General features: G+C 44.0%; 4 protein-coding genes across 4 annotated transcripts in view; all 4 read left to right on the plus strand.

The window, feature by feature from the left end:
• The window catches only part of filip1b (filamin A interacting protein 1b), a 99,011-nt gene extending 90,683 nt beyond the window's left edge, over positions 1-8,328 (plus strand). Inside the window, exons 7-8 of the mRNA XM_084315200.1 lie at positions 4,875-4,936; positions 8,290-8,328. Of these exons, the coding sequence (XP_084171326.1) occupies positions 4,875-4,891 (17 nt within the window). The 3' untranslated portion in view covers positions 4,892-4,936; positions 8,290-8,328. The remainder of the gene's footprint in view (positions 1-4,874; positions 4,937-8,289) is intronic.
• Positions 8,329-11,929: 3,601 nt separating this feature from the next.
• Positions 11,930-18,264, plus strand: LOC311227985 (cell cycle control protein 50A-like). The gene is made up of 7 exons (XM_084313870.1): positions 11,930-12,403; positions 12,562-12,681; positions 12,777-12,884; positions 13,856-13,943; positions 14,048-14,194; positions 15,329-15,535; positions 16,992-18,264. The coding sequence occupies exons 1-7, from the start codon at positions 12,161-12,163 to the stop codon at positions 17,183-17,185; spliced, it is 1,107 nt and encodes a 368-aa protein (XP_084169996.1). The 5' UTR covers positions 11,930-12,160; the 3' UTR covers positions 17,186-18,264.
• Positions 18,265-22,526: 4,262 nt separating this feature from the next.
• Positions 22,527-29,212, plus strand: LOC311228085 (cytochrome c oxidase subunit 7A2, mitochondrial-like). Its single transcript, XM_084313996.1, has 4 exons — positions 22,527-22,621; positions 23,411-23,500; positions 23,943-24,027; positions 28,983-29,212. Exons 1-4 carry the CDS (start codon positions 22,604-22,606, stop codon positions 29,036-29,038), a joined length of 249 nt encoding a protein of 82 aa, XP_084170122.1. The 5' UTR covers positions 22,527-22,603; the 3' UTR covers positions 29,039-29,212.
• A 4,215-nt stretch (positions 29,213-33,427) lies between these two features.
• Positions 33,428-180,372, plus strand: col12a1b (collagen, type XII, alpha 1b). The gene is made up of 82 exons (XM_084315215.1): positions 33,428-33,570; positions 34,300-34,407; positions 37,508-37,624; positions 37,912-38,055; positions 38,510-38,569; positions 39,798-40,061; positions 40,480-40,644; positions 41,374-41,547; positions 41,863-42,153; positions 42,351-42,953; positions 44,681-44,959; positions 45,722-45,997; positions 48,301-48,576; positions 63,198-63,467; positions 66,217-66,483; positions 67,164-67,356; positions 68,041-68,165; positions 71,895-72,044; positions 72,247-72,366; positions 72,463-72,627; positions 72,750-72,896; positions 75,279-75,421; positions 77,025-77,154; positions 84,761-84,906; positions 85,939-86,065; positions 87,104-87,238; positions 88,754-88,885; positions 89,780-89,919; positions 90,327-90,459; positions 90,591-90,608; positions 91,146-91,285; positions 95,996-96,125; positions 97,411-97,550; positions 98,470-98,593; positions 99,937-100,076; positions 100,280-100,403; positions 100,491-100,630; positions 102,123-102,246; positions 102,498-102,637; positions 102,768-102,897; positions 103,094-103,233; positions 105,101-105,230; positions 113,257-113,396; positions 114,494-114,623; positions 116,136-116,275; positions 116,404-116,533; positions 116,856-116,995; positions 119,439-119,568; positions 119,649-119,788; positions 121,578-121,707; positions 123,388-123,530; positions 127,594-127,723; positions 128,740-128,882; positions 129,744-129,873; positions 130,423-130,542; positions 130,732-130,878; positions 130,990-131,106; positions 132,713-132,865; positions 133,090-133,164; positions 135,020-135,159; positions 135,327-135,450; positions 138,534-138,677; positions 139,978-140,142; positions 140,263-140,301; positions 140,655-140,793; positions 143,868-144,010; positions 146,864-146,973; positions 155,820-155,978; positions 157,369-157,446; positions 159,183-159,269; positions 159,930-159,983; positions 160,827-160,922; positions 161,829-161,882; positions 164,808-164,861; positions 164,953-165,006; positions 165,193-165,264; positions 165,380-165,415; positions 165,898-165,964; positions 166,556-166,741; positions 172,760-172,828; positions 178,046-178,216; positions 178,426-180,372. Exons 2-82 carry the CDS (start codon positions 34,335-34,337, stop codon positions 178,434-178,436), a joined length of 11,355 nt encoding a protein of 3,784 aa, XP_084171341.1. The 5' UTR covers positions 33,428-33,570; positions 34,300-34,334; the 3' UTR covers positions 178,437-180,372.
• Positions 180,373-288,358: the final 107,986 nt, after the last annotated feature.

Consider the following 288,358-nt stretch of genomic DNA (forward strand, 5'->3'; position numbering starts at 1 on the left):
CCGGGCAGCATGGTCTTGCCAGCTGCCCCCTACTGCGTCGGTCCGACACGTCCCCCCCATCCCGTGAGGGAGGCGTCGGTGAAGACCATGACATGTGACAGCCCAGTGGGCGAGGTCCCCCAGTACTGACATGGGAACCTTCAGCTGCTTCCACTTGCCTCTCACAGGGTCTATTTTCATACTGAAAAACCACCTCTGTATCCTCCTCATGAAGAGGAGGCCAAGAGGGACCACAGCTTGAGCAGATGCCATCATACCGAGCAGGCGCATCACGGACAGCGCCGTAACCGTCCTGCCAGGACGGAACCTCCCGAGCGCGCCGAGAATATCCTCTCGCCGCCGCTCTGAGAGGGTTGCCCTCATAGACCTTGAGCTTAGAATTAAGCCCAAGTACTGCACCTGTTGACTGGGAAGAGGGGTACTCTTCTTCCAGTTCACAGCAAAACCCAGGCTGGTGAGGAATTCCACCACCTGCCTGGTATGAGACCTGGCGATCTCCTCTGACCGGCTGAGGACCAGAATGTCGTCTAGGTCGAATAAAATTCGAATCCCCTGACGACGCAGAGGCCCCAGCGCGGTCTCCACGCACTTGGTGAAGGTGCGAGGAGCCAGAGAGTAGCCGAACGTACGCTCCCAACCGCGCGAGCAAGGTGTCTCGCGGAGTCGGGATATCGCACCCTGACTCTACCAACGAGGCAATCGCACCCAAGGGGGGACCCCGACAGAAAGGGCCGGTCTGATACGGGGGGAGCGCTCATCACCCCCAGTGAATGAGGTAGTTCCCCCACTGAGCATCTTCCCGTAGCTTGATGGGGATAGCCTGCTCTGTGGCTGGACATGCATGGTGTGTGGTCCCCATGCTGCCCGATAGGGTGAGTCCCTACACACCGTAGCCCTGTAGTGATATTACTACCACTCAAATTAACGTGCCTGACTGACCACCGCCGGAAGTCCGGCCGGGGTAGGCACTAACGTAATACCCGGCCTGGCGAGGGCGGGGCTGGGGGAACCCGCGCTGCGACCTCCTGGGCCTAGGGTTCCCACTCTGACAAAAAAATGTAGATACAGGGCACCCTGCTCTGTCGTCACATACAACACAAGGCTCACCAAACGCATACGCAGGACGTGTGGTGCAGGAGCCTCCTGACAGTACAACATTCTCATAGACAGACCCAGGCCTAGCCAGCAGCTGGGTGTCAGCCCCTGTCTTCATGAGAAGCGACATGTGGGGCTGCTTGCACTTCACTGGAAGAACACGGCCCGCAGCCAGAGGGGACACAACAGAGCCCTGAATCCTGTAGTGTAGCGGAGGGGAGTGAACGGAGAGCGTGCTAGACACAGCTAGATGGCAATGTTTTTTTTAGGGCGTGCCCATCTAATACAGCCGATCCCTCGGCCGCCGAGGCTGTCGGCACCGTGATAACCTGTTCTCTTTGTTTCCAGGTTATCCCAGGCGGGGGACACATGGCCGCTGGTCGATGGTGCTCTCATCCCTGGCTGCGCGGTGTGGGGTGGCGTGGGGCCCAGGTCAAAAGCCGCCCGCGCTTCTGTTGACAAACCAAAAAGTCCATCCACGGAGAGAGGGGCCCTCCAGGGGAGACTGCTCCAACCACAGATGTCTGTGAATAAGAGTCGACAGCATCCTAGCCCTCCCTGAGGTTATAGCTTGTGGCTGGGTCAAAAGCTGTTTTTTATTTTATCCTCTTTTTCTCCGCCTGCTTTTTCAATTTTTTATCCCCATCCCAATTTAGTCGTTATGCCAATTCCCCCCCTCCCCTACCTGGTTGTTGTGCGCATGTTCCTCCTACTGGTCGGTACAAGGGAACCCTGAAGTCCACCACATGCTTCCTCCGACACATGTGGAGACAGCCAGTGGCTCTCTTCTCACCTGGCAGCGAGGACTCTCATTGGTGAAGCGTAACGCGTGGGAGGTCACGCTGCCTTCACCATTTCCTGCCTTTCGCTGAGCAGGCGCCCAGACCTGACCTGTAGGCGTCCCTGTCCACAACGCCAGATTACCACCCTCGACTTCCCTCCCACTAACTCAGCCAAACGAGTTAGTATGACGGTCGGCCCAAGCCGCAGGGCAATGCTGACTCCGGGAGTCAAGGGGTCAAAAGCTGCATAACCTCAACGTCGGCTGGCCCTAAGACCCCCTCACCCGACACCATTTCCGACAGAAAAGCAGCCAATTGAGCAATGTTATTAGTGGCTGCTAAATTCTGTACTGCAGCGGTATAAGCCTCATAAGCCCACTCAGCTACCTGCCGGGCCGACTCGCCCCTTGGCGTCGGCTTCCAGGCGGAACATTGCTCTACCATGTCAGGGCAAAGGACAGATGCCACCTGCTTCTCTAAGCCTGGCACACCTGTCCTGAGCCCCGTCGTCAGACCATCCACCCGTGTAAAGGGCAAATAAGCCTCAGCCAAACCCCCAACATTAGACACGATTGACCTGCAGTAATGTAATGGTTAAGCGGGGGGGAAACTGGACACGAAAGCATAAGCATTAGGAGTAGCTGCGCACGCCATGATAATTGGAAAAACATTTAACAACGTGTCATGTTGACCACATTCATCCAAATACACAGCCCCCCACGCCATCACACCGCCCGGTCGTCTCACGGGACAACAAGCAGTAGTGAAAACGCTAGTACCAAAACCTGCCGGTGTCGGCCCTACCTGTGCACGCCGTGGCTCGACCGCCAAATGCCGCGCAAAGTCCATCGGTCCACTGCCAAGAATCGAGGACAGACCAGAATAGGGCTGCCGTTCCGTCTGGACGCGCCGAGGAGGGTCCGGGGGCTGGCGAACCTCCGGCGAAAGTCCAACATTGTTTAATTTCTCCCTTCGCTTCATAATAACGTTCCACTGGTTGAAATTGCATATGAACAGTCTCATGCTTGGAAAAAGACGAAGAAGTCAAGTCAAGTCAAGTCAGTTTTATTTATATAGCACATTTACAAATGACTAACAGCCAAACCAAAGTGCTTTACAACATGATAAAAACACATACAATGCAATAAAATTACAGAAAAAGGTAAAGTACAGCACATATAAGAAAGCAAGGGCAAAAGTGCAATATAAAAGGAGACAGGAAAATTGGATAAAAAGTCCAGGGTGACAGCGGACGTCATGTGTAATGCTAGGCTCTGGTCAAAGGCCAGGGAGAAGAGGTGTGTTTTGAGCAAGGATTTAAAAACCTCTAGGCTCTGGGCAGATCTTATGTGGGGGGAGGCTGTTCCAGAGCCGGGGGGCAGCAGCAGCAAAGGCTCTATCTCCCCTAGTTTTAAGCCTGGTAGGCACCTCCAGCAACAGCTGGTCAGCAGACCTTAGGGCTTTGGATGGGATGTGGTGATGCAGGAGCTCAGCTAAGTACAGTGGAGCCAGCCCGTGTAGTGCTTTAAAAGTCAGTAAAAGTTTAAAATCAATACGGAAACGGACGGGGAGCCAGTGGAGAGAAGCCAGAACTGGTGTGATGTGGTCATGTTTCCTGGTACCGGAAAGCAGACGGGCAGCCGCATTTTGTACCGGTTGCAGGCGACGGAGCAGCAACTGGTCAATGCCGACATACAACGCATTGCAGTAATCCAGTCGGGTCGAGATAAAGGCATGGATAGATCCTTCTGGGAGAGGTATGGTTTGGTCTTGGCCAGGAGTCTGAGGTGGAAAAAGCTGGTTTTAACCACAGAGCTAACCTGCTTATCAAATTTAAAATTTCTGTCAAAGATTACTCCAAGGTTTCTGACAGAGGAGCAGATATTTGAGCCCAGAGGGCCTAGGGCAGGGGTGTCAAACTCATTTTCACAGAGGGCCACATCAGCATTATGGTTGCCCTCAAAGGGCCAAAGACCGTATAAATGTTAATGTAATGTAAAATAAATGTCACAGTCAAGAGGGGCAGAACTAACAACTGTGAGCTGCAAAGAACACGTGGGACAGATGTAGCAGATGTTACAAAAACAAATGGCTGCACACAACCTTGCAGAGGCCATACATCCAACTAATGGAAGATAGTTTAATTAACTTTAATTAACAGATTGCAGAATGGGTACAGTACAGTACAGCTCTATACACACAATTGTTAGGGGGATGCAGACCAGAGAAAGACTTTCGATTGGTTTACATCAGGGTCCCCCATTTTCAATTCGTAATGAAATTGCTATTATGTGTCTGCATGAACACACAACTGTAACTGTATTCAAAAATAACAAAATAAGGGTTGTCTCAGTTCACAACTATATTGGTCAAGTTTTGGGTGGGACTTGTTTGCGTCCCTACAGCTTCTTATTCAATTGAGCGAGATGCTCGGTTATGTCACACAGCCAGTTTGAATCTGACAGTTCAGACAATATTTCTTCAACCCTTTGTTACCTATTCCGCCTGGATCTTTTTTGTATTTTGGGCTGTAAAATTGTCAAAGAATGTCTGAGGAGTAAGTGCTTTTGGCTTTTTTCCTTTGTTACTTCATCAATACCTCAGATGTTCAACATACATGTATGTGTAAGAATGTGTAATAACTAAGGCTGTCAAAGTTAAAGCTTTATTAACGCATTAACCCACAATTATTTTAACGCCGCTATTTTTTAACCCAAGATTAATGTTTAAAAAAAAAGATTTTTTTTTTTTTTTTTACCAGAGCTCTTGGGGGCCACATCAAATGACGTGGCGGGCCACATTTGGCCCGCGGGCCATGAGTTTGACACCTATGGCCTAGGGCATTGGCAGTAGGGTCAACCGAATCATTACTAAATAAAATTATCTCTGTTTTGCGCTCATTTAAGTTGAGAAAGTTTGCACTCATCCATAGTTTTATGTCAGCCAGGCAATCTAACAGTGGCTGTAATGTAATGATTGAGCCTTGGCTCCCCACAGGTAAGAGGGGCCGCTGAAGAGAAGAATTCTCCTAGCTGGACTGAGAAGCTCCGGCCAGTCAGGTAGGACTTAAACCAGCTTAGGGCGACGCCTGTGATGCCAACATATTTTTCCAGCCGCGACAGTAGGACAGTGTGGTATATAGTGTCGAAGGCGGCTGTGAGGTCTAAAAGCACAAGAATGCCGGGATTTCCAGAGTCGGCAGCTAAAATGAGATAATTTTGAACTCTCAGGAGGGCTGTTTCGGTGCTATGGCGTGGTTTAAAGCCAGACTGAAACTTTTCGTGGATTTTATGTACATCTAAAAACAGTTGTAACTGGAGGTAAACTGCTCGCTCCAGGACTTTTGACAGGAAAGGTAGTTGGGAAATGGGCCTGAAGTTTGATAGAATAGAGGGATCAAGGTTTTTCTTTTTTATCAGGGGTTGTACCACAGCATGTTTAAAAGCGGTTGGGACACAGCCAGAGCTGAGAGAGGAATTTACCAACAATAAAATAGTGGGCAAGACCGAATCAAGCACTTATTTTAGAAGGCGAGAGGGAAGGCTATCTGAGGGGCAGTTTGTGGGCCGCAAGTGCTTAATTATGTCAAGGGTGTAAACGTGACCACTTCCTGTGTTTTGTAGGAACACACAGGAGTAGGCGTGGTCACGTGCAACTGATGTGCATGTGTCAACTTTTTCATGTGCACAATATGTGCATGGAGATGATATCTCAATATGGCAGAGCGAGACGCGATGTCAGATATGAAATATAACTATTTACAACCAGTGTCAGAGTGAGCGCACTCAAGTTGTTCGGAAATTCTGAGAACTCAGAGTGCACACTGGACGCTCTGACCAAGAGTCAGTTTATCATGTTTTCGGATATGAATTTTCCTGTTTTCGGATTTCTTGGTTTTTAATTTTCCCGTTTTCTGATTTCTCAGATTTTATATTTTTTTCCTTTGGATTTAACCTATACAAAATTATGTTTTTAACTAACTTTAATAACAGTAACAGTGCCAGTGTAGTACAATGTTCAGTGCCAGTTAGGTTATGAGGTTTATTTTTTCCAATTCAGTTCAGTTCAATGCAGTTCAACTGCCAGTGCAGTGCAATAACTAAATAATAATTAAATAGTTAAATAATACAAAATAATAATTTGTTTAAAAGAAATCAGAAAAAAACTGTAAAATGTAATTTATTTCAAAGAGATGTCCTTTAAAGGTTCATGCTTCTCCCCATCTCTGGCTGACATCACCATTGTGATACATGATGGATAGGCCTTTGTGTTTTCCTCTGTGAGGGATTCTCTTTTGTTGGTCAGCAGCGTTTTGTACTTGCTGAAGCTTCTCTCTGTATAATTATTTTTTTAGTTTAAATATCAACATTATCTGGCCATCCTCAGTAAATAGTAAATACTATCAAACTTGCCAAAGACCAGAGTTGGGACGGGCACCCGCGCATGCACGCACGCACTATCCAGTTCATATATCAACTTATCAACTATCCAGTTAGTTTTTATAGTGTAATGTTTGGCTACTTGAAGGAGAGAGAGAGAGAGTGAGACTGAGACTTGTTACGCGCGACGCTAGTCAGTCTCGGAGTTGTCTCGGAATGGATTTGGTAGCTTTTTTCTGCGTCTCCGTAGACCACTGCACCACCGTTTTAAAGTCTTAGTGAAGATTGATATATACGAAGACCAATGTAATTTAGCTAGCTCGCCAACGTTACTGTGATTAAAGCAAACTTTAATAAAAAAAATAAAAAATCGTTAAAAAAAGATCAAATATTGTATTATAATTTTTTCTGGAAGGGCGGGGCGTCCCGTTGGCGGGACTGGACTCTGTTAAGTTTTCCCTGGTTAAAAAAAACACTTCTACTGTTAACACTTTGAGCACCAGCTATTATCCTCATCCTGTAGTCAATGGGCCAGTTTTCCATTGCCTATTTTCACGATGCGTCACGATGTTTGCAGAGCTACATTCTATATTATAGCTATGGAGACAATACTATGGCTCATTTGACAGTCACTATCTCTCGTCCAACATGTCAAAAATAGTTCATTTTTTCATGTATACGTTTACGTGTTATCCCGTGGTGAATATTGTATAGTTTCAGAGTGATCCGGGCTAATTCCTGAAAAGCTGAGTTATGGAGCGCTATGTGAATTTTGCTAAAGTCGTTTGCGTTGCTCGCCTGGACATGTTACTATTTCAAAATCAAAGGTATATAATAGGTATTATGTTTCATCATGAATGCATCAAGGGGGGGAGTCGTTTTTTGATGCTCTGATCGTCATCAACGGCATACGTTTTGGAGTATGTTACATACAGTATGATCGTTGCGATCGATGTGAAATCATTGTTGGATCAAAATAGGATTGATGTCATATAGTCCTTACCTTTACTAGGAGGTATCCCAAAATGAATATTCCAATTGTCTGATTGCGATTTCCAGTATTGATGTCCATCGGGTCCCTGACATGAAATGGCACACAATATGCATGAAGTGTGCTGAACGCGTTACAAGGTGCTCGGATGAAGCGTTTAACTTGCCTGAGTCCAAATTCTCCGCCCGGACCATATATAATATAACACACAGTGTGAAATAAGGTTTCAAAGGGTGGGCGATACTGCCACCTAGCAGGATTCGGCCAGCATTGCACTCTCGAGGTCTCAGAATGAGTTCCAATGATAACACAGAGGTCCGTGAGAGTGTATAGGATATTAAAATCGAAAAAAAGAAAAAACGATCTAAAAACGTAATATTACATGTTGGCGAATAAACACATAATTTTACGTGATTGGCCGTGAATGAGTTAAACATAGGCCTGCCAGTTAACGTTAGAGCAATTAACGTTAGATATTTTAATTTATATAGTTAATTTATTATGTGCGACCACCGCAGAGCACTAACATTAGCTAACTTAACGTTATAACTTAGCTAAGCAGTGTTAGTTTAAAGACGTGTTTCACCATGTTAGGCTAGGCAGCTGTACAGTATGCTAACGTTAGTCAATGTGAGATGAATAGAGATTGTCGACTGTGTCATAATTACGGCAAGAGCCTTCTTCACTGCTCCTCATCCTCCCTCCACATTCACCACACACCTTCTTCACTCCTCCTCATCCTCCCCCACATTCACTACGGAAGCCTCACATCCATATGGTCAGCACTCCTTCACCCCCTGTCAAGCTCCTCACTCAACTCGGCTGCACCTCATCTCCTAATTCACACGCTGCCAGGCACCTCACTCAACACAGCTGTATCTCATCCCCTGATCAGCAAGACACTACATCTACCGGCAGATTCTGACCAGACCTCGTCGTGGTGTTATTCTAAATTACCTAGGTACAACGACTCAGCCTGAAGACCTGCTAGACCTTCTCTTGTGATTATTCCCTGCTCTAATATTGCTTCTCTTGTGCCCAGGACCTCCGCTCCAGTGAACCTTCCTGTCTGGACACCTGGAGCTGCAAAAAGAGAGCCTGTTGTGAAGGGCCAGATTAAACCGAATATATATATTTATTTATATATATATATTTAATTATATTTGTATATTCTCTAATATTCCCTGATATCCCTTGTATATTCCTTGTACAATATGCATTGAATATCCATTCTAGCCTACTGAACATCCCATAATAGTCTCCATTCTACTATTGGTCGAGACCTTGGTGCCAGGCTGCCATACCCCCCAGACCCAGTTCAAACGTACCGCTCAACATGTACGAACAAGTCCTAGTTCCGCGTAGGAATCTGGCTACCGCACCACTAACGGTACTATTTGTTCATAGTGCGTATATATACTGCGCTACTAAAGTAGGACTTCCTTTTTAGTCCAGTTTCTTACCCTCCAATAGAGTGACAGACGTAAAGCCTCCCCGCGACGCCACGTGTGGGAGTAAGGCCAAGTTCGGCCTACCATCGGTATTGAGACATCGTGTATATTAATATTTGAATAGTCATATTTGGCACTATATCGTCGAGTTGGACGTAGTCTATTAAGCTAATAATAGTCTATTCATATGTAGTGCTTCGTGCGGTGAGAATACTATCGTAGTCAGTACCCCATCGTTTCGGGCAGAGAACTGGCTGCTTATCCAGGGTGGCCGACCCCATGTGAGGCTGCACCCGAGGAGCCCCAGAGCCGACGAGCGAGTGGACCTGCATACCGGATTATTCTACCGACGACAGCCCGCCTTCCCAGGCACGGATTATGCTTTGTATACAGTGATTATTCTATGGATAAAGACCAACACTGCCGTGTGTTGGAAACCCCCCCCCCCGGAGAGGACGACAGGTGAGGAGACGCTCTACACGACGAGGTCGCTTCACGTCTCTCCATCGTGGACCGAAGGAAGCCGGCCCACAGAGAGTCCAACTGCTTTCATCTGTGGATCGAGGATCGCTGAGGCACCGAGCCGCACAACCGTGGGTTCTCCCAGGATACCCTCGGCCAGACGGATACAGCCAGACTCTACCCCCCCCCCCCCTTCTCCAGTTGTCTTACAAGCGACCGGAATTCCCCCCTAGTGTATCCAGTTCTATAATCATTAAAGTATCATTGCTATTATTCCTTAACTATTCCAGGTCGTATATGTACCACCTGCGCCTTCAGAGATTGGACATTCTCTATTGATATACCGACGAATACTCTTGCCATAAAAGTGCATACTAATTCCCATTCATAAATGTGATTGATTTGATTAAGTGCTTGCTCTACACACCATCGCTGTGTAGAAATAAAGACCTATTTCTAATTCGTACATTTGTGTTGGATCCGTTTCATCTACGTGACAGTGTTCATCATAATATATTTATGCCGAGTACTGGGTGGCCGAATATTAAGTACAAAGGTAGTGGTAGTAAGTATCATATCTAGTAATACAGTCAGGGAATTGTACCCCTCAGTTACAGAGCCCCTGCTCTCTCTCGACACGGACCTGTGTCTTCTGCCCACAGCTGCACTGGAGTGCACCTGTCCTCATTCCCCCAAGAACATTCTAACCCTGTCTGTTGCACATTCCTTCATGTCAAACCTGTCTGCTTGGGGAACAATATTAAATACCCTAAAACGCTCCATTCTCTCTTCTCCTGTGTTCAGCTATTGGGCTCTGCCTAAACCCATTCTCACAGACTGTTAAACAAAACCTACTGTGCTGTTTTTATTTGGAACAAAGTCCTTTCTGTTGGCATTCTTAATCCACTTCTGGCGAATATCTTGGTCCTCTGCACGGCCAGGCTATGTAAACTGTATGGTCTCAGACAGGGGCAATCTTCATGAAGTAAAGGCTTGTGTATTTCGCATTCAGTCTTTTTCCAAACTTGAAGTTTGCCACTACTGTTTGAGCAGCTGAGGACTGCACAACTCACAGTCTGCCAACACGGCTCAGGGAATATCAAAGTTACATCTCATTTAAAACTAACTTAAAATCATGGTTGAGAGATGGTCAAGTGTGCGACCATTTTAACTGAGGGGTTGTATTTTAATGTATGTATTTTAGTGTATTGTAACCTATACTGATTCCTACTGTGTTTTAATTATTGTACTATGTTTTTTAACTGAGGGGTTGTATTTTAATGTATTTATTTGTATGTATTTTAGTGTATTGTAACCTATATTGATTCCTACTGTGTTTTAATTATTGTACTATGTTTTAATTATTGTTGTGCTCATGTCACCTGCCCCAGAGACTACAGTTGAAAATTAGCCAACTTGGCTAAACTGGCATATTTACAGTCAAATGTTCCTTAATATGCACTGTCTCTGTATTTTAAACCAATAAATACAAATACAAAATACACAGCTTCTTCCCGACTTCCTAGACATCATTGTCAACAGTAACGTTGAATAATGTTAAAAAGATAAAAGTAGAACATTTTACACTTCTTAGCACAGCTTGCATTCTTCTTCTTGTATATTTCCGGCGGACTACGCGTCTAGGCGTATTGCCGCCCTCCACAGTGAATAGAATTCCAGCCCTCCCTATATCCTGTTATACAGCCCTGCAGCGAGCAGGAACTGCACAACAGCACTAGCTCTCTCTCTTGATGGTTCTCACCCAGGCCTAGAAATTAAGACAAAGAGAAAATTAACTCCCTGAGAAGAAAGAACTCCAAAGAACAGACAGAGTCCCTTCTCGCCCCCCCAAAAGGGGCCCCCATCCTCCTGACAGAGGGCTGGATAGAGTAAAAGTGCCTCCCCTTGGTCTCCGTGTCCCACCTACACTGCCTCTCCCTCAAAACCCCCTCCCTAATTTCCCCCCTCAGCTCAGCCCCCCCTAACTGTACACACAGATCCGGGGCCGTCCTACTTAATGAGCCTTTGGCTATGCCATCCACAATTTCGTTCTCTTCAACTCCCAAATGCCCTGGGACCCAGCAGAACTTAACCTCACATCCAACCTTCTCTAGCCTGAACAACACCATCAAAATCTCATGGATCAGGTCAGGCAGAGGCTTTGACTTGCCCTCTCTCAAGGCCACCAAAGCTGCCGCTGAGTCCGAGCACAAAAGCATCCTCTCCGGCTTGAACAGCTTGAATTCAAACACGCGCGCCACATATTGTAGGGAAGCGCCACCGCAGTAATGGCGACTTAACTTCCGGTACTTCACCGGATTCGTGCAGGCCACTCAGCAGCGAAAATTAATAGGAGGTGATGTCTTGATTGATTGATTGAAAACTTTATTAACAGATTGCAGAATGGGTACAATACAGTACAGCTCAATACACACAATTGTTAAGGGGATGCAGACCAGAGAAAGACTTTCGTCTTGTTTACATCAGGGTCCCCCATTTTCAATTCATCATAACGTATATGACATACACAACATACATACAGACATACAGACAGTCTGCTACATCTATACATTTATGACATATCAGATTTGCAAATACAGTATGTATTGAGCTGTGCTGTAATGTACCCATTTTTCAATCTGTTAATAAAGTTTTCAATTCAATCAATCAATGTCTCTGGTCCAACTTTCTGTGTGGGCCATAGGCAGTGACGTCACCGCGCAAGGCGTTAACGTCAAGTTTGTAAACTGAGCAGCACAGAGCAGCTGAGCAGCTGTTGCCAGGCTAGCTAGCTTGTTTCTGGAGTATGGCTGGACTTTTATGAAATTTATGAAAAAACAAGTAATCGCAATGTTCATTCGTTACCTAATCTAAGCGCCTTCAAAGGCTCAGCTGACGTATCAGCGGGGCGTGAAATTGACAACAAACCAGTCACAGTAAGCTAAACGAAAAGAGCGAGCTGTCGTTATTCCTAACGTTAGGCAACATTAACAAGCAATCATGATGGCGTCTAGTTACAACGCTAAAGAGGAAGATGGACATATTACTGTCACTGGCGCTGGCGGCGGAACTATAAAGAATAAAAAGCCAGACAACACGGCATTTAAACAGCAACGTCTACCTGCATGGCAACCCATTCTCACAGCTGGCACAGTTCTGCCTGCTTTTTTTGTGATTGGACTCATCTTCATTCCCATTGGCATCGGCCTTTATGTAACGTCGAACAACATCAAGGAATTCGAGGTAAACAGCCATTTTAACGACACAATGATTAGCGTTTTATATATACTGTATTTTAATAAATCGTCACCCATTGCACTACAGTATTCATGTGTATCATTGCGTTCTAGAAATGACTGGTCAGCCAGTCAGCTTTGGAATCACTGATCTTCTTATTACAGATTGATTACACTGGGGTTGACATGTCGAGTCCCTGCTTCAACTGCTCCCAGAACTTCAGCTGGAACAGCACAAGGCCTTGTACCTGTACACTACCCTTCTATCTGGAGCAGTCTTTTGAAGTAATATACATTATTGTTACACATGCATAACAACCTTGTGACACGTCGTCAGTTATTTGAACTGGTGTTTGATACTAGCATCTCTCAATCAACAGAGCAATGTCTTTATGTATTATGGCCTCTCGAACTTCTACCAAAACCACCGCCGTTACGTCAAATCGAGAGATGACAGCCAACTGAATGGTGACAGCAGTTCCCTTGTGGTAGGTGTTACAGGAACCGCAGTTATCCAAAGTAGATAACAAACACTTAAGGGTAAGTTCATAATTTTGGACTCCTAGCTCCATTTCCTATTGACCGATGATGTTGTGAATGTCTATTAGTAGAGACTTTTCTCAGCCCAATCCACGCTGTTCTTCATACTGGTTACCTCTTGAATCTTAGCCACAAAACGAATATAGAGCAATGGGGCCACTCTTCAGTCTGTACAGGCCCTGACGAGTGATGAAACCTACACCACAGTGCACCAAAATATGTTTGTTATAGTATGTTTAAGTGCTTTATTACTGTGGCGCCATTAACTTTACACTAGTTTTGTATCTTAACTAAAGAGGAGTTTGGTATCCAGTATGAAGCACAGCATGGAGTGTGCTGAGGAAGGACTCTACTCTTTGATATCATCATTGATGAGTAGGGAATAGGACTAGGGGGGCTAGCAGTACGACTTTGCCCTTTAATTATCCCTGGGGGGAATTGCATTGTTGTCAATGACAAAAATGAAGACTGAGCAGTGAGCACAACCTTTTACATATCTGTCGATTCTATATCTGTACATCCCTTACCTACTCTTACAAATGCTGCTGGCCAGTATAACTACGACCACACGGTCTTTATACCTGTATCACTGTACTGTACATATTGGTATTACAACTCTGTACAATAATCTGATTAGCACTTCACCCAGTAGTAGCAATTTATATATTTTATACCCAGTTTAATCACCTGCACATTATATATTACTATTGCACTTTACGGTTACATTTGCACTCTGGTGGTTGGATGCCAAACTTCTTTTTGTTGTACTGTACTTGTGCTGTATAATGACAATACATGTTAATCTAATCTAAACAGTCTCTTTGAAAACACCATCTACTGATAAACAATCCACAATGTAGGTCTGTTTCCATTTTGTTTCACTGACTAATCTTGTCTTGTCACACTCGTTTATTCACAGGATCCCAGTAAGGAGTGTGAGCCATATGCACGTAATGAAAACAAGCCAATTGCACCGTGTGGGGCTATTGCCAACAGCATGTTCAATGGTGAGACTGTTTTCCCACACTCTGTAGACTAGAGAGAAGTGAGTCAACCGATTAAATAAACCATGTTTAATCAGCATAATCTCTTCCCCCTTGTCTCTTGGTAGACACGTTGGAGCTATTTTACATTGACCCTAATGGCACAAGGATCCCTGTTCCCTTGATGAAGAAGGGCATTGCTTGGTGGACAGACAAGCATGTGAAATTCAGGAACCCAGGGGGCAATAACCCCAACATCACAGCAGTTTTCCAAGGTAAGTTGACGGGAAACTCAGACCACAGACTCACTTCTGACCTCATTAGGGTTACTTTTAGAGGTGTACCATTATGAGTACTGAGCACTTTATTTAAGTGGATCGGTCGATCCAAGCACTTCTCAAGTTAGTCATTCATGCCAACTAGTATTGACTTACTACTGTGTAACAATTACAAGTGCAGCAGTTGTTTTTTGTTTTCTAAAAATGCAACTACCCTCGCCCCCACAGCATGGCACAGCTAGCCGTTTGCAATTTTTGTATTGTCTTCGTTAACCTCAAATAATCGTTAACCTCAAAGAATCGCCACACTGCAGGTATTTAGTTCCCTCCCTGCATTTCATTAGAGTGCATGTCATTAAAGTATCAGTATTGTGATATTGGGCCAATAACACGCCAAATACAATATCGGTTCGGTGTTGCAGAATCTCCCCAATACTAAAATCTGATACCATGAGCCACATATAACATATCAGAGATCAAAGCAAAGAGACTTGATCAGCTGGGTTTTAATACATTTTACACATAGAAAGCCATTGGGTCTCTCTGATGAAGCAAAATGGATTATGTAATTATGCAACGGTTCTCAAACTATGGGTCGCGACTCGCTGCCCAAAGTGGGGTCGTGAACAGGTGACAGTGGCACATTGGCAAGTAAAAAAATAAAAAACATATATAGTATATATTTTGTATGTTCTGGCAACATATTTTGACTAAATATGCCTCGTTTTATAAATGTGTATTGATAACATAGTGCTGTAATAAAATGTTCTAATAAATATGCATGATCAAGTTCAACAACGTGTGCTTTTATTTTGATATTGCTTAATTCCATGTTGAAATTACGCAATACATTAAGCGTGGGGTCCCCCAAAAAAAATCCTAAATAAAATGGGGTCGTGGTATAAAAAAGTTTGAGAACCCCTGATGTAATGGATAGGATCAGTACTTTGTATCAGCCAATGCCTAATGTTTAGTTCTCGGAAGTGCTATAGTTTCTGAAATAGTGGCATTGGTATATGGTATGGATATAGACACAGCTCTAGTTTGGTTACTGTCTTTCCATATTCCTATTCCATGCCAAATAAAGACTTCTCCAAAAGTCCAGTTATTATTATTACATTATTATTCCAGGCACGACTAAGCCGATCAACTGGCACAAGCCGGTGTATGAACTAGACGCAGACCTGGAGAATAATGGCTTCATCAATGAGGACTTCATTGTGTGGATGAGAACAGCCGCCTTACCCACCTTCCGCAAGCTCTACCGCATCATCCAGAAGAAGAACAACATGATTCCAACCCTCCCCAGAGGCAACTACACCCTGGAGGTCGTCTACAGTATCCTTCACACCAGTACTACTCGGAGAGCTCACAGAAACAGGCTTGGTTTGTTTATAATCTTTAACATGGGGCTGGGAGGTATACCGAATATGAAGGTATACCTTCATCGATCCAGGCAAAATATAGATTTTTACTGTAGCACTATCCACATTATATAGATATTGTATAAAGCATATAGACGGTGTATTTTTAAGTATACATTTCTTTTCTCTTTTTGAATTTTGAATGAAATGACACTATAATAATAATTCATTTTATTTATATAGCGCTTCTCACCCGAAGTCGCTGACAGTAGTTAGGAACATAGTAAAAACAAAGAAACAAAAACAAAATGAACATGAGACCATGGGGGGAACAGGGGAAAGCAGCATGAGATGGCACAAAAAGACAGAGCGACACTATGATAAAAGTTACAAGATGACAACATAAGAAAAATAGCCAATGTCACACCACATCATAAATTGTACTAAAAATAAATACAGTTATCATTATACCGATTTTATACCAGAAAAATATTGTGATATGATATTTTGGCCATATCACCTAGCCTTACTTTAACATTACACCTTTGTTCTTTAGCATGCAAGAACGACTACATGGACCTTTTTGAAGTGATGAAAATTGTCAATATTGCCTTCAGTATGGATGTGAATAACATAGTGGGCTATAACATGGGTGTAGGAAACTGCTCTCACAATCTGGCCCAAAAGTGTGAATGGCCTGTTTGAGTGGCTGGTTGTCATAGTGCATTGAATAAATTAAAGCCTGTTTCCGAGTCCCAGAAACGCAACGAATCAGCACACACCTTTCTCCACGTAGTGTTGCATTCCAGAAAATATGTTTGCGTAATTCTTGTTTTTCTAGAGAGACGGGTTTGCTGTGTTTAAGTGATCTTTAGTAAGTCTAACTTTGGGGTGGCTACGTGGTGCAGTGGGCAAGGCGCTCACCACAAATACTGGAGGCTGGGCTCAAACGGATCATCTCCCTGTTCGAGCCCAGCGCTCCACATTGCTTTCAGTTTAGCTGGTCGTCTGCACTAATACACATTGGCAGTATTAGGGGGAGGGAAACTGATGGGTGGGGATCGGGCGTTGTGGACAGCGACTCCTACAGGTCGGTTGGTGCGCCTGCGCAGTAGAATCAGGAAGCGACGGGGGCGGGGCCCCTCCAAAGCCCAGACCCCTGACGCTGAAAGATCGAGCCGCGCAGGTGGAAAGATGCGACTGCTGTTACCTCGAGTATCGGAGGGGACTTATGCTATGTATGACTTAGTCCACATTGCAGCCGGCTTGTGGGAGGCATGAAACAGCGTTCAAAGACAGGGGAGGGTTGAATTGGACAATACGAAAATTGGGATGGGAGAAAAATAAAATGTGAGAAAAAGTGGATAAAAAAAAAAAAAAAAAGTAAGTCTAACTTTCAGTTATTTTCATCCTTAATGAATTGAACCAAGACTACCCTGTCCGCAGTTTTGAGGGGAGGAAACGCATGATCCTGAGCACCATATCCTGGATGGGAGGCAAGAACCCCTTCCTGGGCATCGCTTACATCACCGTGGGTTCGGTCTGCTTCTTCCTGGGCGTGGTCCTTCTCATCATCCACCACAAATACGGCAACCGCAACAATAGCGCTGACATCCCAAACTAAGATGGCTGGCTGCATTCCAGGTCCCCTCCCGTTGCAGCTAGGTGGAGTACATTGGTCAATGGTTCTGTGACGTAATTGCTAAATCAGCTCAATGTCAAGACTCGTGCATCACATGATTGCTTGGCTTTAGTGTCAAACACTTATCCACGCATTGTGAGATCTGCAGCCATGCACGTTTATTAAAAAATTGCTGTTTTGGATCCAAAACAAGTCATCTGCATGATTCCTAGGCTTTAACTAAATGGGTCTGTAAGATCTGTTGTTAATTTGCATCCCTGCGATATGACAACTAGCTGTTATGAAGATAAATTGGAATTTGCCCATTATGTAGACAAGTTGTCAGACATGTAATGTGATCAGCAAGTTATAAGACAGGCTTGTTATTGTGCCTAGCTTTGTGTGTAATATTGGTCTGCTTTTATAATTAATTTAGGAGATATGGCCGAGTCATAGCACTGTAAAATGTGCCGGGCAAATTCCAAGTGCTTAGAGATGGGGAATTGTAATGATATGGTTTTGTTTTTTGTATTTATCTTCAAATTTCAAGATTAGGACAATTTTAAATAATGTTGTTTTGGAGGTTAGTTGAAACTATTATGCAATTTTAAGTAAAGTTTACATTTAATATAATACTAATTTATAATTATAGTTTACACATGTGAATATTGGATGATTAATGAACAGGAAAAACACTTTGAATTAATATCAACTGCAGTATTTATCCATAGACGTTTATCAATAGTGCAATCTTGTTAATTACAATATATTTTTTATTTTTACATCTTTACCTCATTTCATGGTTTATATTTATGGTCAAAGTGCAAGGAGGTATTTTGAAATGCTCAATTATACCTTTATCACGTCTGTAGCAGATCTCGGATCTCTGTTCACACTGTTATTTATTGCTTTGTGCTGCCCGATGTGAGCTACACCTAATATATTTCTGCCATTTTTAACTGAAAAACTCTGAATAGCCACTCACATTTCTAGATCTGACCAAAGCATTTCTTCTTACGTTTTCCATGTAGATTTCTTTTGATGTTGATGTACACGTGTTGATTGGAAATTAAAACTGTTTGCTCAAATATGGCGAGTTGTCTTTTGTTTTGCATGGAAAGTGCGTGACTACAGGAGAAGCATGCAGCCGCAGAGCGGCGCTCTCAGGTCCTCAGCCTCAGGCGTGAATACTTTCCCTAAGCGGGTTGTACTTCCGCGTTCGTTTTGTGCGATCTGATTGGCCACTGACGTTTCTGGTCATGTGACATGTGCACCAATCGTGTGACGCCTAGTTCTGCCACCGGTTAAGCTTAGGCACTCTTTCGAAGTTGGTTAAGGTTAGAGTTTGTCTTAGAGCAGGGCGATAGAACACCAGCCCTGATTCCAAACTCTAACCTTAACCAACTTCGAAAGAGTCTCCTAAGCTTAACCAGTGATAAACTAGGCGTTAGGAAGTTTGCAGGCTGTTAGACGCAGAACTAGGCGGCACACGATTGGCGCACATGTCACATGACCAGAAACGTCAGTGGCCAATCGGATCGCGCAAACCGAACGCGGAAGTACAACCCGCTTAGGGAAAGTATTCACGCCAGCAGGAAGGGTACAAATCTTTTCAGCCGAGTAACGAGTATGTACATCCTCTGGCCTCGCACGGATCTCACAGCTGTGCCCGCACAGTGCAATACTCCAATTCAGCCATTGGCAATTCAGCCATTGGGTGGGTGGCGCTGCTGAGCGGTCCTCAGAGCCGGTCCGCGTGTATGCTTTCCGCAACGCAGTTGTGTTTCCGCGTTCCCGTTTTGCGCTCTGATTGGCCGAGCATGCGCATGAGCCGCGGTAAGCCTCTCAGCCAGGCAGGAATACTAAACTCCGCTTAACGCAATTTATACAAATGGAAGTATTGATTTCGCCGTAACGAATCATTAAAAAAAGATACCGTTAACTGGAATATGTTGTTTCTTTACACATATGTTGGATTATGTAATTGGTTTGTCATGACAAACCAATAAAAAATCGTGAATTACATGCATCATTGTTTACAATGAACGGTGGGGCTAATCGAAAGGACTGGACACGGACAAGTTAAACTAACCTAAAGTTAGTTGTTCACCAACAATCTACAGACACAAACAAACACAGAACCGGACTGTTATATTAAATTAATTGATTGCTGTTTAACGCGTCCGTGTCCAGTCCTTTCGATTAGCCCCACCGTTCATTGTGTAAACAATGATGCATGTAGTTACTGTGTGTTGTTGTAGCCACCGGTTAATTTGCGATTTTTTTATTGGTTTGTCATGACAAACCAATTACATAATCCAACATATGTGTAAAGAAACAACATTCCAGTTAACGGTATATTTTTTTAATGATTCGTTACGGCGAAATCAATACTTCCATTTGTATAAATTGCGTTAAGCAGAGTTTAGTATTCCTGCCTGGCTGAGAGGCTTACCGTGGCTCATGCGCGTGCTCGGCCAATCAATGGGAACGCGGAAACACAACTGTGTTACGGAAAGCATACACGCAGCCGGTCCTGAGGACCTGAGTGCTCCGCTCTGCGGCTCTGCAGCTGGATACTATTTGACTAAGGGCTCCAAGCGGAAGCCACTGAACTGATCAGCGGTGCGTTCCTGATATCAACTGTGATTGCACGCACGCTAATGGCGCCACGCGCTCCCGCGCATGCGCATAAATGTCCCCTCGCTTGAGCACAGACTAAAGACAGTGCCTAATTGCCTCTACGAATGGAATGTAACACATATTAGGTGTGAATGTATCTGAGAACGTATTTAACACACCTGACGACCGGCGCTATTGATATGCAAAGTAGCCCAGGTGGGTACTTATAGCGAGTTGGCGAGTGCAGCGCATTCCTGTGTGCGTGCACGCACGCGCTTCTGTTCAAAATCTTAGTCTGCACGGAGTGCAATCTCGTCCCTGGAGGGGAGAGAACAGATGGTAGAGGTAAACGGTACTCTATCCCCCCCCCCTCACAGTGAGCTGTGGTGTTCCACAAGGAAGCATACTAGGACCGCTACTCTTCCTAATTTATGCAAATGACATGTCGTCAGCCTGTGACTGCAACTTGTTCCTGTTTGCGGACGACTCAGCCCTGCTGGTCTCTGACAAGAACAAATTGCAGGTTGAAAAAACCCTCAGCACGGAACTAGGCAAAATCTGCATATGGCTCGCTGATAACAAACTATCATTACACATGGGCAAAACAGAGTCCATTCTCTTCGGTTCAAATAACAAACTCAGCAAGACCGTCGGATTCTCAGTTACAGTGGGTGACAATATTGTCACAAGGAAAGACGAAATTACCTACCTGGGTTCCATCCTAGAGGCAAATCTTTCCTGTGACAAAATGGCATCCAATGTAATAAAAAAAAGTCAACCAACGAACTAGATTCTTGTACCGGATCTCCTCTCTGGTAAACAAGAATACCCTGAAGACTCTGGCAGGAGCACTCATTCAAGGGTACTATGACTATGCGTGCACCTCATGGTACCAAAGCACCTCAAAGGCGCTTAAAACAAAATTACAAACATCACAAAACAAACTGGTCAGACTACTACTTGACCTGAACCCCAGAACCCACCTCACCCCTGCCCACTTTGCCAACCTAGGATGGCTTAGAGTAGACGACAGAGTACAGCAACTTGCAATGGGCCTGGTCTACAAGATACACTATACGACCGGGGTGCCCATGTACATGTCAAAATACTTCCCAAAGGTCAGTGAATACCACAACCACTACACCAGAGGAAGCTCAACAAATCATGTTAAACCCAGATTCGGCTCAAACAAGGGACTAAATACGTTTCGCAATTATGCCACAACAATGTGGAACGCCCTACCCAAAGCTGTAAAGGAATGTGAATCCCTGCCCACATTCAAAACCGCTCTTAAAGAGCACCTACGGGAGGCTGCAATTCGAAACTGGCCACCGTAAATGCCCAAAACCCCCACCACCTCCTAATAGACAGTCTCCTCACCACCGCATGTATATATTCCCTCCCCACCATATGTATATTTCCCTCCCACCCACCCCCTCCTAATGTACAGTCCCCTCCCCATCATATGTATATACTCTGTCAGGATCTAGGGGTAACAGTACTGTATATTTGAATACCGTTATGTCACAAATGTATCAGTACTAAATACCTATATGTCCCTATGCCATAAATGTCATGTATGTTGTGTATGTCATAAATGTCTATATGAATTGAAAATGGGGGACCCTGATGGAAACAAGACAAACGTCTTTCTCAGGTCTGCATCCCCTTAACAATTGTATGTATTGAGCCGTACTGTATTGTACCCATTCTGCAATCTGTTAAATAAAGTTTTCATTCATTCATTCATTCAAACTGGCCCCTGTAAATGTCCTAACACAACCCCCTCCAATGTACAGTAAATTACCAAGTATGGTCTTGGTACAGTTTTGCTTGTACAGTTGTACAGTGTCCCCCACCCACCCCTCCTACCCAACCCCCCCCCCCCCCCCCCACCCAACCACCTCCAATGTACAGTCCCCCCCCCCCCCCCCCCACCTACCCAACCTCCTCCAATGTACAATTTCTACGTCAAATGTATATACTCTTTTTTCTGGACTATTTTCGTATCACAAACAGTACTGTATTTGCAAATCTGGTATGTCATAAATGTATAGATGTAGCAGTAGCCTACTGTCTATCTGTATGTCATATATGTTACGATGAATTGAAAATGTGGGACCCTGATGTAAACAAGACGAAAGTCTTTCTCTGGTCTGCATCCCCTTAACAATTGTATGTATTGAGCTGTACTGTACTGTACCCATTCTGCAATCTGTTAATAAAGTTTTAAATCAATCAATCAATCAATCCCATGAGCAACGCATGCCTGGAACTGATTGATTTCATATGAAGCGCATTCTCCTCCGCCCCAGCATGTGGCAGTATACTCTAGGTTAGTAGGCCTTAGACAAAACAGAAAAGTAGAGTGAGAAAACAGAAATGGAGTGAAAAGAAAGGACGCTATTTTCAATGGCTATATTATAACTTATTGGATATATTTAAACGTGGTTCGGTCCAAGTTACACATTCAAGATAACTGTCAAAAGGTGTTTATAATGTCAAGGAAATGATCATTGTGTTTTGATGCGTGGTCTGTATCCAATGTGAACATGAGTCTCGAAAAGTTGTGATTATACTAGTCTTATTATACAATTATACAACATGCCACTGTAGAAATCCATTAGCAAATGTAACAGGGAAGCATAGCTATTGTGATAAAGGAAAATCTTGGATTTGTAAATGAATGTCCATTCTGTCCATTTAGGTTCTATACGGTGTTGTCGTGACTCAAACTAGCGGAAGTGAGGTTTTCCGGTGTCCCAGTGTAGTCCGACTTGTGAGGACGGTTCAGCCAAGATGTATAGGCACATTCTAGTAAGATAAACTTGTTAAATTTGATTTATATTGTTATAAGATTGATTTAATCGGTTACTTGCTTTGACTGTTATAGTTAGCTATTGCTATAGAAAGGAAAATGCAGCTTGGACCCCGAACCGTTAGGGGTCATGTAAGGACGCTTGACAAAACCCTTCGCTAACGGCTTGGGGTGCTGCAGCTGCTAACGTTATATCCAGCTTTACGAGTGTTTAATAATAGCCAATCACTTGCATTGAGTTTAACTCAACAGTTAAGTCGAAGCTCGCGTTCTCCTCCGTACATACCTATCTGTCAAATCGGACACAATAAATGACCCAGTTGTACAGTAAATGACCAAGTATGGCTTTGTCAGTATCCCAATGTACAGTGTGTCTCCCCCTACCCAACCCCCCCCCCCCACCTCCAATGTACAGCCCCCCCACCCACCCGACCCCACCCCATCTACCCAACCTCCTCCAATGTACAGTTTCTACGTCAAATGTATATACACCCTTTTTCTGGACACTTTTTGGATCACAAACAGTACTGTATTTGCAAATCTGGTATGTCATAAATGTATAGATGTAGCAGTACTGTATCTGTATGTTGTGTATGTGTTATGATGAATTGAAAATGGGGGACCCTGATGTAAACAAGACGAAAGTCTTTCTCTGGTCTGCATCCCCTAACAATTGTATGTATTGAGCTGTACTGTACTGTACCCATTCTGCAATCTGTTAATAAACTTTTCAATCAATCAAATCAATCAAACCTCTTCTTGACTTTCCTCTTTTCTGCTATTGACAGGCACTCCGGCAGGTGTCGCGGAGGACCATCTCCAGTGCCGCACGCCGACAAGTCGAAAACAAAGTCCCGCAAAAGCAGAAGCATTTCCAGGTAACGACGACATGCATTTCAAATGTCGCACTTATATACGAGCCATTTAAAGGATGACGATCATTTGTTCACTGAACATATTTCTACTCCCTAGTTCTTCACATGAAGCCTGAACCCCATACTTTCGTTAGCTTCACAGATAAGTAGACTACAACAACAGCCCGCATCGTACTGGGTGTATTACTAATCATGCATGCCTAGCTATAATGCCAGTTTTGTGTTTGACTCAAGAGTGTCTAATTGAGCATGGATTATAAGAGTGAATAAGGGGAGTTTGATTCCTTCACCAACATTACTACTGAAATATAATGCTTCGTTTGCAGTTTATAAGGGACGCTGTAATGACTGAAAATGTAATGCTATGGCCTTAAGAGAATGATGTGTAACTGTTACTGTTAAAAGGCAAATTTTATTTATAAGAGTTATTGCTCTTTGTAAATAGGAGGACAATGGGATGCCAGTTCACCTAAAAGGAGGCACCAGTGATGCACTTCTGTACAGAACAACAATGGCACTCACTGTTTTGGGTAAGTACTAGCACCACTTTCGGTGTCTCCCAGAGTGACAGAAAAAGCTACAAGCTAATTCTTAATTTATTTACTGCATGGTGCAAAATCGGAGCAGATGGGAGCTGTTACATCATGTGAAAACAAAGAATGTCATGTCAAGAATTTGAATTGATAGAATGGCCATTTCCATTAAAAATCTACATGATTGAATGGTATTTTGGCTGGTGCACCTTAAAATAGCTACCATAGAATGTTGATGCCGTCAAGAAAATCAGTGTTGGTTTGAGGGATTTCCTAAAACCTTGGTGCATGTACTAACTACGTGCGTTACATCCAGTGGACGGGGTAAGTTGGGGTGTGAGGTCTAATGAGTTAAGACTTAAGGTAGGGGTGGGTTTATCCATGAGATACCAAGTGTTTAGGGTGTCCTGCTGTTGGTTTGAGACCCAGAAAGTTGATTTGCCATGACAACCTTTACCGAACTTTCCAGTGGCAATTGACCTATCTCAAACCCCACCCTCTTTTCTTGATCCTACAGTTGTGATTGGAGGATAAAGAAAATAGGGAGGATCTCGAGATCGGTTAATTGCATTGAACCTTGCAACTTTCTGAGTCTCATACACTGTCAAGTGTCAACACAACACATGACATTAGGCTAATCTCCATGACAACAAAAATTCTGAAGCCAAATTTATACCCTTGTGCCTGTGCATATGTCCGCTCTTTGCACATCCAAATCATTCAGTCACGCAGACAATCACCTTGTTTCCTTGTCGATTTTAAAATGAGCCTTCAAAGTCTATCTTGAATGAAAAAAGCCAGGTGCTGTGTTCTATTCAAGCATTAACATAATGAGAGTAATAGCTATATCATGGTTATTTGCACTGGTGTGCTGCGGTTATAGGAACAAGGCCTTGTTTGTACAGCCGATCACGTGTCTTTGGAACTAAATGTTGTATAATTCATTACAAATAACGTTGTTACAAGAATAATGAGGTTTTGTGCATATTGGCATATCTTTTTTAATCCAATTTTTTTCTTTTCTTTATCATGAAACATAAAACATGACAACACTACAGTAATAATAATAAGCAGGACATCACAGCACAATAACTAATAATAATAGAAATAACAAAACAAAAATAATAAATACCAAATACAGAACACAAAAATCTAATTATATTATCACAGACACCACAAAAGACATTTCCTCTCCCACTCCCACCCCAGGACCCCCAGGACCAACACCCCAATCCCGCTTTTTGCTGCTAGATCATGATCTAACAATCTTCTTTTTTTATAATTAAGTGACATTCCTCTTCAAATCTGAGGAGAGAAAAGAGTGGATAATTCGTTGTTCGGCATTGGGAGACGACACTACGCAAACACTATACGATTTGTCTCCCGATAGTAAAGGGAGGCCATTTTTCGATGTTTGTATGAGGACACTGGCCAAGCCCCCTCTTACAATTCTAGTGATACACCAGGAAGGGTGTCTCTTGAACTTAAAGTGTTTGTCTAATTTCAATCAGGGAATAATGACATTAATATAACCAAATTTAACCAAAGCATTCGATCTAGTCGATCACTATCTTCTCTTGGACTAACTGTATTCTATTGGTCTTTCCCGTAATGCTCTACTGTGGTTTAACTCCCATCTTCACAACAGAAAACATTGTGTTGCAATACAAGGTAACAACTCAAATCTAACAGTGCAGCAACGAGGTGTGCCGCAAGGCTCAACTTTAGGTCCACGTTTGTTTTCTATTTTCATCAATGACCTTCCTTTAATTTTTTTTCTGAATGTAGTGTTCAACTCTACGCAGACGACAGTTTTTTACACATCACAAACTAACTTGTCAAAAATAGTAAATTTTACAATCAAACTTCAATGGTCTTCAATTCTGGCTTGCAGCTAACAAATTAATCCTCAATAAAACAAACCTATGGCGCGGCTAAGTGGCGCAGTGGGCAAGGCGCTCACCACTAACGCAGGAGATGCTGGGTTCGAGCCCAGCTCTCGGCGTTGCTACCAGCTTGGCTGGTCGTTCATGTTAGGGGTGGGAAAGCTGGTGGGTGGGGATTGGACGTTGTGGACGGCGACTCCTACAGGTCGGTTGGTGCGCCTGTACAGCAGAATCAGGAAGCATCGGGGGCAGCGTGAGCCTCCCACGCGTTACTCCTCGCCACAGAAATCGCGCTATACAGGTGAAAAGATGCGACAGCTGCCTCCTCGTGTACCGGAGGGGACACGTGATGAAAGGCTTGGTCCTCACTGCAGCCGACCAGTGGGAGGCATAGTCTAGCAACGTTCGAGACAGAGGAGGGGAGAATTGGCGAGGCGAAATTGGGATGGGAGAAAAATGAGAAAAAGTAGATTTAAAAAAAAAAAAAAAAAAAAAAAACTATGCAATGCTCTTTGGTACTTCTCAGAATGTTAAATCTAAAACATAAAATATATCTTATAATATTACTTGTCATGACGGTACATCACTGCTTAGAGTTGGTGTATGGCTTGACCAACAACTATCATTTAAATGTCATAGATAACATCATGAGGAAAATTGACTTTAGTATGGGTGTTGTTTACCGCAACAGAAATAAGTTTTACATTTACGGTTAGAAAAAAGCAAATTTCACAACTACTATCCATAATGGACTATGCCGATATAGTTTACGACTGCAACGAAAACTACCCTTGTTCCTCTTAACACCATCTATAAACGTATATGTAGATTTGTTCTTGGCTGTTCATATAACACTCATCATTGTATCATGTACGAAAATCTCAACTTCCCTTCTCCCACAATAAGACAACATTGGTTAGTTTATTTTTTAAAATGCATTTATTTTAATTATCCTCAATACCTTAAACAGTATGGTACCTTTCACTTCTAATTATCAAACTTTTTTTCTGTTCCAAAAACCTTTAAATCAGCTGGTAAAAAATCTTTTATGTTTAAAGCTCCATCCGACTGGAATAGTCTACCTGTCCACATCCGTTCAATATCATCTTTTAAATTGTTTAAAACTATGCCGTCCTCTCACTGAGACGACCTGCTCATGCTTTTGACCTCAATATCATAACATATGAACCATTGCTGCTGCTGTTCATGTTCTTGTCGTTGTGTTGACATGTTAACCGTTAGCTTTTTATTTTATAATATATATATATACACACTGTAACTGAGGGGTACAATTCCCTGACTGTATTACTAGATATGATACTTACTACCACTACCTTTGTACTTCATATTCGGCCACCCAGTACTCGGCATAAATATATTATGATAAACACTCTCACGTAGATGAAACGGATCCAACACAAATGTACGAAGTCGAAGTATGCGTTTATTACTACACAGCAATGGTGTGTAGAGCAAGCACTTAATCACATTTATGAATTGAAATAGTATGCACTTTTATGGCAAAGAGTATTCGTCGGTATATCAATAGAGAATGTCCAATCTCTGATGGCGCAGGCGGTAAATATACGACCTGGAATAGTTAAGGAATAACAGCAATGATACTTTAATGATTATAAGACTGGATACACTAGGGGGGTTAATCCGGTCGCTTGTAAGACAACAGGAGTAGGAGGGGGGGGGGGGGGGTAGAGTCTGGCTGCCTCGTCCGGCCAAGGGTATCCTGGGTGAACCCACAGTTGTGCAGCTCGGTGCGCCAGCGATCCTTGGACCACAGATGAAAGCAGGTGGACTCTCTGTGAGCCGGCTCTCTCCGGTCCACGGGGGAGAGACGTGAAGCGACCTCGTCTTGCAGAGCGTCTCCTCACCTTGCGTCCTCTCCAGGGGGGGGGGGTTCCAACACACGGCAGTGTCGGGGGTCTTTATCCATGGAATAATGACTGTACACAAAGCATAATCCGTGCCTGGGAAGGCGGGCTGTCGTCGGTAGAATAATCCGGTATACAAGTCCACTCGCTCGTCGGCTCTGGGGCTCCTCGGATGCAGTCTCACATGGGGTCGACCATCCTGGATAAGCAGCCAGTTCTCTGCCCGAAACGATGGGGTACTGACTACGATAGTATTCTCACCGCACGAAGCACTATATATTAACAGACTATTATTAGCTTAATAGACTACGTCCAACTCGACGATATAGTGCCAAATATGACTATTCAAATATTAATATACACGATGTCTCAATACCGATGGTAGGCCGAACTTGGCCTTACTCCCACACGTGGCGTCGCGGGGAGGCTTTACGTCTGTCACTCTATTGGAGGGTAAGAAACTGGACTGAAAAGGAAGTCCTACTTTAGTAGCGCAGTATATATACGCACTATGAACAAATAGTCCCATTAGTGGTGCGGTAGCCAGATTCCTACGCGGAACTAGGACTTGTTCGTACATGTTGAGCGGTACGTTTGAACTGGGTCTGGGGGGTATGGCAGCCTGGCACCAAGGTCTCGACCAATAGTAGAATGGAGACTATTATGGGATGTTCAGTAGGCTAGAATGGATATTCAATGCATATTGTACAAGGAATATACAAGGGATATCAGGGAATATTAGAGAATATACAAATACAATTAAATATATATATATAAATAAATATATATATTCGGTTTAATCTGGCCCTTCACAACACACACCGTATATAAGATTGTCAAAATATAATAACTGAATTTTGCCTTTGCGGACCCCCTTGAAAACGAGATGGTCTCATCTCAAGGGGTTATTCCCAATAAAGACATTTCAATATATATATAAATGATGCCTCTTTGACTTGGTTGTCCAAGGGAATTGTTGTGATGGGGGGGGATCAGGAAAAGAGCAGGGCTTGAGACAAGTCAATTACCGCCTCCCAACGAACTAAGATGGTGCTTTGCTGGGCAAAATAGTATTTTAGAACATGTGGAAATGTATGGGTGACTTGACTGCCTGTGAAGGCGTTTTCTGTTAGCTTCACGTGAACAGAACACATTTCTAACATGTGACATTCTATTACAGGAACTGGATACGTTGTCTATGAGCTGATCAAGGCAGCTTTCCCTCAGAAGAAGTAATACATCTCTACAGCTCTACTGATCATTACCATAGCTCAGAAAATGACCCGTTTGTTGTAGTTGGGTCTTTCTTGTCCTGTAATAATGGATTTTGTTTCATGTACATGGGATCAATATTTATTTCTTGCACTCTGTTTACCTGAGCATCAATAAAAATGCCTCTGATTAACCAAATTATGTTCATGTCTTTTTTGTCACTCATTTTGACCTATATTATTCTCCAAAGCTGGATTCTGGAAAACACACTGACAGTTAAAACTAACCATCAGGTAATCTTCAGGTATATTGACACAGACAGTTAAAACTAACCATCAGGTATATTGACAGTTTTATTTGCCACATGGAAGCAATACAATCATAGTTTTTCATACTAAATCATAAATAACGTTCTACCATGGGCAAACGGAGCAGGAAGAAGAAGAATTATTATAGTTACCTGCCCCCTATTCCTAAACTAAACAAGTATTACTAGATGGTCGGTGTACAACCTAATTTACACAAAATAATAATTCATACCATATACAAAGAAACAAACAATCCACAGATGAAGAAAAATAATAAAAGAAAAGATCTCTTCACATTTGAATTTCATACGGACTAAATATTATTTTTTTATACTTATTTTTGAATGATAAACACTTAAGTCTCTTGAGCTCGCTATGGAGAGAATTCCACAACTTTACACCAATAACTGAAGGACACATCTGTTTAAGTGTGGTACGTGCAAAATTTCCTCCTAAACTCATGTTCTAAATTAAAAAGATTTTGTAACTTTTCTGGCAGTGTCTTATTTCTTGCCCTAAACATATTTAACACAGTTTGAAACTTAACCATGTCTTCAAGTTTAATTATTCTAGATTTAATAAATAATATGTTTGTGTTCTCGATACTTCACTTTATGTGCGATTCTTACAGCCCTCTTCTGTAGTATATATAATAGTTTTATATTAGTCCCATAAGTATTCCCCCATACTTCAACACTAACTAAGATAAGGTGAAATGAGTGAACAGTAGAGTGTTCTCATTGCCTCACTAACACATCCTTTACTTTATTCATAACAAATACTTTTTTGTAATGTGTGAGATTTCCATGTTAGTTTATCATCCATAATTACACCAAGAAAACGAAATTCAGTAACTCAATATCAACTCCATCTATGGACAATACTATATTTTCATCTAGTTTTCGATTGCCAAAAATCATAATTATTTTTTTTCTTTTTTTTTATTCAGTGATAGCTTATATTAAAGGATGATGGTGTTGTAATTTGTGATAAATGAACCAAAGGAAAAATAAAGCAATGCCCACATGTTTTAGGTTAAATAAAGTAATATATTGTGCCTTATATATACAGTGTATAACAAAAACACCTAAACTTATATACAATGAAAATGGTGGGGTGGGGGAGCTTGAACGATGCCAAAGGAATAAACTAAGTAAAACAAAAACACAACTAACGCAGTAAGGAATATCTTGTCTACCTATACACAAACACAAAAGGTCAAATAAAAACTACTCATCACTGCCTACACTACCTAACCAAACATATGTCCAAAACATACAATGAGTGGCATCACTCCGTAGTGTGTCTAGACAATAATACCACTACATGTAGCACCAAATGTGTTGGGCCCCTTACCTGCTCCAATTCCCAACACACACACTTTTACAGAGTTGGCTAACTAAGTCACATAACATTTAGCCAACAGCAACATAGACAAAAGGAAGGGCAAGGGAAGAAACAGGAAGTGCCACATGGTTTTTAAAACAGGAAGAGGGCTTCTGATTGGTCAACTGATGATTTGAGTGATGACTGGCTGGTTTCCAATTAGTGTCCTGATGAATGACAGGAACCTGGATCAGAGTAGCAGGTGGAGTGAGTGAGAGAGAAAGAGAGAGAGAAGGGGGGGAGACGCAAAAGTACAAACAACCTACAACAGCCACATGCTGGAATGTAACAATCACTCTTCCTGTTGCAGTGTTTGCTAATATCACTCTTCCTGTTACAGTGTTAGCTAATATCACTCTTCCTGTTACAGTGTTAGCTAATATCACTCTTCCTGTTACAGTGTTAGCTAATATCACTCTTCCTGTTACAGTGTTAGCTAATATCACTCTTCCTGTTACAGTGTTTGCTAATATCACTCTTCCTGTTACAGTGTTTGCTAATAATATCACTCTTCCTGTTGCAGTGTTAGCTAATATCACTCTTCCTGTTACAGTGTTTGCTAATATCACTCTTCCTGTTGCAGTGTTTGCTAATATCACTCGTTGCAGTGTTTGCTAATATCACTCTTCCTGTTGCAGTGTTTGCTAATATCACTCTTCCTGTTGCAGTGTTTGCTAATATCACTCGTTGCAGTGTTTGCTAATATCACTCGTTGCAGTGTTTGCTAATATCACTCTTCCTGTTGCAGTGTTTGCTAATATCACTCGTTGCAGTGTTTGCTAATATCACTCTTCCTGTTGCAGTGTTTGCTAATATCACTCTTCCTGTTGCAGTGTTAGCTAATATCACTCTTCCTGTTGCAGTGTTTGCTAATATCACTCTTCCTGTTGCAGTGTTAGCTAATATCACTCTTCCTGTTGCAGTGTTAGCTAATATCACTCTTCCTGTTGCAGTGTTTGCTAATATCACTCTTCCTGTTGCAGTGTTTGCTAATATCACTCTTCCTGTTGCAGTGTTTGCTAATATCACTCTTCCTGTTGCAGTGTTAGCTAATATCACTCTTCCTGTTGCATCTACAATGACATCATGAAAACAAATACTGCAGAATGCATGAGTCTGGAGCTCCCTGCCTTGACACCAAGTGACATACTGTTTTAAGTCCAGGGATGCATTGTGTCATGACTCAGTGATTCCTTGTAAGCGGAGCCATTGGCTCGATTAAATTGAGTGAAGTGGCAACACATCAGCATCCCAAAACCGTTTTGTGGAAATCACCATTCAAAAGTAAAAGATAGGCTATATGGTTCATTTCTAAATGTTCTTTTAAAGTCATACAATTGGCAACTTGGGTGGGTGACAAGCAGAGGATTTGCACTACAACTCGTACACCTACTGTAAATTGTACCTAAATTGCACCTCATCCTATTTCTGCCTTGCACTATATAGTATTGTATATTAGTACACTACACAGTATTGTATATTATATGGTAACTCAGTTACGTCTACTCTGCATCGAACATTGTACATATGTCTATATTGAACACTGTGACCTCATTTTTTTTACTTCTAATTTACATGCTATACTATGTTATTTTATTTCATACTTATCTTGTCTTGCACAGTCTCTGGAGCGTAACAGTAAGAAGCATTTTGTATAAAAGTATTCTGTACTTCTGTATGACAACTATTAAAGAAACTTGAAACTTGAACTTGACTGGCTACTGTACACTGGATCTTTTTAGTCAAACTCATTCATTTTACACTTTTCATAAAAAATTGTATGCCAGATTTGTTGTACTTCATAGAGGAGCACATTTGTAATTGAAGGGATGTGTGTCGGCCTACTAAAAGTAACAAATGTCATGGAAGTCTGACAATTGATCTACACTTAGAAGGGCATCACTACTTTCAGCATGCACGTTTAGTTTCAAGTCACTAGAGGGCGATGTATTCAAAGAAACTGGGTCTCAAAAATCGGCACTGTAATTGCATTGCTCGTACAATGCCATCGGAAAGTTCTACAATTGATTAATCTGGTTGATTAATCTGATCAGGTTTCATATGTTTTTCCATAGGCCTACTTGAGTTATCCATACATCTATGTAATCATAAACAGCAGATAATAGACAGGACTACTGCACACTAAACGTGTATGTTAAAAAATGACCTAAAGCTGGGTTTCTTGACACATTCTTCCTAAATGTGTTGACCCACGTTATTAGTTAGCTCATATAGACGGTATTGAAGACGTAAATGATACCAGTCAACAGTTCAAACCAAAATATTTCCTTTGTGAATATTTTTCGGTCCATTGACATAAGGGTCCAAAAATGAATATGATTTGTTCTTGAATATTGTGCTTCTGAACATTTCCATTAGTTCAGTGGGGGGGTGCGGGGGGGGGGGGGGGGGGGGTAATCATTAGGCTATTCCCAGCAGATGTGGTCCTAATAAATTGTATGCTCCCCGAAAGCAGATCTCTGCTGTCTTCTTGTGGCTGAAACACACAGAAGGTCATCATCGCAAAGGAATGTAGAAAACTATGTAAAAGTTTCCGAATGTGTATCCCCGCACTAGCAGCGGTTACACATCAATTCGCCTGCTGGATGTCGTAAGAGCTTACGATTCTAAAGGGAGCGTCGGGAGCAGCCCCCTATTAAGTAGCAGATTCTGAGAAGAATCTTCCCACTTGGAAAGAGGCTAGCCGACTTGTCTGGGAACTCCACTAGTGTGCTCAGATTTTCCCTTTGGGTGATCTAGCTCTCCTCTGAAAAACCATCATTACGCAGACGGGGTACCTACAAAAGGCTTTCCTTTTTAACACTTCAATCAACCAAACAAATATACAAAACAGATCTACAGGTCAGTTATGCATGTTTTTTTTTCTGTTATTAAATTAAGTTTTTGATTATATATTAATTGTACTTATAAAATGACATAGTATTAAAATAACTTAATTAAGTGTCTTTATACATAGGCTACTGTATAAACTTGGGCTAACTTATATGTTTTCATGCATTGTTGTTTGTTGCTATCAATCACCGTGCGTAATTGCGCACACGACTTATTATTAGAGGTCACCGGTGCAAATGTACCCGGCTTTATTTTCTTATCGAAAATAAATGATTATAATTTATAGGCCTAGTATTGACAATTTGTCCAGGATCACGCTTTGTTGTCCATTTGAAGCTTTCCAGTCAATGATTCTGATTGTGAGGTATGCGCTCACAGGTCTACTTTCATTCATTGGATAGATGTTTATTCTTTGGCTGATCGGGGCGCCCTGTTTGATACTGCAGGAGGCGCGCCTGTCCCATGGAAAGTTAAATAGGCGACTGACTATACGATCTAACCGGCAGCGTTCACCTCGATTGACATTTAATAGGTTTTTGTGCCGTCACAATTGAATTAAAGTGACTTTTAGACGTTCATTTTCACATTGTAGCCTATTAATGTCACATCAAAAGTATTATTCTATTTTAAGGTAGTCTGAACTTTAAACTTAATTAAATGGGAGCCGAGACCGTGGCCTCGTTGATGTGTGCTGCTGTGGTCCAAGACCAAGTCTTAATGGCTCGTTCCCATTCGTAGATCATTTCATGCCCTGGTGATTCCAGAGAGTTAAAATGAAGATAAGGCTGTCTCTGGCAGCAGCTGCCATCCTCGCAGCGCTGCTAATATCGTCCGTTCAAGGCCAAGGTAAAGTTCCCCATCCATCCACACTCCCTCTTCATTCCCTCCACTTTGGTCACGCCAAACACTTAAAGCAGACCATCTTTCCGGAGAATCGGGTTCTCAGTCATACATTTGGTAGCATAACATAATCGCAGTTTGCAACACCTTGGTACAAGAGTGAATACAAAAATAAATAATCGCAGAATGTGTGTGTATTTCAAGTTTACTATGGTTATCTCTTAGTATTCAATTTGATCAATTATCATTGGTTTTGGGTTGAGGGTAAACTATTTTACTCAAATGATTATTAGTTGATAATTATGGAGCAAATTTGCCTTTCCGGAAATCTGTGACCCATCAGAAATGGTGACCTGTGTTGAAAAAGTTTTTTATAAGCCTAAACCTTACATTACCTTATCCTTAACCTTAACCTCACCTCACGTCCCAGCCTAACCTAAAATATAGATGCATTTTTTTTTATTATCATTGAATGTATAAAAAAATATATCTATATTTTAGTTTAGGGTGAGGTCTCCACTGAGGTTATGTAATTAGGTTAATAAACAATGTCATAGATTTCCGGTGTAACAATGGTGAAGGTGCTTCAGCTTGAACCTCTTCCTTGGTTGGACATAGGTCTACATTACTATCTATAGGCAACACTTTGATAGATAGGCTACTGTAGTCAGCTGTGGTTTATTATGTCTTACACTAGGAGGGGCCCTATGCTCAAATTCTATGTAGTGAAAGAGCTCAGAGATCAGTGAAGCCAGACACACTGTATATTTCTCCAGTTTCAAAATTAAAAAAGAGACGAGTGGCCAAGTTTCCTCCCTACGTCCTTTTCCTGATGGAACGGAAAGACAAAATATGAGTTTCATATTATTTCCAGAGATTCTAGACGTTAGACAGAGGAAATCCGTTCCTCTGGGCCTCCTTGGATATTCTTTTGGAATAAAGGTTTTATTAAATGCTTTTTGCCATCACACAGGAACCCTCCTCTCTCTTTTTTTCTTCAGGAGAGAATATCTTACCCCTTTATGACCTCTTTAAAGAGACTGTGCAAGCCAAGACCTTGGTTGCTTTTTCAGAGGTCAAGGGTTCATAACGGGATGAGGGTATCATAGTACGTAGTGTTTGTAATGGTTTGACGTGTCAGGGCCAATTTGTAAGATAATTCTTTTTGACATCTTCGAGAGGGGAAAAAGGCTTATAACCGCAGTTCTGTTTTAAGGAACTTTTAGTTAAAAGCACAACCATTGCTGTCTAACTATCATTCTATCTGGATAAATTACATTGAAACGTGGGATATGAGTGGTTGTGTCTTGTGTGTGTGTTTTTTTAGATAGTGTGTGTGAATGTATATGTGTGTGTGTGTATATGCGTGTGCGTTCTCTTTGTGTGTGTTATTGTGTCTATGTGAGTGCACACATCCCTGTGTGTGTTCCTATGGAATACGGATTTGTATTTGACGAGGTTGTGGGTAGCGTGGTTAAGATAGGCCCATTTGGAAACAGAGAAGGAGTACACCGTGGCCCTTGAGTTGATTTCCCAGGTTGGTGGTTCTCCATTTTTGCCGTCCTGTACTGGTCAAGCTTTGCTCAGGTTGTTCGCTATGCACCTCTGCGTTCAGTTCGTCCTGAGTTATGGCTTCACAACAATATTTTACAATGGTATTCTTTATTCCCCAACTCAACCTGATTTACAGACTTCCTTGGATAGTTGGCAGTACAGTACCCATAGCATACCGTGGAGGCTAGATGTTCACATTATTGTAGCTAGCCTATTAGCTAGTTCTACTCATTTTATGGTAATCCATAAGACGTATCCTTTCAGTAATAATCACATAATACCATCACCATAGTGTATAGATTGATTGATTGATTGATTGATTGATTGATTGATTGATTGATTGATTGAAAATTGTATTAACAGATTGCAGAATGGGTACAATACAGTACAGCTTAATACACACAATTGTTAAGGGGATGCAGACCAGAGAAAGACTTTCGTCTTGTTTACATCAGGCTCTCCCATTTTCAATTCATCATATATCAGTGGTCATTACATCTGCAGGAAAGCAAGCTAGGCATTTAGAGAGGCTACTAGAACAGACAGTATGATCTTGTGTCCCTAGCCTAAAGAATATCATTCTAAAATATTTTCACATATGTGGTTTGTCTTGTACATGGAAATATTTGTCCAATGCCATAAGTTGTTGTTGTAAACAACTTTTCATGTACATATGCATGGTCCTTTAGTCAATGTGAACGAAAACATGTTGAATTTAATTTGTATGTACAGGTATATAGTTGTTTTGTCCCCCAATGTAGACCAGTGGTTCTTAAACTATGGCTTTGGGACTCAAAGTGAGTCATGGGCCAGTGAGTCATGGGCCAGTTTCCGGCAGATCCCGCCCCATGACAAGCTTGCTGTATGTTTTAATGAGTGGTGGTCCCAAGCTGAGGCCATTTTGTTTCAGGCTAATAGTTTAAGAACCCCTGGTGTAGACCTTAAAGAAAACACGTTGAGAAAAGATGTACACGTGTCTTCATAGACACTGTGTACTCTTTTAAGAGGTTTGCAATGGATGCCAGTTGTAGACTTTGGGTGAAAAGAAGCAATTATTCTACTCATGGGAAAATCATTCCACTTTTATCCATTGTATAATCAATGCCACGGGTTTTTTACGAAACGTGTCTGTTGTTTTAGTCAGTCAATTCAACGCCTACTTGTGAGCATGAGTTGGATTGAGATCATGAACAGCTTGCTGGATGTCAGCTGGCCCATGCCGTGTCTTGTGTACCCTTGTTCAATGTGTTGTCCCTTAGGCAGGTAGTGTTGTCAGCCTTTTACCCTGTGCTTGAGTTGTTGACTGTGGCCATATGGTTGGACAGCTCAAACGGATGTCATTTTTTTTCCAAAATGGCTACTCTCCATTTGTAGTCTGCTTGGTTGTATTTATTGTCTGTCCATGTTTAACCCAACAAGTCAATTTGCCTAACTTCATCCTTGAAGTGTTGACCGTTGGGGGACACACTTGTGCCATTGCCATATCTTTCATAAAATACACTTATTTTGGGGGAAATTCTGGAATTAACATTGTAACCATTTCTTTTCACAGTTGAACCGGCCTCAGATTTAAGATTTAAAATTTTGAATGAGAACACAGTGCAAATGACATGGAAACAGCCATTATCTAGAATAGAGGGCTTCAGAATACAAGTGACCTCAGACACAGGTGAGTATAGTCTACAAGGCTACAAGTTCTGTCATGTCTGAGATGCAACATTACACCTGTTTTGAACGCTAAGCAATAATTTGCATTGACATTAAACATTGCCAGTCAGATATGTGGATAGATGCTTGACCCTGTAGAATCTACTATGGTCAAATAAACACTTGGATTCATGTTAATGCCTATATATATACATCGATGCATTGTTTTAGCTATCATTCTGGATTTCTTTTTTGCAAATTCAGATTTCCTAATTGTTTCTTCATGACTGTCCTCGTTCTTTTTTGTAGAGGAACCGACAAAAGAATTTTCCCTCCCTCCCTCTGCAACTAAGACGTCTATCACAGACTTGACTCCAGATGTGGATTATGTAGTAACAATATCCTCATACGCTGGAGCGGAGGAGAGTCTGCCCATCTCAGGCCAGCTCACAAGTGAGTTGGACACCATATCCTTTATTTTCTAATAGTACTACAGGGTGCTCCTCTAGTCTTCTTTGTACGTCTCTCTACTTCAGTTATAGTGAAGATAATGTAATGATTTGTTAGTGTCCCAGCTGTGATTAGACCGCACTCTAAAGTAACCTGAATAGCTTGGTGGGGGAGGCGTGCTTGTTGGCAACACGTAGGGCCTGATTCTACATGCAGCCAAGTTAAACCCTTGAGAGCACAGAAGAATCTGACCGGACCGATTACATCAATCCCTTACTGTGCAATTTGGGAGCTTATTTTACATTCTCATTGTAACCACTGGATGATTTATCCTATAGCAGATTTTCATTAGCAGATAAGAAAACAAATTGTACAACTGTGTTTAGTCTGTAATGACCATGTGAAGTAGTGAGTGGCTCCTGTGACTTCATTGTTGTTATTGCTTTTTTGTTTGCAGTACAATCAAGTGGTACCCAAGGAGGACCTCCCAGGAAACCACAGGACACAGATGCAGTCAGTAAGTTTGTCTCCATGGTCGTCTATCAAGACTTTTTCCAGTAGTTTTTCTAGTAGTAGTTTATTATTATTTCTTTTTTATATTCATTGGGCTATTTCCATTGGTGTGAGAGCAACAGCGAAGGGAGTTTCCACATATACCATAGAGTACAATGCCCCATTTTATATCTAAATAAAAATTTGACCATATAAACCCAGAAAGTATTGGTCATTAATTTGGTTAGCTGCCTCTCATACAGTCAGCTTGCCAGTCATGCTATTCGGAAGGAGTTTGCACATGCTCAGTGTGGGGGTCTAAGGTGGAGAGTTACCAGCTGTTTGAAGGCCTGTGGTGTTGGAGCTGAATGTGGCCCAGCCCCGAAATGCTGAGCGAAGTGGAAACCATTACAGACCCTGATTTACAAGAGCGCTGTTGCCTGCCCCCAGATGATGCAGGCGGCTGCTTGTGCTGGTTTTTCTGCCTTTCCACGAGGCAGAGCTACACAGAAAACCTGTGAGGAAAATTGTTAGGTCCAAAGATGTCCATCTATACCCGTTGTAGCCATGACAGTGTGTCCACCACAGCGGGCTTTATTAATGATAAGCTATCATATTTCCACATCTTTCGCACGTCACGTTTCAGATGTTAAACCATTGTTTGTCTCAAAGAATAAGAGTAAAATACAGATTTACTTTGGTTAAACTAGACAAACTGTAGAGGCTTAATGAAGTACTTAGGGTTAAACATGGCAACTGTAAAAGAGTACTGCAATATCATCAACATTTTCACAGGGTCCCATCTGATCTTGTATTCGCTAATAAGAACTACAGTATATTAATTGATTCCCCATTTCACGTTTGTGTGTAATATACGGGAGCTGAGGGGGTCGTTTTCCCTCATGCATTATTGTTACGTGATTTGCGAATGGGAAAGAATTCTGGACCACAGTTTGCCTCAAGAGACTACTTTTACCACACACATTTATAAATATATCTGACGCCACAATCACCTCCGTTTTCTTTGGTCAACGGTATGGCTTTGGGGACTCTATGTGAGGCTATGGAAACTGGACAGGGTCTCTCTTGAAACGGATCGTGAGATCAAATCATTCAGCTCGTACAGTGTTTTCCAGTGCAGGCGAAAACGCTACATTCATCTTACTTCAGTTCGCTCTCTAACATGTCACATTTTTGCCTCGGCTCTCTCACACCATTCGACCACACCTTCTCCCCTTTCACTCTTTTCCCAGAGTGCTCCGTCAGTGCCATTGCTGATCTGGTGTTCTTGGTGGACGGCTCATGGAGTGTTGGAAGGGAAAACTTCAAGTACATCCGCAGTTTCATGTCTGCGATGGCGGGCGCTTTTGACATCGGGGAGGAGAAGACCCGAGTGGGTGTGGTCCAGTACAGCACAGACACACGCACAGAGTTCAACCTGAACCAGCATCTCGGGCGGGGAGACGTCCTCAGAGCCATCAAGACTCTGCCTTACAAGGGAGGCAACACCATGACAGGTACCAGCACCTCTGCATTCTTATTATATTTCCATGGTTATTAGTGATTAAATGAAAGATGTGACAGAGCTACACAGCCGTGTAACAACAATTGCGATGTGAAAAAGTGGCATTGAGTTGAAAAAGGTATCATATTAGTTAGAGCTATTATCTGATGACTAGCTACAACTTCCAATTAAAAAAAAAAGAATAATTAAAAGGAATGGTCATATCAAGGTAACAAGACATGTCCCCCTTATCCATTGAATCCCTCAGAAGAGTAATAATGAAATTGTCAAGCCTAAGGTGACATGTTTTAATTTCAACCTCATTACAACACAGTGGAACCATTGTACCTTATCCTCGAGTGATACCGTGAGACCATATCGATCCATTCCCAGGCACCTGCTGTAAAACAATGTCCTTCACTGTGCTATAGGGGACGCGTTGGACTACCTGCTGAAGAACACCTTCACGGAGGCTGCGGGTGCCAGGAAAGGCTACCCCAAAGTGGCCATGATCATCACAGATGGGAAATCCCAGGACCCCGTGCAGAGTTATGCCAAGAAGCTCAGGAACATGGGGGTGGAAATCTTCGTCTTAGGTATGTGGCCAAAGACCTCCTCCTTGAACGTTCAAGTTCACACGTGTTTCATGGGGAGTTTCTCCCGTCATACTTTCCTTAAGTTGCTTTTATCAATGAGTAATGACACAGTGCTGATAGTGTGTTGGGTTGTTTGGTGTTAAACAAGTAGATAAAAAAAGTCCCCCCCCCCATCTCGAGTAGCCCGGTCTGAAACTCAGCTACTAAGTTGTTACAAGAGTAATCATTGTAGTAATAATAATAGTATTATGGGATGCCTCAGCTCGCTAAGTCCAGGAAGGACGTAGGAGTTGTAAAATCGAGATGGTCTTCAATGATATCAAGGTTTATGCTGTCATACTTTCCAACCACAGTAGAATGAACAGTCGCTGAATAACGGTCAATAGTCAATCCAGCTGGACAACTTGAAATGTAGCAATGTGGAAAAGAAGTGTTTCAGTTCACGTCTTTATAGATCACTTGTTTCATCTAGTATTTCAAGCGGTGCGCACCTGGGAAAGAATGCACCCGTTAATTCTGACGCTCGCAATCATTTTCATATGTCACCGCTGACTTTACAAGCACCCTTTTGACTTTATTGGTGTTGCCTCTTAACTATGTATGAGTAAACCTCCTGAATTTGGCAGGGGCTCAAAATCACAATTGTTCTATGGAACATTTCCCTGTCTTTATGTGCGATCGTATACTGTACGCTTAACACTGCTTTTTTTTGTTCTTTGTCCAATTTAGGGATCAAAGAAGCAGATGAGGCTGAGATGAACTTAATGGCTTCCACTCCTCACAGCACCCATGTCTATAACGTGGCTGACTTTGGCCTGATCCAGACTGTTCAGAAAGAGCTCATTAACCAAGCGTGCGCCGGGGTTGATGATCAGCTCAACTCACTCGTCAGTGGGGAGGAAGGTGAGACGTACATGTGTTGAAGATGTCAGACAGTAGTCTTATTAGAATTTGTTTGTGGTTTAGTAATTGAAGAATAAATGGATGGACGGACGGATGGACGGATGGATGGGTAGATAGACAGATAGATAGATAGATAGATAGATAGATAGATAGATAGATAGATAGATAGATAGATAGATAGATAGATAGATAGATAGATAGATAGATAGATAGATAGATAGATAGATAGATAGATAGATAGATAGATAGATAGAAAGGACGATGGACAGACGGACGGTCGGATGATTAAACACAGCGTTTTTATCATTTTCATAGTTGTCGAGCCAGCCTCTAACCTCCAAGTTCTGGAGGTGGCGTCCAAGTCCATGAGAGTGACATGGGATGCTTCCTTCGGGGAAATCACTGGATACAAGGTGCAAATGATCCCTATGATGGCTGGCAGCAAGCGTCAGGAGGTGTACACGGGCCCCACTCAGACCTCCATGATGGTTCGAGACCTGTCCCCAGACACGGAGTACCAGATCAGCCTGTTTGCCCTCAAGGGCTTGACGCCCAGTGAGCCCGTCATGGCTATGGAGAAGACGGAGCCGGTCAGAGTGTCTCTGGGTAAGTCCACAGTCCGTCAATGTCAGATCTCATGTTAACCCATTTCACTACCACACTACAGAAGGTTGACCCTTTCACTACCACACTACAGACGGTTAACCTTCTGTAGTGTGGTAGTGAAAGGGTTAACATCCTCAATCAGGGACACTTTTGTGTGATTTTACCAATTAAATACATATGTTCCCATCCACCTGCAGAATGCTCTCTTGGAGTGGATGTGCAGGCTGATGTCGTCCTCCTGGTTGACGGCTCCTATAGTATCGGGCTGTCCAACTTCGCTAAAGTGAGATCTTTCCTGGAAGTGCTCGTTAACACCTTTGACGTCGGCCCAACCAAGGTCCAGCTCAGCTTGGTCCAGTACAGCAGGGACCCTCACACAGAGTTTTTCTTGAACACACACCATGACCTCAGCGCTGTGGTCAAGGCTGTGAGGACCTTCCCCTACAGAGGAGGCTCCACCAACACCGGTAGGGCCATGACTTACGTAAGGGAGAAGATCTTCCTGACCAACAGAGGGGCTCGTGGCAATGTGCCCCACATCACCATTCTCATCACCGACGGGAAGTCCTCTGATGCCTTCAAGGATCCAGCCGCCAAGCTGAGAAACTCAGACGTGGAGGTCTTTGCAGTAGGCGTGAAGGACGCCGTCCGATCTGAGCTGGAGGCCATGGCCTCTGTCCCTGTGGAGAGCCACGTGTACACGGTGGATGACTTTGACGCCTTCGAGAGGATCTCCAAGGAGCTCACCCAGGCTATCTGCCTGAGGATTGAGCAGGAACTCATCAACATCAAAAAGAGAGGTGAGTAGCTGCTCTAACCTGTAGCCCCAGAGAAATGTCAAAGGTACTCACAGTTGCACGGGGGTTTCGGACAGACAAACGCTACGGTTTGAAAGCTTGGTGTTGCTAATAAACATTTAAAATATTTTTTTGTAAACTGGTCAACACTGCTCAAAACGGCTTTAGCTGCCTGATGCGCATCAGGCACCCAAAGCCACAAATAAAGCTGTGTTGACCAGTGTTGACCAGTTTATAAACATTATTTAAAATGTTTATTAGCAACGCCGAGCTTTCAAACCCTAGCGTTTGTCTGTCCGAAACCCTCGTGCAACTGTGAGTACCTTTGACATTTCTCTGCAATACTTGTACGAGAAGCGTTTTGATAGAGAAAAGCGAGACAGACTTAATTGTAGGAATTTTACATGGTGGGATAAGGGACTGTGTATTAACTCGGTGCATCACAGGCTACTCTAACCTGCTAAGCAGATGACAGTGTTTAGTTATTAGTTACGCAACTCCAAATCAGGAGAGGAAACAGTATAAAAAACAATTCTGGGCAATTATTCAGGCAAGGGAAAGTTTCTATATACAAACATCATTTCTCTTGAGGGTTATTGTATTTCACAGCATCATGCCTCGAGGCATAGTGTAGAAATCTTCACGCTGAACTGTGCGTGTGCACTTTGTTTGACTCTATCGCATGAGTTGACGTTTGTTTATGCTGCTGGGTTTCATCTGAGGCTCTAACTGACCCTGCACCCTGTATTTCTCAAAGTATGTGAATGATTTTGGAATAAGCAGTAGCCAGTGCTAACAGTCCTTGAATTTATTTAGTTCCCTGTCATTAACAAATGTTGTGAAAAATTTTGGGATGGGATGCAATGTATAACTCCAATGTATAACTCTTGTATTCTCTCTCTGTCTACGTAAAAGGATTATGTGTAATGTTAAACTACATATTGATTGTTCCTCATTAGATTATAACTGTGAAATAAGTATTCTTTCATCATTTAATTGCACGTCATTTTAGGATCAACAAGAATCTTACAGTTGTAGCGGTTAACATAACATTTGTGGTATATTTGTCTACAATCAGATGTATACCGTAACTATACGGTATGTTTTTTTTTAATTAAATGTATTTTGCTTTCCTTGGCCTTCATGGCTTTATGGTACCAATGGCCGTACATATGCATGCAATTACGTACACGTCACAGTGACCTTTTCCAAATTTGTCTTCCTATGCTTTCATTTTCTTTCTCTTTGTCTCAATGTGTTTCACACATGCTAACCTCCTGCTCTCTCAGGAGCAGGGAGAGGACTTGCATTGTGGAAACATAATGCCAAATATTAGTCACTCTGTATTACATGGCCAAAAGGTATTCAGCTCTTCCAGTGTGTTGTGTAATTCACACACGGTTTAACTGCCTATGATACAAGCCTCATATAATAACCTACTACTGTAAACAATGAAAACTCCACAGGAGCACAAACGAAGAATACTCTCAGATGCTTCTGAAGGCACAACTTAACCCTTTCACTACCACACTACAGAAGGTTAACCTTTCACTACCTATTAACCGGCTGTAGTGTGGTAGTGAAAGGGTTAACCTTCTGTAGTGTGGTTGTGAAAAAGTTAACCCTTTGTCGTGTGGTTAACCTTCTGTATTGTCGCCGTGAAAGGGTTAACCCTTTGGTAGTGTGGTAGTGAAAAGGGTTAATGTTTGTTTACCTTTCACCTCGTCCAGGCTTGCTCCCACCGAAGTCCTTGTCCTTCTCCGAGGTGGAAGCCAGGAGCTTCAGAGCCACGTGGGACATTGACGCAGATGATGTTGAGTCCTACCTGGTCCAGTTCAGGCTGGCGGGTGACCCCAATGGGGAATTTGTATCCATGTCTGTGCCCGGCAACACCCGCACGACCATCCTCCCCCACCTCACGCCCGTCACCCGCTACGAGGTCCTCGTCCTTGCCCAGTACGACAGAGGCGACAGCTTCCCTGTGAGCGGACACGAGACCACGGTAGAGGGTCAGCCATCGCATTCTTTTTACAATAATAAACTTAATTTAGATAGTGCTTTCAGTGACACAAATGAAAGTAACAGTGCATAAGGAAAATATAAAATAAAATAAGGTAGAATATAATAATAATAATAATAATAATAATAATAATAATAATAATAATAATAATAATAATAATAATAATAATAATAATAATAATAATAATAATAATAATAATAATAATAGCAATAATAATATAAACAAAATGTTCCCCCCTCTATTTTTGTTTATATGACAGCTTTGTCTTAAAGTTAGAATCTGTAATGCTGCCAAACAGGGACCTCTAGGGCAAATGAGCCCCTCTTGGTTTAGCATTGTGTTGAAATGTCTTTGTTTTGGCCTGATGTGTGGGTTGTAGTTGACTGGGGATAGGGGGGGGGGGGGGGGTCCTATTGCTGGCCACACCTCAGGCTCTGCCAAGAGAGGTCTGGAGAAATCCACAGTATAATATAATATATTACTAAACGTCAACCTACACAACAGACCTGTTTGAAAACATTGCATATTCTACCTTTAACCCTTTTACTACCACACGACAGAGGGTTAACCCTTTACTATCACACTACAGACGGTTCCTTCTGTAGTGTGGTAGTGAAAGGGTTAACCCTTTGTCGTGTGGCAGTGAACGGGTTAACCGGCTGTATTGTCACAGTGAAAGGGTTAACCATTTGGTAGTGTGTGGCAGTGAAAGGGTTAAGTTGGGGCCTGACTCAAAACTAATCTGTTACAGAACAAGGACCCGTCCGCAACTTGAGGGTATCGGAGGAGACGACCGATACCTTCCGGGTGTCATGGATGCCGGCCCCAGGGGCTGTGGTGCGCTATGGACTGACCTATGTCCCGGTCAGGGGTGACAGCGCCAGGCTGGAGACCACCACGTTTGGCCCAGAGACCACCATCGTGTTGCGGGAGCTCTTCCCCCAAACCACCTACCGTGTGACTGTGACCCCTGAGTACCAGTCTGGACCTGGGGGAGAGATGCAGATCGATGGCACCACCAAAGAAGGTGACTATATGGCCCCCGCTGAACCCCTTTCTCTTTAGTTCAGTTTCTTTATTTATAATGTAATGTAAACACTAAAACCACAAAAAGAAAAGAAAGAAAAACATTGGGCCCTATTCAGCGAAAACTGACGACTTACAGAGTGTTCCGGTCTTTCTGTGGAGGAAAAGGAAATAAAGAGAGAGAAGAATTGTAATCAGAAATGGTTACGATCTAGTAGCTAAAAGGGAGAGAAAAAAGAGAAAAAACAAACATCTGATTCCCTTCCTCTTATAATCCCCTCGTTCTAATGCGTCATCGCGAACTTGGATGAAAGTCAGTGGAATATATCACGCGGCAGACAGAGTTTCAGGGCTTTAACACATACCAGTGGCTGCTCGGTCTCCGTGTGCCTGTGGGAGGTGATGGGGGGTGATCCACTGCGTCTTAAGATACTGCCGTTGACGGAATTAGAGCCAAAACAGGCGGAAATAAACAAGAGTTGCTCCTATTCGCCAAGGCAACCGCATTCTTCGCACTGATTATCTGTGTAGCGCGTCTCTCTTAGACGAAGCAGCTGTGTGTCTCTGGAGCAGTTAAAAGGGCATGACTTATCCCAGCCTGTACCTCTTGACACAAAGCACCCAGCTGCCTCTCAGATGAATGTTTTTTCTCCTCGCACCAATTTTGTTTACAGTATTGTTCCCATTACAATTGTTTACTGTGACAATCCTTTATGAGTTCATGCAAGGCATTTTGTCCTCTTGCCGCGGCCTTTCCAGTAAGTCTCGTGTCACGACTCACGACCAGGGCTGTAGCCAAGAATTTTGAAATACTGAGGTCATGAGCCGTAGCCCCCATAGGGCGGTTCGGGGGCATGCTCCCCTTAAGAAGATTTCAACGTTTTTTTGTATAAATCTATGCATTTGAATGCATTTTGAGAGCAACAATAATCACTTAGGAAATAATGTCAGTGACAACACCTAGATGAAAATTGGATTAGAATTCAACATTTAACACAAGATAAGGCCCATTTTTGTAATTATTCTTTTTCAGTTCTGTTTCTTATTGCATTGAAATCACTCTCACTGTCAAACTAATTGAGCCCGGGGAGCACGATGGCAGTTTCTTCCAGGTCTATCCCTAAATTACCTGACAAGTGTTACTCGCTACTCAAATTCATCCAGACAATACACTAGTGTATAAAATATAGTGAACAAAGGAGCTTTTGCTTAACATGAGTGACTCATGGACAGCACTGTGGGAAGTAATGGTCCTGAGGGTTAATCTTTGTATAGATTTGGCAGGCTGAAATAGTATTTAGGAAAGATTACGTAAATATGGTACTCTTTGGTGTTTTAGCCAGGGTTTAAAGTCTTCATAACAAGCCTAAACAAGCTGTTCGAGTTACTTCCCTTGATGATGTCACAATGGGGACACAAGCAGTGAATTAGCTTTGATGAATCGGTTAGCTGTGTTTTTTGGAGCCAGGAACACTGCTTATCTAATGTCTCATTTCTTTGGATTAGGATAAAAAAAATGATTTGTCTCTCGCCATCGACTACCGTACATATCCTACGGAAGGGGAGGGAGTTCGCCTCCGTTGACAACTTTGAGTATCTCATCGACAGCTTTCTGAAAACTTTTAAATCAATCTTTATTTTGTATTTGTAAATCAATAAATAGTTATTTATTTTGTTTGTATTCATTTACATGTTCGAAATAAAGATTTCAAAATTTCAAATAAAATTTACTTGTGACTGCGGGCTTTACAAATACATTTGATTTGATTTAAAAGTGTTTTAGTTTATTAATTTAATGTCCCCATGGGCTGGACAAGTCTTCTTTAAACAGGTCAAGAAGAAACATCACAATAAATCAAGAACACAAAAACCATGAAATCCAAAATAAATGTAAAATAAATAAATGCAACACTCCCAGACACACCCCATGCGAAGGTAAGGAAAAACTCACAAAAAACCTAGCAATAGGAAAAAAGCACCACAGGCAATGTGGAGGAGAGAAACCTTAGAAGGGCCGTTCAAGGGGGGATCCCCCTTCTTGGATGTCGGTGATAGTAGTTTTGCTATGGATGATCGATGGGTGGAGAATAAAACAGGCGAAATAGTTGGTATGTATGTACATATACGTGTAATAAAACACAAATATGTACATGCAATATAGACTGGGGTACATAAGAACATTTTTGAAAGATTTAAATAGAATAGAGCTAAGAACAACAACAAAAGAGAAAGCATAGGGAAATGAGCGCTAGTATGAAAATAGGATTCATAGTTTAGTACCATTCTCTCCTCTCTCTCTTTTAGCTCGAGGTGCTCCTCGTGACCTGCAGGTCTTTGACGAGACTGTGTCCACCATGCGTCTGACCTGGGCGGCGGCGCCGGGCAGGGTGCAGCAGTACCGCGTGGCGTTCCGGCCCGCGGCCGGCGGGGGTGAGAAGAAGGAGGTGTCTGTGAAGGGGGATAGCACGGCCCTTCTCCTGAAGAACCTGCAGCCTGGCACCGAGTATGAGCTGTCCGTCAGAGCCCGCTACGCCACCGGCCTGGGAGACCCCCTGGAGGGATCGGGAACCACACTAGAGGGTGAGTTGATCAATCTTTATTTCCTTGTGCATAAGTATTATTATTATTATAATTTCTTTTTTTTACCAGTATATCATTGTAAATGTATTTAGATAAATTGGTACAATTATCAATTTACCTACCGGTAATATACCTAGCTAAATAAAAGTTGCATCTTGGCTGTGTTAACTTCTACAGATCAAGATAAAAATTTGTTTTGTGTCGAAACACACAATATTGCGTTACAAAAAAGAAGAACATAGGACAACCATGTTACAGCAGAGACAGACATACAGACAAGACATCAGAGAGACAACCATGTTACAGCAGAGACAGACATACAGACAAGACATCAGAGAGACAACCATGTTACAGCAGAGACAGACATACAGACAAGACATCAGAGAGACAACCATGTTACAGCAGAGGCAGACATACAGACAAGACATCAGAGAGACAACCATGTTACAGCAGAGACAGACATACAGACAAGACATCAGAGAGACAACCATGTTACAGCAGAGACAGACATACAGACAAGACATCAGAGAGACAACCATGTTACAGCAGAGACAGACATACAGACAAGACATCAGAGAGACAACCACGTTACAGCAGAGACAGACATACAGACAAGACATCAGAGAAACAACCACGTTACAGCAGAGACAGACATACAGACGAGACATCAGAGAGACAACCATGTTACAGCAGAGACAGACATACAGACGAGACATCAGAGAGACAACCCCTTCCTTCCCTCCCAACTAACATCATTCATTTGATGTGGCACAGTTACTTTCCACTTCTGGACACTAGAAATTGGAAGGTTACAGGAAAGGTAGGAATAAGAGAGGGAATGACATGTGATATACTGTAGGTCGTCGCCCAGTTTCGAACCCACAACCTCCTAAGATCATAGTGTACGTCTGGACACCAACACACCAAAGTGAACCTTTCTCATATCATTATGACGCGCACAACTCTAACTTCTTCAATAGAGATTCAGAGCCTTTTATTGTCACAGCTTTTTTAAATGTACTGTACATGCATTCAGAAAAACGTGAGATGTTTGTTTTTCCCGGCTCCTCAACCGTAGTAGTTGGTAGACAACAATACACAATGATCTATACAATACAAGGTACAAAACAGCGGATACAATATAAAAAATAATTATTATTATTCAGTGTAAGTAGCAGCAGTGTGTGTGTGTAATATGTGTGCTTGTGTGGGGTGTAAGTCACATAGGGTGCTTTGTGTGTATGCTCATGTGATGCTCATGGATGATTTAGAGTCTTTCTGTCAGTAGTCTGTTTGCCCGGTGGAAGTAACTGTACAATACAATACAATAGTTTATTACTGGGTGTCCTTTAGGTACATTTATTCAGAACGGCAGAGACGATGTAAACGTTTGAGCTATAAGCCTCCCTCAGTGCTATACTGGATCACAGTGGAAGAGCCTCTTAAATAGAAGTCTGCAGGTTAATCACTATAAACAGCCCTTATAGACACACTTTCAAATATGTACAATGAATGGACCATAGATGAATACATATACAGTATATATACACATCTAAATCGACTGATATAGGGAAATGTATGAAAATACAACTACATAGAAAACATTTGAACATTGTATATAGAAAAATACATATATCAAAACTTTATATAGAAAAAACACATATATTTTCACGTTAAAGTGGTAACAAACACATAAAACTATGCAAGAAGGCAAACACCCAACCATAGGGTATCGTATCGAAACTACCTACACACCCACATGCATGTTCTACATGCATACAGTATACTCAGTAATCACATCCAGCTAGAAAAGGGGCCCCTTATTTGAAATGACTCTATGCACTCAGATAAGCATTTATGGGAAACACCCCGACATCAATTATTCATGTAAGCCTCTAGGGCATTCAGTTAGCAAGATATGTATCCAAAAAGCTTCTCTCTGTAGAAGTGCTCTATCTCTGTCACCACCTCTCTTCAAAGGCTGCACTGTTTCTATCCCCCGAACCCTCAAGGAGCACACGTCATGACTTCCACCGTGGCTCAGTGTAACGCTGAGGAAGGCTTATAGCTGAGGATGGCTTATAGCTGAAGCACGTACATGGTCTCTGCCTGTTCTAAATAAACGTACGTTCAGTACAGTTCCGTATGCGCTGGTTGTTTCATCTCATTATGATGACTCGGCCCAACCACTAGCTGATGTTGTAGGCTTCATTCTGAGTATTGTGACATAACTGTGGCCAATGACAAAAAAATTAAACGGACGGCACTTGAAATAAACGTGGCAAACCTTACGTTTTCTCAAATATTACCTTAATTTTGTTCAAGCGCACATTTTACGAGTTGTGCATTTCTAAATACCCAGGGACTCTTTAGACAGAGGGTAATCATAATACAGAATGACAGAGAGAGAGAGAAAGAGAGAGAGCCAGAGAGAGACACACAGAGAGAGAAAGAAAAATAGAAAGAGCTAGCGAGAGAGAGAGAGAGAGAGAGAGAGAAATATACATAGACAATGCTAGAGAGAGAGAGAAAGAAAGAAAGAAAGAAAGAAAGAAAGAAAGAAAGAAAGAAAGAAAGAAAGAAAGAAAGAAAGAAAGAAAGAAAGAAAGAAAGAAAGAAAGAAAGAAAGAAAGAAAGAAAGAAAGAAAGAAAGAAAGAGATAGAGCTTGGGGTGTTCAGAGAGAAGAGAGAAGCCATCTGGTTCTCCTATAGACAGACCCTCAGTCAACTCCAGCTCTCCAGAGGGTAGGAGATCAGGTTTAGCGGTTGTGTTTTGGCTTGAGGTCAAATTGTTTGCCCTGCGGCTCACCACAATAACACTGCTACCGTATCAATTCGACAACCGAGACGGAGTCGTCGTGTGACTTCCTTCCACCGATGTGAGTCAAGCGGTAGAGTCCGAGGCTTGCTTCCAACGGGGTGTTTGATCAGAACGGTGCCGTTAGACTCTCAATGGCGGACCCGCAACGCTCAAGTAACCCTATCGCACACAGAGGCCGCGAGGTAGAGAAACGAGAAACAGCGAGACGGGGGTATTATGGGCGGATGAGGAATGTGGCCGGGCTGAGTGGGTTGGAGGAGATGCAGCGGAGATGGGAATCAGTCGTGTTCTCTTTCCTCTGCCCCTCTCTTGCCTTGTGAGGGCTTGCCTGGAATTTAATAGCCTTGACCATCTCCTCGTGTGTTCTTCTGCTGCTCTCTCTCTCCAGGACTAAAAATGGTGCTCATGTAGAACATCCAAATTCCTAAGTGGGTCACAGTAGTGCCTTTTACACCGGGGAACATAAGCCCAGGAACGTAGGGCCCAGGAACTGTAAAACCTTGTGCCTATTTGGTTTCCACGGTGCCCCTATGGTCATACAGTGACATACGGTTGATACACGCTTCCTCACATTAGAGCTGACATTAAGCTGAATTATTCATTACAGCTCTCTGCCATTTGGCATAAAGCTGTCCAGATGTACAGTAAAGGAACCATACATTTCCTTCTTGAAATCTTCATCAAATTCTCTTCACTCCTACACCCGGTGAATAATATTCCAAAGGTTTGACACTGCCCAGCGTCATCGTTGGAACCGGGCAGCGTATTATTCGCTCTGGTGCTTGACGGACACCGGCGGCATGGTGGGAGCGAGGTCCCTGCTGAGCGTGTCTCGGCCTGTCAGGGTGGCTGACCACAGGCTCCTGCCGGTCCTCCTCGGGGGAGCGAGGGGGGAGCGAGGAGCCGCTGCTGTGGGCTGACGCAGCTCTGGTTTCACTCAGGCCGCCAAGCCAACACTCGCTCAACACATCGCACTAAATCCACCCAAATCTTGGACTCAGACGCTCAGGGGGGATAAGGGGAAAAAAAAAAGCTAGGTTTTGTTTTGAATTCCCAAGTGAAAACAGAGGGATAACTGTATTTGAAGAGCTGGATTATCGCCTAATCAACTGTAGCAACAGTAGTAGATCATATCCTAATAAACACTCAGGATATTCTCTCTCAACAGCGTAGAACAATATTTAAAGATCTTTAAGAACTCAGCAGTGATTTCTCTTGTCAGGCCCTATGCCATAGACACCTCTGCGGGGGGTCGTGGAGCTGCGGTCGGTGATGGTCTTTCTCTCATCTGGCCAGGAATGCATTCCATCACATGTTTTGTCTCCCAGTTCAGGAGGGTGTCGACAGACAACTCCCGCTTCTTCAACTGTCACATGATGTACTGTAGTTGCTACGCAATGTGATGATCATCAAAAAAACTAAGAAGAGGGGCGGCTGGGTGGCGCAGCGGACATTGCGCTCGTCACCAACGCAAGAGACACCGGGTTCGACTCCGGCTGTCGGCGTTACCTCCGGCTTGGGCCGGCCGTCATACTAATTCAATTGGCAGAATTAGCGGGTGGAAGTCGATGGGTGGTAATCTGGACGTTGTGGACAGCGACTCCTACAGGTCGGTTGGGGACGCCTGCACAGCAGAGACAGGAAATGGCGGGGGTAGTGTGAGCCTCCCACACGTTACACCTCGCCAATGAGAGTCCGCGCTGGCAGGTGAAAAGATGTGACAGGCTGCCTCCTCGTGTACCGGAGGGGACACGTGATGCAAGGCTTCTATCCTCCCTACAACCGGCCAGTGGGGGGCATATGCGAGCAACATTCAAAACAGGGGAGGGAAGAATTGGCACAATGGAATTGGGATGGGAGAAAAATTGAAAAAAATAGGAGAAAAAGTGTAAAAAAAAAAGCAAAAGAAAAAAACTAAGAAGAAGAAGCGATACGGTCGGCAGCACGAAGGTATCTCCTCTCCAGCTCTGAGTTACATCAGCTACGTGTAGGTTCTCTCCTAAGTTGGGGTGTACAGTCGACACTAGAGGTTTAGTAACTACTGGTTAGTTTGCAACTAGTTATTAAAATGGGTTGCACCACGATTACTTAGGGGCACAACCTAACTGGTTTGTTATATCGTCATGGTTACGGTCCGCATTCGCTTTCTGGCTAGCATGAGCCACTTGGTGTCGTAGCACATTGTAGTAAACTAGATTGATATTGAAATAATATATCAATAGATTAGGCCTTTACTGGATTACTGTGAAAAACATTATGCTGTGTCACAGAAAAACTACTCTTTTACTATTAGTGAGTATAATTATGACATTTTATGATTTACAGTACACCTACCCTAGGGCATATGTAACTTAATTACATAATTAGTTGTTACTGAGAGTTATGATAGCTACCTTATCTCTGTGGTGCAATTGCATTTATTAGAGTAATACGTAAATCAAAATGTAGTAGGAATTCATGTCATAACAAGGCTTGTTTGAACTTACACACAGCTGGTGCAACCGGCTGCAGACTCTGTTGTAGAGCCGCCCAGGGACTTCCAATGATATCAGGCCAATTTGATCTTATCATAAGACTATTTGCAGGATCTTTGTGGGAGATTATGTGCTTGACTTTTGACCCTTGCTTGATGCTTGGAACGAAAGATTAGAGATAGAGGAAAAATAACTACGCTATGGTCATTTTAGAGTCTTCTTATATAGCATCAATAGAAATAGAAAAATGGGGTGGAGGGGAAAAATGGATTCACAGAAGAATCACAATTATATCTTCTACCGATTCAAAATCGATTCCCAAATTCCCAAAATCGATTTATTATTATTGTTAGTGTTTTTTGAGACCTATTATACTGTCTACCACAGTCAAATGGGAAAAGTAACTCAAAACAGCAATCTAGAATCAAATCTATGCATGTATTGAATCAAGAATCAATTATGCATTGAGAATCGATTTTGAATGGAAATAGAGTCCTGCACCCCTAATAATTGGCTCTCCCATGTGTTGATGTTAGCGGGTAATCTACATTGGGTCTTGTTCCCATCACTGTGAAGGCTGGACCTATGTGTATAGAAACAAGCACAGATCCTGTATAAGCCCAGAGCACCTGTTCAATTCCATTGATTTCAGTTAACTTCAATTAAATTTGAAGTTACCATCATTGGTCCTCATTCTCGAACATGTTTCGTAAGTACCTTTGTAAATATCTTGGTAAAAAGACACGTGAAACGGTCTCCGCAAGTGGCCAAAATCATCGCAGCTGGGTTCCCATGAATGAAAAACGTCACTCATTCTTAAACTGGAAGCGCGTTCCCTTACACCTGCATTTGCATACAGACGAGGCGTGTGCAAAACAGCGAGAGGGTCAGCATTGCATCTGCACCATGCTGACCCATTCAACAGGTAGTGCGGAAGCGATTTGCGACTGATCTCAAAATTGTATTAGATTAAAATGTATTGTCATTATACAGCACAAGTACAATACACCATCCAACCAGAGTGCAAATGTAACAGTAAAGTGCAATAGTAACATACAATGCACAGGTGATGAAACTGGTAAAAGGCTTCATTTGGGATAAATAGTTGATGATTGCGCTCAAGTCGATTCTACAGACATCCTCTGAATTAAATAAATACGACAATATTTGTATCATTAACAATTACGTTTTGCATTTATAGTCATGACTCAATGAGGCATTGTGAGCCTTACACCTCATTGTGTCAGGACTATAAATGCTAAATGTAATTGTTAATGATACAAATATTGTCGTATTTATTATCATTATAATTGTGTAATTCCACGGATGTCTGTGGAATCGAAGTGACGGCAATCCCCAACGACTTGTCCCAAAGAAAGCTGTTATAAACTCGGGTGCATGCCAATACATGGAGACATAGTCGTATTTATTATCATTATAATTATTTAATTCCGCGGATGTCTGTGGAATTGAAGTGACGGCAATCCCCAAGGACTTGTCCTAAAGAAAGCTGTTGAAAACACGGGCGCACACAGGTCTGTCCGACTTTTAGAGTTTGTAAATCCTACATAAATCGACAACGAATTTACAATACGAAGCAGTTCGAGAATGCCGAATAAGTTCGTAAATCAAGTTACGAAGGAATTCCTTGGTAACTTTCACGTATGTCCGTTCGAGAATGCGGACCATTGTTTTGGCCAGTTAACATTAGCTAACGATATGCTAGCTCTAGCTAACATTAGCTAGCTACAAAAAAAGAGAAAAAAAAAGGTTTGTTCGGCAGCCAGCGAAACACTTGGATGCTTGCAAATTTCTTGGTGCTACAGTCGTCAGTGTGGCAGTTAGGTGAAAAGCCATCTCGCAGCCAAATACGCCCTCTAGAGGCCATCTCATGAAGCCTCAATATCCCCTGAGGATTTAACACCAGAGAATCCCAGAGTGTGTCCTCACTTCTCTCTCTTATTTGGTAGTTGTCAAAATGCATAAACGTTTTCAAGCTGCTTGTGACCCCAGCAGGGACATCGTTAAACCCCCTGGCAAGGTAAATCCTTGATCGGCTCTTAATTATGTAATTTGGAATCGAATGTGCCGATAGTAAACACCCCATGGCGGTCTACACACTACACAGCTTCAGCATGTGTCCGAATGCTGTGCTGTTCACACAACACAACTCGCTGTCTTGTCATCGAGGGATCTTGAAGCCGTTGTGGTTTCACAGTACATGACTGATGTGCCACCGGGGGGGGGGGGGGGGGGGGGGGTGACGACACATTACACGATCTTTCACCAGGAGCTTTCCCCCAATAAGTCTGTCTGGTCTCCACACTACGTTTTGTCATAAAAACACACGCAAGCAGTGACACAGGGTTTGGAGGTTCGTGGAGGTATTTGTTTTGGTCAGATGAACACCCTGGAGAAAGCACGAGCCACACCTGCTGCCTGGTCTCTGTGTCAGATATCACTCGCTCACTCTCTTTCATATTCCCATTGTGCATATTCAGAATATGAAACTAGCTAAATATGAGATTAGCCTGACATGGTTTGAAAGTTACTGTGTTAAACTAAGTAGTAGTTTGAGGTAGTCTACTCTACACCACCCAAATCGGTATTAATCACAGAGTTAATTTAAGTAAGTAGCTCAAAAGTGTAGCATAGCAAAGCTAATGCTAACTATTTCATTTAACACTTTGAGTGCCGGGACACGTCTTTTCACGTCTTTGCTGGCCATGCTAAAGTTGCCGGGGGACGCTGTACAGCGTCCTTATATCAATATTTCAAAAATCTGCGATCGGATTCATAATGTCCCTCCGCTGGCCTGAGATCCACCAGCAGGACCCACTGAGCTCTCTGGCGGTTCAGGAGCGCCATCTGGTGGCCGATCGGCGCAATCGCCAAAACAGGATGTTGAATAGAGGTTGTCATGACGACCGTAGTACTTCCGGGCGCTCGCTATGGTTCATGGGACTCTGGCTCGTCACGCTACACGGTGATCGATTGGCAATAACTCGATAAACAACATGATTTGGACGTATATACCATTATACAAGCTGGAGATGGACCGGGTAAAAATATATCCCATAATGATACAATTTCTACTCGACGATGATCGCCCAACGGCGCGCGGAGACTGGGGTGAGTTTCAGCGTGTAACGTTACCGTCTTAGATACTAACTGCTATTATCAACATTTGACCCACATTAGATGATTGGTATAACGCTGCCCACCGAATTATAAACGCCCCCCTCGCTCATCCGGTCAACATCAGATGACGTGTAGTAACTTCTAGAAGTACGTCTAGTTGGAATTTTTTATATCGCGCTGATTGCCATCAAACTGTATTTCATCATCAATATAATGCATTTGGGGCTATATATCACGTTCTGGAGAAAGCTGCAGAAAGAGATGAAAACATACTTATACATTAGACCATACTTTACTATGAATATGTGAATGAAAAAGTTTAACGTTGCTACACAATGAACAATACATATAGGACTTTGAATGGGCCCTAATAATGGCAATGTAGCAATAGAATTTAAAAAGTTATAGCCCTGCAAAGAAGGGGACTTTCTCCATAGACAAATAGCGCTGGCAATCTATGGTATATCATGAATTTAACCTTAGGCAACCAAAGTGTTAAGGAATATGTTAAAACACTTAGCTTCTCTAGTCCAGGAGATACAGTATACTTCAATAAAACACAGATATGGGTGATCTACCCTAGTCTGCTAGTTAGTCGATTAGTCATGATAAATAGCTGGGGTAGTTTATACTAAGCTCAAAAGTTACGCATACAGATGAAGCACTTCAGGTTCAGTTCCCTACTGCTGCGCTTCTGCCACCCTTCTACCACTTTAGAACTACCACTCAGGTCTGCCACGCTTCTACCACTTTAGAACTAGCACTCAGGTCTGCCACCCTTCTACCACTTTAGAACTAGCACTCAGGTCTGCCACCCTTCTACCACTTTAGAACTAGCACTCGGGTGTTAATTTTCGGGGGCTGGTGGCTGGGTCTATACGTGAACAAAGGGATGGTACTTAACTTAAGTGCTTCCCCAGGGAGGGGGTCGGGGGCTACTGCCCTCAGACCCCCAAGATAATTTTTATATGGGCAGTCTGACTTGGGGTACTTACCATATATTAGTGTTGCAATGCATGATAAGTAAACAGTGAAAAAAGCTAAGAAATCCGATGGGGCTGGGACATTTGGGACGAATAAAAATGTAAGATGAAAATCTCCCCAGCCTGTGGGAGGCAGTGGAGGTGTGAAATCTGGCCCGGTCCAGAACAATAGGAGTCACAAAATCAGTTTGGAGTGGAGTGGTGGAGGAGTGGTAGAGGCGCAGTAGAGGTTTGATTTTTCAGTGCTGTATCTGTAGATAAGCTAATGCTATAATAATTATAATTGTTAGACTAGAAGTCTTTATTTGTCATGCAGTTTTAACACACACACGCGAGATGGGCGACCCACAGGAACACACACACATGCACTGAGTCGCCGATGAAATGTCTCTCTGCACTTTTCCCATCCCGTTGTCCTTCCCCCCATGGGCAGCCGGGAGCAGATAGGGCGTCAACGTGAGCCGCGCCCCGGGGACCAATCCAAGTGCTCCTGTCCGTCTTCGTCAAGGACGCCACAGCGTTAGCGATCTGTTGTGCATGTTTTTCCATTGGGTTTATCTTATCGGGGGGGGGAAACCCTTGCGAGCACGGGGAGAACATGCAAACTCCACACAGAAAGGCCTGGGAGATACCCCACCTGAGTGCCTGGCATCATGGAAACCTGGTCCCCAAGCGGGAATCGAACCCTGGACCACGTTTCATCTAAGTTAATGAAAAATACTAAAATGATTAGCTTCTTAGTTCACGAGATACAGTATAGTTAAATAAAAACACAGATTTGGGTGGTCTAACCTAGTTTGCTAGTTAGTCGATTAAAGAAGCTTTCTAACCAAGTAGGGTCCAGAGTTGGTCATTTATTCCATGACAGCTAAACATTTTAGTGGTTGAATGGAAAATAAAATGGTACTTGAGCTGTCAATCAAGTGACATAACAACTTTGGGTCATTGAAAAGCGCTATACAAAATAAATGAATTATTATTATTACATCATACTATTTGTTAGGCCAGTTGTCAGAGGCTTTAAGGCTAACACGCCTTGGGCAACAGACTGACCCCTCATTTTCAGCACCTGCTCTTTTCAGTTACTGGATAAGGTTAAAACTAGAGGCTTGACTGTAAATGGTGTCCCTACAGAAACATTGTATCCGAAAAGGCAGCTGTTTGGGAATTGAATGCGGGGAAACGGGAGAGAACAAGGCAGATTTTGGACACTAATGTAGCGTTGCCTTAACTCACGCAGGAACCACAAGTCATATACGCGCCAATCATACCGATCAGCTGTGCAGAATGTGCACCAATCATAATCAACTAGGGTAAACCTCTGTCAACAAGGGTGGTCCATTTTAAACTGTTCTGCCTCCCACTATTCACTATTCCACGCCATGTTGCATTGCTACGCGATGGCGTTTGTTGAAACTCCCACTAGCACTCCCAGCCTCCATCAATCTATTTCATCTTAGATATGCTCTCTACATGCCATGCTGGCTTAATGTCTCCAGTGTCCATATCGCATCGTCTGAGGATGTGCTTGCTGAGGCTCTGCTCAGGATGTCCCCATGGGGGGGGGGGGATTGGGGGGTTATTTGCGCTCTCAGCCAAATCCATTGCAGGCTTGCATAGATCTGTACTGAGAGCATCTCGAGATAGAGAGCCTATACCGCCAAATACAACTGTATAACCATTTGTCACCATAAATTGGTATTATCATCATCTTTCTTTCTTTCTTTCTTTCTTTCTTTCTTTCTTTCTTTCTTTCTTTCTTTCTTTCTTTCTTTCTTTCTTTCTTTCTTTCTTTCTTTCTTTCTTTCTTTCTTTCTTTCTTTCTTTCTTTCTTTCTTTCTTTCTTTCTTTCTTTCTTTCTTTCTTTATTTCTTTATTTCGTTCTTTCTAAATGCATTTTCAATTGGGTGTTTCGGTCTCCCAGGGCTATAAAACATTTTCGGACACACAAGGGATGATGCCAGCTGTCAATTACAGTAAAATGATTTTTAGGATCCGGATGACATGCAGCTGAACTGTCTTGGCTGAACTGTAACATTGCTGGATGCAAATGCAGAGCAGATATTTTTTTCTCTGGATATAGTTTCATTCCGAGTGCTGTGCATTGTGATATCATAAAGATTTAAAGGCTTTGGGAATATCAAAAGACTGATTATCAAAGCCTTCTGCTGCTGAGAGAGTAAGTGGCGAGCAATCAATAGCAACTCGCCAATGGCATGTAAAGAACAATAGCACACGGAGAGATAGAGAGATGAGAGAGAGAGGGTGAGTAAGAGAGAGAAAGAGTGAGTGAGTGAATGATTGAGTGAGTGAGCAAGTGAGTGAGTGAGAGAGACGGAGAGAGAGGGAGAGATAGAGAGAGAGAGAGATGGAAATACTGGAAAAGGGTGTTAAATTTACTGTGGTTTTCGTTCAGTAGTGCCTCATGAGGGACTGTGGAAAAACAGGTCTGAGAGTGGGCTTCAGGCAGGGTTCCCAAGAGCCAGATTCCATGCGAGTGCTGCTGTCTACTGTGGCCTGTTATTTTCAAAAGCCTCCAGACTCACGTCCCAGCTTTTGAAAATTAGAGCTCCCTGAAACAGATAAAAAATGTCTGTCGTGGAGCTCCCAGCTAATGGCGTCTGCAGTGCTGTGGTGTAGACTGAGAGACCGCCTGCCTGCGTGGAACCCGTGCTGTGTGTGTGTCTATGTGGTGTAGACTGAGAGACCGCCTGCCTGTGTGGAACCCGTGCTGTGTGTGTGTCTATGTGGTGTAGACTGAGAGACCGCCTGCCTGCGTGGAACCCGTGCTGTGTGTGTGTCTATGTGGTGTAGACTGAGAGACCGCCTGCCTGCGTGGAACCCAGATATTAGAACTCATCCAGGGCTGAAATGGCCACTTCAGAGTGTTATTTTTGATAGATTATTTCTGGCGTGATGGTTGGAAAGACTGAAATCAGACACAGAGCCTACTTGTTGATCCGTATGAAACTCAAGTCATCGCGTCGAGGTAATCCTTCGCCCCCTCCGCAAATTTCAAAATAATCTAATTTCACCATGAATATGAGTAATGTTTTCACTTAATACAAAAGAGGGCACACGTTCAATAGATGTTGAATTAACAATTTGATTTTATCCCTTGATTGATTTGTTCATTTACTAGGCGAGAGCGGTACTTTTCTTTTTTCTTCCGCTACTTTTCACGGTCGAAAATCCTCTGACGTTGTTTCGTGACATCTGTTGTCAATTGGCAAAAGCCAAGAGATATTCCCCGTCCAATAGTTGCTCTCTTAATAATATTATTTAGTTTCATCCTGTGCTCTAAAACGTTTGTTATAGTTATATAAATCTTTCCTACCCCCCTCTGTACCCGTCGTCTCTTCCTCCCAGACTTATCACGCGCCAGAATTTGATATCAATCACTTCCATCATTCGCAAATATTTAATATTTAGCCCTCCCGCCGTCTCCCAGGCTCTCTACTGGAAACTCTCCCCCGTGTCTGCTCGTGGTAACGCAAGCCCCGGCGGTGGAAATCAAATTTGGCTTTGTTTGATTAAACAAATCCACACGGTTTGTCCGACAGACTGCCTAGTCGGCTTCATCAGTTAGAAAGGATGGAGCTGAGGTCACACGGGACGACCGCATTCTCTTAAGCCTTCAACTCCCTGTCAACATGCCCGTCTGATGGGTGTGCGGAGCAGATGTCCAGCTTTATTGGGAGTCTCCTATTCGTCCAGTCCAGAGGTGGAAAAAGAGTACAGAAATAATATATTATTCAAGCTTGAAGTACTGGTACTTCAATGAACTGTTACCTTGAGGTGAAGAGAAGAACATTTGTCTCGGAACATTCCTTGAGTAAAAGTAACAGAATAGCTTAAATTTACTCTGTGAGTAGTTATCTAATATAATGATTTTTGTAGCTTATTTTCAAATTAAAAGACAAAGAATTGTCCCTCTAAAATGCACTCAAATTCTGTATTTTGATGGGTCATTATCAACCCAAGGTTTGTGGATGGAGCTTGTATCATAGTAGAAACCCAAGCAGAAAGTCCTGTAAAAGAAAGACTTAATAGAACTGAAGGTATAGGTATAGGCTTTTGAAGTGCTCCAAAAAGTTCCACTCCTTAAACAGTGCTGTAAATAGTTACTTTCCACCTCTGTGTGAGTTCATTATGTCCAGAAAAGGACAGCTCTCACATGTTCCAGAAAGTGGCGTGTTTAAAAGTGCTACACATATCTCTGGATCGGAGGGCAACAGGGTTCACAGGGAAGCAATCCAGCAGATACTTGGCTCTTGTCAGTCAGCCGAGGTCTCTGACTCGCCCCTCTTGTACCTGGAGAGCTCCACACAGATGTGCGTATCTCTGGGGCTGCTCTCTCACTCCTAATAACTGTGTACGAGCCGTGCCGCTCTGCTGTCCTCTGAAGGAGATTTTAATAGTTTCCAATTTGAATGATCAAAGTCAGCCAACACACTTAAAGGAACATGCCAACATTTTGGGAAATTAGCTTACCGTCTTCTCCAGAGAGAGACAAGAAGATAGATACCAGTTTCCTCTCTGTGCGCTAACATGCAGCCAGATAGCTTTCTACTGAACGCACAGACAGGAAACTGGTATCTCTTCTTGTCTCTCTCTGGAGAAGACGATAAGCTAATTTCCCCAAATGTTGGCGTGTTCTTTTAATACTCAACAAATGGTCCGTTAGCTGCTACAAGGGTGTGGGAGGAGTCGTCCCCCCCCCCTAGATATTCAAGATTCAAGATTCAAGATATGTATTTGTCATATGCACAGTTAAACAGACAATTTACACCTAACAATGAAAATCTTATTTTGCTAGTCCCCCCTTCACACAGAATCACTAAATATAGATTTAAAAAGAATAAGAAAAAGTTTAATGCCAAAATAAAGAATCTTAAAAAATATAAATAAAGTAAAAAAATAAATAAGGTACGAGTGACAGAGTGACAGTATTGCACATTCACTTCACAGTGTAGTGGTAGAAGGATATAAAGTGCACTATGCATTGTTGCAAATATTGCAAATAATGGTAGCATCTCTGTAGTGTTCACAGTTCAATCAGTCAGTGACGTAATATCTATTGTATTATTACTAATATGTTATATCATATTATTATGGTATTATATCTTAACCCGCTCGACAATCCGCTTGTCTGTCACGAGCGCTCATCCTCAAATGCGTGTTCTCTCCTTGCACTCGTAGAGCTGGGCTCTCCCAAAGACTTGGTCACCAGCGACGTGACGGAGAGCAGCTTCGCCGTGGCCTGGACGGCGGCTCCAGGGAACGTGAAGCAGTACAGAGTCCGGTGGAAGTCCCTGTTCTCCGAGGAGTCTGGGGAGGAGACGGTCTCCGGCGGCGTGACCGACACGGTGCTGCGAGGCTTGACCCCAGAGACACGCTATCAGGTGTCTGTGGTCGCCGCCTACGGCCGCGGGGACGGAGATCCACTCATCGGAGAGGAGACCACAGACGGTACGTCTCTCACTTCAGTGATTTCTTTATTATTATTATTATTATTATTATTATTATTATTATTATTATTATTATTATTATTATTATTATTATTATTATTATTATTATTATTATTATTATTATTATTATTATTATTATTATTATTATTATTATTATTATTATTATTATTATTATTATTATTATTATTATTATTATTATTATTATTATTATAATTTATTTTTTATTAGATTAGATTATAAGTAACTGATAGGGCACACACAGACCCTCATCTGCACCTTTGATCACACTGCCTACTTGCTCAGATGCGTATATTCAGAGTTAATTATATTGTTTACACTGCCTATTTCTTTTCTTTTTCTACTGTACTATCATTTTATTGCCTGTATTTATGTCTTATACTATTACCTGTACCCCCCCCCCCCCCCCCATGCTGCTATGATGCCTGAATGTCCCCAAGAGGATCAATACAGGAATATCTTATCTTATCTTAGATTAAAATGTATTGTCATCATACAGTACACGTACAGTACAATGAAAATACGTTTTGGCATCCAACCAGAGTGCAAATGTAACAGTAAAGTGCAATAGTAATATACAATGTAGGAGTTCAAAACTTTTAATCCCTATCTGATCGGATCAGATTTGGATTCATTCATTTCAACTCATTATGAATTGAAAATGGAGGACCCTGATGTAAACGAAAGTCTTTCTCTGGTCTGCATCCCCTTAACAATTGTGTGTATTGAGCTGTACTGTACTGTACCCATTCTGCAATCTGTTAATAAAACATTTCAATCAATCAATCAATCAATCAATCAATCAATCAATCAATCAATCAATCAATCAATCAATAAATAGGGATTACAAGTTTTGAACTCCTGGGCCCTGGGGTAATTAAAATGGGTATAAAATATATAAATGAGTACTACTGAGTGTAGTGCTAATCAGATGTATGTACAGAGTTGTAATATTAACATGTACAGTGTGGTAGTAGTCATACTGGCCAGCAACGTAACTAGCACGAGTAGGTAAGGGATATGTACAGATATACAAATTATTTTCACATAACATTCTTTCTCTTTTATTTAGATATACTGTAGCATTAGCATATAGTGGAGAGTGACAGAAAGGGGAAAGAGGAGGAGATGTAAGGTCGTGAAAGGGTTTCAAACCCACAATGCCGTTGGGTCAAGGACGCTCCGCATACCTGTACTGTACCTCGATAGCGAGAGAAGATGCCTCAATACTTTGGGGTACTGACCTATCTCAAACCCCACCCTCTTTTCTTCATCCTCCAATCACAACGGTTGCTTCCCGAAAAGAGGGCCGGTTTGTGATCTACAGAGTGTGAGGCGATGACAGTTCTGATGCTTTATGGGTCCTGATATAACAGCATTGTGAGGCAAATGTTGTTGAAATGATGCATATGTGCTGCATAATGGCCTAATGTGTATTGCATGCTGAGTCTAAGTTTAGAACCAGACACACATGGGAAATCACATTGAGGAAAAACATTCTCAAAAACAAACAAGCAATTTTAAGTCACAGGGTTCAATGGACAGATGCAGATATGGAAAAGCATCAGGAGTCAGGCCTAGTCATAACAGAAAACAACCCCTAGGATCTCGGGAGGCCTCGGCTCTCTCATATCCATGCTTACCTCGTTACGTTCATTCAGCGGAACCAATGGATCTCCGGTAACGGGGTCACAGGTCCGGGCAGGTCAATCAACACATTGAGGACTTGGATGGCATGTTTTTTTTTCCGGCAATAAAAGCCCCCCCCCCCCCCCCCCCTACTCGAGTAGTCAGAGAACTTTCCGGGGATCATTAACCGTTTGGTTGGGAGGGTGTATTGCCCCTGCACTTTTCTTGCTTGCACTAATTGAACCCTTGCACTAAAGAACCATATAAGTCCGTTTTGGAATCTTTGGACAGCCCATGTATTTCGCAGTTGTGAAGTCAATCCAAATGGGAATATGATAAATCACAAGAAACTACTCAACATCATCCACTGTCTTTGATTATGAGTGAACACAACACTCTTTTTTTTTTTTTTTTATTATTATCTTTCTTCCCCTCCTTTTTCCCCGATTTTTCTCCCATCCCACCCTTCCTGGTTGTTGCGTACTTTCCCCTACTGTTGGTCCGGGAGACCGGAGACTGTCACATGCTTTCCTCCGACGCATGTGCAGCCTGGGGCAGGCCAACCTGGCCGCGCAGGTTCTCACCGGGGAGAGTGTAGCGTGTGGGAGGCCACACTATCTCTCCTTAGTTCCAACCCTTGCTGAGCAGGCGCCCCGACCGAACTGTAGGGGTCGCTGTCCACAACGCCCAGGACCCACCCTTCAGCTTTCCCACCCCCTGATACAGCCAATTGTATCAGTGTGAGAGGCCAGCCAAGCTGATAGCAACGCCGGGAGCTGGATTCGAACAGGCGAATCCAGTGTCTCCCGGTGTTGGTGACGAACGTAATCTCCGTGCGCCACCTGCCCCCCCGAACACAACACTCTTAACTTACCATCTTTAGATGATAATGTTCGAAAACATTGTTCCTCCGAAAACTTTAAATGGACTTCTACGGTTCTTGCGGTTGTCTGAGGTTCTTCTTAATTGAAGAATAAGTACGGCCATGTGAGAGGACAAAGCCGGGTGTCGGAGGTGCAGCCTATAACCATCTATTCTCACACTCTCAGGCTTCAGCGCAGAGTGGAATTAAAAGTTTAACTTCGTCTTCCCTCGGTCCTCAGCGTCCGCCGCCGCCAAGAGTTTGACCGTGTCGGACGAGACCGAGAGGTCCATGAAGGTGTCCTGGTCGGCGGCACCGGGGAAGGTGGTCAACTACCGGGTGAAGTACAGCCCTTCCGCCGGCGGGAAGGAGCTGGCCGTCAAGGTGCCCGGTGGCTCCACGACCACGGTGCTGAAGCGCCTGCAGCCCATGACCCAGTATGACATCACCGTGCACCCCGTCTACAAGCGAGGAGAAGGAAAAGCAAGGCAAGGAGTAGGAACGACACGTACGTTGGTCCATAATTCAACCCTATGAGAGACAGCAGGGCGCTTCTGCTACACTGTGGTTGGGCGAGGGGCGAGTGTCTTCGCTTCAGGACACGAAACGCACACAATTGAACCTATCGCAAAAAAACCCGCCCTCTTTTCTTGATCCTTCAGTCACAACTGTTGCTTCCCTCGGGACAAACCAAGAATACACACCATGCATGCATGCACACTCACACATTACGCACACACGTGCATACATATTGACATGCACATGCATGCACGCACGCACACGCTCACACTCACACACTCTAGTCTTACTAACATTACACATGGCATGACACTGGGCTTTTTAATCAATGACACTGGGTTCTAGGAATTGCATTATGGACTAATGAGAAACTGGCTGGAATGTGAGCTGCCTGACCTCAATGAAATCTTCAAAACATTGTGTTCTTCTCTCCATCCATGAGTTTGTTCTGCTCTGTTTCTTTTCATCTTCTTCTTCTTCTTCTTCTTCTTCTTCTTCTTCTTCTTCTTCTTCTTCTTCTTCTTCTTCTTCTTCTTCTTCTTCTTCTTCTTCTTCTTCTTCTTCTTCTTCTTCTTCTTCTTCTTCTTCTTCTTCTTCTTCTTCTTCTTCTTCTTCTTCTTCTTCTTCTTCTTCTTATTTTTTATTTTTTTATTGTTGTTATTATTTCAGTGTCACCCTACAAAGCTCCCAGGAACCTGCAGACCTCAGAACCCACCAAGACCAGTTTCAGAGTCACGTGGGACCATGCTCCCGGAGAGGTCAAGGGCTACAAGGTCACCTTCCACCCCAGCGGTGACGACATAGACCTGGGGGAACTGCTGGTCGGCCCCTATGACAACACTGTAGTTCTGGAGGAACTCAGGTAAGAGACATGTTTAAAAAAGAAAAAGTATAAATGTATTCATTAGTATTACACTGTATGATATTGGCTGACATGAGAAGGTCGAGGGCGTTTGCTGAAACCCTGTTAATTGAAGGTATCAGGCCCTGAAAAGCTCATGCCACTAACTTTACTCACCAAATGACAGCACTCACTCAAAACATGAATTCTGGCCCAAATAAGGCTTTCGGGCGGGTGAAACATCCTCAAGGAATACATCTGATGAAGCTGGTACCAGTGGTGTTGTGCATACTTACATTTACATTTAGTAATTTAGCTGACGCTTTTATCCAAAGCGCTTTTATCCAAAGTCCTGTACAACAGGTCAGCAGGAAGCTGCTAAGTAACATTGTCAAACAGTGTTGAATTTGGTTGCTACAGTCTTGAGTGCATAGTAGTAAAGACATATTAGCATAGTACACAGTAAATTTCGCAGAGTACATTTTACTCAAACTGAGTCCATTTGAACCCAAGTGAGTAAAATTGTACTCAGTTTGAGTAAAATTTACTCTGAGAAATTTACTGTGTAGGTAGTAATATAGGCAAGGAAGATTATTTAGTAGCAAAGTGCATGACAGTAAAAGACAGTATGAAGGTTAGTATTTTTCTTTTCTTTTACTTTACCATTTAAGAAGTTACAGCACGACCGTTTCCTCTCACTCACAGGGCGGGAACAAAGTACTCTGTGGCGGTGTTTGGGATGTTTGACGGAGGGGAGAGTATGCCACTGGCAGGGGAGGAGAAGACCACTCTCTCTGACGCACCTGAACCCCCATCTTTGGATCCCACGGGTAAAAGCTGATCGCGCCATCCCCAATAAAACCCTCAATAAGGGCCCCCACTCAGCCCATAGACATGTAGCCACTCAGACGGAGAAACGCCGACAGCCGTCGCAAATCCTAGAACACGCAGCAGGGAGTGATCTGACCATGAGAACAATGCACAAGCATTGATTGAAATTAAACACACATGCGCGCACACGCACACCAGTATGCAAGAACACTGGCGCACACAGCGATCGGGCCATGAGGAAAATACAGACACATACACACAAGCACGCACACACACACACACACACACACACACACACACACACACACACACACACACACACACACACACACACACACACACACACACACACACACACTGTACATACATACAGACACACAAGCATGTGAGCACTTACAGTACATACAACACGGATTAACACCAGCGTATCGAATTATTTGTTGTCACATTGAATTACAGTCACAGTCACATTGGAATCATACACCGCATTGATTATGATTAGCGCAAATTACTTTTAGCTGCTTGGCTTGACTTTGCTCCTCTCCCACATATCATATGCGGAGTGTGACCTGGTGTGAAATGAAATGACATGCTATTTAGCGACACCCATGCTAAGAAGTTTGATCCTTATTTTTATAATAATACAGGTGGAAACCTTTTCACTTTCATTTTCTTTAAAACCGCCTCATATGTTGCCTATTTGTCAGCGTGAGTCACTTCAGGACTCCATGACGCTCAACACACCAGCGCTAATTCTATCAACCAGAAACAAATATCGTCATTATTCCCTCATTAGTTGACTATTGGACTCCATTCTGTGACCCAAATATATGTATTTCTTTGCCACGCAAAAACGTTGACATTTCCCATTATTATGGCGCTAAAACGGCTAATGGAAAGAAGTGCTCTGCTAGCAATTAGAGAGTTTAAATTCTTTTTTTTTTTTTTTTTTTACAACCCATAGAGTTAGGAGCGTCGTGCTGCCGCTGGGCTGTACGCGGCTAGGAAAATGTTATGTTTCTCATAAGACCCCAAAGAGCTGCTGACCCTGGGCAGAAATTCCTGTTGTAATGGAGAGCAGACGCGGTGACATACTGCCCACTGAGCAGGAGACAGTGTTCCACACACAGAGGTTCCACTTAGATCATCACACTCCAGCTGCCATATAGCATAAGCCTTGGTCACTGGATGGCAGGCTTTGGTCCTGCGGCCCCATGGCGCCATTCCAGAAGGTTCTTATGGAAGTTTGGTTAATTGCCCTCCATCGTCCAACCGCATTGTAGTGGGAAAATAGGGACGTAAAATGAAGATGATGATGATGATCGTAAGAAAAGAAGCCTGCATACTAACGGCGTACATATTGTAGCAATACATGTACACGTGAGTGTTGCTTTAAGAGAGCTGTTAGGGGGGGGGGGTTGAGTTCTGGGGTCTCACACGATTTTTTTCTTCATTTTTTGGCGGAGTTCTGGAGTAACAGAAGAAAGAAGGAAAGCTAATTCCTACATTTAAGTTTTGTACCAAAGTATGACACTACGGATATTATTACCCTGGCCGCTCGCCGTTGTAATTGCGTATCATTATGGGGGAATAAACACCCACAACAAAGTAATAATGGATCTCCCTTTGGCTTCCTTGTAGCTCGGCTAAGCTAATCAAGGATTAGATAACGAGTGTGGTTATAATACCAGTCGGCTAGCGGATATTTGATACGAAATGTTATTTCACTCTGAAAGACACTCGTTGTACTCGTACAGTACTATTTTCTATGCTAGATCGATTGCCTTTCAGGGCTGTCTCTGTTTAACACATCTGTTTGTCAGGGAGACAGATGAGTGGACTGATACTGTAACTCAAACGGACTGCTGCCAATGTCAGATTCACTTTCACCAATGGTTCCTCTTACCTCATCAAGCATCTGTGTCTGTCATTTGTTAGAGAAAAAGAACACAGAAAAATAACTTAGTTAAATCAATGTTCTCCTTAACCTGTTTTCAATTGCAGCCACAATGACAGATTTCTATCCCTCAGTGTCCATCTCGTGAATCCGGCGTTTCTCTTTGCAAAGCCGGGGACGTGGCGACCATTTTCACCCCACAGGTGTGTGTGTGTGTGTGTGTGTGTGTGTGTGTGTGTGTGTGTGTGTGTGTGTGTGTGTGTGTGTGTGTGTGTGTGTGTGTGTGTGTGTGTGTGTGTGTGTGTGTGTGTGTGTGTGTGTGTGTGTGTGTGTGTGTGTGTGTGTGTGTGTGTGTGTGTGTGTGTGTGTGTGTGTGTGTGTGTGTGTGTGTGTGTGTGTGTGTGTGTGTGTGTGTGTGTGTGTGTGTGTGTGTGTGTGTGTGTGTGTGTGTGTGTGTGTGTGTGTGTGTGTGTGTGTGTGTGTGTGTGTGTGTGTGTGTGTGTGTGTGTGTGTGTGTGTGTGTGTGTGTGTGTGTGTGTGTGTGTGTGTGTGTGTGTGTGTGTGTGTGTGTGTGTGTGTGTGTGTGTGTGTGTGTGTGTGTGTGTGTGTGTGTGTGTGTGTGTGTGTGTGTGTGTGTGTGTGTGTGTGTGTGTGTGTGTGTGTGTGTGTGTGTGTGTGTGTGTGTGTGTGTGTGTGTGTGTGTGTGTGTGTGTGTGTGTGTGTGTGTGTGTGTGTGTGTGTGTGTGTGTGTGTGTGTGTGTGTGTGTGTGTGTGTGTGTGTGTGTGTGTGTGTGTGTGTGTGTGTGTGTGTGTGTGTGTGTGTGTGTGTGTGTGTGTGTGTGTGTGTGTGTGTGTGTGTGTGTGTGTGTGTGTGTGTGTGTGTGTGTGTGTGTGTGTGTGTGTGTGTGTGTGTGTGTGTGTGTGTGTGTGTGTGTGTGTGTGTGTGTGTGTGTGTGTGTGTGTGTGTGTGTGTGTGTGTGTGTGTGTGTGTGTGTGTGTGTGTGTGTGTGTGTGTGTGTGTGTGTGTGTGTGTGTGTGTGTGTGTGTGTGTGTGTGTGTGTGTGTGTGTGTGTGTGTGTGTGTGTGTGTGTGTGTGTGTGTGTGTGTGTGTGTGTGTGTGTGTGTGTGTGTGTGTGTGTGTGTGTGTGTGTGTGTGTGTGTGTGTGTGTGTGTGTGTGTGTGTGTGTGTGTGTGTGTGTGTGTGTGTGTGTGTGTGTGTGTGTGTGTGTGTGTGTGTGTGTGTGTGTGTGTGAGTAGCGAGTTCGAACATCCGGAGGAATGTGCAATAACCTTCTGACGAGGAGGCGTCATATATCACCTGTCAAACAGGGGTACAATCTCGATGACACCCTGAAGGCCATGGGCCTGTCAAGCCTCTGGATATACAAGGAGACTGCCGTAGAAGAAGAAAAAAAAACAAAGAGGAAAAAAAGAAGGTTCCGGAGGAAAAGTAGTTCATCCTGTCAAGAAAAAAAAAGATTACGTACAAAATGTGTTATGAGAGCAAAAAAGAATGTAAATTGTTTTTGTATGTCAGAGAGCAAAAAAGAATGTAAATTGTTTTTGTATGTCATGTTACATAAAGTATATATTTTGTTACACTTGATGATGAGTGTGATTCTTGCGTTGTAGTCTTGGTCATCTGTGTCCTCTCTTTGTGTGTGTGTGTGTGTGTGTGTGTGTGTTCACAATGCAGAATATTCCTCTTTTTACACCCACACCTTCCTACACACATCCTCTCACAGTTCACGGACCGTACCAAATGGACACATCTGAGGGGTGTCCAGGTTATTGTGTGTCTGTCCCTCATTGTTCTGTCCTGCCCCCACAGGTGCCAAGTGTAAGTCCAAAGCCATGGCCGACATTGTCCTGCTGGTCGACGGATCATGGAGTATCGGCCGCCTCAACTTCAAAACCATCCGTGCCTTCATCTCTCGCATGGTGGGCGTCTTCGATATCGGCGTGGATAGAGTCATGATTGGTAAACACTTCTTCTCAGATTCCTCCTCATATCTGCCGTTGCTTGGACTGTTCGCATTATTACAGTTTTATTGCCTCCCAACAATTATTACATTATGACATTAATGGATAGATAGATAGATAGATGGTAGGATAGATGTTGGTTGTTGTTGTCACTGTATTAGTGGCGTGGTTGTCATATAGGTGTTGTGTTTTCTCCCCAGGTTTGGCTCAGTACAGTGGTGACCCCAAAACTGAGTGGCACCTGAACGCCCATCCGACCAGGCAGGGCCTGCTGGACGCCGTCGCCAACCTGCCTTACAAAGGGGGCAATACTATGACAGGTGACACATCATCATTTAGCATGATCTTGTCATTACGTTTGAGAATAAACCGATGAGCAATGGCTTGAAGATTCAACTCATAATTGCTCTGTCTAGGTATGGCTCTCAACTACATCCTGCAGAACAACTTCAAACCCGAGGTGGGGTTGCGAGCCAAATCCCGCAAAATCGGTGTTCTCATCACTGACGGAAAGTCCCAGGACGAGATTGTTCAGAATTCCCAGAGCCTAAGAGACACGGGCATCGAGCTCTACGCCATCGGTGAGTGATCTTCCTGACGCACTGTATCTGCATACTTGGCACATTTCACTATAGCTTAATTTGGCAATTCACGTATGAGCTCCTTCTCTTGGACGTGAAGTGATGGTGTTGTCATCTTTCAGGTGTGAAGAATGCCGACGAGAACGAGCTGAGGTCCATCGCCACTGACCCAGATGACATTCACATGTACAACGTCAATGATTTCAACTTCCTGCTGGACATTGTGGACGACCTCAGTATCAACCTCTGTAACAGCGTGAAGGGTCCAGGTAAGCCAAGCGACATGGGCAGCTCAGCGGGTTTCCACCTGGGCTCTGAACCCACTCTGAGAGGGGGGTACAAAACCTTCGAGAATTTGAGGTGGAGGACATCTAACAAATTATAGTTATTATAATTTGTATAGATTATTATACTTTCTATCGTTATTATAATTTTTTTTTTTTTTTTTTTTTGGTCTTTTTCCCCCTCCATTTTCCTCCGATTTTCTCCCATCCCAATGTTAGTCGTATGCCAATTCCCAGTCCCTTCCTGGTCGCTGCGCTTTACCCCCCACAGTCAGATCATTTGGGAGAGTGGAGGCTACCACGTGCTTCCTCCGACACACGTCCAGCCAATCACCGCTTCTTTTCACCTGGCAGCGCGGATTCTCATTGAGAGGGCGTAGCGTGTGGGAGGACCACACTATCCCCCTCACGTCCAATCCGCGCTTAGCAGGCGCCCCGACCGAACTGTAGGAGTCGCTGTTTACAACGACCCGGACCCACCCCGCCAGCTTCTCCCACCCTCTGATACAGCCAATTGCATCAGTGCAGACGGCCAGCCAAGCTGGTGACAACCCCGGAGCTGTGAGCTGGATTCGAACAGGCGAACCAAGCTCACAGCTCCGGGGCTGGTGACGAACGCAATCTCCGCTCGACCACCTAACCGCCTCGTTATTATAATTTCTAAGAAAATAGCTAAGAGAAAAAGCTTGGTAACCTTTTTATAAAGTCTTTCATTTTGTAAATCCCCACAGCTCATTCCATACGCACTGATGAGTCAAGTGAATGCATTTCATTAAGGTTATTATTATTGATGAGTACCATAACTGTCATCGGTGATAAATGTGAGGGCAGAGTGATATTATACAGAATCTAAAGGCTTAAGAGTAGAAACAGCATCATGTCTTTAAATGACATCACCATAATCCAAACCAGACGGGAGCATTTCTTCAACAATCCCTTTCCTACCAAGCATAGGAAAGCTGTTTTGGTTTCTGTACAAGAAGCCCATTTTCTACTAACAACATTATCTACATGGGCATTAAAAGTAAATTCCTCATCAATCCAGATGCCATTCTGTAACTCTCTAAATATTAGATCCATTCACAGTGGTAATATTAAGACTACTATAATCAATATCTCTGGCTCGAGATAACAATATGAACTTTGTTTTATTTGCGTATAAGACCAGTTTAAGCCTAATAAGAATGTCAACGGAACTTTACAAATTTGCAATGACTAGTTATACAGAAGCAGCAGTACAAAATTGTGACATCTGCATAGAAATATATATTATAACCTGCAAAAGTTGAATTAGTATTCTTAAAATAGAGTGTGAATAGAACTGGGCCCAATATTGGTCCTTCCTGGGACACCTTTGGTAACTGCCAAAGATGCAAGCAATATAGCAAGATAATTTCTAAACCAATTACAAAAAACAATCAAATCTAACAGAATGTAATATCTGAAGAAACAGGGTGTGATAGATTAATGGTATCAAAGGCTTTTTGACAAATATATGAAAAGGGTAGCACAGCGTTTCTTAATCTCATCTACTCTGCTCCTCTAGTAGTGTTGTTGCAGATATGATACTATGTGTAGAATAAAACCAGATTGACGGGGGCTATGTACTGTACAGAATTTCTTGATAGAAATGCTTTGAGTTAAATGTTGTCCAATGATTACAGAATTTTCCCCAGACAAGATAACTTGGAAATTTGTCTGTAATTATTCAGATCACTTCTATCTCCATCTTTGTGCAAAGGAATAACCTTGGCGGATTTCCAAACATTATAGGATCAATGCCAGATAAAACATAAAAATATGCGTTAAATATGCGTTTGAAATCTAAATGGTCCAATCCATCCTCACCCATATACTGTAATCTGAAGACCTGGAACAAGCAGTTCTGTTATTCTCTCAACAGTTGTGCAAAACAGCTTAGCGTAGGAGTCAGACAAATAAAATAATATACCGGCTGTGGATGAGAGCTAATGCTAAAAGATTACTAAAACCAGCACTTCAATAAAAAAAAATCAATCATATTGCCAACATCATTTTTAAATTTCACCCTACAATCTTGATTGATTTAGGCCATTAAATAATGTAATAACATGATCCAAGTGTTTGATGGAAACTCTTACACTGGGAAGTCCTTCTGTCTGTAAATCAGTTTTAAGAGGAAACACAATAGTGATTTATTGCAGCGCGCAGAGGAAAATGTTTTTTGAAAGACGCCCTTTTGTCAAAAAACACGTAAATATACAGCAGACCCAATAGCCCCCCTGTCAGAGAAGCTACATGTAGGGTGACGGTCCACAGATTTGTGGTATGAGAGTTCAGTGTGTGAAATATTTTACATGCCCCCCCCCCCTGTTCCCTCTGACTCAGGAGGTGGCTTGGAGGAGCCCACCGACCTGGTGACCTCAGAGGTGACCCACCACTCGTTCCGTGCCACCTGGACGGCGCCCAGCGGCCCAGTGGAAAAGTACCGTGTTGAGTACCAGACTGCAGCGGGAGGTCTCCTTGAACAGGTCAGTCTCTCTCTCTCTCTCTCTCTCTCTCTCTCTCTCTCTCTCTCTCTCTCTCTCTCTCTCTCTCTCTCTCTCTCTCTCTCTCTCTCTCTCTCTCTCTCTCTCTCTCTCTCTCTCTCTCTCTCTCTCTCTCTCTCCTTGCATCTATCACTGTGCTAGTGCACTTGGAGGTCATCAGCTCTCTCACACCTGGTTTAGATATGATGACTTGGTTGTGTGATTCCTTCTCCCAGCTCCAGTTCTTTCTCAACCCCCCCCCCCCCCCCCAGTGCTGCTCAGATTGTCAGATGTGATCACACGGTTTTTGCAGTCATTTCAGTCTGTTTATCCAAGCTCCTTTTCTGGACCTGCCCAGTATACAGCGTCGCCCAGGCTATCGTGTGTCTACTCTCGATGAAAAGTCATCTGAAAATCGACCTAGTCTCTTTCAGCGACTCCTTCTCATGTGGATCCGGCCAGTGAGATGAAGCTTGTGTTTATTTTAAATCTATAACGCAGTCACTCTGGTGAAACCTGCATTTAGTTTACGCTTAAACATCTGTCAGTCGTGTCTGTAGAAACAGGGCGACTGGGACTTTTCCATCCTCTGTGCATTGGTTTTATTGGCCCTTGTCAGACAGGGGCTGCATGATTATAGTCGGCCCGAGACAGAATCTCAATCCCAGTGCAGGAACTCATACTTAGGGCCACGTAGTTTAATGTTATGTAACTCCTTGAATAGGCTAGAAATCCCTCCCTCCCTCTCGTTTGCTTTGGGGAACAAGAGATGTATCCACACAGACAAATAAATCAAATTTAAATTTAAATGCGCTGATAGGCGCTCCATCCTCTTGGGCAGCACTTTGTGAGGACAGTTGGTTTTGTTCTGGGTGTGTCCTAAATGTGTGCCATATTAACTAGAGCGGTTTATTTTCGACCTACGATTAGTTCCAGCATTATTCCATGATGAACTGGGAGCTCTCACTGAGATGAACCCACATATTGTATAGGGTCCAAAGGTCTCTGGATAATCTGAATTATAATCTCTGGAGTTTTGCTAATATACTCCTGTGTTGTTTAGATTCGATTAGATACAAATGTATTGTCATTATACAGCACAAGTACAGTACAATGAAAAGAAGTTTGGCATCCAACCAGAGTGCAAATGTAACAGTAAAGTGCAATAGTCATATACAATGTACAGGTGATTAAACTGGGTATAGAATATAAGAATTAGTACTACTGGGTATAGTGCTAATCAGATGTATGTACAGAGTTGTAGTATAATATGTACAGTGATACAGGTATAAAGACACAATAGTAGTAGTCATACTGGCCGCAGTGTAAGAGTAGGTAAGGGATATGTACTGATAGATACTGTATCTGTATAGTATCTACAGATATGTAAAAAGGATTATATGTAGATATGTACAGACTACAGACAGATGTAGATAGATTAGATTGGATTAGATTCAAAGTTATGGTCATCATTATACAGCACAAGTACAGTACAACGAAAATAAATTTGGCATTGTTGGATGTAATTGATGTTGAATGTAATTGATGTTCAATCCCTTCTGGATTATAACCATGTCCTCCTTTTTTATTTTAATTTTTTTTACAGGTACTTGTGGACGGATCCGAGACCACTGTAGTCCTGGTCAATCTGACTCCCCTGACGGAGTACATAGTCAATGTTTACTCCATGGCTGGCGAGGAGATCAGTGAACCTCTGAAAGGAACCGAAACCACTTGTAAGTCCGCAGCTGTTCGCTCCTCGCCCTCTGTTTGTCTCCCTCTTCCTCCCCAATCACACAGCGTAAACCTCTAAATCACTTCCTCGGTGTCTGCGTCCGATAGCCTTATTTGGAGGGAGGGAGACTGATTCTGTTTTCGTCCACGGTAAGTGAACCGTGAACGAGGTTCACGTCGGGACATGGGTCGCCCTATGGGGGCCAACACTTGATTAACCCTTTCACTACCACACTACAGAAGGTTAACCCTTTCACTACCACAACCGTCTGCAGTGTGGTCGTGAAAGGGTTAACCCGTTGTTGTGTGGCAGTGAAAGGGTTAACATTCTGTATTGTCGCAGTGAAAGGGTTAACCACTTGGTAGTGTGGTAGTGAAAGGGTTAAAGAGAGGGTTGTTTGAAGCTGATAGCATCACTGCTCTGCAGAATTTCACTGTTGCAGGGAAACAGGATTGGTTTTACACCATGTAACTTTTTAGATCAACACCTTTATTTGCTTTTCATGCCCATTATCCAGTTTATCCTGACGTCCAGCTCCAGGATTAACCCTGTCTCCCCCTCTTCTTGTGTCTCCCCCTCTTCTTGTGTCGCTCCCTCTTCTTGTGTCTCTCCCTCTTCTTGTGTCTCTCCCTCTCCTCATGTCTCCCCCTCTCCTCATGTCTCTCCCTCTCCTCATGTCTCCCCCTCTCCTCATGTCTCTCCCTCTCCTTATGTCTCTCCCTCTCCTCATGTCTCTCCCTCTCCTCATGTCTCCCCCTCTCCTCATGTCTCCCCCTCTCCTCATGTCTCTCCCTCTCCTCATGTCTCCCCCTCTCCTCCTGTCTCCCCCTCTCCTCATGTCTCTCCCTCTCCTCCTGTCTCCCCCTCTCCTCATGTCTCTCCCTCTCCTCATGTCTCTCCCTCTCCTCATGTCTCTCCCTCTCCTCATGTCTCTCCCTCTCCTCTTGTCTCCCCCTCTCCTCATGTCTCTCCCTCTCCTCATGTCTCCCCCTCTCCTCATGTCTCCCCCTCTCCTCATGTCTCTCCCTCTCCTCATGTCTCTCCCTCTCCTCATGTCTCTCCCTCTCCTCATGTCTCCCCCTCTCCTCATGTCTCTCCCTCTCCTCATGTCTCTCCCTCTCCTCATGTCTCTCCCTCTCCTCATGTCTCTCCCTCTCCTCATGTCTCTCCCTCTCCTCATGTCTCTCCCTCTCCTCATGTCTCCCCCTCTCCTCCTGTCTCCCCCTCTCCTCTTGTCTCCCCCTCTCCTCATGTCTCTCCCTCTCCTCTTGTCTCTCCCTCTCCTCATGTCTCCCCCTCTCCTCCTGTCTCTCCCTCTCTTCATGTCTCCCCCTCTCCTCTTGTCTCTCCCTCTCCTCATGTCTCCCCCTCTCCTCATGTCTCTCCCTCTCCTCATGTCTCCCCCTCTCCTCATGTCTCTCCCTCTCCTTATGTCTCTCCCTCTCCTCATGTCTCTCCCTCTCCTCATGTCTCCCCCTCTCCTCATGTCTCCCCCTCTCCTCATGTCTCCCCCTCTCCTCATGTCTCCCCCTCTCCTCCTGTCTCCCCCTCTCCTCATGTCTCCCCCTCTCCTCCTGTCTCTCCCTCTCCTCCTGTCTCCCCCTCTCCTCATGTCTCCCCCTCTCCTCTTGTCTCCCCTCTCCTCATGTCTCTCCCTCTCCTCTTGTCTCTCCCTCTCCTCTTGTCTCTCCCTCTCCTCTTGTCTCCCCCTCTCCTCTTGTCTCCCCCTCTCCTCCTGTCTCCCCCTCTCCTCATGTCTCCCCCTCTCCTCATGTCTCCCCCTCTCCTCATGTCTCCCCCTCTCCTCATGTCTCACCATGTCCCTTGTGTCCCAGATGTAATCTCACTGTTGTGGGAAACAGGATTGTTTACTCTGTATAGTTTTTATTTTTAGATAAATAACTTTATTTGCTTTTCATAGACCTCTCCTGCGAGCTATAGGAAATGAATGGACTATTAATAGATGGCTCCTAGCTTCATCTGTGGTTCATGCAGCTATCATCCTGTGAACAAAGCCTCCTGATATACACTTCTCTCTCTCCTATGAGGCGGCGGGATTTTGAATTTCAAAGCGGCAGTTAATATCGCTGGCCGAAAATAGCTCAGCATCGCAGATCAGGTCACCTGACATCAGCAGCGTCTGACAGCGTCAACCTTCTGTAGCGTGGTAGTGAAAGGGTTAACCTTCTGTAGCGTGGTTGTGAAAGGGTTAACCCTTTGTCATGTGGCGGTGAAAGGGTTAACTTTCTGTATTGTCGCAGTGAAAGGGTTAACAAAGCTTAAATTCCTTGGGTGGAACGTAATTTCCCCATTAACCCCACATGCAGCATCAAGGACAGAATGACTGGTAAACAGGAAAGGAAAACACAGTGTAACAGGGCCGGCTCTGTTACTTTTGGTGCCCTAGGCAAGATTTCAGACTTGTGCACCCCCCCCCCCCCCCCAATTGATTACATTTTATTTGACATTTAAAAAAGATACAAGATTCCAGAAAAACATCAAGGATGCTACACAAAAAAGTCAAGACTTATTTCCATTGTGGACAGACAAGCAATACAAAACATGACCACAAATAACAATTTGACAAACAACATAGACATGCACATTTTAAGTGCAGTAAAAAAGTAGCCACAGACAACAATGTATCAGACAACATTTTCATGCATTTTAAAATCTAGTTTTTAACATTGTCGAGGAGCCATGATTTGACTTTTTTCTTAGAATTGTGTTGGCTACTAATGCATTTGACAATACAATATAATGACAACCAATCTGGACATCTGGAGAGTCCTGCAAGAAATTGGCCTCAGCATTTATTTGTGAAAATGGCTCAGAAACCCCCCTTTATCGTCCATGTACATAGACACTCTCTTAATGACCCATATCTCTATAGTTTCAGAGTGTAAAGGTTCATGAGGTCATTTTGTACAGTGAGGCCAACTACAATTTTTTTTGTCACCACATTGAACGGTCTAATATGACTACATCATTACACATGAATCCAATTGTTTCTCATTGGACTCAGAAGAGTCTTGGCTTCATAACTCATGACCGTAAGTTCAGCACAAATCTGACATGGTTGTCAAGGTGAGACTTCTGTTTTGTGGTTCCAGTGAGCCCAATTTCATTCAGATATCATTTTGAGGTGAGAGGTCAATTAACTGTTGATAATGGCTGTACAGATTTTTTTGTACTGATCAAATGGAGCAATTGGAGCAAATTCCTCAAAGTCTATAGTTTCAGTTAATACCTCTATCTTTACTCACCCTTTAGCATTGAGCCTCTGAAATACAGTAATGTTGGTAGCATTGCCTGTGTTACAATGACAGGTTTAAAGGGTTAAAATTTGGAGCAGAATTGAAGAAGGTTTCAGACGATATCTACGATATCAGACAATACTCCGAAATATGATAATGTCAGCAGGTTGTTTTCTTTTCTTTCTCTAATTCTTTCAGACGGTTTTCTAGGCCTAAACTTTGTCGCAAAATGTCTCCCGTTTCCCAGTAAGCTAGTGGGAAGGTAGTGAGGTGAGGCTGGTACCACTAGATTCCTCAGCGTCTCTAGTTTCAGATGTCCGTATCTTCACCGTAGCTTTAAATCTGAGACTGCTGGCGTCTCCGAAAAAGACGATGATGTCAACATTTTTTTTCCCTCACAATAATTAATTTGTTTGGCTTGGCAGCTGACGCCCCCTAGTGGTGCCCTAGGGGACGGCCTATACAGCCTATTCTTAGAACCGGCCCTAGTCATTTGTCATTACCCCCAGCTGTTCTATTATTCATTACTCCCCTGTGTATTTATGTTCCATTGTCCCAGTCATTCAGTGCTTGTATGTCCGTCTGCAGTCTGTTCGTGTACTAGCCACTGCTTCTTAGCAGATCTGTTTGCCTGTCTGCTATCCTGTATCAAGCCTTCATCCTGTTCTTCATTAAACAAACTGAAGCAGTTGTGGGTGCTACCCCTCCCTGGGTTTGGGCCAGCACTGTACTCCCAGAGGTAGAGGCAAGCTTGAAACCACTCTGTCTTATTTATTAACATAAGTACACACACACAGAACTCAGATAGGCACTTTACTGGCTACCCAACTAAATCCACCGGTAAACTCAAAGAAATATGTCAACATCTAACATGAAGCCCAGATCAGACGTCTACTGTCTGCCAGTGAGCTTCTATGAGCTCAGGCCCAGTCTCCCTGTGGAAATAAAGGGGAGGTTGATTATCCAGACCAGCCACACCTGTGTCAATTAACCTCCCCTACTGCTGCTTCAGCAAGTACCTCCAGACTTCACCTCTACAGCCGACACCAGAGCCACCCCTTCCTCTCACATAGCGCCGTCAACAACCAATGGAAGGCTCATCGTTTTTGTCACTCACCTCAATGTTCTGTTAAGGAATCAAGTTCTACCTTTTGGACTCCCTGTTCAATGCTGTCACCCTGGGTCAGCCCTGGTGGGAGAAAAACAACCTTCATATCAGCTGGATCACCGGCCCGGTTATGGGTTGGAGTTTCATCAGCATTGTCTCAAGTAGTCAGGCATTGTCACACCCCCATCTGTCCTTTCTGCTCCTTCTTGCCAAGGAGGTGAGTTCACTGACCCGTCTACAGTCCCCTCTGTTTATCTGGATGAGGTGTTCAGTACGCAGCACGCCACATCACGGCCCCCCCCATGCTTATGATTGTGCTATTGGTACCTTCTCCCTGGTACCATGCTTTCTTGTGGTCAGTTTTACTCTCTCACTGCTCCAGAAAAAATGAAGCCATGGAGAAGGACATCAACAAGTCTCAGCTGGTCTTATCCGTCCATCATCATGCTCCCGTTGGTGCTGATTTACTCTGCATGGATTACCGTGGTCTCTCAATGACATCCCAATCAAGAACCGGTATCCCCTCCCCCTCATCTCCTCTGCTTTCGTTGCTTCTCCAGGGTGCCACCGTCTTCACCAAGCTCCACCTTCGCAACGCTTACCATCTAGTGCGCATCAGGGAAAGAGATGATTAGAAAACAGCTTTCCACACCCCCAGTGGTCACCTGGTCATGCCGTTTGGGAGTCACCTGCAGTGTTCCAGGCCCTTGTCAATGATGTACTCTGTGACATGTTCCACCGGGTTGTGTTTGTCTACTTCGACAACATTTTGATCTTTTCGAAGTCTCAGGAAGAACATGTTCAGCGCATGAAGCAAGTTCTCCGTCTGAGAATCAGCTATTTGTGAAGGCAGTGATGTGGAAGTTCCATGTGTCCCTACGTTTCCTGCCTGGGATTTGTAGTTTCTGATGGTCATGTACACATGGACCTTGCCATTGGTCAAAGCAAAGCAGTGGTGGACTGGCCTGTTTCTTTGTCTCTGAAGCAGCTACAGTGGTTCCTAGTATTCACCAATTTCTATTGCCGCTCATCCACAACTACAGGTCCCTTGCGAGCCCTTTGACTGCCCTCACCTGACATTCCTCCTCTTTCATCTGGACCCCTGAGGCAGAGAAGGCTTTCCTTGAGCTGAGGAGTCGTTTCACCTCTGCTCCCATCTTAGTGCACCCTGACCCATCTTTCCCCTTCATTGTGGAGGTCGACGCTTCTGATGTGGGGGTAGGGGCCATCTTGTCTCAACGCTCATCCAAGTACCGCTTCCAGGTATCCTGGAGGATTCCTGCCCCTCACTACTGCCCTGGGCGAAAAGATCGGGCTCTCCACCTGCCCTTCAGACGGTCACAAACTGTCCCCCAAGTTCATTAGTCCCTTCCCTATCAACAGGATCATCAACCGCTCTGCAGTTTGCCTCTGGCCTCCCAGCTCTCTCCATGTTCATTCCGCCTTCCATGTCTCTAAAGCTAGTCTCATCCAGTCCCTTGGTTCCTGCTCCCCGACCTCCACCGCCTCCCTGCACCATTGAGGGCTCTGACACCTACACAGTTAGGAGGCTGCTGGACGTTTGTCACCATGACAGGGGGCTCCAGTAACTGGTCGACTGGAAGGGCTATACAATCTGTAGGGATATCTTGCCTGGGATATCTTGGACCCGGCACTCATCATGGAGTTCCACCTACGTCATCCTGGTTGGCTTGGTGGGATGCCAGGAGCCATCTCTAGAGGGGGGGGGGGTTCCTAATGTCCCTCTCCCTAGTGTCTCCCCCTCGCTGTGTGTTTCCCCTGTAGACCCAGCAGATGTCCTCAGTGTGTCTCCCACATGCGTTCCTGTCTCCCAGTCCTTCACCAGCTGTTCATCATCTGTCACCACCCCCAGCTGTGACCTATTAGTCATTACTCCCCTGTGTATTTATGTTCCATTGTCGTTCAGTGCTCGTATGTCAGTCAGTACGCTGTAGTCTGTTCGCATCCTCGCCGCCGCTTGTTGGTGGTTCTGCTCGCCTGTCTGTTCTGGAGTAGTCAGTGAGCTCTCCCCATCTGCTCTCCTGAATCAAACCTGTGTCAAGCCTGCATCCTGTTCTTCATTTAACAAACCATTGTTGGTTTTGCACTGTAACCTGTCTCCTGTATCTGTTGTCTTGCACTCGGGTAAACAGCCTCCATCTCTACACCTGGTTGTTACACATAGATGGAAGTTGTTTACTTGTTGTTCTTTTCTCTGGGGCTGGTTGCACAGCTCTGTTTATAGAGCGGCTCTCTCTATATATAGTATTGGATTGGGCACAGAGAGAATTGTTAAAAAAGGAGAACCCATATGATGGTTGGTTATTGTCTGTGGTGTTGGCTTTCGTAAGGGCTGTACTATAATTAAGCATTATCCTCTCATTGTTGGCGTCATATCTTAAGTAAACTGATCATCATTAACACAGTGCACAGTTATGAGTCCTTTTATTGCTCATTTGTTCTTTAATGTTTGTTTTATTAGTTCTTAAATGGGTTAATGATGTTTTTATGGTGAATGTTGTAGATATTTCTCACTGCCATAAAGATCACTTATTGCTCTGTTGTGCTCCTCTCGGAGGCTGATAAGTGTTAGATCACTGTGGCTTTCTTTATTGTCATTATCCAAGCTAGCATCGAGTTAGGTGGAAATGCTCCATTGTGACCACCGCTTGTAATCCAGTGTCAATGTGGCTAAACCATAAAGAGGGCTGTTGTGATGTGGGCTCCCGGTCGCAGATATCCACTGTGTTGCATTGTAACAATCAGAGGATTTTGTCGACTAATCAATTGAATTTTAATTGACAAATCTGTATAATCGTGTTTTCCCACACTGCTGTTCCGCAGACGAAGGCAGTCATGCACAGGGACTTGTTAACATGGCGTGTCTCTCAAGAGCAAACCATACTTGTGAATATTATTGTGATTCCAGAGATGTGTTGGATAATTTCCCAGTAATGCCTGTAATTCAGTATTTAACCCTTTAAACCTAAGCCATGTAAAGAATGCTTTTGGCCCAAAACTGCATGGGATTGAGCATACATTGCAAGGGGGAACTGTAAAGGGGACACTCCTATGTATCCACTGAGCCCATTTTCATTCCGATATCTTGAGGCGAGAAGGTCCAAGGGACCCCTTTGAAAAAACGCCAAGAACGACTAAAAAGTCTCAGTTGACCGCAAAGTGAACACGGAGAGAGAGAGAGAGAGGGCAGCCGAGAGCTCTAACCGTGTCCCCTCCCTCAGTGCCTCTGGCTGCGGTGAAGAGCATGAGGGTGTACGACGAGACCATGACCACCATGAGAGTACAGTGGGAGAAGGCAGAAGGGGCCACCGGCTACATGCTGCTGTACAAAGCTATTAACTCCTCGGAGCCTGCCCTGGACCAAGAGGTGAGGAAGAGGACACGCACTCACACGTGCACACACACGTGCACACACAGACACTTGCACATACTGTACATGCAATCACGCACACGCAGAGGCACGCACAGACATGCCCACACACATGTACACACGTGAGCATGCATGCACGCGTACACACACACACGCACGCACACACACACACACACACACACACACGCACGCGCACACACGTGCACCTTCATTTGTACACTCAGCATTTCCACATCCCTTTTATAAGGCGAGGGTAGCCAAGGCTCCTGCTCGTGGTGCCTTACTCATTCCAGATGGCAATTCAATGATGGCTGCACAGAGCAGGAAGTGGACTTTTACAGTGGTGTTAAGGCAAGGCCTACAAAAAACAGACCCGCTGGACACACTGGGTAATGGGAAGGATTAGCTCATGCCCTGAAGTCATTGGTATGATATGAAGCGAGTTGAATCTGGACATATGCTATATATTTGAACACTGACTGTTTTTTTGTTTTTTTCCCCTCTCTCTTCTGTCACTGTGTCTGGATGCATAGGCAGTTCCAACTTGACACGAAAAACAAACACAAAATAGAACGGGCCACATTTGATTTCCTGTCAGATGCGGATATTAGCAAACGCTGCAACGGGAAATCTAATGTAGTCCAAGCTGTTTCCTAGCAACACATCAAACATTCCCCTGAAACGGTCTGTGTTGCACTGTGGCCCCTACAGTGACGTCAGTGTGGAGGCTCTGTGGTCGGAGCTGCTGTCAGTTACAGCACCAGGTGTTCAGGTGGAACGTCCTGACAAGTCCTGACTGTTTTTTTTCTTCTCTTTTGTTGTCCGGCCTCTCATTCCTATATCCCCCCCCCTCTCTTTCTCTCTCTCTCTCTCTCTATCTCACTTTTCCTCCATTCCCTTTACTCTTCTCTCTCTTTCTTTCTCTCTGTCTCTCTCTCTGTCTCTCTCTCTCTCTCTCTCTCTCTCTCTCTCTCTCACTCTCTCTCTCTCTCTCGCTCTCTCTCTCCCTGCCCGTGTTCTGCTGTGCAGGTCCGTGTCGGTGATGTGAATGCGGTGCAGCTGGAGCAGCTGACACATAACACAGCATACGCCCTCTCCCTCTACGCCTTGCATGGCGAAGCCGCCAGCGACGCGCTGCTGGACCAAGGAGTCACCTGTATGTGCATCTTATCACAGCGGTTCAAAATGGGTCTCATCCATCAAAGCTAGCTAAATAAACGCATAATGGGCTGTGCACTCGACTACTAAATCCTGGTAGACAAAGGAGTTTGTTGACTGATTGAATTGACTAAATCTGCTAAATTGTGTTTTCCAACACTGTTCTGCAGATAAATGCAGTCATGCGGAACTGATCCCTCTCTTGATCTAGTGCCCTTTTAAAGAGCGAGGCATACTTTAACACTTTGCTTATGAATTTGTTACTAGTGAAAAACATTTTGTGGTGCAAACGAGACACAGCTGAGTCCGGCGACATGGCGTGAATGTCTCTTTTATGTAATCATTTTTTGGCGCAACTTTTCAGCGATCTCTCATCGTTGCACGCTTGTGGAAACATTTTGATCAATGAGACCCAGTGTCCCATAAGCTCTCCATCCGTTTCTTTTTTTTTATCCACTTTTTCTCCCCATTTTCTATTTTTCTCCCATCCCAATTTCGTATATCCAATTCTTCCCTCCCCTGTCTTGAACGTTGCTAGACTATGCCTCCACAGGTCGGTTGTAGGTGAGGACAGAAGCCTTGCATCACGTGTCCCCTCCGGTACACGAGGAGGCAGCCTGTCGCATCTTTTCACCGCAGCAGCTCGAACTCTCAGTGGCGAGGAGTAACGCGTGGGAGGCTCACGCTGCCCCCGTCACTTCCTGCTTCCGTTGCACCGGCGTCACCAAACCGACCTGTAGGAGTCACTGTCCACAACGTCAAATCCCCACCCACCGGCTTCTCCACCCTCTAACACTTGCCAATTGTGTTAGTATGAACGACCGGCCAGCCGATAGCAACGCCGAGAGCTGGGCTCGAACCCAGCGTCTCCTGCGTTAGAGGCGAGCGCCTTGCCCACTGCGCCAATCAGCCGATTGCTCTCCATCCGTTTTTTACTCATGAACCCTTCATGTCCACCTCGTCCCCCTCGCCCCCCTCCCCTCGCCCACCCCCAACATCCACACAAAGTGTCTGACTCTGCCCTTCCCTTCACCAGTGCCCATGCCGCCAGCTGGAAAGCTGAGAATCAGAGATGTGACCCACAGCGCCATGAAGCTCAACTGGGACGCTGCCCCGGGAAACGTCCGCAAGTACATCATCACTTACAAACCAGACGAAGGAGAAGCAAAAGAGGGTAAAAAAGGAAGCTAACGCTTGTAGCATTTCCACTGTGCGTCGTGAAATAGAAGTTGTCATAAAATCGGACCAAAACCTTCCCCCGGGGGGGGACCTTATAAAGGCAAGGTTTTAAGTTGGCAACCTTTTTGATATCTTTGTTGTTGTGGAAAAGCGACATGTCAGGGACGTAGGAGAGAGTTACAGCAGCTCTCTAAGTGGAGTAGGATTTTTAACGTCTTGCCAGGGTTTATGGGGAGAAGCAGTCTCCTGGCGTGGTGTCCCTGGCTCCAGAATGTTAGCCACAGACTGACTAGATCATCCTGGTGTCTCTCTGTCCTCATAATTTCTCACTGGGAACGTCATCGAGAGCCAAACAATCCAAAAGATGAATTGACATTGCAAGGTGTCTCTGTTGGACACCTGCTAGGACACACTGGCCCGCAGCGCACATTAACCCAATGTGTCTCATGGATTACTTCTGATGACTTGCCGCCATGAAAGAAGAAACTCCCACTGTATGGATTTATGTTCAAAAGATCTGCCGAGCAGGAACCTCTTTTTCCTCTGCGCCGCCGCTGACGCTTCGGAGCTTTGCCTTAAATTAGAAGTGGAAAACTCCACTGAAAAGACGACGTAGCTCCTGGGCTTTTTCCTACCAGACGTTCTCTGGAACTGATGATTTATTCTACTCTATTCTTAGGTCCATTGCATTTGTCTCGATAATGATAATGGAGTGTAATTTCACAAACACTTTCAGGTGTAGCTACAGTCTCGCATGAGAGAGATACTTTTTAAAAAAATTCTAGAATTCCAAGAAAGGGTACTGAGATAACTTTCAAACTTAAAGGAACACGCCAACTTTTTGGGAAATTAGCTTATTTGCCATCTACCCTGGAGTTAGACAAGCAGATACATACCCTTTTCTTCTCTGTGCATGCATTAGGGAACAGCCGCAACGTTAGCCTAGCTTAGCGTAATTGTTCAAAAAACAACAGGCCTTTTGAGGTGATGAAATCACTGCACCCAGGCAGCAGTGGTTTGGCAAAAAAAAAATCTGAGTGTATTTGAAAATATAAAGAAAATATATATATTTCTCCACGTGGTAAATACACAGGTCACAACATGTTTACAGGAACGTTCTAGAGTTCTATTTGGAGTGTATTTCGTGACTGTTGGGAACTAGGCTACACTGGCACACCTACTTCCAGTGAATGACGCTAAGCTAGGCTAACGGTGCAGCTGTTCCCTAAGCCTAGTGCATGCACAGAGAAGAAAATGATATGTATCTGCTTGTCTAACTCCAGGGTAGATGGCAAATAAGCAAATTTCCCAAAAAGTTGGCGTGTTCCTTTAACCCTAAATTAGTAAGATTTCCTAAATCCTATTCCTCCTAAGCTTAATTTCAAAGAATACTTCATGTTCAAATGTTTATGTTCAAAACATATATTGCTATACCACGACATCTCTCTTAGTCATATTGACTTGCTGGTTGTTCCTAATCCTTTAATCAAATCAATTTCTCTCTGACAGGTTGAAGTGGACGGTGATGTCACAGACAAGGAGCTGTTCCTCCTCATCTCCCAGTCCGAGTATGACGTCGCTGTCACTCCCATCTATGATGCGGGACCTGGAAACCCCATGCTGGGACAAGCCATCACAGGTCCTCATCTACTTGGCTTATCACATTCCTCTGATTGACTACCCTACACCTACAAACACTACAGTACATTTGGATCACTGGGACCAATGCTTCTGGATCACCACATTACTTAATGTAACAGATCGGTTCGGACATGCCCCGAGTGGGAGTTGAACCCCGGTCTCCTGCGTCGCGGGCGGCATCACAGACCACTATACCAAGAGGTGAATTCACTTCTAAGTAATGGGTCTGGACGCCTCTGGGGAGTGAGTTTACCTGCAGTACCGCTGCCGTCCACAGTCACTTCACAACACTGTCCATCGTGACTGTAGGATAGACACACGGCACTCCGTTACATTAACATGAGTGACGTTGACTACATCTGTTACTGAATAGTAAATGTAGCGTAGTGGTTATGGGATCTGTTGGTTGCTTGGCATTAATCCTCACCTCACCCCCCCCTCCTGGACCAAACCAAACCAAACCAAACCAAACCAAACCAAACCAAACCAAACCAAACCAAACCAAACCAAGCCAAGCCAAACCAAACCAAACCACACACAGCCCAGAGGGTGGTGTTACACTTACTTTCATTGCACATGTCAGGGACCAATAAATATATGTGTCTGTGCGTGTGTGCGTGCGCAATCATTCACTACATCGGGTTCTGTTCATCATTAATTCCAGGTGACCTGTGGAAATGTTTTCACCGCTCACAAATATGCTCTCTCGCACGTGCACACACACACACACACACACACACACACACACACACACACACACACGCGCACGCGCGCTATACGCTGTGCTCCTCACATGGTACACAGCCGCTCAGACCAAATGCTCTTGCCTCATCTCTCAGGACTTCTCTCATAATCACATCTTCTCTCCTCTCCTCTCCGTCCACGTGAACAGATGTTGTTCCTGCGCCCAAGAACCTCAGCTTTTCAGACGTGACCCAGACCTCGTTCCGGGCCACCTGGGAACATGGAGCGCCAGATGTTGCCCTCTACCGGATAGGATGGAGCAAGAAGGGAGAGAACAATTTCAAATATGTAGGTTTATTGTAATGATGACCAGAGGACAGGTTGTTGTTGTTGTTGTTGTTGTTGTTGTTGTTGAGGGGTGGTCGTGACCTATTGTTGATTCAAATTAAGGAATACATCCGACTTGTTAACTATACAGCTTGTTGGGTTGAGCATGGCACTAACACTATCAAGATTAAGATTAGGAGTTTGAATCCCACTGGGGCTACCTAACTGTAAAAAATGTATGCAAACATGGCGCAGTCGAGGCAAATCTTTCTCTGTGGTTTCTTTCTCTATCGCCACGGCGTCAGGATGGGTGGTCTCTTTCTCTATCGCCACGGCGACAGGATGGGTGGTTTCTTTCTCTATCGCCACGGCGTCAGGATGGGTGGTGATGAACCACCTCTGTTCTCCTCCCCTCTCTCTCTCACCAGGAAATCCTGAGCAGTGAAGACACCAACCATGAGCTGGAGAATCTGGATCCCGACACTCCGTATGATGTCACCGTCACAGCCATCTACCCAGACGAGTCGGAGAGCGAGGATCTGATAGGCAGCCAGCGCACATGTAAGCCAGCGCCACATCTCCTCCTCTTCCCCTGCTCTCAACACAATATATTCATGTTTTACACTCACACGACCTCGCAGATGTTGAGCACATTGGAAATAACATTCTCTTTTCTTAACGTTTCTTTCTAGTGTTAAAGGCTCCTGACGGTATGTTATTTGGGGGGGAAAAAGAAGAAAAAAAAGGATCATTATAATGTTCATGGTTATGGTTATGACGGTAATATGAATGATAATGGAAGTGTTGATGGAAACACCATCATCCCACATCAACTGCATGTGCATTTCTATGGCTCCCGTTCAAATAGGTGTGGCGATGGACCCGCCTCATTGTCATCCATCTTGTCGTGGTACCATTCCTCATGTCCAGTTGTCATGTTGTCATTTCACGTTGTTAACGTCACCTCTCATCCCTCATCAATGTCCCCCCATCAGTCATTAAATGGAAGGTGTTTGCATGTGCCTATTTATTGTGTTTAATCCTTGTCGTCACTCATATACCGTGTTCCTCATCACCACCATTGCTTCACCCAGCTTCATGATCCCTGTGACTGTGGGAGCTCACCATCATCATCATCATCATCATCCTCATCCTCACAGCCTTGAAAAAACCCATAACCCAGTACATACAACCTAGAACGTGCTGTTATATTGAGTATAATTCTGAATTATGTCTGGTGTCCCTAGTACCCGCCGGGCCCCCGCAGAACTTGCAGGTGTACAATGCCACGACCACCACCCTGACCGTGAAGTGGGACCACGCCCCTGGCCCCGTCCAAAACTACAAGATCACCTTCCAGCTTGTGGCCGGAGGCAAGGCTCTTTCGGTAAGTGATACGCCTGACCGTACACAGAGTCCTTCTGTGGAATTACTGTATAATAGGAGTTATGTAATGGAGTTCTGGTTTAAACCTGCGAAAGGACACCTATCACACCTCCTTTAAAGGCGATCATACTGGGGACGTTTGTTGTTATCATTCGCACTGTTCACTCGCAAATCCACCCTAGAACAGAATGAACATGTCGTTCAAATTCATTCTGACAGTTCAATCAATATTTGTAAACATGACCGATGGCCATCTCCCTCCCACGGCTCGAGCAGAGCCAAGGCTTTAATCTGTGAAGCCTCTAGAACCTGGAGCGCCTCCACTGACGATGAACTGGCGACCGACTTTGACGGCTCACGCTCGCTTGAGATCGCATCCAAATGAGCTTTTATTTTGTCAACGCTGGTCAACCAGGAGACGTGGATATTGTCACCGAGTACACAACGTTGACGTCCCGTTCATCACTTTGCGGTTTGCCGTGTTTACATCAACGCCACCTTTTAATCAAAACAAGGCTAGGGTGGGAAAACCAGGAGAATCGCATTGACTCCCATGTTATGGCTGTTATGAATTTAATTCAAAAATAGCTCTTCTAGCATCCAAATGATAAAAACGACAAGTGGAAATCATTTATGTAACTGTTCCCACATGACTCAGGCAGTGGATCGTTTTCAGGCGGCGTTATTTACTTAGATCGTTATGAACGCATTTCAATGAGCAGACTACTAAATCACTTCCATACATTTCAAAACTTGAACACTTCAGCAACAATCAGAGTCAGACAATCATAGTCTGTAATTACATTTGTGTATTCTGCCTGTGGTTTTGACTATTCCAGTTCTTGAAGTGGTATTTTTCCCACGGCGTACAGGACTGCGCCATGGGCTTTGCATTGGCATATTGCGGTCACTCACTCGGTCGTGAACGATCTGTGGTCACTCACTCATGGACGACCTCGAGGGCCGTTTAGTGGGACGCATGTACGGGTCACGTACACGCTTCTAGCGACTTTCTCCTGTGCTGACTTTGCACTAGCTTAAAAACTCAGCCCGGTACGGCCTTCAAAAGAAAGTGATGGCGCATGGTCGGGATGACATATGGGCCGCTAGCATTAGCAAGTAAGTGTAATGTTAACTGAACAACTTTGACATTCCACAACTGGCTGCAACAAAGTTGCGCCGTGGCTCTGGTCTTTTCTCCCATCCTCCAAGTTTTTATGCCCATTCCTTCCTGGTCCCTCCTCCTCCGATACATGTGGAGTTGTCAGCCACTTCGTTTCACAAAATATTTGCGGTTAGAGGCTGGATATAGGACGTTAGCTCTCTACGCTCCACAGCTTCCAGTTGTTGTCTTCCTGCAACAACTCATGCCTTGCAGGATTTCAGAGCGAGATTTCATTTCTGTTTCAGTGGCAGTGTGGCTACATGAGTAGAGCTCCAGACTCATGATCGGAAGATCACCGGTTCGAGCCCCAGTCAAGGCCGTTGTCGGAATGTGGTGTTGTTGTCCAGCAGGGGGTACTCTGTCTGTCCTCTGGGCTAGTCTTGTCGTACAGAACTTTTAAGTCGCTTTGGATAAAAGCGTCAGCTAAATGACAAAATGTAAATGTAGTCAATAACAATGCCCCTGTTACGGTGATAGGGACATCGTATAGCTGTGTGTGCCGTCCTTTGGATGAGACGCTAAACCGAGGTCCTGACTGAATCTCGGTCGTTAAAGAACCCAGGACGCCTATCGCAAAGAGTAGGTAGTTCCCTGACATTCCTGGCCAAATTCCCAATCAGGTCTCTGACATCAAGGCCACCTAATCATCCCTTCCCCTTAATTGGCTGATATCAATCATGCTCCCTCCTGAGCCGTTCAGCCATTGTGTAGTGTGTAGTGTGCCTGGTGCCAGTGTATGGCAGCCATTGAGCCTGCGTAGCCCAAGGTTGGGTGCTACCAGTGGTGGGGAAGGAGGCCATTTCCAGCCTACATTGTGGGGAGCGCTTTGAGTGTCTAGAAAAGCACTATATAAATGTAATGAATTATTATTATTATTATTAAAGCAAAAAAACAACAAAATCGTCTAGCACACTAAAAAAACATTTGAGTTTAGTTGCTCACGCCCGTCAATTGCTCACGCCCATCCCTAGCCGGAGGTATGCTTAGACAGTGGATAAACAAGAGATATCTGAGGATTAAGGAAAGTAAAAACATCTACTGAAAAATGTCAAAAGGTGCTGACTTCCATAATAACAAAGAACCTATGAATTATGAGTAGGTTATAAATCAATTACATCTGCCTCTTGATGTCCACAACAAAGAATCCAATAAAGCCAACCATTGGTCATGCTAGCCTTTTCAGGCTATTCTGTGTTCCCTCACTTTACTTTTGACATTTGGATTATGACAGTGTCCCACAGCCTGCTTGTATACTTAGAAGAAGTCTGCTTTTGGCCGCCAAGTCTACATTCCAGTGTGATTACTCAATAGTGATCAGTGATGGGACTGGCTTGGAAATACCTGAAGGAAACTTGTGGTTGTATGAAAAGAATTTGGTGGAGTTACACATTTGATTGTGTCTGTGAGTTGTTATGACAATGTCTAATGTGTCGGAACGGAATCACGATGTCAGTGGTGCAAGGTTGTATTTCTGATCCCTTCATATTTATATTAGGGCTGTCAATCAATTAAAATATTTAATCAAGATTAATCGCATGACAGGTAACTGTGATTAATCACATATTAATCGCACATTTTTATCTGTTCAAAATGTACCTTAAAGGGACTCTTATCAACATGGTAGTGGGCAGATATCCTTGCTTTATGTAAATGTAAGTTTATTAAATAAAATAAATAACCAAAATGACAAATATTGTCAGGAAAAACAAAGGTTTTTAGCATAAAATAAATATGCTGCAAATAATCATAACATGGCAAAGCCCGATAGGCAACAACAGATGGCCATATTGACCTGCTAAGTCTGAAGTTTTCTCTCTCCCCCTCTCACACAGTACCATGTGAGAGATTATTTTCATTGTCTGGGCATATTGTTCAGAAGAAGCGAGCTGCGTTGTCATCTGACAATGTAAACAAGCTTGAGGGACAGACAAAGGCTACAGAGATAGGGACACTGACACATACAAGAAACGCATGTCAGTAGTTAAAATGTACTCAGAAATGTTTGTTTGAAGAAGTCTGTCACCAAAATGTCATTTCTTTTTCTTGATAATATGGTATGACTGAATACATATATTTTTTTATGTAATTGTGCATTATGCCTCCAAATAAATTATGGTGTCTTCATGGTCTAAATTAATAAGGCTAAAATGAATACTATTAGAAAATAAAACACCATGAAAATCTCCCATATATCCAACCTTCCCCCAGTATTTTGCCCATTTCGAATACACTTACAGTATTCGTTATTCGTTAAGATATATTACAACATTGTTTTGTCTTTGAAGTCCCATTTTGAATACGCTTACAGTATTATAAGATATATTACAACATTGTTTGTCTACGAAGTCCCACTTTAAATTCTCTTACAGTATTATAAGATATATTACAACATTGTTTTGTCTTTGAAGTCCCATTTTGAATACGCTTACAGTATTATAATATAAGATGTATTACAACATTGTTTTTGTCTACGAAGTCCCACTTTGAATTCTCTTACAGTATTATAAGATATATTACAATATTGTTTGTCTACGAACTCCCATAGGCCTACTTAGATTTCATTTGACCGAGAAGCTTGTTCATGAATAAATGGAGATAATTGTTCTCTGACAATGTCCTTTGAAAGAGCAACTCAGTTTTACACAAATGGCACTGTATGAATAATTAACCATTTGGGAATGATCTTGTTTCTGGAAGATTTAAATGGAGGATAAGCAATGGCAGATTTTGAAAGAAAAAAAAGAATGTGGTTGCGTTTAATAGTTTCCCTGGGTGTTCATACACTGTAATGCCTACTTTATATAAACGTCATGTCTGCTAAAATAGTTTTTAGTGTCCATTGGATAACTGCCCTGTGACCTTGTAGAATTTCTCTCAGCCTGCAGAACTGTCCTCAAGGAATCTTTAGTCGGCCAACAGTAATTTTGTTGACTGATCGAATAGTCTATGTAGTCGAGTCTATTTAAATAAATGGCTGCATAAATGGCTGCATTTATATAGCGCTTTTATCCAAAGCGCTTTACAATTTGTTCCTCGCATTTTACCCATTCACTCACACACCGACAGCGGAGGCAACTATGCAAGGTGCCAACCTGCTCATCAGGAGCAATTAGGGGTTAAGTGTCTTGCTCAGGGACACTTCGACACGCTGCCCGGGAGGAGCGGGAATCGAACTGGGAACCTCCGGATTACCAGACGACTGCTCTACCTCCTGAGCACTGTCGCCCCCCAAATGCTTTAAAGAAAATAAATCCCTGATTTAATCAAGACCCTAACGACTCATTAGTGGACTACCCTCTTTAAGAGGGGACTTCCATATTAGCCTGATTGGTTCAGCTGTTCAGTGAGGGCTTTCTGCGCTCCGTATACATACATACGTACAGTACAGTATGTTGACAGGCCTAACCGCCTTGTTTACATGTTCTCCACTCATCACCTCACGCCGATGAATTGCCCCTTTTGCTTTGAAGAGAAGTGCTCTGTCTTCTTCGCGGGAACAAAATGTGGGGGAGGACCGACTGTTGACATCTAACGTACTCCAAACAGACGCAGGTCGGAGGGAGGAAGAACAGCGTCATCCTTCAGAAGCTGATCCCTGACACGCCGTACTCCATCACCGTGGCTGCCGTCTACCCCACCGGCGACAGCAAAGACATCTCTGGCAGAGGGAAGACCAGTAAGTGGTGATGATGACAGGAGCTCTAGGAACCAAAACAAATGACAACAAAGAGCCCACCGCAATATTGTCAGTGTCTCGCAGAAACCCAGAGTAAGCCCTCCAAGAACAACACCGCTTTTCAGGAATTGAGAAAAATTGGTTGTTTTTCTCCCCTAGTTTTATTCATGCTCTTAACATTTTACAACACATTATCAATGGTCTTGCTTGGTGGAAGACAAATGTCAGCTGGTAATACAGTAACGGTTCTTATATGAATGACTAATATTACTATACTACGGTCTACTGTTGGTTTATGGCATATTTCAGTGGTGTAAAGCCTGTTATCATCAACTATTTAGAATACGCACCAATTAGTCTCAGCCACTTGGAATAAGCACCTAATTGAGAGGTTGAGTCTAGACCAGGGGTCAGCAACCTTTACTATCAAAAGAGCCACTTTTCCCCCCTCCCACAAAATAAAATGCTCAGGGAGCCGCACAACCTATTTACCCTTAAAATGAAGATAACACAGTGTATAACATTTTATATATCCCCAAGCATACCCCACATTTAGCATAAAACGCCTGACAATTGCATACCCAAAGTAATTTGCGATTTATTATACTCTATACTTATAGCACACAGTTTGTTGCATTAATGGGATTATAAAGCAACAAAAAGAAAGAAATTGACTTTTTATTGCTGTTTTTACCTGTTATAACAAAGGAAAACCTCAAACTCGTATGAAGAGGAGAAAAAATACTGGCTGTGTAGACCTATTTTTAAATAAAACACAGAAGAGGAGACAAAACACTGGTGTCTGTAGACCGACTTTGAAATAAAACCCTGAACTATTCAGGTATATTTGAGTCCTTCCCTTATTTGTGGAACATTTATAAAATAAAAAGTAGTCCACTTTGAAAAAAGACTACCATGTGTAGACCTACTTTGAAATAAAACACAGAAAAGGAGAAAAAACACTGGCAGCTCTATTTGAGTCCTTCCCTTATTTGTGGAAAATCTATCAAATAAAATAAAATTCGTTGTTCGCAAATTTCGCACCACATATCAGGCATACAGGTAAGCCTGCATCGTTAGTCGTGAAAGCAAATTAATCTGTCCACGCTGAATTAAACCCTCTATTTTCAGCTGATTGGCTAAAGTGCTGCATGCGGCTCCGGAGCCGCAGGTTGCCGACCCCTGGTCTAGACAGTCATCATTCTTAATGATCAGAAAATCGTACTTATTGTCCATCTTTAAACTTTACTCATGGAATCTTTAAACTCTGTTTGCTGTTTCTCAGAGCCTCTGGGTGGAGTGAAGAACCTTCAGGTCCTGAACCCCACAATGACGACCCTGAATGCACGCTGGGAGGCTGCTCCAGGCAAAGTGAAGGAGTACAAGGTCCTGTATGTGCCTGTGGCTGGAGGAAACGAGAGCATGGTAAGACTGATAGGAGGGCTGTTAACTTTAGCTTACCATTAGCTGATATTATAGAATATAGGGCGACACACACACACACACATATATATATATATATTAAGGCTGTCAAAGTTAACGCGGTATTAACGCGTTATCGCCCGATTCTATTAACGCCACTATTTTTTTTAACTCACGATTAACTTTAAAAAATTTAAATAAAAAAACATTTACTTAAATTTTTTTACTAGACTTCACTCATGTGTATTGTTGATGCTCTCATTGATACTATGTTTGTTTCTGAAGTGTGTGTGTGTGAGATATATAGAGAGAGAGGGGGGTGAGAGAGATGAGGAAGGGGCAAGAGAGAAAGAGAGCTGGGAGAGTGTGTGTGTGAGAGAGAGGGGGGGGTGTGTGATTACTCAGCTTTGTGTGGGTGAATGTAACAAGTTCCTAACGTTTTCTTTACCCTATTATTTCATACACACTTTATTCATTGTTTTAAATTATTATTTTCTTTTAAGTTATTTTGTGCATCACTCTGTTTTGAATTTGATGCAAATTTGCAATGCATGAGGGTCATCCTTTTGTGTTAAATGGCTGCATAAAGCAAGCATTTGTTGACTCGCATGTTGATAAGAGTATTAAAACTTGGAACTTGAAAAAGATCTGTTTAAGGTAGAAAAAAAATGTGATTAATTTGCGATTAATCGCGAGTTAACTATAGACAATCATGCGATTAATAGAGTTAAATATTTTAATCGATTGACAGCACTAATATATATATATATATATATATATATATACAGTATACAGTAGATGGACCATCTTTCTTTGTGGACTATGATGCTTTGAGATGCATTGATGTCTGTTTGTACTGCTGTTGCATCTTGATCAGATTTGACAGCAGCTGATGATGTTTTGTCCTGACTGTAATTATCAGGAGACAGTAACGGGGACCAACACTCTCCTGAAAGGCCTGACGCCTGACACACCCTACACTGTCTCAGTGGTGCCTGTGTACGCAGAGGGAGACGGCAAGAAGAACTCTGAGAATGGAAGGACAAGTAAGGCCAGCTCACTAACTAACTATGTCAGATGCTGTACATTTTTTATTTATTTTTTTGCTCTCTTGACATTATACAAGTAATTATCAATGGTTTTGCTTGGTTGGGGATGAATGTCAGCTGATAATACAGTAAAGGTTCTAATATATGAATTACGAATATTACTATACTATGGTTTACTATTAGTCTGATATATAAGGCATATTCCAGTGGTGTAAAGCCTGTTCCTGTATCATCGACCATTTGTGATACGGACCTAGACTCAGCGACTTGGAATAAGCACCTCATTTAGTGGTTGAGTCTATACGGTTCTCATTCCACCGGGCCAACAATGAGAGCCATGTAGACTCATCCGCTAAGTTATGTTTATTTACATGGTTGAGTCTACATTGTCTTCATTCCTGATGGTCAGAAAGTGGTACATATTGTCCACCTGTAAAGATCCATGGAAACAGCATTCAGGGAATCCTGAGCTTCTGAGATTTGACGTATTTCCGAGGGCAAATGATTCCATTTGATGATTGATTGACATCCCAGAGTACCCGTGCATTTACAGTGTTTTTAAAGATGGGGGAGGGGAGTGGTACTCAAAATCGAATTGTATTGGACAATTCTTTGGTGTTCGCCCTCAAGTGCAGAATGACGCAACTCACAAATTAAGTACCATACTTTTCGGACTATAAGCCGCGGCTTTTTTCCCCATTTTTCGACCCTGCGGCTTATATAACGGTGAGGCTTATATGTGGACAAAACCCGAAAATCGAAATATTGATTTTTTTACTGCATTGAAATGTTATTTATCTGTTCCCTTATTTGCTAAACTTAATACAACTTGTAAATGAGTTAATGTTATTTGTCCGACAGTATTGTGTCCCAATGGGAGTCATTCTCTGTAGAGGTGGGAACTTAAAGCTCAATATAAGAACGGCCATGCACCACCACTCACAGAATCGAGAAAGAGCAATCAATCTGTCAATCCTTTCCGTGTCCGGGCCGGGTGAGGTTTCCCGTGTTGAGTCAAATTAAGCCGCAGGCTCCACTCCTTACATATGGTAATTAAACATTAAAACACATGCGGCTTATAGTCCAGTGCGGCTTATATATGTACACATCATTCAATTTAGCTGCTGCGGCTTATAGTCAGGTTCGGCTTATAGTGCGAAAAGTACGGTACCTTTTCCAGGAAGAGAAAACGATGACTTTCTTTTGACGAAGATACAAATAAAAAATGTTTTTTGCGATTTATTTATTTATTTTTGGCACACAGTGATAAGTAGATGTGAGCTAGGTGCCGACAAAATGGAATTGATGGGATCTTTAAACTCGTGTTTGCTGTTTCTCAGAGCCTCTGGGTGGAGTGAAGAACCTTCAGGTCCTGAACCCCACAATGACGACTCTGAATGCACGCTGGGAACCTGCTGAGGGCAAAGTGAAGGAGTACAAAGTCCTCTATGTGCCCGTTGCTGGTGGAGACGAGATCACGGTAGGACTGATAGGAAGACCATTAGCTTTAGCTTACCATTAGCTGATATTATAGAATATAGATGGATCTTTCTTTTTGGGACTATGATGCGTTTAGATGCATTGATGTCTATTTGTACTGCCATTGCATCTTTGGTTTTCACCAGTAATCTTGATAAGATTTGACAGCATCTGATGATGTTTTGTCCTGACTGTAATTATCAGGAGACAGTAACGGGGACCAACACTGTCCTGAAAGGCCTGACACCTGACACACCCTACACTGTCTCAGTGGTGCCTGTGTACGCAGAGGGAGACGGCCAGAAGACCTCTGAGAATGGAAGGACAAGTAAGACCAGCTCACTCACATGTTAGATGCTTCAATATTACAGTTTATACTCATGGAATCTTTAAACTCCTGTTTGCTGTTTCTCAGAGCCTATGGGTGGAGTGAAGAACCTTCAGGTTGTGAACCCCACAATGTCGACCCTGAATGCACGCTGGGAGGCTGCTGAGGGCAAAGTGAAGGAATACAAAGTCTTCTATGTGCCTGTGGCTGGAGGAAACGAGAGCATGGTAGGACCGATAGGAGGGCCGTTAGCTTTAGCTTACCATTAGCTGATATTATAGAATATAGATGGACCAATTTGGCCCCATAATTACACATGCGATCCGGATATGGCGTGAAACACAAAAAAAATATGCTAATCCACATAAATGGCATAATCATACTCCCTTATTCAATAACAATGCACTCCTGATTAGAAAACGACCTATAAGATTCCCTAGATGGGAAAAGCAAGGCATACATACATTAGGAGATGTTTTCAACAAACAGGGTATTTGTAGCTATGATGAAATAGAAAAAAAGTTTAATCTCACCGGTTCCACATATCTTTTTTACGCACAATTATTGTTATGTTTGAAGACTCACGGTGTTCCATTAAGGATACCAATTGCACACCACAGATACCACACATTTTTCTATGAAAGAGAGACATCGAGAGGTTTTGTATCAGATTTTTATCATCAATTACTAACGGCTTCGTATGAAACCCTCCACCTAGACTCTGTTTGGAGGAGGGATATACCAGACCTAGAAAAAGATTTTGATTGGCAAGAAGCCTGGGCAAATGTTCGACTTGCATCAAGGAACCCGGACCATCAACAAATCAATCTTAACTATATTCATAGGACATACTTGACTCCTATAAGACTGAACAGAATGGGTCTTAAACAAGACTCCAAATGCTCCTTATGTACAAATGGGGACGAGGGGACATTTATGCACATGTATTGGGACTGCCCACCAGTTAAGATATTCTGGGAAGAAGTGACCCAGCAATTATCAAATCTCTTAATTCTGAATATACCTGTACACCCCTCTATATTACTGCTGAATGATGTTTTTGAATATGCAGTACCTATACAACAAAAGAGATTGGTTTTATCTGGTATTACAGTGGCTAAAAAACTGATAGCATCACGATGGTTTCAACCGGAAAAAATTTGCCGAAAGGTCTGGATTCTTACATATCTCGATGTGATTTATCTAGAAATATCTACAGCAAGAATTTTGGGTCTCAATGAATCCAAATTGACAATGTGGTTAGAAGTGGTGGAGAGAATAAAAGCTAGCATTTAATGGTAGTGTCTGGTTAGGAGCGAAGGATAATGGATGGATTATCCATGGGGGGGTCCAGGGCGGGGGGTGCGAGCAAGAGCATAATGTGTGTAGGGGAATAGATAGCAGGTATTAGGGGTATATCTTGTATAAGACATTTATCCAAACGATGAGTTAACTGATGTACACTGTTTTAGAATGCTTGTATATCTAATTGTGTGTTGTCATGTTTGTTTATGTGTTTGTTTAAAAAAATAATAAAAAAAAAAAGAAAAAAAAAGGGAAAAAAAAGAATATAGATGGACCATCTTTCTTTGTGGACTATGATGCTTTGAGATGCATTGATGTCTGTTTGTACTGCCGTTGCATCTTTGTTTTTCACCAGTAATCTTGATCAGATTTGACAGCAGCTGATGATGTGTTTGTCCTGACTGTAATTATCAGGAGACAGTAACGGGGACCACCACTGTCCTGCGAGGCCTGACGCCTGACACACCCTACACTGTCTCAGTGGTGCCTGTGTACGCAGAGGGAGACGGCAAGAAGACCTCCGAGAATGGAAAGACAAGTAAGACCATGTCAGATGTTTCAATATTACAGTCGATACTCAAAGTATTGTGACAGTGAGCTGAAGGTAATCTTTTCTACTGTTGGTTTGATTATAGGTGTTGTTACCCTCCATATTAAACCATTTCAAAACAAGAGCAATACAAATCCAACTTTGATTCACTTTCCCAATCCCTATGCTGTAACCGCATAAATGCCCCTAGCGACCTTTGATGTGTGAACGTGAAAATAAAAGGACATCTCGTTGCACAGGACCACTGGGCGGCGCAAAGAACCTGAAGGTCACTGACCCCACCATGACCTCTCTCAAAGTGACCTGGGGCCCAGCGGACGGAGCCGTCCGCCAGTACAAGATCTTCTTTGTTCCCACTGCCGGAGGCACAGAGGAGATGGTGAGACTCTTTCTTTTTGTGTCCATAACTAACGCCTAGGGCCAACGTAGAATTAAAGAACCACTTGGGATTTGTTTCGGTGATGAACTGTCATCCAAAACATCCGGTTTTCCGAATCTTTTGTGAACAGGAGCAAGTTCCCGCGGGCACCACCACCATCGTCCTCAGGAATCTGACTCCTGACACGTCGTACACCGTATCAGTGGCACCCGTCTACCCGGCCAGGGAAGGAAAACGCCAGTCAGAGAATGGGAAGACATGTAAGTTGCATTTGGAGTGGACTCATACACAAGATCCATGTAAAGATAGCCTATTCAGTCGTAGAGTAACCGAGAGGAAGGGAGCAATGCCGTTGAAACGTTTTTTTTTTTTTTTTTTATCATACTCTTTATAGTTTTTAACTACAGATTCAATACCATTATGTACTTTTTTGTATGTTCTCTTCCCAATTCCTAGTGCCTTTGGGTGGAGTGAGCAACCTGCAGGTGGACAATCCAACCATCACAACCCTCACCGTGACGTGGGATCCAGCCGACGGCAACGTTCAGGGCTACAAGGTGGTTTACATCCCCGTCAACGGAGGCCTGGAGATTGTGGTGAGGTTCCTCTCCCCCCCCCCCGGCTCGCTGCCTGTCACCATTACACCGACGTCAGTGATGTCATATTGTTTGTGTGGTAGATAAACCCCCCCCCCCTCTCTCTTTAATCTCTCTCACCCATCTTTTCTTCGCCCCTCCTCCCGTTCCTTCCTATCTCTCTTTCATCGCTCCTTCCTATCTACCCAACCCCCAGTCCTTCACCTCCCCAGATGTTCAGTCCATTGACCCCCACCCCCCCCTGTTTGTATGAAGATGTTCCTCATTCTGTGGGGCTTCTCTCATTCCTGGGTGTCCCGGCTAGTCACCTCGTTGAGAGTCATCCAGCCAACTCTGACTATTTTTGTATTGATACTTTGACTGAGTTAATGCCGAGTTTATTAACCAGTTCTCTTCTGACTGAGTAAGTTATTCAGCTTCGGCTATTTTCCACCACAGTTGACAGATTAATCTTCGTATGCAGATGTTGATGCGCAATAGCGTCCAAGTCGTTTTGGGGGGAAATAAATCCCATTTCTTCGCACACTCTCATTGTTATTTATGTAGAGTTGTCTTTCTTGGACAAGGCGTGAGCATGTGTGAAGCCTGGGGACGAGAGACAGACAGGGCATTAACATTTGGACTGTCAGAGGAGCGAGCCGGGGGCTCAGGCTGGCTGGAAGCTAACAGAGTGTGACCAGACGTAGGATCACAACTGTACTACATGCTGTTGACTGTTGGTTTGGCTTGTCAATCTGTGGAACTGGATCCGTTAACCTGTTAACATGCGCCCAGAAAAGCAGCAATTCTTTTTACGTGAACTTGAGGACTGCATACTTTTTTTGCACTTTTTTTTTTTTTTAATCTTTATACTTTATGCTTATAGCACATACATAAGCCAGGTCTCTTTTGAAAGATAGCATTGTGAGGTTTCTTACACAATAAAGAAAATCACTTTTAGTGCTAATGAAATAGAGTAACATAGGACTGAACTTGAGTTGAACTTGAACTTGTGTACTCAAATTTTTCTGTAGTGGTTGCAATATTCCAAATTATTATAATTTTTTTAATTGTATAAGCTGGTAAACACCGCAAATCCATAGCCTGAAGTCTTATGTAGTACAGGTCCAAATTTCTTTTAAAAAATTAACTCAGAAATGAGTCTTCTAGAGAGATCCAGGTAAACCGTGTGCCAAGAAAAAAGCTCTCCATTTCCTTATCCACGCCAATTCATTTGGAATTTTTTTCACTTCTGGTTTTCGCTCATCACCTTTCACCTAGATCCCTTATTTGCACACCCCCAAGTGGGGTATCATTGGAGAGCTACACTCGTTGGCCACAACCCTGACCAATAATTCTCGCAATTGGCGGATGATTGACAGTTCTAGAGCATCGGGAGTCCGGGGTGGTAATCTGACGCTTGCACGTAAAAAGAGCCACGGATTTGGTCGAGTGAGGTGGCATTCGAACGGCAACAAATAGGGCTTTAATTCGGCGAAAAATGCCGCCCCGAGTCGCTAGATGCTCACAAAGTGCCGTGACTTTCGTCTGTTCCGCCGGCGGGCACGACGGCCCGGGCCAGGGCTGTTGCATGTTAAGAGGTTGTTTACTTTGTCCATTGAGATCTGGCATGTTTGCTGCAGGGCCTCTATGCCATAATAACCACTTTCACTCTAAATCGTACTTACTGTATGTGTCAACATAAACTCAACAGAGAGGAGACGAGTCTATACCGGAGGTCTAGAGGGGGTTTTGAACTGCTGCTATTCATGCAATTTCAACGTTAATTATTCATTCAGACAAATTAAACAGTCCAGCTATATTTACCTTGTGCGGTTTTTTCATGTTCAGAATTGTTATTCACACTGTGTGTGTCTTGCATGTGTAGGAACAAGTGTCTGAGAGCACGACTAAAACCGTCTTGGATAAGCTTCTGCCGGACACAGTCTACAAAGTCACTGTCATCCCAGTGTACGCAGAGGGAGACGGACCGAGCCTCACGGAGAACGGCAAGACAAGTGAGTCACACCGTCAGGGGTAATGTAATGTCTGTCAAAGTCAAATGCTGTCCTCCTTGGTAAAGGAACTATTTTCTATTTTCAAGTGTAAAGGTAGAATCTGTGATGCCACCAAACAGTGACCCCTAGGCAAAAGTGCCCCTATTGTTTTTTGTTGTTTGTTTACATTTTTTGTTTTGGTCTAATAATGTGTGGGTTGGTGTTGAGTGGGGATAGGGAAGGGGTTGTTATTGCTGGCCACACCTCAGCCAAGATATATATATATATATATAATACGTATTATACTGTGAATTTCTGTAGACCTCTCGTGGCAGAGGTGTGGTCAGCAATAGCATCCCCTCCAACCCACACAAGACCAAAACAAAAAAGTGCAATATCAAGAGGGGCACTTTTGCCTAGAGGTCACTGTTTGATGATATTATAGACACTATCTTTAAATGATAATTGTTGTGAAGGATCAGATTAAACCGAATATATATATTTATTTATGGATATGTATTGAATAGTATTTGTATATCGTTTGATATCCCTTGTATATTCCTTGTACATATACACGGAATATCCCTTTATTCTACTACAGCCCATAATAGTTCATTCTCTTATTGGACAAAAGGACCAGGCGCCAGGGACAAGCCCCTGGCGTTCAAGTTCAAAGGTACCGACGAGACATGCCCTTACTAGCCCCAGCTCCGCGCAGGAATACGGCTACCGAAAGCAGAGCGGCACTACTTGTCCACCGTGCATATAAATATGGCGCAAGAAATGTAGAATTCCTCTTAGTCCTTTACCCTTCTACCCAACTAAGTAACAAGACGTGAAGCCTCACCCCACGGTACCGCGTGCGGTGTAGTACGGCCTGTTTGGCCTTAGAATAGCAGTGAGACCTCGTGCGAATTAATAGCTGAATTGCCAGAGTTTGGCACCGTATTTCTATTAAGTAATAATAGTCTATTATGTATGGTGCATCGTTCGGTTAGAGTTCTAAAGTGAGCAGCACCCCCATCGTTTCCTCGCGTTATCTAGAGTCTTAACCAGGTTGGGCAGACCACGCGTGGTGCTTTCATCCGAGGAGTTCTGGGCGAGGACGAGTGGACCTGCACATTGGATTACCTACCCCGACGACTGCTGAGCCCTATACGGCATGGAATATCTATTTGCTTTGGTGCTTTGATTTGTGGAGCGGATAATCGCCAACACCGGTGAGTGTTGGATTTACCCCGAGAGGAGCCAAGGTGAGACGGCGCTCAGACCAGACTGAGGTCGCCTCGCTTCTCCTTCGTTGTGGACCGACAGCTACAGCTACAGCTATCGTCTACAAGAGAGCCCAAGTGTATTCATCTGTGGATCAAGGTTCTCCGGGCACTGTGTTCTGTACCTGAACTCTACCTAGAAATCGTTGACCAGACGGGATACAGCCGACGGCTCTCCTACCCCCCCTACTGGCTTACAACCGGCGGGACCCCTTCAGTATATTATCCAGCTATAATCATTAAGTGACCATCGTTATAATTCCCTAAGAGCTAGGTTGTATACTTGCTTCCTGTGTAACCAGAGATTGGACATTCAGTGTTGATTTGCCTACGAGTACTCATTTGCCTTACAAGAGCATTCAATTCAAATCATAAATGTAATAAGTAATTATTATATGTACCCTTTGCTATATATTAAATATTTGACTTATACCTTTGTGTGGACCTGATTTCATATGTGGGAAAGTGTTCATCATACTTAGATATTGTGTACTGTATGGCCAGTAATTAAAGTACATAAAGCGGTAGTGGTTTAATGATACCATACTTATCAATACAGTCAGGGAATTGTACCCCTCAGTTACAATTGGTCCTTCGAGCCGGAGGGTAATTAGTGTAATATTAATATAGTGGTATTAATATTGAAATGGCCTATGATGAACACTCCACGAAACGGTCCTCCTAAAGTAGAACGCCCGCAACGTAGACGACAGCCACCTCAGTACTTAGAGGATTACGCTGTCAGTAAACTACCTAGCCTTCTACAAACAGTAAACGCGGTAAAAGTAGAAAGTAAAATTATGTCCGACCCTATCAACCAGGATACCCCGACCACAGAGGCCCTAGTGGGTTCTAATGTAACTGACCAAGCTCACGGTGGGGACCAGGAGGGAACTGACACGACTTTACCCCCCGCCAAGACCGAAGAAGTAGTCCCCCCAGAGCTCCGGGAGGAAGACAACCCTCCAGAGGTGGAACTCTGGACGGAACAAGATGAGGAGAGCGCCGAGGAGATAGAGCTCCAGGACTCCCCGCAGGGGAACGCATCCCCGACCGGTACTGCCAGGAGCGGATCACCTCAACCAACGTCTTCCCCCAGCGAGGCAGAGAGGATGCTGGCACAGGCGTTCCTCGCCACCCTGACAGCCTCTACCGAACGCGATCGACTTCAGGGTGAACGCGATCGACTCCAAGCACAGACGCTTAGCGAGCGCGAACATTCTACCATTGAAAGAGAACGCCTCCAAGCGCAGCAACGGAGCGAAGAAGAGCGCGTACGTCTGGAGCTGAGACGCCTCCAGACAGAAGAGAACATTGAGAGAAGCCGCGCCGATGCACAGCACGCCGCCGCCAATGCACAGCGCGACGTCGCAAATGCACAGCTCCACGCCGCCCATGCCAGCGCCAATGCCCAGCGCGACGCCGCCAACGCACAGCGCGACGCCGCCCAGGCCAGCGCCAATGCGCAGCGCGACGCCGCCAATGCCCAGCGCGAAGCAGCGCGCGACGCAGCCCATGCCCAGCGCGAGGCAGAGCGCGACCGGCTGCAGGCGGAGCTGATGGACAAACTGGTTGCCATGGCGACACCCCCTCACTCCGCACGGAGCTCTCAGAGATCGTCAAGATATGGGTCTAGGACACATTCCCCTACCCGACGAAGCGACCCGGGACTCCGCCAACAGGAGGATCCTGTCCACGTCTCCGAACCCCCTTCCCGGCCGGTCCATACGAGACCCAGCAACCGGGAAGAACCGGACCACGCCGAGAGACTGAACAGAAGACTCCAGGTCCTAGCAGAGGGAGAGGAGGAGGAAGAGGAGGAATGTCAAGCCGACCAGCAGCAACGTACTCTGGCCCAGGAGGCCCAGTACAGCCCCGACCAGCAGCAACGTACTCTGGCCCAGGAGGCCCAGTACAGCCCCGACCAGCAGCAACGTACTCTGGACCAGGAGGTCCAGTACAGCCCAGAAGTCAGCCCCGAGCCCCTGCGCTACAAACCCCCGACTCCACTAACGGGTGAGTTTGACGCACCGTCAGCCCCGAGGAACAGCACCTGGGTACCCGACCTTCGGTACCCACCAAGTACCAGCCCAAGACGACACGCACGGGGAGACTCGCCTAGGAGACCTCTTCCCCAACGCTCACCGATGTGCCAGTCATCCATGGCATCGTACCTTGGCACACCGACGTTTCCAGACTTCACCCATGAGAACCGAGCACAGTACACGGAGCTACGGATGTGCTTAGAGACAATGATGGTTGATGTAGCTGATGAACGCCACAAGTATGCTACCCTACTGAAACACCTCAAGGTGCCCCGAGCGCACAATATAGCGCTGGCCTATGCCAACTCTACTACCCCATACACAGCGGCTCTAGCAGCACTAGACCAACGTTATGGACGCGTATGGGACTATGTGATACTGGAGATAAGAGACATTGACCGTCTCCCCCCAGCCAGAGACAACAGAGCATTAGATGACCTGTCTATCAAAGTACAGTCCCTGGTAGGGATGCTGGGGTCCCAAAGGGAAAAGGGTATCTACGAACTGTACGCTAACTCTAACGTAGAGAGGATATTAGAGAAGCTCCCTCCCGCCCGACAAGAGCGCTTCAGGCGGCAGAGAGACTACCGCGACCCCAACGGTCCAGAGGCATCCCTCCTAGACCTATCTGAGTTCCTCGCCAGGGAGGTCAGTAGCCTACGACTCGACACGTTCGTATGGAGTGGACCAAGCCCAAGACTCGGACCTCGGGGACAAACAGATAACCGCCGGTTGGTGACCGTTATGCACCAAGCCGAATCAGTACCACACAAGAACCACAACACCCCCTCGACGAAAGAGGACCAGTGGAAGATTGAGTGCCAATACTGTGAGGGAGAACATCGGCTGTATCAGTGCGAAGATTTCAAGAAGCTGACCACGGATGATGTGAGTCAGTGGGTCAAGGACCACCGCCGCTGCTTCCGCTGCGCGCGCAGCCACCTAGCAGCTGAGTGCCGCTTGAAAAGGAAGTGCAGCAGGTGCGGTGGCACCCACTTGGAGGTCCTGCATGACATCAACAGGCATCAGCCAGGACAACCGAGTGGGCCCGTCGCGGTAATGTACCATGCCGAGGCGGTGGCACCAGCACCAAAGTTCCACCAGACCGCTCCCTGGTGTCCCGACTGCTACGGCAGACACTGGGAGCCACGGTGCGACTCGCACCATATAGATTCTACGTCACCACACACAGGAGTGCTCCACATTGACCAGCATAGCGGGACCCCCCGAGTGCTCCTCAAAGTGGTCAGAGTGCTCCTGAGCTACGAGGACAAGGTCCTGGACACTTACGCCGTCCTGGACGATGGGTCTGAAAAGACTCTCCTCCTCGCTTCCGCCGCAGCCCAGTTGGGCCTGCGAGGTGTCAAAGATACAATGACCATACGCACCATCAGAAGGGACCAGAAGACCATAAAGGGTGAAAAGGTCTCCTTCAAGATAGCAGCGGTGGACCAGCCCGAGAAGCAGTATAGTATAACTAACGTCTTCACCAGCCACGACATAGGCCTGTCTCAGTACACCTACCCCATCCCACAGCTGATGGCTAAGTATGTGCACCTACGTCAACTACCTATACCGCTTATCGACGGCGCCACACCGACCCTGCTCATCGGCTCCGACCACGCAGACCTCATTCTCCCAATTGAGGCGGCCCACGTCGGACCCAAAGGATGCCCAGTCGCGGTTCAGACCCGACTGGGATGGACGCTCCAGGGCCCCCTCTACGGACTTGACAGTCAACCCACGTCTACACGCTGCCTACACACAGAGGCGAGCAACACCGGCCTCTCCCCCGTACAGCAGAGGCTATTGACATTAAGCGAGAGGCCCGTGGGAGAACCGTGGGTACCAGAGGGAGTTCGGAATTCCACCCCCCTCAGCTGCGCTCCAGACGTAGCTGACCTCGAACCCAGCACCCCAAGCGACTCCTTGACGGGCGGCCGGGACCGGCCCCTCCTCAGATGGGGTACAGAGCAAACAAGAGAAACAGACGGAGGAGGAGAAAGCACAGCCAAGCACAGATCAAAGCAGTCTCAAGCCCGCTTCCTCCTAAGCCCCCCTTCATCCCGTCCAGTCGTCATGACCATAGACCAGTCACTACCCCGAGCTGCGTGGCCGGCCGGCCGCGTAAGCAAAGTGACCACTGGTGCCGACGGAAAGGTCAGAGTGGCAGAAGTGCTCGGCCAAGGGCGGACCTACAACCGACCCGTGGCGAGGCTGATAGAGTCGCCAAGGCTCCCCGACTCGCTTAATGACGACCATGACCCATGACTTTGTGAACTGACCGACCCCTTACAGCGGACATTGAGTAGTGGACAGTGCGGTTAATCTGTCTCTGCTTAGCTAATTAGGTGGGACTAATTAGGGGGCGGCTGTTGTGAAGGATCAGATTAAACCGAATATATATATTTATTTATGGATATGTATTGAATAGTATTTGTATATCGTTTGATATCCCTTGTATATTCCTTGTACATATACACGGAATATCCCTTTATTCTACTACAGCCCATAATAGTTCATTCTCTTATTGGACAAAAGGACCAGGCGCCAGGGACAAGCCCCTGGCGTTCAAGTTCAAAGGTACCGACGAGACATGCCCTTACTAGCCCCAGCTCCGCGCAGGAATACGGCTACCGAAAGCAGAGCGGCACTACTTGTCCACCGTGCATATAAATATGGCGCAAGAAATGTAGAATTCCTCTTAGTCCTTTACCCTTCTACCCAACTAAGTAACAAGACGTGAAGCCTCACCCCACGGTACCGCGTGCGGTGTAGTACGGCCTGTTTGGCCTTAGAATAGCAGTGAGACCTCGTGCGAATTAATAGCTGAATTGCCAGAGTTTGGCACCGTATTTCTATTAAGTAATAATAGTCTATTATGTATGGTGCATCGTTCGGTTAGAGTTCTAAAGTGAGCAGCACCCCCATCGTTTCCTCGCGTTATCTAGAGTCTTAACCAGGTTGGGCAGACCACGCGTGGTGCTTTCATCCGAGGAGTTCTGGGCGAGGACGAGTGGACCTGCACATTGGATTACCTACCCCGACGACTGCTGAGCCCTATACGGCATGGAATATCTATTTGCTTTGGTGCTTTGATTTGTGGAGCGGATAATCGCCAACACCGGTGAGTGTTGGATTTACCCCGAGAGGAGCCAAGGTGAGACGGCGCTCAGACCAGACTGAGGTCGCCTCGCTTCTCCTTCGTTGTGGACCGACAGCTACAGCTACAGCTATCGTCTACAAGAGAGCCCAAGTGTATTCATCTGTGGATCAAGGTTCTCCGGGCACTGTGTTCTGTACCTGAACTCTCCCTAGAAATCGTTGACCAGACGGGATACAGCCGACGGCTCTCCTACCCCCCCTACTGGCTTACAACCGGCGGGACCCCTTCAGTATATTATCCAGCTATAATCATTAAGTGACCATCGTTATAATTCCCTAAGAGCTAGGTTGTATACTTGCTTCCTGTGTAACCAGAGATTGGACATTCAGTGTTGATTTGCCTACGAGTACTCATTTGCCTTACAAGAGCATTCAATTCAAATCATAAATGTAATAAGTAATTATTATATGTACCCTTTGCTATATATTAAATATTTGACTTATACCTTTGTGTGGACCTGATTTCATATGTGGGAAAGTGTTCATCATACTTAGATATCGTGTACTGTATGGCCAGTAATTAAAGTACATAAAGCGGTAGTGGTTTAATGATACCATACTTATCAATACAGTCAGGGAATTGTACCCCTCAGTTACAATAATTCTGGTTATTTTCAAGCTAGACCCCATATTTGCCGCATCTGGCATCATACCAGTTCTGTTTATGTTTTTCTTGAGTTGAACAAAGTCCCCAAAGCAGCCAAATGTCTGAACATTTGAACTGAAAGGACGTCCATTGCATTTTTAGGAACATTCTTTGTCTGTTTGCCTTGGTAGAGCTGCAGCTAACTTGAGAAAAACCCAACTTGCTCATCCATAGTCCAAAATGATAGTACTTTGGTTGGAATCGATTGATATGATGCCAGATGAAAATACACTCGGAACACACACTTGGCATTAGGTCAGGTCACACTTTAAATCCATCATGTTGAAAAACAGACGTCATGAATAGGCTATAGAAAATATGAATGAGATTTACGGTAGATACCAAATATAAGATCTGATCTGAACGGAGGCCACACTACTTTTTCCTAAGAGTTAAAAATATGCTACTGAACTAAGGCGTTATAATTGACAAACTTGGATATTAAACTGATTTATCCTTAACCCTCTGTTCAGCACAGCCTCTATATATTTGGTATGCTCTGTAAATCCCATTAATATTTTCCAATGGGATTTAGAACTACACCCCAAATGGCGGAAATGCTAACTTCCCAGCCTACAGCAATGCTAACTTCCCAGCCTACAGCAATGCTAACTTCCCAGCCTACAGCAATGCTAACTTCCCAGCCTACAGCAATGCTAACTTCCCAGCCTACAGCAATGCTAACTTCCCAGCCTACAGCAATGCTAACTTCCCAGCCTACAGCAATGCTAACTTCCCAGCCTACAGCAATGCTAACTTCCCAGCCTACAGAATTGCGTCAGACCTTCGGCACACGTTCTACATTAAAACATATCAGACGCCAGTGAACATGTGGCCGGTCGGCTAGACGACAGCTGTATGACGTCGGGGAGAGATCTCCCAGTAGTGCTAAATCCTTCCTGTCTCTCGTCTGCACTCAGAGCCCCTGGGCTTCGTGGGGAACATGCAGGTCACGGATCCAACCACCAGCACTCTGAACGTGCGCTGGGATCCCGCAGAGGGCAACGTCCGCGAGTACATCGTGATCTGGGTCCCGGTCGCAGGAGGAGAGCAGGATGTGGTAAGATTGTGTCTTGCCAGCATTCCTCTCTGTCAACGCAGTAGCACTCACTGGGACTGAGTAGCACAGGACAGTAAACTGACAGCTGATGTCATACGTACAGGATACTTTTTCAGCAACGTAATTCATTGGATTGCACAGACTTCATCTGATTAGCTTCAGTTACATTTGGATGAGTTGGCCTCTAAAATACATAGAATATCAAGCTAATTAGACAGTTTGTTCCTATTCTTATATCTACTGTAATCTAACAGCAATTTCAAGTGTTGCTATCATCATCTACAGCCAGTACAAATTCGACAGCCATTATTATAAATTCTATAAAATTAAGTTTGAGTCCATAGTCTCACAATGAAAATAACTTTTTTTCCTAAAAATAACACATTTCCAATTAACCCAACTACTGTTATCCATAGACCCCCCTCAGTTCTCACTCAATGAAAGTTGGGCTTGCCAGATATGAACCTCAGACCAACTTTACTCAATTATGTACTTATCCTGTTGATGAAGAAGTCGGTCTTAGGGTTGTTTAATGTTCATGGACATTGTTTTCCTGCATTTGCCAGTACCTTGAAATGTATATCCACTGATGTGATGTGCTTGGAACTTTTTCTTCATAAATAGAAATTTGTATTTGATCATTTACAAACAGGTTAGTATTACCATATGTTTCATATCTTAAACCCCACCCTCTTTTCTTGATCCTCCAATCACCCCCCTCAGGAAAGCAAAGAGGATCAAGAAAAGAAGACAGGGTTTGAGATAGGTCAATAGGGACACTGGCAGCTTACCCATTTTGTCTTTCAACTTCCTATGAGCTCATGAGACTGTATCTATAAAGCCTAATATTAGCCTTCAGTTTTGAATGAAAAACACCAAGCCCCTTGTTCTGTTTCCTTACATATAATGATTTGTAATGAGCTAGCTAATAATACCTCTGTGATTATATGTGCCTTATTTGTTTGATTTGGGAATATCCACACTAGCTAATATCCTTGTCATAAAGTCCAGCTACTAAAAAAATATCAGAAGTGGGCGGGGCTTATCAGGTGATTAACGACACGACTGATGTAATTTTTCTCTTTTTCTCTGATCAGGACCAGGTGTCCGGAACCGCCACCTCCATTGTTCTGAAGAACCTGGAGTCCAACACGGAGTACACGGTCACTGTGGTGCCAGTCTACCACGAGATGGAGGGCAAGTCCCAGTCTAGGAATGGAAAGACAAGTGAGTGAAGTTCAACTGGGTTCCACTGACTAATCGTCATGGTATTGTCCCTGGGCCTCTAGTACAGTAGAAGAGCCTCGTCAGGCCAAAGAGCTTTGGGAACGGGCAATGTTCAAACAGGAGGAATTATTTGGAGCAAACTTAAAAAGAATCATTCCATTCTTTATGTGATAGTCATGCAGTTTTTGGGCATGGGAATAATCTCTTACCCAGGGGGAACCAGAATGTTCTACTTGGCTCTCTAGCATTCATCCCACAAAAGGCAGCAATATTTATCCACCACTGGTTGTACAATGAATGGGAGTTGTTGGGGCAAACATGACATGTCTCCAATTTTGGGCAATTTTGCTGGTGTTTGCAATTGCAATCCCCAGAGAACTAAATAATGCATTCCGATTTCACTGGGCCATAGACTACTCTCAAAGTCAAAGAACCACATGAAAAAAGATTTAAAGGGGACATGTATTATAAATGGCTTTTTTAAGTGTTTAGCATTGTTTTATAGTAATAGGGGTTAGTATCAATGGGTCTCTGTCTCTAATTACCATATTGGCGGATTCCTCTAATTCAGTTGAGACCATTTCCTCCTCCATTGAATTAGGTCATTCTGATTTGACTCGCAAGGTGACGTAACAAGGAGCTGGTGGAGCTGATTGGCTCTGTGGTTGTAGTCACCGCCCACAATTCGCTCAACAGAGCGAGTGGATTACTTCCTCAAACAGGGTGCCGCCGAGTCCGACAGACAGCAGAGAACGAGCGAGAGAGGAGAGAGAGAAATAGAGAGGGAGAGAGAGATAGAGAGAGAGAGGGAGAGAGTCTTCTCTCACACGCTCCGTGTGTCCCTCTCTCTCTCTCTCTCTCTCTCTCTCTCTCTCTCTCTCTCTCTCTCTCTCTCTCTCTCTCTCTCTCTCTCTCTCTCTCTCTCTCTCTCTCTCTCTCTCTCTCTCTCTATCTCTCTCTCTCCCTCACTCCCTCTTTATCTCTCTCCCTCGCAGTCGGGAGCAGCATATCACTGTCAAATATCTTTGCGGATGCTCCGACGTGCACGCCCATATTCAGATCCGTACAATAATAATCACAGAGGTATATATTGTCATTTGAAACAAGTTACCAATGCATTGTCCCACGGTGAAATGTATTAGTATCCCCCTCAATGTCTCTATATCTCTCTCTGTCTGCCACTCGCAGACTGTGTGGGTGACTGTCTTTCAAAGCGCTTATAGGCGGAGCCCATCCAATAACAGCCTGAAATCCTGAGGCTTTTGAGTACTTCATTAGAAATATAAAACAATGCAGATGTGTTCAATAGACTCACAGGAATTGTGTAAAGTTGCCCAAATAGTGCTAGGAATAGCAATGCATGTCCCCTTTAAAACACCCAGAAGCTACAAATTAGACAGTAATGACTAGATTTGGCGTTTTCTTTAAAGTAGATTTTTACCCAGCATTTCAGCATCAGTTTCACACTTAACCTATTGATAAACAAGGCCCATTGTAACTCCTCCATGTCAGATCCTCTGGGTGGAGTGAAGAACCTTAAGGTCGTGGACCCCACCTTCAGCACTCTGACAGTACGCTGGGACCCCGCGGTGGGCGACGTGCGCCAGTACAAGGTCTTCTACGCATCCGTCCCAGGAGGGCAACAACAGATGGTAGGACTTCCACCCTCCTCCTCTTCTGAGTCACCTCATTCATCATCTGACTCACCCATGCTTACCAAGTAATCAAATGAAATCATTATTTCCCTGCTGACAGTGGCCTTAACGTTTTCACTGAACAGGATCAAGTCTCAGGCTCCACCACAAGCACAGTGCTGCGCAGCCTCAACTCCGACACGGTGTACAATGTGACCGTTGTTCCCGTCTATCCGGACGTGGAGGGCATACCGCAGTCTGACGATGGAAAGACAAGTGAGTGAATCACAGCTAATACTTGGTCACCAGCTTTGTCATATCCATATGTCACAGTGGCTGCTGGTAGACTCATCAATACACCAGACACTTTCATTATGCCGCCAGTCACGCTGAATTTTAGAATAAAAAAGAGTCTGGCTGCCAAAGTGTCTAGTGGAGTAGGCAAACTTACCAGACACTAGAAGAACTTCATCAGCATTTGGCTGGCGGCTGGTGTTAATTTCCCACCCGGTTTGCCACGCGACAACTGGCCTTGATTGAGCGTGTGTGGGGCGCATTGTTCCAATGTTGAGGGAGTGCTGTGTTCTGTTCGTTCCAGAGCCCCTGGGCGGAGTGAAGAATCTTCAGGTGACCGACCCCACCATCAACTCCCTGAGGGTGCGCTGGGAGCCGGCTGAGGGTGATGTGAGGCAGTACAATGTCATCTACGCCCCTCTCGCCGGAGGACCTGAGCAAATGGTACTGTGCTCACATCCGACAATAGAATTATCCCACCCACAAAGCACAGAGAACCCACTGAAGGCCCTTTATATACAGTAACTAACTGTGTATCACTCTGCGTGTTGGAATAGGTGCTTGTGTGCAGTTGTTGAGTGAATGGCAGACGAATCTAATGCTGTACCTTGGCCAATGTAATGTACACAAGCACACACCGACCAACCATCCGGCCCACCCACAGAGCGCAGTAACATACTTACAGAGATGCTCCTTATGGAGAGCTGAAAGAAACATAATGATACACTGAAGAGCTGAAAGAAACATAATAATACACTGAAGAGCTGAAAGAAACATAATAATACACTGAAGAGCTGAAAGAAACATAATAATACACTGAAGAGCTGAAAGAAACATAATAATACACTGAAGAGCTGAACGAAACATAATGATACACTGAAGAGCTGAAAGAAACATAATGATACACTGAAGAGCTGAAAGAAACATAATAATACACTGATGAGCTGAACGAAACATAATAATACACTGAAGAGCTGAACGAAACATAATGATACACTGAAGAGCTGAAAGAAACATAATGATACACTGAAGAGCTGAACGAAACATAATGATACACTGATGAGCTGAACGAAACATAATGATACACTGAAGAGCTGAACGAAACATAATGATACACTGAAGAGCTGAAATAAACATAATTGTTATGGTTTGACACCGACCCCAAACGCACGACACAAGAGAGTAGGAATTCAGAGTTGCCAAATACAAGGGCTTGTTTATTTGAATACTAAATATAAAGAGTACAGGATAGGCAAGTCAACAAGACAGGTACATAGGCCAGGGGGCAAAAGTTCTGCTGCTCTGCAGCTTCTCCCGTGGTGGTAGTTTGGGAATAGCAGATGTTGACAGAACCGCTCTGCAGAATTCTCTCGGCAGAATCTCCGATGTGTTGCGAGACCGAGAGAGGGAGAGAGGGAACGAGTCAACAACAGTGCAGGTTGAACGAGCAGGAGAACAGGGTGAACCAATCTTCGTGTAATTAAACACAGTGAGCACAATTCCAAAACAAATCCCAAGTGAATCTCTTCGTGTAAAACACACAGTGAGCAAAATTCCAAACACAGTCCCAAGTGAATATCTTCGTGTAATATACACACAGTAGTGAAGTCCAAAAACAATCCAAATGTGAATAATATCTTCGGTGTGAGCAACACACAGAGGGAGATGAAAAGTCCCAAAAATATTATCCCAGAGGGAACAAACAAAAGGGAACGCTGGGTGAGTGACTGTCTGACAAAAAGGTGGTAATCTTCAGTGTAATAGTAACACACGAAAAACGGAATAGATCAAGACAGTCAATAAAAACTCACCCAGACGTAATGCGTAATGGTGCTGGAACAACAGCGGAGCGAGCGCGCGCCACGGGAACAGGTGTCCAAGAGGAAGGCTTCTTGGAAAAATCCTGGAGATAGCACAGAGAGCAAAAGCAGCAGCAGTAGCAAAACGGAGAATGCAACCAGAGAAAAATCAAGACGATCCAACAAACTTAGAGTGGAGAAACGGGGTATAAATAATAAGGGATTGATTGATTGACAAGCAGTGACAGCTGGGGAATGTGATTGAAAAGCGTGCGGACCTGAGAGAACCAATCAGCGACGTCTCTGATGACGTCACTGGGGAGAAGCGTGTGAATGAGGGAATTGAAATAATTAACAGAAAAAACAAATGAAAACAGAGCGAGGTGGTTAAAGGAACAGAACGAGTGAGAGAGCAAGGACAGAAACCTCACAATAATGATACATTGAAGAGCTGAAAGAAACATAATAATACACTGAAGAGCTGAAAGAAACACAATAATACAATAAAAGAAACATTGGAAATTGTTTTGCAATGTTCTCACCGATGAAGAATGTTCGGCACTAACCCAGAAAGGCTGTTTGTTCTGCCGTCTCCATATAATTTCTAATAGCCTGCATTCATATCCTCACAAGTGACAACCCAGAAGAATAATGCCCACTAGCAAAACCTCCACAAATGTGATTGTGGTGGAAGGCCATCTGGCTCTTCCCTCAAATACACGTTCCCCATTGTCTACTGTACCCCCCCCCCCCATGTCTACCTCTTCCTCCCCCTCGTAGCTCACCATCCCGTCACCCTTCCTCCCCTCTCCTTGACTGCTCCAATCCAATCTTTCCTATCTCACCTGGGCACAACCCCCCTTCTCTGGACTATAAAGGTCTACGTTTTACTTGATTGACGAGCTCTTTGGACGATACTAGCAATAACCAGCAATAACTCTTTACCTATTTGTACCTTGATACTCTGTTTGAGCTAAATAAACCTGTGTTAACTAAGTACATATTTGACTGAGTACATCCTTACTCACGGAAATACCTCCACATGATTCACTCACTGACATGACATTCTTTCTGTTTCTTCCTAACAGACCCAGGTCTCCGGGGTTTCGACCAACACCGTCCTGAGGGGCCTGCAGCCGGACACAAATTACAAGGTGACAGTGGTGCCCGTGTACTCTGACGCGGAGGGGAAACGAGCGTCTGAAAACGGAAAGACAAGTAAGTTTGACACCCGGGGAGAGTAATAGCCTCTCAAAGTGGAAACCGATGCTCAAGTAATTGTTTCCATGTTTCGCCAGAGGCCTTGGGAGGAGTGAAGAACCTGCAGGTCACTGAGCCCACGACCAGTTCTCTGAAGGTGCGTTGGGAGCCAGCCGAGGGCAACGTCCGCCAGTACCGCCTCATCTATGTCCCCGCCTCCGGGGGCGCAGAGGATATGGTAAGACCCCGACTCACCGCTACTGTATTGATAATACTACTTATTTTCGTTGTACTGTACTTGTGCTGTATAATGACAATACATTTTAATCTAATCTAATCTAATCTAATAAAAAAATTTAAAGCAAAGAGGCCTAGAAGCGTGGCTGTTAACGTTAATGGCACACATATCAGCGAGGCCAAAAGAAAACGGGCACAGAGGCACTGAAAGAGGATTTCACCCATCTAATGAACACACTAGACCAGGGGTTCTCAAACTTTTTTATACCACGACCCCATTTTATTTAGGAATTTTTTTGGCGACCCCACACTTAATGTAACGCGTAATTTCAACGTGGAAATAAGGAATATCAAAATAAAAGCACACGTTGTTTCGAAAATGGAATTACAGCACTATGTTATCAATGAAATGAATGAATATTATCAACAAAAGCAATGGAATTGTTTCTGTATACACATTTATAAAACGAGGCATATTTAGCCAAAATATGTTGCCAGAACATGAAAAGGAAATGCGCTCACGTGCGCTTTGGCAGAGATCCGCTTCTACTCTGAAAATCCGCCCTCACAGAGATATGTTGATGCGAAGGGGACACGCTTTATCAGCGCAGCATTACACAACAACACTGGGTACTCGTTCCAGACTGATATCCAGAACTTTGCGAGGGCCTGTCCAGTGAACTTGACTTTCAGTAGCTCGTGGCACGAAAGATCATTGAGCGCCTCCTGCATTCGGTTCCTACAACAAGCCATCAAGCTGAGTAAATACCCCCAAATCTCCGCTGATTATCCTTGAGTGCCACTAACGGAGTTTCCAGCTCATTATCAGCAAATTTCTCTGCCAATGTGTTGTTTTTGTCTGCAAGGAAAATCTGTGCTTCTTCTCCGAGTTAACAAAGGCGAATACTCTGCCTCGAGATAGCCACCTCACTTCAGTGTGGTATAGTATTAGCAGCTGGTTATGCGCAGAGGCAGAGCCCATTTCATTGCGGCCAACCAGCAACGCTTCTGACAACAAACCTATCCATTGCGAGTCCAAGACCAGACCCCCCTCCCGCGATTATAACTGTGCAGGATGTAGTGAGATGTGTATTGGAATACGTGTGTCGGCCTCCATTGATGAAGAGGCGAGACATGGCAAATACACACAGCTGCTGGGTGGAAAACTCGATCTGAGTTTTTTTTTGTTGCCAATGCGCACTGTCATCTACCCGCGACCCCACTTTGGGTCGCAACCTGTAGTTTGAGAACCGCTGCACTAGACAAATACCAAGATGTATTCATCAGTGGACCAATTGCATGCTTTCGCAGAGGACAAGAAGCCTTCAGTCCACTCCTTCAGACATTAAGCACCCCCCACAGCCCAAATGGAATGATCCAAATGATGGGGGGGGGGGGGTCGACTACCAGTCGACTATAACATTTTGGCCAATCAAAGTCGACTATACAAATCCTTAGTCGGGGACAGGCCTACTGTATAGTATACCAAAGATCTGAAAAAGTTACTTTTTCCAGCTTTGTCCAGAGATTCTCTGTACCAAATTTGGCGACAATTGCTCAACATTTGTAGGAGGGGTAGCGAAGAAACAGATTTGGATTTGTTGTTATAGCGCCATCATCTGACCTAATGCCACCAAATTCAACACTATATTACCCTGGGTCCTCAGTAATACCCCCTCCGAGTGTGAAGCCAATCAGATGAGCAGTTATTGAGATATGAGAGACACAGACAGATGCTCAGAGATCCCCTTCCTTCATAGTTAGATATCCCACTGTTGATTGGTTAACAGGAGCAGGTCACCGGTGGCACGACCAACACCGTCCTGAGGAACCTGCTGTCAGACACACCCTACACCGTGACCGTGGTCCCTATCTACCCAGAGGGAGAGGGCCTGCGTCAGTCTGAGAACGGGAAGACTCGTAAGTCATGTACATTCTTCATGTCTTCATGCTAGAAAATGTGCTATTTTCAGATGTTCCCATTTTACGACTTTGAATATTGTGGTTTTTTTTTTTCATTTAAAATCAGACCTCTGGGTCAGAAATATCCTTATAGAGAAACACTATCACCAAGCTTAATAGCTAACACACTTAGGTGACTGGAAACTCGGATGCCTAAACCTGATATATATATATATTTTTTTATTATCTTTTTCCCCCTTCTTTTTCCGTTTTTCTCCTCTCCCAATGTTAGTCGTTATGCCAATTCCCAATCCCCTTCCTGGTCGTTGCGCACTCTACCCCTTACCGTCGGTCTGGGAGGGCGGAGACTATCACATGCTTCCTCTGACACATGTGTTATGTACCCAGTCCACCACTTCTTTTCACCTGGCAGCGCGGACTCTCACTGAGAGAGTGTAACGTGTGGAAGGTCACACTACCGCTCTTAGATCCTTCCCTCGCTGTGCAGGCGCACCGACCGAACTGTAGGAGTCGCTGTCCACAACGACCCAGACCCACCCACCGGCTTCCCTCCCGCTGACTCTGCCAATCGAGCCAGTATGACAGCCGGCCAAGCCGGAAGCAACGCTGACAGCTGGATTCGATACCAGTGTCTCTTGCGTTGGTGACGAGCGCCTTTAAACCTGATATCTTAACGAGCTCCATGACTGAGAGATCTAACAGAAGCAGGAGCTGATCTCACCCGTAATTGACCTATCTCAAACCCTAATGGAGGATCAAGAAAAGAGGGCAGGGTTTGAGCTATGGTCAATTGCCACTTGCCACATGTCTGGGTGTATCTTTTTCCATTTTTTATTATTATAATTTCTTTCTCCACATCCTGTTGTGTACACAGGTTTTCTGTCACTGAAAAGTCAGCTGAAATCCATCCCAGAAAAGTTAATTGGAAAACCGTGATTCCAGCAGAGCATATCAGTATTATACACAACTTGGAATAAGTGATTCCACCGTGGGCTCCAGAACTCTGCTGGGCAAAAAAAACCTAAACAAAACAAGGAAACATTCAGAGAGGAGTCTTGCATATTTCAATTGCTTAATTCCTCCACATTTTCAATTTTGAGTTTCTATTGATTTACCGACGTTCACATCTGATGTGACGTGCGCTCGTTATGAGCCAAATATCTGGACGTCTTTACGAGCCGCTGATCGCCACGACGATCGGCCCTATAAATATACTTTGCAACATTGCGGTTTTAGGATCCATCCTCCCCGTTGCCGAAAGAAGGTTACACTTTGAATAAGGTAGCCGAGCTTCTGCCTACTACATCCATGTTTATTGGGCTGAAGTGCTGGATGCCAGTGGAACATGCACATCTGTTTTACTTTAAAAGGAAAGTTAAGAGGCTTTTGCATAAAAAGCAGAACTGTGCTACTTCTCTCTGGGTTCTCCGCATAGTTGCTATAAACTTGACTTTGTTACAGGAGACGTAGCTTCCCTCAGCACCATTTCAACCTCACTGTGTCCTGCTTGAAATAGGCCTAATGGTAGATGGCCCCATATTTGTTTGTGGTGTTTTGCCTCATTCATAGTGGATGTTTAGAGAGTTGTTTCTGTTTAACGTTGTGGAATGAAGGAAGTCAACATAGCCTTTGGACTTCCCCCTCTCTGACTCTCTCTTGCCCCGTGTGACCCCTTAGTTCCACGCACCCCTCCCAAGAACCTCCAGGTGTACAACCCCACCCCCAACAGCCTGAACGTGCGCTGGGAGCCCGCCTCGGGCCTGGTGCAGCAGTACCGTGTCTCCTACACCCCCCTGCACGGAGGCAGGCCTGTCGAGTCGGTAAGTCACCACTCTCTCCCGCTGTTAAAGTAAGCCTGTCATTACTGAAGGAGTGAGCCCTCAGGGTTCTCTCTCTCTCTCTCTCTCTCTCTCTCTCTCTCTCTCTCACTTTCCCCCTCTCTCTGCTCTCGCCAGATACAGGGAGAGGCCTAAGGTGACACAGTAGGAGAGATATAGGCTACTCGCATGGAGAGTGTAGAATGAGTTTGCTTGCGTACCGTAATTCCTCTAATAGTGACCCGGGCTTGTATTTGTTTCAACTGTAGCGGGTACCAGGCTTTTATTGAAAGGAGGCATGTATAAGAGAGAGAGGCCTATATTTCTAATTTTCAAACAGATCATAATGAATAAATCAACATTTTGTGTCAGTTTGAACCCAGTAAAATGTACTGGGTTCATTTATTGAAACCAAGTACTGTATGAAATAGTAAACAGTGCAATTACAGGTGGTCACTGGTCATTTCACAGGCCATTGCGGTGTAGAAACTTGCCTTGCCTCCATCACTCACTGTTGGGTAGATTTCCATTGCTTTTCTTTGTATCATTTTGCGCGACACACGGTTGTGTTTGTCGCGCAACGCATAAATCCACTCGGAAAGTAGTGTCTCCATCTCCTCGCTCACTTTTTTTCTCCCTCCTCCAGTTATGCGTGCTCTTTTACCGTCAGCTGCTTTCAGCTCATTCCTTTGTTTTTTCCAATATCGGATTTGTCTGGAATCAATGTTAAAGTGCTTTGCGGCTTTCTCTCCCGAATGCTCCGCCGCATACCTCAAAATGTCCTCTTTAAACTTAACGTCAAACTTTCGTCTCTGTTTAGTACCGGTAGCCATGCTTGCTCTGTTGTTGTTGTGTTACGTGCCGCGCGCGACCAGTGTTCCATATACGGAAGTAAGGGGAGGTTCGCTCACGCGTATATTAGTAACCCGGCTTGTATTAAGAGGTCGGCTTATAATTGCTTATTTCAACAGCGCACCCGGTCATTAATAGAGAGTCGGTTTTTAATTGAATACAGGTCACTATTAGAGGATTTACGGTATATGGACATTCTCTCTGAACTGTACATGCGGAAGCAATAACGAGGTTCTCTTTTGACTTTTTTGTATCCCCCGATCAGGGTCAGTTTCATATTTGGTTAAATTCAAAACTGCACAATTCATGTTTAACACATCCTGTGCCATTCACGTTGTACGACGTGTTTCGAGTTCATGCTAATTCTGCCAATCCACGGTGTACGACGTTATTGAGATCATATTTAATTTTTTCGCCATGTTATTCATATTTCCCTCACGGAGCCTGGTCTGATGCAGTGTGAGCCGACACAACTCTGCAACGCTTCAATAATGCCCCCTGGTGAATGATCAGCGAGTTGCCAAACCGGAAATGGCCGAGTCGATCTCGGTGCGTCTCCGGAATGCGTCCGGCCACTCGCATATTGTTGCGGGACTGTAGACACACGTCCTGTGTAGCGATCGCTGCCATAACGCAATAATCGATACGATTTGGCCGTGTATTATGATTATACAAACCGGAAATGGATTTAGGCGATCGCCGTCAAATAAGTGGGATCTTTTTGCTCCAGTCTCACCGGCCAACGGTAAGAGGACGCTGACGTTACTTTCAGCCTGTTTGTTTATTATTATCCATGCAAACTGCTCTGATCAATATATATCACCCATACTACATAAAGCATTTAACGACGATCACGGAATTATAAACGACCCCCCCCCCCCTCCGTTCATCCGCGCATGATCAGTCATAACATTTAGGATCATGTACAGTTGACATTTTTAATATAGCGTGGATCGGCAACAAACGGCATTTGATAATCTATATATGCGTTTATGCCTATATCTCACGTTCTAGGAATTACTGCAGAAAACGATAAAAACATATTTATATTCTAGACGGTATTTTTGTATGAATGTTTGAATGAAAAAGTAAAACGTTCCTACATCCTGAACGATAGATAATCGATGTTGAATGGGCCATAGTAATGTCAATTTAGCAATACAATTTAAAAAGTTATAGCCCTGCAAAGAAGGTGAACATCTCCATAGACTTACAGTGCTGGCAGAGAATGGTATAAGATGCTCAAATAGCGTGGCAGGGAATGTGTTAAAGTAACACAAAATATAGTCCCGGGCAACATACAAAAACATTTCATGGGCAGAGATGGGGGTTATAATCTAAGAGGGGAATTGAATTTAAAACAACCTATTGTCCGTACTACTCTCAAAAGCAAGTGCATCTCAGTTTGTGGGGTATCCATTTGGAATGGCCTTGATGTAGCAATAAAAACAAGTACAAGATATAAACAGGCTAGCTTATAATGGTAGTGTCTGGTTAGGTGCGAGGGATAGTGGAGGTACTTCTCAAGGTGGGGTCCGGGAGGGGGGGGTTCGAGCTGAGCATATGTGTGTAGGTTTTTTTAGATAACAGGTATTAGGGGTATATCTTATATAAGACAACTAACTAAAATGTGATCTCATTGGATGTGCCCTGACAATTAATGCTTGTATATCTTATCGTGTGTTGTCATGTTTGTTTATATGTTTGTTTAAAAAATAATAAAAAAATAAAATACAAAAAGATATAAACAGGAATTCTTGGACAAGTATAAGTTAGAGGAGCTTGAAAATAATGTGAACTAGTATTTTTGTAATTATTTATTTATATTTATTTATCTTTTTCTGTAGTGGATAGGTATATTATTTTTGATATTGATAGATAACTTATTACATATTAATATGATATTGTAAGGAAGGGACAGGACCAGATGAGCTTTGCTTCTTTCTGTCCCTTCTCGAACTAAACCATTTGTCTTGAGCTATGTTGACAATTGCTTCCATGTCTAGGAAGATATATTTTATTTTATTTGTATTTTATTTCGTTTTTTTTATAATTTTTTTTGTTATTTCAAGTTTGTGTGTTTATGGTTGTTCGAGATAAATAAACATCAAATCAAATCAAATATTCTCAGTGCAAAATCTCGGCTCGCAAAGGGAAGGTTTGAGCAAATGTCCCTACAAGCAATCTCAGTGGGTTGAAGTTTGGAAAATGTGCATACTGCACGCATCTGTGAGAGGCAACAATAAAGGTTTCAGCGTTTAAAGGCCATACGGCTGTAGTCGGAGGCTAATGAGCTAGTTTTATGATTAGGATCTTCTTTGATGCAGCTGTGGATATTTTCAAGTACAACTTAGTGGTGTCCCTTTTATTTATTTCCTCACCAGTTCCTCTTATATGTTGCTGTCACTTGTTACTGCATTCCTTCCTGTTTACGTTGTTAGTGTACAACACATCTTTTCATGTCTTTTCCAGTTTCCCCAGCGCGCTCTCAGCACTTTTGAACATCTTTCGACTTAGCTTCTTCCTTGTCCTTGTACTTATTCATTCATCATCAGACTACTGGCGCCTTCATTTAAAGCCTCTTATCTGTAGACTTTTGACTGGGAACTGTTTACTTGTTTGGCTACATTCTATGTGACACTCCGAATGTACGTTTTCAAGTGTCGGGGGTGTCAAACTGTTGGACTTAAATTGCTCTGGAGTGTCTGCTTAAATCCCTAGAAGGTAAATATAAAAGCGGCTGAATCAAAAAGCCGAGCCGCGGATGAGGGTAGACTCTAAAGAGAGGATGGTCCCGGTGACCTTTCTTCCCGGTGGCTGATAGATGGGAGGATGGTCCCGGTGATAGGAAGGAGCCTGCGCTCCTGCTTTGAGATGTGCACTGAGACGTGCTCTCTCTGAAAGACCCCTGCTGTGGGACCAGCCGCTCCAGCACTAACTGTTTATCAATCAGTCCGCTTTTTTTGTTGATTGATGATTTGTTTGTGCGTTTTAACCTTCTGGAGCTTTTGTTAGTGTTTCAGACTAGTTTCTGGCAATGAGAGAGAGACGACTGGATCAGGGCCCAACAGTGAGGTCATTATGTACATTATCAGTGCCAGATTTGTATGTCATGCATAAAGATGCAGGTCTGAATAGGTAAGCCTCCCCCTCTGAGTCATGTTGGAAGATATACTTGATCCCTGCCCTCTGAACCCTGCCCTCTTCCTGAAAGGTCCTGATTTCCGGGAGCATCAACAATGCCTTCCTGGATAGCCTGATCCCAGACACTCCGTACTCCGTCAGTGTCACGGCTCTGTATGCCGATGGCGACGGACCACCAGTGGAGGGAGACGGCAAAACATGTAAGAGCAAGAGCAATCCGACACGTCTGCCATGTACACAATCATACTGCTGACTCAGGCCTACTGGCGTGAGCGCATACTAATATACACAAACAGATTGCACTGGTGTCATATAACTTACGTAGTAGACCAGCGGTTCAAAACGTTTTGGACTCACGACCGAGGATGGAACTTAAGATGTTTACGCACTTAGCCCTATCTGGCTACACGATGGGGGCCATTTTTGCATGAGCCCAGTATAAACTAGAAATGTGCACTCGGACTGTAAATCTCCACCAGAGTGAGATGATGCCTGCTATATTTAACAAATGCAGGCACCATCTATACACACCATTTCATTTTTCATAAAAAGGGGCCTGATTTACATGATGTGTCTTGTAAGCCCATATGGGCTGGGCATACACCTGTATGTAAGACACGAAAATAAAAAAAACTCAAATCAAATCAAAACATGAGGTTCTGAGCAGCGAACCTGTGTAGTATCATCCTCTTGTGTTCACAAGGTCTAATTTCATGATGAAATGAATTCAAATAAAATACTTGTCGTGGACCGGTTTGAAAAAATATTTGAGAATTCAGGTCCCTACCTTGCAGTCACCCTATGTGCAATGATTCATCCAAATTGGCTGTGTAGTTTGCGAGATTAGCTGTGGACAGATAGACACAAATAGACACACATGTCGCCTGGTGGAGATACCATCCAACCAACTGCACCACAAAACTTAAAAAAAAAAATTGCTCATTGCCCCCTGAACAATAACATTTCACTTGATTAATTTTTAGATTAATTAGTGCATAGGAGGCAGAGAGGTGGATATGAAGTACTGTACACACACACACACACACACACACACACACACACACACACACACACACACACACACACACACACACACACACACACACACACACACACACACACACACACACACACACACACACACACACACACACACACATTATCCTCCCATGACCCCCTGGTGTTCCTGATCCCCGGGTTGTTATCTCTGTTGCAGTGCCCCTGGCTGGACCCAGGAACATGCGTGTGTTTGATGCCACCACCAGCACCCTGACCATCGGCTGGGACCATGCTGAGGGCCCCGTCCGCCAGTACAAGATCGCCTACACCCCCATGACCGGAGATCCCATCACTGAACACGTGAGTCAACTTCTGAGGAGACCCCCCACACACACACACCTCACACACCTCACACACCTCATCCATTGCGACGTTCTAGCCAAAATACGGCTCGTGAAGTCACATCTCGAGACGTCTTCTTGGCGTAGCCGCCCTGCGAGTGGCTGATTAGTGAGGCTAATGAAAGGCTCAGTCACATCAACACTGTCATGGGAGACATATTACGTTATTAAAGAGCAGAGTTGGACCGACGGTGGAGAGTCACGACAGCCCAGCTGCACTCCTTCCATGCTCATTAGCAAGGCACCTGTTCTGTATGACTGAGCTGACCTGCCAACAAGGCACTAGGGGCTCAGAGTTCAAAAGCAATGGGGAACTGTACTCAGTAGCCTATTTACTGTAGTTGTGACTATGCTATACTCATTATACCTGTCTGGAGTTTTTCTCTCTCCGTTTTTTGTATCCAGAATTCTATTTTAGGATTCCACCAGTCTAGTTCTTGATGAATTGAAAATGGGGGACCCTGATGTAAACAAGACGAAAGTATTTTTCTGGTCTGCATCCCCTTAACAATTGTTTGTATTGAGCCGTACTGTATTGTACCCATTCTGCAATCTGTTAATAAAGTTTTCAATCAATCAATCAATCAATCAATTGCTTTCAATGGCCAGTAACATCATCAGTAGAATGTTCATTTCCCAATATTAACTAGTTAGCCGTTAACTAGTTCCTTATCAGTAGCGCATTGGTTCTTTATTAGTGGTTGTAAAGCATTTATTAGCCCATACTAATAGTAAGAGCAACAATGACGTGCCTTTGTGTATTGTAACGTCATTCTTAAAACAAGCTAAAATAAATCTCCCTGGTGGTTTTTTTACGCAGACTGTTGTCTCAGGGAACAGAAACAACGCCATGCTGCAGAACCTCTCCCCAGACACGCCGTACAACATCACCGTGGAGGCTGTCTATGCTGAAGGCCCGGGCGGATCCCTGAATGGAGACGGACGCACAGGTAAAACAACTATGGGTTAAAACTGTACAGACAGCCGCACCCAGTGGTCCTGCTGGATTTTACGGGGAGGAGTTTCTCCCGTGGAACAAGAATGTACAATAGACAATACATCCGCCAACAGTGACTTCCAACAGTAAATGTTTCAGTTGATGAGTTTAGAGCATTGGGAATTCACAGTAGTAAGAACTTGGAGCTGGTGAGCATTAGTCCACGTTACGCAAACAATAGGATCTTTTATGTCTTGGCTCCCAGCAAGGTGCTTCTGTGCCAGGCAGTTTGAACGGGCGTCCCTCCAAAGACAAGCTCAGGCCACAGCGGCTACCCACCCTGCCCCGCTCCTTCAGCAAACCTAATCCAAACACTCATATTACTCATAATAGCATTCATAAACAACCCTGAGGAGGGAGAAAAAAATCAGTAGTGGCAGAGAAATGGTAATGCGGGCGCCATTTTGCCACCAGGCACCTAGCCTGGAAATGGGGTCAATGCTGCTGCTTGTTGTTGCGTCTAATCACTGTGACTGATTGAGTGCTCTGCTTCGGTTGGCAGTGGCTCTGCTGGATCCCAGGAACCTGCGGGTCTCAGACGAGTGGTACACCCGCTTCCGCGTGGCCTGGGACCCCGTGCCAGCCCCGGTCCTCGGATACAAGCTGGCCTACAGCCTCGCGGGTGAGGCGATCGCACTGATGCACGGAAACGTCACCTTTTTAGATAGATCTTAAACCAATAGCTTTGATCCATCTGCAACTACTCTCTGTCTCCTAACAAAGACATGAGAGTATGTCTGTTCTGCAGTTCATTAATGATTCATGACGAATGATGATTCCATGTTAATCTTGCGTGTGGTATTGCTTGCAGGCCAGGATAACACCTTGGACGTCTTCGTGGGTGACGTGACCTCTTACACGCTCCAGAACCTCTTGCCCGGAACCCCCTATGATGTCAAAGTGGTTGCCCAGTACACCGGTGGCACGAGTGGAGCCCTCATTGGACAGGGAACAACGCGTAAGTGTTCCGCGTCTGAACTGAACAGAAAGGGAATCATTGATGACGTGCCTAAGTTCAGTTAATTCTTTAATTCCTGAGTTGTTTCCTGTTTCCCCACCTACTGTACAGTCTACCTGAATGTAACCAACATTGAGACCTACAATGTCGGCCATGACCAGTTCTGCATCAAGTGGACGCCCCACAGGGCTGCCACCTCCTACCGCATCAAGCTCAACCCTGTGGACCGTAAGTTTGCTCTCTTGTTTTCTTTTGTTGTGTTTCTAAATGACGATTAAAGCACCTAAATGCGCCTTCATATACACACGTATGAATCAATTCCAGAGAGTCGACGAGGTAAAATATGAGATCCCATTCCGTGAAACACTTTTACCTCATTCGGAGAGAACAATAAAATGAGATTTTTTTATCATTGGCCCCAAACGACCACAACCATCGCAGGAAATAAACACGCACTGTTTACGTTTTACTGCAGATAAATACCCTGTGTCAGAGCGCCGTCCTGCACGCTCATAGGAGTGTGAGCAACTTGTTTGTGGTAGCGAGTGCTACAATGTGTCCAGATGTGTGAGCGGAGGATCATCCAGATGAGGTCACCGGTGGAGTGAGCGATGATCTCAGCCACCCGACTCACTAGGTTCAGAATATTGGAACGGTCTTTGCGTCGCTGGCTGTGGGGAGTGTGTCTAGACTTTTCACAGACACTATTTATCTTCATCCACGTTTTTGCTTCTCGAAGCAGGATGCGCGATTTGGCCGCGTTTAAAAGCGTCCGACCGCCGAGTTTTAATTGTCTCTCCATCTGAGAAGATTACATCCTTTTTAATTACCGCGTGGGCCTTTGAATCCATCTGTTTCATATTCACACGTGGACTCAGGCGAGCAGTTAAAAACAGGAAGGAGCATCAATATTTAAATATCTATATGGTAGTCATTACCCATCCGGGCGGTGACAGTTTGCCAGCTTGAATAAGGGCTGCTAGTGTGAGACAGATGTTGGCTAAAGCACTCCCAGCAGATCAACAAGCATGAAGGCTGAGGCGGTGGAGAAGTTCTTAATAATACACAGCGGACAGCGCTGGGATGTCAACAAATACATTAACTGCTCGTTCTCAAGCTGGAATGCAAACAGCGGTGATGATTCTGACACATATGACTAGAGAAGAAGTAAATTAAGACGAAATGATTCTTCTTTACAAGGCCACAGGCCTCATTTATCAATATTACTGGATTTTAAACGCTTCAAGGCACTGAATACTGGGCCAAAAACCTATCCACAGCATTCACCATGCAGGCCGGTTATTACAGTATATATTTCTTTCTTACTAAGTACTGTCTAATATGCAGTTGAAAGGTTTTTAGAGGTTGTCCAGTTTTAACAATGCTCCATACAATTTGTATGTTTATCTTACTTGATAAATGAGGCCCATTGTCCGGTGCAGTTGACCTGTAGGGCCACATTTTGGAATCGAGTGCGGGTTTTCCCAGAACTATTTAGGTTAAGTGAAGTGATTTGTGAACATAGTATGTTTATATTACAGTGAAAACTAGAAAGGTGCGCTCAGTGGAGCGTAAATATCCGCCCCGGGCAACATGATATATCTTAATTTCTGTGATGAATATCTGACGGATCGTGACTGTATTGGTGTTTCTCTGGTTTCATAGGTTATGGGATTGGCCTACTTTGCTTTGCGTCATACATTCATTGGCAAATGCCTGCCTTTAAAAATGCCTGCTTGCGCTCAGAAATGCAAGCTGAGGTCACAATGAGCACACGATGATACATTTAACTACTCCCCACGCTGACAACACTGCTCTGCTCTCTTCCCTGCAGCCTCCAGTAAGGGCCAGCATGAGATTACCATCACGGCGGCCCAGCCCCAGTACTGCTTCGACGGCCTGTCTCCCGACGCTCTCTACACCGCCACCGTCTTCGTGCAGACCCCCAACCTGGAAGGTCCTGGAGTCAGCACCAAAGAGAGAACCTGTAAGCGCTCCTGTCCCTATGTAATTTTAATTTGGTTGTAGTCAATTGACCATTATTCACACGGCGGCCATTTTGCTCTTATGTCATGCTCAGGGTTTAAAGGAACCCAACCTCAGCATGACATAAGAGCAAAATGACCGGCTCCATGGGATTTTGTTTTCATCATACATTTTTTGCCTCCAGTTCTTTGTGTTTTATTCATTCTTTCTGTGTAATCCAACAAGTGGTGAAGCCTACCCCGGTCCCAACACTCCCCCCAACTCCACCTCCTCCACCCACCATCCCCCCTGCATGGGCAGGTAAGCAGCTAAACGTTACTACAATTCAGAGTACAGCATTGTAAAATAAACCACGCTCCGTTGATTCCCTCGATAAAAATGTCCACGAGGAAAAACAACCACCAAATGCACACAGCACACACATCCACACGCACACACTCACTTTAAACAAACAACACAATGCAGCACCCACTCTCCACACTTTAGATCACCTAAACACACTTTATATTTATTGATAAAGGATTTGCACTATAACTCGTACACCTTACTGTAAATTGTACCTAAATTGTACCTTATCCCATTTCTGCTTTGCACTATATAGTATTGTATATTAGTACACTGCATAGTATATTGTATATTATATGGTAACTCAGTTACGTCTATTCCATCGAACGTCTATTCCATCGAACATTGTACATATGTCTATACTGAACACTGTGACCTCATTTTTTACTTCTAATTTACATGCTATACTATGTTATTTCATACTTATCTTGTCTAGCACAGTCTCTGGAGCGTAACAGTAAGAAGCATTTTGTATAAAAGTATTCTGTACTTCTGTATGACAACTATTAAAGAAACTTGAAACTTGAGACGTAACAATCCAACATTGTCTAAGCTTTTCCATACCTCACGATCGCTTTCGATAGATATTTGACACCGAAAATCGGTTTTGATCCTGACAGACACGGGAAAGTCCCAGACTTGGAAGCGTTGAGTCTATTTAACTTGAGCTTAAAGTGTGACCAGGAGGTGTTCACGCACCGTGTCGGCTGAGTCACACTAATTCCCCCTGGATCCGAGAGGTGCCAGTAGTCGGCTCATGGCCGCCACATGTGCAGTCGGGCTCCTCGGGCGCTTCAATGGGATCACACCTATTAAGTAGGAACAAGTTAGTTATGTGTTGAAGAAGGAAAAGAGACATTTACAAATAATCTGTTTGTGCGATAAGGTATGGTGTAAAACTTTATTGAGCTTTCGACTAAGAGGAAAGGGATTGGAAGGTATCGTGGACCATGCTCCGTCACATCAGGCAAAGATTATCTCGAATGTTGCCCTCTCAAGAGAGAAAGCCATTAAAGTCGGTTCATTTCCAACCTTCTGGTCACCAAATGTTCCTTGTTTTGTTAGAATTTCCAAGGAATTTCTCATAAATGTAACCGATAATTACTATATATAGGTTCATTATGTTATTTTTTCTCAATTGTTTTGTTTTTGCAAGATCTCTGGCAGACATTTTATGTTGAGTTTACTAACTCTAATTACGCTACCATTCTCTTGCCATTCCCCATTGGTTCTTGTACAGCAGCCCAAGTCTGGGCCCCCTGATGGAGTTTAAGCCTCCTCATTTAACTCTCTTTTTTTTTTTTTGATCCACTTTTTCTCCCATTTTCTATATTTTCTCCCATCCCAATTTCGTATCATCCAATTCAACCCTCCCCTGTCACGAACGCTGTTTCTTGCCTCCCACAAGCCGGCTGCAGTGAGGACTAAGTCATACATAGCACAAGTCCCCTCCGGTACTTGAGGTAACAGCAGTCGCATCTTTTCACCTGCGCAGCTCGACCTCTCAGTGTCGAGGAGTAACGCGTGGGAGGCTCACGCTGCCCCCGACACTTCCTGATTCTACTGCGCAGGCGCACCAACCGACTTGTAGGAGTCGCTTGTTCACAACGTTCGATCCCCACCCTTCAGTTTTTCCCTCCCCGTAATACGGCCAATGTGTATTACTGCGGACGACCAGCCAAACTGAAAAACAATGTGGAGAGCTGGATTCGAACACGCGAATCCTAGCGTCTCCACACTGGTGGCGAGTGCCTTAGACCACTACACCACCTAGCCGCCCCTCATTTAACTCTCTTATGTCCTGCCTCAGTATGCAAAGGTGCCAAGGCGGATGTGGTCTTCCTTATTGACGGCTCGTGGAGTATTGGTGAGGAGAGTTTTACCAAAGTGGTGCAGTTCGTCTCCAACGTGATCGGAGCCTTCGATGTCATCGGACCGACTGGAATGCAGGTTTGTACTGCTGTAGATAATAATCAAGGCGCCTTAGAGAGCTGTACATTCATCAAGCAGATGAATGGGTTAGCGTGATACGCAGCCTGCAATAGCAAGGCTGAAAATCCCACTTTAATATCCCCCCCCCCCCCCCCCCCCCCCCACCCCACCGACTGTTGAAACAGGTGTCATTCGTGCAGTACAGCGACGAATCCAAGACCGAGTTCAGGCTGAACGCGTACAAAGACAAGGGCACCATTCTGTCTGTTCTAAAGCAGATCAACTACAGAGGGGGAAACACCAAAACAGGTTGGCCCACACACACCTGAAGAACACACACCTGGCCCACACACACACCTGAAGAACACACACCTGAAGAACACACACGTGAAGAACACACTCCTGGCCCACACACACACCTGAAGAACACACTCCTGGCCCACACACACACCTGAAGAACACACACACCTGAAGAACTCACTCCTGGCCCACACACACACCTGAAGAACACACACCTGAAGAACACACACGTGAAGAACACACTCCTGGCCCACACACACACCTGAAGAACACACTCCTGGCCCACACACACACCTGAAGAACACACACACCTGAAGAACTCACTCCTGGCCCACACACACACCTGAAGAACACACACCTGGCCCACACACACACCTGAAGAACACACACCTGATGAACACACACACCTGAAGAACACACACCTGAAGAACACACTCCTGGCCCACACACACACACCTGAAGAACACACACCTGGCCCACACACACACCTGAAGAACACACACCTGATGAACACACACACACCTGAAGAACACACTCCTGATGAACACACACACACCTGAAGAACACACTCCTGATGAACACACACACCTGAAGAACACACACCTGATGAACACACTCCTGGCCCACACACACACCTGAAGAACACACTCCTGATGAACACACACACCTGAAGAACACACTCCTGATGAACACACACACCTGAAGAACACACTCCTGGCCCACACACACACCTGATGAAGAACACACACCTGATGAACACACACACCTGAAGAACACACTCCTGATGAACACACACACCTGAAGAACACACTCCTGAAGAACACACTCCTGGTCCACACTCACCTGAAGAACACACACACCTGAATAACACACTCCTGGCCCACACACACCTGAAGAACACACACACCTGAATAACACACTCCTGGCCCACACACACCTGAAGAACACACTCCTGGTCCACACACACCTGAAGAACACACACACCTGAATAACACACTCCTGGTCCACACACACCTGAAGAACACACACACCTGAAGAACACACTCCTGGTCCACACACACCTGAAGAACACACACACCTGAATAACACACTCCTGGCCCACACACACCTGAAGAACACACACACCTGAATAACACACTCCTGGCCCACACACACCTGAAGAACACACACACCTGAAGAACACACTCCTGGCCCACACACACCTGAAGAACACACACACCTGAATAACACACTCCTGGCCCACACTCACCTGAATAACACACTCCTGGCCCACACTCACCTGAAGAACACACTCCTGGCCCACACTCACCTGAAGAACACACTCCTGGCCCACACTCACCTGAAGAACACACTCCTGGCCCACACACACACCTGAAGAACACACACCTGATGAACACACACACCTGAAGAACACACACCTGAAGAACACACTCCTGGCCCACACACACACCTGAAGAACACACACCTGATGAACACACACACACCTGAAGAACACACTCCTGATGAACACACACACACCTGAAGAACACACTCCTGATGAACACACACACCTGAAGAACACACACCTGATGAACACACTCCTGGCCCACACACACACCTGAAGAACACACTCCTGATGAACACACACACCTGAAGAACACACTCCTGATGAACACACACACCTGAAGAACACACTCCTGGCCCACACACACACCTGATGAAGAACACACACCTGATGAACACACACACCTGAAGAACACACTCCTGATGAACACACACACCTGAAGAACACACTCCTGATGAACACACTCCTGGCCCACACTCACCTGAAGAACACACACACCTGAATAACACACACACCTGAATAACACACTCCTGGCCCACACTCACCTGAAGAACACACACACCTGAATAACACACTCCTGGCCCACACACACCTGAAGAACACACACACCTGAATAACACACTCCTGGCCCACACACACCTGAAGAACACACTCCTGGTCCACACACACCTGAAGAACACACACACCTGAATAACACACTCCTGGTCCACACACACCTGAAGAACACACACACCTGAAGAACACACTCCTGGTCCACACACACCTGAAGAACACACACACCTGAATAACACACTCCTGGCCCACACACACCTGAAGAACACACACACCTGAATAACACACTCCTGGCCCACACACACCTGAAGAACACACACACCTGAATAACACACTCCTGGCCCACACACACCTGAAGAACACACACACCTGAAGAACACACTCCTGGCCCACACACACCTGAAGAACACACACACCTGAAGAACACACACACCTGAATAACACACTCCTGGCCCACACTCACCTGAATAACACACTCCTGGCCCACACTCACCTGAATAACACACTCCTGGCCCACACTCACCTGAAGAACACACTCCTGGCCCACACTCACCTGAAGAACACACTCCTGGCCCACACTCACCTGAAGAACACACACCTGGCCCACACTCACCTGAAGAACACACTCCTGGCCCACACTCACCTGAAGAACACACTCCTGGCCCACACTCACCTGAAGAACACACTCCTGGCCCACACTCACCTGAAGAACACACTCCTGGCCCACACTCACCTGAAGAACACACTCCTGGCCCACACTCACCTGAAGAACACACTCCTGGCCCACACTCACCTGAAGAACACACACCTGAAGAACACACTCACCTGAAGAACACAATGACATGATCAGAGGGGTGAGATCAACCCACCTGAATACAATTTACTGCTCTTTTCTTTTAGATGACATAGTATATATATATTACTCAAAGTGGTATCCGATTGATGCAAGTTACACGGAAATCGAATATTTTGAGGAAATTCAAACCGATTTTATATTATTATTTCATTTAAATATATATTATGTATATTGGTGATATTGGTGTTACTGTGATCATCAACAGGAGTTCACAGTTTGACCAACTTTGATCTCACCACTCCCTCAGCTCACATAATCAAGTCACGCTCTTCCCATTCAGACCTGCTGTTTATTCAAAGTCATCGTGTTGAACTGAAGATCTGAAAACAGAAACTGAATCTTTACTTTGCTCTTGACCAGGCGTGGCGCTGAAGCACGTGTACGAGAAGGCGTTTTCCATCGAAAACGGAATGAGGAGGAACGTCCCCAAGATTGTTGTCGCTGTTACAGACGGACGTTCTCAGGATGAAGTGAAGATAAGCGCAGCCCGACTGCAACACTCTGGTGAGCGGCATCATGTCGTCCTGCTCAGCAGTTCAAATATCAGTGAAGATTTTTTTATTTTCATTTCAACCTTTTATTTAAAAACGTGAGCTTCTGAGGTTTCCCTCATTTACAGAAACGACGATTGTACAAATGTAAACAGTACATAATAAAAGCAATATTCACAGAAAATTAAACATTATTTTTATATAATTTAAAAAAAATCGGCTAAAACAGTTACAGTTAGTCACACAATGGTCTGAAATCATACGTTTAAACATACCAAGGGAAGGGAGAACCTCCAACTTCAGAGAGAGTTGGAGGACATTCCATGAGTTAGAGGCATCAAAGGAAAAAGCTGACTTCCCTAGATCAGAACAAACTTGAGGGACCCTAAGAACCATCCAGTCATTCGATCGAGTTGAATAGGTTCCAATTTTCTAACAGTGAAGAGATATAAACAGGTTGTATACCAATATGGGCTTTAAAAATAAATAGATACCAGTGTTTGTTGCGCCTTTCTGCAAGAGAAGGCCAACCCACCCTATCATACAGGACACAATGGTGTAGGGCTGACCCCTATTAATCGATTAGTCGACTAATCGGTCGAAAGGAGCCGTAGTCGACTGGCCAACCTCTTAGTCGAATATAATAATTTTTTTTTTATTTTCTTTTTCATTCTTTCCAAAAGAAAATAGGCCTAGACGCGTGGCTAACGCTAATGGCACGCATACCAGAGGCTAACTGCCTATGAAAACAGGCACAGAGGCACTGCTAGAGGATTTCACCCATCTAATGAACACACTAGACTAGACAAATATCAAGATGTATCCATCAGTGGACCAATTGCATGCTTTTGCAGAGGACAAGAAGCCTTCAGTCGACTCTTTCAGACATTAAGCACCCCACAGCCCAAATGGAATGATAAAAAAAAAATATATATATATATATATATTATACTTTTTTATTTTTATTTTTTTTAAGTCGACCAATAGTCAACTAACGGCACATTTTGGCCAATCCTAGTCGACCATCCAAATCCTTAGTCGGGGACAGCCCTAATGGTGAGTATCATATCTGTCACCAGTAATAAACCTAAGAGCTGAGTGATATGCAGAATCCAGAGGTTTAAGAGTTGATGCCGCAGCATGCCTATAAATTACATGACCATAATAATCCAAAACTGATAAGAAGACTGATTCAACAATAATACTAAATAGAGGAAAATTGGATAGTGCTTCCTAAACATCATGCAACACAAAACCATGATACCAACGTTAATGTGTTATGTCTTCTGTGTGTGTGTGTGTTCTTCTCTTAGGTTACAGTGTATTTGTAGTTGGTGTCGCAGATGTAGATTTTGTGGAGTTGCAGAGTATTGGCAGCAAGCCAAGTGAGAGACACATCTTTGTGGTGGACGACTTTGATGCTTTCGATACGATCAAAGACAACCTGATTACCTTCATTTGTGAAACCGCAACCTCGTGTAAGTAAAACAAAACATGTTGCTGATGCAAACTGACAAATGATTAGTTAGTTTCTGTCTTCATCAATGGATAATGTCGGTTGCTAACTGTTTTCCACCTATTCCATAATTTCTTCATAGCTTGTCCCTTGATTTTCCTGAATGGATTCACATCACCCGGTAAGCACACATGCACTGATCATGCACACACTTCATTTGTTTCTGATTCCCTGCATTACATTGTGTGACAGGCTTCAGGATGCTTGTTTCTGATTCCCTGCATTACATTGTGCGACAGGCTTCAGGATGCTTGTTTCTGATTCCCTGCATTACATTGTGTGACAGGCTTCAGGATGCTTGTTTCTGATTCCCTGCATTACATTGTGTGACAGGCTTCAGGATGCTTGTTTCTGATTCCCTGCATTACATTGTGTGACAGGCTTCAGGATGCTTGTTTCTGATTCCCTGCATTACATTGTGTGACAGGCTTCAGGATGCTTGTTTCTAATTCCCTGCATTACATTGTGTGACAGGCTTCAGGATGCTTGAGGCATTCAACCTCACAGAGAAGACCTATGGGTACCTCCCAGGAGTCTCAATGGAGGCCGGTTCTTTCAACAGCTACACAGCCTACAGACTTCATAAGAACGCCTACTTGACACAGCCATCATCGTGAGTCTGACAGAGTGTATCACCTCAACATCTCTCTCTCTCTCTCTCTCTCTCTCTCTCTCTCTCTCTCTCTCTCTCTCTCTCTCTCTCTCTCTCTCTCTCTCTCTCTCTCTCTCTCTCTCTCTCTCTCTCTCTATCACTCTATCTCCCTCCCTTATCTCTCTCCACCATTCTCTCTCTGCCCCCTCTTGCTTTATCACTTTTTTTTTCTTTTTTTTTATAAAATCTTTTTTTTTTCAACATGAAACAATCACAATCACAATGTCAAATGTAATAACAATAATACACAAAAAAACACCCCAGGACAATAACCCAACACAACAATGACTAGACAATAATTGAGATTGTACAGTTAACATCCCGAGCCCCCTCCATCACCACCCCCAGCAGCCACGATCCCCAACCCTCGAGGGCCCCGAGTCCGGCATCCCAGCAAGTCAAAGCACCGTGCCTCTTTAACACATCACTCTCTTTTTGTCTCTCTTTCTCTCTCATCACTTGTTCTCTCTCTTTCTTTCTCACTCTCTCTGTCTCTCCATCACTCACTCTCTCCATCTCTCTCTCTCTCTCTCTCTCTCTCTCTCTCTCTTTTTGGCTAATTTTGGCATCACAGCCTGCTTCCTTTTGCCTATTGCGTATGTGTTATTCTGTCTTTATTTACCTAGTTGGCCACTGAGCAGCACCACTGAAGCTGTTGGGGGTTAAGTGTCTTGCTCAAGAGCACCTCAATGGTCGTTTTTGTGGGAAGGGAGTGTGTTAATCATTCACTTTGCCCTGCCAGATTTCTCTGCTGGCCTGGGGCTTCAAACTGGAGACTTTTCCGGTCATAATTCCGCTTCTCTAACCTTTAAGCAACTGCTGTCCCAAATGTCCTTTTATAGTCATGTAACATGTAATTATGCTGGAAGACAGTAATTTAACACAATAATTTAATTCAATTATGAGTTATTATGATGTTTATTCCTCTATAATTACCCTTAGTTTGTTATTGACTCACTTATCATAGAGCCTCTACTTCTACCTTCTATGCTAATACTGTATGTCTATAGTACTATGTACTCGGAGTGAAGTACTCACGTTCGGCACTGCTAGACAAACAATACCATTTCCTTGTACCCCTCCTGCTGACTTGTTGTACACAATCTGTAAGTCGCTTTGGATAAAAGCGTCAGCTAAATGAGTAAATTTATGTTTGAATAGAGAACAGCAGATTCTGATATGTGACGCTTTTTAAACATTAAATTGTCAGGAAGGTAAATTGTTAGGATGTGTAACTTCTGTGTTGTATTTCCAAACTGGTCCTAAAGATGCATGTGAAGGCCTGTACTGGTCCATATTGTTATCAGCTAATGAAGGGCTTGATAATTGACTATGCGTTTGTGTCAGTTATTGGCTTAAAGGGGAATACCACTCAAATTAAACATTCTAATATGTTGTGTCCATGGTTTAAGACAGTTCAATCAGTATTTGTGAACATGAGCAACTCTTCCAAAGCCAGAAACCAGTGAAGTAATAATCAAATTTGTGTCATCAAATATAAAGTCTGGAGCTGCTCCATTGACATAGAATGGGAGGCTGATTTTGTGGACCCACAGAATGCTTGTTTTTATATCCAAATGAACTTATATTCTGTAGTAGTGGTCTCAGTTCTTAAACAGAAAATGTACCTATGAACTCAGAACATTCACCTGGGTGCTCTCAATGTCATCTATAAATTATTTCCCAATCCATAGTCAATGGATCAGCTTTAGACTTTATACTTGATGACATCACTCAAGACTCTTAGACCAGAGGAATAACTTATGAATTCTGAAATTGAGCGTAGTTCTCCTCTAACTAAGATGCCTTCACTTGGACCGGGGTTGTAAATGATAAATTGTCAGAACGTTGGTGCTATTGTTGTCTGTTATGCGGTTTGAACACTTTTAGCCGGTAACATGACACATCTTGCCCAGCTACGTTCAGACAGACTTTTAGAGCCTGTTCCTTCTAAACTAGGTCAATAGATTTATGACGTCCTGTAAAGTGAGGACTGGCCGAACCAGCCGGTCATGACAGAATATACCATGCCTTTAAAAAAAGCGTTCCAATTTAATCTGACATTTTGGCATAAAGCTGGCCTACCTCAGTCCACAGAGTTCAAAGCCATCCACTACCTTCAGAATGTACCTTTAAATGTGTTCTAACATAGTTATATTATAGAATTATAGATGGTTTACTATCTTCAATGATCTAATACCCACAGTGACATCATATAATCAAATGTAGCTTTGAATGAATGGGCCAAGAACGACTTGCCATGGTACGAATAAGGATAATTTTTTACATCAGGGAACATTTAAATTTCCACATGTTGATTATTGTCTCAGTTATGTTTTACCACTATACCTTGAGGGAACTTGCACTTGATTTTCAACTCATCTGATTTTATTTATTGTTTAATTGAAAGTGGAATATAAAATTAATGTCTGCGTTATCCGTCACATAGTATCACACATCTTTTATTTCTTTTTTTATTTAACCTTTATTTACCCAGGGTAGGTTCGCTGAGCACGGATGCTCTTTTTCAGCTACGCCCTGCTTTACATTCACACAGTTCCATTCACACCTGGGAGCTGCCCAGTACAACCACAGTCTGACACTGTTGTGTTGGCCACTGAGCAACTCCACTGGAGCAGTTGGGGGTTTAGTGCCTTGCTCAAGGGCACTTCAGCGGTTGGTGTTAAGGGTATGGGAGAGAGTTATTCATTCACTTCCCCAGCCCAGATTATATTTTTTCCCTGCCGGTCTGGGAGATCGAACCGGCGACCTTCCGGTCACAAACCCGCTTCTCTAACCTTTAGGCCACCGCTGCCCCATCTGTATCCCCAGTGAGCTTAATCCTGCCACACACGAGAGCTAGCAGGCCGGAACGAAAACCACGCATCTTCTCAACCTCATTTTAATTATTTTCAGATAGAATTTATACATTGGGTTCAGTGGGTTTCACAGGCCTCAGAGTCATTAACATTGAGAACCATGTCAACCTTCAAGTCAAGTGTGTGTAATTCTTCTTTTTGTTCTGCTGTGAACAGAGAGATCCATCCTGATGGCCTGCCCCACTCCTACACCATGATCATCATGTTCCGCCTCCTGCCAGACTCCCCCTCGGAGGCCTTCGACCTCTGGCAGGTTTCCAGCCCAGACGACAAGCCTGAAACTGGACTCACCATTCACCGTAAGCACGGGTGATATGGACACAATGTACTTTGAGTATTTCAGCAGATGTCTCGACTGTGAGATGATATGATATGTTACAATGGCAAGGTCTAGTCTCACATATGGTTTAGAATCTACATACATTTCCTACGTTTCTACATTTTCACCATATCAGACGTATAGGGGAACCATTTACATTCTATGTACTGTACTATAAGTGAAACACCATGGCATTAATATGCCACATCCCATTGGATTTGCCACTGATGACGAATATCCTTGTATTCTAAAGATAGTGTTTATAGGCTTGAGTGAAGCATATCTGCCAGAGCCTTCTCAATCTAACTTTCTGTCAACCACGTGCTTTCTACAATAAATTATTTAAATAGTGCTCCAGACTAACGTTTCCGCTGGTAGCACCGGTGCTACTGTACCAACCGTCTCAGTCGGTCGCACCAGCACGTGATTTTGGTCGCACCCTATTTTTTTTTGGTACAGCATGGTATTAATCAATGACCTTGCATGCTGATGAATAGTTTGTCTTCATTTGAATACCCTGGTTTTGCATTGGTGTAAAGATTGACAGTGAATCAAGACTTGATATTTGCAAAATATTCGAATCTGAATATTACGTTACTGGACGCGGTCTTCCATTATCAATGACACAGGCTTAGACAATCTCACATTCTTTAGTGGGGATCAGTGGCACCATCTATCATAAATTATGCGTAGGGGAGCGGAGGCAATTTGGTCACCAGTCTTTTCCTGGAGGTTGTCTGATATCACTCCTATAAACTGGGCACAGGCCGCGTCGTTGTACTTGATGACTTTTCATTCAGAACATTTCCTTCTCCTCCGTCGAGCGGTTACTCTCATCTAACCGCTGAAAAGTAGTCAGGAGGGGCTCAGTGTTTCGGGTCGTGCATTCAGTCCCTGCAGGTTCTGAGGTTGTGAGTCGAGCTTAAACTGTGTTGACCCAGTAACGGGTTTAGAGTTGCCTGCAAAGGAATGGGCCACGTTGCCTACAATCGGTGTTGTAGTCGAGTCACTAAATCTCGAGTCAGGGTCGAGTCTCGAGTCCAAGTCCGAGTCACCAAAGAAGAGCCCGAGTCGAGTCCCAATTACCCTAGTCCGAGTCCGAGTCCAAGTCATCAAGGTTGAGTCCACTCCACTCTGGCAGGCAAAGAGTTGACGTACAAATAATAAAAAAAAAAAGGTCTGCATTAAACATAAATGACACAGCGGTCACCGTTTCAAAGGGAGTTTATTTACTTTGTGACACAATAGCCAAACAAATGCACTAGCCATCAATATATTATGCCAAATGATTAGGGCCTATTACAAAAAAATACTGTATTTATCAATTAACAAGTCTGAGTCCGAGTCTGCACCTTCCGAGTCCAAATGCAGTCAATGCTCGAGTCCAAGTCCCAGTCTGAGTCATCAGTGCTCAAGTCCAAGTCGAGTCATGAGTCCTGAAAATCAGTCGTGGACTTGGATACTACAACACTGTCTACAATACACACAGTGATGTACCTGAACTCTATTTTGGTCGAACGTGAACTGAACGTACTGTATTTCTGCTAGATGAACATAATTTTGCACTCGTTCATTCTCGGCACTCTATCACAGTATAACTTTGTTAAAAAGTGTGCCAGATTTGGGACGGGCGCACACACTCACACACACCGAAAATGTTTGGTGTGTGCGTGTTGCGCGCGGAGAGAGAGACTCATTACGCGCGACGCGGGCCGCCCCTTCAAGGCAATGGTAGGGGAAACACTGATAAATAAATATATTATTATAAATAATAATAATGGAAATACCAGTATTCTGATTGCTGTCTGTGGTTCTCTATGGGGTTGTGGCAATAATTTTGACAAATAATAGCTCGCAGCAACGTATTGAAAAAATAACTATAAACTATAAACTAGTTCATTTCTGAAACCATGAACTTTAGTTAAAAAAGATTTATTATGAACTGAACTAGTTATTATTATTATTTGTGAACTGTGAACTCAACTAGTTCATGTAGAAAGTGAACTTTCCCAACACTGAATACACACAAAGCATAGCTTTCCCCTCGTACCCCCAACACGGGTATTGCGTTAGCCATTGTTGTTGAAAGTATTTCACTGGCTCAGTTGGTCTGTCCCTGCCTGCACGGTCATCATCAGTGGCGTGTGAGTCGTTGGCTCTCCCTCGTCACTGGCCTCCTTCTCTCTCTCTCTCCTCATTTAGCTTTTTAAAATAATCTGCTATAAACCGATTGTTTCTTGGAACGTGGCTACAGCTAAATTGATTGTTTCATAAAGTTACGTGTCCTCAACTTTGGAGAACGTGAATCCCACGCACTCGCACGAATGCAACCAAATTGGAACTTGCACGCAACCGTTTTGGTCCCAGCACGGAGCCCTGCCACGGCACACTCTTTGCAATAATGGATAACTGTGTCATCAAGTATTGATCAGTATCCTCCTCTGTCCACTGAAGGGGGAGGGAGATTTATAATGGGGGACAGAGTGTTTTTTGGGGTTGAACACGGTGCATGGAAATGTACAAGGATATGTCAAGCAGCTGGGCCTTATTGCGGCATCTTCTGATGAAAGGAGCAAATGCACTGTAATGGGCTCCAGTGCCCTGGGCGGCTACAAGCATCCTGTGTAGTGGGAACGCTTCAGCTGGGCCTTGTAAAAGCCCCCCTGCCTATTGTTTTCAACACAGCCTTCACAAAAGCCTATCTGTTTGGCCCAGAGAGGCGTCCAACAGCGAGGGCGCTGGTCCTGTTCCTAGTTTAGGAGTCACAACACCACGTCTTTAATACGATCCGGCGGAGCAATCTGTTGAGCGTTCTCTCTGTCTCTCTTTTCAGCTTCCAGCCAAACCGTGTCGTTTTATAACAAGGACGAGCGGGGCGAAACCCAGAGGGTCACGTTCGACAGCGATCAAGTCAAGAGAATCTTCCATGGGAGCTTCCACAAGGTAAACGCCAGTCTCTGTGACTATGGGGGGAATATTTCTGGGGGCGCACTTAAGATGTTGAACTGGATAACGTTCCTATGGCCTGGCGGCCGAGAGGTGTGGCACATCAATCATAACGGGGATCCTTTGTTCTTGCCGGACGGCCCGGGAATGTACAGATACTGGGAATACCTGGCATTCCAAATGTGTTGTATATTACAGGATGCGTAGCTCAGATACAGCTACAGACATGTGCGCCGCAGAGGCGTCTCAGGGCAACAGATGGTCCTCCTCCTCTTGTAAAACACCGGGCTACATCATCACCGTTAATCAGCGGATTTTCGGTTTTAAATCGTGATTGGTGAACCACCCCCTCGATCGCGGTGGCGTTCGATCTTCAGCTAGTTTGCATGTACCTATTTGCAACTAATTAAGTTGAAGCGAAGTTCGGTCGTTCTTCCGATCCCAGGTCGGGGGCCACAGGGTAGCAGTTGTCGGGACGCTGCCGTAAGTCCTTTTACGGAGGCGGCGTTGACCAAAGAGTTTCGTCATACATCCTAGACCTACTGTAGACCTCTTGGATGTGTAGTACCTAGGTAAGAGGGAGGGAGTGACTGTACACATAATAGAGACCCCCGGGAGGAAGATCTGTAGTGAAGTGTGCGTTGAGTGAACAGTGGGAATGCGTCATGTGCCATAAAAAGGTCGGAGGAGGTGCAGCTCAAAGTTGCCCTGTGGACATGATCGTTTACAAGATGTAGGGCACAGGAAGGCAGTGTGGACAACCAAGCAACCGTATCACAAACCTTCACAAGAATCTATAAGGCCTTTCGGTGAGACCATTAAAAATGCACTGCAGTCAGTGCTGGCTTGTTAGGCTGGAAAATATTGGGTCACTGCTATAGCTATTAAACAATTACATCAGAGAGGCAGGGGAATGCCAGGCTGGGGGAGGTTTTTCTCCTTTAGTCCCCCCACCCCCTCTCCCGCTCTTGGCTGGAGGCAGCTTGACTTTCTGGAACTTGGCCTAGTCTTGACTGTTGCCTCTGGTAGCTGACCGCAGGGGAATTCTTGCTGCTGTTGCTTTAATGGCGGCAGCTCTGTTTTGTGGTTTACCTCCCAGTACGGATGTATATATGTGCTGTGTCTACCCCCTGTGTATGCACACACACACACACACACACACACACACACACACACACACACACACACTCACACTCACACTCACTCACACTCACACTCACACACACTTCATGCATTATATTTATAGGAGCATAGAGAAAATAGATAGTAGACAACTGAGGACTAGAGTTAATATAAAATAAATAAAAGAAGGTCTATTGCCAACAACCAGTCATAGCCTACATATACCTGTCCTTCACGAGATGAGGACGTCAGGCTACGGAGGTCAGGCTATCCTCAGCACCTCTCCCCCTCCTCTCATCCCTGCTGGGACCAACTAGTGGGTCGTGACCCATGGTATGAAAACGACTTTAGTGGACATCACATATCAGGATGAAAGACATGTACCAGTCCCTCTAGGAACACATATTCATAACACAAAACTGACAGGGCTGATATTGGAAAGTGACTGAGCTGTATAAGCTGTTCACTTGAAATTTTTTCCTATATCTGTGGAGAGTTCGACTCTTTCCTTTTTGGTTAATGCTTGGGCTGGCCTGACATGAAAGTGTTTTCAAGATATAAACGACTGCCAGTGACTTATGTGGAACTCATTCCGTCCTGCCAATATATTGATGAACAAACAAGCGTGAACCTGGACCCAGCCTCTCCTGTAGATTAATGTTTTAGTTTATCCATCCCTGGCAGACTTATAGAAATGTGACATGTTGCAGACGATGGGCTTCTTCTTAAAATGTGTGTTTTAATTTTTATTTTTTTTTACTTCACCACAGATTGATTGACTTAATATCTCTTCCCGTCACAGCAGTTACAAAATAGCTAACTCAGCATCAGGTCAGTCTTACAATGACACTCCTTAGGATGTGTTTAACAGCAGTGCTAAGTCAACAGGCCGGTCTCTAGAGGAAAGAATTTGGAGCGTCTTGTGCCTACACTGGGTTTCAATAGATATTGAAGTGAGTCCATCACTTACCTGTGGATCTGTATTAACTATTACTGGACAAACTTTATGGAACGCCGTAAAATAGATTAGAGTCCTTTGCCAGTAACCGTCTTCTCAGCTTACATCAGTAATGCAGGGAGGCTTGTTTATTCAAATAGTGATGAATGGAGGGATTTTCCTCGACTTGCGGGAATATTTTGGAAACTTAGAATGAAATAATACAACAACCATATTTTCTCATTCAGAGCATTTCCGTCTAAGGCATGGAAAAGTATGGGTTAGCCATCTAAGTTCATCGAGAGAGAGAGAGAGAGAGAGAGAGAGAGAGAGAGAGAGAGAGAGAGAGAGAGAGAGAGAGAGAGAGAGAGAGAGAGAGAGAGAGAGAGAGAGAGAGAGAGAGAGAGAGAGAGAGAGAGAGAGAGAGAGAGAGAGAGAGAGAGAGAGAGAGAGAGAGAGAGAGAGAGAGAGAGAGAGAGAGAGAGACTTTGATGTTCAACCCAGTGGATTGTTGCAGAATTATTTTTGGGAGGTGCTGAAAAGAGTTACAAATCCATTATTATGTTTATATAATCTTTGGTATTGATTCAGATTCAGATCTTTATTATCTCATCTTTCATGTGAATTCTTCCGTCTTGGTTCCTCAACCGTACAGCAACAATGGTTATAGAATAAAAAGGCAATGGAAGTACCATAGCATAGTTTAGTTTAATCTAATGATGCTTTTATCTTGTGAAATAATGAGTCTGAAGTCTAAACCCCTCCTCCAATTGCCATGTTAATCAAGTGAAATAGCCGGGGGGGAAATGAAAACCATTCAAAATTCACCGCTCCATCTATGCCTGATCATGTTGAGGGGTCGCAGACAAGTATCCTTCTCCAAAAAGATTCAGTACCACTGCTTTAATGTACCTACTACTAATTTGTTAATACAAGAAAATAAATGCCAGTGACAGCGCCAGAAACAGCGCTAGCCCATGCCAGTGTTAACTCATCTCTACTCTTGCATAAAACCCCACACACAAACAGAGAGCGAGCGAGAGGGACTGACTGTCCCATAGCAGCAGAGGAGATGGTGCAGGGTGTTGAGTGACTGTCCCATAGCAGCAGAGGAGATGGTGCAGGGTGTTGAGTGACTGTCCCATAGCAGCAGAGGAGATGGTGCTGGGTGTTGAGTGTGAAATGTGTCCCAGTGACCTGAGGTCAAGGAAACCTCCCACGTGCTGACTACAGCATGACCTCAGTGACCCTGGTCATCTTCAGCACTACTGCTACAGACGGACTAGCCATGTGCTGACTACAGCATGACCTCAGTGACCCTGGTCATCTTCAGCACTACTGCTACAGGCGGACTAGCCATGTGCTGACTACAGCATGACCTCAGTGACCCTGGTCATCTTCAGCACTACTGCTACAGGCGGACTAGCCATGTGCTGACTACAGCATGACCTCAGAGACCCTGGTCTTCTTCAGCACTACTGCTACAGACGGACTAGCCATGTGCTGACTACAGCATGACCTCAGTGACCCTGGTCATCTTCAGCACTACTGCTACAGACGGACTAGTCATGTGCTGACTACAGCATGACCTCAGTGACCCTGGTCTTCAGCACTACTGCTACAGACGGACTAGCCATGTGCTGACTACAGCATGACCTCAGAGACCCTGGTCTTCAGCACTACTGCTACAGACGGACTAGCCATGTGCTGACTACAGCATGACCTCAGAGACCCTGGTCTTCTTCAGCACTACTGCTACAGACGGACTAGCCATGTGCTGACTACAGCATGACCTCAGAGACCCTGGTCTTCTTCAGCACTACTGCTACAGGTGGACTAGCCATGTGCTGACTACAGCATGACCTCAGAGACCCTGGTCTTCTTCAGCACTACTGCTACAGACGGACTAGCCATGTGCTGACTACAGCATGACCTCAGTGACCCTGGTCATCTTCAGCACTACTGCTACAGCCGGACTAGCCATGTGCTGACTACAGCATGACCTCAGTGACCCTGGTCATCTTCAGCACTACTGCTACAGGTGGACTAGCCATGTGCTGACTACAGCATGACCTCAGTGACCCTGGTCATCTTCAGCACTACTGCTACAGACGGACTAGCCATGTGCTGACTACAGCATGACCTCATTGACCCTGGTCATCTTCAGCACTAGTGCACTGCTACAGACGGACTAGCCATGTGCTGACTACAGCATGGCTGTGGATGACCTCAGTGTCCCTGGCCATCTTCAGCACTACTGCTACATGTGGACTAGTCATTGGAGGAGCCCTATATTTCACAGCATATTTGATACATTACAGCAAGTTGTTGATGCAGCTGTTCTTTTATGGATGGAGAGAAATTCAGAAAACTGGATGACGTCGATGTTCCAGTGAGTTTGTAGATACTGTTGTTAGCTTTATAGCAACGCTAGCTATCAGTATCGTCCCCACGAAGACGGTTCAGGTTTTTCCGAACCAGAAACCGTGGGTTGACAACTCCATCCGAGTCGCCCTGAATGCTCGCACTGCTGCTTACAACTCGGGCCGCGCATCTGGAAATATGGACGAGTATAAGGCAGCAGCACAAGGCGGTGAAGGCTGCAAAACGGAGATATGGGAACAGGCTGGAGACACAGATGGATCGACACTGGGGGCTTATGGCGGGGACTACGGCCCCTCCTCAATCGTGAGTGCTGACGCCTCCCTAGCGAACAAGCTCAACTCCTTTTACGCACTGTTTGGGTTGGGCGACATCACTGACACGCCGGTTACCGCGACGGGGGGGAGTTCCTCCGCTGGGGAAGAGCACACACTCTCGGTGACAGAGCACAGTGTGAGGAGAGCGTTTATAGGGGTGAACACTAGGAAAGCTACAGGCCCAGATGGTAAAACAGGGCGAATACTTAAGTCCTGTTCTAACCAGCTAGCCCCAGTGTTCACCACTATATTTAACCTATCCCTGGCCACGTCCGTGGTCCCTGTCTGCTTCAAGATGTCCACTATAATCCCTGTACCAAAAAACATCTCCCCACTCCCCAGCAGATCTAAATGACTACAGACCGGTGGCACTCGCATCTGTGGTCATGAAATGTTTTGAGAGGCTGGTCAAGGATTACATCTGTGCCTCCCTCCCTAGTACCATGGACCCTTTGCAGTTTGCATACAGGACAAACAGGACCGACGATGCGGTCTCCCAGGTACTGCACAACACCCTTTCTCACCGTGACAGTCAGAAGGGGGGCTATGTGAGATTGCTGTTCATTGACTATAGTTCAGCTTTCAATACCATAGTCCCCACCAGACTGGCTGACAAGTTGACTGATCTGGGTCTGAACTCCACCCTGACCGCCTGGATCCTGGACTTTCTGACCGACAGGCCCCAGGTGGTCAGGGTGGGTGGACACACCTCCAACTCAATCACCCTGACCATCAGGTCCCCCCAGGGCTGTGTCCTCAGCCCCCTGCTGTATTCGCTGTACACACGTGACTGTGGCCAGGTTCAGCTCCAACTCCATAGTGCAGTTTGCGGACGACACGTGGTGATGGGCCTGATCTCTAACAATGACGAGAAGGCCTACCGGGAGGAGGTTGATGTCCTGGCACTCTGGTGCCGGGATAACAGCCTGGGAACATCACTGCCTGGTTTGGCAACTGCACTTCCCAGGACAGGACGGCTCTACAGAGAGTAGTGCGCTCAGCAGAGCGTACTACGGGTATTGCACTACCACCCCTGCAGGACTTATACAACAGGAGGTGCAAATCCAGAGCCTGCAGAATAATGAAGGACCCTCACCACCCCAACAACAGCCTGTTGAAGCTGCTGCGGTCAGGCAAGCGCCTCCACATACATGCAGCAAAAACAGCGAGACTCAGCTTCTTCCCCCAGGCCATTAGAACACTGAACACTGATCTCTCCACACACGCACACACATGAACACACACGCACACGCACGCACGCACGCACGCACACACACACACACACACACACACACACACACACATGAACACACACGCACACGCACGCACGCACGCACACACACACACACACACACACACACACACACACGCACACACCACACATGCTCACTTGCACTCTCTCACACACAAACACGCTACAAAAAAGGTCACTTTAAAAAACATAACTGTATATTATTGTATATAGTACTCATTACCCTATTCTTTTTTTTTAACAACTTTTTTTATAATTTTTTTGACAATACAAACATTAACAGTAAATATCTCAATAAATCACAGGAATATACGTTCCTGTTTTGAATCAATAAATGTAGGTTACAAGATATATACATAATCCCCATTATCCCCATTATACAATACAGTACATACATATGCTCTTGCTCGGTCTTCTTTCCCCCCCCCTCAGGACCCCCCTTGGATAATCCATCCATTATTTGTTTCCAACCAGAGATTACAATTCATATGCTAACCTTTATTCTCTCCACCACTTCTAACCAGATTGCAATGCTGGCTTCATTGACACCTAAAATTCTTGCTGTAGATATCTCTAAATAAATCACATCGAGATAGGTAAGAACCCATATCTTCCGGCACATTTTGTCCGGTTGAATCCATCGTGATGCTATCAACTTTTTAGCAGCCGTAAGACCGGACAAAACTAGTCTTTTTAGCTGTATAGTGGCTGCTAACTGTGAAACATCATTCAACAACAATACAGAAGGCATTACAGGTATGTTCAGAAATAAAAATTCTGATAATTGCGTAGTGACTTCTTCCCAGAATATCTTAACAGGGGGGCATTCCCAATACATATGCATAAATGTACCTATATCACCTCTTAGACACAAGGAGCATAAAGAGTCTTGTTTAAGCCCCATTCGGTTCAATCTTATAGGTGTCAGGTAACTCCTATGAATATAATTAAGATTAATCTGTCATTACCCTATTCTTAAAGCTTAGCATTATATTGTATTTATTCTTATTACTTTTAGCATATCTATTTTATTATCTATTCTATTTTATTATTGCATTTTTGCACAATCAAGGCAGGCATGGCCACCTTCATTTCACTACATGTCTCGTGTATGTATGTGACCAATACATCTCTTGAATCTTGAATCTTGAAATTCAGCTAATTCTGCTTTTCCCCTCACACGAGACAATGAACCTTTATCTTATCACTTCTTATCTTATCACAACTTATTGCATCTTATCACATCTTATGTTCAGGTACTGTTCAGTGGGGCGACAGTGGCTCGGGAGGTAGAGCAGTCGCCTGGCAATCCGGAGGTTCCCGGTTCGATTCCCGCTCCTCCCGGGCAGCGTGTCGATGTGTCCTTGAGCAAGACACTTAACCCCTAATTGCTCCCGATGAGCAGGTTGGCACCTTGCATGGTTGCCTCCGCCGTCGGTGTGTGAATGTGTGAGTGAATGGGTAAAATGTGAGTAACAAACTGTAAAGCGCTTTGGATAAAATCGCTATATAAAAAAGCAGCCATTTACTTGAAGGTTCAAGTAACAATCTAACACATTAGTTTGAGGGACAAGAGTTTTGTGTTTACAATATGTAGTTCTACATTTTGAAGCATATTCTATTAGGATGGATACCAGACTAAACAAAACAAACACCATTAAAGTTCCTATAGCACTAACGACTTGAACCATCATGCTTTTAGAGTACATTGCGAATATCAAGTCAAGTCAAGTCAAGAGTTTTATATATGGAGTCTTTGAACCGTGACACGCTTGGTAACTGATAATGCATGTACTGTACACCCAATATGAATTCTTTGCACGTGGATTCAGCAGCCTCATATAGCTCGCCTCCATTTTATTTTTGTTGCCCTCTCCCATGTTGACAATGCCTCACAGTTTCCATTGTCTGTTGAACACGCTGCTCTGTCTGCTAGCTGTCTCACAACTGTGAGACATGAGACGTCTGCTGAACATGCCTCTGCATTTCCTCTGCGGCTGACCACAACCCAGCGGCTGCGGTTGCCAACAAGCTCCCAGCCTGTTGCCGTGGCTTTGTAGTGCAACATTTTCCTGCTTACTTACTGAGAATGTGATTACTCCGCTATGGCTCCCCTCTTCCAATAGCTGCTGAACTTGAATGCTTGGCTTTGAGAAAGTCGGTGTGAAAGGGAGCACTTCTCACAGCGCACCACAGCATCATCAGGGCATCACCATCATCGTCACGCGGTGCGGCGAGGGGGATCTGAGTCAGGAGAGGCTCATGTATACCTTGGCTTCAGAGCCATCACACTGGAAAGACTCGCTGTCCTCGCCGACCGCACTCAGTTTATACTTGTAGCCGATCCATCAGCGAAAGTCAGTGAGACGGATACACAGAGTGCTCAATGAGTTGACGTTAACGGGGCGACGAGATAGGACCTTGATTGTGTCTTTGTCGACAGCCTCCCCCCTCCTCCAAACATGCTAATGTTATTACACGCTACAGCGTGAAGTGTAATTATCTCGCAACCACTGAATACTGGATGGAAATAATGAGAAGCACTGGTTTCTCCAAGTTTGAAAGGAATTCGACTTGTCAGCCACTCTCGGAATTGCTTCATACTGGTGTCCCGTTCTCATGCCCCTTTGTGTTGCGAGCTCTTGATACCGACAGTGTTCTGGTACTGTGAACAACACTACTGTAGAAAGGAAATAGTCCACTTTAAAGTGCCTGCTCCGTCGGCCAGACCTCGGTTTAACCTAATAATTTGCAGACCATTAGGATATAAAGCAGACACCAGAGTTGGTCCTAGAATAAAGACTCAATAAACTCCTCCTCCTCTTTTCTGCAGCTCCACATCCTTGTTTCTTCCTCAAGCGTCAAGCTGAACATCGACTGCCAAGAGGTGGCTGACAAAGAGATCAAGGCTGCTGGAAACACGTCCATTGATGGCTATCAGGTTCTGGGCAAGATGTCCAAGTCCATCGGCTCCAAAGGAGAATCTGCAACAGTAAGTGAACTTTGACGTATGTGGAGCAATCGTTAGAAAACCAAATGAGGAAAGCGAAAACTGGACATTATTGCTGAATATAAACAATGGTAATCTTTATCCGTGTGTGCAGTCATACAGGCATGTGCACAGAAATCCCTCCAATACAGAAAGTGCCCACACATGTTAATTGGTGTATTCTTTGCATGTAGATTTTAGTTTAGCATCAACTCCACTTAATGAGGCAGGATCAAAACATCATTAAAACAGAGGTACCCTATTTAGGTTTTACAAAACCTCCCTCCCTCCCTGCCCCCCCCCCCCCCCCCCCCCCCCCCCCCTGTTCCCTCCCTGTTCCCTCCCTGTTAAGATGAGATAAGATACGATAAGAAAAAGACTAAAGAGTCAGTTCTGAATGTTTGGACCCCTATCCCCTACTTCCTTCTTAGTTCTTACCACTGTTGTTGATGGGTAGGAGTCCTTTCTCAGCACAACCCATGCTTTTCTTCATACCTGCAGCTCTGACTAATTAGCTGCAAAATGAATGAAAGTCAGGTCCAATCTGTACAAGCCCCGAAATAAACACCTATTTAGGGCACGCTGTGGAGCAGGTTTCAGCACAGGGCTGCAGGATACTGCAGGTGTCCAGTATGAGGAACGCTGAAAACATGACTACTGATCAACAACATCATTGGTGATAATCATCATAATCAAGTTTATTTATATAGAACATTTCCAACAGTTGTGCTTCACAGATAAAGAGCATAGAGCAAGAAATATATATACAATACATACAACTAAATATAATAGTGCAAAAAGTGCAATTGCAAATAAGTGCAGGAGTTCAGATAGAAATAAAACATTTAAAAAGTGCAGCACATTACAAAAATAAGGCATAAAAGGACTAAAAGTAACGACCTAGGAGGCAGGCTCAGCTCTGGTCAAAGACCAGGGAGAATAGATGAGTCTTTAGCCGGGACTTAAAGACATCGAGGGTCTGGGCTGACCTGATGTGGAAGGGGAGGCTATTCCACAGTTTAGGGGCGGCTATGGAAAAGGCTCTGTCCCCTCTGGTTTTGAGCCTAGACCTGGGGACATTTAGCAGCAGTTGGTCTGCTAAGGAAATGGGGCTAAGGGTCTAAAATTGACTGTTGAAAGACGTTATGTGGGGGGAGTGGCCCTTGTCCTGCTCGGTCCTGATGTCACACCGTTACCCCAGAAGAACATCAAGCCTCCTAACATGGCCTGCACAATGAGAGGAGTATGCCTCTGCCGATCCTTATCCGATCTGACGCGGCTGGAGTGCATTTTCTTTTGTTTTCATATTTGTTTTCCGGGATGCGAAGGAAGTATCGATGACATACTATGTACTGCGACACCATTTCTTTTTTTTTCTCTTTTCCCCCCATAGTTCCAGCTCCAGATGTTTGATATTGTCTGCAGCTTGGGCTGGACGAGCAGAGACAGATGTTGCGACCTTCCATCTATGGTGAGAGAAGAGCCCTGGTGGACCTCTCTGCAGGGGAGGAGCCTTACAACTTAACAGCCCACATAACAAGCACTGAGCAGTCTGTTAGAGTCTCCACTGACCCATATCTGTGGCCCTTCTGGCGCACGCTGGCCCTGCCTCTCATGAAGGGGCCACTTGGAGACACAAGGCCTGGCATGGGTGTACATGAGAAGTTCAGTCATTTTGTAAAGTGGTGTGTGTGTGTGTGTGTGTGCATGTGTGTGTGTGTGTGTGTGTGTGCGTGCGTGCGTGCGTGTGTGCATGTGTGTTGCAGTATTAGACATAATGCTTTCAATGCATGTTACGTATCTCATCTTTTTAACATGGCGCTAAACAAATGCATATCCATCCCATGTCATTGGTTTTGGACATACTTACCTCATCCTTTTGACACATGTGGACAATGGACACAATGGAATACTGGTATTTTGTAAGCTGCAGTGTAGGACTCTGGATAACTAAACTGAAAAAAAAATCTTACAAATCAGATCCCCCCCGTGTTTAAATGGTTGAAGGACAGAAAGACATTTTACTCCCAACTATGTTGACAGGAGAGAGGCTGGACATGGCAACACAAGCATCTGAGTCAAGATACCTCTTCTCCGATAAGTCAGACAAAGCTGGTTGCCAGGTTGGGGGATAGGAGAAATTGTCGGGCCACCTGCTTTCCACTGGGTCACATTATGTTGCAATCCTAGTTGGTTGTAATTATAGTCTCCTGGTTGTTAAAGGACAATGACTATGTTTATATTGGCCAGCTGCAAGTTTAAACATCTCTTGTCAAAGAAAGTGTGTCACTGATTTGCAGTCCTGACTCAAACCAACCCCAGCAATAAGCACGAAGGCCACCAGATCAGTGAACAACGATGCATAAATCACAATACAAATGATGTAACACTGTCAGACCGTTGTAAAACAGCATCTCAGTTCCAGGGTGTGTGGGGTGTGTTTTTAATGTACACAGCTACAGGCTGTGGTGGTAAGACCTTGGACTCTGTCCTTTTCAATCTGGAGTTTCTCACTTCACTCCCAGTGGAGATCTCCAAGAACAAGCAGCTCTTGTTAAAGGAGCTGCACGATCACAGTTGGTCGGACACCCAGAATGTTTTGAATGCGATTCAACTCTCGCTGGCTGTTTCTTGGACCGTGATGCGCGAGGTAAGCTGCCTGATTGAGCTGTTTTATCGACAGTCTTGTCCTAGCTATTGAGCACATAGAAATCAGAAATCAGCCAAGTCAATCGGGAAAATCAATCTCCAGTAACTCACCCTCATCAACTGACCAGTCAACCAAACAGGCTTTTGCACTGAAATGAGTTTTATATCATAGTAATGCAAACGGTTGTGAACCAGAAGCTGTTGCCACATTCCTGCGGAAATCAGCCTGGAGACTGTTAGTGTTTCGACAGCTTTTCAGTGTCAGTGGAGTAGACGCAGAACATTTCACTTCATGACTTCACAAACAACTCGTTCAGGTACACAAGTCTTATTATGTTGAAGGGTGTATCTTCTATTTGAATCCACACACAGGAAAAGGCTCATTCCAGTTCTGTTTCCAAACCACTATATGTTTTACCTCCTGGCCCTCATGCGCTTACCTTGTCATGCCGACCGCTGTGAGAATTACCCGCTGCTAATGCAGCGAACCTACAGACACCCTGCAAGGTTATGAAAGACGCATCTCACCGCTGCTTTGTCTGTCCCCTGCTCTACCAGAGAGACGAGTCCAAATGCCCGTCCCTCCCCAACTCCTGCACCTGCACCAGCGAGAGCACAGGAGCTCAGGGGCCCCAGGGGCCAGTGGTAAGGATCACATTGTGTTTCTGAGCAACAAGGGACACCGCCCCGCTCATTGCGTTTGTATTTCCACGTCCCAAATGCATGTGACATGGTATAAAGAGAGGGATGTATTAGCCTTCAAGGTGTGGCCATTTTGAATGTAGCATATACTTGTTCAGATTAATATGTTTGTTAGAAAATGGTAGTTTTGTGCATATAGATGCATGATTTATTCGGTTTGGGAATAGCCGCGTGAACAGAGAAGCCTCTAGTATCTTTCCCATGAAGTTCAGCCATCAGAAAGGAAAGGACGACGGTGAAAGCAGTCGGGGGCGAATAAGGTGAACACACCAATACCACCGCCTAGAGAGACCTCTATGTGTCTCTCCTTCTCTCTTACTCGTGGCCAAAAGGAGGTTAATAATAGAGCCTGTACCCTGTTATTTATGCATGCATATCGTATATATTCGGGAATATTGTAACCCCAAGGCATATTAACCATGGGAAACATTCTTGCAGAACCCTAATAAAAGTTGTCCTATTTTTTGGAACGGGAGCCAAAGTGTGCTACAACATGGGAGGCGGCGTGTAATAACCGTTGAGCCCTTCAGGATGAGGGTGAAACGTCTCTGGACTACTTTCTCTGTGCCGATTTGACAGACAAATAACCTCTTGCTTCCCCAGGGAGCACCTGGCAGCAAAGGTCCTCGGGGTGAAAGAGGAGAGCTCGGCCCTGCTGTAAGTATCAGTCTCTTACCTCTCTACCTCTCCAGCGTTCCCACTCTTTTAAAAACGCCGCCGGCTCCCCCCTTTTTTTTTTTTTTAATAGATCCTATCGGAAAAACCCCTGCCCTCCTTTTCTTGATCCTCCAATCACAACTGTAACAGTTATGATTGGAGGATCGAGAAAAGGAGGGCGGGGTTTTCGAAATAGGTCAATTAAAGGCAAAATGCTGTCGAGTCGTAAAAATATCCACACGTTTGACACAGTTGTGTGGCATGTGGAATGCACCACAGTGAACATGAACCCTTTCACTGCCACACGACAGAAGGTTAACCCTTTACTATCACACAACCGACGGTCGTAAAGGGTTAACCTTCTGTCGCAGTGAAAGGGTTAACCGCTTTGGTAGTGCGGCAGTGAAAGGGTTAACGGCCCTTGATGAAAATGTAAGGATTGTTTACAGTGTAAAAGCTTTGACGGGAAGAGACACATCTGACTTCACTTATTACATCAGTGTTGGTTCTCTTTCCTTGATATTGAGGAAGATTTGCTCCTCAGCAGCGCAGCACAATTCCTCCGAGTCTGGTGCCTTCTTCTTCTTCTTCTTCTTCTTCTTCTTCTTCTTCTTCTTCTTCTTCTTCTTCTTCTTCTTCTTCTTCTTCTTCTTCTTCTTCTTCTTCTTCTTCTTCTTCTTCTTCTTCTTCTTCTTCTTCTTCTTCTTCTTCTTCCAGAGATTGCAACAGTAGCATTTTCTTTTTTTGTTTTGGAGTATTTGTTGAACTTGTGAGGTGTAACATTTTTGGGGCGGTTTTAATGCTTGTTACCTTTCTCCCACTCTCTTTATTATTCTCTGACAGGGTCCACTTGGGCCACGTGGAGATAATGGATTGCCAGGACCTATGGGTCTGCCCGGCCCTCAAGGACCCAGTGGGATGTCTATTCCTGGAGAAGCTGTGAGTCTCTCTAACGCACGCGTAATGTGTACCCTCCCCTGTTGCGTTTTTTTTTTTTTATCCCACAATACCCTCAATAAACCAACTAGGAGATCGTTTGTCCGTTTATTATGCAGGGATTTTACAAGCCGTGGAGTAATTATGGCAGCATTCCTTCAAGGCCGGGAACAGGCTTGATATCTAAGGCTTTTAAACCTTCTAATATCAATGTATGGTAATAAATCAGTAACAGGATTTCCTCCTCTGAAATGGACTCAGAATCAGGATAAATGTTCAAAAATGTTGGCTCTGGCAGGGGGGGGGGGATAACTAAGAGAGTAACTAAGTCAATGTACTCTGTATGAATACTTTTTTAAGGTAATTTTACTTACTTAAGTACTTTCATTTTGATACTCAAGTATGTTTAATTCACTTCCATTCTTTTACTTAAGTTTCATTTTAAACTCAAGACTTTTCATTGCATTGTGTTTATCTTGGCCTACATAAAGATGCTAGCAGAGCACATTCCACAGTCACACAAAGGTTAAAGGGGCACTTCATCAAAACAATGCTGATTTATTTTGCACATAATCTCACACACATCCAAAAAGCTCTAAACGATTTTGCACACATTCATTTAGCTTGACAGTTATTGAGAGCTTGAATATGACCACCAGTGGTGTCATCGGGGGGAGATTTAATCCTTGTGTTGTATCAATTACAGTTCAATGAAATGATAAGGTAGCAGTCCCTATAAAACAAGGTATTGCTATGTATTCATCTACACCATTTCATGGAGCTGTAATTGACACAACACAAGGATTCAATGTTTTTATTTTTTTGACGTGCCCCTTTAACGAGAGTTGAGGGTTCCGCGAGCATTGTTTTTTCTCCACCCATGGATCGTACGTTTATCTGCTCCTACAGGGTCGCGCCGGACCAAAGGGGGATCCTGGAGACTCGGGGCTACCTGGACAGAAAGTGAGTGCTGCCTTTTGGCCGCAGGAAATCTCAGCCGTGCTTTTTATTTTAAAGGAAACCAAGGGATAATTCACAGTGTACTGTTATGCTACTGGCTCTGGCCTCTGGCCACGTGGCAACGCCACGGACAATATCTCATATGAGGACGACTCTTGGAAGAGGGGGAGTAACTGACAACAGGTTGACATTCTCAAAATTAATTGAATCTCTCTTCATGTCAGGAACATTATGGGCCAAGAACAAATCACCCTTGATATACAGTTCTGGTTAAACTGAGTCCCATTGTGTCACCCTCTTTGTGTCTGTTCTAACTGGGTGTAATGTTAGTTGTGAACAATGAGGTGATAAAGAATGATTGGAAAATACGTTGTCGCTGAGTTAAGAACTTAAAGCTATTTTTTTCCTTCTCATATCATGCCTTTATGAAAGATGAATGATTGCGTACTGTTTAGCATTAAACAAAATCGCTCAAGCAACGCTCACAATTAAAGCTGGCTCATCTGCCTCATCAGTACTGACAGCATTATGGTCTTCTCAATGGGTTCCAGGCCTTAGCTTTTTACTTTGAACAGAATAACAATGTTCTTTCATGTGTCCCCAATCAGCAACTACTGCTCTGTGGAAATCACTGGAGATGGTCTCCATTAAATATGTTTACAGGCACAGCCAATAACAAAATGCCGATGTGTAGAGAGGGGGCATCATTTTCAAAGCCCTACTGGTACCTTTTAAAATGGTATCTGGGATGAAGAAGAGATGTCCCCACATAAAGCTGAATTATGGAACATCCCCTATAAACACCCCATATGTAGCTAGCAACACTAACCTTAACCCTAACCCTGATCGTTGACAATCACATAACTAGGTGACCATTTTCTAGCTAGCAATCGTAACCCTAACACCCTGAATGTAGCTTACGGTGACCAAACGTCCTCTTTTGCCCGGACATGTCCTCTTTTCATGCCCTGTCCGGGGCGTCCGGGGGGGGGTTATACATTCATGAAAATGTCCGGGTTTCATTGTTTTTCAGGTTCAGTTTCAGTTTCACTGCACTTTGCGAGCGTCTGAAGGCTCGGGACTGCATATTTTGCCGAACATATAAATGACCGAATTAAAGCACTATTTGTTGCCGTTCGAATGCGTCGATCGGTTCTCGAGTTACATGCCGATATGTCAGGCGTGCGCGTCAGATTATCACCCCGGACTCCCGAGGCTCCAGAACCAGAAGTCAATCATCCGCCAATTGCGAAAATGATTGGTCAGCATTGTAACTTGTAGCCAACAATGACTGTAGCTTTCCAGTAATATCCCACATGGGGGTGTGCGAATCAGGGATCTAGGTGAAAATTGACAAGCGAAGACAGGATCAAGTGATAAAAATTCTGAATAAATTTACTTGGATGAGAAAATGAAGAGATGGAGAGCTTTTTTCTTGGCACGCGGTTTACCCGGATGTCTCTATAAGACAAATTTCTGAATGGATTTTTATAAAATTTGGACCTGTACTACATAAGACTTCAGGCTATGGATTTGCGGTGTTTTCCAGCTTATACAAAATATATATATATATATATATTATTTCGGAATATTGCAACTACTACACAAAAACGTGAGTACACAAGTTCAAGTTCAACTCAAGTTCAGCCCTATGTTACTCATTAGCACTAAAAGTGATTTTTCTTTATTGTGTAAGAAACTTCAGAATGTTATCTTTCAAAAGAGACCAGGTTTATGCATGTGCTATAAGCATAAAGTATAAAGATAAGCTTTGCAAAAAAAGTATGCAGTCCTCAAGTTCAAGTAAAATAATTGCCACTTTTCTGGGTGCGTGTTATATGGTTCAATTTGGGATATTGCAACCACTACAGAAAAATGTGAGTACACAAGTTCAAGTTTAACTCAAGTTCAGACCTATATGCTACTCTATTTCATTAGCACTAAAAGTGATTTTCCTTTTTTGCATTAGTAACTTCAGAATGTTATCTTTCAAAAGAGACCAGGCTTATGCATGTGCTATAAGCATAACGTATAAAGATAAGCTTTGCAAAAAAAGTATGCAGTCAAGTTCAAATAAAAAAAGATTTCCGCTTTTCTAGGTGCATGTTAAGAGGTTAATACAATAAGGCATCTTTGAGTAAACTTTGAGTAGAGATTCAAGAGGTTTATTTATCACATACACAAGACATAGTGAAATGAAGGTGGCCATGCCCGCTTCGATTGTGCAAAGTATCATTAAGTATCTCGAGGCTGGGGCCAGCATGTCCTTTTTTTTGGAAATCAAAATATGGTCATCCTACATGAGATGGTGATTGGCCCTTAAAGGTATAGTTTGGATCTTTGGGCATTAAGTATGAAATACGTTTGCTGCCTGTCTAAAGCTTCCTGGTTCACTCTGAACCCGGCCAGAAGTTTGAGCATGGGACTCTAAGTAAAACAATAGCTTTGCTTTGACTACACTACTGGCAAGTATTTCATACCACTTAATATCCAAACATCCTCTATCCCCTTTAAGTGCAATGCAAACGCTTGGGGGAACCCATCTCCAAATGGATTGTGAGTAGGTTGCAGGTGACCATGTTGGAGCAGATGCTATAGCAACATGCATTTAATGACTTGCAGGCTACACAGCCCTGGTTTATAATGGCCAATAAAATGGATCTGGAATATATTATGTTCCCTGTAAATCTTATGCCAAAGCATCAAAGGCGAGAGAGGATTGACAATAAAAATGTGAGCAGGGTTCCCGAGCAAATGAGAACTAAAAAAGGAGATTTACTGTTTGACACGCGGAAAACTGGTGGTGAAACAAAATGGTTTATTTGGTTGGTCAAAGGTAGGATGACCTTTAGTTAATGTGGAAGAAAGAAGGGGAAAAAAGAGGCTCAACTTTCTTTGAGTTGGTTTGTTCTCACTTTTTTCCTCAAGGGCACACGTGGGCCATCCGGTAGCGCCGGCCCAATCGGACCAGCCGGAGTGAGGGTGAGTACGGTCAATAATTGAATTATAATATCACTAATCAGTAGGATGACATGTGCAGTATCAACACACTGTTCTGCTCTTCTAATTCCAGGGGCCTCCAGGAAAAGAAGGAGGGGCTGGACCCAGGGGCCCAACAGGTCCAATGGTACGCTCTAGGAAGCTGTTTTTATCCTTGTTTCTATCCCTCTGTACGGTTTAATTGGGAAATGTGTGTATACTACCTTCTTTGGTATAACATTGAAAACATAGGTTAGGATTATGTAGTTTGATATAACCAGACGTTTCTAATTGGGATCTGACTGATTGTTATCCTTTCTTTACTGATCTCCAGGGACCTGCCGGAACTCCTGGCCAATCTGGGAATTCAGGACAAGTAGGAAAGCCTGGTGACAACGGCCCCCCTGTAAGCGCCTATAAATGAGCATGCATGGCATTCTGCCACCAGTCACTGATGCATCTTTGTGTGCTTTGTGCAGTGAAAATGTAATTGAAAGTGAAATGTCCCCACTTTCTTTTAGGGTGCTACTGGTGTGAAAGGAGACAGGGGAGAGAGAGTGAGTAGATCTTCAGTTTTATATAATTCCAAACTCTTAACCTGTCTGTTATATTCAAATACAACGCAAAACGAAATGTAAAGGTGAATCCATACAAAGGCAATGGAAAGACGAGACCGGAGGCAAACAGACGCCACTTTGAACGCCGTTCACTCCAGTTGAAAAAGCTTCAACTTGAGCAAGAAATTGATGATGGAGAAAATATGGCTATACACTAAATATCAAATAGATTGCTATGAATGCTCTGTAGCCTATAGATATTGAATAGGCTACATTTAGAATTCTTTTTTGTGGTAAATGTCAACAATGCTATTGTTGACACCAAACACATTACAGTAGCATGTACATTTTGCTAGTGTCCAACTGTCAAATTGGAGTAGCCTATACAGTGAGGCAGATTTCTCTTTGCGTTGCATCTGAACATACTGTCTTTGAGTAGCTAGTAGTAGACGTATTACCAACCCCAAACTGTCTGTTTCCAGGGAGACTTTGCTCCTCAGAACATGATGCGATCCATCGCCAGACAGGTCTGTGAGCAGCTAGTAACGGGTGAGTGAGCCCTTTTCTTCTGAGCTACAGTACATCCAGCGTCGGTTCACTCTGCTGCTATCTTGGTCACGTGGGTCTAACAAGAGCAGAGCCCCATCTCTTCTGTATCTGTCTTTCATATTTAAAGTCACTGGTCAATTACTGACAAGTTACAACACATAGTTAATATGTCAAACCTTTTTTATTTGCCTTTTTTCCACTTACTGTAGACCAGCTACTATGCATGCACCATCCAGTGGTTGAGTGCCACAGAGTTAATAGTTACCACTCACGATTTTCAGCCTTGGCTTTTGGCAGAGATTGTTATTTTTTTTTTAAACATCATTAAAACATCATTCAAATTTTACTCAACGTCAAATCTCATCACATAATAACTTTCTCCGTATATGTTTATTTTGGAGCAAGTAGTTTCGTTGTCCCTCAGTCCCTGCCATATTTAGTGTTACAGGATACCCCATTCAAAACCACCACAGTGATCAGTCTTCTTGTTAGACCGTCTCTCTGCTACTGTCTACATTTGAAAATCATTCTGGCATCCTTAGAGATCCTGTCAAGTCATTTGAATGTGGTACTCCTTTTCCGGCGTTGCAGGGCAAATGAGTCGAGTCAATTCGATACTGAACCAGATCCCCAACGGTTACCGTGCTAGTAACACCCCAGGTCCTGCTGGCCCCGCTGGATCCCCTGGAAATCCGGGTGGCCGTGGAGAGCCTGGACAGTCAGGCAGAAGTGGCTTCCCAGGAAGTTCCGGATCACCTGGGCGGCAGGGAGAGAGAGGTATGCCTCTGTTCATTTACATGAAGTATTTTATAGTATGGAAGTATATCATATTTATTAAGTCATTTTCATACAAGGAATTTGTGTCTGTGTCTGCTCACTCAACGAGGACACAAACACTACATCTAGAATGATATGAAAGGGAATATAAATAGTATTGTTTTTCAATGTAAATTGAAAGAAAAAGGTATATTGAGGTACTGTACAAATGCAGTGGGAGCGGAAGTCAAATATAGTATACAGTATCAGGACCATAATAAATATAATATACAGAGATTTAACGGGGGTGGTAAGAACATGTTCTTGCCGTACAGGACATAGACAGTCTTTGTAACAGCCATTGCACATGCGGGTTACGGTGAAGAGTTATATAAAGAATATATGCAGGGGTAGAGGATGTGTGGAGGATGGCCATGATATTACAGTTCAGTTGTTTACGAGGGCCACGGCTCGCGGGAAGAAAAACTGTTCCTGTGTCTCGTTGTTTTAGACATCACAGTCCACAGTCTCTTCCCTGAGCCCGGAAGATGTGGTGACCAGGATGTGAGGGGTCAGCGATGATCTTGTTGGCCCTGGTCCTTGCGTTGTAGAAGTTCTGAAGGGTTGGCAGGTTGTAGGCAACAGTTCTTCTGTTGTCTGGATGATGCGCCTCAGTTTAGCCTCTAGAGCTTGCTGACCCAAACCAGACTGTTATTGAGTGAGGTGAGCATGAGCTCAGTAAGTGGCTGTGAAGGCTTGAACCAGCATTGCCTGTGGCAGGGTGGACTTCTTCAGCTGTACAAAGTACATCCTTTGGTGAGACTTTTATGTGGCGGAGTCAATGTTGGCCTCCCAACTTAGGTCCCTGGATATTGTGGTTCCCAGGGACTTGAATGACTCCACAGTGGTAATTGCTGAGCCATTGCTGTTAATGTGGGGGTTCTATTTCTGTCCACAATCATCTCCACTGTCTTTTGAGCATTTAGCTCCAAGTTGTTCTGGCTGTAACAGGACACCTGCTGGTCAACCTCCTGTCTGTATCCAGACTCATAGCTCTGGATATTTTGTAGCTTTACAGATGGGTCCTTGGAGACGTTGCTGTGAGTAGAGCAAGGGAGAGAACACACAACCTTGTGGGGCTCCAGTGCTGAGGGTCATGGAGTCAGACGTGTGCTCACCCAGCCTCACGTACTGTCTCCTGCCTTACCCAGCCTCCCGTACTGTCTCCTGCCTTACCCAGCCTCACGTACTGTCTCCTGTCTTACCCAGCCTCACGTACTGTCTCCCGTCTTACCCAGCCTCACGTACTGTCTCCTGTCTTACCCAGCCTCCCGTACTGTCTCCTGTCTTACCCAGCCTCACGTACTGTCTCCTGCCTTACCCAGCCTCCCGTACTGTCTCCTGCCTTACCCAGCCTCACGTACTGTCTCCTGTCTTACCCAGCCTCCCGTACTGTCTCCTGCCTTACCCAGCCTCACGTACTGTCTCCTGTCTTACCCAGCCTCCCGTACTGTCTCCTGCCTTACCCAGCCTCACGTACTGTCTCCTGTCTTATCCAGCCACCTGCTTTATCCAGGGGGGGGGGGGGGGGGGGTACCGTGCAAAGGTCCACTGATTGGTTGAAAATGGCAGTGAAATTGGGTAGTAGTTGGTCAACACAATGTCTGTTCACTGACTTGCATTGGGGGTGCAGGCTGGTGGGAATTGAGGTGGCTGATTGGTAGGTGTGGTGTTTGGGGGGGTGGGTTGGGGGTAAGCTGGAAGATGTAGGAATCGGGGAAGCTGGCTGGTGGGGGTTGGGGAGTTCCAGGTTGTTCCTTGGTCTTTCAAATAGAACTCATTCGATGCAGCTGGGTGGCGTAGCGGAGATTGCGCTCGTCACCAATGGAAGAGACTCCGGTCTCGACTCCCCGAGTCAGCGTTGCCTCCGGCTTGGGCCAGTCGTCATACTAACTCAATTGGCAGAGGTAGCGGGTGGAACTAGGCAGGATCTGCATATGGCTCGCTGATAACAAACTATCATTACACATGGGCAAAACAGAGTCCATTCTCTTCGGTTCAAATAACAAACTCAGCAAGACCGGCGGCTTCTCAGTTACAGTGGGTGACAATATTGTCACAAGGAAAGATGAAATTACCTACCTGGGTTCCATCCTAGAGGCGAATCTTTCCTGTGACAAAATGGCATCCAATGTAATCAAAAAAGTCAACCAACGAACTCGATTCTTGTACCGGATCTCCTCTCTGGTAAACAAGAATACCCTGAAGACTCTGGCAGGAGCACTCATTCAAGGGTACTACGACTATGCTTGCACCTCATGGTACCAAAGCACCTCAAAGGCGCTAAAAACAAAATTACAAACATCTCAAAACAAACTGGTCAGACTACTGCTTGACCTTACTCATAGAACCCACCTCACCCCTGCCCACTTTGACAACCTAGGATGGCTTAGAGTAGACGACAGATAAGGTGGAAAGTTGATGGGTGGGGATTGGACGTTGTGGACAGCGACTCCTACAGGTCGGTTGGGTGAATGAATGAATGAATGAATGAATGAATGAATGAATGATATGCACAGGGTGACGCCTGTACAGCAAAGACAGGAAGTATCGGGGGCAGCGTGAGCCTCCCACGCGTTACTCCTCGCCACTGAGAGTCCGCGCTGTCTGGTGAAAAGATGCGACAGGCTGCCTCCTCGTGTACCGGAGGGGACACGTGATGAAAGGCTTCTATCCTCACTATAGCCGACCAGTGGGAGGCATAGTCTAGCAACGTTCAAGACAGGGGAGGGGAGAATTGGCAATATGAAATCGAAGTGAAATGAAGCCTTGCATCACGTGTCCCCTCCGGTACACAAGGAGGCAGCCTGTCGCATCTTTTCACCGCAGCAGCTCGAACTCTCAGTGGCGAGGAGTAACGTGTGGGAGGCTCACGCTGCCCCCGTCCTTTCCTGTTTCCGTCGCACCGGCGTCACCAAACCGACCTGTAGGAGTCGCTGTCCACAATGTCAAATCCCCACCCACCGGCTTTCCCACCCTCTAACACTTGCCAATTGTGTTAGTATGAACGACCGGCCAGCCGGTAGCAACGCAGAGAGCTGGGCTCGAACCCAGCGTCTCCTGCGTTAGAGGCGAGCGCCTTGCCCACTGCGCCAATCAGCCGCCCCGGCTGTCAATCACTTTTGAACTCTTGTCACAGGCAGATGAAATCGCCACATTCACCAGATTCTGTTTTGGGCAGTATTTTCGAAGATGAAAGTTTCAGCTTTTGACTCTGAGTCAATGCAAGTATGGCGCTTTTCCACTGCATGGTACCTACTCTACTCTACTCTACTCTACTCTACTCTACTCTACTCTACTCTACTCTACTCTACTCTACTCTACTCTACTCTACTCTACTCTACTCTACTCTACTCTACTCGCTTTAGGTACCTGGTACTTCGTTCCTTTTCCACTGCAGGTACTAAAATAAAGTACTCAGTTTGTCTCCGTGTGGGGAGGCGGGGCTGCTGCTGCTGGTGTACAGCTGAGAGCTCCATAGCTCTGTGAGAGCTCCGGGCATAGCTATGTCCGTGAGCTAGTAGGCGCAAGCCAGAGTAAAACAGTTTTCAATCAATCAATCAATAACAACATTAATGAGACTCTCGTTGTGTCTATTCTGCTAACGCTAACGTTACCTCTCATTGTGTCTATTCTACAAGCGTTAACGTTAGCTAGGCTGTCTATGCTAACGTTAACGTTAGCATTAGGCTAACAAGCTGTAACGTTACCAGTCACGTCTATTTGCTAACGTTAGCATTAGGTAATAACCGGTTTAAAATGGATGGTGATTACCTCACGTTGTGTCTATTCTACTAGCATTAACGTTACTCATACAAACAATCAATAGCGAGTTATATTGATCACGCTATGTACGATAGCCATGCTAAAACGCTAGCACAACATAAGCTTAAGCCTTAACAAGTCAGCGATCTTTTTGCTAGACTAAACTCTCCGCTCTGTGGCAAATTGTGTTGATGTCGGTTTTGTTTCATCAATAAATGAGGCAGAATACACAGTGACTGTATCCTTTTTTATTGCACTTGTTTCGTGCTGCAAACATACATATGACATTCTACGCGAGCCATTCAAGATGGCGGCTTTCTGTTTTCGTTCAGACTCTCCAAACAGTGACGCGTCTCTCTTCTGTTCTGACCAATCAGTGGTCTGCAGTTTTTCACGTGACTTTTGTGGTACCAGTTCTACTCGCTTGGCTCGCGCTAAGAACCTCGACAGAGCAGGGACTAAAAAAGTACCCAAAAAGTACCGAAAAAGTACCTGGTACCAGGTACTTTGGTAATGGAAAACCGAAAATACCGAGTAGAGTAGAGTAGAGTATAGTAGGTACCATGCAGTGGAAAAGCGCCATAAAGCACAAAACTAGTACCATGAAGCCACTACAGATGTTGTGTTTACAGTACTTAATACAAAGTAGCAATGTGTTAGCCAAGCCTGTTTAGAGAAGTCGCTTCACTCTGCCACCATCTTGATAATGGGGACTAATAAGACCTGACCTCTATCTCTTTGAATGTGGAGTCATCCGTATCTAAGGCCATGTCCAGACTAAAAAGTTGTTGGTCGTTTTAGGCAAAGTATTTGATCGTTTGCACCGTTTTGCCACACGGAACTGCGTTCTGGCAGCCTGAAGACGATACTTTCTGATACCAGCTCCCAGAGTGCGCAATTCTGAAGACGCCCCCCATTGCGTCACCATCTTTACAAGCGATACGCGTCTTCTCCTGAACCGATGACGCGAGAGCCCACCTCTCCCTGCTCTCTCTATCTGTCTGAAGCGGAGCGGGGTTCTGCTGTACACACACTCCCGACCGAGGCGCACACACATGCTCACACGCATCTCCCTTAATCCGCATGACAAAAAAAATAAACATGATACATATGTCTTATATGTCCTGGCTAGAAGTGTTTATTAAACACTGGGAGTTATTATTAACACTTTCAGCGCCACGCCTGGTTTTCCGTTTTACCGCTTGAATGCCACCATCGGCGCCAATGTTAACGTTAATATCGCCTAATCTATGTTTTAAATTATGTGTCTAATCTGCCCATCGCATTATCAAAGACTATTTTCCAGTCAGTGCTGTGAAGGCAGATTACTCACCGCCTCATGCTCCATTGTGATCTCTCAACCTCTCTTGTTTTCTCTGCCCCCTTTTGTCTCAAATGAGCAGACAGTCCGCAGGGTCTTAACACTTGTATTAAAAACCCTGGTAGAGGTCTAATATAAGTAGACCTAATCCAAATGTGTCCATTTAAAGTTCTGTCGAGGAATTAGGGCTGTCACTTTAACAAAAAATCGAATTCGAAATTCGTTGCAGAATTGTAGACACGTTCGAATTTGAATTTGAATTTCAGTGTAAACATTTAAATTTTAAAATTTTAAATACAGAAAAAAAGTCTAAGCAATTTTCAAGATGTTGGCTACTTCTTTTTTTACCATGGTATGTTTGGTATCATTCTTTTCAGCACAGTATCACCTATATGACCTGACCGTTTTTAATTTTTTTATAATAATATTATAAAAGAAATTAAATAAATTTTTTATATATAATTCAAATTCAAATTTCTCCCTTCAAGTTCGATTCTCGTGTTTTTATGTAAATTCGAAATTTTATTCGAAATTCGAAAATAATGTGACAGCCCTACGAGGAATATTGTTCGATTACTTCCTCTATGTAGAACAGCCATAGTTTTAATTAGAGCAAGATACTCCAGCCAGCCAGTAGCATATTGAGTTATAGTGGAGGGCTGTTGAGGTTAGGGGGAGTCTTTCATTCCACCAACCAAACCACTAATGTATTATTGATGGTCTGTCTTCGCCATGGCTTCTGTGTCTTGTCTGACGAGACCAACCCATAAGCGTGTCTCTCTGCATGTCTCTGATTAGTGAACGAGCCCCGGGGTAGATCTGTTCTGTGGCGGCCATAACATATTACCCCATCATTGGGTTTGTCTGTGATTGATTGTGTGTGTTTCTTCCAGGTATTGCAGGGGAGAAAGGTGATCGGGGGACATCAGGACTCGGCCAAAGAGGGCAGAGAGGACCACCTGGTACGTTTCACACAACAGCCTGCTGTACTGAGTGGGCTATAGTACAATGGCATGTTTTCAGTGCAATGGAATTCCATTGCTAGGGAACAGCTTGAACCCAAGTTTATGTCGTCCATTTAGAATGTATAATGTTGTCAAGTAGAAACCGCCTTCAGGGCACGACAAGAAGAATCCATACAGTCCTGAGTGTGTGGTTCCAACACTGAGGGGTTCCTCTGGTATATATCTCTAGTCAAAACCAGATAATTCCATTCTCCACTACTTCACACTGAACAACAACTATACCCACCTCCCTCCGTGGAATCCTCATGGCATCCAATTGACCTATCTCAAACCCTGCCCTCATGTGAAATGACTGTTTGTTTGATTGATTCATTGAAAATGTTATTAACAGATTCCAGAATGGGTACAATACAGTACGGCTCAATACACACAATTGTTAAGGGGATGCAGACCAGAGAAAGACTTTCATCTTGTTTACATCAGGGTCCCCCATTTTCAATTCATCATGACATTTATGACATACACGACATACAGATATACAATACTGTTACATCCAGACATTTATGACATACAAGATATACAAATATACAGTACTGTTTAAGAGACAGAGATCATAAAAGAAGATATTAGAGGGGGAAGAAACTGTACATTCGAGGGGGTTGGGTGGGTGGGTGGGTGTGAGGGGGGGTTTGGACATTTACCGGGGCCAGTTTCAAATTGCAGCCTCCCGTAGGTGCTCTTTGAGAGCGGTTTTGAAGGAGGGTAGGGATTCACATTATTTTACGGCTGTGGGTAGGGAGTTCCACATTGTTGTGGCATAATTGCGAAACGTGTTTAGTCCCTTGTTTGAGCCGAATCTGGGTTGACCATGATTTGTGGAACTCCCTCTAGTGTTGTGGTCGTGGAATTCACTGACCTTTTGGGTGAATTCCACTATTCCACTTTTTTGGTGAATGTGAACTATGTAGTATGGAATTGTGGAGTCAGACAGTTTTTCACCATTTTTGTGTTCAGGAATTTTTGTGCAGGCCTGAAATCATGGCTCTATGACGCACTGGAGCCACTCGTCCCCTAGCACTATATGAAAACTAGAGAACATTAGCATGGTTTCCCCAGAGTTAATAAGTAGCTCACAAAGTGTACAGTAGCATAGCAAAGCTAATGCTAACCACCATGTATGTGAATGGGAAATGCTAAAACGATTAGCGCCATACTCCGGGAAGTGAAGTTAAATAAAAACACAGATTTTTAGTTAGTTAGTTGATTAGTCATGCTTAAACCAAGTAGGGTCCATTTGCTAGATTTTGGTCGTTTATAGCTAAAGGTTTAAGCTAATGCTAACTGTTTCATGTACAGTATGTGACTGGAAAATGCTAATGCTTTTCTGTGGTGTGGCAAACTGAGAACATATTTATTTTTGCTTTACCCGGACTTTAACTTAACTGAGCAGTAGGGCTGGACGCTATAATTATTTTTTTAATAATAATAATAATAAATAAATTAAATCTGACATCAGTATCACGTTTCACAATATCAAGAAAACCCAAAATATGATAAAAACAGATAGACGATATTTAAAAAATGTCATATTGAGGCGGGATCCTCACCGCGTGGCTGAACCTGACTCTGTTGCCTGAGGCTCAGGCAGCTGTGTTAATAAATTACCCCCACTGCTGTCTGAAGTTTTTCCATTTAAACACCATACTATATATTCAAGATGATTTATGTTGCGTTTGTGTTTGGTGCTCATGCTTACAGATGTTGGAATACATTTCCCAGTCATTGCTAGAGAAAACACTAATTCCAAGTCAAAATTGAAGGTCAAGCCTGAACTCAATGGCCTTTATAATAGCTATAAACAGCACGCGTTAAGAATAAAAGAAGATTTGTCAGCGAATAGATAAGACAAACTAACATGTGTGCAGTGGGACTTATGCTCATCATACAGTAGATAGATCCTTTCTTTCTGAAAGTGTCCATTAAGTGAAAAATGACTTTTTCCATCTTGTCACCTTGTGTGTCTGGATAACAAAACAAAAAAAATTCTTCTATAAGCAAATTCCTTTCTTCTCCATTCCTGGAAACTGGGAAAATCTTGTCACTGCCCCATCCTGAACTCAGGGGTGTAAATGAACTATATATCCAATAAAATATTATCATTCATTTTTAAATAATCTCACTTCCCCGATCATGTGAAACCTTCTTCCTATTTAGCAGTTATTTTTTGGGCAATGTTCAAATCAAGTCCTGCCCAGCATTAAGTCCTCCCCCAACAGTCATTAATTTGGAAGCACTTCAAATCGTGGAAGCAAAGGACACACTTAATGCCATTTCCTGTACACTTATAATACAGCTTATAATACTAGCACTTTGGGATCCCAGCGAACAAAAAGTGCATTACAAATCCAATCTATTATTATTATTATTACAGCTTATAGTACAACATACTGTACATATAATTTAGCAGAGCCTTAGGCTTATAGTACAACATACTGTACATATAAATGGTAAATGGCTGCATTTATATAGCACTTTTATCCAAAGCACTTTACAATTTGTTCCTCACATTTTACCCATTCACTCACACATTCACACACCGATGGTGGAGGCAACCATGCAAGGTGCCAACCTGCTCATCAGTTAGGGGGTTAAGTGTCTTGCTCAAGGACACTTTGACACGCTGCCCGGGAGGAGCGGAAATCAAACCGGGAACCTCCGGATTACCAGACGACTGCTCTACCTCCCGAGCCACTGTTGCCACATATCATTTAGCAGAGGCTTATAGTACAACATACTGTACATATAATTTAGCAGAGCCGTAGGCTTATAGTACAACATACTGTACATATCATTTAGCAGAGGCTTATAGTACAACATACTGTACATATAATTTGGCAGAGCCTTACAGGACTGGCACACTGGACCCAGAAGCGCTGCGAATGGTCCCGAAGCGCTACTTGGCAGCAAGTTTCCTTTCGGTGGCCTTGTTAACAGATTAGACTGGACACACCAGCCACGCCACGGTCGCCACTTGTTTCGGCTTCTGGTCTATTTAAAGTGAATCGGGCATATAGCAGATGTTAATTGTTAATTGTAATTAATCAGTGAAATTTGTTTTGTGAATTCCATCATCACAAAAGAGCTCCAGCTCTCTACTGCGGTTAAGGTTAAGATAAGGTTTAGGTTTAGCACAACTTCTAAGGTGAAAATTATGACAATGTCCGGCATTGCTGATTGGCCAAACTCACCATTCACGGTGTGGAAAAAATGTATGCGTCAATACTACATATTGTAAATAGCATCACTGTATGGATATTCCTCCTTTCCTAAATCTGGATATAAGGATTCACTACATCAAACTGACATCACCGATTCCCAGGGAAATATTTTTGAAAAGTGAAAACAGCCGGCAAATAGCTCTGTTGTCTTCAAGCCTCCCCCTAACGGTTTTCATGGGCAGGGAATGGTCGCTAATGTTTGTATCAACACACCTGTGTCGATGTTCTGGAGCTTAATGTTGTTGTTTATTGTTTTTAGCTCTAGCAATCCGTTATTGGTATTTGCTACTTACCAATGATGATGTTGATCGGTAGAGTCCTCTCTCAGCACGGTCCATGCTGTTCCTCACACCACCTCAGGCTAGTTAGCCACAAACTAATGCAATGTCAATGGGGTCAAGCTCCTGTCAGTACAAGCTGACTGACGACAACTGAAATCCGTGCACACAACGATTTCAGATTTCAGAGCTTGTACAGATAGGAGCTTGACCCCATTGACTTTGCATTGGTTTGTGACTAAGAACAATCACTGGTAAATAGCAAGTAGGGCTAGGATTCCCCCCCAGAACTAGGGGGAATCATTAGCTTACATGGACAATATTTCCTCAACCCGATTGAAATCCTTCAGATTGGACATTTCAAATCAACCGTTTACACAAACACTAAATAAGCGGAACCGTGTTTACATTACTTGTGTGACATGCCCAGAAAGACCCTGCATACATTTAGCCCCTCTTGCACTCACCACCTAGTACACATGTTGGATCATTCGTATAGGTCAACTCGCTAGCCAGGGACCAGCAGCGATGTCAAAGAGTGCACTGTAGATGTTACCCCGCGTGGGGCAAACATGCACAGAAAGAATATATTTATCTAGCTAGCTAGATATATATATATTTATATAGATCTCAGTGGTTTAACCCTGGTAGAGCAGCGACAGAGCCATGTGGTCTCAGTGGTTTAACCCTGGTAGAGCAGCGACAGAGCCATGTGGTCTCAGTGGTTTAACCCTGGTAGAGCAGCGACAGATCCATGTGGTCTCAGTGGTTTAACCCTGGTAGAGCAACAACAGATCCATGTGGTCTCAGTGGTTTAACCCTGGTAGAGCAGCGACAGATCCATGTGGTCTCAGTGGTTTAACCCTGGTAGAGCAACAACAGATCCATGTGGTCTCAGTGGTTTAACCCTGGTAGAGCAGCGACAGATCCATGTGGTCTCAGTGGTTTAACCCTGGTAGAGCAGCGACAGATCCATGTGGTCTCAGTGGTTTAACCCTGGTAGAGCAGTACTCCAACTAATGCAACAATAACACAAGCTCATCCTACAGGGGGGTAATATACTGTAGAAGCTCTACTGATAATACACAGCCATACAGTCCCACTCTAATACATCAGACCTCACAAAAAAACAGGCCTGCAGGACAAGCCTTTCGACAAGGCGGAAATAGAGAAAAAACAAACCATATGCTTAGGCCTACAAGGTCAATCTGTGGAAAGTCGGAAAGTCTGAATGGAGGAGAAGGGATTGCCCCAGATGAAGAGGGAACAAGGCTGGTGGTGAGTCACCGTTGAAGGGGTAATCAGATTGGTGTGCTGCTTCATTCACAGCACATGCTCAAATGACTTAGTGGAGAGTCGGAATGAGACCTAGAGAGCAAGGGAAACTTTCCAAGATAGCTTTATGAATGTCTAGACATAACAGACTGGGGGGAAAAAAAGGATCAGTGAACCCCACTTTTCTTTCCTTTTTTCCTTCGGTATTTTCCTTCGGTATATTATTGAATGTTCCAAATGTTGTGGCAGAAACAAGTCACCAGTCCCCATACTTTTATTTATTTCCTTTCTTTTCTTTCACACAATGTCAAGTGGGATCAGAGGGCGAGGGGCACTGAGGCCACATCATCTTGATTGGCTTGGTTGTTTTCGTCTCCCGTCAGGTCCGTCAGGTGAGAGCAGAACAGGTCCTTCTGGGCCCTCAGGCTCTGCCGGAGCCCGCGGTCCCCCCGGGCGCCAAGGCTTCGCAGGCCTCAGAGGACCACCTGGCCCTCCTGGCTACTGTGACTCCTCTCAGTGCGTTGGCATTCCTTACAATGGCCAAGGATACGGAGGTATGTAAACACAGAGAGTGGGCTGGACGTCCGTATAACTGCATGGAAGTAGAGCACAACGTAGCCGAGGAGAGGAGTAAAAAGCATGCGTTGAATTCAACAGTCTCATTATAGTCGCTGTGAGTTTGGCGACAAAAGTTGTGTTACAAAGTAGAGTCTTGTCGTCTTTGATCCCACTGACCACTAACACCCTGTTTGACCTGTTTCAGGTTCACCATAGTAACGTTTCTAGATCGCCTGTGCTGCTTTCACTTTGAATTCCTGATAAGAGTCCTGTAACTGTGAGATACTTGCTCACACGCTCTAGAGCTGTTTAAAGGATAACCACCAAGGAAACGATTAACAAACTATGTTGCAACAAACAAACAACAAAGAGGACGGGTGTACTAACAACAACTTAGAAGCAAATAGAACAAACAAGCAACGGTGATGGCAACAACGTAGTGGCCTGTTTGCATCTTGAAGCCAAAGAACAAACAGAGAGAGAGAGAGACCTGCTATGGTGTGGAAGAGCATGTTCACAAACAAACCCGTACTAACAAAGGTGGATCTGTAGCAGAGAAGCAACAACTACAACTACCACAACAACAACAACATCAACAACAACCACAACCCGCCGCAAAAACAACAGCGTTAACATGATTACTTTTGGGGTGATTTCTGTAAATAAACTAATTCCGCCTTGTAAATGATGTCTGATTCACATCCACTAAATTTAGTTTAACAACTGTAGTACGCTTGTGCCTTGCAACCTTGCTGCTTGCTGAATGCCAACATGAATGCCTCTTTTCTCCCTTGTAGTGGTGTAACTATAGAACCACCTGCCTTTTTGTACATGTGTGACCCTGGACATTTTATTTCCAATTTTTCTTTTCATATACACAGTAGTGGGAATTGTCATTCTTTTTGTATGCTTTCTCTGCCATATTCTACCAATACCAGCTATACCTCTGTATGTTATGAGAACTAACACCACACTCCCAAGAGTAGCACTCTTACTTGATTTTTATACAGCGTTAGAGGTTTCTTTTTTGTATTATTATATATATATATATTTTGTAATTGAATGAGTTGCAGCAAGTGACAGTGATGACTCTTTGATAATGAAGTTGCCCAACTCTTAAAACATCTGAATACTAATACACACACACAAAAGAAAAACAGATAGAAAATGCACTGAACTGTTTACAAACCATCTCGTGTCCAGCGTCACGTGAGGTGTTTCCTCGTTAGGCTGGCAGTCCAACAAACACACTCAATACATATACACATTCTCCTTGTGCATGCTGAGACAAACGTTGAGAAATTGCTACTTATGTTCAATTGGCAAAACACTATTTCCAACCAGACCCATACCCACCTGAGCCCGACACCTACGTAGTCCCTATCCCTGAGGAGGACGAAGTGTCACTAAACGAGCGCCGAAAGAGATCACTATCAAGAAAGGCATCCAAAAGGATAGCATCATAAGATGTTTTTTTGTTGTTGTTTTTTTTTATTTTTTATTTTTATTTTTTTTACATGTGTTTGTTGTTGCTATGTTCACATATGACTTCATTAAGGGATATGCACATTTCACACACAAAAGAAAATGGGGTTTGATACCTCACTCTTATTGGGAAAATACCTTAAAGGGGCTGTAAGTGGTATTCTTTTGATAAAATAACTTAAAATAGCTCTACATTCTGGCAGCCATCACTGATATAGTGTTTGGTCAGTAACATGGGTCTCACAGTCCCTCCTCCGCTCTGCAGTAAACACAAAATAAATTATCTCGTCTCCCGTTCCCACTTTATCCAATCAGGAGAGAGAACCCTAGATATTTGTTCTTATATCAAGCCAAATTAGTTTACTGCACTGGCAGATTATGTTACTTGTTTCAAGCACATATTTGCTTAAAACTAGTTTTTATTTCTTATTTTCGTGAGAACCCTTTTTGCAGTGATGGAGTTCTCTCATGATTGCAGAGCGGAGGGACTTGGGAGACCCATGTTACTGACCAAACACTCTATAGTAGTGATGGCTGTCGGAATGCGGAGCTATTATTTTAACACGTACTGTAGACCACTTATTTTAACAAAATAAATAATCCTAATAATAAAATACCACTTGCATTACCTTTAAAACCTTAAATCATGTGTGAATATTCATTTGTTGTGGGGGAGGGGTTTGGAGGGAGGGGGGGGGGGGGGAGAGAAAACCAGAAAAAAAGGCTAAAAAGATATGCGAGATTTCTGTCTCTTCCCAGTTGTGCCTTTTGCTTGTAACATATTTGCATAAAGTGCTTATCAAGTAGCAGTCAATGCACTCTTCATGACAAAACCAGTAATGGTAGGCCTGTTAGAGGAACGAAAAAGAAAATGTTTGTTCAGTGCCGGGGCATCGAATGAAAAATGCCTCTCTTCACACCATCCAGTATGTCTGATTATAAAACTATAATGGTGTCTTATTATTTTACCCCCCTCCCTATTTTTGAGCTCTTCCTAACTTAAAATATAGCCTATTGTGTCCAGTGTCTACCAAAGGGTTTCAGTTTCAATATTGCAGTTAAACATGGCTTCCATTTTGTATCTTTAGACTAAATATTTATCAGTTTTCTTTTATCAAGTCACGGCGGATTTTTACCAAAGGTGGAATTGCATGTCTGTGGTGTATATTTAGTATGTTTTTTTTTGGTTTGTTTTTTCAGAATATAGTTGTTGTCATTGTTGATTTATCAATATCTATAGCAGTTGGAATTTGTGTGCAAGACTATGGATATGGTATTGCTTCTTCATGTTTTAACTGCAAATTGTGAATTTCACAGCCTTATTTTCTTATTTATTTCTGAAACAGAAGAGGCATTTTTCAATAAAACTACTGAAAATTTATACCGGTGTTATTTCATGACTTTCATAATTTTATATTTCATGTCTCAAGCCCAAATATATATATATATATTTTACATAATATACAGATTGTATCCAGATTGATTTGAGAAAATGTGGACAGCAAAAATCCACATGAAATGCGTTTTTCTTTGCTAATCTGATCCAAACCACATTTGGAGGTGGTTTGAAATGCGATTCCAATCAGTTTTCTACAGGTGCGTCTCAGTACTCATAGGATTTCAAATAAAAAAACTCAACATTAACGTAACAATAAGCTTTCTTTACCTAACATTACTAACTCTGTAGCAAGTTAGCTAACAGTTGGCTATCGTTATGAGTATGACGTATGACTAACGGTAGCCGGAAAAAAAATAAAACTGATATGATCACTTGCAAATAAACAGTGCAGGCAAATATCTGATTTGAGAAACAAATTAGATTAGCCTGCAGTCTGAACAAAGCCAAAGGGGAACACCTCTGTCCTGAGATGGAATGTAGACGATACATAAGACTGTCAGGAAATTAGAATAGTCCACTATTCCAACTTCTCAATGTTTTTAAGAGAAACTGACCATTTTAGAGAGCCTTTATTTTAATAAGGCCCTAAACCCAAGGGTAATTTAGAATTAATTTAATCAAAGCAATTTGCACACCACTTTATTCCCTGTGAGGTAGTCTCAGTTGTTCACAGGAACATAACCTTGAAGAGACCTTTTTGACATGTGGGTGTTCCAAGTCATTCTTGCCTTGATACAAAAAGTCATAAATTTTTTCTTTCATAACCTTTTTCAGTTGCTGAGAAATTTGGTAATTGTTTTCTGTTGATTCACCACTGCCATAGACTTCCATTGTATCCAAAAATGTGTCTTAAAGGACCATAACAGTCTAATTTGGAGGGAGGGATGAAAATATGCTCCTTAAAACTTGAAAGTCGCTAGGCATAGGTCAACCACTAAACTTTTATGTTCACTAAAGTTACTGTATTACTCTACTGCAAGCCATTCAAATTCACGCAGTAACCACCAGCACCCGGGAGATAATAACAAGCACATCCAACTCAATGGAGAAGTTTGACGTGCAGGGCTTGTAGTAGAGTGTAAAGTAAAATAACCCAGTGGTTTTCAGAAGGCTGAGTTACATAGGCCTAGCCATTTTCAATCAAGGTTCAAGTCTCATGGATTATTTTCTACCCCTTGTCAACATCAATGGCAGTGTGAAAGGTAAGCTGAGATCAACTAAAACATACATCGTATACACCAGGCATTCTCAAAGTGTGGCCCTCTGGAACTTATCTGATGGCCCGCGGTGAGTTAATAATGTGTAAATGCATGTGTTATATTTGGTCCGGTTCCAAAAAACTATTTTAAACCAACCTACAACATCACACAGTACTTTGCTTTTAAGAAGGGTAAAACTGCACCCCTTGGGCTAAGTTGTCAAGTTAGGAATGAGGCTACTGGTTGCATGGCAACTAGGCATCTCGCAACTTGTGCATGACCCGCGAGATGCCTACTCGTGAGACAGATTACGTCTTACGTTTCTTCGGCGGCCCTAAATCCAATGTTGGGTCAATCAATCAATCAATCAATCAATCAATCAATCAATCAATCAATCAATCAATCAAATTGATTTATATAGCACATTTAAACATGACACAACCAAAGTGCTTTACAGTGGGCCACGTAGCTAAGCAAGTACTCCTAAAGTATAAATAAACAGAAAATAAACAACCAACAGACAAACAAAAGAACAGTACAACACGTCAAAACAAACAAGGCAAGAGTCAGAGTAAGTCAGGGAACGCTAAGGAATACAAGTGAGTGTTGAGCTTAGATTTAAAGGACTCGATGGAGGGGGCGAATTTGATGGATGTGGGGATGCTGTTCCAGAGGTCAGGGGCTGCAACAGCAAAAGCACGACCCCCCCCTAAACTTGAAGTTGGACTTACGGGTGGTTAGGAGACCCTTATCAGCAGATCTGAGGGCCCTGACGTTGGTATAGGGGGTGAGGAGGTCTGCTAGGTAAAAGGGGCCTTACCATTAAGAGCTTTGTAGACGAATAAAATAACTTTGAATTCTATCCTATAGCGTACTGGGAGCCAATGAAGGGAGGCAAGAACAGGGGTGATATGAGCTCTCTTCCGAGTACCTGTGAGCAATCTAGCTGCGGCGTTGTGGGGTAGCTATAGGCGGGCCATGATCAACTTATTAAGCCCCAGGTACAGGGAGTTACAGTAATCAAGTTGTGATGATATAAAGCCCCAGGTACAGGGAGTTACAGTAATCAAGTCGTGACTCTCTCAAGGTCTGAGGGGAGCGAATGGCCTTGATCCTAGCTGTGGTCCGAAGCTGGAAAAAACACCCCTTCACCACAAGTTCACCTGCCTATCAAAGTGAAATTCGGGGTTGAAGACCCGGAATGGTCCCTCAGTCATCCAAACTTTGAGAACCCCTGATAAATACTGTATCTACTGTACGAACACAACATTTGTTAAAGATGGGCAAAAATTAGAGTGGCATAGTCCTTTAAAACAACACATAAAAGTCAAAAAAAAATACAAAAAATGCTACACTAACCCCCTTATTTGTTACTAGTTTTCTTAAAAAATACAGTATCTGATGAAAAATTCATTAATACTTTTTATACACGCCATTAAAGGGATAGTTCAATGCAAAGTCAAAGCTACTGTCTGTAGAAGCTGACTGAGGCTCACTGAAATCGAAACACAGGGGCTCGACACGATTGACTTTGCGTTGGTTTGTGGCTAACTAGCTGGAACTAGTATGAGGAACAGCCTGGATTGTGCTGAGAAAGGATTCTAATTATCAACATCACCAGAACTATTCCTTTAAGGCACAATAGAGCAACTTATCTGGAAAATAAATGCATCTCAGATATTAGTAATTTTGGTCAATTGTTGTGACTTTCATGGGTTTATGTTGTGTTCAAGAAAACCTTCAGATACACTGGAAGTCAGCAGTGAATCGGGGGAAAAAATAGCCACCACATTTTTCAGTAGGCCTAATGGTAAAATAATATGAAAAGAAATTTACTTGATTTTTGTGTCAAGGCAAGAACAACTTGGCGCCCACAAACAAACCACAGACTGGTATGGTCCTTTAATGGCTAAAATACACAAGCTAGACTCACTAATCTATTATAAACTACAAACAGGTCACAACCTGTTTACGAAATGGAAACACTGCATCATGAACATGCTTATTTAACTGCTCTTCAGATTGTTTGTACTATGTAGGCTACTATGTACTATGACTAATCTATACTGTAGCTACTGGTTGCTAGGAGATGAAAGGGTTCCATGGACTAGCCGACTTTTGGTTGAGGAAGCTGAGAATGGAAAGAAATGTGAAATGAATAAAAACATAGCCTAATTGTTGCTAAGTAATGTGGGATGTGACAGATGACAATGGAGGGTTTATTGATTCAAGACTAAACAAGGAGGTTCCTTTTCCTGACTAGTGCCATGTATCCACTAGCCAGGGTTTAGCCATGCTGTGGCTTGTCTGGTGCACATTAAGCGTCTCCGTTGTCTTTAGAACCTGGCCAAACCTGGCTCGACCCTGGCTGAGACTGTTGTGTCATCATGGTTTAGCTGATACTGTACCACAGTCGGTGGTGTGCATTTTTAAAGGTTGCCTAGCAACCAGAGAGGTTACAAGAAATGCAATGGAGACAAAAACCTAAAAATACCATGCTAGACCATGTCTAGCCCCAGCCAGGCTGAACATAGCTAATGGAGACAATAATAATAATAATAATAATAATAATAATAATAATAATAATAATAATAAATAATAATAATAATAATAATAATAATAATAATAATAATAATAATAATAATAATAATAATAGCTTCATTTTATATAGCGCCTTTCAAAAGACCCAAGGTCGCTTTACATAGGGGGAAAAAATAACAAAAGTAACAAACATAGTGGACAGACACAACATACAAAGTGAGAAATTAGGGGTTAAAGGCCAAGTTGAAGAGGTGGGCTTTGAGCCGTTTTTTTTAATGAGTCCAGAGTTGGCGCTTTGCAGAGTTCTGCAGGGAGGGAGTTCCAGAGGGTGGGAGCTGCCACACTGAAAGCTCTGTCCCCGAAGGTCCGCAGTCTGGTTCGGGGGATGGAGAGCTGACCAGTGTCCTTGGATCGCAGGGACCGTGACTGAGTGTAGGGGTGGAGGAGGTCAGTGAGGTACTGAGGTGCCAGAGCGTGGAGGGATTTGTAGGTGAGCAGGAGGGTTTTGTAGGTGATGCAGGATTTGATGGGGAGCCAGTGGAGGTGGATGAGGGTGGGGGTGATGTGCTGCCAGGGTTTGGTGCGGGTTAGAACACTGGCAGCTGAATTTTGAACATACTGGAGCCTGTCTAGGGTTTTGCTTGGGACCCCGGACAGGACCCCGTTGCAGTAGTCCAGGCGGGAGGTGACGAAGGCATGGATGAGGGTCTCAGCTGTGGAGTCGGAAAGTGATGGTCGGAGTCTGGAGATATTTCTGAGATGGAAGAAGGTGCCTGAGATTACAGTTCCAGCCGGCTTTGGCCAGGTCTGGACATGGCTAAACCCTGGCTAGTGGAGACAAGGCAAAGGGCGGCATATGATTCAGTTGAAGCAACTATGTGAACACGCTCATGAATGATGTCAAAGATTACGTTTCTTTCATCTTTTTTATTTTTTTCTGCCATTTTCATCTGCAAAGTTCTGTGATCTAATTGGAAAGGGATGACCGGGGGTGGAACAGTCTATCTCTACAGGGAATAATTCTTCTCAACAGCTTTGAAGTTCCTCGCTGGTCCTTTCAATGAGAGATAATACTGTCTTTAAAATTTCTGGCAAACTTCAAAACACACCCATTGCAAGCTGAAATATCTCAGGCCATTTTCTAACTCTAGACGGTTAAAGTTCAGTGGGTATGAAATATTGCATGCAGGCACTTGAACCTGCTGGATGAAGAGCTGATCAAAGACGCTTCAAATACCCGAAATACCTAATACTACTCATAGCTCATGGAAAGTAACTAAATATTTTTACTCAAGTGCTGTAATATTTAAGTAAATATTTTGCATAGAAGACATGGCAAAAATGTATTAACATAACCTTTAGAGGCCAATGGTTCGAGGATCGAACCCTCCCAAGTACTGGAATACACAAACATCATGTAGAATGCATACTTTTACTTTTGACAATCAAGTACATTCAATATCAAATACTTATCTACTTTCACTAAAGTAAAATTCTGAATCGAGGACTTTTACCAGAGTACTCTTTTATCTTTTACCCTAAGCAAAGGAACTGTGTACTTCTTCCACCACTGTTACTGTTTGACGCACAGCATGGCTAACTTCAAAACACACCAAACTACTGACACACCATGCACTACTGGCCAGGGGTGTAAAGTACTTAAGTAATTCTACTTTGTTACAATACTTAAGTACTGTTTTTGGGGATTTGTACTTTACTCAAGTATTATTAGGTTTTTACTCAATTACATTTCAGAGGAAAAAAAACATACTTTTTACTCCTTACATTTAAAATGCAGACCTACAAAGTAGAAATCTCGCAGGTCCAACCATTTAAATTAGTATATTTGTTTCTCTGGCCGAACTAACGTTAACGTTATTAATCCTGCGCTTTATTTAAAAACAGCCAATCAAATCCTCATCAATGGAAAATTAAGCCGCCCATACCCATGCTGATTGGTCCTTGTGCAAGACTAGAAAGCGGGGATATTTGATTAAACACCTGCTATCAGAAGAATAGACAGTCCGAAAAAAAGTTTTTACTTTTACTTTTTAGTACTTAAGTACATTTAAAAGTAGATTATTTTTTTTACTTTTACTCAAGTGTGTTTTTAGCCAGATACTGACTTTTACTTGAGTAAGGTTTTGAGATGGTACCCATACTTTTACTTAAAGGTGCTATGCATTATAAATGTCATTTTTCAGTCTCTAGCATTGTATTATAGTAATAGGAGTTCGTATCAATGTGTTTTTGGGCCTAAATACTATATTGGCGAATTCCTCAGCTACAGCCCATCCCCTCTTTGCCTCTAGTAAATCAGGTCATGTTGATTTGACGACCTGGTGCACGTCACAGGGCGCTGTTTATAGCGCACGGTGATGTGATTGGCTCTGTGGTTTTAGTAATGCCCGCCTCCATTCTTGCTACCTGCAGGGTGGAAGGTTTGTCCAGAATATCACTAATCAGCTGAAGCCTGATGCGGTTCCCTCGGTCTTCGACAGACAGACCGGCGTTAGCTCTCGGGACTCGGGAGCGATCGCTAGCTACTTAGCACCAGCCGGGGCCGGCGTTAGCAACCGGGAGCGTCGTTGAGCATTCAGCCTGCTGGCTACCTAGATCCACTTCAACCAGCGTCGCGGAGCATTCAGCCTGCTGGCTACACAGCTTGTCGGTGTGCTGGAGCCTCTGCAAGCTAACGGTAGCTGGCTCCAGGCTATTAGCACATCGACAAGCTGCTGGAGCTCCCGACGCTCGGCTGGTTGAAGTGGATCTAGGTAGCCAGCAGGCTGAATGCTCCGCGACGCTCCCGGTTGCTATCATGTGCAGGTCCTCTTCTCAGACCTGTGTGGCAAAGCACTGCACACGCATCATGCAAGCTACACATCGCTGCATGTTGATCAATGGTGGCCCACTCGGTGCATCACAGTGGGCTACTATTGTGCTAACAACAACCGCGGTGTCCGGCTTGTCGGCCGGCATGAGTGCTCGATTTGGGGTGGTTCTCTCCTCCTTGTGTGCCCCCGTTCTCGCGGGTGTCCTGCCGGGGAGCTTGTGGACGCGACAACAGCGGCGGCCGTAGCGTTAGTTAGCTCATAGCTATTGTGTACCACTAGCGTTACGGCGGGCTCGAGCACCCTACGGCTGCCGCCGTTGTCGCGTCCATGGGCTCCCCGGCAGGGTACCCGTGGGGACGGGGGTGTACAGAGAGGAGAGAACCATTTTGTGTCGGGCGTGCATGCCGGCCAGTGAGCCGGACGTCGGGATATGTTGTTAGCACAATAGCTACCAAGCTAAGCTATGTTAGCTTCTAACGGTGTATACACAATATGTACAACGACACAATGATTTACATTATTACAAATATGGTAACGTGGTTGTGGCTTTTACAAATAGTGGTAACATATATATAGATAGACAGTACTGCTACATCTCTATATTTATGACATACCATATTTGTATTGCTACAGTACTGCTCAGTACTGCTATGATGGAGACCAGAGAAAGACTTTCGTCTTGTTTACATCAGGGTCCCCCAATTTCAATTCATGGTAACATATTATATATATATAGATAGACAGTACTGCTACATCTCTATATTTATGACATACCATATTTGTATGTAACCTGAAACCTAATCTCTGACGGGGAGATGGGCGGAGCTATTTGGTGGGTGGCTGTCACTCAAAGCATTCTGCTAGTATGGGTGGAACCAAGCCAATAATAGCCTGCTTTCATGAGGCTGAAAAATGCTGGTTTTGAGTACAAGATTAGAAATATAAAACAATGATTATTTTTGGAATAAAAATTACAGATGTGTTACATAGACTCACAGGAAGTGTGTAAAGTTGCCCAAATAGTGCTAGGAATAGCAGTGCATAACCCCTTTAAGTATAATTTCTGGGTACTTTTTACACCCCTGCTACTGACACACCATGACCTACCTACTGACACACCATGACCTACTGACACACCATGACCTACTGACACACCATGACCTACTGACACACCATGACCTACTGACACACCATGACCTACTGACACACCATGACCTACTGACACACCATGACCTACTGACACACCATGACACCATGACCTACTGACACACCATGACCTACTGACACACCATGACCTACTGACACACCATGACCTACTGACACACCATGACCTACTGACACACCATGACCTACTGACACACCATGACCTACTGACACACCATGACCTACTGACACACCATGACACCATGACCTACTGACACACCATGACCTACTGACACACCATGACCTACTGACACACCATGACCTACTGACACACCATGACCTACTGACACACCATGACACCATGACCTACTGACACACCATGACCTACTGACACACCATGACCTACTGACACACCATGACCTACTGACACACCATGACCTACTGACACACCATGACCTACTGACACACCATGACCTACTGACACACCATGACCTACTGACACACCATGACCTACTGACACACCATGACACCATGACCTACTGACACACCATGACACCATGACCTACTGACACACCATGACCTACTGACACACCATGACACCATGACCTACCTACTGACACACCATGACCTACTGACACACCATGCACTACTGACACACCATGACCTACTGACACACCATGACCTACTGACACACCATGACCTACTGACACACCATGACCTACTGACACACCATGACCTACTGACACACCATGACACCATGACCTACTGACACACCATGACCTACTGACACACCATGCACTACTGACACACCATGCACTACTGACACACCATGACCTACTGACACACCATGACCTACTGACACACCATGACCTACTGACACACCATGACCTACTGACACACCATGACACCATGACCTACTGACACACCATGACCTACTGACACACCATGCACTACTGACACACCATGACCTACTGACACACCATGACCTACTGACACACCATGCACTACTGACACACCATGACCTAGGGGGCGACAGTGGCTCGGTAGGTAGAGCAGTCGTCTGGTAATTCGGGGGTTCCCGGTTCGATTCCTCCCAGGCAGTGTGTCAAAGTGTCCTTGAGCAAGACACTTAACCCCTAACTGCTCCCGATGAGCAGGTTGGCACCTTGTGAAATGTGTGAGTGAATGGGTACAAATGTGAGGAACAAATTGTAAAGCGCTTTGGATAAAAGCGCTATATACTGAATGCAGCCATTTACCAGGAACTACTGGCATGCCATGCACAATTTGGCAGTGTGTGGGATGTTGTCCTGGAACTGACGAGAGACAGTTTGAAAGCACTAGGCCACAGTGTCTACTGCAGGATGGGGTCGGTATGACCCCGATTCTCCTTGGAGCTTGCGTGCCTAGTTCTCACATCTGCCGAACATAATCACAACACTCAAAAGAAACTTCATTTGAGATGGTCATTGATTGATTTTCTGTGCTTTGTCTTACAAACACGGCATGCCGAGGATCAAGATGTGTTTCAAGGAGACAAGGGCAATCACTCAAAGTAGACTATTTCAGTTTCATTCATGTGAACAATATGGAGGACCTTGTTAAACTGGGACACACATTCAATTTATATTGTATGCAATCGGTCAAAATAATCCATAATCCTATCAAAAAGGGAGAAGGTGATGTTTTGAGACATATCGAGAGTGCTCTTTCAATATGGTGTAGACCGGTGTTTACATGTTGCTTTTAAAGGGGTACACACACCAAAAAACTATGCTGATTTATTTTTCATATAATCTCACACACATCCAAAAATAGTTTTGCACACATTCATTTAGTTTGACAGTTATGGATAGTAATTGAGTTTGAATATGGCCACCAGTGATGTCATCAGGGATATTGACTCCTTATTTATTTTGTGTTCATTACAGCTCAATGAAACTATAAGGCAGCAGTCCCTATAAGACAAGGTATTGCTATTTTTTCATCCACATAATTGCATGGTGCTGTAATTAACAACACAAGGATTCAATGTCCCCGATGACATCACTGGTGGCCATATTCAAACTAATTTACTCTCAATAACTGTCAAACTAAATGAATGTGTGCAAGTAGAGTTTTTGGATGTGTGTGAGATTATGTGCAAAATCAGCATTGTTCTTTGGTGAAGTGCCCCATTTACGTGCAATAAAAAAGCTCACCCTTTTATTTTATTGAATGTTTATAGATACAGTAGAGAATTGCACAACAATTATCCAATGCAATGTATGACAGCGTTTATAGCTTGTATCCACTTCTAATATCTGTCCCTAGAAGGGCTTTTAAAGAAATAACAGACATAAGACATGTTCACAGACAACAGAGTTAAACTATGTAGCACATTTCGTTGACCTTATAGAGACAGCAGTACGACTTACACACACGTACACATATATATACATTGTTTTTTGACAGCGCTTAGCAGAACCATAAACTCTGAGAGTTTCCCTGGCCAGGGATGACCTCATGGAAAGAGACAAGGCGGAGTCTGGCAGTGGAGGCTGTCTGCTCCACTTAGGTGTCTCATGAGCACTCTGTGTTTCTTCTTGATGAAAGCTTTACATGTACATTAGGGACCAACACTCTCAGAATAAATGGCACCATGTTGTACCCTTTGTCGCTGGGGTAGTACCGTATAAATATATGTTTGCATGTACATAAAAGGTACATTATTTTCAATTTTAAAATACTGGTACATTAAGTTAAAGGACCACACCAATGAGTAGGATGAATGCATCAATGGATGGCAGGGGTGGAGCAGTAGAGGGAAAGAAGCTCCAGATCTCTCCTTGTGGCAGAAAGTAAAAGGCCTCAGAATATATATGGAAGGAAGAAGTGCTTGGCAGAGGGAGTGCAGGTTGGCCGCAGTGATCAATACTTCTTGAGAAGTCAGTCAAGTCAGTCGGTTGACGTCCAGCAACAGGTAGAAAACCACAGTTTGCAGCATATCTGTAGCTGTGGGCAAAAAAACTAGAGTTGAATGGCGTAGAACAAAGAATGTGAGATGGTTTACAGAGATTTGATAATGGTGTTACAAGGGTTCAAAGGAACAGTAGTAAATAAATGAGAGAAGATTGGAGATTATTTATGAATATGGTGCTGAAAGATTTGGAATCATTGAGAGAAAGATGGCGGAGCGATTGCAGTCAGTTAGCTCCAGATGGCAGAAAGAAATAGAGAAATAGTGAAGTGTAGTGAAGGAGGAGGAGGCAGCTAAGAAAGCAGTGGAGAAAGACATCAGTGGATGAGAGAGGGAATTCATGTTTTGCAGGAAGAGGTAAAAAATCGGTTAGCAGCAGTATGCAACTTAACTTAGGAGGAAGAGAAAGAAGAAGGAGCGAGTCGGGACAGCATTTTATAGGTTTGTTAGAGACAAGCCAAGACAGGGAAAGGGAGGGCAACACAACGCTTCAAAGCAAGAGGTAGAGGAATATTTAAAAAAAATACTTACTCAGATACAGTACATGAAAGAAAAGAGAAATGGGCCTTCCTTCAGATATACCACCGTTAGGATATACAATGGATATTAGGCCACCACAGTGGAAGGAAGTGGAAGCTGTAGTAAGGCATGCAAAGGCATCTACAGCCCCAGGGCTGAATGGAGTCCCCTACCGGGTTTATAAAAGTGAGCCTGATGTACTTAGATTCTTGTGAAGGTTATTGAGAGTAGTATGGGATAAACAGGTTATACCAAGAGCGTGGTGTAGAGTAGGGGGGATCCTAATTCCCATGGAGAAAGTGTCCTCACTGCTAAGCCAGTTTTGGACCGTATCTCTCCTGAATGTAGAAGGTACGATTTTCTTTAGTATAGTGGCACAGAGGCTAGCAAACTACTGAGAAAGGAATTATTTAATAGATACCACAGTGCAGAAAGCCGGAATCCCAGGGTTTGCAGGATGCATAGAACACACTAGTATGATACGGCACCAGATTCAGTCAGCCAAGATAGAGAAAATAGATTTACATGTACATGTGGTATTTTTTAGACCTGGCAAATGTGTTTGGTTCAGTACTGCATAGCCTTATTTGGAATGGGTTTGATTTGATTGAGTGGCAGGGGTGATTGTAAACTTGGTGAAAGCATACTTCCAAGATATTAGTGTGTGTTTTAGAACTACAGGTTTTTTTTTTCTTTTTTTAAACACACATATAAACAAACATGACAACACACGATAAGATACACAAGCATTAATATACAGTGTATATCCAACGAAATTACCATTTATACCAATGTCTTATACAGGATATACCCCTAATACCTGTTATCTAAAAATCTACACACATATGCTCCAGCTCGAACCCCCCCCTCCCGGACCCCTCTTTGGATAGTACCTCCATTATCGCTCGCTCCTAACCAGACACTACCATTATAAGCTAGCTTTTATTCTCTCCACCACTTCTAACCACATTGACATTTTGGATTCATTGAGACCCAGAATTCTTGCTGTAGATATTTCTTGATAAATCACATCGAGATATGTAAGAAACCAAACTTTCCGGCACATTTTTTCCGGTTGAAACCAGCGTGATGTGATCAGCTTTTTAGCTACTGTGATACCCGATAAAACCAATCTCTTTAGCTGTGGATTTACTGCAAACTCAAAAACATCATTCAATAGTAATACAGAAGGGTAATACAGATTTTTCAACAGCATGGCAGAGACTATCCCCACTATCATTCACAATGGTGATGGAAGTAATTATTAGAGCCTCAAAGTGGGTGCTAGGTGGGGAGAGACAGCAGGGTGGGCTGCACCTCCCACCTATTAGGGCTTACATGCACATGACATGACATTAGTGACCAGGACAGTGCCTTGTAACCTGGTACTAAAAGGTTACTAAAGAAGTCAAGTGGGCTATAGGATGAAGATTAAGCCGGCTATTAGGTTGAGAAGCATTTCATTGACCAGAGGGAAGGTAATAAGAGAGAAGGATTTATGTAGATGAGGATGAAATTCCATCGATAAGGGACAAGCCAGTGAAAAGTTTGGGTAGGTGGTATAATGACAAGTTGAATGATAGTGAACAGATAGAGCAACTTAGGAAAAATGTTGTAGAGGGGATAGGAAGGATAGAGAAGTCAGGCAAGTTGAAGTTATGGTGTTTGTAGTTTGGTTTATTCCCTAAGTTGATGTGACCATTGTCAGTATATGAAGTGCCAATATCAAAGCAGAGATTGGCACTTGAGAGATTGGTTAATTCATCTATTAGTTCTGGGATATGAGCTGCCAAATGTGTTTATTTAGTTTATTCCTTATTGTATTTAGTTTATTTCGTCATTGCATTTGTTTGTCATCCACAAATAAAATATTTTGAGCAGATCTGTCCATAGTGCAGAATCTTTATACCGAATTTAGGCACTGTGCCAGTGAAGATATTTTATAATTAATGAATATTTTGAGTGAGCAAGTTGTATTTAATGTTTAGTATAGGATAATAGAACCTGCATTGTCATATACTCCAGAATACACTTTTCATTGGTCGTGTTTCCAGCTCCTCATGGACCTGACCAAATGTTATAAATAAAAATATAAAAGTGTATTCTGGAGCACATGAGTGTGCCGTGGTACAATTGTTTTCGCTTGGTGGTACAATTGGAACGTGAGTGCAGTCAATCATTATAATAATAATAATCTTTATTCATATAGCACCTTTCATACAAGGATTGCAGTTCAAAGTGCTTTATATAATGAATAGTTGAATACATAATAAAACAAGCAGCAAGAGCAATGCATAACACAAATAAAAGTTGCAACATGATGTAAAATCTAAAATCTACACTGCATTAGAAACAAAACATACCTCTAATAACACAGTTACCAGCACACATACATGCAATTTAGTAGCAGGTTACAGATGATGTCACTGTCAAGTTGCAGACTTGTTTCTATAGGAACCCCCCCCCACCACCATAGTGAGTGCTGATGCCTGTCTGGCGAATGAGCTCAACTCATTCTACAGTATGCTGCACTTCAAGACTAATGGCGGTAATATTAGCCTCCAGGCTAAACGCATCTGAAGCAAGGGCCCCCGATGGACAGGAATGCACATTCAGCGTTACGGAACATGCCGTGTCCGTGAGGAGGTCCTTCAAGAGACTGAACACCAGGAAGGCAGCTGGACCAGACGGTGTCCCTGGACACCAAGGACCATACCGGTCTAAATATATCTAAATATTTTATTAGACCATTTACCAATCACTAATTATACTGCCCCTCAACTTTCCTGAGCATATAGCTTACTTTTTTAGATTAAATGGTCTTTTTCTTTGTTTATCTTTTTTTCTTTAGGTGAACATTTTATGGTGATAAGAAAACATACCCAAAATTGTCACTCCTTAGAGAACATGTTTAAAAAAAAATTTAAAGTGATTTATTTTTGTTTTGGTGTACATAGCTTATATGTTGTACAGTATATGTTACGTTTGTTGTAGAGCCTAATGTCCATCTATCTGCTGCCTTTGAATTCCGTGAGATATTGAGTCTTTTGAGGTATTACCTGCAGTAGTAGCGGGTGTCATGGAAATGGGAACTTTGGCCTGATGGCACGGCAGCACTAAACCCTGCACCACAAAGTAATAGCAAGCCACTCTCAATTAAGCCGGTGAATTTGAGGGGTTTCCCGAGGAGCCCACATCGTGCGATAACTGAGGGACGAGTAGCGGTCCAAAATCTGCCCTGGGGCAACCACATTCTTATAAACCAAATGGCAAACACCATCACTTCAACTTGCCTGGAAGCCCTGGCAGGGATACAGCCACATTTCCCTCGGGATGAATAAAGTATTTCTATTCTATTCCTCTTTATTTATAGAGTTCAAGGAAACAACAAAACATTGCATAACAACATAACATAGGCCTTCTTCCTCCTTTAATACTCCTCCTTCCTCCTTTTATATTCCTCCTCCTTCTTTTTATACTCTTCTTCTTCTTCTTCTTCTTCTTCTTCTTCTTCTTCTTCTTCTTCTTCTTCTTCTTCTTCTTCTTCTTCTTCTTCTTCTTCTTCTTCTTCTTCTTCTTCTTCTTCTTCTTCTTCTTCTTCTTCTTCTTCTTCTTCTTCTTCTCCTTCTCCTTCTCCTTCTCCTTCTCCTTCTCCTTCTCCTTCTCCTTCTCCTTCTCCTTCTTCTATTCCAAGATAACGTGTTGCAGAATATTGCTTTATCTAATAAGACAAGACTCACAATCGAAATACATGACTCATCCTAAGGGCACTCCACAGAGAGTATAATCGTGTGTCGTTCTCTGTAGTCAAAAGAGTAGAATAATGATGAGTGTATTTTGAGGTGGAATATAACATAAATAACAGTGACACGAGATGGTCCCGTAAAACGCATAAAATGCCCTGTGTAGTCCCCCATACAGTAAAATCATAGTGTTGAACACTTGTAAACCATGCAAAGTCATTAACTACAAATGGCTAACCGTCTGTAGTGGTAGTGAAAGGGTTAACCTTCTTTAGTGTGATAGTGAAAGGATTTAACCATCTGGTAGTGAAAGGGTTAACCTTCTATAGTGTGATAGTGAAATGATTTAACCGTCTGTAGTGTGGTAGTGAAAGGGTTAACCTTCTTTAGTGTGATAGTGAAAGGATTTAACCGTCTCTGTAGTGTGGTAGTGAAAGGTTAAACTGATTATGACTAATGCATGAACTATGTGACTCTGAAATCCCTGTCTTGTGTGTGTGTGTGTGTGTGTGTGTGTGTGTGTGTGTGTGTGTGTGTGTGTGTGTGTGTGTGTGTGCATGTGCCTCAAACACTCATTCACTAAAATGTTTTATGAGGGTTTTATGCCAGATCGCTGAAATCAGGACACTTGAACTGACTGAAACTATGACTCTTCACACACCAGCATTTAATTTCACTCCACACGGGACAGATGTTCTGCAAAAAAATAACTCAGAAGGTAAACATGTATTTTTCTTTGGAATAGTATTCTGGAGATGTCTCTCATAACATTCTCTCGCATAACAATCTTTGTCCAGTGATTTCATTTGAAATGCTGTTTGATACTTTGTGTCTTAGATTACACAATTTTTCATCCAGAACGCTTTGCAGAGTTTTTTGTGTCAGTCATCATTTGCCCGTCCCGTAGTTTGTCTTGGCGTCATCATTCTGTTAACAGCGTGCAGAACGAGCCACACAATGAAAGGCTCTTGTGATGTGTCACTTGGAAGCAGCCGCCACACGGCTGACAACTGACCGCTATGATTAAAGGAGACAAGCTAAGCTCCTTCTATAGAGAGAAAATCCAACCTGATTTTATTTTTTAATGTGGACGGTTTACTGAACTTGGAAAAAAGGGAGCTATGCTTCTAATTTGTGATGTCATCGAGCGATGCTTTACAAAAAATGCTCCCCTGACAATAACGAGACAGATGTTGTGTGTCGTGCTTCGTCCCCCAGGTTGATTGCTCAAGCACAAGAACGTAATCAGATGATGCTGTTGAGTTGCTTTCAATCCAATGGATTATGGTTTTGGTTCTGTTTTTGAGGAGGTACAATAAGTCCTCCTCAGCCCACTTCCACGCAGAGCTGTCTCTACGCCTGTACGTCACTCAAAGCACCTGTCACTACGCCTATACCTCACAGCCTTTCGAAACACCTGTCTCTACGCCTGTACGTCACAGCCTTTCGAAACACCTGTCTCTACGCCTGTACATCACAGCCTTTCGAAAACACCTGTCTCTACCCCTGTACGTCATAGCCTTTCAAAACAGCTGTCTCTACGCCTGTACGTCACAGCCTTTCAAAACACCTGTTTCTATGCCTGTACCTGTACGTCACAGCCTTTCAAAACACCTGTCTCTACCCCTGTCCGTCCGAGCCTCCCAAAACACTTCTGTCTCTACGCCTGTACATCAGTCTCCAAAATTCACTGACATATTCAACCTGTCCTTAGAACAGTCTGTCATCCCCACCTGTTTGAAAAAGTCCACTATTGTCCCTGTACCCAAAAAATCCACGCCTGCTTGCCTCAATGACTATCGCCCTGTAACTCCCACCTCCATAGCCATGAAGTGCTTTGAGAAGCTAGTGAAGGGCTACATCTGTTCCTCCCTCCCCAACACCCTGGACCCCCTGCAATTTGCATATCACAGCATTCAATACCATAGTCCCCTCCAAGCTCATCGTCAAGCTCAGAGACCTGGGCTTGAACTACAACCTCTGCCAGTGGGTCTTGGACTTCTTTACAGGAAGGTCCCAAGTGGTGAGAGCAGGTAACTGCACCTCCTCATCCATCACTCTCAACACAGGTGCCCCCCAGGGCTGTGTTCTGAGCCCCCTCCTCTACTCGCTTTACACGCATGACTGTGTGGCGCAACAGCAACACAATCATTAAGTTTGCTTACGACACAGCTGTGGTGGGCCTAATCTCTGCAAACGACGAGAGGACCTACCTGGGAGAGGTAGAGAACCTGTCGCAGTGGTGTCAGGAGAACAGCCTCTCCCTGAACGTCAGCTAAACAAAAGAGATGATTGTGGACTTTAGGAGGTCGGGGGTCAGGGACTACAGCCCCCTCAGCATCGACGGGGCACTGGTTGAGAGAGTGAACAGTTTTTTTTTTATTAATTTTTTTATACTTTATTGTGTCAATAAATCACTCTATACATTTAGAGTACACACACATATACATAGTCACACATACTGTACATGTATGCATACATACTGTACCTGTACATACGTAAATACACACACAAATGTACATACGTATATTGTAAATCTTGATTTTTTTATTTATTTATTTTTTATCACCCATACAAAAACAAAAACACAGACAAAAGGGTGAGTACCAGTATAGATGTTACTGATCCTGGACTGGTAAACCTATCCATCCATCCATAGTATACATCCAATATCCATCCCTACTCGTCCCCACATACATATACAAATAAAAGTTAAAACATTTTAATAAAAAGGGAAAAAGGACTTGAATTTTCATTATAGGTGTAGGCCTATGGAATATTTTATTTTGAGAGCTGCAGCACTTAAGCAAATAACAAGAGCTTGGAAAAAACTTGAATCTCCCAAAGTAAACAAGTGGTTAGAAACTGTAGAGGACATATAGTATGGAAAAGGTAACTTACAAAATGAATTAATTAATTAATTAAGGCCAGGTCTTGCTCGAAAAATAGATCTTTGATCTCAAGTGACTACCTGGTAAAATAAAGGTTAAATAATAGAATGAAAATATGCTGGAAAAAAGATGGGGTTCATTTAAACTATGGAAAGGTATTAGATGACAGACAGATCAGACGTTGAGATGAGGAGTTAAGTAACATGAAACAGTAATAGAAAACTAGAGTAGTAGTAGCAGCAGAGAGTGAACAGTTTTAAGTACCTCGGAGTCCACATATCCGAGGACTTGACATGGACCACACACATTGACAGTGTTGTGAAGAAGGCACGGCAACGCCTCTACTTCCTTAGGCGCCTAAAGAAGTTCCAAGTCAGTCAGAAGATCCTTAAGAACTTCTACTCATGCACAATAGAGAGCATCCTGACTGGCAATATCACCTCCTGGTTTGGGAATAGCACCGCACAAGACCATAGCAGACTACAGAGAGTGGCCCGTTCAGCCGAACGCACAATTGGAGGTGGGCTTCCCACTCTCCAAGACATTTACAACAAGCGGTGCATGGGTAAGGCTAAGAGAATAATCAAAGACTCCAGCCACCCAAACAACTGTCTCTTTGAACTGCTGCGGTCAGGCAAGCGATACCGGAGTCTCATGGCAAGCACAGAGAGACTCAGAAGAAGCTTCTATCCTAGATATTTCTGACACTGTGAATACATTTCCTGAGGTCCATAGATGTCCCTAGATACCAAGAATATGCAAATGGTCCTTGTAGAAGTGGAGCAATATTCCATTTACCTAGGTATATATTTTAGGCGGATTTTCAGAAAATATTCCACAGGTGGAAGAGGTTAATAACTTACTCATGCACAATAGAGAGCATCCTGACTGGTAACATAACCTCCTGGTTTGGGAATAGCACCGCACACGACCGCAGAGTGAAACTCTGGAACAATTTACCGGATGAAATAAAAAACAGCAGGAGTATTTTTAAGTTTAAAAAGATGTTTAAAAACAGGGTTCTAGAATCTTAATTTAAGTCAAATTGAACCTAGAATCTGTTTTCTCTACCATGTAACACGGGTATTGCAGATTAAGTATTGATTTTCCTATGTTCCTGCGCCCCCAAAATTGGCCATTTTAGTTTTAGTTTTTGAGGACTGCATACTTTTTTTGCAAACCAAAACAACATACTTTATACTATTTTTTTTTATAACAAGCGTTGCAGGGCCAAGGCTAAGAGAATAGTCAAAGACTCTAGTTACCCAAACAACTGCCTCTTTGCACTGCTGCAGTCAGGCAACCGCTACCGGAGTCTCATGGCCAGTACAGAAAGAATCAGAAGGAGCTTCTATCCCCAGGCCATCAGGATGCTCATTTACATTACATTTACATTTTGTCATTTAGCTGACGCTTTTATCCAAAGCGATGCTCAATGACTCTATGTAACATCAACCCATGGACCCACGTCCTGTCCATGGACACAATGAATAAACAAGGCTGCTCAGATGCTGTGAAATATTTTTTTTCAACACATTTTCGGGTTCTGATATATTATAATTGATTCAATATGTTAAGATAAAATATTATGAGTAAAGGTAGCACTGGTTAGTTTACTTCCTGTTTTGGCAGAGATGTTTGACAGTGGAAAGTCGTCCAACTCTCTGTATAGGAGTGTGCTGTCTGGTAACAGGTAAGCCTAAATAATGTGTTTGTAAAGGAAGGTAGCAATAGCACCTCCAGGGCCGACAAGTCATCTATCTTAAGCCCCCTATCTCAACTCCTCCAATCACAGCTGTTGCTTTCGAGGACGCAACAGTTGTAAGAGGGCAGATTAGGGCCAATTAGTCATGTAGCCTACAGTAGTGTTGAAAACGTCTCCATTATTGGAAACCTCTGCCCCACACAATTATATAATGTTTGATTTTGACTCCATTAGGGTGTGTGTGAGGGAGAGATTGCACTGAAATGGATGGATTATAAATTACTATTGTGTATTATACATTGTTCTGTAAGCTACAAACTCAAGATCAAATAAATGAAAATTACAGAAAAAGAAAGTGAACAGAAGCAGAGATTTGGCTAGCAATCCGTCATTCAGATTGCATTATGTTCTTGAGGAAGCATTGCTACAGTTTGACTACGTAGTGGTTATGATTCATGAATGAAATACATGCAGAGCAGGACGGTTGCTTTCTGATTAGCACAATCTGGAGGTGTCCGACTCCATGCAGGAACAGAAGAAAGCAAAATGGTTGTAATCAAATAATCACATAAAGGAAACAAGTTTGCCTTATTCATTACAACAATTCATGTATACTCTATCCATAACACATTTATTACGGTACAGAAACTTAACGCAAAACACAATTTAATTTTTTTTTAAATTTAATTCTGCAGGGGGCCAGTATCCACTGTTATTTCTTTGGAATGCCCAGATATGATCTCCAAGCGGAGTTACCGCTTCGTCCTTTATCGGTGGGTGCTGCTGATTCGCCGTCTCAGAAGCTCAGGGTGACATGAATACATGGAAAAGGTCTCCACTCATTCGCAGGAGGATCAGTCACCCTTAACCCTGTGTGACTCTTAACGGGAACTCTTTATCTTCCACTGAACTGTCACTGCTATTCAGGGTAATTACTCGTATACACATCTATTGATGCAGGAGTTTGAGCTCCTACCTTCAGGCCCTGGAGACAGAGCGCCTGCTCAGAGGATGTTAGGATACAAAGCCACTTTTGTTTGCACAGCACTCAATAGACTGAATTTGCACATTTAATCTCTGCACCTATAGACGGGTTTCACTGGGATTGTGTTGCTCAGCAGTTTGGACCCAGTTGTTCCAACATTAGCCGACATCAACAGGAAATAAAGGTGGGTCCTTTTAGAATGCTATTGTTGTCATGTTGAAACCGTCTAGACACGTTATGTTTTAATATGAATAAATAATAATAAACTTTATTTGTATAGCACTTTTCATACAGAAATTGTAGTTCAAAGTGCTTCACACAGCAGTAAAAAATACAGGCATAAGCGAGCATAAAAAAGAGAAAAAAAGGTAGCAAGTAAGGTAAATCATAGTTTTTCCACATAGGTCTCTCTGTTTACGGTTTGATTCAGTTTAAAAATAGGCAGTAATAAAAATAATAAAATAGAATAGACAGAGTAAAAAAGTGCGATAAAATTGTTCAATAAATATATACAATAACATTTAAACAGAGCAGTGCATCGCTCATAACATTTTGTTTTCAGCATTCTGCTGTTTTTGCCCTGTTTTCATTTGAAGTGATATTTCATTGGTACTATTTGTGCCTCTTAGAAAGTTATTGTGAACACGTTGAAACCATCTAGACACTTTATGTTTTCGGTATGTTTTTTGCTGCGTCTTCTTTTGAAGTCATCATTCATTTGTACTATTTGTCCTTGAGATCTGTCTAGATTGTTGAATTATGTGATTATGTGTTCCTTTTACATACCTGGCTGCAACCAAATCCCCTCTGGTGGGATAATAAAGTTTGACCTGACTTGATCACATGCAATGATTTGATTTGAATGATTTAAGAATGTTGTTTACATTCAAGTTACTTGTGTTTGCCAGAAAGCCTTTCCATTAGGCTGATTATAATCCCAACTTAAGTCTCTGTATGGTGTAATTGAAATGCAGTGTCGCTGCTTGTCTAGTGGCTGGAAGACAAGAATGCTAAAACACATCTACAGCAATAAGGGATATGTAAAAAATTAGGCTGCATGTTTTGTGTTTGCAATAGAAATATTACCGTCCGGTATGCATTCTCAATATCCTTGTAAATGCTTTAATACATATTCGTACAGTGCAATTTATCAATTGTTGTAATTAACTACGGTCTTGAATTTTTCACAATTGTTATTATTTATCATTATCTTACAGCATTATGATCAATTGGAGCAATTTGATAATGTGAGTGTACTGTGTTTTTGCTGTCAGAGCTATTTACCCAACTGGGTCTAGGTAAGTACAGTATGCAATCTATTTGGTTATTACAGCTTTACCTCTTGAGACCAGGTTCTATTAATTTAATAAGCTGTTTTAATAATAATGAACTGAGACTCAACTCAGAACATGAATCTTTGAACTCATCTGATTAATAATGAATGTGACTAAATGGGCCATGGTTAAATGTTGCTGCTTGTCCAAAGAAAAGCCAGTTGGAAGAATAAAACACCACTCTGGTGAACCAAGGTGGACTTCATATTCTCTTCGGTCTAGTTCACTTTGTATTTTCCAAATTCAAACTTGGGGAATATGCAGCCCTTAGACATATTGGAAAGTCATTGATGATAGTAAAACTAATCCCACAAATAACGTGCCAGAAAAAGGTCCTATTTTGTTGTAGAAGGCAAAAGAAGAGCAAACCTTTCACAGACTCAGCATCCGGTTTGCAATCCTCTGGCAGAGGACAGCAAAAGTTTAAATATTTCAACGTTTTACTGCAGCGCATCCTCCCATCGCTGTCAAAGTTCATGTTAGCATGAGTCACCTAGGAAACCAAACATCTACTGTCAGCCAAAGGCCAAGAGATATATGGGGCTTACTCAGGGGTGTAAAAAGTACCCAGAAATTATACTTAAGTGAAAGTATGGGTACTGTCTCAAAATTGTACTCAAGTAAAGAGTATCTGGCTAAAAACACACTTGAGTAAAAGTAAAAAAGTTTCTACTTTTAAATGTACTTAAGTACTAAAAAGTAAAAGTACAAACTTTTTTTCGGACTGTCTATTCTTCTGGTAGCATGTGTTTAATCAAAGATCCCAGCTTTCTAGTCTTGCACAAGGACCAATCAGCATGGGTATGGGCGGGTTAATTTTCCATTGATGGGGATTTAATTGGCTGTTTTTAAATAAAGTGCGGCCACAGGATTAATAACGTTAACGTTAGTTCGGCCAGAGAAACAAATATACTAATTAAAATAGTTGGACCTGCGAGATTTGTACTTTGTACTTTGTAGGTCTGCATTTGAAATGTAAGGAGTAAAATTTATGTTTTTTTTCTCTGAAATGTAATTGAGTAAAAGTACAAGTATACAAACCTAATAATACTCTAGTAAAGTACAAATCCCCCAAAACAGTACTTAAGTATTGTAACGAAGTACAATTACTCAAGTATACTTTACACCCATGGGCTTACTAGACTTCAGAGAGGGCTATTCTGCTACATTCACCCCCCACTTTGACCACTCCCGGGGAAACCCGTTCAGGGCCCGATAGCACCCTGAAGCAATCTGGATTCCAAACCGGGTTCCCAACATGGGAAATCAAACATCTACCGGTCAGCCAAAGGGAAATCCTCGCTGGCCAAGAGAGATATGGGGCTTACTAGACCTCAGACAGGGCTATTCTGCTACATTCATCCCGCCGCTTTGACCTCCCACTGTGGGGAAACCGGTCCGGGACCCGACACCACCCTGAAGCAATCTGGTTCCCAGGATGGTTTGTGTCTCAAACATCTACCGGTCAGCCAAAGACAAACAATCCCCCCTGGCCAAGAGAGGTATTAGGCTTACTAAGTTTCAGACGGGGCCACTCTGCTACATATAAGCAGCTTTTACCGTTATCTCTCATTCAGAAAATTATCTACTGCTGCAGTCTGAACACGGCACAAGTGCATCTTCAGGCAAAACCATTCTGTCCATACTCGTCCTGATCTGATAATGACATAGAAAGGAAAGCTTGGCTCAAAAACAATGCCTTATCTGTTAGATCATACATGTAAACAAACATGATGTCTGTGGCGGCCATCTGTGTCATTGAGTTGATTGCTGCTTTGGCAAATTAACACTCCTAATGAATCCTTATCGAACCACCAAATAGCCTAAATGTGTTGAGAGTAAAGTTTATGTCCTTGTTTACAAACTTTTACTGTAACCTGAGCACTTTTATATCGCTCCGGGACCGTGCCCCCCTCATTAGTGCCCTCCCAGGTGGAACACGGGAACAGCTGTGTCCTGGTCTGAAATGAACCCCATAACATGAATTAACTCTTTGCTGTTCTGCTCTGTATCTCTATATTTCACCAACCTTATATTTTGACCACTAAAGGCATATCAAAAGTATAGACAGACAGACAGACAGACAGACAGACAGACAGACAGGCAGACAGACAGACAGACAGACAGACAGACAGACAGACAGACAGACAGACAGACAGACAGACAGACAGACAGACAGGCAGGCAGGCAGGCAGGCAGGCAGGCAGGCAGGCAGGCAGGCAGGCAGGCAGGCAGGCAGGCAGGCAGGCAGGCAGGCAGGCAGGCAGGCAGGCAGGCAGGCAGGCAGATAGATAACCATATCTTGGAACCCATCAGTCAACATGCAATTGCTGGAGTGGATCAAGGTCTCCAGAGGGGTCTTCACATCAGCTTCCTGCGGTGGATCAAGGTCTCCAGAGGGGTCTTCACATCAGCTTCCTGCGGTGGATCAAGGTCTCCAGAGGGGTCTTCACATCAGCTTCCTGCGGTGGATCAAGGTCTCCAGAGGGGTCTTCACATCAGCTTCCTGCGGTACGTTCCAGGTGGATATGATCCGTATGTAGCTGCAGCCGGAGAACTCATTCTGCTCTGTTTTTCTACTGTCCTTATTAGGTTACCGACCAACGTATAGTCGTATACACAGTCTAATAGCTTTACACAGGGAAGACAATGTATCAAATCTGAACTGAGTAACATAGTAGATTAGATTATATTAGATCAGCACAAGTACAGTACAATGAAAAGTTTGGCATCTAACCAGAGTGCAAAAGCAATATACAATGTAAACAGGTGATTAAACTGGGTACAAAATATACAAATGAGTACTACTGAGTGTAGTGCTAATCAGATGTAAGTAGGGATGTCCGATATTATCTGCCGATATTGGCATAAAAATGTGATATCGAAAAATATCGCTATCGGTTTTCAATATTATTATTATTATTTTTTTTTACATTTATTTAACATTTATTTACCCAGGCAAGCAAGTAAGAACAAATTATGATTTTATTTATTTTCAAAGTATGCATAATGTTGTGTTAATTACAAGAGATATGTAATGTTAATTACCTGAAATTATTCCGTTTTTTGGGGGGGGGAAACCCTGCATATCGGTATCGGTTGATATCGGTATCGGAAATTAAAAGTTGGACAATATCGGTATATCGGTATCGGTAAAAAAGCCAATATCGAGCATTCCTAGATGTAAGGGTAACGGATGGTATCGTGAAGCGCAGTCAAGAAGGGCTGGGGTGAGTAGCGGTGCTATGGGTTAAACTCACTCTCACATCCTCAAAAGACGCATAGACACGGTACAAAGAAGTGAATTCACCTCTTGGTATAGCGGTCACTCGGGGCATTGAAGTTTGAGGTGACGTTGTCACAACCATTAATTATGTACAGAGTATAATACATAGGGAGGTGTAGTGGTTACGTCATTTTTGTTTTTCCGTGTTCCACCCTCTGTCCAACGCAATGTATTTCCCGATTGCCCATTTCTAAATCGCCTCGTTTAAAACAAATAAAGCATGGACATTTGCATGGTGTACCCATACGTATTCATCCACAATCTATAACTCAACATGAAAATATTCGCAATTAATCGTAAAGGTAGCAAAACAACAACGTTTATGTTTTCGTTCACTGGGAAACTACACTGCCATTTGGCGCTGCTGACTGACGTCACCACAGAGTAGACTCCTAGGCTTTAGTCGCAGACCTAGGATCAGATTTCCCTTACATTCCATAAGCTTAACAATTCGTACAATGGGAAAATAACTGACCCTGAATCTGTGGCTAGTATCTGTTTCACCCAACACTAGTTTATAGCCAACCACCATTTTTTAAATATTTGTATTTATAATTTAAAGCGTTAAATAAAACGTTATTTCGCTGCATATTAAATCACTGTAAATACTAATGTAACGTTATTGTTTTTTTACGTGACGTTAGTGGCTAGCTAGCTTGCTAGCCGGCATGATGCGTGCAGTGCTTTGCCCCAGAGTGTAACCACAGGTCTGAGAAGAGGACCTGCACATTTTACTCATTCCCGAAACTCCTCTACATGCCCCGATTTAAAATGGTTCATGACAGCAGATATTGCTAACGTCTAGTACGTTTAGCTTGGTAATGTTAATGTTAGCTACCTAGCTTGGTATCAGCTGGCCGTGACGTGGATTAGGCGACAGCACTGAACAACAGCCTGTTCTACTACTTTTTATGACAAATTAAAAACCTTATAACTACCTTTATTTTATCCAAAAATGGTTAAATGTTAGTGGTAAAATGGAACTCATTTTGTGCAGAAATGGAAGTTTTTCAATTTCCATGCGGCAGAATTGTTACAATAGCAGATAATCCATTTTCCCAATGATGAATCCCTATACGGGTGGAACAACCAGTGACGTCAGACTACACCTCCCTATACTATTTTATTTAACCCTGTCAAAAAGGTTCTACGAGTTCTAGAATTACAAGATGGAACCCAGAGAGAACGTGAACGTGGGTTACAAGCATTCTTATGGGCTAAAACTAGGCTAATACTCAAATATGTGATGTACAACTGCTGAATTGACATTTAACGGAGGATCAACAGTGTTGAAGCTGCCGCACTGACAAAGAACGACAGATATCCAAGTGATCTTTATACGACAGCAGAGCTGTCCATTCCAAAGCAGAAGATATACGCTAATCCCCAGAAAGTCCTCCTGGAAACGGACACAGTCATTCTTTCCCCCTTTCCCCCCCGCAATTCATCCTCTACTGAGCCATCGGTGTGACATTACAGATTAAGGGTTGGGATGAAGTTGTGTTCCAGGAAACATCAGTGATTGTTGACTAATAGCGCATAGGAAAACCATAGTCACCCGCGTGCATAGTTCTCTTTTTTCCATCTGAAAACAAACATACAGCTTTATTAATCTGTGGGTGTCTGTCTGACGTCTGGCCAAGACAGACTCTCAGATGGTTGCTGGGCCTGCACATTTCACACAAACGTATCGGTTGTTACCAGGGGTGCAGTGGTAATTTCAGAAGTGGCTGTACTCTGTTTAAATGACCTCACGTGGCATGAGCACTGCACCTCTGGTTGTTACAGTAACCAAGACGACCGTTGGCTAATTTGAGGCAAATTTCGACATATTTTCACACAGAGCGAAGACGTTTCATTTCCAACATTTCCTGAAGTGAGTAAAAAGAGAAGCACATTCCCTGAATGTGATGCAGGCAGCTGCCTCAAGCTGATCCAAATCACGGCTGGCCAACCTGGACTTTTGGAAACAGATCTGGGTCAAACAGTATTTGCAAATAACTCATTTGTTATTCATTTGTTTGAACCTGCTCGGAGCACCAGAAGGGCAATGTTCAGAACAAGACAATTCAAACAAGGTCTGGTTAAGCACCGTGAGTTGTCAATCACTCAGAAGTCAACTCAATTGACTTCCAGATGTTCATTAAAAACAAAAATATGCTACGAAATGTTTTTCAAATAATACAGGCCTACAGATTAAAGGTAAAAATGAGAATTCTGTATGTCCTGAGTTTTCAAAGTTACGAAAAAAGTTACGCACGCACGCACGCACACACACTTTCCTCTGCTGTTTTTATTATTCAGTGAATGTTTTTGAAATGTATATTATGTTGATATTACTCCATATATCAACATAATATGCCTCCATATTGGTAGGGTTACACTGTAGAATATCTGATCACTCTTCAGAACCATTTAGTGGGCCAAAAAATCAGTGCTGCGGAGTAGTTCAATGACTAGTTTTAGTTTAACTACAATTTGCAGTAGTTGGGTGGTAGTTAAACTTTTTCCTAACACTGCCAATAATATTATGTGAGGGCGACGTTTGGCCCACAGGCCACACTTTGTCCAGCGCTGATCTAGGTCAAGCAGTCTTGGAATGAGCCCCAGTGTGAGAGAGCTGCTCAGCTGATCTAGGTCATGGAGTCTTGGACTGAGCCCAAGTGTGAGACACACTGTTACCATTAGCACAGCAGCCGTGCTAATAGCTCTACTGAATCATCTTTGGTAATACACAGATTCAGTTTAGGGCAGACTGAGGCTATAGGTGACATAGTGGAAATCAGTGATAATCTACACATATAGATAGGATGTATGTATATTTATATTAATATTTAGACATTTAGCAGATGCTCAATTTAAAAGAAGTGGACAGAAGACTAAGCCCAGATGATAGTATCACCAACATACCATAGAGCAGGTAAACAGTGTCCAATCAATAGCACAGGAATAAGACGCATTAAAGGTGCTGTTAGTGTTTACCTTTTTGTTAAAATAAGTGTTAAATAGCTCTACATTCTGACAGCCATCACTGATAGTGAGAGTGTTTGGTCAGTAACATGGGTCTCCCAGTCTCTCCGCTCTGCAGTAAACAGAAAATAAATGTCCTGGTATCCCATTCCCACTTTATCCATTCAGGAGAGAGAACCCTAGATACTTAAGTTAAATTTGCTGGCAGATTATTTGACTTGTTTCAAGCACATATTTGTTTTTATTTCTTCTTTTTGTCAGACAATTTTTTCAGTGGGGAGTTCTCTCTCCTGATTGGATAAAGTGGGAGCGGGATACCAGATTTATTTTCTGTTACCATGTTACTGACCAGACACTATATTACCAATGGCTGTCGGAAGGTTGAGCTATTATTTTAATGATGAATAAGTACAAGGACAAGGAAGAAGAAAGTCTTTTTTTCAGAATATATATTGTTGAGTCTACTGAAGATGTCTGAAGGCCTAACTCAACAAAACATCTGTTCAAGGGGACATCCCCAGTGACATACCCATGCTTCACACTGCCCACACATACCCTTAACTAGGTGCCTCTGTATGTACATCACATCCTGTTTATTGATACGGTAAATAGAGAAACCCGCTGGGAGGTCTAACAAATCTGGAAAATACGGGGTGGAACAAACGAACAAATGACTATATGGAATCATCAGTGACCCTGGGGAATGACTGCCTGCATGACTGTTTCCCCTCCATCATTTTCCAGTAAACAAACGGTGCTGCTGTCTAATTATCTGGGAAGTTTGATCCAAATTATGAGATCGAGCAATATATTGTGGATTCGTTTTCCGTTTCTGCTTTGATTGAAGATTAATCTGAATGAAATCAAAACAAAAAAGGGTATAAAGCAGCACAATCAAAAAGTATATTCTCCTGTCCTGTAGTATATTCTACTGTCCTGTAGTGTATTATCCTGTCCTGTAGTATATTATCCTGTCCTGTAGTATATTCTACTGTCCTGTAGTGTATTCTACTGTCCTGTAGTGTATTATCCTGTCCTGTAGTGTATTCTCCTGTCCTGTAGTATATTATCCTGTCCTGTAGTGTATTCTCCTGTCCTGTAGTGTATTATCCTGTCCTGTGGTATATTATCCTGTCCTGTAGTGTATTATCCTGTCCTGTGGTATATGATCATGTCCTGTAGTGTATTATCCTGTCCTGTGGTATATTATCCTGTCCTGTAGTGTATTATCCTGTCCTGTAGTGTATTCTCCTGTCCTGTAGTATATTATCCTGTCCTGTAGTGTATTCTCCTGTCCTGTAGTGTATTATCCTGTCCTGTGGTATATTATCCTGTCCTGGTAAGTGGTAACACAGGGTTACCAGAGGAGGTCCAGAAGACTACCCCAACAGCCCCCTCTTCCCCATGCGTGAGAGAGGAGCGAAAGAAAGGAGAACCAGTCCCTTAGGATAGTGCCAGGTACAACGTGTACCCAACAAAGGGTCTCCATAACGCCTAACCCTGTGACACCCGGGCCGACCCGGCATTTTTACATCCCGCCACCCTCGCCACAGGGAGGAGAAGGAAATCCCCAGAGAGACTTCCCACGCGAGCTGTATAGATTGAAAAGAATATATTGCAACATTGAGCTATGTAACACTTGGGTTAGAGCTCTCCGAGGAGAAGGCACTGAACCAATACACACTCAATAATCGAATTGAATCGAATACACACACAATAGAGCAGAACTCCTTTTTTGAAGTTCTACTCACCTTGACAATCTGAGGAGGAGGCTCTGAACTCTGAGGAGGCTCCCTCACTGGGAAGGAGAGTCCGAACTCACAGAAGGCACTTCTCCCTGAGGAGGAGCTTCGTGAGGAGGAGCTCTGACAACTCCCTGAAACAGATCCATAACATGGACCTGAACAACCCACGGAAGTCCTACCAATAGAGACGCGTTCAGTGACGTACTCTATGGTGGGGGAATTTCCGCGGTGCACACGCCCAATCTTCCAGGGCGTGGGACCAGGAAACTCCCCCCCCCCCCCCCTACCCTGTAACGTGCCGAACAGCAACGTGACAGGAACCTTGAAGGACAGGTGGTTTTAACCCCTAACCAACAGAAAAAGGGGAGGAAAGGATTACCAGTTCACCCCTTTACGACCCCTCACCCATGATACGATGTAATGACAAATAGAGCATGACACAGTCATCGCATGCTACATGAAGCATCTAACAGCCTCACATAGCTCATGCGCTAACCTGCTACCTGAGTTTTACTAAGGAAAAACACAGAACAGAGAGGGCCCCTTTAAGAGCCCCGGTCCAGACTTACACATGTGCTTCTGTGGGCCAAACCTAACCCAGTTGTAGATTACAACGACACACACAACCCTTCATCACAACAAAAAATGGCAAAAGTACACTCTTACTACAGAGGAACGCCGTTTTTCATAACGAGAGAAGACAGAAGTCCTCGATTATGTATTGGCCACAGGCCTTGCTAAGCACACATGATAAGTGACCAAAGAACCTTTTCTTTAGGAAAAAATAGTTTCTCAAGCAGAAAGCACAACCCCAGCAATTAAGCTGAGGGTTACATCGTATCCCCACAAACACAGTGACACAATATATTGTAACCAAACATGTCTGAGAGGAGGGGGGGAAGCCCCAGGGAACCGGGGGGTCACCCCTCCTATCTTACCCTTGATACGACCAAGGCGAACAGGCACCTCTGTTAATGTGTGAACATGCTGTTCATTGTCATCACAGGCTGAGAAAAAAGATTCATTCCTCAATCACATGTCACTAAGCATAGCTTTACAGGTTAATAACCCTCTTAGTTGTGAGTTCACCCACGGTACAACGTTACATGAACACACATGTTCTCATCATAACCAAAGCAGTTCATTTTTACACATGTAAAAAACAACGCCGATTTACTACAGAGAGAAGCTATACCAGTGACAAGACAATTCACACACAACACGCGTCGGAGGACTCCTACCTTCACCCTGAACGCAGGCAGAGAGAACAGCAACACTGGTTAACGGGACACCGAGTCGAACCCAGCATCTCCTGCGCCGGTGACGAGGGTATGTCCGCAACGCCACCCAGCCGCCGTTCTCCATGTTGACGAAGTCCTCGCTGGCACTGGCACCCGGGTGTAGGGTCGACTAACATCCTCTGTCAAAGATGATGTCGTAGTCAGAGTGTTTAAGGCATGTTATAGTCACAGAACGTTTCAGCAGTGTAGCATTAAGCTAACAGCCGTCCGACTGATAGCAACAAGCTAACGTTTACTAGCCTGGTGAACACAACGAGCTAGCGCCGCAGCTAACAGCTGACTGGCTAACAACAGTAAGCCACAACTAGCACGCCAGCTAAGCAGCTATCACCTGAACTGTACACAACGACATAACAAGCCACAGCCGCTGTCCAAGTCCCTCCCCATCTTAAGAGGGAAAAGAAAAAGAAATGTCAAACACAGTTTTCAACGGTGATTTACCAGACATACAGCGGAGCCAGCACAATTCCCATCCGGGCTGCAGCCGACTTTGAGCATGGAACTCCCGATAAAGAAGATCCTATGCCCACATTTCCTCGTTAGGGTGTACTTCCACATTTATGTGAAAGATGGGGCCTGCACGGGACAGAGAAGCATCCGCTCGTCCAGAGAATCCCGGGTTTTTCCCAGGTCTTGGTCGCGGCCCACTAGGTTGACCATCATGGGCGTCAGACCAAGATCCTCCGTCCGTTGCTTAAGAAGCCGAGCAGAGGACCCCAGTCCGGAGTCGGCGTTCGTAAAATTGTCAGCTAACCCCCATAGCATAAACAGACAACCAAAGCTCGCAAGCAAAACAATACTCACCCCACCCGGAAGCAAACCGATTTCTCACAACAGCCGGTGCTTCCTACAGTCCAGCTGTATGACCGGAGGGCAACCCCATCCAGCCGCAGCAAGGAGGACTGCAGTCGGGGAGTACATCCGCGGCGCGAGCCCCTAATACGAAAAAGCCGGTGGAGGTCAGAATGATCATCATCTTCCAGACACTCCAGTGACGAAGACAATATCGCCGTATTTTCTCGAAAATAGTGAGAGAGAAAATAAAGATATGATGTCAACGTATCTTCCCGTTCCAACTTTCTTCAGCTAACAACCTCGTCAAGTGTGGGATCTAACGAAGGCACTTCCTTGTGGTGAAAGTGAAGAAGGAGGCGAGTAGGTGACCACACACCTGCTTATGAAGGTAAGCGGATAGGGTTGTGGCCAGACGAATGTTGGGATGTAAAGGTACATTGTGGAATTTTTTATTCAGCGCTCGTGCACGAAGTGATGTGCATGCAGATGACGCTGAGCGGCAGCCAGTATGAAATAGAACCTGTCCTGTAGTATATTATCCTGTCCTGTAGTGTATTATCCTGTCCTGTAGTATATTATCCTGTCCTGTAGTGTATTATCCTGTCCTGTGGTATATTATCCTGTCCTGTATTCTCCTGTCCTGTAGTATATTATCCTGTCCTGTACTGTATTATCCTGTCCTGTAGTGTATTATCCTGTGGTATATTATCCTGTCCTGTAGTATATTATCCTGTCCTGTAGTGTATTATCCTGTCCTGTAGTGTATTATCCTGTCCTGTAGTGTAGTATCCTGTCCTGTAGTGTATTATCCTGTCCTGTAGTGTATTATCCTGTCCTGTGGTATATTATCCTGTCCTGTAGTGTATTATCCTGTCCTGTGGTATATTATCCTGTCCTGTGGTATATTATCCTGTCCTGTAGTATATTATCCTGTCCTGTTGTAATGTATTATCCTGTCCTGTAGTATATTATCCTGTCCTGTAGTATATTATCCTGTCCTGTGGTATATTATCCTGTCCTGTAGTATATTATCCTGTCCTGTAATGTATTATCCTGTCCTGTAGTGTATTATCCTGTCCTGTGGTATATTCTCAGGTGTTTTCTTTTCTTAAAGGGGCACTTCACCGAAAAATCCCCCCGTCTGTATGAAATGATGTGCATGAAAAAACGTGCACAATGTATTGCAATATGGATTGCTACTTTTTCATGTCCATAATTTCATTGGGTTGTAATTGACAAAACACAGGGATTCAGTGTCCTCCAATGACATCACTGGAGGACAGATTCAAACTAATTTACACTCAATAACTGAAAAAACTGAGTTTCGAGTTTTTGGATGTGTGTGAGATTATGTGCAAAATAAACCAGCATTGTCTTTTGGTGAAGTGCCCCTTTAAGATTGCCCCTGACTAAGAAGCACTCAGTGCAATGCATACTGTAGAAATGACAATAACAAGTGTTTCTTTTGGGTCATGGTCAAAACTTCATTTTTATGGCACGTCTCCTCAGTAAATAGCAAATAAAAGAATAGGAAAGAGAGAGAGAGGGAGAGATAAAGAGGTGGAGAGAGAAGAAAAAAGAAAGATATATATAGACTATAGAATATATATATATATATATATATATATAGAGAGAGAGAGAGAGAGAGAGAGAGAGAGAGAGAGAGAGAGAGATAGAGAGAGAGACAGAGAGAGAGAGAGAGAGAGAGAGAGAGAGAGAGAGAGAGAGAGAGAGAGAGAGAGAGAGAGAGAGAGAGAGAGAGAGAGAGAGAGAGAGAGAGAGAGAGAGAGGCAGACACACACACACACACGGCTGCGTGGCTGTGGATCTGATTCAAATCCCACAATGTCATGAGCACATGGTAGACAGAATCTCAGCCCACTGTGTCACCAGGGAGCCCCCTCTTTGGCCCGTTGTGAATGAGATGGTCAGAGATTCAGATCTGAACTCCTATACTCAGTTATCTGTCAACTCAACTCATCAGGCTGCGAGTGCTGGCTGGAGCTGAAAAGCTAGCATGATGATTGAGATTAGAGAGCGCTCAGGGCCGCTGAACTTCTGATACAAGCCTTTTTTTTTTTTTTTTTTTTTTTTTTTTTTTACTTTTTGTTTAGATTTCATTATAATATTCTTTATTCCTCTGCTCTGAGAGTACAGAGGGGGAGACTAAGAGAAAAGAGAGGGGAGAGATAGAAAAATTATATGCAACACAGATAATGAGCTTCTGGGATCCGGGCTGACCCCTATTAATCGATTAGTCGACTAATCGGTCGAAAGGAGCCGTAGTCGACTGGCCAACCTCTTAGTAGAATATAATAAACAAATATATATATATATATATTAATTTTTTTTATCGTTCTTTCCAAAAGAAAAGAGGCCTAGAAGCGTGGCTAACGCTAATGGCACGCATACCAGAGGCTAACGAAAACAGGCACAGAGGCACTGAAAGAGGATTTCACCCATCTAATGAACACACTAGAATAGACAAATATCAAGATGTATCCATCAGTGGACCAATTGCATGCTTTTGCAGAGGACAAGAAGCCTTCAGCCGACTCCTTCAGACATTAAGCACCCCCACAGCCCAAATGGAATGATAAAAAAAAATTTTTTTAGTTTTTTTTTGTCGACCAAACAAACGGCAAATTTTGGCCAATCCTAGTCGACCATCCAAATCCTTAGTCGGGGACAGCCCTAGATCCCACACCATGAACAAGGTGAGCGGCACACAGCGTGCGCTGCTCTCCATTGAGACTCCGGACATCCCGTCTGAGGGAGGGAGACGGTACGACTCAGATTTTCCAGCCCCACAGTGTACAGTAGAACTAGGATTCATCCAGGAAATGGTAGCTCCGAAAGACAATCTCAGTGGGGGGGGGGGGGTTTGACTACTAACACTTTGTCATGCGGATTCCTTTATGCCGTGCCAACAGGCTGGGAAACTCTCAGACCGTCTTCTTGAGGGGGAGAGAACGTTTCTTCGTGACACAAACAACTGGCTGAACACTTTCTTCACAGAGAAGAGTGTATAACGTCACATGTGGTAATCGTTAGTCAATGCCGCTTTGATTCACCCCTGGGAAATGGAAAATCCTATGTCGCTTCATAAGATGCAAAATGTCGAGGGTGGAAACTTGCGATCTTTCCTCGATATGAGAAGATTCTCAATATACCGGGTGATGATAGCATCGGCGTATTTAGACCACTATCAGTAGGGCACGTGCCCTACTGATGATCATCTGTGCCCCACTGATAAAATTCTTTTTTTATTTTTATTTTTATTTTTTTACAAATGTTTTTTATTTCCCCTTTTTTAACATGATCAAGTGATCATTTAACATGATCAAATAATTATTATAATATTTTTTACTTTGATTTGAAATATTATAGTGAAATATTTTGCAATGTTGTCGAATTTATCTTGTTGAAATCCTCCAACAGGCTCTTTTTTGTAAGTTGACTGGTTTGCACACCAATAATACAGTGCAATAATAGAATAGTAGAATAGCCTATTATGCAATAGAATGGCCAGAGTAAAATAGTGCTACAGTACAATCAACAGCGGGGTGTATTAGAAGGCTATGGTGAAGAGGTACGTTTTTAGCTTATTTCTGAAAATATTAAGAGATCTAGCTTCCCTAATGTCCATAGGTAGTGTGTTCCATAACTTTGGTGCATAGTTAGCAAAGGCTGCATCCCCGATTTTCTTTAGACTGTGGCTTGGAACCTTCAATAGACCAGTAGTAGATGATCGCAATGTTTATACTTTGTATATAAGGAGGAGGACCTTGAAATCAATTCTAAATGTTACCGGAAGCCAGTGTAGGTTACTTGCTTGTAACTTCGGGTTTGATCCAAGGAGTAAGTTGCCCCATTATTGCTCTGTAACATTTCTCTTTTTGTTATAGGACCGACTAGTAAGATTTCAGTTTTGCCCTCATTTAATTTTAGGAAGTTGTTCGTCATCCATTTGTTTATTGCTAAGAGACAGGCGGAAATGGAGTTTATAGCTGTGTGATCATTTGGTTCAGCGGAGATGTACAATTGTGTGTCATCTGCGTAACTATGGAAACATACATTGTGCTTTTTAATGATGTCTCCTCAATGTTCAAGGCAATGTTCAATGCAAGTAAAGCACTTTAACCTTTAAGTATGACTATATGCTTTCTTGACTATATATATAGTAACTGTTCCAAAATGCATAGATTTCTATGTATTTTAGGGGTTTGGGGGGGCTAGCTCTTTTTAATATAAATGTCAGATTGTTTTATTTATTTCATAGATTTCTATGCATTTCAGGAGTTTGGGGGGCTGGCTCCCCAAAATAATTTAATAACATAACCCTAACCTAACCCTAAAACCGAAAGAAAGTAAAAAAATATATAGTTAAAAAAAAAATTGCGGACATGCTGCGCGCGCTCGCTTCATATACTTCTGTGCCCCCCTGTGCCCCAGTAGAGTGCTGGGTCTAGATACGCCCCTGGATGATAGTATAATTTATTAGTGCTGTCAATCGATTAAAATATTTAATCTGATTAATCGCATAGTTAACTCGCGATTAATCGCAAATTAATCGCATTTAAAAAAAAATAGTTTTATCCCTTAAACAGATATTTTTCAAGTTCCAAGTTTTAAATACTCTTATCAACATGAGAGTCAACAAATGCTTGCTTTATGCATTTAACACAAAAGGATGAACCTCATGCATTGCAAATTTGCATCAAATTCAAAACAGAGTGATGCACAAAATAACTTATAAAACAATGAATAAAGTGTGCATGAAATAATATGGGAAAGAAAACATTAGGAACTTGTTACATTCACCCACACAGGGGCTGAGGACTCACCCCCCCGCCCCCCTCCCCCTCTCTCTCTCTCTCTCTCTCTCTCTCTCTCTCTCTCTCTCTCTCTCTCTCTCTCTCTCTCTCTCTCTCTCTCTCTCTCTCTCTCTCACACACTCTCCCAGCTCTCTTTATCTCTTGCCCCTTCCCCATGTCGCTCTATCTTCCACACACACACACACACACACACACACACACACACACACACACACACACACACACACACACACACACACACACACACACACACACACACACACACACACACACACACACACACACACACACACACACACACACACACACACACACACACACACACACACACACACACACACACACACACACACACACACACACACACACACACACACACACACTCTCTTAGCTGTCCATCGTGTTCGATAATGGATGGATGCTATCCTACCTGGAGGGGAGAGAACAGATGGTAGAGGTAAACGGTACTCTATCCCCCCCTCACAGTGAGCTGTGGTGTTCCACAAGGAAGCATACTAGGACCGCTACTCTTCCTAATTTATGCAAACGACATGTCGTCAGCCTGTGACTGCAACTTGTTCCTGTTTGCGGACGACTCAGCCCTGCTGGTCTCTGACAAGAACAAGTTGCAGGTTGAAAAAACCCTCAGCTCGGAACTAGGCAAAATCTGCATATGGCTCGCTGATAACAAACTATCATTACACATGGGCAAAACAGAGTCCATTCTCTTCGGTTCAAATAACAAACTCAGCAAGACCGACGGCTTCTCAGTTGCAGTGGGTGACAATATTGTCACAAGGAAAGACGAAATTACCTACCTGGGTTCCATCCTAGAGGCAAATCTTTCCTGTGACAAAATGGCATCCAATGTAATAAAAAAAGTCAACCAACGAACTAGATTCTTGTACCGGATCTCCTCTCTGGTAAACAAGAATACCCTGAAGACTCTGGCAGGAGCACTCATTCAAGGGTACTACGACTATGCGTGCACCTCATGGTACCAAAGCACCTCAAAGGCGCTTAAAACAAAATTACAAACATCACAAAACAAACTGGTCAGACTACTACTTGACCTTACCCCCAGAACCCACCTCACCCCTGCCCACTTTGACAACCTAGGATGGCTTAGAGTAGACGACAGAGTACAGCAACTTGCAATGGGCCTGGTCTACAAGATACACTATACGACTAAGGTACCCATGTACATGTCAAAATACTTCCCAAAGGTCAGTGAATACCACAACCACTACACCAGAGGAAGCTCAACAAATCATGTTAAACCCAGATTCGGCTCAAACAAGGGACTAAATACGTTTCGCAATTATGCCACATCAATGTGGAACGCCCTACCCAAAGCTGTAAAGGAATGTGAATCCCTACCCACATTCAAAACCGCTCTTAAAGAGCACCTACGGGAGGCTGCAATTCGAAACTGGCCACGTAAATGCCCAAAACCCCCACCACCTCCTAATAGACAGTCTCCTCCCCACCGCATGTATATATTCCCTCCCCGCCGTATGTATATTTCTCTCCCACCCACCCACCCCCTCCTAATGTACAGTCCCCTCCCCATCATATGTATATAATCTGTCAGGATCTAGGGGTAACAGTACTGTATATTTGAATACCGTTTATGTCACAAATGTATCAGTACTAAATACCTATATGTCCCTATGCCATAAATGTCATGTATGTTGTGTATGTCATAAATGTCTATATGAATTGAAAATGGGGGACCCTGATGGAAACAAGACAAACGTCTTTCTCAGGTCTGCATCCCCTTAACAATTGTGTGTATTGAGCCGTACTGTATTGTACCCATTCTGCAATCTGTTAAATTCATTCATTCATTCATCCAGGGATGGGGTGAGGGGGGGGGGGGGTTAGTGCCGCTGCCGCTGGTACCACTTCTCGTGGGCGTTGAGTCCGATCCTTGAGCCGCACACCCGTCCACAGATGGCGCAAGGGTGTCGTTGCGTGCGCCTCTCAGATCTTCGGTCTTGGTTCGTTTGGTGTATTTGGGAAACTGCAGTGGCACAAGTGACTTGCCAGGCTGATCTGTCGAGTGCCAGAGTTTCAAGCTGCGTGATGTTTGCACACTTTAGGAGGTCCCTGGTGTAGTCCTTAAAGCGTCTCTTTTCGCCTCCAGCAGCCCGCTTTGCTCCTCTCAGTTGGCCATACAGGACTTGGCGGGGCAGGCGGTGGTCAGGCATACGTATGGTGTGCCCTATCCAACGAAGATGTTTTTTGGCCACAGCTGCGGCCATACAGATTGAGTTGGTGTTGTTGAGGATGTCTGTGTGGGGGACTCGATCTTCCCAGGTCAGGCCGAGGATCCTTTGGAGGCAACGGATGTGGAAAGCGTCCAGGTCCAGCGTCCACACACATGCATGCACGCACGCACGCACGCGCGCACGCACGCACGCACGCACGCACGCACGCACGCACGCACGCACGCACGCACGCACGCACGCACGCACGCACACACACACACACACACACACACACACACACACACACACACACACACACACACACACACACACACACACACACACACACACACACACACACACACACACACACTTTGAGTCAGAAACAAACAGTATCAGTGAGAGTATCAATAATACACCTATACCGCGTTAACTTTGACAGCCATAATTATTATTATTATATGTTCTAATATGGAGTCTGAAAAGTAACATTGGCAGACAACAAAATATATACTATATATATTTTTTAAAGGAAAAATAAATAAATCTTCTATTGCCGTGCGCCCTGATTTCGACTTGGAAACAGAATCAATGTTAAACTCCTGGGGTAATCAGGACTAGTAGCCTGGCTCGTCTTTTGTTTCACAGTTGTGTTTACGAGTGTTTATGAGTGTAGGTTTACTACTCAAATAGGATTAACATAGCACTTGAATAAGTGTAGATATTAAACAAACAAAGGAGCATAACACTGCATCATTAAATGGTTGTGTATTTGCTCCATTACTATTTACGGCCCTGTCACAGTCGCAGGGAACATTTTCAGACACTTTGCATTCCTTAGTGGTTATGCTGCCGAGACTAGAAATCGACATGGCATACTGTAAACCGAAGATAAGTGCCCAGTCCTTATTCCCCTCATAAAATCTGGCTAAACCGATTTAATTACTTTTGACTCATACATTTTACATCTAGTTTCCATAAAACAACGTTGGTACGGTAGACTATCCTTCTAAAACGATACAACCCCTGAAAATCTGTATTCACATGGGCCTATTTTATAGGTTTCTCGATTGTTTTCTTCACAGTGTGGGATGGGGGGCTTATTTGGCGTAGTCCCTTTAAGGTAACATGTCTACGAAATGTGTCTTGTTTGATGATTACACTTACCTTTTCTTTGCCATTCAGACTGAAGCTATTGGTCAAAAATATAAATCCCCCGACCCAAACGGTACAATATACTTTGTACAATCACATGAAGTGCCACGGGCATGTTTAGAATGCCCATTTATCCCCCATACTGGAAGAAATAATGGTTGTGTGCAAAACAATGGTTACTGTTGATATATGAGAAATATATCAATGGAAATGTTATACATTGGTTTCTTATTATTGGATCATGTAAACAGGTTACAGTGGAACGGTCATGTTTTCTACCCTTACCACTGCACAGAAATACAAAGAACGACATTCAAAGAATTGTACCAACCTATGACAGACCAGGACCATGCCCTGCCCAGCTAGTATATTAGCCAGGGCAGATGGCTCTCCCTTCTGTAGTTCCTTTCAGAACTATAGGGACAACAGGGAGAAAATCCCACATTAACTAGAGTTATGCTACATAACTATCATTATATATATCATGTTGGCTCTGCATCTTGCTTTGCCTATTGGACTAATAGGCGAAGCGAGAGTGCCGCCCTGATCAATGTGCCTCCTGTTGGCCCAAAATACCAAAAAAGTCGATATAATAACTAGTTTCTCATGCCAATACCACAAGGATAGGCAAGAAAGAGGAAGAGTTAAGATATGATAAAACTTGAAGATTATAGCAGAATAGGTTACAACAGTGGTTCCCAAACCTTTTTAGTCAGGCCCCCCTTGGGTAATTGGATACATTTAGAATGGTGTTAACGTTACCTGGAACACATGTCATGGCTGCGTCAGCTTTTATTTTAGTTCTTGACAGTGTCTAAATCTTTTCAGATTTTTTCTCTCCCTGGTCGGATAGCTAACGTAGGTAGCTAGCTAGCTCGCTACCACAGGTGATTTTGTGTGACGGCAAGTCGGCAACTAAGCAACGGTGTTTGTTTACAGCTCTCATGCGCAACACAATGTTTTAAAATCTGAATACATTTCATTCTGCTCTGATTGTTTTGTTGCATGTGCTATAAGTATATGCATGTGCTATAAGTATAAAGTATAGCATTTTGGTTTTCAAAAAAAGTATGCAGTCCTCAAAAACTAAAACTAATATGGCCACTTTTGGGGGCGATTGTTTAACATATTGACCATTGGTTATTGTGGTTTCAACAATTTTTTATCAACAATTCAACAAGCACAAAATAAAACTATGCACCTGTTTTACGATCTCTGAGACTATGTTGCACAGTAAGGTTTTTGTGATTAATCTTCATTTATGGCCTGAGGCTTTGGCCATAGAGAAAATTATTTGCGGAGCCAGACGACAAAGAACAGATCAAAGGTCAACAACTATCTAAAACAATCAGTAGCTAATATTATGCGCTGATGCTGTAAATGGAGTGCATGACGCTCTGGTCAGATGTTGATATGATAGAGTGGCTGCGTTTAAGGAAGTGAGCCCAGACCACTATTCCCTTGATTAATGAGTGGTGGAAAACACTCCAGAACTCATTAGTGAATCACCACTGTGCAATCTGAACACTCACTTCACAAGCGTTTCTGACACAGCTGGTCCCTGGAAAGCACAGACATGCAAAGCATGACCAGCTCCGGTTTTATCTTACAGGAATATACAATAAACTATCTATCTATTTTCCTGAAGAATATCCAATATGGGGATGGTAGTGGGTAACATTCATATTCCACAAAACACTACAATAAACACATCTACAATTCAACTGTGATCACTCTGCCTATTGTAAATCTGAGTGATGATTTTCATTAGTCATACAGTGGCAAGAAAATGTGCTTGAACCTTCCTCTTCAATTTTCTCAAGACAATTCTTTATTTAGATTCACACTCACACAGCTACACCTGCCCAGTACAACCCCAGTCTGTCGCTGTGAAGCAGTTAGGGGTTAAGTGTGTCAAGGCGGTGACGTCCAGCACCTCTACTAACCCTGTCTCCCCCTCTCCCTAGTGTCTTTCTCCTTGTGTTGTCCCCTGCAGACCCAGCAGATGTCCTCAGTTTTCCCCATGTGCATTCCAGTCTCCCCGTCCCTCACCAGCTGTCCGTCATCTGTCATCACCCCCAGCTGTTGTCTATTATCCATTATTCCCCTGTATTGCTGCCTTCAAATGGAACTTGTGAGTTTGTGGTCTCGACATGGGAAGTCTCAGTACACGATATGCTTGGTGTTCAAGTGGTTGAAGTCATGAGGACACCGTTGCTAAGCAACTGGGCAATGCGTCTTGAAGCCACTGAGGCTAAACACTTTGCTAACTAAATGCATTTTAAGACAGCATACCCCAGTCAGTAGACAGACAGACAGACAGACAGACAGACAGACAGACAGACAGACAGACAGACAGACAGACAGACAGACAGACAGACAGACAGACAGACAGACAGACAGACAGACAGACAGACAGACAGACAGACAGACAGACAGACAGACAGACAGACAGACAGATAGATAGATAGATAGATAGATAGATAGATAGATAGATAGATAGATAGATAGATAGATAGATAGATAGATAGATAGATAGATAGATAGATAGATAGATAGATAGATAGATAGATAGATAGATAGATAGATAGATAGATAGACAGATAGACAGATAGACAGATAGATATAGATAGACAGATAGACAGATAGACAGATAGATAGATAGATAGATAGATAGATAGATAGATAGATAGATAGATAGATAGATAGATAGATAGATAGATAGATAGATAGATAGATAGATAGATAGATAGATAGATAGATAGATAGATAGATAGATAGATAGATAGATAGATAGATAGATAGATAGATAGATAGATAGAATTAAATAATAATACATCAAAAAAAGTGAAGTTGGTGTCTACAGGTCGGACAATCTATTTACATCTAGTCCCTACTATTAACCAACTCACCAACACCAATGTCTCACTGACAGCCATCTGGCCCACATTACGGGAGACTCATTGCAGTCAATGACGGACTCAAGGGGGAGAGAGAGTTGTGCATGTGTGTGCGTGCATGTGTGTCTGTATTTGTGTGCGTGTGTGTGAGTGTCTCAACAGATGGTTCTGCTTTAATCCCAACTTCTCATCCGACCCTCTGGCCACAGATGCACAGTATTTCCACTTCATGTATTTGAAAACTAATTGAATTACCTTTGAGATAAGGTAGATGAGAGGGAGCTGTATCATCCATGCCCAGACCACATTGTTGTACACAGAACTACACAGCAATGACTGGAAGGTAATGTACAAGAAAAACATGAAAGAAGAATAAATAGATCATAAAATAATTTGTGCCGTCAGGCGATTAAAAAAATTAATCTAATTAATTACAGGATTTGTAATTAATTAATCTAATTAATCGCATTTTAATCGCATAACCATTTTATGCCTGATATTCTATATTCTATAATCATATTTCAAATTGCATGTGTCCGGATGGCAGAATTCAGTACTGTATCTACAAAACCTTCTGTTTAATCATCTTCCATCTATTAATTTGCTTATATTTTTCAGGTCTGGTCAATTTGAGCATGGTGTTATTCACAGTCAAAGATTAAAAAAAATTTATTGATATTCTCATTTGGTTCATTACAATTTACTCAAAATAAAATGTTCATTCAATCAATCACCGCGCAGATTGATTGAATGAATGAAAATGTTATTAACAGATTGCAGAATGGGTACAATACAGTACGGCTCAATACACACAATTGTTAAGGGGATGCAGACCAGAGAAAGACTTTCGTCTTGTTTACATCAGGGTCCCCCATTTTCAATTCATAATGAATTGTAAGTAAGGGTGCAACTAGCACCGTGCAATCCATTCTTTGTGGATCTAGCCCACAGTATTTCTGACACTGGGAATACATTCCCTGAGATTCATAGATGTCCCTAGAATCAGATACCAAGAACATGCAAATGGACCATATTAAAAAAAAAATCTGTAAATGTGTATTCTACATTCTTATGGAATGAATGATAAAAAGAATATAAAAAAAAAAAAAAACGTTTTTTTTAATAAATTTTGAGTTAATTTTCATAACGCGATTATTTGCTGTGTAATTAATTAATCTAATTAACGCGATAAACTGACAGCCCTAAAAATAATGTAATATAATTAGTGCTGTCAATCGATTAAAATATTTAACTCGATTAATCGCATGATTGTCCATAGTTAACTTGGGATTAATTGCAAATTAATCGCATTTTTCTTTTTTTTTACCTTAAACAGATCTTTTTCAAGTTCCAAGTTTTAATACTCTTATCAACATGCGAGTCAACAAATGCTTGCTTTATGCAGCCATTTAACACAAAAGGATGACCCTCATGCATTGCAAATTTGTGCAGTGATGCACAAAATAACTTAAAAGAAAATAATAATTTAAAACAATGAATAAAGTGTGCATGAAATAATAGGGGAAAGAAAACGTTAGGAACTTGTTACATTCACCCACACAAGGGCTGATTAATCACCCCCCCCCTCTCTCTCTCTCTCTCTCTCTCTCTCTCTCTCTCACACACACTCTCCCAGCTCTCTTTCTCTCTTGCCCCTTCCTCATCTCTCTCACCCCCCTCTCTCTATATCTCACACACACACACACACACACACACACACACACACACACACACACACACACACACACACACACACACACACACACACACACACACACACACACACACACACACACACACACACACACACACACACACACACACACACACACACACACTATAGCTCTGACCTAGTTCTGGAGTGCAGCCATAACTATTGTGGCTTTTAAAGATTTAATGATTCAAAATGAGTTTAGATTGCATAGATCACAAACACATAGGGGCGAATTCACAAAGGGATTGCGCGCTCTTTCTGACTCTTTGCCTGTACAGATAGCTCCGAAACACAGTTTGCTATTCAGGAGTGAATTCACCTCTTGGTATAGCGGTCAGTGTTGTTGCCTGCGGCGTGAGAGACCCGGGTTCAAATCTCCCTCGGGGCATCGAAGTTTGAGGTGACGTTGTCACTCCTTTGGGTGCTGGGTTAGGTAATAATCACAATAAAGAGAATAGAACCCGCAAACTCATATGCTCCAGAATAAACTTTAAATTTATAACGTTTCGTCAGGTCAGGTCAGACGCTGGAAACACGGTCAATGAAGCGTTTATTCTGGAGTATATGATAATGTCGGTTTTATTCTTTTAACTAAACATTCGCCCCATAGTTTTTGCATCGTAGAAATAAAAAAAATTAAGTTAAGTGTGAGGTTTTGTCCGTTGCTCACCTTCTCGCTCTGTTCCTTTAAGCCTACTCGCTCTGTTCCTTTAGTTTTCTGTTAATCAATTGCATTCTCCTCACCTCACTAGCCCCCACCCTCTCGTTCGTTTGCTCTTCAGCAGCCACACCCTTGGACTACCTGTCATTATGTGTTTGATTGGTCTGGTGCCGAACACACACTTCTAGTTCGATTATCAATTACCTCCCGCACCTGATGTGTATTCTAATTAGCACCCCTGTGGGTTTTAAGTACCTCGCTCTTCCCCTCTAGCCTTGTCGGGTCGTTCGGTATCATATCTCTATCACCAAGACTCCTTCGGGAGGTTCTCTGTCTGTTATGCTGTTTTCATCTCCAGCGTGAGATGCGCTCTAGCCTTCGCCTCCTGTCGCCGTTTGCCTGGAAGGAGACACTGGACTGCGCTCTCTAAACTTCCACGGGAGGTATTCCAGTGTTCCACTTCAGACCTCCGCGCAGCAGACGTCCAGACGCGCATCCAGACCTCCGCGCCAGATGCACTCAAGCCTTCGCCACCTGTCGCCGTTTGCCTGGAAGGAGACACCGCACTGCGCTCTCTAAACCTCTACGGGAGGTATTCCGGTGTTCCACTCCAGACCTCCGCGCAGCAGATGCGCTCTCCGTACCGGCGCATACTCAAAGCAGACGCGCACCATCCAGACCTCCGAGCCTGGCGCGCTCTTCCGCGCAGACGCGCTCTTCCGCGCAGACGCGCTATTCACTCCAGACGCGCATTCAGACGCACTCCAGATGCGTCCTCCGTACCGGCGCGTACTCCAAGCAGACGCGCACCACTCAGACCTCCGCGCCAGATGCGCCCTCCGTACCGGCGCGTACTCCAAGCAGTCGCGCACCACTCAGACCTCCGCTTGGACAACCCGTTCCCCGTGGCGACGCGCTCGCCCTGTTTGAACCCGCTCTCTTTACGCACAGCGCCTGGGTGAGTTTTGGCAAGACTGTCTTTGACCCTATTCGTTTTTCGTGTGTTTTATACACTGAAGAGATCCTGCTTTTTGTCTGACTGTCACTCTCCCTGTGCCTACTTTTTTGGATAGTTCATTTGGGATAATATTTGCTTGAACATCGCTCACTGTGTGTAATCACACCGAAGATATTATCACTTGGATTATTATTGGGACTTCGCTCACAGTGTTTTTTGCACCGAAGATTCTATCACGTGGATTTGTTGTTGGGACTTTACTCACAGTGTGTATTTACACCGAAGATTCAGTCACTTGGATTACTCTGTTTTGGGACAAGTCACTTCTCCTGTCACCTGCTCTGTTCCCCACTGTACTCTGAGCTAACCCGCTCCCTCTCTCCCTCTCGGTCTCGTTTACCACCTCGGAGAGTTGCCGAGAGGATTCTGCAGAGCGGCTCTGACGTCACCGTCTGATTCCTCAGACGAACCATCCCGGGAGAAGCTGCAGAGCAGCAACATTCATTAATGCTTGTATCCCAGGCTTTGTCTGTTTTCTCTGTCCCTGTAAGCAGCTCCAGCCCTCGCCCTGTTCCAAGGCCTTACCCTGTTTTCTCTAGTCCTCCCTGTCCAGTCCGTCCAGTCCGTCTAGTCCTCCTAGTCCTCCCTGTCTAGTCCTTCCAGTCCTCCCTCTCCCCAGCCCGCCTCCGCGAGCCTCTGTCCCTGTTTCCCCTCTCTTGTCCTCCTAGCCCTCCCTGTCCAGTCCTCCTAGTCCTCCTAGTCATCCCGTCCAGTCCTCCTAGTCCTCCCTGTTCCTGCCCTTGTCCCTTGCCCTGGTCCTGTTCCCTTAGTCTTCCCCTTAGCCAGCTCGCCTCCTAAAGGCACTGTGCCTTTTTCCCTTCTTCTTGTTTTTCCAGTAATTTGTGTTCTCCCTTAAAGGGACAGTGCCGTTTTCTGTGTGTTTCAATAAATGCCCAGTTCTTGGCTTACTCTCATACCTGTCTTGTGTTGTGCGATTGGGGTCGGTTACAAACCATAACAGTACGACCCGACCAATCGACGACCCCAGCCAGCACAGACGGTGTATGTTGAGTTTGCCTTTTTTTTTTTGTTACCCCCTGTTAGCTCCCCTGTTTAGCCTGTTTAGTCTTTCCTGTTAGCCCTGTTGGCTCCCCTGTTAGCCTGTTAGCTTCCCTGTTAGCTTCCCTGTTAGCTCCCCTGTTAGCCCTGTTAGCTTGTTAGTCTCCCCTGTTAGCTCCCCTGTTAGCTTGTTGACTCCCCTGTTTGCTTCCCTGTTAGCCTCGTTAGCTCCCCTGCAGCTTGTTAGGCCTCTACTACCAGCATGGCCCCTGTCTGCTAGCTTAGCCCCGGCTGCTAGCACAGCCTCTATGTTAATGCAGCCCTTGCTGCTGGCATAGGCCCTGTAGCTAGCCATGCCCAGGCAGCTAACCCAGTCCCTCTGCATGGCCCCAGTCTGCTAGCTTAGCCCCGGCTGTTAGCACAGCCTCTATGTTTAATGCAGCCCTTGCAGCTGGCATAGGCCCTGTAGCTAGCCATGCCCAGGCAGCTAACCCGGTCCCTCTGCATGGCCTCCACTTTTTGTGTAGCCTTCCCACTGCTAGGACTGCTCCTTCAGCTAGCAAGGTCAGTTTTCCCACTGCTAGGACTGCCCTTTCAGCTAGCAAGGTTAGTTTTCTCCCACTGCTAGGACTGCCCTTTCAGCTAGCAAGGTCAGTTTTTTCCCACTGCTAGAACTGCCCTTTCAGCTAGCAAGGTCAGTTTTTCCCACTGCTAGGACTGCCCTTTCAGCTAGCAAGGTCAGTTTTCTCCCACTGCTAGGACTGCCCTTTCAGCTAGCAAGGTCAGTTTTCCCACTGCTAGGACTGCCCTTTCAGCTAGCAAGGTCAGTTTTTCCCACTGCTAGGACTGCCCCTTCAGCTAGCAAGGTCAGTTTTCTCCCACTGCTAGGACTGCCCCTTCAGCTAGCAAGGTCAGTTTTCTCCCACTGCTAGGACTGCCCCTTCAGCTAGCAGGGTCAGTTTGCTCCCACTGCTAGGACTGCCCCTTCAGCTAGCAAGGTCAGTTTTCCCCACTGCTAGGACTGCCCCTTCAGCTAGCAAGGTCAGTTTTCTTTCACTGCTAGGACTGCCCCTTCAGCTGGCAAGGTCAGTTTTTCCCCACTGCTAGGACTGCCCCTTCAGCTAGCAAGGTCAGTTCCCCACAGCTAGGACTGTCCTTCCAGCTAGCTTGTTCTCTCATGCTGGTCCAGCCCTGTCTGCCAGCCTAGCTCCGGCAGCTAGCGCAGCCTCTATGTTGATGTAGCAGTACAGCTAGCATAGGCCCTGTAGCTATCAGTGCCCTGGCAGCTACCCTTTCCCTCTGCTAGCCCCTTCCCTGTTCCCCTCTCCAGTGCCCCTGGTCCAGCCCTGTCTGCCAGCCTAGCTCCGGCAGCTAGCGCAGCCTCTATGTTAATGAAGCGGTACAGCTAGCATAGGCCCTGTAGCTATCAGTGCCCTGGCAGCTACCCTTTCCCTCTGCTAGCCCCTTCCCTGTTCCCCTCTCCAGTGCCCCTGTTCCAGCCCTGTCTGCCAGCCTAGCTCCGGCAGCTAGCGCAGCCTCTATGTTGATGTTGCATTACAGCTAGCATAGGCCCTGTAGCTATCAGTGCCCTGGCAGTTACCCCTCAGCTCCTCTGGTTACCCCTCAGCTCCTCTAGTTACCCCTCAGCTCCTCTGGTTACCCCTCAGCTACCCTACTTACCCCTCAGCTACCCTGGTTACCCCGCGGCTACCTAGTTCCTTGCTAGCCCCACTTTTGTTGTAGCTTCCCCTGCTAGCATGGCCCGGTACTTTTTGTTTGTTGCCTTGTTTTGTCCCCTGCCGCTCTGTCTGTATTTTTGGGTCGCCGGGTGGCTCCCGTGGAGGGGGGGGTACTGTGAGGTTTTGTCCGTTGCTCACCTTCTCGCTCTGTTCCTTTAAGCCTACTCGCTCTGTTCCTTTAGTTTTCTGTTAATCAATTGCATTCTCCTCACCTCACTAGCCCCCACCCTCTCGTTCGTTTGCTCTTCAGCAGCCACACCCTTGGACTACCTGTCATTATGTGTTTGATTGGTCTGGTGCCGAACACACACTTCTAGTTCGATTATCAATTACCTCCCGCACCTGATGTGTATTCTAATTAGCACCCCTGTGGGTTTTAAGTACCTCGCTCTTCCCCTCTAGCCTTGTCGGGTCGTTCCGTATCATATCTCTATCACCAAGACTCCTTCGGGAGGTTCTCTGTCTGTTATGCTGTTTTCATCTCCAGCGTGAGATGCGCTCTAGCCTTCGCCTCCTGTCGCCGTTTGCCTGGAAGGAGACACTGGACTGCGCTCTCTAAACTTCCACGGGAGGTATTCCAGTGTTCCACTTCAGACCTCCGCGCAGCAGACGTCCAGACGCGCATCCAGACCTCCGCGCCAGATGCACTCAAGCCTTCGCCACCTGTCGCCGTTTGCCTGGAAGGAGACACCGCACTGCGCTCTCTAAACCTCTACGGGAGGTATTCCGGTGTTCCACTCCAGACCTCCGCGCAGCAGATGCGCTCTCCGTACCGGCGCGTACTCAAAGCAGACGCGCACCATCCAGACCTCCGAGCCTGGCGCGCTCTTCCGCGCAGACGCGCTCTTCCGCGCAGACGCGCTCTTCACTCCAGACGCGCATTCAGACGCACTCCAGATGCGCCCTCCGTACCGGCGCGTACTCCAAGCAGACGCGCACCACTCAGACCTCCGCGCCAGATGCGCCCTCCGTACCGGCGCGTACTCCAAGCAGTCGCGCACCACTCAGACCTCCGCTTGGACAACCCGTTCCCCGTGGCGACGCGCTCGCCCTGTTTGAACCCGCTCTCTTTACGCACAGCGCCTGGGTGAGTTTTGGCAAGACTGTCTTTGACCCTATTCGTTTTTCGTGTGTTTTATACACTGAAGAGATCCTGCTGTTTGTCTGACTGTCACTCTCCCTGTGCCTACTTTTTTGGATAGTTCATTTGGGATAATATTTGCTTGAACATCGCTCACTGTGTGTAATCACACCAAAGATATTATCACTTGGATTATTATTGGGACTTCGCTCACAGTGTTTTTTGCACCGAAGATTCTATCACGTGGATTTGTTGTTGGGACTTTACTCACAGTGTGTATTTACACCGAAGATTCAGTCACTTGGATTACTCTGTTTTGGGACAAGTCACTTCTCCTGTCACCTGCTCTGTTCCCCACTGTACTCTGAGCTAACCCGCTCCCTCTCTCCCTCTCGGTCCCGTTTACCACCTCGGAGAGTTGCCGAGAGGATTCTGCAGAGCGGCTCTGACGTCACCGTCTGATTCCTCAGACGAACCATCCCGGGAGAAGCTGCAGAGCAGCAACATTCATTAATGCTTGTATCCCAGGCTTTGTCTGTTTTCTCTGTCCCTGTAAGCAGCTCCAGCCCTCGCCCTGTTCCAAGGCCTTACCCTGTTTTCTCTAGTCCTCCCTGTCCAGTCCGTCCAGTCCGTCTAGTCCTCCTAGTCCTCCCTGTCTAGTCATTCCAGTCCTCCCTCTCCCCAGCCCGCCTCCGCGAGCCTCTGTCCCTGTTTCCCCTCTCTTGTCCTCCTAGTCCTCCCTGTCCAGTCCTCCTAGTCCTCCTAGTCATCCCGTCCAGTCCTCCTAGTCCTCCCTGTTCCTGCCCTTGTCCCTTGCCCTGGTCCTGTTCCCTTAGCCTTCCCCTTAGCCAGCTCGCCTCCTAAAGGCACTGTGCCTTTTTCCCTTCTTCTTGTTTTTCCAGTAATTTGTGTTCTCCCTTAAAGGGACAGTGCCGTTTTCTGTGTGTTTCAATAAATGCCCAGTTCTTGGCTTACTCTCATACCTGTCTTGTGTTGTGCGATTGGGGTCGGTTACAAACCATAACATTAAGTCAAAAACATACCTTTAATCCAGCCTCTCCTCGTCTGACTGCTGTTTTGCTCAGCGCTAGCCTTAGCGTTAAAAGCAGCTCTTTCACTGTTTGTACACAGGCTCACTAGGGGGCGGCATTGAGCAGAACGTCAGTCAGATGAGGCATGGCTGGATTAAGCGTTCATCTTTGACTAAACTATTGATTTGAATGATGTGCAACCAGCCTTTATTTTGGACATCGCGCTCCAGAACCTGAATACAGAGTGATGAGAGTTGTGATCAGGGACCTACTGGGTTGTATCACCTGGGGTTCACTTCAGTAATCTGCAACACTGCCTCCTGGCGCCTCACCTGCAGCACAGCAAAGCACAGCTCTAGTCTGAGATCATTGGAAAAAACAAGGTTTTATTGCATTACAGTATTGTAGGTGCATTAGGTTCAAATAAGTTACAGCAGAAAAGTGTCAGCCAAGTTTTTGGGGGAAATATTTGTGTGTGTGTGCATTTAGTTAATGCACATGGTGTCAAGGGAAATTAATAACAATGTGGCTTCCTATAATCCTCATTTCCTCTACTATCCTCTCTGCCAAAAGGCAAACAGCCGACCTCCCAAGAGGGCTTGGCTGCTTAATCCTGTTGCAGAGAGTCGACACCATGACTATCGGGATGACTGCAGGCTTCAAACTCTGATAACCTTCTGGTGTTCCAATAAACACCAGTTGCAATTGCAACCCATGCCGCCCAACCCGGTGTTTGATGAATGTGCGGTGAGCAGAAATCACAACTGTAGGGGAATTCCTCTTTGTGCAGTTCCTTTGCTTACCCTATGGTTTTGACAAGTTTCATTGCTGTATATATGTTTCATACCCCAACACCCTTTCATGCCAGCAAAAAAAAGAAAAAGAGAAAACACAGCATGCTAATTTGGAGTGGTGTACTAGTCACGTTAAATAACTGGTTTGGAAAAATTGTCTGATGTAACCATCTCGTACTGTATCGTAAATGTCATTATGAATAATTTGTGTTATAATGTAATGTACGTGTAGCTGGGTAATGAGCATCCCTTCTGGTTTGTTCAGACAGATATCACTTCTGGAGAGGAAGTATCTGGAGCAGATGGTACCGCAGTTTCATCCAAGAGAACACTGGACAGCTACAAACAGACTATGGATAGGGTTATCACATGAGCATACACACACAAAAGCACCGTAAGTGACAAGCACACTTAGTACATGCACACACTGCTACTTATACTGGAGAATAATTTTGATTTTTTAACTTGTAAATATTAGGGATGTCCGATATTATCGGCCTACCGATATTATCGGCCGATATTGGCATTAAAATGTGATATCGGAAAATATCGGTATCGGTTTAAAAAAATATATATATATATATCTTTTTTTATTTCTATAACCTTTATCCAGGCAAGCAAGTAAGAAGAAATTCTGATTTTATTTATTGTCAAAAGTATGCATAATGTTGTGTTAATTCCACAACAAGAGATATGTAATGTTAATTACCTGAGATTATTCCGTTTCTTTTGGGGGGGGGGAACCCTGCATATATCGGTATCGGTTGATATCGGTATCGGAAATTAAGAGTTGGACAATATCGGTATATCGGTATCGGTAAAAAAGCCAATATCGAGCATCCCTAGTAAATATACCTTGTATTGTATAGTTTGTATAGATCGTTGTGTATTGAGCTGGGAAAAACAAGCATCTCACGTTTTTCTGAATGTATGTACATTTTATAAAGCTGTGACAATAAAATGATCTGAATGTGAATCTGAGCTGGCCTGTCCTCCCTGCAATACACTGTGTGGTAACTTCATCAGTCTATCTTTCTATTTTGTTTGCCAGTCCTGATCACTCAGCAACATCCGCAAATGGAAGGAAAAGAATGCACTCAGAGGAGCGCCGGCCTCTGCCAAGGACTAACAATCTCCCCACTCTGCCGTTTCGTTTACATGCAATAATTTACTGGGTAGATGACAAAAACAAGAATGAACATATCCATTTGTAATTTTCACAAATCATGTTACTGCATTCCAGGCAATATCAATCAAACTGCAGTTGGGTTGTTTTGATCAAGTAAAAACTAAAATAACTTTTATTATATTGTAATTACTAATTACACTTTACATTTAAATGTAATTTAGCTGATGCTTTTATCCAAAGCGACTTACAAGTTCTGTGCAACCGGTCAGCAGGAAGGGTACAACTCTGGCAGCTAAGTAACATTGTTCGTCAAACAGTGTTGAACTTGGGTGCTGCAGTCTTGAGAATTACTTATATTTACTTATACGTATTATTATAATTACTTATACTTATTATATGTATATATATCATATTATATATATATATATTAATAATAATATTAACATAATACATGTAACTTGATCACTTGATACAGTTAACTTACTAAATCAAACTGTATAGAAATGTTTGGAGCAGATAACTTGTTAGGGTTTGTAACCGACCTCAAACGCAACGGCACAGAGAGGAAGTTCAGAGTTAGTCAAAGCAAGGGCGTATTTATTTACAGAGTCACAGGATGGAATGAAGTAGAGCAATCGAACAAACGGGGAATCTGGCATGTGAAGATTGTTGCGGCTCTGCAGATACTCCCAGTAGGTAGTGGTGAGGAATTGGCTAGTGACGTTGAAGCGGCTCTGCAGATCCTCCCAGCTTTCACTCCCAGTGGAAACGGAGAGAGAGAGAAATCAGAGTTAGCCCAGCGCACACACAGAGGCAGAGAGGTGAATGATCCAGTATAAATCCAAGTGACTTGATCTTCGGTGTACCACACACAAGTTAGCAGAGTCCAGAGAAAAAACAATACGGTATCTTCAGTGTTAATCTAACACAAAAATTAGGTGAGTCCAGTACAAACAAAAACGGGATTTCTTCAGTGTTCACCAAACACACAAAAAACTGATAATCCAAAAGATAGTTTCCAAAAACTCACCAGAGCGCAACGCGAGAAGCGGGCAGATTACGAGGCGTAGCTCCGAACGGGGAACCAGGTTCTCCACAGCAGTTCTCCACAAAAGATCCTGGAGAGCAAAAAGACAGCAACAGCGACGGGGAAGGCAGGTATATGCAGGTGTAATTCAAAACGACCCAACATCGATAGTAAGGGGGTCTGAGCATATAAAGCCTACAGGGGCGCTAATTACAAGCTGTGACAGCTGCGGGATGAGATTGATACTTGCCCCAAAAACGTGTGGCGGGGAAAGCACCAATCAAACACGGCAGGTTAAAGGAACGGAGCGCGTGGCGGGGAATGCATTAATCACAAAGTACCTTAAAGGAACGGAGCGTGTGGCAGGGAGCGGACCAAAACCTCACATAACTCTTCTCTTCTATGCCCTAAAGGACATGAACCCACGTAACGCTAACATTTTGTCCAGAAAATGTTTATAAATTACTTTGAGCCAAACACTGCTATTCACTTTCAGACAGCACAGTTCCGGGTAGCAGCCATATTGCGTCACCGAATACTGCGCGCTGATTCACTATGAACTCATTTATCGGGCTGTGTTCAAGAACAGCGCTGGTGTTTGACAGTCTCTGATGTAAAACGTGAACTTGCAATGCATTTTCGATGGAAATCTTTTTCAAGAAAGTTGCTTGAAAGACCCAGGGTATAATGAAACACAAGATACGTGTGCCCTAGTGATAAGGATAAGCACTCATTGAAGAAATTCTATCCCCTTGCCAAACATCTATGCTACTCATAGTGGTCAAATGTAAATCCACATGGTGGCTCAGAGGGTCAGGAGATCATTTCAAAATAGAAGGTTTCGCCTGATGTTGGCGCAAGGAAAGGTCATCTGCTCTACAAAAATCATCCTCTACCTTGTTCTCAGTTTGGTCTGATGGTGACACTAGAGGAAAAGTTGTGGGGTTACCAAAATCAATAGGTGTCTTCCTCATGAATGCTCATGAATGTTCACAGCAAATTCTGTGACTGCATGATAAATGAGTTGGGAGATGCGCTTATTTGAAAGTTTAAGCCCGATGGTGACACTAGAGGAAAGGTTGTGGGGTCACCAACATCAATGGTTTTCTTCCTCTTGGGGTCATGAATGTTCACAGCAAATTCTGTGACTGCATGATAAATGAGTTGGGAGATGCGCTTATTTGAAAGTTTAAGCCCGAAGGTTTCGCCTGATGTTGGCGCAAGAAAAGGTCATCTGCTCTACAAAAATCATCCTCTACCTTGTTCTCAGTTTGGTCTGATGGTGACACTAGAGGAAAGGTTGTGGGGTCACCAATATCAATGGTTTTCTTCCTCTTGGGGTCATGAATGTGCACCGCAAATTCCATGGATATCTGGCTATAACTTTTTTAGATATCTTGTTCACTCACAGACAAACACACATACACACAGACAGGGCCAATTGCTTAATCTCCGCCCTGGCTTCCCCTTCATGGAGGTAATAAGTGTATATTCAGCTAATTTCCTTAATCCTTTCAGTCATCCCAGTTCACCAAATTCGACATCCATTTGTTCACTGTTCTAGAATAAATGATGATGATTAGTTTTGAATCATGCCTGGAAAGGGACCTTGTATTGTCATGTAAAATTGTTCCCACTTATTTGAGGGCATGTAAAGAGGGAAGTTTTGCTTCACTACTGTAGGCCCTGGTTTGCTCTGCTCAGCTGACTGTGAGGTCATCATGATTTTACATCATAGAAGTAAAATCACCAGATGCAGAAAATACTTTTTACCCTGTTCAGGCCAGTTGATAGGGCTGAAAATGACTTGGAGGTTGTAATGAAAATAGCATACTGCCCCATAGCAATACTCACTGAATTGCCCCCCCAGACCAACGGACCCGGGCTATAAATCCATATAGTGGCTCAGAGGAAAGGTCAACTAATGGGTCAGGAGATAAATCCTCCGCCTGATGCTGGCGCAAGAGGAAAAGCTATGGGGTCAGCAAAATCATCCCCTTCTTTTTTGGGGTAAATTCATCCTCATGGGGTCATGAATGTGCACAGCAAATTCAAAAAAATAGCTTGTTCTCAGTTTGGCCTGATGGTGGACATGAGTCCCCAACTGTCCAACGAGTACAAGGCAGCGGCATACAGTCTGCGCGAAGCGGTGAAGGCTGCAAAACGGCGATATGGGAACAGGCTAGAGACACAGATGGATCAGAATGACACCGGGGGCTTATGGCGGGGACTACGGATGATACCGGACTACAAGGGCAGCCCCTCCACAATTGTGAGTGCTGACGCCTCCCTAGCAAATTAACTGAACTCCTTTTTACGCATGGTTCGGGGCGGGCATGGGCTAGCGGTGTCACTGATGCGCCCGTTACCGCGACGGGGTGAGTTCCTCCGCTGGGGAAGAGCACATACTCTCGGTGACGGAGCACAACGTGAGGAGAGCGTTTATAGGGGTGAACACTAAAAGCTGCCCAGATGGCATAACAGGGCGAATACAGTGGGATGGGAGAAAAATCGGAAAAAAGGAGGGGGAAAAAGATAATAAAAATGTTGTTGTGTTATTGCTTTTGTGTTTAGTTGGTGTTAATTGTTTTGCTGTTAGACTGGCCTGGCCAGGTGTTGCCAATGTTAATTAGTGTGGGTATATATGTGTGTTTCTCTCTCTCCTCGTCGTGGCGTCATTTCCTCGATCCTGTTACCTGTTTCCTGCCCTCGTCGTTGCTCTCGCTTGGTGGTTCTAGTAAGTGTAGTGTTTGTTTGTGCATCTTTGTTTTCTCATGTTACCAGTTCGTTTTGTATTTAGTTTAGTGTAGTATTCCGTTTTGGTGCATCTTTGTTTTCTCGTGTTACCAGTTTGTTTTGTATTTAGTGCCAGCGCTGCTGTGCTGTTTGTTTTGTTTGTTCCTGTACTATATTCATGGCTCTAGTGATTCGCTAATAAATTATCACAGTATCTGAGAAGAGCAAACTGTCGTTTACGTTTCCTCCATTCACCAGTCATTCTGCAGGCTCGGAGGTGCTCTCCGGTCTTTCCGCATATTGGGTTCTACTTTCCCCTCTGGTCGTAACAGACTCAGCTTCTTCCCCCAGGCCATCAGAACAGTGAAAGGGAACACTGATCTCTCCACACACAAGCACACATGAACACACCGCATCCTCACTTGCACTCTCTCACACACCCCACGTACAAACACACTACAAAAAAGGTCACTTTAAAAAATATAACTGTATATTTGTATATTATTGTATATAGTACTCATTACCTTATTTCTTAAGCTTAGCATTGCATTTTATTCTTATTACTTTGTATCATGTCTATTCTAGATAGCTGGTCACAACATGTTTACAGGAAAGTTTTGAAGTTGTATTTGGAGTGTATTTGGAGTGTATTTCGTGACTGTTGGGTACTAGGCTAGGGTGACCATATTGTGATTTCCAAAAAACAGGACACTCTGCCCCCAGCCTCAAGATACTTAAATGATACTCAAAGTTTAATCAAAGATGCCTTATTTGTATTTAATAACCAGTAACCTCACAATGATATGGACCGTTTGCTTATTCAGTTATGAAAACATACGTTTTCAATTATTTTCTTTCTCTCTCTGCATAGCCGCATACTTCAATCAATTCGGTCAACTTTGCCTCGTTTTATGCTTTTCTGTGTCCATGTGAGCTTTGAGATCTCCAGCACCTTTATTAGACACCGAAACATATGGTCTAGCTTTGCACGCGTTGCACTCCGCCTACCATTTGTCCCGACCGGGACGGTAAATTGGGAATTTTCTCTGCAGTTCATCTGTAATATGCGCTTCTTTGGCATTGTGAGCAGAATCAAATCTGTCCGCTTCCTCTGTTTGTGTGTGACGTGTTGAGCCGCCCACAAAGCAGTCTTCTCACGGATTACGTCACACACAAGTTCAACAGAGTACCATAGTATTCTGTGCAACGCGCCAGTCAATTTAAGTACATGCTTAATGGTTCCATGAAAAACAATGAATTTAGAAAGTCCGGGCAAAAGAGGATGTTTTGTCACCCTAAACTAGGCTAACTGGGCAGCCCTACTTCCAGTGAATGACGCTAAGCTAGGCTAATGGTGTGGGTGTTCCCTACTCTGAATGCATGCACAGAGAAGAAGGGGGTATGTATCTGCTTGTCTAACTCCGGGGTAGATGGCAAATAAGCAAATTTCCCAAAAAGTTGGCGTGTTCTTTTAACCTAAAATCTAAAGAATTTCACATCAGTATTATGGCGTATTCAATGTGCTAGAAGGGGACACAATAATGGCCATGTGAACATTTGAGAATATAACTCAGGTTGATAGAAAGGTAATTCCTACTAAAATGCATACTCTTGAATGGTAATTTTACATGTACGCCTTAAAATGGATGACAAAGATTTTTTGGATAATATCATCATGCAAAGGGGGTTTGATGCACAAGAGTTAGAAATCTGGGAATGGAGCTATCTATATTCCAGTTCTATGACAATTTCAACTAGGCGTGGTCATATACTGTAGTAGATCTACAGCCAATCACAGCCTTTCTTACCAAAATTGAACAAAAGAATACCTGGACCAGATAATAAAAACAGTAATGACGCTCTGTGGCACTGTATAGCTTTCTGATGTATTGTTTTATTGTTTTTTAACGCAAGATTACTTTTCATTTGTATTTATCTCTGGATATATTCCAGTCAGTTTCCTTTCTCAAGTTGAACTGATTCTGATTTAATCAGATTGACTGTTTAATGTATAGGCTATAAATGTTAATCCATGTCTACTGTATGCTGTGATACGCATTTGATTAAAAACATGTCCTCAGAGTTGGCTATAGATCTGAATGTCATAATGTTTACAATCTTGGTCTTGTCTTGTCCGTGTGTGACTCAGATGAACATATAGGAAATCAAATTACACATAAACGTGCTCTCTTGTTGGTTTCATTTTACAGCCCACACCTGCTTTCAAGGACTCATCTTGATTTGGAAAATGCTACGTCTGAGCCGAGGAACAGGATCTCATCACAAGATGAGAGAGAGAGAGAGAGAGAGAGAGAGAGAACACGGTGAAACAGCTGGACTATTAGACGGTATTAGATTCTCCTATATAACAAGAAGGAAGTGATTTACTTCACAGCACGTCCCTGCCCTGACTGTGAAGGAGATGGCTTCAGCCCTCAACACAGACTGGGTTTAAAATGCACGTTAATATTACAGTGTGAATATGATCATAGGGATATCATCATGCTGATTTGATCTGGGATAATGAGGCATGTATACAAATTATCAGCGTGTTCAGTGTTGGTGTAGGGTTGTGCCGTCTTTGTGAGTTCCGTTTCCATGGCAATACTCATACCATTCTGTTTTCCTTTGTATACAGGCATAATTGGCAGATGTTAAAATGCATAAACACTTTATCCTATATGACCAGGAAATTAGCTAGTATCTGGAATATGAATGTGTGTAAACAAACTCACAGAAGGAACTGGCTTCAGCTCTCAAGATTCACTCGAACAAGGGCGGCTGGGTGGCGTAGCGGAGATTGCGCTCGTCACCAATGCAAGAGACTCCGGTCTCGAATCCCGGTGTCAGCATTGCCTGCGGCTTGGGCCAGTCGTCATACTATCTCAATTGGCAGAGGTAGCGGGTGGAAGTCGATGGGTGGGGATTGGACGTTGTGGACAGCGACTCCTACAGGTTGGTTGGGTGACGCCTGCACAGCAGAGACAGGAAGTAACGGGGGCAGCGTGAGCCTCCCACGCGTTACTCCTCGCCACTGAGAGTCCGCGCTGTCTGGTGAAAAGATGCGACAGGCTGCCTCCTCGTGTACCGGATGTAAGGCTTCTATCCTCACTACAACCGACCAGTGGGGGGCATAGTCTAGCAACGTTCAAGACAGGGGAGGGGAGAATTGGCAATACGAAATTGGGATGGGAGAAAAATAGAAAAAATAAGGAGAAAAAGTGGATAAAAAAAAATGATTCACTCGAACAACATCCCAACAAAATCAGTTCCTCAAGAGGGACACTTTGATTGAGATAAGGGCTGCATATAGCCGATGAGCTTTTTCTCCACTGCTCTTTCTTTAGTGCCAGATTGTCATGATGAGTGGCATAACTAGCCCCTTTCAGTACTGTAGGTCACACCAGCTAAAGGTCTCGTGATTATACAGTCCCTTATACGATCATTGGAAAACCCCACAATTAAGTCTAAAGACCTGGTCGGCAACAAAACGCTCGTCGTACAAGTGTCGCAGATCATTTTCAAAGGTACTCACAGTTGCAAGAGGGTTTCGGACAGACAGACACTAGGGTTTGAAAGCTTGGCGTTGCTAATAAACATTTTAAATAATTTGTATAAACGTGTCAACTTCAGCTACAACTGCTTTTTGTCAAAATGGCTGCCTGTTGCTTCTACATTTTTGACATGGGTGGTGCGCCCAGCAATCACAGCACTCCCTATCGGCCCCTGCTGGTCTGATGCACTCGGCCCTAGTAGTACCAAAAGGGGCTATGGCATAACAATTTTTTTTTTCAGAGCACTGTTTCTGAGAGAGAAGGAATATGTCAGTTGTTGTTTTCAGACACAGGTGGGACTCGTAAGTGCAGTATGTTCACACATTGAAATAAACGATACTCTGCTATTATTTGCACAGTGGATAAACATTCCCATCTCCGCCATGTGCAAGCACTTTCGGCTGATGAAGATGTAAAACGCAGGCTTCTTGACTGTTGTCAATCTGAACATGTTTTTAGAACAGAACATTCCCTCCCTCCAGGATATATATACAACAGATGTGTGTCAACAAGGCCTGCAGGATAATCATACAGATCAGGGGTGTCAAACTCATCCCTGACACATAATAATTTTCCTGAGGTCACTAGCTTAATTGGTCATTTTGTTTATCTATTCAATTTGTACAGATTAGCTCAATATGTTGTTGCAAATGTACTTATTTGGTGCTCTTCCTTCTCTGGTGCCTCAATGAATACAGGAGGGCTATTTGTTTAAAAGACGGGTAAGGAGATGTGAATGAATGCACACACAACAACCTGGAACAAAGTAGAATACACAAGCATGCACACAAAACAGCCTGGAATAAAGTAGAATACGCAATCATGCACACAAAACATCCTGGAACAAAGTAGAATACACAAGCATGCACACAAAACATCCTGGAATAAAGTAGAACACACAAGCATGGACACAAAACATCTTGGAATAAAGTAGAATACACACGCATGCGGGGGCAGCGGTGGCCTAATGGTTAGAGAAGCGGGTTTGTGACCGGAAGGTCGCCAGTTCGATCCCCGGGACCGTCAGAAAAAAATCTGGGCTGGGGAAGTGAAATCATAACTCTCTCCCATCCCCTTAACACCAACCGCTGAAGTGCCCTTGAGCAAGGCACTTAACCCCCAACTGCTCCAGGGGAGTTGCTCAGTGGCCAATGGTGTCGGACTGTGGTTGTACTGGGCAGCTCCCAGGTGTGAATGGAACTGTGTGAATGTGAAGCAGGGCGTTCCTGAAAAATAGCATCTGTGCTCAGCGAACCTACCCTGGGTAAATAAAGGTTAAACAATCACAAAACATCCTGGAATAAAGTAGAATACACAAGCATGCACACAAAACATCCTGGAATAAAGTAGAATACACAAGCATGCACACAAAACATCCTGGAATAAAGTAGAACACACAAGCATGCACACAAAACAGCCTGGAATAAAGTAGAATACACACGCACGCACACAAAACATCCTGGAATAAAGTAGAACACACAAGCATGCACACAAAACATCCTGGAATAAAGTAGAACACACAAGCATGCACACAAAACATCCTGGAACAAAGTAGAATACACAAGCATGCACACAAAACAGCCTGGAATAAAGTAGAATACACAAGCATGTACACAAAACGTCTCTCACATCTCTCAGCTTTCACTTAATGTGCCCAAAACCACAGTCTACAGTTTTGATTTCAGAGTAGGTATGATGAAATAGCAATAATTCACTTGATAAAGTAAAATTGGATGCAATTGAATAAGACCTGAGTTGAGTGAAATCGGATGACTGACAAGCTGTTAAGTGAAAGTAAATTAATGCATAAGGTTCAACCTTTATTTGATTCTCGGGAATTAAGGTACAATGTAAGGTAAGTACAAGGTACTTGAAGATTCGAGAAATGTGTGTTGCCGCGCAGTGAGAAGGAGGTGCTTTTGATTTGGATCACAGGCCAGTTGAATTGAGGCTAGGAGAGACTTCCACAGTCAGACATAGCTGGCTGTAATGTGGATGCCATCTAGCCACTACCATCCTGTCTTTGGCAACACTAACGTCAGTAGGCAACCAGCTATATGGTTAGCTAGCTAGCTAGCAACATCCCTGCGATTTGGCAGTCGTTACATGATGTCACGGCAGATTTATGAAAGTCTGCCATAGATAAGTGAATTCAGTCTGGGGGCCAGCTGAAAAGGCTACATGTAGGTGGGCAGTATTTTGAGTTTGACACATGTGATATAGATAATCTGGTAATAGACCCCAGCCACCCGAACCACAAACCTCTTCAGTCTGGCAAACGATTCCGCAGCCACTAAAGCCCGAACCAGCAGGCTCCGGGACAGCCCCCCCCCCCCCCCCCCCCCCCCAAGCAATCAGGCTCATGAACAAAGAACACTAACAGCCTGTCGCCTGCCCACCCACCACTCACACACACACAGACGTAAACAGACGTACACGACCCGCAAAAACAATCTACATTCCCAGACGCACATTGTAGTTTACACACACTACAAACAATCATACTGTGATTATTGTACTATATTTAGAGCTATATTGTACTGTACTATATTTAGAGCTATATTCAGAGCTACTTCAACGTTGTTTCCTATTTAGTTTATACTATTTTTATTGCTTGTATGTATTTTTTTTTTATTTACTTTTTTTATTGATGTTGCTGCTATGGTCAAGGAATCAAGACTAAATACTTGTTTTCATGCTGAAAAAGGATATACTGATGTGAAAAAAATTTATCTGAATCTGAACATATGAATACCTTCGTACTATAATACATACAGTACCACAAGAACACAGACACCCGCAGAGACACCCACACGCACGCGCGCACACACACACACACACACACACACACACACACACACACACACACACACACACACACACACACACACACACACACACACACACACACACACACACGTGACTTATCCAGTTTACTGCAACAAGATTAACACCTGTTAAATGAGTGGATTTTATGAGTTTGAATATGCTAAGGATGTGTGAACATTCTTCATGGTACAAGGTGACATTTGTGAGACTACATGCAGTTTTATTAGCTCGACATGCTGCAGTTGTGATTTTTATTGGCTAAAATGGAGAAAGAGGAAATTAAACTTGACTTTCTGCCATACAACCAGTGTGTTGGCAAATTTACTCTTAGAAGCCCAGAAATGCACTTTATTTTGTTTACAGTTTTTCAAGAGTACAGAGAAGTAACTATCAATCATTGCAGTATAACAGCTGTGCCTACTTGGCTTCTTATTAAAGGACAATACTGACATGTTTTGAGTGTTTTAATAATACAATCTTGCAGCTATAGGTTTGGTTTCATCATCCCAGCTGTCAATCACGATGCCTTTCCAGTTTCTCAGGAAGAGCGTGTCTCCACCAATCACAGTGCAATAAAGTACCATATAAGCTAGGATCAGCTGATATGCACACACGCACACACACACACGCACACACACACACACACACACACGCACGCACGCACGCACGCACGCACGCACGCACGCACGCACGCACACACACACACGCACACACGTACGACGCACGCACACACACACACACGCACACACACACACACACACACGCACGCACGCACGCACACACACGCATACACACTTATACACACACACACACACACACACACACGCGCGCGCGCGCACGCACGCACACACGCACACACACACTATGGGTTTGCCAATGTAAAATACATAGGCAGCGTGATTAATGAACCGACACAGCCGCCAAGCACCAGTATTTTCCTCTAACAGGACAGTGTTATTCTGGGGACAAGGTGTCAGTATGGCAAAGGTGTCTCCCTGCACTGCGCCAGCAGCCGAACAGCTGCTTCAAATTTAGTTGGTAAGTGATCCTGATCAGACCAGATCCTTGTGCCATGGAACAGGAGCGAAATCTACTGACTTTACGCTTTCTGCATTAAAAGTGGACATGATGTCAGTGGAAATATTTACGTGTGTCTAATAATGAATAGGCCTCTCTGAAATGGACCCCTCCCCCCTTCCCCTCCCCTCCCCTGCCTGCCTGTACTGCCCCTCCCCCACCCCTTCATGCCTAGCCATGGTGAAGGCAAACTTTAGGTCCTAAGCCAGTGGGGATACACTTCAATATGGGATTCATTTATGGGTGTGGAAATGTAACCGTAGCAACGGCATAATTCAATCAAATGCATTATTAGAACACACAGTACACTTTTCTTGACACATTTTCATGGACAGAGTAGAGTGTTCTGAATCAAACATGATCTTAATGACACAAGTAAGCAGAAGGTATGAGGTTCATAGAGTGATCTCATATCTTAGGAAAGATCAGTCCAGCATGCTATTGCGTGGCTTGCTTGGGTATCCCTGAGCCAAGATAAACTAGGTTTGAACTGCTGGTATGTGCTTGGTAGTGTTATACTTTTTTTCTTTCTGTGTCTCCCTTTTGTAGTGCATTTACGTACAGGCAAAAATTCTGCCCAAGTGGTGAATAGGTGTTTATGTTTCCTTTTGCTACTGACTTTAAGGGTGACTCAAGATGATACCTGCCACCCTGGTTTCTTACTCCTATAGGTGCGTGTGTTGTACCCGTTTTGTTTTATTTTACTTTGTCCCATTATGTCTTGTTGATTCTCTTAGTGTGTGTGTGATTCTTGTATTTTGTTTTTAAAGGGGAACTCCACTATTTTGGGAAATTAGCTTATTTAACATCTTCCCTGGAGTTAGACAAGAAGATACATACCTTTTTTGTCTCTGTGCGTGCATTTTAGCTTTGGGAATAGACGCTCAGTTAGCATAGCTTAGCTTCATCACTGGAAGTGAGGCAGGACAGTAGCCTTACAGTGCCTTACAGTGTATTGCAAGGTCTGACATTGACCAAATTTGATATGCATGACCTTGGTGGGCTCTAGGTCAACTCCTGAAAAGGGGGTCAATGTCAGACCTTGCAATCAAAAGTTAGGGGGCGCACTGAAATTATGGCAAGGGTTATTAGCCCCCTAACTTTTGATTGCAAAGTCTGACATTGACCCCCTTTTCAGGAGTTGACCTAGAGCCCACCAAGGTCATGCATATCAAGTTTGGTCAATATCAGACCTTGCAATACACTGTAAGGCACTGTAAGGCTACTGTCCTGCCTCACTTCCAGTGATGAAGCTAAGCTATGCTAACGGAGCATCTATTCCCAAAGCTAAAATGCACGCACAGAGACAAAAAAGGTATGTATCTTCTTGTCTAACTCCAGGGAAGATGTTAAATAAGCTAATTTCCCAAAATAGTGGAGTTCCCCTTTAAAAGACAAATCGAATGATTGAAAGAAAGAAAGAAATGAGACAGTAAGGGAACATCTGGGAGTGAGCAGATACATGCAACAGCATGTAGGCTAAGCTAGGAATCCTCGTGGTTAAAGTTGCGGCTAACAGTGGATCTAACAATTTGTGTATTTGGAGGAACAATTCAACTCCACATTAACCAGGCACCCTTGACACATGCTCAGTACCAGACTAATAGAGTGATTACTTGCAGAATTGGACTGTGATTCCTTCGGAATTCTGTGTTTGGGTCCAAAGTCCTTCCAAGGCTTGTCTGTCCAAGCCTTCACTTTCCTGTACGTGTCTGCGCACAAATGCGGCGCTTGTTTTTGGCTCCACGCCGTCATTGAAATATAACAGGGCCCTTGATTGCATAATCTCCACACCGCTATTAAACCACATGCTGGCAATCTGGAGACTTTTATTTTTTTGCTTGTTGCTTTTGTCATAACTGTCATAACTCTGTTTCGCTGACAACATCACTTATGGTAAACAGTGGAATAGAACTCCTGGAACTTACCACCAGGTTGGAGGAGGCAGCTGGAGCATAATGGAATGGGAATAAGGAAAGGAAAGCTAGATTCTAGTCGACAGCTACAGCCAACAAACATCAACCAACATCAGGATGAATGGGCAAAGACGGGAAGTAACAAAATAACTAGTGTCTTTCGTGACGGCAGCTCTATGAAAAAAAAATCAAAGCAAGAATTGGCATTGCAACCTCCTCAGCCAAGACAAGACTTACTGGCATCTGGAAAAGCAACACCACCAGCTTTCCTGTAAAGATCAAGCTCGAGAAGTGGAAGTCTCTTGTTTATGTGTCATAGTCACAGCACGAGCGTACTTCACTCCCCCTCCTTTTCCCCTCACATTCACCACACACTCCTCTCCATCCTCCCTTCCATCCACCATGCACTCCTCTTCATCCTCCTTTCCATCCACCACGCACTCCTCCTCATCCTCCCTTCCACCACGGAAGCCTTGCGCCCTTATATGGCCACCATCCCTTCACTTCCCGTCACTCAGCCCAGCTGCACTTCATCCCCCTGATTCACATGCTGTCAGGCACCTCACTCCTCACAGTTGTATCCCATCCCCCGTTGATGAAAACCCTACTTCTACCGGACGACGCTGACCAGAAGTCGTCGTGGTGTTAGTATCACTACCTAGGTACGACGTCTCGGCCTGAAGCCCTGCTAACCTGCTCTTGTGATTATTCCTTGCTCTAATCTGTTTCTCTTGTGCCCAGGACCCCCGTTCCAGTGCACCTTCCTGCCTGGACATCTCGTGCTGCACAAGGAGTGCTCTTGCTCTCTCTCCCGACACAGACCTGTGTCTTCTGCCCACAGCTGCACTGGGAGTGCACCTGTCCTCACCCCCCAAGAACATTCTAACCCCTGCCTATTGCACATTCCTGATGTAATACTTGTCTGCTTGGGAAATACCATTAAAACCCCTTGAAACGCTCCATTCTCCTCTCCTGTGTTCAGCGATTGGGCTGTGTTCAAAACCCACTTCTCACATTATGGATGCGAGAGTTGGACGCTCACAGCTGATACTGAACAGGCATTCTGGGAACAGGTGCTACAGAAGGATGCTCTGCATCTTGTACATGGAACAAGATGCAACAATAAGGCAACTAACCACCACCCGTGCTGGAGAACAGGAACCACTACTCGCCTCTGGTAAGCGCCGCAAATATACCTGGTACGGACATGTCTCACGAGACACCTTCCTGTCAAAGAGCGTCCTACAGGGGACAGTAGAAGGCAAACAACGAAGAGGCAGACAGAGAATAAAAAGGAATGGACTGGCTGCATCACAGCAGAAGATCGAGAGCTGTGGAGATCCCCGATTGCCCAAGCATCCATCAGGACACCCCTACAGCCCCCAGGGTCATGGGATGAGTGAGTGAGTGAGTTTTGCCATAACCAATGGATCTCTTAGGGGTATATGCTTTGCAGTGAGATCATTTATGGGTGCTCTTAAACAATGACATCCAACCAGTTTGCTAACAATCCTGGAGCCTGTGTACCGTGTCAGAGGGATTGTTAAAACCCTTCTGGCTCATAATGCTAAGTCTATCTACTGATGGCCAGGATAACCCCTGATCACTCCTAAACACCTTATTGACAGATGTTGGGACAAGGAGTAATTATCCTGAGTGCCCGGGGCCGTTAACACTGAATGTCTCTGTTGAGGTCACGATGACCTGTCAGCGAGGTGCCCCCAGAGGCACCGTCTGAGCTCAGAATCAGGCGACCATTTGTTACTTCTTAAGGGGAAGTCATTACCCTGCCCATACCTCCCCTCCCCCCCCCCCCCCCGCCCCTGTGTTGCTATGATGCCTGAATTTCCCCAAGGGGATCATTAGAGGAATATCTTATCTTATCTTATGTGTCAGACTGACATCTTCATTTAGAGGGATGCCTGCTGACAGATAACACGCACGCACACACACACACACACACACACACACACACACACACACACACACACACACACACACACACACACACACACACACACACACACACACACACACACACACACACACACACACACACACACACACACACACACACACACACACACACACACACACACACGCAGTGTTCTGACATCCCATTATAGTATAACCAAATACTTCCACTGCCACAGGCGACAGCAGTTCTTATTTTCAGCATAGATTCTATTGAAGTCTGAATATATCTATTGTTTTGATTTGACAATATAAAGATTCTATGGAGAAATAATTCAGTACGTATAGTTATTAACATTTAAAATACAATATATTAAACGTTTGGGCATATTGTTGTTTAAGCTTCTATTGCTTTAAAGGTGAACTATGTCGTTTTGTGAGAGTCAGGTAAGTGAATAATTTCTAAGGTATATTTCCCTAACTGAATAAACACACTGTCCTGAAACATTCCTATTTCATTGGTGTCATTTATTCTCTCCCTCTCACCTATATTCCTGTCACTTTCAACCGTGCTCAAATAAAAGTGGAAAATGCCATTAAAATAATGTTTAAATTGTCTGATTTTATACATTTGTATTTGGCAGTGGGTTTTATCGACCATAGTTAGAAGTAATGCGGTGACAGAACCACAGAAGCCAACACATCGTTAGTTTAAGGTTAGTTTGGCAAATAAGGGAAGCAGAACTCTAAAATGTTTATTGCATTTACAGTCGTCTTGGTAACACAGAAGTCATAATAGCCTTCGGGAAAACAAAAATATGTTTTATGAGCTGCAAAGCCAATGGCTTGTAGTGGGACAGTGAGCTCATCTCTTGTTATTTTACTAGTGTCACTATTTCAACATGGAGGACAATAAAGACTTATAGCCAAAACGGTGGCAGTCTATTTGTTTGCCTCTTGCCTCATATTTTGTTTTTAATATAAAATCTATAAAAGAAAATTATCATTAAAAAAGAAAACCACTACTAATGTACTTACACTATTGGTTATACATAGCCGATATCAACGGATCCTGATGAAAGCAATTTTTTACATAACCCAGGAAATACTGGTTATTTTCTACACCATACTAGTGTAGTGATCAAGAAGTCTTTAACTGCCTTCTTGTGTGGATACTGTTGAAACAAAGGGTTAGAACACCTAGGATGATGAGGAAGTTGTGCATGGAGATGAAAGGGCAATTCTCATTCAGGGCATCTGAAAACCAAGGACCCCTCTGTCAATAAGTCAATGCACATTACTGTACAATAGATCTATAAAAAGTAATTACGATGACCCTCTGTCCATACAGTAGGTCTATATCTATAGATTTATAGAAGGTAATAATGATGACCCTCTGTCAATACAGTAGGTCTATAGATCTATAGAAGGTAATAATGATGACCCTCTGTCAATACAGTAGGTCTATAGATCTATAGAAGGTAATAATGATGACCCTCTGTCAATCCAGTAGGTCTATAGATCTATAGAAGGTAATAACGATGAACCTCTGTCAATACAGTAGGTCTATATCTATAGATCTATAGAAGGTAATAACGATGAACCTCTGTCAATACAGTAGGTCTATATCTATAGATCTATAGAAGGTAATAACGATGAACCTCTGTCAATACAGTAGGTCTATATCTATAGATGTATAGACGGTAATAACGATGACCCTCTGTCAATACAGTAGGTCTATATCTATAGATCTATAGACGGTAATAACGATGACCCTCTGTCAATACAGTAGGTCTATATCTATAGATGTATAGAAGGTAGTAACGATGACCCTCTGTCAATACAGTAGGTCTATATCTATAGATGTATAGAAGGTAATAACGATGCCCCTCTAATGATACATGAAAGGCTTCCCATGTTCTTCTTTTTGCGTTTGGAAAAATACATCTTTACAACATATTATCTGGGATTTAAGGCATTATTAAATATTGATGTCCTTTTTATGGTATACTTTTACGAGGCTCTGTACATGGGGGGACATTCCACAGGATGAATTTCACTCTATAATCAAAGGTTTATTGTTTTTGAACATTCCCTGAAAAATCCAATCCTAATTGACCTGTCTCTAACCCTGCTTGCGTATGCTGTCTTGTGCCCTCGAATAGTTGCGTAAACTGAAACTTAAAAAGTAAGTGTAAGTGTTTTCTTCCGCCACGTTTGTTAATGCCTTGAATTGAATCTAACGGATAGAATGTAAAACGTTCGCAATTAATCAGTTCACGTCTTATTGAGTGTCTGGACTCAAAATCAATGGAGGTCGCTTTGTAACGTGAAGTTATAGTATCGTATAGCTACCGCTCTGCGTCCTACTGGAATACACTTCCATATCAGTACTAGCACTGAATACATTTTCACATGCACCTTTACACACCCATCCGCCTGGCCACACCCCCATCCGCTCCTCTACATAAGCAGGGGTGTGGCCATACTAACAGCTCCTTCTTTGTTTTCACCACGGCGAGTGTCTGTATACACCACTTTGAGATTAGTGAAATATTGAAGAAGAGCTGCGTTGACATTGTTTCTTGTTTTTTCTCTCTCTCACCAATTTTAGAGAAAAAGCTAAGTTATAATGTCTTCTTCGAGGGGTTTGAGCGCTCACAACGTCACCCTTCACCAGCGGTTCTCCATTGCCGCCTCCGCCATGCGTCGTGGGGCTGCGCTGACTCCGCGGTCGTGGCAGTCAGACGCACCCAAGCGGCGTCCGTTGGGGAGGTTGCCTCTCCGAGGAGCTGTTGAGCCAAGGCCGTCTCCTGTGAGATGGCCTAGTTCCAGCTCTGGTTCCCCAGTGGGCGGTCGGCCGATAGGTTGACGGCTCCTCTGGTAGCGGAGGATCTGAGACGCAAGCTCTTCACTTCTGCTCGCTCCCGTCGTAAGATGGTGAGCTGCAGGGGCAAACGGCCTGGCTTTGGAGAGCTGCTGGAGCCAGACGAGGGTGCTTCTGCTCGGTCTCCTTGTCCGATGGATACGGAGGATTTTATGGAGGGAGCGGAGGCGCTCTTGTTTGACGCCCCGGTGGAGACGTATCACTCTCCTCCTCGGGGTGTGGCAGGGGGTGATATGTCTCCTTGGGGTCCCTCGTCCTCCGGTGTTGGGTTAGAACCTCCGACTCGGAGACGGGATGCCCTGCTATCAACCGCATCGGATGGTGGCGCCACAATGAGTAGCAGCCTCCCGTATGTGAGGGACGCGGGCTGCGTGGAGGAAGGTGCACATGGGGAATTGCGTGCCTTGTTCCCGGAGCACATGGCGGCTGCCGCAGCCGCTAATGGCGTGCCGTTGCCGCAGCCACTGCCTGCACCTGTCCCTGATGACTTGATAGGTCATCTCTGGCAACGTCGTCCTGTGAGGGAGACGGGCGTTGTCTGCCCATTCTTCCCCTCAATGGAGGCCTACGTGCGTCAGGGACAGGTAATCTCCCGCATCACCGGCCTTACCCCCGCCTACGTGCAAGTCACACGGGTGGTGGGTTTGATCGAGGGATTGAAGGAAGGGGTGCCTCGGCTTGATAGCCCGATGGAATCTATTCTTTGTCCTGAGGTGGTGTGGGAGCCGTTGCGGAAGCCGGTTCCCCAAGGGAAATCGGCTAGGCAGTTGGCCAACTGGAGTGACCAGTCATTCATCGCCACGACACAGAGCCTGGCTGCGACATCCAATATCGCGCAGCTGGCGCGCTTCATGTCGGGGATGATGGCGGGCGGGGAGGTGTTGGACGATCACCATCAGTTCCTACACGCCCAGGCAATCAGCTGGTACAGCTGCAGGCAATCGTCGCCGGGAAAGTACGCGCCCTGGCCACTCTAACCCAGCGCCACCTTTGGCTGGAGCAAGCGTGGGTGCCGGAGCAGAAGAGGCTTCCCCTGCTCACGGCCCCCCTCTCTGATGCTGGGTTCTTCGGGTCTGCTATGCAGCAGATGACGGCTACATGCAGGGACATGAAGGCGGAGCGTGCAGTGCTCCAGCCCCATTTTCCCCCACCCGACACTGCCGGTGAGGTTCGACAGAGGCCACGTCGTCGGGGATCCGTGACCGTCGCCACCGCCACCACCGCCGCCGCTGTTGGGCCCTCGGCCAAGAAGGCCAGGAGCAGAGAGGGTGCCTCGACCGCCACAGCCAGCCGACCCACGCCCGGAGGTGACGGTAGGGATCGTCGTGTCCAGGCACCCCAGTACCGTCCCTCCGGGCCTGCTCCACGTGGGGGCAAACACCGAGCTGTTCGCGCCAGGCGCCGCTAGTGACTTTCTCCCCCTGTTACCCCTGTTCCCTTCCCCGCCCCAAACATAATTTTGTTACATTAATAAAGGGTCCCTCCTAGTGAGGGACTATTTTTTGTTACAAACTGTGTGTTTATTCACTGTATATGTTGGGGATACGATGTGTAGAACCCTTGCCTAAGTTGTGGGGTTGATAGGAGAGCAGGACTTTTAGTCACTAGCTGGTCGCTACATATGTATGTGCTTAGCAAGGCCTGTAGCTAACACTCCGTCGAAAGGCTTTTTCTTTCCTCATCCTGAAGAAATATGTTTCTTCCTATAGTGGTAAATGTTTACCATTGTCTGAGGGGGTTGTGTGTTCTGTTACATTGGAAACAGTGGCATTGAGTCCACAACTTTGGAGTGTTGGCCTGCAGAAGTGCTTGTGTGTGTAGCTTGTACCACGGTCTTATTGACCCTCTCTCAATCTTCTGTGTTTTTTTCTTGAAACATGAAACACGGGTGTCGTGTTCACACATAAGCCTTCGGCCTTGTTTATAAACCCTGTTCGCAGACGTGTTGTCGTCTGTGGCTAGTGTGCGTTGGGTTAGCTTATCCTGATAGGATATACGCTGCTCCAATAGCATGCTGGCTACATAGTTATCATTGCTAAAATGGCTTGTTTACTATCGTATCCGGGGTATGGGATCATGAGGGGGTGAACGGATAAACCCCTCCTTCCCTCTTTTCTGATTGGTCGGGGGGTTGGGCCTTCTATCATTCAGCCCTGCCGCACTGATTGGTACAGCGCAGGGGGTAGGGAGTTCCCTGACTCCTCGCCTGTAATGGTCGGTTGAGTCATGGGATTCCCCCCGCCATAGAGTAATGTCACTGGGCGCGTTTCTATTGGTTGCCGACTTCCGCGAGTTCTTTACAGGCTCCATGTGTGGATCTCTGTTGTTGTCAAGTTGGTGTTGCGGTGCATAGGAACTCAAGAGTTCTGCTACGCTCGGTATATATGTATCTTGAGCCTTTGGTCACGTGGCTCAATGTTACATAAACTTTTCAATTTATTGCTCACGTGGGAAGTCTCTCTGGGGGTTCCCCGTCCCCTCTTTTATAGAGCAGGTTGACGGGGTGTTGTTTTCCCTCAGCCGTGTCGTATGGGACACATGGCTTCTTGTCGTTCTCCCAGGCGGCTTGGAGGAACGGTATCTGGGTTCTTGTTAGAATGTCCATTGATATGTTTTGGGTCTCGATGTGTATATAGTGCTGGCCCTGGGTGCTTCTGATAGGAACCATGCATGGGCTTGCGCGCCTTGGTTGCTCATCATTGAAACAGCGTTTTTATGGGGCAACTGGGATGGAGTTTGTCTCTTCCGAGCGCCAGTGTACTAGGCTTGTCTCAACGAATTCTCGTTCATCTCTGGGGGATGTTAACAGAATAGATCAAAGCATTGGTAGAGGGGTCTCACGCCCTTGGGGTGGGCCACCGGGCGCGGTGCTTTGTGCTCTGACCGTCTGGGTGGCGCCCTCTATAATGTTTTGGATCGACACGCGTACCTACCCCCCTCCTGGGACTGGGGATGGCGGCGTGATTAGGGCATGGGACTGGTTCTGGTCACGCCGGACCAGGTCAGTTAACCCGTTGTCCGCCAGGGCGCAGATCTGCTTTTCTGGTACCCTGAGGGACTTGTGCTTTTTCGGGGGGAAAATGCCGGGTCGGCCCGGGCGTTGCAGGGTTTGACGTTATGGAGATGTTCGTGGTTATGTTACTACGTGTTATCCCTCACTGTTGCTTGGTCCATGTTGTGTTGTACCTTGCGCTGTGCTGAAGGAGCCTGGTCCTTCTCCATTCTTTTTTGCCCCTCTCTTCTCCTACTTGGCGGGGCTGGGAGGGGGCTGTCGAGGTGGTTCTTGTAGAACTCCTCTGGCATCCCTGTGTACGTCCCGGTCCGCCGGGCCCAGGTCTGAATTTGTTTTCGTTTACCTGTTGGCCTGGGTTAACCCCTTCTTGAAAACTGAAACACTTGTACTGCTGTATAGCCAGTGTATACCCGCAGTTGTGTTTTGGAGTTTTTTCTTGGGGGGTTATAGGAACAACCGCCTCATGTTAGAACCATGGGGGTGGTTGGTTCCCTGGTGTGTTGGTAGCGGAGTCAACTCTCGGGGTAGGCCGGGCTTGGCCCCGTCTGCCTGTGAGTGTGCCCCCGCACCTTTCATGACGTCTGCCAATCATGTCAGCCTTCTCTGCCTCGGCCCCTCTAGAGGGTCAGGTTTTTTTTGTGTGGAGGCTGCGACATGGTGCACGGCATACCAGCGTACGCCCCTTCCGCCGGGGTGCTGTTTCAGCAGACCCCTTTGGCGCCTGTCTAGTCCGCAGTGCTCCAGGCTCAGGTCGAGTGGCCTGTTGCCTGGATTGAGGGATCAACTTCTTTGAGGATTGTCTCCCCGGTGGGCTGCCTGGTCCCGCTGTGGGTGTAGCCTTTTGAGTGCTTCGGGGCGGCGTGCTGTTGGGGGGAAGGGCCTGCTCTTGGATGGGCCCTGTCCGAATACGCTGGTGATGTGGGGGGTGGTGTCACTAGTGACCGCCTGGTGGGGTCTCGATGCTGCGTTGTCGTTGGCGTCTCCAGGGCCCCTTTTCCGGGGGGGTCCAGTCCCTTCCTGGGTCTGGGTCCTCCTTCGCACTCCGCTGCTACGGCCTTGCCACATGGTTGGGTTTTTGCTCTTGACCCCGTGATATTAGGGGTTGTAACGGGGGTTTTGTTTTTTCCTGTTCGTTCCCTAGTGGCATGTGGGTTGCGCGTTTGTGTAGTCGTGGGTTCTTCTGTGGAAGGTAAGTCCCCGAACTCACTGAGGACCCCGTGGTCTTCGCCTTTGTGGTGAAAGACTTGGGAAGGAGCTGTTAGTATGGCCACACCCCTGCTTATGTAGAGGAGCGGATGGGGGTGTGGCCAGGCGGATGGGTGTGTAAAGGTGTATGTGAAAATGTATTCAGTGCTAGTACTGATATGGAAGTGTATTCCAGTAGGACGCAGAGCATCCGCTATACTCATATAACTATGGTTATAGACATAACCGTATGTTTATCCTGTGTAGTCTACGTGAACTTGAATAATAATAATAATAATAATAATAATAATAATAATAATAATAATAATAATAATAATAATAATAATAATAATAATAATAATAATAATAATAATAATAATAATAATAATAATAATAATAATAATAATAAATTCAATTTGTACCGCACTTTACATTTGTAAAAATCTCAAAGTGCTACAGGAGATAAAAACAAAAAGTTAAATGAATAAAACAATAAAAATTAATAAAACAACCAATGAAATGGAAGAACATAAACGAATAAAATAGATTAAAATAATGAAAAAAATGAATAGAAGTAAAAATAAAAGTAGAAGAAAAATTCAGGCAAAAGCCTTGTTAAAAAGAAATATTTTTAGGCCCCTTTTAAAAGCCTCTACGGATTATGGTGCTCTCAGGTGGATGGGGAGAGCATTCCACAGTCTGGGTGCGGCAGAGCAGAAGGCTCGATCGCCCATGGTGTGCAGCTTAGTCCTGGGGGCTTTGAGGAGGTAGGCTGTGCCGGAGCGGAGGGAGCGTGAGGAGGACTGGGGAGTGAGGAGTTCCTTGAGGTAGGCAGGGGCACCACCGTGTACGCACTGGTGAGTGAGGAGAGAGACCTTGTACTCCATCCTGTGTTCCACGGGGAGCCAGTGAAGTGATCTGAGGGTGGGGGTGATGTGATCATATTTGCGCACCCTCATCAAGATCCTAGCAGCGCTATTCTGCTATGAATGATTGTTTGTCCATTTTAAAAAGCCATGCAATTGCTCAGCGATATGGTACACACACACACACACACACACACACACACACACACACACACACACACACACACACACACACACACACACACACACACACACACACACACACACACACACACACACACACACACACACACACACACACACACACACACACACACACACACACACACACACACACACACACACACACACACACACACACACACACACACACACACACACACACACACACACACACACACACACACACACACACACACACACACACACACACACACACACACACACACACACACACACACACACACACACACACACACACACACACACACACACACACACACACACACACACACACACACACACACACACACACACACACACACACACACACACACACACACACACACACACACACACACACACACACACACACACACACACACACACACACACACACACACACACACACACACACACACACACACACACACACACACACACACACACACACACACACACACACACACACACACACACACACACACACACACACACACACACACACACACACACACACACACACACACACACACACACACACACACACACACACACACACACACACACACACACACACACACACACACACACACACACACACACACACACACACACACACACACACACACACACACACACACACACACACCTGCCCGGAGTGAAAGGAGAGTTGGATCAGGTTCTAAACAGCAGGACAGAAGTTCCACATAAAATGAGACATAAATGCAGGCACAGAACCTTCCATCCTCCTCATGCCCTTCTTGAGAACAACTTCAATAAAAGTCAACTTTCCATGGAGACCAAACATCCAAAACAAACCTGAAAAAGAATATCCTACCTCGGGTCCTCCAGAGCAGCGGTTCTCAAACTACGGGTTGCGACCCAAAGTGGGGTTGTATATATATATATAATAATATTTTGATTCAATTGAACATATTTTGGCTAAATATGCCTCATTGTTATGGTTTGTATAGCGACCCCAATTGCACGACAGAGACAGGTAATCAGAGTTAGCCAAAGCAAGGGCATGATTTATTATATACAAAAAAAGCGGCACTCAGCCTTTAAGGGGGTAAAAACATCAAAGTCCATGAACACAAAAAAGGCGGCACTGTGCCTTTAACGGGCGAACAGGCTGGGAAAAAAGTAACAGGAATCTTCTTCGTCCCTACACCGGGTAGGGCTCTGCGGCTCTGCAGCTCTGCCAAGGAATCCTCTTCCTCCCGACCAGACGCTGCCGACGGGGGAACGGGGTGAGAACACGGGCATCCTCTCGTGGAGTAATAGAGAGCGATGGCGAGCCTCACCCCAGGAACGAGGACCATGAAGAGGGAGTAGGGAAGTAGCCGGCACGACGTCTGGAGTGGGAACACTGGGATCCTCCCGTGGAGTAATAGAGAGCGAAGACGGTGTCCCACTCCAGGAAAACGGCGACAGGTGGTGATGGGTGGCTCAACGTATCACGCCAGAGACGCGGCAGTAGATTGTGGTAACAAGAACGACCGACAAGGAGTGGAGGGGAGTCTGCAATACTAGTACTCTCCCGAGCTGATCGCAAACTCCCATCAGGTGCATGAAGGAGAAAAACGGCACTCCCCCTCGTTGGGCTGCATGCAGGATTCCTCCAGCCCTCACAGTACCCCCCCCTCCACGGGAGCCACCCGGCGACCAGCCAGGCCCGCAGGGGTGGGAATGCAGGGGGGAAAAAAAACTCAGAGAGGCACCAGGGAACTGACCTTGCTAGCTGAAGGGACAGTCCTAGCAGTGGGGAACAGTGTAGCTACACACAAAGTGGAGGCCATGCTAGCTGGGGAAGCTACACATAAAGTGGGCTAGCAGAGGGAACAGGGTTAGCTGCCAGGGCATAGCAAGCTACAGGGCCTATGCTAGCTGTAAGGCTACATCCACATAGAGGCTGTGCAAGCTGCTGGAGCTAAGCTAGCAGACTGCTGGACTAGCTGAGGAAGCCGGTTAGCTGCAGGGGCTTAGCTAGCTACAGGGCCTATGCTAGCTGTAAGACTACATCAACATAGAGGCTGCGCTAGATAGTTAGCTGCAAAGGCTAAGCTAGCAGACGGCTGGACTAGCAGAGGAGAACAAGCTAGCTGAAAAGACAGTCCTAGCTGTGGGGAGGCTACACATGGGGTTAGCTTGCAGGGGCTGTCTCACATACACTGTCTGTGCCGGCTGGGGTCGTCGACTGGTCGGGTCGTACTGTTATGGTTTGTATAGCGACCCCAATTGCACGACACAGACAGGTAATCAGAGTTAGCCAAAGCAAGGGCATGATTTATTATATACAAAAAAAGCGGCACTCAGCCTTTAAGGGGGTAAAAACATCAAAGTCCATGAACACAAAAAAGGCGGCACTGTGCCTTTAACGGGCGAACAGGCTGGGAAAAAAGTTACAGGAATCTTCTTCGTCCCTACACCGGGTAGGGCTCTGCGGCTCTGCAGCTCTGCCAAGGAATCCTCTTCCTCCCGACCAGACGCTGCCGACGGGCAACGCAGCACACAGGGGGTCCGAGGGGAACGGGGTGAAAACACGGGCATCCTCCCGTGGAGTAATAGAGAGCGATGACGAGCCTCACCCCAGGAACGAGGACCATGAAGAGGGAGTAGGGAAGTAGCCGGCACGACGTCTGGAGTGGGAACACTGGGATCCTCCCGTGGAGTAATAGAGAGCGAAGACGGTGTCCCACTCCAGGAAAACGGCGACAGGTGGTGATGGGTGGCTCGACGTCTCACGCCGGAGATGCGGCAGTAGATGGTGGTAACAAGAACGACCCAACAAGGAATGGAGGGGAGTCTGCAATACTAGTACTCTCCCGAGCTGATCGCAAACTCCCATCAGGTGCGTGAAGGAGAAAAACGGCACGCCCCCTCGTTGGGCTGCATGCAGGATTCCTCCAGCCCTCACACTCATTTTATAAATGGTTATTGATAACATAGTGCTGTAATAAAATGTTCTAATAAAAATGCATGATCAAGTTCAACAACGTGTGCTTTTATTTTGATATTCCTAAATTCCACGTTGAAATTACGCGATACATTAAGTGTGGGGTCGCCAAAAAATCCTAAATAAAATGGGATTGTGGTATAAAAAAGTTTGAGAACCCCCGCTCCCGAGCAGGGGCACGTGTTGTGGCTACTCTCTCAGTGACTCACTGCTTACTTGGGAGTGCAAGCCATTTGCAACATTAGGTTTTGACCAGTGACCACACACAAAAACTACTGGTAATAACCGATACACAGTAGACACTTTCACTGGAATGCTGTTGCTAGGGAACAGCTTGCCCCCAAATTTACATTCAGTCATTTACTGTAGCTGACACTTTTATCCAAAATGACAAGTTCTGTACAACAAGTCAGCAGGACGCGTACAACTCTGGCAGCTATGGGTAAGTGATATTGTTTGTCTAACAGTGTCGAACTTGAGTGATACACTCTTGAATGCATAGTAGTATAGACATAATTAGCATAGTAGGTAGAAATATAGGTACAGTAGATTACCTAGTAGCTCTTTTTTTATTTCAGATGTAGATTTCTGGTCAACTATTGCATTAGCAAACATTGCAATGTGAAATAAACCTTTTAAAAAGTTATCGTTATCACTTTGTCCTATACAATCATCTTGAAACAAGATGGCAGTATGACATATTAGTCATACATTCCCCACTATGTGTTCATACAGTACAACAAGAAAGCGTACAAAACCATATAAAAGCCTCTGATTCTATCTACTTCACAGACAAATGTACTGTAGGCTTGGTTAAAAAATATAATTATTAAAAGAACATACAATTCTCAAGATAAATGACACTTAACAAACATTAACAAATTGGTTTCCTTGGATGTACAGCATCAATGACCAAAATCCATTTACTGTAATCTGAATCAACAATATTATATATATGAATATATAATAATATATATATTAAGAAAAAATAAAAGGGTTGATGGATATATTTACTGCACATCAAGGCACAGTTTTCCCCTTTAAAATAAATCTGTCATCAGTGGATGAGTCCAAATCTGCCTGGCTGTTCCTTCACAGGAAGATTGCAGAAATAGTGCCAGGTCACTAATGCCATCCAGATGTGACACAGGAAAAGCCTATTGGACATACGAGAATAGAAGGGGATCACACAGTTCAAATGAGAGATATGTTTGTCGTCTGGACCTCAACCGCAATCCATGTTTCACCTTCTCCAGTCATTAGCCTAGCTCCTATCAACAGTGTGTCATGGATGACACATTATGACGGTGTCACATATGTCACAACACTGCCTTAAACATGTGTATGTTACAATAGTGGGGAGTAATGATAGTGACGATTTTGTAACGTACACTAACCTATAGACCATTCAGAACAAAGCACTCTTAACAGCTGTATTTATCCAGTGTCGTACAGTAGGAGTCTGATACCAGATTATGACTCATAAATCATAGTGAGGTGTAAGTATTAAATATATGGTTATTTGACCTCAGTAGCACTCCTACATCAGTACTCCTATTTGCAGGAGTGTGATAGATGTTGGCCTAAGTGGAATTTTGGCTTTCGAGGCGAAGTATGTAGAAGGTCATTGAGTTGATCACCCCAAGGCGAAACCAGGCTGTGATGTTTACTACCTCTACGGTTGAAGTTCCAACGTGCAGTCTGACCACATAATGTATGCATACTCTATGTGAGCTGTGTGTGTGTGTGTGTGTGTGTGTGTGTGTGTGTGTGTGTGTGTGTGTGTGTGTGTGTGTGTGTGTGTGTGTGTGTGTGTGTGTGTGTGTACCTTTATGTCCCGTTGTGATGTAAAATACAGTACATTTTCGTCCAAATAAACCACAAACTTTAGTAATATCTTGTTTTTCTGAAATACCCAAGTGGCCCATTTGGCATTCCTTCTTGTTTTAGATTCATTTTTCCATCAACGTGTTCCATATTCCACACCTCAGGGTTCTCCACTTTGGATGACACATTGAGCTGAGTTTTTCTTTGGAACAATTGACGCTTGCCACATAGCGAATAGCAAATATCTTCTGCAATTCGGTTTGCCGAGGGAAAATGAAACAACTGGAATACGACTAATGGTCTGTTAGATATAATATATCGCGCGCCTGGGAGGGTATTTGCTTAGTACAGAGCACTATACATTTGAATACGTTTTTATGTGCATTTGAGTCATAAACACTCTATTTAAATGTCACATGAGCAATATAACAGCAGATGTCCCACGCTGTAAATTAGTACTTACTGTAGGACACACTCGTCAAGCTCGCCAGGCTTAAACATACTCTCTCCCCTACGGTCGCCGCCTGGCCAACAGTGTGTGTGGAGGTCCACGCTCTATACTGTAGCTCACACTACAGCGCTGCTGCTTGAACATAAAAACGTCAGCGCCCTCCACCCGCATCAAAGAACTTTCCACTGGCCTTCAACTGTCTTTGAACTATCACCCAAGCCTTCACTGCACACTGCGCAAACACACATGCACTGGGATGCATAGATAACAGACATCAAGTACACTTCACATGTACTGGGATGCTTGGATAAGATAAATCAAGCACACTGCATATGCACTGGGATGCATAGATAAGATAAATCAAGCACAATTACTATGCACTGGGATGCTTAGATAAGAGAAATCAAGTACACTTCATGTGTACTGGGATGCTTAGATCACATACATCAAGCACACTTCATATGCACTGGGATGCTTAGATAAGAGAAATCAAGTACACTTCATGTGTACTGGGATATGGAAGCAAATGAGTGACAGAAGTATTTGAATTTTATCAGACACCGAATTTATAGCATTGAAAATAATTACTTTGAAAATCATGTATCTGAATTTTTTTTCTCTGAATTTACCTATGTGAAATAAAAATGCAGTGTTTAAAATTCAATGTAAAAAATTCGAATGCATAATAAAATTCAATGTAAAAAAATTCTATGCATAATTGCGATGTATAAAATTCAATGTAAAACATTCGATGCATAATTGCGGTGTATAGAATTCGAAGTAAAAAACCATCATCCGGGCTACCCAGACAGGATAAGCAATCGAGCCTGGATGCAATCGAACTGACTTCTGGCATATCACTGCACGGCTTTGTCAGTCACACCAACCCAGGAGAAAGATGGCGGTATATATACATACGGTGGGGAGGAGACTGTACATTAGGAGGGGGTGGGTGGGTGGGAGAGAAATATACATATGGTGGGGAGAGAATATATACATGCGGTGGGGAGGCGTGAATACTTTCGGCAGCCAACATGCCCTTCTGCGTTGCTCTGATTGGCCGAGCGCGCGCATGCGCATGAGCCGCGACACGCTCCTCTGCCAGGCAGGAATTAGAGTGTAGCACTCAAGTTCGACACTGTTTGACAAACAATATCACTTACCCATAGCTGCCAGAGTTGTACCCGTCCTGCTGACTTGTTGTACAGAACTCATTTTGGATAAAAGTGTCAGCTACAGTAAATGACTGAATGTAAATTTGGGGGCAAGCTGTTCCCTAGCAACAGCATTCCAGTGAAAGTGTCTACTGTGTATCGGTTATTACCAGTAGTTTTTGTGTGTGGTCACTTGTCAAAACCTAATGTTGCAAATGGCTTGCACTCCCAAGTAAGCAGTGAGTCACTGAGAGAGTAGCCACAACACGTGCCCCTTCAACCAGGGGATTATAAAAGAAATCTAACCCTAACTAACCTTACTGTCATGCACTTGTCCTAATATACTAACCTACACTGTAGCATTCAACACTTTGATGAACATTGTTACTCAGCTGATAGAGTTGTACCCTTCCTGCTGTCTTGTTGTACAAAACTTGTAAGTCGCTTTGGATAAAAGCATCAGCTAAATGACTAAATGTAAATGAAAATATGTACTGGAATGCTTGCATAAGATACATCAAGCACACTTCATATGTACTGGAATGCTTACATAAGATAAATCAAACACACTTCATGTTTACTAGGATGCAGATAAGATAAATCAAGCACATTTCATGTTTACTAGGATGCTTAGATAAGAGAAATCAAGCACACTTCACGTATACTGGAATGCTTAGATAAGATAAATCAAGCACATTTCATATGTACTGGAATGCTTACATACAATAAATCAAACACACTTCATATGTACTGGAATGCTTAGATAAGATAAATCAAGCACACTTCATATGTACTGGAATGCTTACATAAGATAAATCAAGCACACTTCATGTTTAATAGGATGCTTAGATAAGATACATCAAGCACACTTCATGTTTACTAGGATGCTTAGATAAGATAAATCAAGCACACTTCATATGCACTGGGATGCTTAGATAACAGAAATCAAGTACACTTCATGTGTACTGGGATGCATAGATAACAGAAATCAAGCACAATTCATATGTACTGGAATGCTTAGATAAAGAAATCACTATCACTATGGGATTTTATTTACTGTACTATAAACACTTACTAAACAATGTTGCTGTAATATTGTGCCACCCTGTGACAGTTTAATATCACCATGATTACTTTCTACTGCTGTCAATTCCACATTGCAGGTTTCTTCAAATGTGTGCTCTTAAAGTGATAGTTCAGATTTCTGTAACCCTAGCCCTATTTCCTAGATGATGTTGTTGAGTGGTATCGATTGGTCCTTTCTCAGCACAATCCATGCTGTTCCTCATACTAGCTCCACAAACCAACGCAAAGTCAGTGGGGCCAGAGATACTATGAGGAACAGTATGGATTGTTTGAACTGGATTATGCTGTATATGCCATATAGTACAATGCATGTATGATTCTAGGATTGTGTGTGTAGGTATTTAAGTAAACCAGTAATGTCATGCGGATGAAGTTATGTGTTGTCAAAGTTATACAATTTGACCTTTGATTATAGCAGTGCCATCTGGCAGATTGGTGTGATATTTATTGCGAGGCATTGGCACACCAATATCAGTGTATTTCACATCTCTATCATTTATTTTTTTGTGAATAGGGCCAAATGACACAATATCTTGAACAGCTCTTATCTATCATGGAGCAAACACGCGTGTCATTTTTAGTGTAAATAGGACACAAGTAACATGTCACTTGATTATGATTATGATGCATTTTTCCAAAGTTTTATTGAGTGTCACAGTCATTATGGTTTGGGCTATTGAATGAGCTATTGCTTACATAACACAGCCTGGGACTAACAATGGGTAGAGGTAAAGTAAGTAATAGAAAGTTATTCAATAGCATTGTGAGGTTAATGCTACTGTTAGCCTTTCCTGAGCATAGCTTTTAGAGAGATAGTGTCACAGGTTGACATTGCTTGTTTTCCAAGACTGTGAAATGTCATGTTTTTTAAGTTTACCCCGCTTTGATGGCGTGACCCTGTGTTTCTTCCCCCATTGCTGTGTGCCCAGGACTATAAGCATTGACTGATTAGTGGATGAGTGGGCCCAGCTGTCGGTGTTGATTGATTGTGGAAAGACCCGCCCATGCCTTTTTCCAGGTCTCTCATAGGTGCGTGATGATGTAATGACCTGCACACCTGGGCTTGATAATGGCAGCTCAGTGCTGTGACGTCATCCTCACTCCCCAGTTAAGTGCCTCTTTGTTATTTTGCATAAATACGGTTGGATGTTGAACTGTGAACAGCAGGCCACTGATTGGGTTTCTCCTCCGTCTGCTGGATTGGCTCTGTGGGACTGACCAGTCGTCTGGAACTCGTGTGTTTTTCGACGGAGCCTTGCTTCGAATGCACAACTGTCTTTTGGCCTTCTGCCCTGTGTGTATTTTCTGTGTCAACTGCTACCGTGTTGGCCAAACTATACACCCCAGGGCAACGGGGTCCATTTGAATTCCTTTCCCCAGTCCTTAGCTGTCTCCTCGCATCTGTATCTCTCCACTCCACTCCGTTTCTTTTTATTTTAACGTAGTTGTGTTTTTTGGGGGGACATGTAGAATATTGGGGGGGGAACACTGTACAACTGTACAAGCAAAACTGTACATTGGAATATTGACAACCATACTTGGTCATTTACTGTACATTGGAGGGGGTTGGGTTAGGACATTTACATGGGCCAGTTTCGAATTGCAGTCTCCCGTAGGTGTTCTTTGAGTGTTTTTGAAAGTGGGTAGTGATTCACATTCCTTTACAGCTTTGGGTAGGGCGTTCCACATTGATGTGGCATAATTGCGAAACGTGTTTAGTCCCTTGTTTGAGCCGAATCTGGGTTTAACATGATTTGTGGAGCTCCCTCTGGTGTTGTGATCGTGGTATTCACTGACCTTTGGGAAGTATCTTGACATGTACATGGGTACCTTGGTCGTGTAGTGTATCTTGTAGACCAGGCCCATTGAAAGTCGCTGTACTCTGTCGTCTACTCTAAGCCATCCTAGGTTGTCAAAGTGGGCAGGGGTGAGGTGGGTTCTAGGAGTCAGGTCAAGCAGTAGTCTGACCAGTTTGTTTTGAGATGTTTGTAATTTAGTTTTTAGCGCCTTTGAGGTGCTTTGGTACCATGAGGTGCAAGCATAGTCGTAGTACCCTTGTATGAGTGCTCCTGCCAGAGTCCTCAGGGTGTTCTTGTTTACCAGAGAGGAGATCCGGTATAAGAATCGAGTTCGTTGGTTGACTTTTTTTATTACATTGGATGCCATTTTGTCACAGGAAAGATTAGCCTCTAGGATGGAGCCCAGGTAGGTAATTTCATCTTTCCTTGTGACAATATTGTCACCCACTGTAACTGAGAAGCCGTCGGTCTTGCTGAGTTTGTTATTTGAACCGAAGAGAATGGACTCTGTTTTGCCCATGTGTAATGATAATTTGTTATCAGCGAGCCATATGCAGATTTTGCCTAGTTCCGAGCTGAGGTTTTTTTCAACCTGTAACTTGTTCTTGTCAGAGACCAGCAGGGCTGAGTCGTCTGCGAACAAGAACAAGTTGCAGTCACAAGCTGACGACATGTCATTTTCATAAATTAGGAACAGTAGCGGTCCTAGTATGCTTCCTTGTGGAACGCCACAGCTCACTGTGAGGGGTGGGGACAGGGTACCGTTTACCTCTACCATCTGTTCTCTCCCCTCTAGGTAGGATTGCATCCATCTCACTGATTGACAAGCTAAAAGCAATGGGTTTTGATAGTCTATCAGAATGGAGTGATTGACAGTGTCGAAGGCTTTTTGTAGGTCCAGCATGACCATGCTGCAGTATTTGCCCGCGTCCACCTCTTGTTTGATGTGGTCGTTCAAATAGAGAAGGCATGTGTCAGTGGAGTGGGATGTTCTGAAGCCAGATTAGAATTCGTAGATTAGATTTTTTTCCGCTAGGTACTTTTCAATCTGTTCGTAGACTATTTTTTCCATGACTTTCGAGATGGAGGTAAGAATAGAAACAGGGCGGTAGTTGCCTGGGTCTAATTTACTGCCCTTTTTGTGCAGAGGGGTCACTCTCGCAATTTTGAAGTCCTTGGGGACATGTCCCTGTTTTATGGAGAGGTTTATTATGCGTGTGATGACTGGGGTGATGGCGGCTGCTGAGTCTGAGGAATTTGGAGGGGATGTTGTCATGGCCAGTGGCCTTGTTAGGTTGGAGGGCGCTCAGCATGAAGTGTGAATATATATTTTACTAGACTAGAATCGTAGAATCCCCTTGTGGAGACAATGCATTGCATGCGTCAGCATGGCTGACTTGGCATTTATAACTTGTGTGTATACGTTACGCCATTTAGTGAGGAAACTGTGTGTACTGTATGTACCGCCATTTTGGCACCTCATTACCTCTCGCTCAGTGCTGAGAGGTTGGTGTCCCAACTCTGTTCTGCACTGAAGGTTCGGTCCAGGTTCCATTGCCTCGACCGGCAAGTGCCATGTCATGCACAAGTCATCGGAATTCTCCTCCCCTTCCGCTATCTAACATTATTTTTGCAAGAGCACCGCCGCTGCATCCTGGGCTTAGCGCCGGCCAGGATGATTGCGAACAAGCCGCAGCTGCACTCGCTCAGAGTCAGACTCTACGACGTCGGTGTATGAGCATTTAAAAGAGTTTTAGTTAAAGTCAGTAAATGTTTTGCACTTTTGTTAGTATAAAACTGAGTTCTTTGGATTGATATGATGAGCCAGGAGACGAAGGTGAAGTCAATCGATGGTATTTATTGACACAGGAACACACAGAGGAACAGTCCTGGAGACCACAGCCCTCCATGGGGGCTGTGTGGCTCCAGAATGATGACACAACCATGCTTTTATACTATGTGGGTTCCAAATTTTGCGAGCCACTGGTTAATAAATAGATGATCAGACAGGCGTGGTCGTATTATGGTCATATGTGGGGTTATATGTGAGCTGTTGCTGAATCTGATAATATGTCCATCTTTGCTTCCCCTCAGTGGCCTGTGGCCGGAGGGCCGATATAGCCAAGCATTAGGTCACACAGGTCATCAGGTCAGAGTATTTCTGGGTTGGTCACTCAACGCATTGGCACAGTGGGGGAGATTATGCTCTCACCAGAGGAGCTAGATAGAAGAGCTTAGAAGATATTAATGATTATATTAATGAAATATCTATCACTTTGAATATTGAACTTTGAGGTACAACCTTAGTTTCATACCTCAGCCTGGTTCCTACCTCATGTTGTGTTAGTACAGAGTTATGTCGGATTGTCGGCACATGTTTATATGTTTGCACAATGACTACTTTCACTTTTGGTTCTTTAAGTATATTTAGATTATTATACTTAATAAGGACCATTCAAGCAGCACGTTTTTCCTCATGTTTGTGAAAATATACTGTAGAGATGAAAGCTGCAGCTGCTACTAGTGTGGACTGAATGGGCGGCAGCAAAGCGTTATGGAAATGCCAGTATTCTGTGGTTCCATTATGGGTTGTAACTTGTGGCAATACATTTGACAAATAATAGCTCGCAGCAACGTATTGAAAAAAGAACTATAAACTATAAATTAGTTCATTTTTGAAACCATGAAAAATTTGAATTATGAACTATGAACTGAACTAGTTAATTTTAAAATGTGTGAACTGTGAACTGAACTAGTTCATGTAGAAAGTGAACTTTCCCAACACTGATGATATTTATTGATAAATGCAAAGGAAGCACATGTAGCTCAAGGGTGAGCCAAGGCCAAAACAACAAACAAACACCACTATTCTTCAAATAAACCAACCTAATCTATGGTAAAAGAAATTACATTACCTAAACTACCCTTACCTAACCAAAACAGGAGAAAACAATATTTAAATGAAATGGCAGCTCACCCCATCCGTGCTTCCTGAAAGAGGAAAATAACACACATTAGTATATACAAGAATGGAAAACATAACAAAACAACCTAAAGCTATCAATGCTCTCTCTGAGGCCATACACACAAATGCAATGTCACTAATACAAAGGCCAATAAACAAATGCAATATTATCCAAGTCCAGGTTACCAAAATCACACCAGGCCTAACCTCATGCCAGAGAGAGAGAGAGAGTGACTGAAGTGAGCAGCCATGTTTTAACAGGGTGTGGTGATCCATGATTGGGTGGTGGGTGATGGCTTCTGATTGGGTCTTGGAGTCTTGAAACCCATCCACCAATCGGTGCTGTGCTGCTATGTAGTCCACCAATGGAAGGGCAGGCATAGCAGGGACCAATGGTGGAGGACGGGTTCTGGCTGGAGGGAGGAAACAAAATGGAGAACAAGACACACACTGGGGAAGCACATACATTGGGATGTAACAATCCTCCACTGCAGATAATCCAGTAAGTACCAGTAGGCTACTTTTCATATAAAAAGATCTCTTAGTGTTCCGAGCTTGTCAAAACGTGACAGTATGGCATGCAGGACAAACTAAAGTTGGTTGTCAAGGTGTTGCCAAGATAGGTGTGCACCAATTTCCCTCTGATGTCTAATATATTGCCTACAGCTGTCAGAGCTGAGTTATCAGCTATGTATATCTTGTCATATTGTCTTATGCATCTTATGCCAATGATATCTGCCAAATGCCTTCAGGGGCATGGGAGTGGTTCTAGGGGGTGCAGGAGAGCCAAAAGGATTTTTAACTGTGGGCCCACTTTGACGGTACAGGTGGGGGGGGGGGGGGGGGGGCATCAGACAAACAACACTGAATAATACACACATTCAATATGAGAATGTGTGCAGATCTATGTCACATATGAACATATACAGTACATACTATTCTATTAAAGTATTTCTATCATTTGTATATTTGGTCTCACATCTGTGTACATGGAAATAATTATTGTGTGGGCCTTGTAAGCCTGTATGGGCTGAGCATTGATGTAAGATAGGGCCCTCTGTTACTTTTAATGACCTGTTTTGACAAACACTAATATATCTAGGTTATGAGACCCAAGGAGTTGCAACATGCATGTCTCTGGTGAAGCACCAACTGAAATGTAGTTTAGTGAGGAGTTCCCAAACCTTTCCATGCTAAGGACCCTCAAATACACATACAAGCACACATGAGCACACACACGACACACACACTGTACACGCTCACACACTAGCAGCCACTTTAACATGAGCAAGCACACACTCATGCTGCACACGCCCACATGTATGGCCACTAAGGAAAGGTCACTTTAAAAATAGTATAACATAACCTGAGATTGTATAAAATATGTAAATAACTATGTACAAATACCGATATGCCCTACTATGTTACTTGTTTATTGCACAATGTTGTTTTATTGGATTCTATTATATGTTGTTACTACTGTATTGCACATCGTTGCGGGCAAGACCACCCGCATTTCATTGTATACTTGTATGCCATGACAAATAAAACTCTTGACTTGACTAGATAGAACAAAAACCTGTTTGTGTGGAACACTATGCCATGTCCACCTGAGAAGAGGTATACTATCCCTGGCAATAGAAGTGGTATGAGGAAGGAAGAGTGTATTCGATCTGTGACTTGGTAGATAATGAAAATACATTTGATTTCTAAAGCCTGGGAAATTAGGCAAACTAGACTGTATAATACATGTATACAATATGAGATCCGTTTATTTGCTGCATGTCAAGTGTGAAGGCATACAGAATATACTATGTTTTTATATCATTTGTATATTTGATCTTATGCAACCTATGTACATGGACATTTATAGTCTGCCTTGTAAGCCCATCTTTTGATGCAAGAAGATACTACATCTAAATGTCAGTATATTTCAGCACTATTTAGTTGTACATATTTTCCAGTAAAATGTTATGATGGTCAATTTGAGAAGATATCAACAGTCTGTTGAAAATCAGCAGGGAAGTCTAGGTGCAGTTGCAGCCGTGCCAGCAGTACAAGGAGAAGGAGGAAACATCTATGTTTATCATCGCAAATCCTTCATCACATGACACTCAACTCTTCCTTTCCTTTCCTCCCTCAGTCTGTGAGCGGATCTTAGCCTGCCTGTCTGACATTTCCGCCTGGATGACGACCAATCACCTCAAACTGAATTAAAGCAAAACGGAGCTACCTCACCTGCCGGCCAAATGTAGCCGTGGCCTCGTCCCCAACCGCCAAGAACCCAGGTGTAGTCCTGGACGAACTGAACATCACCTCAACAACCAGAACCTGCAGATTCTTCCTGAGTAACGTCAGAAGGATCAGCCCCTTCCTGACAAAAGAAGCCACTCAACTCCTCGTGCAATCAACAGTCATGTCTTGCCTCGACTACTGCAATACACTGCTAGCTTACCAGGCCACCGCCACCAAGCCACTTCAACTCATACAGAACGCAGCGGCCCGCCTGATCCCCAACCTACCGAAGTCAGCCCATGTTACCGGACTTCTCAGAGAGCTGCACTGGCTTCCCATGACCGCACAAATCTGCTTCAAGGTCCTTGACCTGGCATGACCTGCAGCGAGGGGAACGGCTCCCTCCTACCTCCGGTCAATGGTCTCTAACTACACACCCACAAGACTCCTCCGCTCTGCATCTACTGGCTGCCTCAGGCCCACTCCACAGAACGTGTAAGTCCCTAAAAGTGGATACAAGTGTCAGCTAAATCACTAATGTAAATGTAATCACTAAGAAATTATAAATCATCTCTATTTGAAGTTACAATTAGGCTTGAGGTCTCCTGTAGGTTCGGGGTTAAGGCAAAGATTAGGTTAATAAACATCTGTTTAGGTTACGTTTTTTCTAGCTTATCGAAAGATTGATGAGACTCAATGCAAGCAGATGAAAAACAAACAACATCAATGTGACGCAGGACGTGAGGCACCATCCCTGTGTGAAACACCTGGTTTTCAGGACGTGAGGCACCATCCCTGTGTGAAACACCTGGTTTTCAGGGAGTCCCCAGCAATACACCGCCAAGTGTGAGGCCAATCAGATAACTGGTTCTCGAGATATGCGTAGAGTTCATTGTTTGTTATAACTTATAGCACCACCATCTGGCACCAAATTCGACACTGCACTCCCTTTGCGTCCCGACTCCTCAGCAATACACCCGCCAAGAGTGCAAGTTCAACCAATTGGATGAACGGTTCTCAAGATATGCAAAGGACAGACGGATTCCTTCCATTATAGTTAAATTATCATTTTTATTTTTATTTGTTTTTAAAAATGAACACATCTGTACTGTATATAGTTTTAATTTAGGAAAATAACAATGTACTTTTTAAAAGTAGAAAAAATAAAAGCTGAGGGAATTCTTGGATGGCTCCAGTGTTCAGCAGACAAGCTTTTATGGTCTCCATGCAGTAAAGATAAGGTCTGAGAAAACTGGATACCTTCAGCCAACAGGAGCTTTTACCCAGGTTTTGTAATCCCTGTGTCTAAATCATTTTTACCATTAAAGCTGGGATGAGCGTCTAAACAGGACGGGTGGGAGTGTTCGATGATCCAGAAAACCCCCTGAGACCCATAGATGAACATTATTGTGTTTCTATGATGTGACCTGAATTCACGGTGACATCATAGAACCGTGATGGTTCAAGAATTTGGCAGACACTGATAATAAATTTTTTTGTAATGGCTGTTATATTTACAGATAGTGATATGATGTAAAAACAATGGAAAATAGTCTGTCTTTATTCTGTTTATGTAGTCTATTTCAATGCATAATGCTAGTACCCAAACAATGTGGCATAAAAAAACCTGCATAGTAAGACAGAAATAATCCTCGTTAATCACAAGTTCTGTAGATCTGCCCATTGGACAAAAAGAATGACATTACCATCAGCTGATATTCACAGATATATACAGTAACTGCATGGTTTTGCTCATTGGACTGATGCCATGTGTGCGTGTGCATGTGTCTGTGTGTGTGTGCGTGCGTGTGTGTGTGACAGCAATAACTTTCTCATTTCGTATCTGATTTGGCTCCAACTCAGATACTGTACGTTGGCAATCAGCCAAGGACCTGCAGTACTGTCGAAGAGCAATGGCATAGACAGGTCACAGGTAATGAGGTGCCAAGTGAACGATATCACATGTGCGATGGAATGTTAAGAACTGAACATTCTAAAGATGGTGCTACTATGGAGTTCTCGTACGGGTGTAGCATCTCTCTCTTGCCCTCCTTGTAAATGTTTTCAAGAAGCTCTGAGTGTCTAGTTTATTAATATTGTTTGTAAACAATGAAGGGTGGTAATGTAAACCAATATTATTTCAGTTATGATGGGATGAGAAGCTTTTGAAAGGTTTATTATTCCTTTTGCAAATTCTACCCTACACGATTGCATGCTAGAAAACTGGTGGTATAGGCCTAAATGATATAATAATAATAACAATAACAACAATAACAACAACAATTGTGCATTTTCTACTGGTTTTAAAATGGTGGACCTGATGATTCCCCATAAACCATAAATTCCATGGTTGAATATGACTTGACTGTAATCCCTTTCCATTTCCAGGTTCACTAGCTTCACATCAAAATGTTATCACAGCAGTTGGTTTCGACGCGTTCAACCGCAACTTTTTTTTTTATGAAACCATCTGTTGTGTTTACCTTGAAAGAGGGCAAAGTGCCTGTGAAAATGTAATCATCCTAAAATAAACGTCCCCTCCCCCCTTTTTCTTGAGCCAGTGCCAAACCTCATGCGGTCTCCCCTAATGTGTCGAGAGAGAGAGGGGCCGGGACACGTTTCAGAAATAAAATCAGATAAAACTTCAAAGACTGTAAAACCAAAGTCATAAAGAGGAAATGGAGAGTGTCAAAGTTGTATTTTCATTTTCTGTTATAGGCTGCCTACTGTTTAATGATTTCCCAGGAAACTGCAGTTTATTTTTAGGCAGACTGCCACCCACAATGGTAATATGATCTTTGAAATAACAGATGAGATAAAAATATTAAATTCTAGTCAGTCATGGCAGCAAACCACTTGTAACAGAGCGGCATTAACCTGCCTGGTAAAAGTGTGCCTGTCCCTTTATGGCTGTCAATTACTGACTCGCTCATATGGGCTCTGATAGCGGATAGGAGAAGAGACGTGACGCGGAAGTGAGAGCGGCGAGTTTGGATGTTTGTTTCAATGAAGGAAGACGTGCAGCCGATATAAAGAACAGTGAGAAAGTGAACCGTATTAGATAATGTTGAAAACGCGCAAGTAAACCTTACCTGGCACGGGATGACCAACGTGGATTAGTCCGGACATCTACCTGATCATCTTCTTCACCAACGCGAACTTCCCGTGGTTTTACATCATTAGAGAGTTGACCTTGTGCAGAATATACCAGATTAATGACGTGAGTATTTCTTTTGGTAGCTTCCTGACCTGCATACACTGTATCATTACTGCTTTTCCGGCTTTCGACATGGATAGTCGCATTAGGAGACCTCGCACATGCACACAATTTGCGACATGTTATCACATGAGGATACTCTCATGTAAAATGTATCGTGTGTGTGTGTGTGAATACAAATTCAAAAAAAAAAACAAAAAAAAATTCATTCATTATTCTCAACTCCCAACAACGGCGTCAAAGCAAATCATCAACAAGGTTTACTATACACTTTCTACTCTCCCTTACTGAAAAAACTAACGCCGTTAATAACGCCGTTATTTATAGCGCCGTTACTCCCATCACTGGGTAGAACACATAGTAGCTTACTACAAAAACCTAGGGGTCCGCAAAGACGACTTCAAACTGGAAATGGTAACAACAGATGAGGTTCTCAAAAAACTGAGCACCCTCCAACCTAACAAGGCCACTGGCCATGACAACATCCCCTCCAAATTCCTCAGAGACTCAGCAGCCGCCATCACCCCAGTCATCACACACATAATAAACCTCTCCATAAAACAGGGACACGTCCCCAAGGACTTAAAAATTGCGAGAGTGACCCCTCTGCACAAAAAGGGCAGTAAATTAGACCCAGGCAACTACCGCCCTGTTTCTATTCTTACCACCATGTCGAAAGTCATGGAAAGAATTGTCTACGAACAGGTTGAAAAGTACCTAGTGGAAAAAAATTTAATCTACGAATTCCAATCTGGCTTCAGAACATCCCACTCCACTGACATGCCTGCTCTATTTGAACGACCACATCAAACAACAGGTGGACGCGGGCAAATACTGCAGCATGGTCATGCTGGAACTACAAAAGGCCTTCGACACTGTCAATCACTCCATTCTGATTGACAAGCTAAAAGCAATTGGTTTTGATAGTCTATCAGTGAGCTGGATGCAATCCTACCTTGAGGGGAGGGAACAGATGGTGGAGGTAAACGGTACCCTATCCCCCCGCCCCCTCACAGTGAGCTGTGGTGTTCCAAAAGGAAGCATACTAGGACCGCTACTGTTCCTAATTTATACAAATGACATGTCGTCAGCTTGTGACTGCAACTTTGGTCTTGTTTGCAGACAACTCAGCCCTGCTGGTCTCTGACAAGAACAAGTTACAGGTTGAAAAAACCCTCAGCTCAGAACTTGGCAGAATCTGCACCTGGCTCGCTGATAAACTATCATTACACCTGGGTAAAACAGAGTCCATTCTCTTCTGATCAAATAACAAACTCAGCAAGACCGACGGCTTCTCAGTTACAGTGGGTGACAATATTGTCACAAGGAAAGATGAAATTACATACCTAGGTTCCATCCTAGAGGCAAATCTTTCCTGTGACAAAATGGCATCCAAGGTAATAAAAAAAGTCAACCAACAAACTCGATTCTTGTACCGGATCTCCTCTCTGGTAAACAAGAATACCCTGAAGACCAGTGATGCAGTGGTGGTACCACTCGGTACCACACCGTCCTAGCAGTTCGCTGAGCAGAAGTGCGCGCACGGATGTGCACGCGCGCACACAAAAATGCGTTCACAACTTTCACTCTACTGTCGCACCGTGCGCCAAGTACCCGGCACTTATCACCTAGTTTTTGCATAGCATAACAAAGAAAGAGAAGTGCAAGACCAAAATACAAGCCCTGTGGGGGGTTTGCTTGAGCTGGTCTGTGCACACGCGAGGGAACATGTATGCGCATGCACGTGCGCGCGCGTGCGCAGGAACGCGCGTGCATGTGGCCTCCAGGCAGTTCTGATATTACGACTGCACCCCTGCTGAAGACTCTGGCAAGAGAACTCATTCAAGGGTACTACGACTATGCTTGCACCTCATGCTACCAAAGCACCTCAAAAGCGCTAAAAACAAAATTACAAACATCTCAAAGCAAACTGGTCAGACTACTGCTTGACCTTACTCCTAGAACCCACCTCACCCCTGCCCACTTTAACAACCTAGGATGGCTTAGAGTAGACGACAGAGTACAGCTACTTGCAATGGGCCTGGTCTACAAGATACACTACACGACCAAGGTACCCATGTACATGTCAAAATACTTCCCAAAGGTCAGTGAATACCACGATCACAACACCAGAGGGAGCTCCACAAATCATGTTAAACCCAGATTCGGCTCAAACAAGGGACTAAACACGTTTCGCAATTATGCCACATCAATGTGGAACGCCCTACCCAAAGCTGTAAAGGAATGTGAATCACTACCCACTTTCAAAACCACTCTCAAAGAACACCTACGGGAGACTGCAATTCGAAACAGGCCCCTGTAAATGTCATAACCCAACCCCCTCCAATGTACAGTAAATTACCAAGTATGGTTTCGTCAATATTCCAATGTACAGTTTTGCTTGTACAGCAAAGTTCTCTCCATGGAAATTAAACTGGATGCTCTCGATCTAAAACTCACTAACATTCCTCCCGCCTCACTGTTTCATCCCTCAAACTATCAGGGATTGCCTACAGGCTTTATTTTCACACAACCTTCAGCATTCAGTACAGTTTCTCCGCTGGCAACGGCCAGCTCAAGTACTGTATCAACCACGGTAACAACCACAACCACTGCGCCAACCACATTATCTACAAGGTCAGTCATCACCAAGAGTATCAAGCTGACTTTTCCAACCTATGGAAGGCCAGATGATGACCCTGATCCACTGAATTATCTGACCAAATGCCATGATTTTCTGGCTCTACAGCCCTTATCCGACTCGGATCTCCTGGCAACATTCAGAACCCTGCTTCATGGTACAGCTTGTGACTGGTGGGAGATTGCCAGATCCTCTGTAACTACATGGAGCCAATTTGAAACTGCTTTTATGTCTGCTTATCTAACTGATGATTATGAAGATGAATGAATGAATGAATGAATGAATGAATGAATGAATGAATGAATGAATGAATGAATGAATGAATGAATGAATGAATGAATGAATGAATGAAAACTTTATTTAACAGATTGCAGAATGGGTACAATACAGTACGGCTCAATACACACAATTGTTAAGGGGATGCAGACCTGAGAAAGACGTTTGTCTTGTTTCCATCAGGGTCCCCCATTTTCAATTCATATAGACATTTATGACATACACAACATACATGACATTTATGGCATAGGGACATATAGGTATTTAGTACTGATACATTTGTGACATAAACGGTATTCAAATATACAGTACTGTTACCCCTAGATCCTGACAGAGTATATACATATGATGGGGAGGGGACTGTACATTAGGAGGGGGTGGGTGGGTGGGAGAGAGATATACATACGGCGGGGAGGGAATATATACATGCAGTGGGGAGGAGACTGTCTATTAGGAGGTGGTGGGGGTTTTGGGCATTTACGGTGGCCAGTTTCGAATTGCAGCCTCCCGTAGGTGCTCTTTAAGAGCCGTTTTGAATGTGGGTAGGGATTCTTGTTTACCAGAGAGGAGATCCGGTACAAGAATCTAGTTCGTTGGTTGACTTTTTTTTATTACATTGGATGCCATTTTGTCACAGGAAAGATTTGCCTCTAGGATGGAACCCAGGTAGGTAATTTCGTCTTTCCTTGTGACAATATTGTCACCCACTGCAACTGAGAAGCCGTCGGTCTTGCTGAGTTTATTATTTGAACCGAAGAGAATGGACTCTGTTTTGCCCATGTGTAATGATAGTTTGTTATCAGCGAGCCATATGCAGATTTTGCCTAGTTCCGAGCTGAGGGTTTTTTCAACCTGCAACTTGTTCTTGTCAGAGACCAGCAGGGCTGAGTCATCCGCAAACAGGAACAAGTTGCAGTCACAGGCTGACGACATGTCATTTGCATAAATTAGGAAGAGTAGCGGTCCTAGTATGCTTCCTTGTGGAACACCACAGCTCACTGTGAGGGGGGTCTGAGTTAGCAGACCGAATCAGAACCAATATCCAAGGAGAGAAGGAAACTATAAGAGACTTCGCTTTCTCTTATTGGGCTCTTTGTAAAAAGTGGAAACCCTCTCTCACTGAAGAGCTCATAGTAAAATGACTTTGAAACACATCAAAACGTATCTTGCAAGTCAACTCCGAGGGCGAGTTCAGACCACCGAGGAGTTGGTGCGTCTGGGAATCCAACTTGAAAGGGATCACAAGCTCCAACTTGAGTATGACAAGAGGGCCAACCTAAGAGCTCCTCAAACTCAGACTAGGACGCCCAGCATTCCAAATTGAGTCCAGGATGGGCCGCCTGTGATTTGTTGGAGATGTAAAGGACAACATCCTCATGGCTCTTGTCCCCAATATAAAGCGCCTGACCACTCCAAATCCTTCAATCGACAACAAAAAACATATTCTGTGCCGAAAGTAACAGCTTGGTGTCCACAGCTGTAACCTCAAAACGACGTTACAAGTCAGCACAACCATCCGTGGAGAACCTCTCTCCGGTTCAGAGTACTTCAAAACAAAGTTCTCCTTGTGGCCCCCCTACCCTATCGGTGGTACCCATCATTCTGGGAGCATGGCGGGGAAAGGCTGTCTTGGATACAGGTGCAAGTTACACCCTTCTTCATGAGTATCTATGGGCGGAGCTCAACAGAACCAAAGAAGATCTTACTCCCTGGGAAGATGGACCTTTGTATATATCTCGCTAATGGACAGGCACAAGTTCCACTTGGTTGGGGGAAGCTGGAAATCGACCTTCACAGGAAACTCTTCACCTTACCGGTGGTCGTGCTGGATCAGAGAGGCCTCGCTTTTGGAGTTGTCCTGGGGTTGAACTTCATTTCTCTCAGTGGGCTGCAAATCAACGTGGCTGACGGAGAATATAGTTTCAAGTCTAACCCTGCAGAAGTCTTTTCATTTCAACCAGGTAGTGCTAATGGTCCTAGGAAGGAGAAACGACACTACACAAGGAAATTATGCCTGATAAGTGCTCTTCCTCCTCCTGTGTTGACACTGGAATCAGTACGCCTGGATGCGAAGGATTATATCCACAATGCTGTCACACAAGCTCAACTGCAAGATGATGAAAAGGAGCAGTTAAGAGGAATTCTTGAGTCTAACCCCAAAGTGTGCACAAATGAGGCGGGGAGAACTGATGTGCTATTTCACAAGATATACCCAACCACCAATGTGCAGATCAAACAAAGGCCTTACAGGATGTCTCCGGGAAAGCAAGCCATTGCTGAGGAACAACTGAAAGATATGCTAAGTGCGGGGATCATCGAACCATCATACTCAGGGTGGGCCTCCCCAGTGGTGCTGGCTCCAAAGAAGGATGGAGTTCACCGTTTTTGTGTGGACTTCAGACGGGTCAATGCTGTGACCGAAACTGATGCGTATCCGCTACCCAACATCAAGGAGATCCTTGAATCTCTGGATCAGTGATCTTCTCTACGATTGATCTCAACAGCGGCTATTGGCAAGTGCCCATAGATCCAGAGAGCAAGTCAAAAACTACATTCATAACATCTCGTGGATTGTACCACTTCAACGTAATGCCTTTTGGACTGAAAAATGCTCCTGCGACATTCCAAAGACTAATGGAGACTGTCTTGAGAGATCTCCGTGCTCATATCTGTCTCGTCTACCTCGACGATATCATTATTTATTCTACGTCTGTGACCGAACATTACCAGCATCTACAGCAAGTCATAGAGAGGCTTGCACAAGCGAATCTGACCATCAACCTGAAGTCCAAATTCTGCCTCCAGGAAATAAAGTTTCTTGGACACATCGTCAGTGCCAAAGGAGTTTGTGCAGATTCAAGCCAGTTGCAGTGGGTGACAATATTGTCACAAGGAAAGACGAAATTACCTACCTGGGTTCCATCCTAGAGGCAAATCTTTCCTGTGACAAAATGGCATCCAATGTAATAAAAAAAAGTCAACCAACGAACTAGATTCTTGTACCGGATCTCCTCTCTGGTAAACAAGGTTGAGGCCATCCGAACGTATCCAGTTCCAAAGAATATCAAAGAAGTTCAGCGGTTCCTGGGGTTTGTACCAGAGATTCGTTCCAGGATTCTCCAAGATTGCTGAGCCGATCAATGATCTAAAAAAGAAAGGACGACCATTCATATAGAGTCCTGAGTGCCAGAATGCATTCAACAAACTGAAGGAATGTTCCTATCTTGGGTCATCCCAACCCAGATCATCCTTTTCTTGTATACACTGATGCAAGTGATACCGGTCTTGGAGCCATACTGACACAGAAGAAGGACGTGGTACTGAAGAGGTGCTGGCGTACGCAAGTCGGACATTAAACCGAGCAGAGAGCAACTTTTCTGCAACAGAGAGAGTGCCTTGCAATCATTTGAGTTCTGGAGAAATGGCAGCACTATCTGGAACCATGACTCTTCACTGTCATCACTGATCACTCTGCCTTACAGTGGGTCCTGAGATCCACGAAGACCACAAGTCGTTTGATCAGGTGGGCTCTGCGACTTCAGCGATTCGACTTCATCATTGAATATCGCAAAGGAAAACTGAATGCGCTTTCCAGAATTCCAACAGGTGCTGGATGCAACCTGTATTCCAGCAAGAAGGATTCTGGAACGCTTCCGATATCCCTTGCACAGGTATGGGAGGAACAACACAAAGATGCCAAGATTGAGACCATCTTTAAGACTCTGGCAGAGGAAGGAAGTTCTGTGGAAAAGGACTACTATCGGGTCTATGTCCCTGCAACCCTGATTCCGCAAGTCCTCCAGGCTTACCATGAGAACCCGCTATGTGGACATGGGGGTATCTTCAAAACCTACAAGAGGCTTCAGGAAGTGGCATTCTGGCCAGGAATGTGGACCAATGTCAAGGCACATGTTAAATGCTGTGTGAAGTGTCAGAGCTTGAAGTCCGACAACAGGAAGCCTGCAGGAAGGATTCAGCAACACTCGGTAAGGGGACCAAATGAGTTGCTAGGAGTGGATATAATGGGACCCCTTCCTCTTGAACATTGGAGAACTCAGCAAATCGCTGAAGTTCTCTCTGCTCTGTGTTTTGCTCTGGGATTTCTTTTTTTTCTTTTCTTTAAAGATCGGAGACGTCAGTAAACTGCTATCGGTGAACTTGTCTCCACGCCTCATTTTGCTCTTGAGCGTTGGCTCCTTATAACTAACTGCAGGGTTACATCTCCTTGTTAAGTCTTGCATCGCCCTTATCTGGGGTCGAAATGGTGTTGGTCAGCGATGTCATGGCTCTGCCTGGAGAAGCTACAGCTGTGACAGCAGTAGGCCCATCATGTGAAGCTATACCGTCACCACAGTCACTGCTTTCGTTATCCAAAAACAGAAGACAATATGAAACATCCTGGTAGAGCCTGAATCCTTGGGTGCTGTAGCTCTTTTTACTAGTCTTCCTCCTGTTATTCACATGGCCTTTGGGCTCCTGTTATTCACATGGCCTTTGGGCTCCTCGTTCGGTGTGGTTTTCTTCTTGCTGGGCCGGACCCTGTCCTCTGTCCGGGCCGTCTTAGGTTTCTGGACCTCTGTAGCTCTATGATCCGTGATAAAAGCATCACTTGGGTGGTGAAATGGTGGCATGTCATGGTTATGTTTGCTCAAGTCCTCTGGAACGTTTGCTGGTTCCTGGGTGGCCAACCAGGAGCGCTTCGCTGTGGTCCATGCTTCCTCAACAACGTCATCATCCCGTGCCCCATGGGGGGAGGGGTTTGTTCACAAACGTCCTTGACCACACGAACATCCTTAACCATTACCAATTCTTCTGCCACAGTGTTGAAATGTGGCTCTACGGCACCTGGTTCTGATGCTGCATTGTTTGACAGGGGGCTATCCCTGGTCACTGAAAATAAAAATGTCTCCCTGCATCTTCTGAGGTTCCTTGCAGAGTCTGTACGTCTCTCACTTCTCTGTCTAGTGGTCTCAGGTTCATTGCATTGAGGGGAGGGCAGCGAGTGCCCCCCACGTCTGGCTGTGTGGCATGATCATCCGCCAGGACCTCTTCATATAATGGCTGGTCTTGGGGTGCTGCATTATCCGACTAATTTTCTCCTTCTTCAGATTCATCTCATCCGAGTTGCAGAGCTTTGCTCCTCCCACTTTCGCTGGGAATCATTTTCCTGCCCCTTTGAAATGGTGAATCACTGGGTATCACAAAGGTGACTGCTTTGTTCAACTTTGACACCACATATAAATTCACAGAGCTCCTTCCCTCGGGATTTCCATCCTTGCCAACTCGTTTCTTTTGCTTATTAACGTGACGCGGAAGTGAGAGCGGCGAGTTTGGATGTTTGTTTCAATGAAGGAAGACGTGCAGCCGATATAAAGAACAGTGAGAAAGTGACCCTTATTAGATAATGTTGAAAACGTGCAAGTAAACCTTACCTGGCACGGGATGACCAACGTGGATTAGTCCGGACATCTACCTGATCATCTTCTTCACCCAACGCGAACTTCGGTGCGGTAGGCTATACGCTGCACTGTGTTTGTTTGCCCCTGTTCTGAGTCTGTGACGCAAGCGTCTCCGACTGCAACACAATTCCCCTCTCCAAGCTTCCTACGGGCGGTAGCACATAGCCTACACCTCACGGTCCTCTCCAGCCCTAACCCAAACGCCCCAAGCCCAAACGCCCCTCTCTCCCCCCTGCATTCGCATCACACACAATTGAACACACACACATCTTTTCTTTTGAAATTTTCAATTTTTGGGTCATTCATTTGCTCATTTGCGTGGCGTTCATCACAAACTATTGAGTGTCTGAACTATTGACAAACGCATACATAAGATCACGGACTGAACTGAATTGAGTGACCTGACTGGTTTATGGAAATTTAATACACATGCTGGACTGAAAATGAATTGTTTGTTTTGTGAAATGTTTGCTTATGATTTGAATTGAATCCATTACATGGACATTTTGATTTTGAATTGAGCATGACCTTTGAGTGATTTATGAATTTATAAAAAGGTAATACTGATTGATACATTTTTGCAAACTAACCTATGATTTAGCTTACTAATTAGTCTAGGCCTACTATTAATTAAGTTATTTGTCTACCTTTATGTGGTACAGTCTTATGCCGGAGCTATAGGCCTAATTAACCAATTAAAAAGTAATTTGATTTGCATTGGCAGGTTTTGGCCCGGTCTGGCGCCCAACTGGAAAAATATTAAAGACACTCCACGAGCCACCAGTACAGTAAGACATAGTCAATATTTGTTAAATTTCCTCAAAGGTCTATCTTGGCATTCTGGAACCCCTGTGACCAGCGTCATCATTACATCATCGCTGGAATGTTCACTTCTCGAATTTCTGATCGCATTCGTAAAATGCTCCCTTTTCAATACGGAGAGGATGGATAGAATACAATCCGTTGCCATATTTCCTTTGAACCTGTCATGCAGTGAAGAAGTACTAAAAACAAAACAGTTCCATCATGACAGAAATTGTTTTAGATCGGTCCTTCCATTCCATTCCATAATTACAGGCCGTCCAAGCCGTCTGGCCTAGTTAAAGTCAATCATGGATAGAAGGCGATAGAGGGGAACATTAAACCTAATTGTGAAAGTTGTGAAAGTCAGAATTGATAATTTTTCCACATAAAACCTCTGCATCTGATGAAGTAACCCAACCTAAAGTTAACCCACAACAAAATTAAGTTTGGAGATGAAATAAACAAGGAAACCATTGTCTTTAGTTTTCTTTTCTTTTTTCTTTTCAGGCATTACTCTTTTTTTATTGCATGATTAATGATTTGTATTTATATTTTCCACCAACCATGAGATGAGTGGTTTGGACTGACAGTCGAGTGTCTGAGCCAAGATTCCAACTCCAGATTAGGCTATCTGCTGCGTGCCACTGACAGTATCTAGTCTGCACAGATGACATGACCTGTCTGGGGTTTAACTGAGATGAAAAGCTTTCTCTTTTTTTATTTTGTCTGAAGCGCTCCCCTAACAGCTGGTTGTTTGGATTCTTCTGTTTGTCTCTTTTGGACAGTATTAGTGCTCAGCCATGATGATGGCTGGCTTTTAGAAAACCTCCTATTTGTGTCTGCAGCTCATTGAGTATCTCTCACTGTCTTTTAGGACCTCTTTTCGAAACACACTTGTTTCATTTGGCTGATTTATTGAGTGACTGTTGTGCTTGTTCTCTCTTTGAGGGACATCTGTTTTGATTTGTCACAGAACACACGCAATCAATTTGAATTTGATGCTCCTATTTGAAGTCCTTCAATTAAATTCCTTGAAGTCACAGTAAGAGGAGCTTAAAGGAAAAACACTGGCTCATTCTCTCTCATTGCCTCATCATCGTCATCATCATGTTAGCCAGTTAGATTCCATGGACACCGTTTCAGTCAATCTTCGGTCAGGTTTAGTATGGGGTTGTGTTTTACCTTTGCGTTGCCCACTGATAGCAATGCACTTTAAAAGTATTTTTTAATTCTACCCAAAATACCATGAAGAGAGTACAGTTTATTTGTACATTGTAATTCCATCCAGCTTTAGCTTCACTGTACAACTTCCATTATGTGGTGTAGACCCGAAGGACTTAAAGTCATCTAGAACAGTGTGTGTCTGTCTGTCTGTCTTCCTGTTATTATGGTGCATTCCATTGAAGTGGGAACTAGGAAGAATCATACACACTAACGTTTGTGACATCGTCACCTTAAACTTCGATGCTCCGAGGGAGTTTTGTGAGTTAAGTGAGTTTAACCCACAGCACCGCTACTCACCCCAGTCACTTCACAACATCTGAAGTCCTTCGTGACTGCGCTTCGCGCTACCATCCGTTACACTCACCCTCCTTAAACTCACTCCACCCAAGGCATCCGGGTCAGTCGGCACCAATGTAACGGTTATGGCATCGTCACCTTAAACTTCGATGCCCAGAGGGAGTTTCGAACCCGTGGTCTGCCGCACCACGGGTCAACAGCACAGACCACTATACCAAGAGGTGAATTCACTGCTTTGTAACGTGTCTATGTGTCTTTTGAGGATGAGAGTTAGTTTAACCCTCCAGTCACCCTTGTCGCAATTCTGGTCAAATGGCCTTTTTTTGTGGATAGCGTTGGCTAGATTTGATGTATATGCCAAAAAAGTAGCTCAGTATCACATCTTGGACTCACATTACAATAATCCATGTATTTTTTTTTTCAAAAATCACTATTAATCGCACTGCATAAATGTGTCACACCTTCCACCCTAGTTGCAGAAATGAACAGGGTAGGGTTAGGGCTAAGGTAACCCTAACCCTCACCCTAACCCTAACCCTAATTAAAAAAATCCTGAAAATGAATAAATATTCTGGACTAAAGTTAATAATGATATTCATGAAAAAAAATTGGAACAATACATGAAAAAGATATGTTTTACTGAGATCGCAGTCACTAGGGAGACAGACAGGTAGTGGATTTTTTGAAGGGTGACTGGAGGGTTAACCCATAGTACCGCTACTCACCCCAGTCACTTCACAACATCTGAAGTCCTTCGTGATTGCGCTTCGCGGTACCATCCGTTACACTAGGAAAAATGCAATGGAACGGCCCTCGAAGTCGGAATTCCAAGTAGGAAACTCAGAGATGGTCTCTCAACAAACTCCTTTTGCGAGATGCAGTTATCTGACATAATTTCAACACGTTGGTATCACTATGGATTGTAAACAACATTGTTTACATTTCTCGAAGACGAGATAGATTCAGGTTATTAATACCAGTGTGGTAGCCAAATATAACAGTTTATAATATTTCTCTCAGAAACCAGCCACACAAACACTAGCTGCTTCCATGGTCACCTGTGTTCCTCCCGCAGATAAACTACATATTTGACATATCTATTTATGGTTTCTTTCCGAGCTGGGCATTGGAACGCACTGAGGTCGTAATTCCCATTTTCCAACTGGGAACCTCCGAACCTCCGACTTGGAAAAGGAACAGAGCTGCTGATGTCACTGACTTTATCATGTGCTGAAACAGCTAGAGCAGCCAGCCAACAAGCTCTGAGCTGCCTATCAAGCCATGACAAGAATTAATTCCATTCATCTAATTAATCTAAGACAAAAGTCATGCATGCTAGGTTTCCTGCCATGCTAGTATAGGTACCGGCACTGGAGCTGGTCCCCGGCCACCGCGTTATGTAGTGGCCCACTGCTCCTAAAAAGTCAGGATGGGTCAAAATGCATAGGACGAATTTCCCCAAGGGGATTAATAAAAGTTACAACTTAACTATAAAGGAAGGAATCTGTGTCTGTATGTCTGTCCTTTGCATGTGACTGGCATGTGTATTGCTGTGTCGAGTGTGAAGTTGATCAGATGAGCGGTTCTTGAGAACACTGCAAGCAGCCATACTGCAGTTCTTGAGAACGCTACAAGCAGCCATACAGTTCTTGAGAACGCTGCAAGCAGCCATACTGCAGTTCTTGAGAACGCTGCAAGCAGCCATACTGCAGTTCTTGAGAACGCTGCAAGAAGCCATACTGCAGTTCTTGAGAACGCTGCAAGCAGCCATACTGCAGTTCTTGAGAACGCTGCAAGCAGCAATACCAGGAGCCGAACAATCTGAAAAGTCACGCGTTCCGAAACTGGCATGCACTCGTGGAAATAAATGGGATAAAAATGTGACTTGTATGCCAGAAACCAAGCTACATGGCGAGTGAGTGGCGCGCGGGCTGTTTGTGTTTTCCTTCGGTCGTGACATGCTTTATCAGGGGGGGGTGTCTTGGATGGGGATGTGGTAGGGATTGATGTGTAGGGTGTTTGGGGGACCGGCTGTTCCGGGGGGGTTCACATGCCTTCGAGTGACATTGTACTATTGTACTTATTTTATGCCTATTCCTAAGTCTGCACGTTTACATTGCATTACTTTTATTGTCTTTTATACCTATTCTTATGTCTGCAATTTATGGATTGTTTTTTATTCTGTCAATTGTGTGCTGATTTTATGCCTATGTTCATTTTATACTAATTGCTGTGGGGCACTCTGGACTGCGGTCCATGTGTGAAAAGTAGGGATGTCCGATATTATCGGCCTACCGATATTATCGGCCGATATCGGCATTAAAATGTGATATCGGAAAATATCTATCGGTTTTCAAAATGTATTAAATTCTTTTTTTACATTTCTATAACCTTTATTTACCCAGGCAAGCA

Source organism: Notolepis coatsorum (assembly GCF_963971535.1).
Source record: "Notolepis coatsorum genome assembly, chromosome: 5".
Taxonomy (NCBI): Eukaryota; Metazoa; Chordata; class Actinopteri; order Aulopiformes; family Paralepididae; genus Notolepis; species Notolepis coatsorum.

Excerpts from the sequence above, each read along its gene's own strand:
- LOC311227985 (XM_084313870.1), top strand. The coding sequence starts at position 12,161 with ATGATGGCGTCTAGTTACAACGCTAAAGAGGAAGATGGACATATTACT. Across the intron at positions 12,682-12,776 it reads ATCTGGAGCAGTCTTTTGAA|AGCAATGTCTTTATGTATTA; the intron begins GTAATATACATT and ends CTCAATCAACAG. Across the intron at positions 12,885-13,855 it reads GTGACAGCAGTTCCCTTGTG|GATCCCAGTAAGGAGTGTGA; the intron begins GTAGGTGTTACA and ends GTTTATTCACAG.
- LOC311228085 (XM_084313996.1), top strand. Across the intron at positions 23,501-23,942 it reads AAAAGCAGAAGCATTTCCAG|GAGGACAATGGGATGCCAGT; the intron begins GTAACGACGACA and ends CTTTGTAAATAG. Across the intron at positions 24,028-28,982 it reads AATGGCACTCACTGTTTTGG|GAACTGGATACGTTGTCTAT; the intron begins GTAAGTACTAGC and ends ATTCTATTACAG.
- col12a1b (XM_084315215.1), top strand. The coding sequence starts at position 34,335 with ATGAAGATAAGGCTGTCTCTGGCAGCAGCTGCCATCCTCGCAGCGCTG. Across the intron at positions 89,920-90,326 it reads GAGAGAACAATTTCAAATAT|GAAATCCTGAGCAGTGAAGA; the intron begins GTAGGTTTATTG and ends CTCTCTCACCAG. Across the intron at positions 129,874-130,422 it reads GAATGGAGACGGACGCACAG|TGGCTCTGCTGGATCCCAGG; the intron begins GTAAAACAACTA and ends TTCGGTTGGCAG.